This window comes from Cervus elaphus, chromosome 4 (genome assembly GCF_910594005.1).
Source record: "Cervus elaphus chromosome 4, mCerEla1.1, whole genome shotgun sequence".
Classification (NCBI taxonomy): Eukaryota; Metazoa; Chordata; class Mammalia; order Artiodactyla; family Cervidae; genus Cervus; species Cervus elaphus.
The window spans coordinates 29,326,381-29,614,738 of record NC_057818.1 but is presented as its reverse complement, the minus strand read 5'-3'; the positions used below and the strand labels follow the sequence as shown (position 1 = coordinate 29,614,738).

Below are 288,358 nucleotides of genomic sequence, written 5' to 3'. Positions count from 1 at the left end.
AATAAAGAATACAATGCATACTCCAAGGCACAATTAAATTCCTAACAGAAATCATCTGATAACATCCATCTTTGTATCATAAAGCCTAACTAAAATACAAACAGACACTGAAATTAACACTAGAATTTTGAGAAGGAAAGAAGTTTGAAAAAAGAGAAAAAAGGAAATTTACCATCTAGGAATTTAAAAATAAGTCATGGAACCCAGGTTCAAATAACCACTTTGGAGAGATAATAAACATTACTGTGCCTTGATACTCTCATTTATAAAACTGGATGATAAATGATATAAAATTATATGCACATACAGTTTTGGGCTTGTGTGTGTGTGCACGCACATGCGTGAGAGAGAGAAAATAGTTTAAAAACATTTCCAGACATTGTTGAATAATCTTTAAAGAGCAAAACTGCCCCCAACTGAGAGCCACAGCTCTAGTAATTTGCAAAGCTCCCAGAGAGGCTGATGCTGTTGGTCCAGGGTCAAACTTTAAGAAGCCTGCTTCAGAGAATCAACTCAGAACCCACTTCTCAGTTCAGCTGTGAACAGGTGACATACTCCCTCCCCTCACTGTCCTTGCAGGTACACTGTTGAAGCTCTTTTTCTTTGGCTACTGCCTTCAGAGGACATTAACCCCTCAAAGGTGAAGAAAAAGAGACATGCACTTCCATCCTCCTCTTTTTTCCTCCAGAAAAGATTTTCTGCCCTATGCCACCACTTTAGTACAGATAGATGACCCTCTAAGTATAAGATGCTGGCTAGGGAGTTTATTCCACTGACTCCTGAGATAAGTACCCTCGCCTTTATGGGCACATGGGGATGGGGGTGGTGGTCTTTCTAAAATACATATCTATTATGCCAGACCCTTGCTTCAAAGATCATCACTGACAGTCACCTACTGGACAGAGTCTACATTCTTGATGTGTTCGTTTCTGACTTGCTTTCCTTAGGCACCACCACTCTCCGTTACAAATATGCTCTGTATTTGCCTTGCTCTCTGACACACTGCACTCTCTCTGAGTGGCACACAGACAAAAGACATGGAAACGGGAGTTAAAATCCATATGCTCTAGTCCAAACGTTGTTGATTTGTTGTTCCATCATTAGGTCATTTCTGACTCTCTGTGACCCCAGGGACTGCAGCATGACAGGCTTCCCTGTCCTTCATTGTCTCCCAGAGTCTGCTCAGATTCATGTCCATTGAGTCAGTGACATTATCTAACCATCTCATCCCCTGCTGCCCTCTTCTCCTTTTGCTGAAGGGGAGGAGAACTGGCAACCCCCAAATGTGCTCTGACCTGAGGATTATTCTGGGGCTCCCCGGTGGCTCAGACAGTAAAGAAAATGCCTGTAATACAGGAGACCTGGGTTTGATCCCTGAGTCAGGAAGACCCCCTGGAAAAGGGAATGGCAACTCACTCCAGTATTCTTGCCTGCAGAATTCCATGGACAGAGAAGCCTGCAGGCTATAGTCCATGGGGCTGCAAAGAGTTGGACATGATTGAGTGACTCATACTACTACTAAGGATTATTTTGAGCTTATTATTTTTAAGAAACAGCAGACACAGAAGCTCTAAAAACCAAATAAAATTTACCTTTTTACTGTAAATTTACATTTATAAAGGAATTCTCCATTTTTAGGTTTATTCTCCTTTTTTTTTTTTTTTTTTCAGGAAGACCAGGATGACTCTAAATAGCAAGAAACTCTTATCAATGGGTGGATAATGGAAGGAACTATTTAAAAATATAAAAATAAAACTGTATATGCCATGCAGCATGTGGATCTCAGTTCCCTGTGTGCTATACTTAGTTGCTCAATAGTCGACTCTTTGCAACTCTTGGACTGTAGCCCACCAGGCTCTATACATGGGGATTCACCAGGCAAGAATACTGGAGTGGGTTGCCATGCCCTCCTCCAGGGGATCTTCCCAACCCAGAGATCGAACCCAGGCCTCCCACATTGCAGGCATGTTGTTTACCATCTGAGCCATCAGGTAAGCCCAAGAATACTAGAGTGGGTAGCCTTATCCCTTCTCCAGGGGAACTTCCCAACCCAGGAATCAAACCAGGGTCTCCTGCATTGCAAGCAGGTTCTTTACCAGCTAAGCCACCTGGGAAGCCCCTGAACAGGGGTCAAACCCTGGGCCCTGGCAGTGAGAGCATCAAGTCTTAACCACTGTATGGCCAGGGAATTCCCAAGAAGGCAGGGACTTACATCTACATAACAATAATACCCTTGTTTCCTGATCACCTCCTGTAACTGGCTCCCCCTGCCCCCAGCACCTTCTTCTATCTTTAGCTGGAGATGGTATTTAAGGTGGTGGCTTGGGCCACTTCTAGGAGTTACTCAGTTTTCCTGAATATCTCCCATGTATAAAGAAGTATACACATTAAACTTCTGTTTTGTGGGGTTTTTTTTCCTTTAGTTAATGCATCTTTTTTTATTACAAATGTGTCTCAGTCAAGAACCTAGATGGGTAGAAGGAAAAATTATTTTTCATCACCTAAATTGCTAATATGTTAGAGATGTGACTCTGCATAAGCCTTTTATCCCTCTTTGACTGATAAAGAAACTGAGTCACCTGAAGGGTAATGACACCAATCTTATTATATAGGAGGCTGTATATAAGCTTTCATCCTCATTATCTCATCTGACCCACTTAATCTATATAAACAGATAAGGTGGTACCTATTACATTTCATGTTCCCTGTTTAATGTTCTTTTATTGATACAGTTTACATGAGCATCAGGAAATGCTTTTTATTTGTTTATTTTATCTGAGAAAGAAAGTATTGCTCTCTTCCTCAAACTTTTCAGCAAAGCCTGCTTTCAAGATTAAACAAAAATGAATTATTCTTTACCTGGACTAATTGAACTTTCTTTTGGATGTTTTTTATAGAGTTCCCACATTCTCTGGGACTGGGAGCTGAGGAAAGGGGGAAAAATTTCTCACCTGATCTTACCAAGAGACCTAAAATCAGCTCTTTCTTCCTTCCTTAAAGAAGAAGACACAATAACCCAGAGTTCTACCTGCTTGATGCTTAGCACCTGTTCTGTAACATCCCTTCCTTCCTCCCTTCAAAGACTCAAGTGCCAAAGGGGTGCTAAGAAGCAACAATATCTGAACTTTGAAAAAAACTGTAGAAATTATTTGCATGAAGACATTCTCTCCCCAGTCTACAAGAAAGCACAGCAACAATTAATTCTCATTTGAGACATCTCAGGAAGGGAATAGTTAGACATCAAGAGACAGATGAGAGAAACAAGTGGATTGGACTTACTTATTTTCAACTTCAAAGTATGATCAGAACTGATAGAATGTTTGGGCAAGGAAACAATTGTGCACTTTTCATTCCTGAGGCAGTGTTCAGAACAGAGTAAAATTAAAAGAAGCTGATGAAGCTGACCTGCCCTTCTTTTTTATTCATATTGTTATAGCAGAATTACAGATTCAACTGTAGGCTCACTTTATCTATTGCACATCCCCGTCCCCAAAACAACTAATCATAAAATATTACATACTCTCCATTGCCTGAATACGACTTGTATATCAAGGTTTTTAATCTTTCTGTGACATGAAGCAAATTGTGCATGGCTGTCTGAATTCTGATCCACCTCAGCTAACCTTTCTTATTCATGTCCTCCATAATGCTAGACCTCTGTGTGAAAGCAATGTCAAAATATAGTTGGTATTGCTAAGAGACCTTTCTAAAATGGAGCTCAGAGGCCACTGAGCAAATGAGACTTTATGCATGTTTCAGCATGGCTGGAATCAGAACTTTTGACCATTTATTGGCTTACTGCAAGCATCCAAAATACCAGCACCATATTCTGGAAACTCAAGGTATTTATTGGATCCTTACGTAAATGGCATCGACATTCTGCTTCGCTAAAATAAAAATTCAATGCTCATTTCATTGACTTATTTGTTGGAGGAGGCAGAACTGAGGGGAACACCAATACCAACTCATCATCTAACCTATGTGAGCTCTCCATGAAAAACATCAAGATTAATACTGAGCTTTGTTTGAATCACCAAACACTGAAGATCTATAAATTTCCATTTACTTATTTTTACTGGGTATTTTTCACTGATTTTTTTTTTTTGGTACTAAAAATATCAGGAGGTTATAAATTTAGTGGGGAGAAAGTCATTTTATAATTAATCAAACTAATGAGCTAGAAACTTTTTTTAATGTACCTTGTATATGTTCATACATTCAACATACAGTTGCAAAACATGCCATAAATAATGGTGCTTTGAAGTGGTGTTACCATAAAAAACTGCTGCCTGGCACCTTTTGGTGACATAAATGGTTGCTGCTTCTCTGATATAAACAGAATTAAATGACTCCACATCAGATCACAGCTAGTTTGATCACTTACACCTCTATTAATTTTTCAAGCCTTTCTTTAACATCTCCTTTATAATTTATTCATCCCCTCCTTGGCTACAAAGGAATCTCAACAATGTCTTAAGCTTTGTGCCTCTTATTCTCCAATATTAGACTATTTGCCCTGCCCTGCTCTGTAAGCACGATCTAATATCCACCGAAAGCTTTGAAGTAATGTTTGATGCATTCAAATTTCTCTTTATTTTCTAGAATTCAGAGGCAGTGATTGTATAGAGGGAAATTTCTAAAAAGGAACAAGGCTGATTTGAATTAAATTGGCTTATGTTTATGGTTGAAAACCCTTACTAATTTTTAAATAAAAACTAAAGGCTATAATGTACAAAAGAACGCTGGTGTTGATCATGGGGAGGCTGAGGATGTGAAGGGAGGAGATATATGGGAAAACTACATTCTGCTGAACTTCTATGTCAATATAAAACTGCTCTAAAAAATAAAATCTTTAAAAATAATAAAAATATATATATATATATATACATAAATTCTAAAGAACATGGCCCTAAGAATTAGGTGCATGTAAACCTCACTTTCAGAGAAGGCAATGGCATCCCACTCCAGTACTCTTGCCTGGAAAATCCCATGGATGGAGGAGCCTGGTAGGCTGCAGTCCATGGGGTCGCTAAGAGTCAGACACGACTGACTGACTTCACTTTCACTTTTCACTTTCATGCACTGGAGAAGGAAATGGCAACCCACTCCAGTGTTCTTGCCTGGAGAATCCAAGAGATGGGGGAGCCTGGTGGGCTGCCGTCTATGGAGTCACACAGAGTCAGACACTACTGAAGTGACTTAGCAGCAGCAGCAGCAGCAAACCTCACTTGAATCTTGAAAAGAATTTTCTGGCTTAGTTAACCAGTAATATCATAAGAAGAGCTTACACAAATCCAAGAAAAACAGATGGGACTCAAAGTCTCAGGGACAGTAACTGAAGCCTCAAAACATACAGGTAAAGATGTATTTCCTTCATTACCATGTTTCTTCTATATGAGTCGCTCAATTTCTTTGAGTGATGGTCTAATTCTTTTCTATAAATTCTCTCCAGATGGAGAAAAATAGGACATCAGTCAGTCAGTTCAGTCTCTCAGTCGTGTCTGACTCTTTGCGACCCCATGGACAGCAGCACACCAGACTTCCCTGTCCATCACCAACTCCGGAGCTTGATCAAACTCATATCCATCAAGTCAGTGATGCCATCCAACCATCTCATTCTCTGCGTCCCATTCTCCTCCCACCTTCAGTTTTTCCCAGGATCAAGGTTTTTTCAAATGAATCATTTCTTCACATCAGGTGGCCAAAGTATTGGAGTTTCAGCTTCAGCATCAGTCCTTCCAATGAATATTCAGGACTGACTTCCTTTAGGATGGAAAGGTTGGATCGCCTTGCAGTGCCAGGGACTCTCAAGAGTCTTCTCCAACACCACAGTTCAAAAGCATCAATTCTTTGGCACTCAGCTTTCTTTCTGATCCAACTCTCACATCCATACATGACCACTGGAAAAACCATAGCTTTGACTAGATGGACCTTTGTTGACAAAGTCATGTCTTTGCTTTTTAATAAGCCGTCTAGGTTGGTCATAACTTTTCCTCCAAGGAGCAAACATTTTTTAATTTCATGGCTGCAATCACCATCTGCAGTGATTTTGGAGCCCCCAAAAATAAAGTCTGCCACTGTTTCCATTGTTTATCCATCTATTTGCCATGAAGTGATGGGGTCAGATGCTATGATCTCAGTTTTCTGAATGTTGAGATTTAAGCCAACTTTTTCACTCTCCTCTTTCACTTTCATCAAGAGGCTCTGTAGTTCTTCTTTACTTTCTGCCATAAGGGTGGTGTAATCTGCATATGTTGAGGTTATTGATATTTCTCCTGGCAATCTTGATTCCAGCTTGTGCTTCATCCAGCCCAGCATTTTTCATGATGTATTCTGCATATAAGTTAAATAAGCAGGGTGACAATATACAGCCTTGATGCACTCCTTTCCTGATTTGGAACCAGTCTGTTCTGTTACTTCCTGACCTGCATAGATATTTCTCAAGAGGCAGGTCAGGTGGTCTCGTATTTCCATCTCTTGAAAAATTTTCCAGTTTATTGTGAACCACACAGTCAAAGACTTTGGCATAGTCAATAAAGCAGATGTTTTTCTGGAACTCTCTTGCTTTTTCAATGATCCAGTGGATGTTGGCAATTTGATCTCTGGTTCCTCTGCCTTTTCTAAAACCAGCTTGAACATCTGGAAGTTCACAGTTCACATATTGCTGAAGCCTGACTTGGAGAATTTTGAGCATTACTTTACTAGTGTGTGAGATGAATGCAACTGTACAGTCATTTGATCACTCTTTGGCATTGCCTTTCTTTGGGATTGGAATGAAAACTGACCTTTTCCAGTCCTGTGGCCGCTGCTGAGTTTTCCAAATTTGCTGGCATAATGAGTGCAGCACTTTCACAGCATCATCTTTTAGGATTTGAAATAGCTCAACTGGAATTCCATCACCTCCACTAACTTTGTTCATAGTGATGCTTCTTAAGGCCCACTTGACTTCGCATTCCAAGATGTTTGGCTCTAGGGGAGTGAACACACCATTGTGATTATGTGGGCCATGAAGGTCTTTTTTGTATAGATCTTCTATGTATTCTTACCACCTCTTCTTAATATCTTCTACTTCTGTTAGGTCCATACCACTTCTGTCACTTATTTTTCCCATCTTAGCATGAAAATTTCCCTTGGTATCTCTAATTTTCTTGAAGAGATCTGTAGTCTAGAGTAAAGAAGACCTAAATGGAGAAGGAAATGACAACCCACTCTAGTATTCTTGCCTTGAGAATCCCAGGGATGGAGGAGCCTGGTGGGCTGCCGTCTATGGGGTCACACAGAGTCGGACACGACTGACGCAACTTAGCAGCAGCAGCAGCAGGACATAGAGAATAAAACAGTTTTAAAAATCCAGTGATATAGAAAAACTCTCTCTTAGTATCCAGGTATTGCCCTTAAGGCAGAACAGTCATTATCCATGCTTGGGTGATGTGCCTACCTACCCCTTTATCAATCACTGTTGCTGGGAGTATGGTACATTGTGATTACTCAAGGCTCTTCCCCATGCCTAAACTTGTGCCCAAAGATCAGGGTCTGATACTAGGAAGAGGATATGAAGTTAGGAAGAAAGCCAAAATAGCTTAGCTATCCCTTACATCTACTTGTATTTCGGGGAAAATTACTAAAGCATGGTGTGTCAGTATTCTCATCAAGGAAGCAATTAAAATAGCTGTTTGTTTCCCCCGCCCAAAAAAAATTAATACCAGAAGTCTGTTTATCTAGTGATATTTGGGGCTCATCAAATTCTGAAATATCAGCATAATATAGTTTCCTTCATGTAATGTGTTTACAAACATAAACAAAAACCAAAGCATATCGTACCTGAAGGCTGAAGTTTAGTGAGAATTGCTCCTTAACTAAGTATCTAAGTATAACTAAGTATCTAACTAACTATAACTAAGTATCTAACTAACTATCTCCCTCTGGAATACTCACTTTCCACTTCATTGTGATTTATATCCATATATTAGGTAATTTGTTACTATTCTTTTTTTTTTGAAAACTGTTAAACCTGTTAATCCTAGTTTTGCAAGTTTTAATAGTTTAACAGATTACTATTATAAGGTACTAATGAGAACAAAGAAATTATTTTTAAATAAAAGGGAAATAAATGGACATCTATTTAATACTTAATCAGGATAAAAAACAGAACCCTATCTAAATGATTAGTTACCAGTAATGCTATCTTGAAGATTCTGAGGTTTCATTTATTAGTCTTTTGACTTTAGAAATTCTGTAAGTAAACAAGTAAATTTCCTCACATTCTTTATAACTGCTAAATACTCTTGATGAGAGCATACTGATACAAGTGTCTTCAATTTAAAATCATCCTACGTTAAATACAATTTTATTGGCATAATCAAAACTATATTTTATTTGCTCAAACCTCACTTGTATATATATGACATCTCTTGAGTAAGTGGGTTTATATGCACTCACGTTTATTTAAAGTCATCAGCTTTTTTAATCAAAGAGCAAATAATAAAACTAAACAAATAAGCAAAACAAAAAAATTATAGCATCAAGTAAATGGCTTAAAATGAATAAAATCTATACAACATCAATATGATTTTTAGTTTATTTTTTAATATTACTGAATGGTAGGAAGCAAGACACCATACGGCAACTATACTAATCATTTTCTTAACCTACACATATGAAGAAAACTACATGAAATCTATATACTATTTAAAGGCACTATAAGTATATTCAAAATGCTACTTTTTCTAAAGATGTTTCCAAAAGAATGATTTTAGATTTTTAAAGGCCTATCATATTTGAAACTGTAAAACAAAGTATGCAATTTTAGTCCCTTCCTCCCAAATCTGTAATTCATATAAATGCAATTATTTTCAACTTCTGAAATTCTTCTAGCTAGTCAATCCTCATGCCAGAAACTTTTCAGGTTGAATACCAAGTATAAAACAAAAAGTAGTTAATGTGATAAGAATTTCTCTATCTTAAAATGGACATCATCTTAAAAGGAAAAGTAAATGACTCTTATCAACTTTTTATATAGCTTCCTAAATGCACAGAAACTTCTCTGTAATGATACACAAGAAAATCTTAACAATGTGTGGTGGTGGTTTAATTGCTAACTTGTGTCCAACTATTGCAACCCCATGGACTGTATCCCACCAGGTTCCTCTGACCATGGAATTCTCCAGGCAAGACTACTGGACTGGGTTGCAATTTCCTTCTCTAGGGGATCTTCCCAACTGAGGAATCAAACCATGATCTCCTGAATTGCAGGCAAATTCTTTACCAACTGAGCTACGTAGAACTTGGCATTGGTATCTGAAATGTTGGTCAGAGGTATGTAATTTTACAAAACTCAGAATTTTCAAATATTTTATAATTTGAAATGATTTTTCTTATGACATTATTTAAGGCAGTAAAATTAGTTAACACTGATATTTGACCAAGTCTTATCAATACCCTGAGTTGCAGTATGATTTAAAGACTGGTTTCCACACTGCAGACTGCACAGTTCGTATCTTGTTTCTAGGGATATGCTTTGTTTACTTAGCGGTCTATACCATTAAACTGAGGGGTTGTCTTTAATTGAACACAATTCAACAAACACCTTTGAGCAGTTCTCATCTTCCTGTCCTATGTTGGGTCCTACTTCAAGGCTAAAATCCTGAGCAAAATACACAAGGTCCTTGTCCTGTTCTGTTGGACTAACAGGGAGACCAAGAAGACACATACTAACTCATTAATTACAAACGGGCACTGAAAGAGAAGGTATAGATGTGCTATAGGAACATATAGAAGAGAGATTTAATCTTATCTAGAGGTTACAGAAGTCCTCTTGAATACTTCAACTGTGACTTTAGGATTAATTACTGGTAGCCAGATGAAGTACATTGTAGTTAGAAGGAAGCAAACTGAAAGATTCCTGGCAGAAAAGGAGAATATTGTGTTTAATAAACTGAGAAAAAAGCCTCCTACAAATTGAACTATAAGCAGTAGCCTAAGGTTTACCTGAAAAGAAGGGCAGGGGACAGGTTTGAAAGAGGAATGCAAGTCATATCAGGAATTTTAGACTTGAAACAGCTGAAAGTCACTGAATAATTGGAATTAGGGATACAATACACCAAAATGAACTTATATAAGCTCTCTTGGGCTCACCTGTCAACATAGGAGATTGGGGTTCAATCCCTGGGTCAGAAAGATCCCCTGGAGTAGGCAACCCACTCCAGTATTCCTGCCTGGAAAAATTTCATGAGCAGAGAAGACTGGCAGGCTACAGTCCATCGGGTCGCAGTCAGACATAACTGAGTATGCACACAGGTGTGCAGATAAGTTCTTTTAAGACAGCATTTAGGTTCTCACATGTTTGGGATTGACATGTACACACTGCTATATTTAAAATAGATAACCACCAAGAACCTACGTATAACACAGGAAACTCTGTTCAATATTCTGTAACAACTTAAAATGAGAAAAGAATTTGAAAGAGAATCAGTTCAGTTTAGTCATTCAGTCATGTCTGATTCTTTATGACCCCATGGACTGCAGCATGCCAGAAAAGATTGAAGGCAGGAGGAGAAGGGGACAACAGGGGATGAGATGGTTGGATGGCATCACTGACTCGATGGACATGAGTTTGGGCAAGCTCTGGGAACTGGTGATGGACAGACAGGGAAGCCTGGCGTACTGTAGTCCATAGGGTCTCAAAGAGTGGGACATGACTGAGCAACTGAACTGAACTGAGTTAAAAAACACATAAAAAGCATTCTTAGTTCATGGACTAAGACAGTTGACAGGCCAGACTTGTATCTGAAAAATAATACATATGTGTATATGTACAACTGAATCATTTTGCTGTACATCTGAAACTAACACAACATTGTTAATCAGCTACTCCATTATGAAATAAACACTTTTTTAAAAAGGCAGAAAATATATGTGCTTACTTCTCTGTGTCCACTCCAAGCACACTGTCTGGCATAGATTAAGTATTCAATTTACAGTGTTGTAAATATACTGGCTTTAATGCAGAAAAGTATAAATACCGAAAACATTCCAAATGAGTCTTTATGGAACCTTACTTTACTAGAGCCAATGGGACAAATCTGGCCTATCATCTGTCCTAGCCAATGAACTAAGAATGCTTTTTATGTATTTTTTAACTCAGTTCAGTTCAGTCGCTCAGTCATGTCTGACTCTGCAACCCCATGGACCTCAGCATGCCAGGCTTCCCTGTCCATAACCGACTCCTGGAGCTTGCTCAAACTCGTGCCAATTGAGTCGGTGATGCCATCCAACCATCTCATCCTCTGTCACCCCCTTTTCCTCCTGCCTTCAATCTTTCCCAGCATCAGGGTCTTTTCTAATGAGTCTGCTCTTCACATCAGGTGGCCAAACTACTGGAGTTTCAGCTTCAGCATCGGTCCTTCTAATGAATATTAAGGATTGGTTTCCTTAAGGATGGACTGGTTGGATCTCCTTGCTGTCCAAGGGACTCTCAAGAGTCTTCTCCAACACCACAATTCAAAAGCATCAACTCTTCAGCGCTCAGCTTTCCTTATGGTCCAAATCTCACATCTATACATGACTACTGGAAAAACCATTGCTCTGACTAGACAGACCTTGGTCAGCAAAGTAATGTCTCTGCTTTTTAATATGCTGTCTAGGTTTGTCATAGCTTTTCTTCCAAGGAGCAAGTGTCTATTTTTTAACTAGATGAAAAATATTTTAAAGATTATATGTGAAAATTCAAATTTTATGAAATTTAAGCTTTGTTTTTATAAATAAGGTTTTATTGGTGCACAGCCACACCTATCCATCTGCATACTATGATTGTTTTCACACTCAAACATCAGTGTTCAGCAGTGCTGACAGTTTGATGGGTACACAAGACTAAAATCCATGCTAACTGGCTCATTATGAAAAGAGCGTGCTGGCCTCTATTGTAGATGCCATTACAATTAAGTCATTTAGGACAAAGTCTTCTTATAGATATGTCCCTAGAAACACTTTTATTTTCCTTTTTCAAAATTTTCTCTTTTTTCAACAGATATCTTCCCCAGACCTTTGTCTTACTTTCAATGATTTCATTTGAGAGTTTTCATATTCAGCAAAAAATAACACCCATAACTCTCAGTGTTCTGTTAATTTCTTCTTTGAAGCCTCCTTCAAGATCAGGTGGAGAACGAAGTCACCCACCCTAAAGGTTAACAGGTTATGTAGGCTTTATTCTCCCTGAAGCATTGCTGAACCATCAGGGATCTATTCTCTTCAGTTTCTTGTGTCAAGCTCTTGAAATCCATGAGTCAATCTCAGTCCAGGAAAGTATGAATGAAATAAGCAGCACAGATCTGAAAGCATCTTGAAAAAAAACTTTAAGAGAAGCATGGATACTGATAAAAAGACCACAATCACTGTTGTCACCAATCTCTGCTTATGGTAGTTACATATAACATATGCAAACATCGAAGCTTTAAATTAAATACTCTTCCCCTTCCCTGATTCATTGGACTAAAAGGAAGAGCAAGCATACTGCACCCTCACCTTCACTAAGGTGCTTTCAGCGCTTCCATGCAGATTCAACTGTGTTTTCCACAGTAAGTTTACAATTCAGAAGCCAAAGGCAATCAACAAGTATAAAGTCCTTCAGACACTGGATATGATATTCTTTTCCTTATTAGAACTCAATCCTGGCCACGGGTCATGAGCAATGATGAAGTGAATTTTAGGCAATAGCTCTGCATCCCGCTGAAAGCTTATTCAAGGTTGCCTAGTATCCCGAAGTAGGTCAAAGGAGCCTTCTCCCAACGTCTCTATCTCCAGAGAAAAGAAACCTAGCCAAGTGGTTCTAGGCACAGACTCTCCTGCAAACTGGTTTTGTGGTCTAGCTGGAGAGTGGGCTCTCCCAAGAGACAGGGAAGAATAAACCAGGATGTGGACCAGAAGCAGTCCACAGCCCACAGCCCAGTGGTCCAGTAGCCCTTTTTGATTACTCAGTCCCTAGTATCATTTTTAAATGAACAAGAAGCTTCTTTTGTTGATCTCACTGATTTTTTTTTTAATAACATTGTGTGTTAACAATGTTTACACTCATGTGACAGAATACAGATTTTTAATTTTGACAGAGAATAAATAAGGTCAGTGCTTGTTGATACCTTGTGCTAGAGATACCAACACATGCATACAAACTGTGAGAATATTCAGTGTAAAATAATTTGTCTTTTCAAAGAACAGCTGTAGCTATGTGAGCTCAGTGATGCCAAGCCATTTTTTTCCCCTGATTTTTATTTCCTTTGAAGCACATCGCCCGTTGTATGAGAGAGGTCGGATGGTTGAAATTAACTGAATGCACAAATGACTTATTTTACTTCTTTTGCCAAGAAAATGTAATTTTCACAAACATAATGATAATTATGACAATATCCAGATTATCTAAAACTCAGCATCAAGAGGTATCATTTTGATATTAGTATTGCTCTTATTGTCATGTACTATTTTATACTTAATGCTTATACTTCCCCTATATTGCTTCTAAATAATGTTATGTTATTGTATATTAGAAATCAAAATCAATTTCCATTTTACTGTTAATATCAACATCTTCTTTCCTTTATACAAAACCCTGTAATAATAGAGTGATAAGATTTGCAAAATTTTACAAGGTTTTATTGATACCATGCTATCTGAACCTCATAGGAATTTATATTGATATCCCAAGCCTATCTAAAAAGTGTACATTCTGAATAAGGCTAATATAACAAAGAGAAAACAGTATTAGGTATTGTGATATTTTAATGAGGCCTCTACTTTAAGAACACCCATCCCTATATTCATAGTAGCACAAGTCATCATGGGGAAAATAAAGGTTATTTTAAATATTGCCATCTTTATTTTTAGTTCATGCAAATAATTTTGGATATTTCTTATCTTCACTTAATGAGTGTTCTTGTGACATTTATCATGATATATTGGCACCAGGTCTCACATGACCGCTCCTTCCCATGTGTCTACAATGTTCAAATCAAATAACATAATTTTGCATAAATGCTACATACTAAGGGAAGAAGTGAAGTGGAGTCACTCAGTCCTGTCCGACTCTTTGTGACCCCATGGACTATAGCCTACAAGGCTCTTCTGTCCACAGAATTTTCCAGGCAAGAGTACTGGAGTGGGTTGCCATTTCCTTCTCCAGGGGATCTTCCCGACCCAGGGATTGAACCCAGGTCTCCCACATTGCAGGCAGACACTTTACCATCTGAGCCACCAGGGAAGCCCTAAGGGAAAGGTGGGAAGAAAAGATAAAGTGTGCTCACTATTGCAAGAATGTTTTGCATAATAGAAAAGGGTACATACAATGTTACAAGGTTAATCGTGGTGTTGCAGAATCAGGGGCAATTGTGGAAGAAAGAAATAAATGAGATCAACTTCAGATTTAGTGTCTCATTGCATCAGTGAAGGATGGTACCAATAGCTCCAATTCTTCTTAAGAAATATATGGCTATGTATGAGTAAATCTGGAAAATGCATGCACACATCCTTAGTGTGCTCTTTATCTTTACCCAGGGAGCTCCATTTTTACCAAGAAACATTCAAACGTTGTTGCAGAAAGGATTAGAATACTAAAACATGAGATTTTTGCTTCCTTACTATTCCTTATAAGGTCTTAGAAGGTAATACATCACACTAGGTGTTTTTTGGGTTTTTTTTTAAACCAAATTACACAAGTTGCTTCAATCTCTGCTGGACAATCACTGCAGAAGGATTCCCTAGTCTCTGCTCTAAGACTACTGGTAACTGAGTACCCAGCATCATTAACCCTGATGGTACAACTACCCTGTTTTTCAAGGGCTTCAAGGAAAAAGAAAAAAGCTCTCTTGAGGAGTATTAATGTGGCTTGTTTTGGGTGACTTCAGAAAGTGGAATGAGGCCCAGAAGGCAGAAGTTATAAAGTTAAAACATATTCTGTTCAAAATGGAAGAGATGTCTGTCAGAGGAACGCTTTTTATTCCATTCTGACTTGTCTATCACCCCCTAGTCTATCTTTTACATTAATCAAGGCTTCTATCAAATATTTGAGTAAAATTCTTTCCTCCCCTCCCCCTCACCAAACTTAAATAAAGCAAGTACACATTGAAATTTGTATAATCTTCCCTAAAAATGCAGGCTTTCATGCCTTTGAGCTTCTATGCCCACCAGGCTGAAAATTATTTAAGAGTTTTAGCAAGAAGCTAAATGTAACTAATGAGAGACATTAATAATATTGACCCCCCCCTAAAAAAAAGAACCATTTTACCAACCCCATGCTAACCAATCAAAGGGGGCTAACCAACCAAACCAAGCCTCTTAAGATCCCTGCTTGCCTCAAATTCTTTTTTTTTTTAAATGAAGTAAACAAATAATGAGCAAACATATCAACTTTTAGAATCCTGTAATATTTCCATCTGTGAAGAAAACAAAATTAAATTTCCTCTCCATGTAAAGACTTCCTTGGTGGCTCAAGTAGTAAAGAATCCGCCTGCAAAGCAGGAGACGCAGGTTCCATCCCTAGATCAGAAAGATCCCGTGGAGGAGAGTATGGAAACCCACTCCACTATTCTTGCCTGGGAAATCCCATGGACAGAGGAGCCTGGTTGGCTACAGTCCTTGGGATCACAAAGAGTTGGACACAACTTAGTGACTAAACAACAACAACATGCATAGACTGAAACTATTATTAAACTATTTGGCTGATAACACCCACACAGGCAATAAATTGTGGGTTTCAGTCTGGATTTAGATTGTTTTGTATGATTTTTCTGGCTTTGCTTTCTTAAACTCACTCATTCTGAGTATGGGTTAGTCTCTCAGAAACTTTATAGGGTAGTTATGCTGATTAAGAGATAATAAATATAAATTGCTTGACTATAAATCGACTCTTTCACCTATTTTTCTCCTTTAATTTCACAAATGACAAACACACAGACACACATATGATTCTATGTAGTCATAGAACATTCACATAGTTTGTTGCAAGCATCAAACTGAAAGACTATATCTGTGCTAAGAATACTCAAAGCAGAAAATATGTTTATCGAAATAGAGAAATTTATTTTTTAAATCTATAATTTTATTATTCTTTTTCCACTAATTTGGATATATCTTACATAGAATGAAGTGAACAGCTCTATGTACCTCTCTATGGATTTCTACATAGATCTACAATCATTAAATATCTACTAGCAGATCAAGATTTTTTGTTTCCACCTGCCCAGAAGGCTCTTCTCCACATCTTTCCAATAGGTACACCAAACCTTGTCCCCAAAAAGGTAACTAATATTCTGACTTGTATCATCATTAAGTGTTTTGCCTATTCTTGAAAATCATACCAATGAAATCAAAGCACATATCTTATGTTTTTTTTTGGGGGGGGGGTGGGTGGGGGGGGCGGTTAAGCATGGTGTCCACAAAATTCATTCATGAGTGCTTAGTATTTTTAGTGATTTTTTTTTCTTATTTTTCTAAGCAGTAGAATAACTACTTTGATCCTAATACACACTTGACTGTTTGGGAAACTAATTGAAAGTATAGACAGACTTCCTACAGACTACCTCCTACACTTCTTCCCAGCACACTGAAGTCTTTCTTTCTGATCCTCTCTGCTATTTTATCATGGTGAGGATAAGGTTTTATTTTCCATCGCTATTATTATCAGAAATACCTCTCTCCCTGTATGTGTTTCAGCACCTCAAGGCCCACCAATTTCCAAATGAAAATTTATTCTTATTTCCCTGATTCTCTCTCTCTATTCCTCTCCTACTCTACTCTCTATTATTTATCACCATGACTTTATTGCCTGACATCACAGAACAATTCTGAATTAAGTTTGAAGTAAAGGTATCATACAAAACAAACTGTTGTATTATGATCTATCATAAAATCACACTTATGTCAGGACTAAGAAGAATATGGCAGTTGGTAATGAAAATGGGTAAAAATCTACAAATTTAACAGTTATATTAGTGCACAGCTCACCAGTAATAAGCTCTTTTTAAAAATCTATTTCTTCAAATTCCATCTGAGAATCCCAGAAGGTCCTTGCTACTGGGCAATTTTTTTTTTTTTAATGCTTCAGATGAACTCTCTAAACAACTTATTCTAATTGGAGGACTTTACCCTAAGGAACATTTAAACCTAAACCACATTGAGGAGTTTCAGACTTAGAATATGCCTTTTGCTGAGGAAGTTGCAATTAAATCATTTCCCTCCTGGAGGCACTGCTTAACATGTCAAAGAAAGAAATCTCTCCTGGTGAGAATGAGTAAACCTGAGGAAACTGACCATCTGAACTCTACTGAACTTTTTCTTAAATATTCTTTAGCTTTCATTCTGGACATGTTGTTCAGTTTACAGGATAATATCAGGTTAGATTTTAATAGCTCTCTCACTCCACTGGTATGTATAATGAGCAGGAGAAAAACGATATACAACGAACTAGCTGATTGATTTTATGTCACTAGGGAGCTTCATAAACCTAAAGTTATTATTTTTCTCTCTGTTCAATAGCATTAACCTGCAGATAATCTAACAGAGGCAAGTTTGTAAAACTTCAAAGATGTTTTCACTTAAAATTATTTGTAGGAATGGAAATAATTTTCTTAGAAATTCTTGAAATATTTTTATAGCCTATAATCATTTTATCAGATAAACTTTCTGGGGGAAAAACCAGCCTGGATTATTAAATAATGATGGCTACTATTTATTGAGCAATTATTATATGCTAGAACCTATGCTTTGTACTATATGAACTGCAATATATGAAATTTTCCTTATACTCTTGTGAGCTACCAGTTCTCATTTTTCCTTAGAAGGAAGGGGTTTGAAGTTCAGAAATGTCATGCAAAATATACAAGATCACAAGTTTACACCAATGGTTATGTTAGAGATATGACTCAAACCTCTGTCTGTTTTGTTTCATTTTTGAAAGCTTATGCTACCTAACTGTGATTATATCTCCAGGAAAATCTCATGGATGGAGGAGCCTGGTAGGCTACAGTCCATGGGGTCGCAAAGTCAGACACGACTGAGCGACTAACACACACACACTTTTTGTTGGGTGGGTTAGAAAGAGTGAGCAGTTCTTCCATTTAAATAACCATGGGGATGACTTAGATTCTAGCCAATAAGGAACTGGAAATTAATTATACTCTTTTATATCATTGATGATACACAAAAATTATGATAGTATTAACATACCAGAGATAATTTTGGGACTCATGTGTCACTGTTTCCTTAAAACTAAAGCCTATGTAACTTGAACTGTATTTCATGCAAAATTAACCACAAATTACTGAGGTGATAAGATATTCAGGCAAACACAAGAAGCAGTTTTTGATAGATTTCTTATAAATGTGTCAGAAAAATCTGAGGATCTTTAAAATATATAAGGGAGAAAAAGAACAATAAAGGAAAATAAAAAGAAGGGAAACTAAAGAGAAGAAAGGAACAGGAAAGACCAGAAACAGAAAGGAAAAGATGGAGTGAAGCACTCAGGAGGAAAATCATCCTTTGTTCTTACTGTCATTTATTTCAATTGACCCCTTTGTTGTTGTTTTTCTTTTCCTGTATTCCTTTTTGATGTTGTTTTTTGATGTATTTTTTTTTATCTGCTTTTGTGAAAGCAGCTCTTTTGCCCTTCCTGTTTGCCCACTGTTGTTCCCCTCAAACCTTAAAAGAACCTAATTACAGGAATGAGGTTAACTAGGGAATTTAACCTAACTCCTGACTTAATGCTCTCTTGAATGCACACCATGCCTTGCCTAACCCATTGATTATTTACCTAGATTAAAAGGAACATGAAGAATTAAGTAATTAAAGAATGACTGGCTCTCTACCACAGGGCTAAGATAAATTAGACGTGGGCAAGGTAACACCTGAAGAAAGAATCAGCCAGTCTGCATGCATTGGAGAATGATGCAGGATCCAACCTGCTACCTTGATTCACTGAGATTCTCCCCTCCCCCCTTTTTTTCCTTTAAAGACTGTCAAGGTTGAGCAGAATCTTTGGAGTTGGTCTTGGGACATCAGTCCATCTTCTCCCCAGGTTTCTGGCTTTTCTGATGAAAGTAACTTTTTTTTTTTTAACCAACATTTGCCTTTCAAATACTGGCTTTTGAGCAGTGAGCAGCTGAACCTGAGTCTGACTGCTTGCCAAGCTCTGTTTTTGTAAAGATTCAATTAGATGATTAGATTCTTTACAGTAATGGAAATGAGACCATCCAATTCCACTGGCATCATTCAGGATGAAACCATAAGAATAACATCTTTTGAGCACACCTCTTTTATAGCCCTAGCTACATAGCCCTGTGATATAATATGTGTATTTCAATACTAAAAATAAAATGAGATGTTTCAAGCCACAACGTTTGATGCAATTTCTATATTTGCCACCCTTAGCAAAGGTTCTGCAATAGAAAGTGCTTATTGAATACTGATTTGATGGAAGAACAAATAAATGAAGGATTGAGTTTGTTTTTTCCAACGTTCAAAATCTTGGTAGGTACTCGTATAATAAAAGGATCAAATTTCACAGTTACTGGATCATCACTCTCATCTTTCAAAAACCCATTTTACCTTTCTTTCTTCAGGCTCTGGTTACTGCGCAGTGTTTTACCAGTTTTCCAGACACTAAAATCCTCCCCCTCCTTTAACTGTTATCTGCCCCAATCCACTCAGTGAAGCCAGAGTTCATCTTCCATAGCACTACACTCAGATGGAGTTACTCATCTCCTTTCAATAGCTCATGGTACTCAGAATAAATTCAAATTCTTTAACAAGACCTTTAGAGTCCTCAATGATCTCCATTCTGCTTTCTTCTCCAGACTTATTTTCTATAAGTTTTATTACTTACTCTATGCCAATCTCACAGGAACTACGGAACAAAGTCTCTGAACTGTCCCTCTTGCCTTTGGCCTTTGCACAAGTTGTTCCCTTGTCTGGAACCACCATCATGTCCCCCCTTTGCCTGAGTTACTCCGAGGCTATCTTCAACCTAAACCTCCTGCCCTGAGTGCTTTCCAGGATATCTGTTTGCTGAACTTCTGTATGAAGTGAAGTGAAGTGAAAGTAGTTCAACCATGTCTGACTCTTTGTGACCCCATGGACTATACAGTCCCTGGAAATTCTCTAGGCCACAATACTGGAGGGCTAGCCTTTCCCTTCTCCAGGGGATCTTCCCAACCCAGGGATCAAATGCAGTTCTCCCGCATTGAAGGCAGATTCTTTACCAGCTGAGCCACCAGAGAAGCTGTATAAATTAGTGTAAATCACTCTCAGATGACTTTATCATCCACCATTGTACACTAGTTGTCTATCTCTACCCAATCCCTATGAATGTCTTGAAACAATTACATATTTTTATTTTATGTTTCTATTCCCATTTTGTAACAACTGACCCAATACATAGTATTCAAAAGATGCTGATGTGATAAGACAAATAACAGCATGGCAAAACTCCAAAGGTCCTAAGAGCTCACCGGAAGTTCAGTCTCATTTTCTTGTCTCTAATTGTTGATTCCCTCCTGTGAATATAACTGAAAGCTCAGTTAGAAATGTACTCTATGCTTTGATTCTTCGCTATCCAGTTCAGCAACTGTTTCTCCTCCTTTTAAAACCTCTCCCTTGGACTTTTATAAAAATACCTGCTCTGTTCTATCCTCTCCTCAGCCAAACGTGGGCAGAAATACTAAGAATGAAGCAACAGATTGCCTGCCACACAGGTCAGTGCAAAACTAAGTAGAGAAAAAGCTACATATTTCTCAGATAGAGTGGAGCATGGGAGAATGTGGTTTGTTGGCAATACCTCTGTATACATTACCTATATCTACACAAGGCAAGTGATGAGAAACCCGATGCCCTAAATAGACTGAAATAGCTGTGCAATTAGAAACTTTTGCTTTCTTATCTAGATTATGTCTAGGTATAAGGTATACTTAAAACTCATTAGTAAGAACATATTAAACTTCAATTCCTAAACAAAAAGCTTTCTCTGCATTAGCTTATTAAATTCCCATGAAGCAAATGCCATTATCCCAACATTCCAGGTAAGAAAACACAGCTCTCAAAGTTTAAGAAATTTGCCCAGCACCTCACAGCTAGGAGGGAAAGAACTGAGGTTTGAATACAGACTGCCTCAGCACCTTGCTCTGATAAGTAGGCGATGCTATTGAGTTGATTAAAGTGAGAGGAAGACCACCAGATATACTGTTTGTCTGCTTTAAACTGTGGTTCTTGGACTGACAATTGTTTGCTCAAAATCACTTGACGGGAGTAGTTCAGGAAAAATGCAAACAGTAGCAGAAAATGAAAGAAAGACATCATTTTTATATTTTAACATACAGTGTTCTACTGTGAAGTAAACAGTAGCTATATTTGAGTTCATTAACATCAAATTTTATGAAGTGTTAAATATATATATACATACACACACATACAATTTTAAGGTCCTTAAGTCATGTAAACTCATGTAAGGTATAACATACATATTTCACATGGAGAAAAAAATGACATAAATGTCTTGAAGAGCAATCAAAATAACCAAAAGGAAGCACTTACCATTGGGAGATATTTCTGCACTCTAAATACTGGGAAATGAGAAGCCCATGGTATTCAGGGGTAACGTCACAGCACGTGACATGACTGATAAGCTGTCACTCACCTGGATACTGAACATCTATCCCTCTCGTGCTTGCTGTCTCCACGTACACAATAAACTCCACTTCTACATGCCTATGTCTCTTTAAGGCCTAGGAGCATGGTCTAGGTCCAAGGCAGAAAGGTGTCACACCATCCTCAGCCACTCAGGAGCCTCCCCCCAGAGAGCTTTGGTTGAAAGCTACAGCAGAGGATGTTGCTCCCCTACCTGACAGAAGAAACAGGGCCCACGGGAGCCACGCGAGGTGTGATGAGGAAAGTGTAGAGGAGGTGTAAAGGAAAGTGTAATATGTTACCATATCACAAAGCTGTGATGCGCCCTGCAGTGCACACGCTTAATACCCCCACAGGAAAACTGCAGCGACAACTGAACAAGAGAATATACTATATTCAAGAACACACCAGACTTCTCTGATGTTTCAGAGGTTAAGAATCCACCTGCTAATTCAAGGGACACTGGTTCCATCCCTGATCCAGGAAGAACCCACATGGCACGGGGCAACCAAACCTGTGCTCCACAACTACTGAAGCCCATGTGCCTAGAACCTGTGCTCTGCAACAAGAGAAGCCAGCACAACGAGAAGTTTGCACACAGTAAGGAAGAGTAGCCCTATTGGCCATAACAAGAGAAAGCCCACATGCAGCAATGAAGACCCAGTGCAGCCATAAATAAATATTTAAAAAAAAGAACATACCAATTTTTGAGAGTAAATGCAACCAAGATCAGCAACAGAGATGTGATCAGTCTCCCCAGCCACGCCCTCATAGTGGCAGTGGGCATCAAAGCTTTATCTTGTACAGCTGGAGAAGGCACAACTTATTTCCATGCTGCTGACTGAATTAGCTGCAAGCTGTGAAGAGTATGCCAGACGTTGCTGTGACATGCAGGCAGAGGTGACAAGCTTAACAAGAACATAGAGCTAATCAGGTTGACTCTCTTGAAGTTTGTAAAACATTTGTCCATGATATTGGAAAGCAGCAGAAAACTGGTTTTCTTTTCTTTTTTTTTTTTTTGCCTTTTAGCAGTATGCACTTCAGATACAGAAGATCTTTTTGTTTACTGGAAAAGTCCCCTCATTTATCTCTGATACTGTCAGTGTAGGGTTATAGCACCCAGGCCATGCCAGCTGCAGACATAACAGATAAGCTTGTGTTTGAGACAGGGGCCAAGAGCCCAACAGTTAGTCTTTGCTGAGATTCTAGAAGACAGGGCTAAGGAGCTTTGGGAGAGGAGATAAAAGCTGGCCTTGCAAAGCCTATGGTTTTCTCTTAAGACTCCCCTAGAAAATGGTTTGTATACAGAAGGGTTCATGGACATGTGAACCACCATTTGGAGCACTTGCCATAAAAGAGACTATTTGAACTTCTCCAAAGTGTTTCTCAAAGTTGAACTCCAGAGATTACTTAGATGTGAGTTCCTCTAATGTTGTTACGCTCTAGAGAGTATCCTGACCATCCAAAGAATTCTCTGCATCAAACAAGAGACTACACTTGATAATTTCAACAGTTCTTCTAACTGTTAAGCTTTGGAGTTTTTCAACTACAGAGGAAAGAGGAGCAGATCTTTTTGGTTTCACTTGCTTCTCTCCTTTGTTTGCTTTCCTCCTACTCAGCCCAAGCTATGGAACTTCACAGAGAAGGAAATCAAGATCAGGTCAACATCAGGAGCCTTCACGTGGTCCCCATTTAGGAGCACCTCTTTTGGTAATGCTGGTGGAGGAAGAAACCCAATATGTAGACTCAGGACAAATAAACAGAGCATTGGCAGGAGCAGCCTTCATGGACTCAGCCGGAAGTAGAAGCAGCATGGCCAGACAAGGTGTTTCTCACACATTCTCAGAAAGTCTTATCATGTACTTTGCAAATACTACAAACACATTCTTGACCTCAGAAGATACTTCAAGCATGTCAACAGAAATTTCCAATCTCTCACCTGTGAGCAACAAGCAAGCAATGGGCAAGTCTGTTGTAGAAAAACAGCTAAAGTTTCTGTAGTAGAATTCCTCAACCCCAGTTTGCAGACAGATGTTTATATGGGTGAACAGGATGAAAGCCGGATGGTCTTCCAACCCAATACTGAATCCCCCCTCCACCCCCCAAAGAATGAAGGAAAAAGAACTCCCAAAAGACATTTCCATCACCATGGAACTGGAGAGGATAAGTTGATCCCAACATCATCTTTCTCCTGGTCCTTAGCTTTCTAGGGAGCCATTAGAGGTGAGAAACAGGGAAAAGGCCAGAGCAGCTGAGTGGACAAAAGATACAGATTTACCACCCCCACCACAAAACACCAGCCTTAGTCCTACTGGAAAAGGAGTCTAGGTTGTCTCAAAATTTTGAGAGGTCTAGTTCAAGGTGTTCAAGTAAGATCTCCTAAAGCAGTAGACCTTCAAAGCTCACCCAATTGCACAAAGTAGTTCTAGATTCTGCACATAACAGAACGAGGAAGATTGCTTCTTTCCTGAAAAAGCTCAAAGTACTTCCTACTATCACCCAAACTGAAGTCTCCGGTCATGCAAATGTAGACCCATCTACACTTCAAAGTCTGCTCTTCGAAGTCTGCTGAACTGCATGTTGTCAGAGGTGTACCTCATGAATGAGTCTATGGAAGAGAACAGCATTGAGACCATTATTCAGCCGGCCAGTGTGGTAAGGGACTGACCATCACTGGTACCATGATATCAGAGACCAATGAGAGTTAACTTGAATTCCATTTAAAAAATGAGCATGGGGACTAGGGTGCTTCCAGTTTAGATTTTCTTAAGTATTTTTTTTTAAAAAAATCAATATATTTATAGGAGAAGAATAATTTGAGATGGCTACACTCCTCCTTTCAAAAATTTTCTTTTGGCCTTTAAGTATAAGACAGTAAACTCAAACTATGTTGACTACTGAGTTTGACAAAAGTACTCAAATTAACTGTTCATACTTGATAATCTCCTTTTCTCCGGTTTTTACCTTGTTTCCTTATCACTCAGCTGCAGTTGCTGGGTGGTGAATGTTAGAAATAACTTTTAGAAAGGTTAAACATCTGAAGCTGTTTCAATGAATCATGAATATTTCAATTTTTTGATTTCCACCTAAGTTTGAAATGATCTTGAGGGACTGTGTTTATAAAACAGGACTATTAATAAGGGGTTAAAATGAAAACCCCATTTTGGCTGCTAGTGAAATAGGTTTTTTGCACTAATCAGACTATTTGAGAAAGTGCTAATTGGTATTCTCTGTAGGGATTTCTCCGATGCTGCCTTTGTAAGATGTGGATTCTTTGGTGATATTATTTCAAGAATTTCATTGAGCCCTCCATTCTATCAGATTCACTGCACACTCAACACACAAAACACGCACACAATCATACACAAAGTCACATTCACAGGCACACACAAGCACCTGCCTCTGCTGTTAGCTACATTATACACATGTTATCCACAGGAAAATTGTTACTGCACAGTGGATGACAAAGTTTAAAACTATAAAATTTTACTTAACATACATTACAGCATGGTTAAAGGAAAAGACCATGTAGTTTGGACTCACACAGCCCTGGATCTGAATCCTTACTCATCTCACTGGGGGATCCTTGCGTTAGTAACACACTATAGTAGAGGTTTGATTTCTCAGTTGTGATTATTGAATCAGACAACACATCTAAAGCACCTAATACACAGCAGTGAGACATTGTAAGTTCCTCCCTCTCATTAAATTGCTTAAATATGGGGCTGGTATGCTAGATATAGTGACTACAAGATCACATATTCTGGAAAAAAAAAAATAGGGAATAAGTAAACTCAGTGGAAGTTGACTGATTCTACCTATTATGGGTATTTTCTATATTTGAATGTGCCTTAGGTAACTATTTTTGAGAGTTAAGAAACTGCTGAAATACCTAATCCTAGGTTATATGTTTTTTTTTTAACCTGTTTTGGATGAACTGATGACCACTTTTTAAAAGTTGTAGTGGAATAACGCAAGCACCACCAATGGAATCTCAAACCTACTGTATCTATGCCCTTTACCACCACTTTGAATAATACAATACTGACATGAAATTATATTAAGAACTCATCTTCCTAACCCATGTTGCTCTTATCATCCTCAACTAAATCATTCCTTAAACAAATGCTAGAGTGTTTTTTCAAAATAATTTATTTCACCATTTTTTCTTATCTTCAAAATGTTTCTCAAAGCCTTTCATGTCAAAGTATACATAAAAAATTATATACGAGAGAATAGCATTGAAACAAGTATACTATCAAGGGTGAAAGATCACCAGCCCAGGTTGGATGCATGAGACAAGTGCTCAGGGCTGCTGCACTGGGAAGACCCAGAGGGATAGGATGGAGAGGGAAGCGGGAGGGGGGATCGGGAAGGGGAACACATGTAAATCCATGGCTGATTCATGTCAATGTATGGCAAAAACCACTACAATATTGTAAAGTAATTAGCCTCCAACTAATAAAAATAAATGGGGGAAAAATTATATAAGTAGTGGCATATTGGGTTAAAAGTTGACACTGGTGTAGCTGCTCTTGACTGCTGTGAACAATATCAAGGACTGAAATTATTTTTTGAGGGGCATATATCTTTCTGAGGCTGTTTATATTTTTGAGAATCATTTTCCCTAACTTTCTTCACTAAATATTACAATGAAAAGAAAAAACATAAAAGGAGCTAATCTACATTGACTATCCCAAACTTGTTAGGTATGTGCAACACATTTCCATGTTTCATCCAACAAACTCTCTCTGGGGAATGTAACCTCCTCCTTCACAGATGAGGAAAATTGAGTATGTGAGTTACCTTAAGCACCGAGATTCTTGTATATTACAACACATTAATTAAACTGCTCAAGGAACTGATCTGGGAATTGAACATGGGCAGTCTTATTGCTGAGTCCTCTCTCTTAACAAATTTTTTAAAACCCAAGAAAGTTATTTTCGAGTTCCTTCACTAATTAATGTACTTCCTTTGCTGATGCTTTTATTCTATCAGATTATTATTTAAGGAATTATTCTTGGAGCTAAACACAATATGCCAGGTATTTTTCCATTCTGATCAGAGCCAAACCATCTAAAAATGGTGGTCTAAGACACACTCAGTTTCCCTGGTAGCCACACCAAATCACTGATACACATTCAACTTTTCTTTACTAGCTCACCTCTTAAAGGATCTCTCTCCCATTCTCTACTTGCCTTTATTTTTCTGGACTTACTGTCACTGCCTTAAATAGTTAAAATGTAAATAAAATTCATAGAGATATGGCACATCATTCCAGGTTATATTCAAGCATTGGAATCTTATTTCTATCATTCAACATAGTTACTTCTCTCATTTCCTGGTCACCTGAAAAATGTGATCACCTTATTATGGCATTCTGTGTGTTGTCTGAAAATTTGCTAAACATATCAAGAACAATAATACAGCCTGCTAGATCCCCAGGCCACCTTCCATTACATGTGGAATTAGTGTATGTGTATGTGTGTGTTTTATAAAATCCAAATTGCAAGCCAGTGCTTTCTTTTATCCTGTGGAAAAATCTTGGATACGATTTGATTGACAAGGAAAAATACAACAGAATTAACCCATACCTACTAATGCAGTCTGTGAAGAGGAAATTAAAACAATTTCAAAACAGAAGGAAAATAAAAGAGATTAAGGCAGAAATCATACCATGTTTATGCTACTTATTCCTGGGCTATGTTAGATGTTAATGAAACGTATAAAAATATCAATTCAGGTCAATCATCTTAATTATAGATTATGCTACTTTTAAGAACAATCAAGAGAAGCAACAGTTGAAAATGTTGCTCAACACACTGATAATTAACGAATGTGATAAAAGCCTCAGTCAGTTTGAATTCTCTATCCTCAGATTTAGGGAAATATTTTCATGCCTATTGAATTTTATTCAGACTGTTCAATTTAGTGTGATGAACACTCAGTCCCTCAAATATGTCCAACTTGTTGCAACCCCATGGACTATATATAGCCCATTAGGCTCCTCTGTCCATGGAATTTTGCAGGAAAGAATACTGGAGTGGGTTGCCATTTCCTCCTCCAGAGGATCTTTCTGACTCAGGGATTGAACTCACGTCTCCCACACTGCAGGCAGACTTTTTTTTTAAACCACTGAGCCACCAAGAAAGCCCTCAATTTAGTACAAGACATGTTTTAAAGGATCTTGGTTTTCAAAATAAAATAAAAAGAGATTAATGCAGATTGGGGAAATACATGCTCAATCTCCAATGGAAAGAAAGCTCATTTATTTTCCAACATCTTTTTTTTTTTTTTTTTTCATTCTGATCATATGGCTGTAGCTTTGAAAGAGAATTGAGCTACTGGCTGTAGTGAGAGACATTCTAGTCTATGCTTCTGATCTTCTTACACACCAAACCACCAGTGTTTTGTGGTGACATAGATGGGCGGGATGGGGTTAGGGGTGGGAGGGAGGTCCAAGAGGGAGGGAATATATGCATACATACAGCTGACTCATTTCACTGTACAGCAGAAATCAATACAACATTGTAAAGCAACTATAATTCAATTGAAAAAAAAAACAGAAATTGGAAGTCCTGAACATTTTCATCAAAATTTGTTACACATATCCAGAGGAATCATCTCATTAACTAAGAGGGTTAGCCTTCACAGAGAATGTTGCCTTTTCATTCCCAAAGAAAACAGAGGCATCTGTTCTACCTCTGCCTTGGCCAGACACTCACATCTGGGAGAACGACTGGCCAAGAGAGTGTCACATGTTCTCCTTGGCTAAATGAACCATAAGGTGATTAGCCAGGAACCACCCCACAGAGAAAACTGACCATAAAGTCAACCCAAAGTAAAGTAGATCTGAGCTATGGAAAGAATAGGGCTTCCTAGACAAATTATTTGAGCACCTGGGCTTATCCAGTTGTGAAGACAAGAAAAATCTACATATATTTTTTTTCAGTTCCATAAGCCAGTACACTTCAACCCAGCCCCACATCTTTCAACTTATTTTACTGTGAATTGGATTTCTCTCACTAGCAACCATAAGAATTTTGACCAGCATAGTCATTCTTCCCTAAACTCTACAGAATCACTCCGATCACATTCATCACTTCAGAGAATATAATAGGGGTGTTTTAGATGCATAGTAACTTGAGTAATTTTTACATTAGATGTCAGGTGTAATACTTAACCTCTTTTTTACCATGGTTTGGGCTTCCCTGTGGCTCAGCTGGTCAGGAGTCCACCTGCAATGTGGAAGACCTGGGTTCTATCCCTGGGTTGGGAGGATCCCTTGGAGAAGGGAAAGGCTACCCATTCCAACATTCTGGCCAAGAGGATTCCATGGATTGTACAGTCCATGCAGTCGCAAAGAGTTGGACATGACTGAGCAACTTTCACTTTTCACTTTACCATGGTTTAAATAATGGAGAATTTTCCATATGTTCCCATCAATGTGCCCTGATCCTTTTTCCCAGCAAGCAAAGGTAGATGACTCTAGCTCCACCTGGATGCCTTTAAAACCTAAAAACATAACAAAACACTGCAACAACAAAACACATTTGATGTGTTCTATAAGGCTTATTAATGTCTTCTTAAATCTGCCAGTTTCTATTTTGTATGTAAAATTTTCCCAATTTTTTTCTTTTCTAATGGGAGGCCTGGTGTGCTGCAATTCATGGGGTCGCAAAGAGTCAGACACGACTGAGCGACTGAACTGATCTGAACTGAAACATAAACTCTATATTTTCTATTTATTCATTTACTCTCTGAGCCAGTATTTATAAATATCAACTATGTACCAAGGATTATGCTGTCTGTTGATTGAAAATGAAAACAAATATGGTAATTATTTTAAAATTTGATAGTTGTTTAAACACCAAAGATAAGCCAGGAATAGAATCCAGCTTCCTTACTCCCCTGACAATGCCCCTTCTTAAATAAAAACCTATTTCTTTTAAACAGTAACACTGGTTTTCTTTTATACAGTACCACCCATTTTCAAACTTGGGAAGACAGATTAAAAACTGCATTCTTTTGCCTAGAAGTTACAAACATTGCCCAAACATTAGTCTACTCAAAGAGAGGGGTGGGGAATTCTTTCCAGTGTGTACAATTTATCAAGGAGACACAAAAATATCACTCTCATTTACTGGAGCTTAGTCATGAAAGCACATTTACCTCATCAAAGAAAACATTTAAAAATGAAGCTTCTCTTTAAAATATGTCTTTACCAATTGAAAAGAGAATTGCAACAACATTTTGACAATAATAGCCTTGAAAGTTTTAATCAACTTTAAGTAAAAGTGCTGAAATGGCTTAGTTTTTGTCAGCGATACCAGATATATATTTCAGAAAGACATGGGCTAAATATGGAGAGACCCTGGGCCTCACCTCAGTTCTGCACCTGACCTGTTTGGTGACATTTGGTAAATTCTCAGCTTCTGAGTTTGAAAATTCAACTCATCCAAACATCTTATTTTTAAATATGCAAGGGATAAAGTTTCACATTTTGTTAAAATTGGGACATTTGCTCACTTAGTACTCAATTCCAAAGACAAAGCGGGATTTACGTTGATACCTGTCATCATTATCCATGCAAGCCTAATCAGTTATCCATTCATTCATTGCTTCATTTTTACTTTCTTTTTTTTTTTAAACCTTTTTTTTTTTTATTAGTTGAAGGCTAATTACTTCACAACATTTCAGTGGGTTTTGTCATACATTCGATCTACTCCTGCATTTCATTTCTGCTGGATAAAAAGCCAAATTTTCTCTAAAGGGGCAGATAATAAGTATCTTATTAACTCATTTCAGAGAGGCAGATAAATAAACATCTTCCGCTTTGTAGGCTATATAGTCTTTGTCACAGTAATCCAGTTATATCATTTTAACAGGAAAGTAGCTATAGACAGAACATAAACAAATAGATGTGATTCTGATACAATAACTTTATTCACCAAAACAAAAAGAAAGAAAAACTGAGGAGCCATATTTTGCCCAAGAGCTATAAGACTGACCCCTGTTTTAAACAAAAAAAAACTGAAAAAAAAAATTGAATGGAATAAGTGGCACCATGGTAATATTTTTACATGATTATTATTTAATCCTCACACACACAATTCCATGCATTTAATGTGCAGAACATGGCAGAAAATGAGATACAGATTTCCCATTCTCATAGGTTTTACATTTTTATATAGGAAAAAACTCAACAAATTAATATTAAATAAGTAAATTATATGAAGAAAAAGTAGCATAAAGGCATAGAACGTGACAGAGTACTCTTTCACATGTATTGATTAATCCAGAACTTCTCTCTGATAAACAGTTGGGCAGAGGCCTGAATGAAGTGAGGACACACTCTTTATAGATATCTGGGGAGAAGTGCTTCAGGAATAAGAAAGAGAAAGGGGGAAAATTTAAAGACTTTGGGCTGGGAGTATACTTGCTCCTTTATAGGAACAACTGGGAGTTTTATGTGAGAGAAATGAAGTCAGTAAGATGAATGGAGACATCCCTTGCTCATATCCCCTCCCTCCACCCCCGACCAACAATGATAATTTGGCACTGGTGCAAAAAACAAAAGCGTACTATGGGAGCCTTAAGGATAAAAGCTGGAGACTGTGAAGCCTCAATGTAGTCCAAGATCAACAAAAGACATCGAGAGCTACTGGAGAAGGCAGATTCCCACCCACTTGATTTACTGACCATGATCCCGGGTTCTGACCCAGAAAACAGTTTTGTAATGGTTCGCCTTCTTTGGCCTTGGCTCTGTCACCAGCAACTTATACCAAGGACCTGGTAGGGGTTGGGGCAGTCTCAGCTGGACCTGAAGTGGCTTGTGAACTGAGTCCAGCCCTCTCAAGTCCTGCAACTCCTAAAGGTCAGTCCCCCAAACTCAGTCCAGCTGTCAATTCTGAAAGGACCCTGGAACTGATTACCTACTTTCTGCCCATTACTCCTTGAGAAATATGCTATCTGAGCAAATGGGGAGAAATTTGGTGCCAAGGGAGCAGAGAAGAAAGATATCAAAGGAAATGCTTACAGATATCAAACACGCACAACACTCTACCCACTGCCTCAACACTCTCCTTGAGGTTATCGTCCAGCTTGCATGCATGCATGCTAAGTTGCTTCAGTTGTGTTCAACTCAGTGCGACCCTATGGACAGCAGCCCACCAGGCTCCTCTGTTCACAGGATTCTCTAGGCAAGAATACTGGAGTGGGTTGCCATTTCCTTCTCCAAGTCCCGCTTGAGGACATTCCTATTTTAGGATATCATGGATTTGAGGAGTCTGCCAACTATCTCTCTACCTAATCAGGTTGAACCTTCCCAGTTCAACCCAGCGTCCTCTAGAATACTTGTAGCAGGTATTAGGATGGGACAGAACTAAAAGTCAGAGCCAATAGTTGGTTGAGTCCAGAAGCCAGAAACAAGCTCTGGACCCACCTGAGCACAACAGAACATCAGTTGACTCACGGGTCAGTTTGGTTTCTACATTCCCTTTGATTATAACACCAGCAAATTCATTAACATTATTAACATTTAGTTCCCAGTGTATGAATACCCTGTGCTGATCATAGTTATGTCAATATTTTTCAGAGTATATTTTTAGAAATGTGTCTTAGTTTTCATCAAAAATGTATCAACTATTATCAAGTGAAGAACACATCTTACAACAAAGCTATAGCAGATAAACCCATCTTTGAGTGGTAGGACTCTGAGGTATGTTTCATACTATCATGCAGGGTTCCCCACTGGATTAAGCCCCAGCCATCCACAGTGGTAATTGTCTGCTCACACAACTTTACAGGCTTTCTATATTCCCCTAACTTCTCTATTTCCATGTGGGGGCTTCCTGGAAATACCTTGCAAATATATTATTTAAATTTACATCTCTGTCCTACAGTCTGACTCTGGAAGATTCCAACATAAGACAGAGCTAATATAGGACTCTGATGTGCATTTAGTATGCTGCAAAGGGGAGGGGGGCACCTTTATTCTTTGCAGTGGTCCCCAACATTTTGGCACCAGGGACCAGTTTTGCGGAAGACAATTTTTCCATGGACCAGGGGAGGGGGGTAATTTCAGGATGATTTAGGTGCAGTACACTTAATATATATGTTATTTCTAATCCAGTGGCACCACTGATCTGACAGGAGCTACCAGTCTGTGGTCTGGAGTTTGGGGACACCTGCCTTAGAGCTTATCCTTAGGTTCTTTGACCAATACAGTTAGGTGAGGAGTTTGGTTGGTAAATTACTTAGACTGGAGTTTTAACCAAAGTTCCTCCATGTATTAGTTGTATGACTTTGGTAAAGTCGATTAGTATCTTCTAAGCCTCTGATTCTTCATCTGTCTGTACACTAACTATAATCTCTCCATCTCTCTTATTTTTATTCTTACTCAAAAAACACCTGGGGATTTAAATCCTACAGCTTTTCCAGTCATGCCTTTCTTATTAAAATATTAAATACATACCAATCTATCTGACCACAGGTTTACATAGATATGCCTTTTATTTATTTTGTTCTTTCCCTACTGTTCTGCATAGAAAAACTACCTCAAAAATCACTATAAAGACATGCATATTAATTTCATTACCATAATTTAGACAGGAAAACCTGTCTACATTTTATTGGATTAATATTGGACATTTTCTCCTGCTGTAATCACTGGCCCTGCTTCTGGAATAAGGCTAATGATAACTAATGATAAATATTTCTACCACTGTATTACTATTTTTTGAGGACTATGTTAAATTCTATAGAAACACAAAATTCCTGCATGACAGGTACTGTTTCCCTTATTAGTTGTGAAAACTGAAGTTCAGTATAATAACAATGATGTACTTAGTTTCACAGTTAAAAATCACTGGAGCAATTAAATGGCACTAGAGCAAGAACTATGGGGCTTCCCTGGTGGCTCAGAGGTTAAAGCGTCTGCCTGCAATGCAGAAGACCTGGGTTCGGTCCCTGGGTCGGAAAGATCCCCTGGAGAAGGACATGGCAACCCACTCCAGTATTCCTGCCTGGAGAATCCCATGGATGGGGGAGCCTGGTGGGCTATAGTCCACGGGGTCGCAAAGAGTCGGACACAACTGAGCGACTTGACTTTCACTATGTGTATTTCACTAAACATGTTATATTTTAAGCTAAAATCACCTTTCTCATTTTATACTGTTACCTAATACTAAATACTGACACACAGATCAACCAAGAACAAATGGTATATAGTAAGTAGTCAATAACTGGTAGTTTGCACTATTGATATTACTAATTATTATTTTAAAAGTATATTTTGAGAATTCATAAGACTTGTCAAATGTTATTTATTTATATTTATATTTGTGGAAAGAATCACACATATCTAAACTTGGGAATCCAATAAACAGATATGTGTCTGATATCAAAATATCTGAGACTTGGAATCTATGTCTAATCAAATTTTGATTTTTTTCCCTATAAAAATAGCTCCATTCTTCTGTGTTATTACTAGAACAGTCACCACAGCAGAAGTGTGCATATAGGGCAGCACACGGTCTAAGAGTGGTTAAGCTGTGGTTCAGCCTCATCATTAAACTCCTTTCCAGAATCCCTTGCTTGTAGTTTTTTGTTTTTGTTTATAGCTTCCAAATCTGACTTTTAGGGTATTACAAAAATTCTGAAAAAATTTAATAGCCTCTGATAATATGCTTTCCCCTTTAAACAATAGGGTCTGCTTTTTGCAACCAAAACTATTCAGTATCCAACAACAGTAATTGTTTGCCATTAATAAATGGCAAAGGCTTAATAGATTAATCAATGAAAATAAAATATAGGAATCTTTGGATTTCAGAGAGCTTCCCTTGTGGCTCAGCTGGTAAAGAATCCGCCTGCAGTGTGGGAGACCTGGGTTCGATCCCTGGGTTGGAAAGATCCCCTGGAGAAGGGGAAGGTTACCTACTCCAGTATTCTGGCCTGCAGAATTCCATGGACTGTATAGTCTTCCCTGGTGGCTCAGATGGTTAAGCATCCGCCTATAATGCAGGAGACCCAGGTTCAATCCTTGGGTTGGGAAGATCTCCTGGAGAAGGAAGTGGCACCCCACTCCAGTATTCTTGCCTGGACAATCCCGTGGATGGAGGAACCTGGTAGGCTACAGTCCATGGGGTAGCAAAGAGTCAGACATGACTCAGTGATTTCACTTTCACTTTCTTTTGGATTTCAGAAAACTTGATGCAAATACCTGGAAAACCCTGGGTTACTTTTGTTTGCCTCAAACAAATAAAAACTTAAATATTTCCAAACTATCTTATGTGGTTTCCCATATTTCTGTTCTCTAAATCCTCTGAGCTAAGAAAGAAATGGAGTTCTAAATTATGTATTTACTTCGGTGATTCAAATGAATCGTTCAAACCATTAATTTGTGGTAACACACGATCAAACACAACAAAAATAGAATCTACATTTTTAAACAAGATTTTGCTGTTCTCCTTGAAAGGGCAGAATCTGTAATCCAATTAGTCTTACTTATTCTTCATATGCATTTCTTACATTTATGTTAAGGAAAATATTTTCTCCACTTTAATAATCCTTCAGTTCAGTTCAGTCGCTCAGTCATGCATGTCTGACTCTTTGCGACCCCATGGACTTCAGTACGCCAGGCCTCCCTGACCATCATCAGCTCCCAGAGTTTACTCAGACTCATGTCCATTGAGTCCGTGATGTCATCCAACCATCTCATCCTCTGCCGTCCCCTTCTCCTCCCACCTTCGATTTTTCCCAGCATCAGGGTCTTTTCAGATGAGTCAGTACTTCACATCAGGTGGTGAAAGTGATCCTAACTTGCTCCAAATTTAGTCTGTACATTATAAACTTGATCAACTGTCCACTGAATTAGGGTTAAACACACACACACATGCACACAAATGCTTGTTTCTTAATTTCTATAAAACCTTTCAAATTCAGCACTAAATAGTAAACTATTGAGTCGATAGTGAAAAATGTTCCCCTAAGAATCATAAGTTCCTTGTATAATCAAATTGGACAGAACACATTTTTTCCTATGTATTGCAACATTATTTCTTACATATCACTCTGTGATGGATTGTATTGACAAAAATATGCATAATTTAGGTGTCATAAAAACAAGAACTCAAAAAATGTATCATCTGAATTATAATTTATCCTACAACAGAACAACTCCTTTTGAATGTAGATGACTAGCAAAATGCATTAAGCACAATATATTTAAATAAAAGTGCATTCTCCACCAGTGTTTCTCAAAGATACTAATTCAAGATTCTATAGAGGGAAGAAAAGTATTGCAATATAGATGCATGTTTATCATATTGAATCGCAGCTGAAATTGCAACTTGGGACTTTGGGAAGTTTTTAATTTTAATCTTTTTGTTTTGTTCTTTCACATGAAATATTCAATTTCCAGGGCAGCTCCAGGGTACATTTGAAACTTTTTAAGACATGGCAAGAAAACCCAAAGAAAAAGAGTTTTAATTCTTACCACAATTTTTTAAGCACAAACCAACTTTTAAATGCCTTAAAAAATGAAGAGTCATAACATTCAAAAGTTCAGTCTGCATATGTGCTCAACTTCAACCCTCATGAAGAATATTAAAGATAAATATTAAGCAAACAAACCATAAGGAGGAAGAATAAACTGGAAAATATTATAGTATTTTAAAGTATAGAGAATTCTTATTTTTAATATATGACATAAAGAGATCTTTTTAACATGGTATTGCAGTTTCTATCAGAAATAGAGTATTTTATGTTTTCCTAATATTTCATCTTAAGAAGAGAGGCTACTTTGGGTGCATCTTCATCACAATGAACAACTTTATAATCATCCACATCCCAGGTTTGTCAGGAAAATAATAGAAGTATTAGATTGCTTCATCTCTGGAGTTGAACAAACTCTTAGGATCCTTTCCTTTTTCTTCACCTTTTTTCTTCAGAATGTGTTCTGGGTTAAAAGAAGGCAGGGGAGTCAGCTTACTGCAGAGCATTGTTATCTTCCTAAAGCCTTCTTGTTTGGGGATGTGCTACGTATTGAAATACACCAAGGACACTTGCCAGGGCAAAGTGCCATTTAATCCCTTGCTAACATAATAAGCTGTCACTAGGTGTAGGATTCACCAGAGTACAAGTCTATTCTCAAAAGATTCTGCACTAATATATATGAAATGCATCTTGACACTCTCTGAGAAACACTCTTTTCTGACAATAGTCAGAAAGTGGCCCAGGTGGTGATTTTTCCTGAATGCGCTTACTGTTAAGGAAACAATCAGAAAATCATGCCTAGAGATTCTGCAGGTTGGGTGTCCACTCTCATGAACAGAACCTCAGTTGTGTGTCCCTTTAGAAACACATGTTTCTAAAACACACACTTTGTGTGTCCTAATAGAAACTTATAAATAGAACAAAATAATGTTTTAATTATTTTTGTGAAGCTAGTATTGTTTTAGGAGCAATTTATGACACAAAGGAGGTATAGAATGATGTCTTATTTTTCCTAAGAATGGTTTATAATCTAGACTCACCTGAAAACAGCTGTGAAAATCTTAGTTCTGAATATGAATGCTTATTTATCAGTAGTATTGTATGAACTATAACAGCCATATTTTATAATGGTAAAATCAATGAAACAGACTTAAAAGTACTCTATCATTTATGACTTGATACATATAAAAATTTTCACAAGAAAATGCAAATTAGATTGTATTGCTATGTATTTAATAAAATACATTTTCATGGGGGGGAAAGGTACAATTACTTGCAATTGAGATTATCTCTGAAACTATGGAATGCGATTTGGAAGAGATGATTCAAAAATCAAAATGGGCCAGACACATTTCACATGTCTTGAGATTAGTATTTGGTCAAAAAGTAAGATGAAAAAAAGTTGGGCAGAAGAAGAAAGACTGGAGAAATGAGGGGACAGTGAAAAGAAGATCCCCAGGGTAGAGAAAGAGTTTAGTTTGAGGAAAAATAGAAAACACATTTGGCCATGAAAACCAATGTAAGACTTCTGGACTATGCTGATGGACAGCAGACACTCTGATATGTCACCCTGATCCCTCCATTCTTGAGACCTGTTGATCCCACTGCTGGCAGTCTCTCAGCAGGCATCTTTCAGCTTTCAGCTCTTTCAGCAATTACCTCTGCTGCAGAAAAGCACCTTGATCAAAGTCACACATACCATAAAAGATCAATGTGGGAACATAAATCTGATCATCTGAACATCTTGCCTTAATTTGCGATGATTCTGAAGGGCCATTCTAGTTCTGGAATTTGCCAAGAAGTTGGGCACAGGTGCTATTACAAATCCATCACATTTTGACCCCTCTGTCCACAGCTGCTCTCTCCTCTCTTCCAGAGGTCTGGATTCCAAGTTTTCCTTAATATAAACTTTCTACAAATTATACACTATCTTAGAGTTAGCTCTCCCAGGAGCCCAACTGTGACTCCCTGGGGATGTGAAGAAAGGATATTTGGCAAAGACGTTGATGAACAAATTTGCTTATTTAGCTGCAAGGAAAGGAATGCAATAGGATCTGAAGTGGAAACCTATTTACTCTTTTAAACTATGTTAAGCTCTGAGAGAAAACAAAAAATTTATTATTAGCTTCCCCTCCTCTCTAACCATCCATCTACTTCACCAGAGGGGTAGTATGTTTTCTGAAAATTAATGAGTCAACGTACATTATCTTTATTTTAAAACCACTGAAGAATTGAGGTTTTGCATGTGGCTTTCCAGACCTTAGAAAAGTCATAGCTTACTTCATATCTAATTATGTCATGCTTTTACAGCTAATTGTGCCACAGTTAATTTTGTATTTTAGAAAATGTCTCCTGAATCTAAGTAAATATTCATGTCCTTATTCTTATGTCTTGAGGTAGTATGGGATTAAAAAAAATCATAGTCTTTGAAATAAAGAATAAGGGTAACTCAGGTTAGAAAGTAGAATCTCTCACTAACTAGCTATATGGTATTTACCAAATCTCTGTCATTATTACATTTTCATCTTCCCTCGTAAGGTTAATAAGTTTAAGTTAAATAGCATACACAAGTCACTGATAACTCCATAGAAAAGGATAAAAAGTACTTTTTCATCTTATTTGAAAATTTGATCTATGAGTAATTGGGAGTGCTTTATTGAGAAGCATTCTGAATCTACAGCTTAGTTTTTTTCTTTCTTCAGGAAACACTCTTACGCTACCAGCGGATTGTTGAAGCTGACTTGCAAAGGCGAACCTCAGAGATAACACAAGTTAGGTTCCAGACTACCGCAATAAAGCAAACCTCACAAAAGAGCGAGTCACACATTTCTTTTTTAGTTTCTTGTGTGTACAAAATTATGTTTAGAATATAGTATCGTCTTTTAACTGTGCAATAGCATTATGTCTAAAAATCAATGAACATACCTTAATTTTAAAATATGTCATTGCTGACAATTGCTGACTACCACCTGAGCTTTCGATTAGTCACAACAGCAACACCGAGGATCACTGATCTCAGATCTTCACAATAAATGGAATGATAAAGAAATGTTTGAAATACTATGAAACTCACCAAAATGTGACACAGTGACACAAAGGGAGTGAGTGCTGATGGCTGATAAACTTGCTCAAGGCAGGGTCACAACAAAACTTCAATTTGTGAAAGCACAATTAAGGGAAGTGCAATAAAATGAGGTGTGCCCACAAGAGCCAGTTATTATATAATTAGAATTTGTGTGAACTGGTTGTTAAACATAAATATCACTAGTAAACTATTTATTTAAAAAATAAATAATGAGGACTTCCCTGATGGTTCAGTGGCTAAGACTGCAGGCTCCCAACTCAGGGGACCCTGGGCTCAATCCCTGGTCGGAGAACTAGATCCCACATGCCACAAATAAAGATCCCATGGGCTGCAGCTAAAGTTCCCACATGCCACTAGTAAAGTAAAGAAAAAGAAAGAAGAAAATGAAGTCGCTCAGTCGTGTCTGACTCTTTGTATTTACCAGGCTCTCCCATCCATGGGATTTTCCAGGCAAGAGTACTGGTGCAGTGGGTTGCCATTTCCTTCTCCAGGGTTTCTTCCCAACCCAGGGATTGAACCCAGGTCTCCCACATTATAGGCAGACGCTTTACTGTCTCAGCCACCAGGGAAGGCACAAATAAATAAATAAATATTATAAAAATAAATAATATAAATGTACAATTATATTTTTTTAAATGTAAGGAAATTCCAAAATTTATTGCCTCCTAATTGTTTTTTTTATTTTTTACTACATTTCAATAATATCTATGCTCTTGAGGTCATTTACATCTATTATATCTATATAGTGGAAATTTGTGTTCCAAATGCTACCGTGAAATTCTTTCCAACACATTTAGTGACGCCACACTGAAGCTTGAAATTGACCATAGTGGGGTTATTTGTAACAAATACTACAAATCAAGCCCCTCTCCATCCTGCCCCCTAGAGCCTATTAAACATTTATTAGCACACCACTAGAAGATGTTTGAAGACTTCCCCGGTGGCTCAGCAGGTAAAGAATCTGCCTACAATGCAGGAGATGCAGGTTCAATCCCTGGGTCAGGAAGATCCCATGGAGGAGGAAATGGCAACCCACTCCAGGATAATTGCCGGGGAAATCCCATGGACAGAGGAGCCTGGCTGGCTACAGTTCATAGAGTCACAAAGAGTAGATGTTCAGGCTGGATTTAGAAAAGGCAGAGGAACCAGAGATCAAATTTCCAACATCCCTTGGATCACTGAAAAAGCAAGAGAGCTCCAGAAAAACATCTACCTCTGCTTTACTGACTACGCCAAAGCCTGTGACTGTGGATCACAACAAACTGTGGAAAACTCTGAAAGAAATGGGTATACTGGACCACCTGACCTGCCTCCTGAAAAATCTGTATGCAGGTCAGGAAGCAACAGTTAGAACTGGACATGGAACAACAGACTGGCTCCAAATCAGGAAAGGAGTGCATCAAGGCTGTATATTGTCACCCTGCTTATTTAACTTATATGCAGAGTACATCATGAAAAATGCTGGGCTGGATGAAGCACAGGCTGGAATCAAGATTGCTGGGAGAAACATCAATATCCTCAAATATGCAGATGACACCACCCTTATGGCAGAAAGTGAAGAAGAACTAAAGAGCCCCTTGATGAAAGTGAAAGAGGAGAATGAAAAAGTTGGCTTAAAACTCAACATTCAGAAAACTAAGATCACGGCATCTGGTCTCAGCACTTCATGGCAAATAGATGGAGAAGCAATGGAAACAGTGGCAGATGTTATTTTGGGGAACTCCAAAATCATTGCAGATGGTGACTGCAGCCATGAAATTCAAAGACACTTACTCCTTGGAAGAAACATTATGACCAACATAGCATATTAAAAAGCAGAGACGTTATTTTGCCAACAAAGGTCCATCTAGTCAAAGCTATGGTTTTTCCAGTAGTCATGTCTGGATGTGAAAGTTGAACTATAAAGAAAGCTGAGCACCGAAGAATTGATGCTTTTGAACTGTGGTGTTGGAAAAGACTCTTGCGAGTCCCTTGGACAGCAAGGAGATCCAACCAGTCCATCCTAAAGGGTGAAATATTCATTGGGAGGGCTGATGTTGAAGCTGAAATCTGATGCAAAGAATTGACACATTTGAGGAGACCCTGATGCTGGGAAAGATTGAAGGCAGGAGGAGAGGGATATGACAGAGGATGAGATGGTTGGATGGCATCACCAAGTCAATGGACATGAGATTGAGTAAACTCCAGAAGCTGGTGATGGACAGGGAGGCCTGGCATGCTGTAGTCCATGGTATCGCAAAGAGTCAGACATGACTGAGCGGCTGAGCTGACTGATAATATATTTATTGTGTGACAATGTTGTAAGTGCTTGTGTGTGCGCTCAGTCACTCAGTCGTGTCCCTGAGTCTCTTGTGTCTCCTGCATTGGCAGGTGCATTCTTTACCACTGTGTGACCTGGGAAGCCTACTGTAAGCGATTAACTCATATCAAATGATTTAATTAGATATCAGCAAGTTTGTGGAGTAGCTGTTACTATGATGTCATTGTACAGATGAGGAATCTAGGACAAATTGTTTGATCCCTCAATCTCCATGGCCCACCCTTTGAAAGTGGTGAAGCCAGGATCTGAATCTAAGCAAACTCTGCCTCACAGACTGCTCCCAAGCACTTTAATGTGCTTTACACTTAGGTTGATGGTCATCTCTGCCCAGGAAGGATAACTGAAAAACAGCCAGAGCCATTTTACTGTGCATGCTAGTCTATGCATGTGACATTTCCCAGGATTACACAGAGCATAGTCTGACATGCTACGTCTGTGCTTCAGGGTCCTCATCTGAAAAATGTGGGCAGCAATAATTTCTACTTCTGTCTAAGTGAGGTTGAAATGAGGTAATATTTGCAAAGCATTTAGCATGGCATCTGATATTTAGCAAGTCTCTTACTTAATTCTCACTTGCTTTCTTACTGTTTTGTTCTGTGTGCTATGAACAAAGATTATCATTTTATATAACTATAGCAATTTTATAGAAGCAATGATCTCCTTGCAAATGAAAGAAACACGTTAGAGAAAGAATGATAAGAAATACAGTAGACAATGCAGAAAAAGGTGGTTACGAAAGAGAATTCTGGGGAAACAAAAGGTATGGAAGACATGAAAGAGAAAATATATGATAGAGAAAAACTATGGACTTCAAATGAAACCAAAGAGAGAAATGAAGAAGGAACACAGAACCTTTCATAAAATTACTGAATAATCTTAATGCTGATAATGCTATTATTAACAAATTTCAAGATAACTTATAAACAGGGCAGACAGTCCCACCTTCCTTTAACACACATTATTACAGCCCTCTCCTGATACTCTTGTGATGTGCTTAGAAGTGTTTACCAAGAGAGACTGAGATTTTTGAAAGCAAGAGTTGTATTATTTCACACCTACTCAAATTTCCATCATTTAGCAGTCTCTGTAACATAGACAGAACTCAATAAAAGTTGAAGTTAAATATTAAAGTTTGAAACATTTAAATAAATATGCCATCTTGTGAATTTTCCATAACACAGATGCATTTTTTAAAAATTATATATTCTTATTATCCTTCAATTTCATTTTATGATGATTTAGAAGTTGGTGACTGCTCCACAAAATGGTATGTTGAAAAAGAATCTACATTTTATGGCCTATTATTCAAAATTAATTTTTATTGTAAGTATTTGCCCTAAGTAATGATCAAAGTAATCAAAAACTGAAAAGGAGGATGGCAGAAATGTTTGCTGTGCTTCTAAGTTGGTGGTTGTCTACAGATCCACTCTACTCAAATTAATTTAGGTCCTTTGGCACATTTTTACTAAACTCACATTATTAAAAATGCAAAATATGCCAAGACAGACACTGAAGTATTTCAGTGTGAGTTGCACTAAAGTTTTTACTGGTACACAATTATGAAATAGTCAGTAAATGTGAAGCACAAATATAAATATAATTATTGCATAATATTTTTAGTAGAAGAAAATGGGACTTTTCATAAGTTCAGAGGAGATATTATGATGATTAATTATTGAAATATACGTCACAGCAATATTCCAAATAGGAGGAAACCCTTGACTTCAGAATCAGAAGGCAGCATGCTCCTTGTCATTGTGCTTTCGGGTAGGTTCTGGTTGACACTTCCACCTGCCATGGATGGTGGAGGGACATGTATGCAAGGGGAAGGAAATTGGACCAGCATTTGGCCAGTAAGCTTTTCCATGAATATTGTCATATGAGTACTTTAAAAAAAAATTTTTTTTATTGACTTATTTGGCTGTGCCGGGTCTTAGTTGCAGCACACAGGATCTTTGACCTCTGTTGTGGCATGCAAGATCTTTTTTGGAGGGGGATGGAGTGTATTTGCTTTACAGTGTTTTGCTAGTTTCTGCTGAACAACAAAGTGAATTAGCTATGTGTATACTACAGCCCTTCCCTCTTGAGCCTCCCTCCCATCTCCCCCATCCCACCCCTCTAAGTCATCACAAAGCACAGCAGCTTCCCACTAGCTATCTATTTTATACATGGCAGGATCTTTTTAGTTGCAATACACGAATTCTTAGTTGTGGCATGTGGGATCTAGTTTCCAGATCAGGGATGGTACCTCTGCACTGGAAGCATGGAGACTTAACCACACTGGATCACCAGGGAATTCCCCTGTCATCTGACTTCTACCCACATCTTAACAACTGATTCTGAATCAAGAACTTGTTTTCATTATGATTAAAATTTCAGAGCATAGTTACTGATCATTTGAGACAAGACCTTATGCTAAATACAAGAGATAAAACTGTGGATTCAGTTACTCATTCATCCAACAACAAGAGAGTGAACACATCTAATACATACTTGAATCTGTGCTAAGTTCTGGGAAGGTAACAGCAGTAAACACAGCCCCCTTTGTTTAAAGAGTTAAGTCAAGCACAGTCCTTCTGTCAACAGAAGCCCGTGCGGCTCAGTGTAAAGAGCATGTCCAACAGGATGAAACAGGACTTGCCTTTTATCCCTGTCCTCCTCATCTATTCTAACTGTCCCATAAACCAAATAAACTTGCCAAAACTCACTCCTCATTTTTAAAACTGATGGGATGCCAACGTATAGGATAATTGTGAGAATCAAGCAATAGATATTCTGAGACTCTACCATAGCACCAACAAATTATAGACACTGAGTCAATGAATTGATCATATTCTCTTCATAACATCCACACCAATGTTACTATAAATACATTCTGTATCAATATATGCTATGTTATTTATTAATCCTCATATTATATATTATTTAGTCTCCATAAACAAAGACTTTGATTGCAAGTATTGCTGTATTATTTTTACCATATACCTACAGCTAGATTTAAGAATTTTCATATGATCTTAAGATTCAGGGAAATAAAATCCTCTCTAGATATATGATTGTTCTTACACTACTGAATGGAAAGCTTCATTTTAATATAACATTCACTGTAACATAACATTGTATGACATTCTATAGTTGTTAAAATGACAAAAATATGAATAATTAACCATTTAGCAATTTATGAATAGCTCCTATTTTGGTGAAAGAAGGCCCTATTAGGGAAATAGAAAAAATACTTTAAAGATATTATAAATAAACTAAGTCTAAGAGCCAATTCTGACTTATTTTTGGAGGCCAAATTTTAACAGAGAAGGGAGTACAGAAGAATATTGAAGAAATTGTCATGGATAGGTATCTTCTATGTATAATATTAGGCATGATGCTAACCATTTAAAAATTAGATATATCAAGATAGTAAAGATGTAAGGTACATGATATTGCCCTTAATTTGCCATGAGAAACATGAAAAAGGTAAGGAAATGGGCACCCACCAGAGTATGAGTTTTTAAAAATCCACATGTCATTTGAACCAGGTGATATGACAGGTTAGCAAAGCCACATTTTAATCACAAGCGTATGGGTCTAGCACCTTTTGGGGAGAAAGATTTCTGCTGTGAAACCAGGTACCAAGTTTTAGGTAGGACAAAACTAAAGAAATAAATCTAATATTGCTGCATGACTATGCGTGTTTTTACTGCCTCAAATATAATCTAAATCTTAATAATCATAGAGGTATCTTCCATTCCCAAAATGGAAGAATAAATTAAATTCCAAAGGCTGCATCTGAAAAGTAATTTTCATGTTTGGTAGTGAACTTAATTATTACCTATTTTTGTACAGTATTATAATATGTGAAGATCTATTTTTATTTATTTATTTTTAGAAACTAGTTATAGATAAACTAATGTCCATTTCCCCTATGGTTGCCAACATATGTATTAGGTTTAATATGATATGATAACCAGTGTAAAATTCATAATGCTAATTTGAGCCTTTTTTAAATGAGTCAAACCAAAAAAGGCCAAAAGTAATTGGAGAGGAGGAGAGCATAATGCTATGCTTGTTATGGCTCAATATTTCTGGATGACTAAGAAATGTACAGCAAAGCTTATCTGTTAAGTAGTTCTCAGAAAGCTAGTCTCAGACTCAATTTCTCCTCCTCCAATTCTAATTGTTAATTCATGTGTAAATACTAATCCACCCCCAGAAGTGGCAATAAATGTTATCCGATATAATGTGCATGATGTGTGGTGAACTAAAGCTCTGTATGTTCAAAGATCAACTGTAGCTTTCTGTGTATTAGTGCATTCCCCTCCACTACTAAGAAGGAAGAAAAATAGCTAACCCTGGGCTGTATTGTACACTGCCTTCTCATCATTTGTGCTGGTATCTGTCTGTCAGCATTATTTCCTTTGGTTTATCACTAGCAGCAAAGAGATTAGTAAACATCATTAGCTTGAGTCTAGTAACTACAAGCAAATTATCTTTGACCAGAGAAATAACCACATAAGAAACTGTTTGCCATTCATGGGATCTGACTGTTACACTGAAGAGAAATATCTGGTTATAATTGTTGAGGTATTGCATATCAAGAATACCAAAAAATGACTTCCAGGAGTCAACATTATCTCATTGAAACTATGAAAATCCATTGTAAGACATGAAATTTATTTTAGAATATTTGGAAAACAAAGGAGTCCAAGTCAGATAAATAGAAGTTTGAGTTTGCACTTGGTGGTTAGGGAAAATGGTAGGAGTTAAGTTTCTTGAGGTTAAGATGTTGTGTGGTCTATACATACTCTGGAGTATCACCAAGTGTCATACCCCTTTAAAACTGTCTTTTCAAGATAGAAAAGTAATCTAAGACCTTTCTTTAATATTCATCGCGCTTTGAAGTACAATGTTCAGTTCATCAGGAAGATCTAAAAAACTTCCCCAACTTCAATTTGTATTACTAAGAATTCATAATCTCCTAACACTACCCACATTCAAATGAAATACTTCCAAGAGCCTACTGCACTGTATATTCTCAAGCAAAGACAGGACCACAAGGAAGACATTCTCATTTATGTTCCAAGCAGCAGCAATTTTAGTTACTGTCGTATAGATATGTCTTACAGAAGTGCAGTTTAAAAAAAGAATTTTTTTAAATGAATGGTAGGCTATTAATAATTTTGGATCTAATGTTTAGTTATATGCCTCTAGCTTGAGAGTTAGAATTTTATTGTATAATGCCACTTTAAGGATAAAATTTTCACCCTGTGACAATGTTAGTTGTTTATATGGAATGAAAGCTCTTTAGAATTGAGCCCAATTACCCATTCTTTGGGCTTCAGAGATAAAATTAAGTCTTTCCAAAATCTTTGTGTTATTTTTTCAAATGAGTGTCTAAAAGATTTTTTACATTCAAAATAGAAAACTCACTTCGCATTTAGATGTAATGAGGATATGTGCATTTTTTCTGCTAACATTATCTCTGAGGTAACAATTCAAAATGACTGAAACTCCTACTTTGAGAAATATTACTTGGTGAATCAATAGATACGAATTTGGATGAAATGTAGATATGTTATGAAAAGCAGGATTGATCTTTCATTAATCCTTAATGTTAACAATTGTTGGAAAAGGGGGTGGTAGAACTGTCTGTTATCTTAACGCTTTCCCATTATCAGGTTGTCTAGATGAGGTACAAAATGGCATACATATTCTGAAAAATCTACTGAATCTGTTTCATCTAAGTCCTGGGAAGTCAAAACCACAAACATTAAAAACTCAATAATAAGCAGTTTCTACCTAAAATATATTCAGTTTAGGAATAAACCAAAATGTACATCTTGCTTTGTGATGAAAAACCTTACCAACTATTCCAGCTTCTGGAATATGTTCAGAGCATCACAGAAATGATAGTCAATGAATATAGATGGCAATATATGTAAAGATACCATTGCTTAAAATTTGTGTCCAAATCATCTAGGTAGATTACTAAAATGTAGTATTACAGACCAAACTTAAACAGATTCAGTATCTCCAGAGATTAGAGCTGGGGAGTCTATACTCATCTTTACATGACGTGTATACCTGTTAATGATTGAGGTCCACTGGGAGAGAAATTTTAAAAACAAAATTTGCACTTTGTTATAACAAATTTCTTAACTTATTGGAGGACTTCCTATTCTCTCTGGTCATTATCCCTAAAAGAGGGAGAGTCCTATATTATTCATGTTTCGATCAACCACATGTTGTTGTGGGAATTCATTGAATGTTCAGTTCAGTTCAGTTGCTCAGTGATGTCCAACTCTTTGCGACCCCATGAACCACAGCATGCCAGGCCTCCCTGTCCATCACCAACTCCCAGAGTCCACCCAAACCCATGTCCATTGTGTCAGTGATGCCATCCAACCATCTCATCCTCTGTCATCCCCTTCTCTTCCTGCCCTCAATCTTTCCCAGCATCAGGGTCTTTTCAAATGAGTCCATATATATATATATCATATATATATATATCACTCATCCTTATATTCTTATAACTGCAGGCAAGGTTTTACACTTTCCCACGTACTGCTTTAGTGATATTTCACAAATTTTGATGTGGAGTGCTTTCTTAGTTCTTAAATTAAACAAATTGCACGACACTTCTGGCTTCTTGATATGTAACTCAAAATACAATTCCAAATGGAGGCCATTTTAAAACAGCAGTTAGAAATTCCTGAAATAATGCTATTGCTATAATAGCACTTCAAGTATACTGGAGTTTAAATAAGGTTTTGGCTGTTGTCTCAATTCCAAAGACTAATCTACCATAATTTTTATGGAACAATGAGCTATAAATTTAAAACAAGTATTTGACTAAAGGGTGGGATACACCAGATAAAGAAATGACTCAAGTTCTAGGCGGGATGGAGCCTGAAGGCACAATACTTCATTGCGTTACTCAGAATGGTGCATAATTTAAAAATTATAACTTGTTCATTTTTGGAATTTTCTGTCTAATATTTTCGTATAACGGTTCAGATGACTTTAAGCAGCTGAAACCATGGAAAGTGAAACCTCAGATATGGGGTCTCTAATACTTTATCTACAGATCAGTCAGAGAGACATGACATCTTAATATTATTGAGCCATCCAGTTCAAGTGCCTATTATATTGCTTCCTTTACTTAGAAAATTTGATTATTTCAGTCATTATTTCATAACTTTTAGTATAGATCACACACATTGTTTTAGATTCACATATATTTTGCTTCTTTGAGCCTATTATAAATGTTATTTTATATAAAAATCTTCTTCAGTTGTTCAATAAAATTGATTAGTGTATATTGACAATGTATCTTACAACCAACCATGCTAAATTCACTATTTGTAAGAATTTTTTCACAGATCCCTTAAGATTTCCTATGTTAAAAAAATCATTTCATTTTTGGATATACAGTTTTAAAGTTTTACTTAGCAAAATCTATAACTGTTACCATTTTATTAAATTGTCTAGGATTTCTTATACAATGCCACATTTGTAACTTAAATAGTGTTTGCACTTTCATCAATTTTATGAGACAGAGAGAAAAAATAATGGGAATTCTCTCAATATAATTTAGTCCACAGGGGCCTTTTGTGACATTTCTTCAGGCGAGAATGATAAGGTTTTTCTTGGAGTTTCAATTGCCTGCTGCCTCTGCCACAGTTCTAGGCCTGGATTCTATCTTCAGGGCACAGGCAGGAGAGATAACAGAAGGATAAAATTATAGGAAGAAAAACAGATTTCCTTTACAGTCTCTCTCTTTCAAAGGCCCACTTTCCTGGTCCTCTGGAAAGAAAAATGGAGAGATTTTCCTCAGAATTATTGATGACCAGGTTGCCTAATAGCACTCTAACGATCAACCTCTGATCAAAGGACTGAAAGAAAGGCATTAAGAAAAAAAAAAGCAAATGGATATCTACATGAGCTTCTCCAAATTTTGACTTTCCTTCCAAGCATGCCTGCTTCAGAATTTTCAAGTAGTCATGTTTTGTCCAGAAATTTCAGTTGCAGTCAATGAGAAAGGAGGCTCTAAAAGGCCTGTGTTTTCTGGCACTAGTAGGATTAGATAATTTAATAGAAAAATATTATAAAAACATTTAAGAAAAATATGCAAATGTTATGCAAATTCTTTAAGGAAATAAGGAGAAAACACTAATTCCTTGTATGAAAGCAATGTATGTTTGAACACAAGATCAAAACTGGGCACAACTTAAAAGAAAAATTCTGGGCCAAACTAAATCATAAACTTAGGTGTTTATACATATATATATATATGTATATATATATACTCATACAAGGGATTAGGGTAGTCATTAGGATAACTATGAAAATCTATACTTAGTGACTGGAAACTATCTTTAAGTTAGCATGTAAGTACACACTACAAAATTTAAAATTTTTTTAAATTAAAATTTAAAATTAGCATAATATTTAAATGCATTTACTTAAAAATATGCCAGACATGTATGTCAATATGTAAATTATATGCCTTTAAATAATAAAAGCATCTAAATATTAACAGTGGTTATATTTGGGTGAAGGAATTCTGATGATTTCCTCTTTTACCCTTTCTGTGTCTTTTTCTAATTTTCAGTAATGTACCTGGATTTGCTATGTAAAATAAATATAAATGAATTTGCCATATTGGTAAATGAAATACTTTTTTAAAAGTTTTAAGGCACATTACAATATTCTAAAACAGAGGGTAAGGTACAAAATGTGTTCCTGTGTTTTGAATTTTAAATAGAGCACTACTGATTCTAAGAACTTGATCCCAGTTCCCTAGATAATGAATAAGGATGCAAATATTTTATTTTATAATAATTATGTGCATTTTGAAATTCTATTTTGTTGAGGGTTTTTCTTCATGTCATGGGTTTTCAGTACCTTATAAAAGAGTCAGGTGGAGGATCAGTTAACATTAACAGTGTACAAAATCATAAGACCTGGGCTCAAACAGCGGGTCTTTCACTTCCTCTTTGGATGATCTTAGACTTGCTCCAAATTATTTACAATGACTGCTATAAACCTGAGCTGAATAGTTTCTCTTGCTCCACTTAACAGCCATACATCAATGTTTGAAACAGAACTGGCAACTGTGGGAGTTGCTGAGAAGGGTAAATGAGACTGGAAGGTAATTGTGAGATGAAAAATTATTTTTCATAGCACATCCCTAGAATCTTTGAATTTTATATGGTGTGAAATGAAATCAACCCTGAATACTCACTGGAAGGACTGATCCTGAAGCTGAAGATCCAGTACTTTAACCACCTGATGCGAACCGCTGACTCATTGGAAAAGACCCTGATGTTGGCAAAGATTAAAGGCAGAAGAAGAGGGTGACAGAGGATGAAATCATTGGATGGCGTCACTGACTCAATAGACATGAACTTGGGCAAACTATGGGAGATAGTGAGGGACAGGGGGACCTGGCGTGCTGCAGTCCATGGATTGCAAAGAATCAGAAATAACTTAGCAACTGAACAACAACAATACTTTACATATTTAAAACTAAATTACAAAACACTGATGGCATGAGAGAGACAGAATGAAAATAATCTGGAAAATAATTGTGTGAACACAATGACTAATTGTGTGAACTAAAACATGACTAATTGTGTGAACTAAAACATGACTAGTTGTGTGAACATATAAATATGGGAGAAAAATTCAAGAATAGTCAAGCAAATAAGAGAGTATGTACAAATTTATAAATGGTATAAAGTTGAAATAATGTGAATTGTTTATTATTTGATCTTAGCTATATTAATTTTAGCTTGGAAATCAAAGTGATTACTTCTGTTGTTACACACATACACCCACACACCATATATATATATGTTAAACACACAAACACACATATATGTAATGGTATGTATATGTAAGTGTATGCATATATACACACACATATATAAATTCCATTCACATAACTTAACATATACACATACCATATATATGATTATGCAAATTAAAACATTTTCTATCTCATAGGTTACCAGTGTTAAATGAGCTAATCCATGCAAATATAAGCTAGATTATAATACTCAAATGTCAGCTCTCATTATAGCTACTATTACTATAAGCACATATTAAGCATATTAAATGAAAAGTTTGGCTCCTATTAGGTTAGATTATTTTCTGTAGAATTGCTCCCATGAAAAATGGCTGAATGACAAGCAGAAACCATCATTTTAAGCAGCTGCCTTTCTCTTCTCTTTCTATGGTGGCTTATTGACTATGGTACTCCTCTCTCTGATCAGCGTTCATAAGGAGCTCATGAATTCAGTTCTCCCACTTCAGAAGAAGCCTGCCTCCTTTCTAAGGTGCTGCACAGCTCTACCCCCAGGAAATCTCATATGTAACAAATTACATACTTTACAGGGAAGTAAACCTGCACATATTCCAAACATGCTACACAAGCACATATTCACCAACCCCAACTACATAATTTAGGATATTTATTTAATATATTTAAATGAACCTAATTTTTTAAGATTTCTCTGTTCTTTGGTTTCAACTCTGGTAATGTAACCAGTGGGACCCTCTGAGGCCCTCCCAGAATAGACATCTACCCATGTACTCCACCTGCCTTTTGTCTGTATAAAAACTTTAGGCAAAGAATAAATTTATTCAAAGAAGTAAGACAATGAAGAAAGAAAGAAAAGCAGTGAAGCAAGACAAAATAATAACACTTCAGCCATGAAACAAAGTTAAGGATCTTTAGTTCATCCTCCAGGACTACAGATAATATTCTGAGCCATGTCCTTTTTTTTGCAAATACTGAAACCCCACCAGGTAGAAGTTAACTGTATACTGCCAACAAAGACATAGACCCCCAGACCAGTTGGGACCTAAAGGTTGATGATGCTGATTCCTGATTACCTCACCACCAACCAATCAGAAGAATGTCCATGAGCTGATCACTCCCTGTTCCTTTAATACTACAAGACCCCTTAGAGTGGGTCACACAATCCTGAGGGCATTAGCCCATAGCGGCACCCTTTACCTGGCAAAGCAATAAAGCTACTCCTTTCTACTTCACCCTAAACTCTCTCTGCACTTCTATTTGGCAATGGTGAATAGAGGCTGAGTTTCAACAGTAAGACAGTTCTATTAATCACATGTTCACAAATACTGTAACATGAAATAATCTTTAGCCTGTTAAATTCTTGAAATGGTTTTAACTGGTTTATAATTATTATTGTAGCATGGCTAAATGAAACAAAGTCATGTATAATAGATTAAAAATAAAGACTACCCATGTACATATCATATATTATAATAAAATCAGCAATAAGGAAAATCATTTAATTTACCTAAATGTTAACAGTGGCTCTGTTCATGTAGAGAAATTAAGAGATAATTTTATTTTTTCTTCTGTTATTATTTTATAGTTTCTAACGTATTTTACTTATTATATCTCATATATATATGTAATAATGCATAAATAAATTCAAAAGCTGTTTGTAACTTACATATTTTTTCCAAAACTTTTAAGGCAAATTGTAACTTTAAAACACATACGCCCACCACTTAGGAAAGACCGAGTGTATTTGCTACTATTTTTGCTGTTTTGTGATTTATTAACGTCAGAAATCCTATATATTTGATTAATGACTCCAAATTTTTAAAAATGTGTTATTTTAATTACCCCCCCAAAACAGTAAAGAACACTTCTTACTAATTTTAAGTCTGCTGAAACTATTGCTATTTTAGAAAGAAGATGAACTCCTTGGATGTTTCATATGAGAAACAAACATGAAGAGATCACTAACCTGTGTGTTCAAGTTTGAGTGTGGTTTATAATAAAATAATTATAAAGTCAAAATACTCTCAGAATTACCCTGCAGTACAGCATTTTGGGGCAGGCATAATGACTAGATCAGAAACTTTAGAGAACATGAAAACTGTTTTATTTACAAGCAATCCCAGGACCAAGGCATTGTGAGTTATATAGTAACACTATTACGTTACACTGGTAACTGTTTATAGTTTTCACCACCAGTAGTTATGGAATAATAAAGTCAAAGCAAATAATCTAAAAATAAGTCAATAGGCTCTTTAGAAATATTTAATATAATGAAACTTAATAAAAAGAATGTTTGGTAGTAGAAATGTCTGGGGCTAGAATCTTGACTTTGAATTATAAAGACATATATAATAGATGATAGAAACACTTAATACTGATTTCCAAAAGAAGTAGTAGTTTAAATATTGTTAATTTACAAGTGCTTATTATATCTTGATTTAGGATTGAGATGTGATATACTTAATATACTGGGGGTAGGGATTTATATTAAATATAAAGGGTGTTACTCATTTTGTTTAAAGTAAATATTTCAGATTCCATAAAAGCAGAAGCCTTAAATGAAATATACTATTTGATTTTTGTTCCCTACAAAATACAAAATATATGCTTCATTCAGTAATTGACATAACAGAAGTATTTCTTATTGAGTGAAAGTCGCTCAGTCATGTTCGACTCTTGCGATCCCATGGTCTATACAGTCCATGGAATTCTTCAGGCCAGAATACTGCAGTGGGTGAAAGTGAAAGTGAAGTCATCCAGTCATGTCCGACTCTTTGTGACCCCCATGGACTGTAGCCTGCCAGGCTCCTCCGTCCTTGGGATTTTCCAGGCAAGAATACTGGAGTGGGTTGCCATGTCCTTCTCCAGTGGATCTTCTGGACCCAGGGATAGAACCCGGGTCTCCCACACTGCAGGCAGACTCCTTACCATCTGAGCCACCACGGTGAGTAGCTGTTCCCTTCTCCAGGGGATCTTCCCAACTCAGGGATCGAACTCAGGTCTCCCGCATTGCGGGCGGATTCTTTACCAGCTGAGCCACCAGGGAAGCCCAAGAATACTGGAGGGGGCAGCCTATCCCTTCTCTAGCAGATCTTCCTGACCCAGGAATCGAACCAGGATCTCCTGCATTGCAGGTGAATTCTTTACCAGCTGAGCTGATAGTACAAAAAATTTCTTAGCCTAAATATAATGATTGAGAATAACAAAAAATTTTCAAGGCACTCCATAAATTAAATAGTTCAATATTTGAAAGTTTAAGTATTGAAGATTGAGATTGCTGTTGTTAACTACAATTATACTTATAAGACAATTGGTTTAAAACTATTATTATAAAAGAAAACAAAATTTGATATCTGAGGAATCAACGTACCATATACTTAAATCTGCTCTGGAGGCAAATTAGTCCTGACTATCCAAATTCTAGATCCATATTTGCCTAATACTAGTTGTTTAAAAATACCTATCAGGATAGTTTCCTTCAACTAAAGTATATGTTTACTGTACCCTCCATTGGAACAGAAAATCTGAAGAACTTTTAAGCAAGTTCCTTTGGCTTCCAGCCAACAACCAATAGCACTATGTACATACATTATTTCATAATGAATGCACATCAGCAGAGAAGCACAACTTATTTACTTTTCCTTTAAAATATACAGTTGCCATTTGGATTCTGCATCTCAATGGCTCTGTCTCTGAGGCTATGTCTCATGGGCATCATTTAAAGCGACAAGCCTAAAAATTATGGCTCTCCTTCTGTCTATCCCCATATCTGCTGTAGAATCCCACATCTGTTCCCCAGTTTTGCTTGATTAATAAAGATGTGCAAAATAGGAATTATCTTCTCCCCTTCAATTGGGAAAGAAAAACAGAGGGCTCAAGAATACTAAACAAATTATGGACGAAGCAAAATCTTTCCCATCAGCTCAATGCCAGGAGGGATTGGACCATCGTTTACATACAGATAGCCTCTAAAGTGACTGAGGACACAGGCACAACCCCTAATTTTAATGGTACATCATTTTGTTAGAGTTGAAAGGATCTTTTTCTCCTTAATTTTAGAGTTGAAAAGAGATACTACTTTGGTGAAATCACAAGGATATATATGGGTTCTAGATTTGTATCTGCCAACAATCTTTAGTAGGGCAATTACATTGTCATACTATTTGGGTTTAAATAATAGTGGTTTGTCACACAAAAATTGCTCATATTTTTCTCTTCTATAGCTTCTGCCTCACAATCCTGAGTTTACTCAAAGAGCATTGAGTATGGTTTGAGGAAAGAAACAGTGAAAACACAAATGGAGAATATATTTACTTTATATTAATTCAAGTTGTATTGATTGAGTACCTTCTATGTCATAATTAAATAAGAGAAAAAGAAGTTGAAAATATTATTTTGATTAGCTACATTAGTTTTCAAGGCTGTCTCAGAATTTATTTTAATAATGCCACATTTCTGAAGAGTTAGGCAAATCCCAATGTTTTTATCTCTATATTAAAGACAGCAAAGAACATCCTAAAACAAATACTTCTTCGCTTATTTCGCAAGAATACATGACTAGAAGTGAAATTTGGGACAAGGAGTATGCAAATTTTTAGGACACTGGCACTTCCATACATTTCTGGCAGGAAAGCAATTTGATTCAATTTTCAATGAGGAACATTTGACAATCTGTATACAATTTATTTCACCTTTAACAATAATCTATCTTTCTGTATATATGTCACATTTTGCAATTTAAACGAAGTGTTGAGATCCAGGTCATCTCACATTTGGGTGAAAAGTTATTTTTGTAATTTATGCCAAAGCAGTGAAAACTCCTTGAGTAAGTGGTTAATAAAACAGATTCTTCATCTTCCATGACTATTCACTGCAAATTTTGTTACAGTTACACCAACTCAAACAATTGCTTTAAATTAGTACAGGCTCTGCCAACATTTGATTGAGCTTGGGGTCCTGTTTACTTTAAGTGCAAATAATAGACATTTGAAGCACCTGCTTTTCAAAAGAGCGACTACCAGACATAATGGATAAAGCACAGGATCTAATGTTACCATAGTGAGGAAGGCATTTTATTGTTCCTTCAAGGTTACTGATTTTGTTCTGTTAACTAGTAAAACCATGTTTGTAAATCGCTTAATTTCCAGTTTATACAGCCAAAATCTACTATATGCCATTTCAAATTCCTACTACATAATGAAAGAAGCAGGAAAAGCAGTGACTACTCTAAGGATTTTTAGCAAAAAGAGTATCTCCAGGTTACTGAAAAATGAAATCGTGGAGTAAATTATCATTGGTACATACAGCACATAATTTAAAGCTTTCAACTTAGTAGGTTCTCAAATGCAAAACCAATCATTATAAATTTCTGTAAATTAGGTGTCAGTAACAATGAAAAGAGGCATAAAAAGGATGAGAGGAATTTGACTCATCTTTCTTGAAACTGAGAAATGTGTTGTTTTCTACTGCCAACAACAGTGTTGGCATTACCTATCATGTGAAACTTTTTAGAGAATTAGTTGACGCAACAACAACAAAAAAATTCTCAAAAAAATATTTTTTTTGTTCTCCAGTTGAGCACATGCAATGCTACTAGATTGCCAACACATGATGCTGTAACGTCAAGACCCCAAAAACAAGCCTTAAAAATTCTAGCTATCTGGAATATTCTGTCTTTGAACAATGGAACTCTAAATTCATCTAAATTCACCTACACAAGCCAGTCAATATTCAAGTTACCTCATTTAAGGCTGGATGACATATTTGCTAAACTTGAGGCCGAGACTGAGTCATGCTAAAATGAATTAAGATTGTGAGACACAATTTTACTAAAGTAAAAATGGATAAATATCTAAAATATTAGATATTTAGATAAATATCCAAATTCTAAGCTTAAAACTCAGAATAGTAAATTGATTAAATCTACATAGAAGCTCTTTACAAAGATTCAGCCTTTTAAATATGCTCTGTGTTTTGCTCTTTAGGAAGATTCTGGTGATAAATGATAACATTATGTGTGTGTGTATACTCACAAATATACTCAAGTTAATACCAAATTTGGTATTTTAAAATTAGCTAGTGTAATTCATCACAGTAACATAATAAAACAGAAATACTTTATTTTAAAAATCACTTGCTATCAAGAACAAGAAAATTATGTTCCCTCTTACTATTCCTTTTCAACATCATATGACAGTTTCAACAATTGCAATGTGATAAGAAGAAACAGAAAGCATATAGGTTGAGCAGAAACAAAACTATTTTCACAGATGACATGATTGTCTACAGACATAATAAAAAAATCAACAAGAAATACTCCTGAGCTAGTAATCACAGCAAGATTGCAGGATAAATGGTTAATATGTAGATGGTCCGGTGGCTAGGACTCCATGCTCCCAATGCAGGCGGCCAGGTTTCAGTCCCTGGTAAGACAAACCCACAAGTCACAACTGAGAATTTGCATCCCAAAACTAAAGAATGCTAACACGAAGACTGAAGATCCCATGTGCCACAACTAAGACTTGGCACATGACTTTAAAAAAAAAAAAACTACTTTTAAAAAATTAATTGATTAATTAACTTTTTAATTAAAAGGTTAATATGTAAAAGTCAGTAGTTTTTCTATATACCAGCAAAGGGCAAGCGAATTGGAAATTAAACCCAATACCATTTACACTAGTACTCCAAAAATAGAAAAATATATCAAAATATATAGAAGATCTATATGAGGAAAACTACAAAACTGATATTACAAAATCTTGATAAAAGATGTCAAACAAAGGCTAAATAGAGAGATACTCTATGTTTATGGATAGGAAGACTCAGTATTGGCAGGATATCAATTCTTTCTAGTTTGATCTTTAGAGTCAGAAGTAAAAATTCCCAATGAAAAGCCCAGCAAGTTACTGTTTATATGGAGAGGAAAAAAAAAAAAAAAGACCCAGAATAGCCAACAAATTACAGAAGAAAAACAAAATCAAAAGTTTGACAGAAACTGACTTCAGATTTTAATAAGGTTACAGTAATCAAGACAGTGTGATCTTTGTGAAAGGACAGATCAATGGAATAGAGAGCCAAGAAAAGAGACTCAAGTAATTACAGTCATTCTTTTAAAAAAAGGAGCACAGAAAATTCAATGATGAAAAGACAGTGTTTTCAACAAATGGTGTTAAAACAAATGGACATCCACATGCAAAATAATGTATCTAGAAACAGATATTACACCTTTCATAAAAACTAATGCAAATGGATAACAGTCTTAAATGTAAAATAAAAAAACACCCAGAAGATAACAAAGGAGAAAACCCAGGTAACCTTCTCATGATGATGACTTTTTAGATACAACACTAAGGCATGATTCATAAAATAAATAATTGATAAGTAGACATCATTAAAATTAAAAAAAAAAATTTCTGCAAAAGACACTGTCAGGAGAATGAGACTACAAGCCACAGATGAGGAGAAAATGTTTGCAAAAGACATATCAGGTTAAGGAAAGTTATCCAAGGTACACAAAAAACCCTTGAAACTCAGAGATAGGGAAGAAAAAGGAAACATGATTTTAAAAAGTAGCCAAAAGACCTAAAAGATACTTTAGCAAAGAAGATTTGGAGATGGCAAATAAGCATATGAAAAAGTGTCCCATATCACGTATCATTAGGGAAATGCAAATTAAACAATGAGATAGCAATATATGACTATTAAAATGGGCAAAATCCAAATCACTGCTGACATCGAATCTTGGTAACAATTTGGAGCAATAGGAACTATTATATTTTGGTGGTGGGAATGCAAAATGGTGCAGCCACTTTGGAAAACAATTTGGCAGTTTCTTGCAAAACTAAGCACACTTATTCCAGAAGATCCAAAAGTCATGCTCCTTGGTATTCACCTAAATGAGCTGAAACTTTATATCGACATATATAAACAAGATGTTTTTAGCAGCCTTATTAACAACTGCTAAAACACACAACACTGTAAATCAACTATACTTTGATAATTTTTTTTTAAATTGCCATAAGTTGGAAGCAATTAAGACAGCCTTCAGTAGTAAATAATTAAACTGTGGGATATTTAAACAGTGGAATATTATTCACAACTAAAAACATATGAGCTAAAATCAAGCATTGAAAAAATGGAGGAAACGTAAATGCATGTTACTAAGTAAAAGAAGCCAATCTGAAAAGGCTATGTACATTATGATGCCAGCCATGTGACATTCATTCCGGTAAAGGCAAAACTGCGAAGACAGGAAAGAGTTCAGTGACTGTTACAGGGGAAGGACTTATTCACAATAAACAGAGCACAGAGGATTCCTAGGGTAGTGGAAACACTCTGTATGACCCTGTAAAGAAGTATACACGTCATCATACATCTGTCAAAACCTAGAATGTACAAGAGTGAAGCTCTGTGTAAAATATGCACTTTGGATGAGAATGATATGTCAACATAGGTTCATCAACCACAACAACTTCATCACTCTGGAGTGCTGATCGCAGGGGGCACTGTGCCATTTGGGGGCGAGGGATTAGTTTTTCAATACTTGCTGCCTAGTTTTGCTGCAAATGTAATCTTGTTTCTGAAAATAAAGTCTATTTAATAGATGAGAGGAAGCAAGATAAAAAGCAAATAAAACAACAAAATGAAATGAAATTAAAATCATTTTCCAAGTCAATATCTGTGTATTATAAAATCTCTTTGCAGATTAGAACTAGAAAGAACTATTCCTGATCTAACTCTTTATAATTCAAATAATGCAGTTTGTTTTTAAAATTTTGGGGTTTTTTAAGTTAATAAACTTTGCAAAAAATTATACAACCTTTTCCTATGCAAGGGGTTCTGAAACTTTCTAGTTTCACAACACCCTCAGAGTTTCAGTATTTTCTGACCTTACCCCAGGCCAAAACAAATACTTACAAAGTACTAAGATTTCCAAATTATATAATAAGCATTTACATCCTAAAAACTTAATAGTCATTTGAAAAAAGTAATAATAAATTATATTAAAAAATTTTACCTCACTTTTAAAAACCACTATTACCACTGATAGTAATACTATGCATGAAAAGCCCCACGTATCTTCTCAACTCTAGAAACCAAATACGACCACTCATTAATTGTTCCACATAGATTTCTGACATTTTATTTTTGCTGTTAGCATCATTAATCACAACGATAGAAAAATCTAAATTGTTAAAGATAATGATACTATCAAAGCAATGTAACCTGATTTAATGTTGAAGCACAGAATTATCTCAAGCTAATAATACTGAGGCATACAGTACCAGAAAGAAATCAAATTTGCTGTGCTTTCTTTGAAAAGGGAAAATATCTTGTGGGTCTTGGATTATCTCAACTTATCATTTTGAACTGATGATCACATAATCTTTTTAAGATTTCCTAGTATTAACATTTACCATGTTTTCTTTAATGTTGGATAAAAGTGTCATAAATATACTTTTTAAATCTACCAAGTGACATTTAGAAGAAACATTATTTTAAATATTACTGTGTTAATGTCCTCCAACATTCTCCAGTAGATGGTTGTTCAGCCGTGAGTTGTAGTTTTGGAGTTCTCACAGGAGAAGATGAGCGCATGTCCTTCTACCCTGCCATTTTCCAGGTTAGGCAGCAAAGACCATTGAGGCTCCACTGCTGCGTTGCTCTTTAGTCTGAATATGGGCTCCAAAATTACTGCAGATGGTGACTGCAGCCATGAAATTAAAAGACACTTGCTCTTTGGAAGAAAAGCTATGATCAACCTAGACAGCATATTAAAAAGCAAAGACATTACTTTGCCAACAAAGGTCCATCTAGTCAAAGCTATGGTTTTTCCAGTAATCATGTATGGATGTGAGAGTTGAACTATAAAGAAAGCTGAGTGCTGAAGAATTGATGCTTTTGAACTATGGTGTTGGAGAAGACTCTTGAGAGTCCCTTGGACTGCAAGGAGATCTGACCAGTCCATCCTAAAGGAAATCAGTCCTGAATGTTCATTGGAAGGACTAATGCTGAAGCTGAAACTCCAATACTTTGGCCACCTGATGCGAAGGACTGACTCATTGAAAAAGACCCTGATGCTGGGAAAGATTCAAGGCAGGAGAAGAAAGGGATGACAGAGGATGAGAAGCTTGGATGGCATCATTGACTCAATGGACATTGAGTTTCAGTAGGCTCTAGGAGCTGGTGATGGACAGGGAGGCCTGTCATGCTGCAGTCCACGGGGTTGCAAAGAGCCGGACACAACTGAGTGACTGAACTGAATATCCTCGACTCAAATTAGTTTGTAACCATACCAAATGTTATTTTTCTTATCATTTACAGTTTGTTAGAAGTTTCCTTCTGGAGAAGGAAATGGCAACCCACTCCAGTATTCTTGCCTGGAGAATCCCATAGACAAAATAGCATGGCAGGATACAGTCCATGAAGTCGCAGGAGTTGGACACGACTTAGTGACTAGACCACCACCACCACCACAGTTTGTTAGAGCAAAACACTCTAATTTGCTAAACACTGCACCATATACTTGTACCTTTTTTTTTTTTTTACCTTTTGAATTCAGCTCATTCTAGGGTCTTAAGTCAAATGAACTTATTAAAACATTACAAACAAGCAAAAAGACATCTCAACCCCCAAAATATAAAGTCAGAATAAAACCATGAAAGAATAAAAATGTGAGTCATTATTTTCTAACCCAAATCACATCTACTGCTTCTGTATTAAAACAATGTAAATTTTTCACAGCAACCTGGAAATAGGTCAAATAGCAAAGAGTCTGAAAATGCCCCATTTTTTGAAATTCACAAATTGTTCTTCTATAAAAATTAAGCTCAATTGTTACAGAGAGTTGTCTTGTTAAATGACCCAGAAAAATCCTCCAGGCAAGATCTTAAGACAGAGAACTACCTGAGACTTGTCCTCCCTAGTCAACAGGTGTCTTTATCATTAGGTAATGGTCTTGCTATTCACCTACGGCATGAAAAAAGGCAAGCGTGATTACCTCTACTACATGTTGAGTCTGATTTTAAGTGATCACTTTTCATTGTGAGTTTATGAAATCTTTAAAAGAAGCTGCGAAGGAATGTAATAAATTTGAGAAATAAAGCTGTCTGAAGCACCCCATAGATCCCAGTGGATATAATTTCACAGAACTGAGTTACTGCTTAGGACAGCCAAGATATTCTTAATGCTTCTATCTGCAGCCCAAGATTCTCTGATTTACTATTCTAGAGGGGATACAGTCTTCTGGTTAACACAATGAGAAAGAAACAAAAACTAAAAACTAAATATGTGATTTAGCTAACATACTACTGTTTGACTTTTCAAATCTCCCAGATATTTATTATCACTAGATGCAGGTCTATTATTTCAATGATTCAAATAGAACTGAATGTCAGAAGAAATAAAATCAAATATCTAAAAAAACAACAGCAACCTCCAAACATGAAACAAACAAAAAAGAAACACTACAAAGAGAGAAAGGAAGTTCTAGTCATCCTTTTGGATATTTTTCGAAGCCTAAATGCATAAATTCAACTGAAAATGCAATGCAGAGTTAACTTATAATTGTATTATAAACCGTGAGTTTTCTTACATTATGAAATGAGCATAAAAATCATAAACTATTAACTCCTAGAAAACATACAAAACAGTCACTTCTCAGTTTGTTGTTATTGTTTAGTCGCTAAATTCGTCTCACTCTTTTGAGACCCCATGGACTATAATCTGCCAGGCTCCTCTGTCCATAGGATTTCGCAGGCAAGAATACTGAAGTCGTTTTTGCCATACATTGACATGAATCAGCCATGGATTTACATGTATTCCCCATCCCGATCCCCCCTCCCACCTCCCTGTCCACTCGATCCCTCTGGGTCTTCCCAGTGCACCATTAAAATAAATGGGGGAAAAAAAAAAAAGAATACTGAAGTAGGTTGCCATTTCCTTCTCCATGAGATCTTACTGACCGGAGATTGAATCTGTGTCTCCTGCATTGGCAGGTGAATTCATACCACTGAGCCACCAGGGAAGCCCCACTTCTTAATAACTAGTTTTTTTTTTTAAATTAAATCTCTTTGTGTACATTCTCCACTATCTTGTAGACAGCCAATGAGCTACCAGAGTTTGAGTCTGACAACAAATCCAAAGATTTGCTAGTCTTTATTTTTTGGAACCTGATTATGTTCTCTTCACTTCTCCATGTTCATTAGTAACGTATTCTGTCTTCAAGGACAAGCATGATTCATTCTCTATCTACACACCCTTTGTCTTTCCATGACCTGGCATAATAAAGATGGCGAACTCTCTACTTCAAAGACACCAGCTTCTCATAACCTTACATTACTTACCAATTCTGCTGAGAACCTCTTGCCCTGATATGTGTGCATTCAACTACATTATCTATTTATCATCTTACCATCTGCAGACACATACACTTGTTCTCTATCCTCAGCCCTTTATTTATATCCAGCATGTTACCTTGCACTATTGACTCCCCATGTCCTTGAAGAATCAGGTATTCATGGTGATGACACATGGCTACCAGCAGCTCTGTGTGTGTCTCACCTAACCTAGCTTGGTTTAAATCTACTCTAAACCCGGGCAGAGGGTGTTGAGAAGTTTAGCTTAGAGCCTAGAATAGAGCCTAAATGACTATTCTTGGTGAATTAAATACCTACTGTTTGAGTTCATTTTATTCTTTCAATTTCTCATTGGAAATGAAAATATCTTGCCTGCTCTTAACAACCCAAAACATAGAAAGACCAGTTGTGATCGTTTTCTTCAACTAATTATGATAGGACACTATTTTATCCTATAGCACTTTTTGTACTGATACATTTTATCTATTAACAGTATTTTAAGTGTGAATTGTGAACATGTCCTTGTGCATGGGAATCATATTGACTAAAACGTCTTAATGTTCTGTGAAAGTGTTAGTTACTCAGTCGTGTCCAACTCTTTGTGATCCCATGGACTGTAGCCTGCCTCTCTCCTTTGTCCATGGAATTCTCCAGGCAAGAATACTGGAGTGAGTAGCCATGCCTTTCTCCAGGAGGTCTTCCCAGTCCAGGGATCAAACTCAGGTCTCCCACATTGCAGGCAGACTCTTTACTGTCTGAGCCACCAGGGAAAGTTCTGTGAGATATCCAAATTTTGAAGTTTTTTATAAATCCTAGGGACTTATACACACTGTGTGTATATAACTAGCACTATAAACCAACATAATAGAGAATATTAAAAAATATTTCATTTATCAAAAGATAAAGTTGGTTTTTGTTTATGTGTTATGGCAGATTGGAAAGGGAAGCATTTCTCTTATTTTCAAAATGAAAGTTTGTATGACTGCTAAAATTTATATGAAAATAATATAAATGTGAAAATGATTAATTATGATGCAGATATAACATGAATATAATAGTGAAAGTTTAACAGAACTTTAAATGATTTAAAATTACTATATACTATCATTTTTAAGTAAATTGAATTTCAAAAATTATAAATTATAATAATTTCTGTTAAAGCAATCTCTAAATAAATGACACTTTAGTTTTAACTAATATTTAATTTACTTTCCCACTGAATATTGCATAACATAGTGGTTCAAATTCTTCCCATGAATAGTTTTAATAAAGATAGAAAATACTGATCTCTATTTGCAAGTTGGAACAGCTTAAATACTTTAATGGATTTCAAATACCACTTAACAAAAAATTAATTTGAAACACAAGAATATTAAGCATAATTTAATGTGTTTGACAGGTAATAAAATTATATTTCCATACATGTTATAGATAATAAAGCAAAAATATTTCTAAATTAATAGAAAATTTTAAGTCTGTCTTTTTCACTGTAATTGCCTGACACTGTTGGAATGCTGCTCATTTTTAAACTATTTCAATTTCCTTTCAAGACGTATACTTAATACCATAATCTCTTCCACCTACCACCTAGTCAGTAAAATAGCACAAAGTATAAAAAGGCACATGTAAGTCCAAACCATTAAGGGCATTAAAAGAGGGAACATTTGTAGGACTGAACTATAAGAAAGAGCTCAGAGATGGAAAGAGGACAGAAGCAACCCCCAAATTATTTCAAGGTAAAGCTGTGAATACTGGAAGTACCTCTAAAAACTCTTCATGGCTGGATAGAATGGGTGCTTGATAAAAAGCAAACCAATGAACCAACTAACATAATGTTTACTTAAAGGGCACTGTTTGGTAACCAGCTTCAGCAGAGCTCTGTGACTTATTTTGGGACCCAGTGTTAGCGATAGGAGCGTCTGCCCTCATGGCAACAATTAAGCATGAAGCACAGATTTTAAGGATGGAATCCTAACTATGGCTGTCAAATTCAGAGCTATTAGAAGCACTTAAATTTAAAAGATTTATCCTACTTCCCTAACCTTTACCCCCAAATAACCTGCAGTAGACACAGTATAGTATCACGTGAAAAGTCAATAAATTATGCTTACATATATAAATGGAGAATCTTTGTAGAGATAATAATAAAACTCTCTAAAGTCCATAATAAAAATCTTGAATAACTGAAATGATATGCTGATGGACGAAAAAACTCTATAGGACAGGAACGTCAAGTTTACTCAAATTAATCAATATTTTTAATTAAAGTCCAATCAAAATTCCATTAAGATTTCTAAAAGAGATAATATTGTGACTTCATAATTAATATTAAACTACTAGTTTACAAAAATTGCAAACAAATTTTGAAAAAATATTATAAACTATCAGACATATGCTACCAGATATTGATATTTTTAGCTACAATAATTAAAATATTAGGGCATTTTAATGATAGATAGCACTTAATATACTTATGTAGTTAAACAGAATAATTAAATATGGCATCTTAAGTGATTGGGGGGGAAATGCAATAAAAAATAGAAATGCTGAAATAATTAGTGATATATTTATGAAATAATAAAGACAGACATTTATTTCCTATAGCACAAAAACTCCAAAAATAAAGTACAAATGGGAACACATTAAATAATTGTATGTAATCATACAGAATATATAAGTTATATATATAATATGCACAAAGTGCACTTTATATACAATCATAAGGTACAGATGGAAGTACATTGAATAGTTACAGATAACACTTTATTAACTATATGTATAATTATTCAGTGTGCTTCCACCTGCACCTTATTTTGGGGTGTTTCTGTCTTTATAGACAGAGATATATATAATTATGAAGATACACAGAGAGGAAAATATAGCATAATCTGGTTATATCTTTTATATCTTATATTAAACAAAGGACTTATTACATAACACATAAAATTGAACATCAAAAAGAGAAAATATTAATAGAATGGTTATGAACATATAAAGACACACACATTTGCAAACCAAATAAGAGAAAGTACTGAAATCAAAACTATTAAACCAATCTACAATTTCTTAACAGGTAACCCATTAGAAAAAAATTTCAAAGGATTTTAAGATATTCATGTTCTTACATAAAAATTATTTAAATAAAAAATCAACAACATACATACTATTTTTCACTATTATCAGACTTGTATACCTCACAATGGATAATAATGTAAAGTTTTGGAATAAAATGGATAGCCTCATAATCTTAACACAAAAGTTCAGTTCAGTTCAGTCGCTCAGTCATGTCCGACTCCTTGCAGCCCCATGAACTGCAGCACGCCAGGCCTCCCTGTCAATCACCAACTCCCGGAGTTCACCCAAACCCATGTCCATCGAGTCGGTGATGCTATCCAACCATCTAATCCTCTGCTGTCCCCTTCTCCTCCTGCCCTCCACCTTTCCCAGCATCAGGGTCTTTTCCAATGAGTCAGCTCTTCGCATCAGGTGGCCAAAGTATTGGAGTTTCAGCTTCAAAATCAGCCCTTCCAATGAATACCCAGGACTGGGTGTTCATCCTTTACGATGGACTGGTTGGATCTCCTTGCAGTCCAAGGGACTCTCAAGAGTCTTCTCCAACACCACAGTTCAAAAGCATCAATTCTTCAGTGCTCAGCTTTCTTTATAGTCCAACTCTCACATCCATACATGACCACTGGAAAAACAATAGCCTTGACTAGATGGACCTTTGCTGGCAAAGTAATGTCTTTGCTTTTTAATATGCTGTCTGTTGGTCATAACTTTCCTTCCAAGGAGTAAGCGTCTTTTAATTTCATGGCTGCAATCACCCTCTGCAGTGATTTTGGAGCCCAGAAAAATAGTCAGCCACTGTGTCCACTGTTTCCCCATATATTTGTCATGAAATGATGGGACCAGATGCCATGATCTTAGTTTTCTGAATGTTGGGCTTTAAGCCAACTTTTTCACTCTCCTCTTTCACTTTCATCAAGAGGATCTTTAGTTCTTCTTCACTTTGTGCCATAAGAGTGCTGTCATCTGCATTTCTGAGGTTATTGGTATTTCTCCTGGCAATCTTGATTCCAGCTTGTGCTTCCTCCAGTCCAACATTTCTCATGATGTACTCTGCATATAAGTTAAATAAGCAGGGTGACAATATACAGCCTTGACCTACTCCTTTTCCTATTTGGAACCAGTCTGTTGTTCCATGTCCAGTTCTAACTGTTGCTTCCTGACCTGCATACAGGTTTCTCAAGAGGCAGGTTAGGAGGTCTGGTATTCCCGTCTCCTTCAGAATTTCCCAGTTTATTGTGATCCACACAGTCAAAGGCTTTGGCATAGTCAATAAAGCAGAAATAGACGTTTTTCTGGAACTCTCACTTTTTCAATGATCCAGCAGATGTTGGCAATTTGATCTCTGGTTCCTCTGCCTTTTCTAAAACCAGCTTGAACATCTGGAAGTTCACAGTTCAGGTATTGCTGTAGGCTGGCTTGGAGAATTTTGAGCATTACTTTGATCATGTGTGAAATAAGTGCAATTGTGCTGTAGTTTGAGCATTCTTTGGCATTGCCTTTCCTTGGGATTGGAATGAAAACTGACCTTTTCCAGTCCTGTGGCCACTGATGAGTTTTCCAAATTTGCTGGCATATTGACAAGTGCAGCACTTTCACTTTCATCTTTCAGGATTTGGAATAGCTCAACTGGTATTCCATCACCTCCACTAGCTTTGCTCACAGTGATGCTTCCTAAGGGCCACTTGACTTCACATTACAGGATATCTGGCTCTGGGTGACAAATACAAAAGTACACCAGTACAAATTTTTGCAGGGATATGGGGAATAGTATCAACTGTATATCATTTTATTCAGAAAATCTTTTTTTAGTGCATATCTTAAGAACAAATTTGTATATACACTTTAAGACATATACAAGTAACATAGCAATAAAAAAATTGGAAATAAGCCATTGTTAGTTTAAATTTATTTATATTTATGTTACAGTTAGGGGTTCCCAGGTGGCTCAGAGGTTAAGAATCTGCCCGCCAAGCAGGAGACAAAGGTTCGATCCCTGAGTGAGAAGATTCCCTGGAGAAAGAAATAGCAACCCACTCCAATATTCTTGCCTGGGAAATACCATGGACAGAGGAGAGAGGACCCTGGCAGGCTACAACCACAGGGATGCTGAGCTGGACATGACTTAGCAACTAAACAGCAGCATATTATATTTAAATTTCTATGCATAAAGAGTAGCATTAAACATGAGAATAATTAATAAAGGTTGCTATGAAGTGATATCCAGGAGATATTAAGAAAAAAATAAATTTCAATGACTATATATTTGATTATGACTTATGAAAAACAAATAAAACATTTCTGAATAAATACATATTTATTTAATACACCAGCTCAGTTGCATTTAATTTTTGGAAAAAAGCCATGTTGGGATCCATTGGTAGGAAGGTAAAGAGGAAATTTCACTTTGTATTTTTTAATAACATAAATATGTTTAAATACCACTTGTGGGGGGCGGTGGGGTGGGGAACAAAACTACCCCTGTAGCTATAACCTATCATTTCAGCTCTTCCTCCCTCCTTGTTAACACTTGACTTTTCCTCCTACTCTGCAAGGGGGAAAATGACATTTCTGAAGTAGAATATTGCCCCCCAAGAATATTTCATGGCCTGGTTACTCGAACTGTGAGTATGATGAGATGAGATATATAATACCTGTGAATATGTTACCTCACATAGTAAAGAGACTCTGTAGATGTAATTAAGTTTGCTGATTAGTTGACCTTAAATTAAAGAGATAATCCTGGATTATCTGCATAGACTAAACATAATCAAGAGCTTTAAAAGCAGAAGAGAAAGCCAGGTTGATATGAGGGAAGAGGAAGCATGGGGGGATTTGATATACCACCACTGGCTAGAAAATGGAGAGGGGGGCATGAAAGAAGGAGTGAGGGAACCTCTGATAACCAGTGGATCTTGGTTTGCAGTCTGCAAGGAATCAAGAGACCTACAACTACAATGTGAGATGATAAAAAGGTGTTGTTTGAAGCCAGAGTTTGTAATAATTTGTTTTATAGCAATAGAAAACTAATATACCACCAGAAAGAATAATTTTCATTTCACCCCAAATATCCAAATATATATGCCTTTTCTTTGCACCTTTCTTTATGTTAGTGGCAGAGTTTTCATTCCTTTGCTTAGATCTATGCTTTGGATCCCACCTCTTACTTCTTAGAAATCCTGATTGTTCTTCAACTTACAATATATTCCTATCCCCTGGCTGTCTCACCTGCATATGAACATACTCAGGACTCTCCAACTTTATTCCCCACTCCTGATATTTCATACTTCCTTCCACTATTATCCTATTTTTCAGTTACAGTTCATTCTTCACTCCAGATCTCTTGCTTTGATTTGAGACACATATACCATACTCTAGTGGAAAGCTCTCTTTGGATGTCCTAGAGGAAGCTCTAACTCAATAGATGCAAACAGAACTCACCTATTTCCACTGTCTTTAATCTCAGTGAGTGGCATCAACATTCATCCAATTGATAAAGCAAAACCTCATACGCCATGCTTCTCTCTGTCTTCATTCCCTGTTTCTAATAACGTGGCATCCCCTGCTGACTATGTGCTCTGGGAAACTCTTAACTATCCCATTTCTCTCCACCTTTTTTGCCACTATTCTTATGCACACTCGCGCCATTTATCACCTGGATAGCTAAACCAGACTGCAAACTCAACCACCTTCCAAAATTCTGTCCTCCTGTAATACTCTCACCATACTGAATCTAAAGTGAAATTTAGTGTGATCAAATCTTGGATTTACATTTAGACACTTATTTAACAACCAGAAATATTCTGAACACTTGATGTACTTTTTTTAAATATATTTTTTCCATTTATTTTTATTAGTTGGAGGCTAATTACTTTACAATATTGTAGTGGGTTTTGCCATACTGTTTTTTGTTGTTGTTGTTGTTGTTTTTAATTTTCACAACACCCTCCTTGACAGATGAAGAAACTGAAATCTGAAGAGGTCAACTTACCCAGATCAAACATGTAACCTTCCCAAACTACTTAGCAAAGCATGATTAGAGCCTGAGTTAGTACTAATTGTTTCATTTGAACACCATAACAAATGGTGACATTCATGACTCAGGAGTATCAAAGTGGTTACCCAGTTTGGAAAGTCCCATTACTTTATAACAGCATAACTGAGAGAGAACCCAGGTTCCCAAACCTCAAGCTACAGTAATTATTGTTGTTAATTATTTCACAAATATGTATTAATTTCTTATTATGATCCAAGTATGAATAAGGCCTGGAAAAAAGACTAGTGAATTAGACCAATATGTTTCTTTTACTTCTCATGCTTGTTTTTTGATAAGGAAAGGGAACTTTGAACGACTAATTTAATAACCAGTGATTAAACTATATTTAATTAAATTCTACATAAGAGAAAGACTACCTGATAAAAGAGCACAGTGCCATGACCTGGTCTGAGAAAGCTTTCTAAAGAAATGGCACTTTAAATAAGCTCTCAAGATTGAGCAGGATAATTTTGACCACAGCTCTGGAATGACTCACTTCATTTAAATGCTGTCAATGTCTGCATTGGCTGAACATCCAGAGTGACGCTGATCAGAGTCAGTGTCTACATGATCTCAAGTTAGAGACATGAAATGTCAGTCAGTTTAGGGCAATGAGTGCAGCATCTTAATAACTGAATTCTACTGGATTGGTGAAAGAGCAGTTTCTGAATGTCTGCTCTCAGATTGTTACTGTTCAAATAAACCTGGACCTGCCCCATAGTTATGAGGTGTGGACCCTGTCTGCCAGGTAGCTTTTCACTCTTTATGGAGATAAGATAAACAGGTTAAACAATTTAGGAGCAATATCTTAAACTGCAAGCACCAGGGTTTAAATAGTGTGGCACTAGGCAACGTTCATTCAAATATGCTACTTTTCCTTGGCTGAGTGTTCCCATACCAGTTGTTGCTGTCTGGTCCTTTACTAACTGCATTTTCTTCCTCCAGGCCGCTGCCTAAGCCTGTATGCCTGCTTCACGGTCCGCACCCTGCTCCTGCTCACTGACTGTCCCTGGCTCCCAGTGACCTAGAGGAAAAACTAAGTCTGGTTGAAGCCTGTCATCCAGCAGTCTTTCTCATCTTTTTCTGTCTCATATATATCTGGAGAACTCTAGCTTCCGTGCCACCACTGTAGTAATGGTCGTTCACTGTCTCATGAGGTCACGCGTTCAATTGGGCAGTTCCGACCTCTCTTTTCACTCTTTTTTGAGCCTCACCTATCATGAGACCAGGCAACTGTGACTTTCGTAAAGTTCTTTTCTTCTTATTTCCACTGTCAATTAGACAAAAATATACCTAAATTAACTTCTAACTCTCCATTTATATTGGATAATAGCCTATAAAATATGTGTGATTTTTATGGCAAAATATATAGTAAGTGTTTCTCTTGACTTTCTCATTTAAAAAAAAAAATCACAGCTTCCTTTCTAGGGTCAAAAAATACATACAGATACAGAAATAAACTAAACAAAATAAGCTTTCAAATAAGCCATCAAATGCAAAGGTTTGCAACCTGCCTAATACCAATGCCTCCTCTGGCTTTTTATGGACTGGAAGACTGTTATTTTTTTCTCCCCATCTGTGTTTTAAAAATTACCCTATAAATTTAGTATAGAGCATATGAAGCTTAGCTTAAATAACACTTCATTGGTGAAGGCTTTTCTAAGCCCTATAGACTTGCTTATGTTATCCTTAACAACTCACCCATAACACTCTTATTTCCCATCTCGATCTCCAGTTTTCAGTGTATTTTTATTGCATGTCTGTCCTCTATGCTGGATTTTCTCTATAAAAGAACAATGATCACATTTGCACTTTTTTTTTTTTTTTATAAATTTGACTCATTTATTTTCTAAAATGTATTTGGCTGCACCAGGTCTTAATTGCAGCACACAGGATCTTCATTACTACATGCAGGATCTTTGTTGGGGCATGTGGGATCCAGCTCCCTGCCCAGGGATTGAACCCAAACCCCAAGCAGAGATATAATCTCTGGACCACAAGTGAATTCCCTGACACATTCGCTTATATTTTACTGTTCCCAGTCCCATCAAGAACTAGCATCTAATGGACATGGAAGAATCCATTAGGCAGAAAAACCAAGTTCTATTGTGAAAGCAAAATACAAAGCAAACAGAAAATATAGACCTTCATAATGTGATTCTACAGTTCTGCACATCAAATTTAATAAGTATTAAAGGATTGGAGGAGAACAGAACTTTCCAGTTCTTAGAACCACATGTTTCTTTTTTGCTTTGCATAGAACTTATTGTCTCTAATCCACACAGAGAATGAAAAAGCTTAAAACTTCCTGTTTATCATTTTATACTTTTTTTGCAAGTAGAAAATACATCTCCTTACAGCCACTGGAAAATTTTCAGGACATCAGGGGGAACTTAAAAGTTTTCCCCACTGAACTTCATACTCTCTCTAAATTATATACATGCAAACCTACAAAAACAGAAAACAAGGGGAAAAAAGAAAAAACTGCATTCTATATTTTTAAATATGACTGAGTTTAATATGATTTGAAATGTTAAGTGTACCATTGTTAAATTTTAAAATAAAATGATTTACTTTGTACTCCATATATCACTCTAAGAAACAGATTTCCTCCTCTGGCTTTTAAGAATGGCAATAATTAAAACATTTGTTTTAATAATATACCTTTTGTTAATGTAAAAATGCTCCTCCTAGAAGAGTGAAGGCGCTTTGTTGTACAATTCCGCAGTTGCTATGGGGGTCACCAAAATGTCTTTTTTTTTATCTTAATGTTCTGAATTAACATGTATATCTCACAAGCTGACACATTCATACCTGTCCTTAACCAACATTATCTAAGAGGAAAATAAGAGATGTAGAGATTAGAAATTTCCTAAAAGAAAATCAAAAGTCTATAATGCATTTATTAACATCATATATAATTGAAAACAATAATCTTTTAAGAGAAAGGGCTGCATGCACTTTATCAAGGGGAAGCAGAATAATTACATTTTCTAGCATTCAAATAAATGGTATTGAATGACGGGCAGATGGGAAAGTCTTGGGCCAGAGGTCATTATTGTGACCTTTTTCAAGATTGGCTGCAAATCCATCATACTCTACAGTTGAGAGCTGCTAATGAGTTCCTAATTAGGAATTAGTCAGCCATATTAGTAATACGTAATATCGCCCAAGCCTGTCAACAGGGGTTGAAGAACATTCACTATCCTGAATCTTGGGATTTTTATTGATGTCTGCCCAAATAGGTGACCTTTGCTATAGTGCATACATTTTCCTTTTGGAAAAGTAGTTCCATTTCCTAAAAATACAAGGAACAATGGTCCTAAAAATCCTAAAAGAAATGTCCTAAAATACAGAAAGTATTTACTGCCAGTAAAAGTTTCTTTTTAAATCTACCCCCATTTAATCAGTTTTTATTCTTATTTCTTTCAAAAGATATCCAATGTCATTGTTTAGTATAGGGGTGTGTGTGTGTGTGTGTGTGTGTGTGTACATATACATGGGCTTCTTTGGTGGCTCAGATGGTAAAGAATCCTCCTGCAATGCAGGAGACCCGGGTTTGATTCCTGGGTCAGGAAGATGCCCTGAAGAAGTAAAAAGCTACCCAATCCAGTATTTTTGCCTGGAGAATTCCATGGACAAAGGAGCTTGGTGGGCTACAGTTCATGGGGTCGCAAAGAGTCAGACACGACTGAGCAACTAAAACTTTCATTTTTTCTCTCTCTCTATATATATAAATAAAATTGTGAGGGCTTCCCTGATAGCTCAGTTGGTGAAGAATCTGCCTGCAAAGCAGGAGACCCTGGTTCAATTCCTGGGTTGGGAAGATCTGCTGGAGAAGCGACTGGCTACCCACTCTAGTATTCTTGGGCTTCCCTTGTGGCTCAGCTGGTAAAGAATCCACCTGCAATGTGGGAGACCTGGGTTCAAGCCCTGGGTTGGAAAGATCCCCTGGAGAAGGGAAAGACTATCCACTCCAGTATCTGGCCTAGAGAATTCCATGGACTGTATAGTCCATGGAGTTGCAAAGAGTTTGAAAAGGGTAAAAAAAAAAAAAAAAAAAAAAAAAGCCTCTGATTATTTTGTTTCTGTAAAAGCCATTTCATTAAGTTTCAAATTTGGGATTTTAAGAGATAAGGATATCATCTTTGGCCTCAGTTTAGGATGTATGAATTCAAAATTCAAACCAACATTAAACAGCAGCGCTTAAACAATAATGCTAAACTCAGTAATGGAAAAGAGAGGGATTAGTCAATTTTTCCTTAGGATAGCCACATGAAAGAAGTTGAACATTGTGATTCCTAGTCACCATTTTCACATTTTCCCAAGTGAAATATTTCATACAGCCTTTCTGAACAACACTTAATCATTAAAATATAACTTAGACTGACACATATGTGGTCAAAAAGTTGTGCAGACATAAAATCACAGTGGAGCCTCTTAAGGACTAGATTTTGCAAAATTACAAGGTATCTGATGACAAAATAGCAAAGAAGTTTTGAATAAAGAAAAGAAAAAGGAGGAAGTTCCTTTGATTTCAGACAACCAGGAGAGACTGAGTGTATATCTTGGATCTGTTCAGTTATTGGTTCAAAAAATAAAAAAGATACAGTTAGAAACACAAGTAGCAAGAGATATATGTCTTGGAATGACTAGCAGTTTTGAATTATTAAAGTGAACTGTATTCAGTGAATATCTGCAGTGATCATTGCATTCTTTGATCAACTGAAAACCGTGTTTTCAAAAGAATGAACTCCTTAAAATTTATTTCTCCCAAAATAGTTTTAAGTATTCACCCATACTCTATCTTGAAATATTTTTTAATGAAAAACATATCCTTAAATAAAACATACACACAAATTTACTAACCTATTTAGTTTAGGTTTTTTTTTTTTTTAAGATTTACTTTATGACCATCCAGTAAGTAAAATGATTTTAACATCAAGCTTTGCAGCAGAAGTTTATAGTCACAAGTACAGTGTGAGAAAAACTGTCTAATCACAGAACTGTATTTATGTTGTTTTCCTAGGAACTGATTTAAAGCAAGGTACTAAGGAGGCTCCAGACATATTTCTATTAAGGAAAAGCATAATTCACTTGCATCCACTCAATCAAATGAGTTTTTATGGGAAAAAATAACAACCCAGCTGTCAGTAGCAAATGGGTATGTAAGCATAAGGAGAATCTGGAGGATGGTCTAATGTAATCATGAGCCTCATGATTAAATCCTCCCCTACTACCCTTACACGAAGAGGCTATAAGACTCTCCATGAACTCTAGAAACTAATGCCTAAGATTCCCCAGCTCCTTCTTACAGGACTTAGTTCTACTTCTTAGAGTCATCCAGTGCAAGTTGGTTTTGTCCCAGTCATGTTACAGAATCTGAACAGATCAGTCACCCCCTGTTGAGCTTTCTGACATCCCATGAAAGATGGGCTGACCACATATTTGATAATTTGCAGACAGTTGTCTCCTACTTGCACTGTTGCATTTTCACTTAAAGAACAGCCTGAATCTGGATCCTAAGGGATGAGATCAGTGAGAACTAGTCTTAAAAAACCTCTGCTTTACTTTATTTATTTCACTTTCCTCAAGTATAAAATGAGAACAGAGACAGTCATGTGCAAAGTTGCTGGCAAATGGTCAGAGCTCAGTCAATAGAGGCATAAAAATATAGTAGCATTATTAGTGTCACTGTTCTTTCAAGTATACCTTCTCTAAGTTGTTCCCTCTAAGCATCAAGCTGTACTTGGGCCTTTCTTCCTTAACCAATTTACTTTAAGGTTACCTTAGTTCTTGATTCCTTATGAATGCTGGAAATTTCCTTTGTTCTCCTTTTTCTCCAAATCCACATACTCCTCAGGCAAGCCCACTCAGATCCTTCACTTCTTAGGGATTAGCAAAAAAAAAAATCATAATAATGTGAAGAAAGGCTTCTCTACAGGAGACAATTCTTAGATCCTCTCCATAACTAATTTCACAAACACACACACACACACAGAGGGACTTTATTCAAATTAGATACATATTAGATACATACAATTAGATACATATTAAATTAGATACAACTTGGTTCTATGTACGCTATGTAAATGAGTTGCAGGTTTGATACTTTAGTCAGTCTGAAAACAACTTGCAAGTTGTAGGTACAGAGTGTGAATTGAACAGTGTTAGGTCAGTAAATAATTTTAGTGACTTTATCTGATGCTAATAATAAATGCAATTAAAATTTGTTTCACATAAGCAATTAATACATATATGACTTGCAGTTAGAATAAGGAGCTATTGTTTATTGACACTTGGTCAGCACACAGGCAAAAAACAGATGGTATGTTCCAATTTGGTTACTTGAAAAGAATTTAATAAAGAGCCTACTGCACAGGTCTGGGCAGGGTGTAGAAATAAGAAAGGGGGTAGCGCTAGGGAGCTACAGGAATTAGTAAGTGGGAGGTTGTCCGTTACCATCCTCAGGCTTAAAAGTGAAAAATGCGAGCTGGCCCACAACAGAATGAGACCGCTGACTGGCCAAGACTATGTGGCTGTAGCTATGAAGCTGGTCGTGGGAAAGAGCAGAGCCAGAGGGGCAATAATGGGAGGGGTTAGAGAAATAAACACCTGACCCACTCTTCCCCCTCCTTCCTAACTCCAGCTAGCACTCCCTCTGGCTAAACTCAACGGAAGGCAGAGGCCAAGACAGTCCCTGTGAAGAAGACAGACAGTAGATTTAAAGGAACAAAAAGAGGCTAGTGAGCACAATTCTAAGTAATCTTAGTGGAAAATATTTTTTCCAGAAATAAACATATTATTTCAAAACTCTAAGTGATTTGTAAACCCTGATGTTATCTTAAGGTGACAAGAAGAAAAAGAAAAATGTAACCACTCCTTTGGGTGATATTATGCTAGATTATAACTATTAATAAGAATAAAATAGAAATACATACATATATATATATAAAAACCAGTTTACTGAACATACTATCAAGGAAGTTTAAAATAGCAATTGGAGTATGTATTGAGCATTAAATGTAATTATAAAAGTGTGCTTGCATTTTTTTAAATTGTATATTAAAGAAGTTAAAACATGTGAGCACAATTAGTGTGACACTATTCTGAGCTGAATATTTCAATCATTTATTATTTGAATACTGAACAACTAAGAAGATACTACACTCTGGCTGTAACAGATGTAACCCTGATCAATCCCCATCTTAGATATCATTTCTATTGGCTTCTTAATACTGGTGGACAGGTAAGTGAGGATGGGAATTATGTATTATAATGTATTAAAATACTAGATGTATAATACTAAATGTATTAAACTATGAAAGTAACATTTTTTTTTCTTTAGCATATTTACAACCCAGGCTAATACTGCTCTAGGCTCAAATCATGAGTTGTTTATACAAGACTTCAGTTTCAAGGGTATATAATGCAAATTGCTTTGAGAAAATTAAAAAATATTCAAAGATGATTACTGCTTCAATCGATAGTTTCACAAAATATGTATGTTAAATACACTAATATTACACTCTTAGATACCTTTAAGCAAGCCCACAATACCTACAGTTAATGTAAATGAATGAGCAACAGTCTAACAACTGTCACACAAATTCCAAACACATGGTATGATTAGAGATTCCGGGGTGTCATTAGATCTTTTTCTCCCAATTTTCCACTTTTAAAACATAAAACTGAGGAATGAATACAAATGCCTAAGGAAAAATAAAATAATGTATAGTTTGGATTCTTCAACATTAAGAGAGGAAAACATCAAAAAGAAAGTTGAGAGAATCCCACTCTTTATCATCCAAGTCACTTTCCAGACACCCTATAACTGTTGGCTTTGCACCATGTGGAAAATAAACTACAAGCAGCCAGTATATATAAATAAATGAATAAACAAACAAATAAATAATTTAAATAAATTTTAAAATAGAGATGGAACAATAAAATATAGGAATTCATTATTCATAGTAGAGATTTTGTTTACTATAGGCAGGCTGCAGTGCTCTAACAAGAGAAATGTTTATGATGCATTCCATTCTTCTTCCTCAAGAGAGGATGCTCAGGGCTAATGGAATAATATTAGAGGATAACATGCTTACTGAGTCCAGGAAGCTCCTTACTATATTACTTGGTAACAAATGTGTAGACCTTCTTTTCCCTAGTGCTTCCAAATACTGTAATTGACAGTGAGGGCAAACATAATTCTAAAAATGTAGAGGTTTCAAAGTAGCTTATAGAGGTCATTTTTCAAGAGGTGACAGAATGTCAGAGGAGTAGGAGAGAGTGAAGAGACAGAAAAAGATGGACAAAGAAGCAAAAACTGCCACGATTATGTTGGCTTTGACAAAACTGTTTATGCAAATAATATTAAAAATATAGTCAGAGAGGCCCCCAAGAACAATTTAGTTGAGAAAGTATCCTTAAACATACACGCAGGGACTTCCCTGGTGGTCCAGTGGTTAAGAATCCTTTGGGCAACGCAGGGGACATGGGTTCGACCCCTGGTCTGGGAAGATCCCACATGCCTTGGGTTAAGTAAGCCACACGCCACAACTACTGAAGCCTGTGCACTCCAGAGGCCATGAGCCACAACCATGGAGAGCTGTACATGTAGAGCCTGTGCTCCACAACAAGAGAATCCACCACAATGAGAAGCCTGTTCACCACCGCAAGAGAAAGCTTGAAGGTAGCAACAAGCACCCATAAAAATCCATACACATAAAACAACAATCAAACACGATCAATACAAATATTGTCCATTTTATACTCCAAATTATGTTGATAGTTTAATCTATCTGCAGATGACATACTATATATACCAAACTCTAAAGATGACACCAGAAAAATACTATACCTAATAAATGATTTTAGTAAAGTTGCAGGATATGTTAATACATAGAAATCCACAGTAACAATGAACAATCAAAAAGAGCAATTAATTTATCAATCACATTTATAATCAAATAAAAAATAATTAAAATACCAAGAAATAAATCTACCTAAGGAGGCAAAATATTCAAACACCTGTACTCAGAAAAGTGTAAGATGCTGAAAAAACTGAAGATGACACCAATGGAAATAAACACCTTGTTCATGAATTGGAAAAATTAATATTGTTGGAATGACTATACTTTGTAAGGCAATCTATAGAGTCAATGTAATCTTTATCAAACACCAATGGCATTTTTTCACAAAACTAAAACAAATAACTCAAAAGGTCATCAGAAAATTTGGCAAAAGGCCCAGAGTAGTAAAAACAATCTCAAGGAAGAACATTGCTAGAGGCATCACACTCCTTCATTTCAGAACTATATACAAAGCTACAGTAATTAAAACAATATGGTTCTAGCACAAAAACAAACACATAGATCAATGAAACAGAAGAGAGAGCCCAGAAATGAACCCACAGTTATACAGTCAATTAATCTATGACAAAGGAGGCAAGTATATACAATGCAGAAAGACATTCTTTATGATAAGTGATGTTAGGAAAACTGTACTACTTTGTCACACCTATATAAAAATAAATTAAAAATGGATTAGAGACTTAAAAGTAAAAGCTGAAACCACAAAACTCCGAGAAGAATATACAGGCAGTATGCTAATTGTCTCAGCAATATTTTTTGGATATCTCTCTTCAGACAAGGGAAACAAAAGCAAAAATAAACAAATGGGACTACATCAAACTAAAACAGTGAAGAAAACTGTCAACAAATAGAAAATGCCACCTATTGAATGGAAGAAGATATCTGTAGATGATATATCTGATAAGGGTTCAATATCCAAATACACAAAGAACTCATACCACTCAACATCCAAAACAAAAAAAAAAAAGGATTAATCTCAAAAATATACAAGCAACTCCTGAAGCTCAATTCCAGAAAAATAAATGACCCAATCAAAAAATGGGCCAAAGAACTAAACAGACATTTCTCCAAAGAAGACATACAGATGGCTAACAAACACATGAAAAGGTGCTCAACATCACTCATTATTAGAGAAATGCAAATCAAAACCACAATGAGGTACCATTACACGCCAGTCAGGATGGCTGCTATCCAAAAGACTACAAGCAATAAATGCTGGAGAGGGTGTGGAGAAAAGGGAACCCTCTTACACTGTTGGTGGGAATGCAAACTAGTACAGCCACTATGGAAAACAGTGTGGAGATTCCTTAAAAAACTGGAAATAGAACTGCCATATGACCCAGCAATCCCACTTTTGGGCATACACACTGAGGAAACCAGATCTGAAAGAGACACGTGCACCCCAATGTTCATTGCAGCACTGTTTATAATAGCCAGGACATGGAAGCAACCTAGATGCCCATCAGCAGATGAATGGATAAGGAAGCTGTGGTACATATACACCATGGAATATTACTCAGCTGTCAAAAAGAATTCATTTGAATCAGTCCTAATGAGATGGATGAAACTGGAGCCCATTATACAGAGTGAAGTAAGCCAGAAAGATAAAGAACATTACAGCATACTAACACATATATATGGAATTTAGAAAGATGGTAATGATAACCCTATATGCAAAACAGAAAAAGAGACACAGAAATACAGAACAGACTTTTGAACTCTGTGGGAGAATGTGAGGGTGGGATGTTTCAAAAGAACAGCATGTATACTATCTATGGTGAAACAGATCACCAGCCCAGGTGGGATGCATGAGACAAGTGCTCGGGCCTGGTGCACTGGGAAGACCCAGAGGAGTCGGGTGAAGAGGGAGGTGGGAGGGGGGATCGGGATGGGGAATAAGTGTAAATCTATGGCTGATTCATATCAATGTATGACAAAACCCACTGAAATGTTGTGAAGTAATTAGCCTCCAACTAATAAAAAAATTTAAAAAAATAAAAAAAAAAAAAAATAAGGAAGAAATGTGCAGATAATGTAGACATTTTTCCCCCAAAGAAGACATACAGATGACATTGAAAAGATGCACAACATCATTATGCACTAGGGCTGATATATAAACCTAAGGAAATTGTATTCTTGTGATAGTACTATTTATGCATTAATGAATGAAGATAATAATGATTAAAACAAGAAAACAAATATAAGTGGCTTCAGTAATATTAAAGATTTGTTGAACAAGAATAACTTATACTCATTGATTTCTTTGGGTGACTGATGACGTTGGCAAGAGTTGTAAATGTTGAACAAGAAAAATAATGCAAGTATCTTCTGGATAAATGAGGATAGTAATCATTTCTATTTTTAGCAACCACTGTACACTACACATTCTGCATATACTATATCAATCAGTTCTCTGTATTTACAAATTCCCCACACCAAGGGATTCAATCAGCCTCAGACTCAACCTTCCTTGGCTTCCATCAACCATGGGTCAAAAATATTTGGGAAAAAAAACTTCCAGGAAGTTGAAAAGAGCCAAACTTGAATTTGTCTTGTGGTGACAATGATTTATGCAGCATTTACATTTTATTAAGAATTATAAGTAATATAGAAATGACTTAAAGTAAATGGGAGGATGTGTGGAAGTTATATGCAAATACTAAGCCATTTTATACAAGAGACTTAAGAATCTGTGAACTTTGTTAAAGCCTAGTAGGGTCTTGGAACAAATTCCCTTGGATACCAAGAGACAACTGTACTATACTTCAGCATACATTGGTTACAAGTGATTTTCTGATTTTCCAGATGAAGAAACTGAGGTACAAAGATGTGGAACAATTTGACTCTAACCACAGAGTTTGAGGGAGAAAGATTTCTAGTCAAGTTTTAATAAATTCCAAGGTCCTTGTACATTTCTTCTAAGATATATCTGATCCAAGGCACTAATGGTATATTACCTGAACAGAGGCAAACAAGCCAAGTGGAATCAGTTTGTCTATCTCCTTGTAAATGATCAAAGTACTCAGGAAGTGGACAAGACTTGAAATTCGAAGGTGACCACCACGTAATAACATGGCAATTCTATTCTTTGTGAGAAGATTGTATCAAAAAATAAGAATCGAATTCAAAGTTACTGAAAGCTCCCAAAGTGAAAGTGAAAGTTGCTCAGTCCTGTCCAACTCTTTGGGACCCCATGGGCTGTAGCCTGCCAGGCTCCTCTGTCCATGGAATTCTCCAGGTAAGAATACTGGAGTGGGTAGCCATTCCCTTCTCCAGGGGATCTTCCCAAACCAGGGATCAAACCCAGGTCTCCCACATTGCAGGCAGATTTGTTACTGTCTGAATTACCAAGGAAGTAAAAGCTCCCAAAGTTCAGTGCAAAAGTTCTGCGTTTGGCTTCACGGTGAGCAATTCACAGAGCAAGCATGGCTGCCTTTCACTACTTCTCTGCCTCACTCATTTTTTCTTGTAAAGAAGGAAACAAAGGGATCATCCAGGAAAGAGCTAAAATTTCTTTTTGTATTTGTTGAACTAAAGTCTCAATAATTCTCACTGGTGTTTAAACATTTTCACTTCTCAGATAAGGCATCTGGCAAAGTGTATTTTTTATTTTGCACTAAAACAAGGAATTAAAAAAATGAGTTGGTTTTGGTAAATAGCTGGAAAAAAAAACAAAACATTTCTCATTTCTGATCAAGCTTGAAAAGTGAATGTTAGGTTAAATGTGTACAATATTTTATTTAAGGCCCTTGTGTCTTTGTTGGATGCTAATTCCCTTCCTTTGATGGGTGGGCTGCCAGTATGGCATGGTGAGGATTGTCTTCACCGACTACAAGCTTGATCAAGGGGCATTTCTGTTCTAGTTAGAAAGGTCTTATCCTCATGGCCATTCCTCATCAATATCCATCACTATACAAGCCGACTTCCTGTTATTTTGTTCTATAACTCTCAAGCCACTAAAAACAAAGAATATATCAGAACTCTGTGTTAGATACTCATGAGAGGGATGAAAAATTAAGCCCTCAAAAAATGTTAGTCATTTAACGGTGGCAGAGTCAAACTTAAATATGACTAGTAGGTGGGGCACATCAGTTAGTAATAGACAGTACCCATAGTGGTAGTAGTAATAAAAGTAATAGAAGTATAGCAGCAATAGGAGTAATGATAAGTAATATTTGCTAAGGGCTTACACTGTGATTTTATGTGCATTCACTAATTTAATGCTCTGTCTGTGAAGGGAATAGTGCACTTACGGTGGTCAAGGTTAAGAAATTGCGTCTCAAAGACTTTCAACAGAAGGAAGCTCCAGCTGCTGCACTTTGAAATACATTGCCACCTTTGTGCTAGGGTTGCTCCCTGTCCGTGACCAAAATCTGTTTCCAGGAGACTCAGGACTCCTCTAACAGTCCACATTAGCTTGCTGTGGCTTTGCTGACCCTTCTTGGACTTAATGGCAATCTATAACACTCCCATCAAATCTCAATTCCCTCATTCTTTCATGTCTGCATCACTTCTTATGGTCTCCCGGCCTTTGCCTTCTCCTTCCCTATTCTTGCCTCACAGATGCATTTTCTGTGTTAAAAAATAAAATTAAAGTTTAAAAATAATCCTTACCCATTTTATCCACTCTTGGCTTACGCTTCTCAGAAGACCAGGACTAACACATAATAATAATAATATTATTATTATTATTTTATTAGAGAGAGAAAGAGACAGACAACACCATGGTTCAACAATGCTTATCCAAGGCCACATATCCTTTAAACTAGAAGAATGAGGTTTAATCAGAGGCTTCTGATTTCAGAACTTACTTTATTAACCACTGTGGGGATTCAGGAAAAAAACCCTCCACAAGGAGTGCCACTTCAGCATGTGGATTACTCTGAGCTAAAGGCAACTGAGACCCCACATGTTCAAGAGAAGGTATTGCCCCTCTCAACTATATAGAAGAAATCATATTGACAATTTTTTTTTCAAAAAAGAGTTATTACTAGAGATATATTTTAGCTAAGAGTCCCCACCTATACAAAGCAGAACAAATATCTAAATACCAAACATCTACTTTTCTTATCATGCTGTGAACGACCCTCCTCTTCTAGAAAGCCCCTTAGCAGTCCTTAGCTCAGGACAGCACATAGACCTCATTTTACCCTTTCTATCTCTGAATTCCTCATGTATGTGGATTTCTGTATGTACAGAACTAGATTTTATTTTCTCCTGTCAATCTATCTCATGTCAATTTAATCCTTAGACCAGTTAGGAAGGGCAAAGGATGACACCACTCCAAGACCTGGGAAAGTTATAGTAGGAAAGGAAGCAGACAGAAAATCTATGTCAGCTACTCAGAGCAACTAGGGAAAAGCTTCAGGCTACATAGGAGAAACAAAAGGTGGCATGGAGCTGTCATCCTACAGCGGCCCCCTTCCCAAACTGGCGATTACCGGTGACCCATATCTTTGCAGGTAGATAGATCTTCAAGCTTTATGTGTCTACTGATGCTGGGAAAGACTGAGGACAGGAGGAGAAGGGGATCAACAGAGGATGAGATGGTTGGATGGCATCATTGATTCAATGGACATGAGTCTGAGTAAACTCCAGGATATAGTGAAGGACAGGGAAGCCTGGCCTGCTGCAGTCCATGGGGTCACAAAGAGTCAGACACAACTGAGTGACTAAACAACAATTTCCAAGATGAGTTCTGTCTCTATTTACATTTTCCACCCTGTATATCCTTCCCTTGGGCTTCCCTGGTGGCTCAGTGATAAAGAATCTGCCTGCAATGCAGGAACCACAGGAGACACGGGTTTAATCCCTGGGTTGCGGAGATCTTCTGGAGGAGGGCATGGTAACCCAATCTAGTATTCTTGCTAGGAGAATCCCCATGGACAGGACAGCCTTGTGGGCTACAATTCATAGGGTTGCAAAGAGTTGGACACAACTGAAGAGACTAAGCACACATCCTTTCCGTGGGAACTATATCATGAAAATTACTGAAATAAAGTACACGCTTTGCATAACAATGGTTTAAAAGTTTATAACAAAGACTTAAAAGCTTACTATATACTAAACCACTGCATTCACGTTTTGTAAGTCTAGTAAACCTTCTTTGCCTCATGCCACCAAATGATTTATGCTTTCTTATAGCAGAACTAGTTGAGAGAGGTTATATATTTGCAACATCAGTGAAATATAGACTCATCTGAGTCAGCCACTTACAATGATACTATTTTTTATCTATTCCTCTATGTCCCTAAGTTTAACCTTAATGTCAGTCAGTTCAGTCGCTCAGTCGTGTCCAACTCTTTGCGACCCCATGAATTGCAGCACGTCTGGCCTCCCTGTCCATCACCAACTCCCGGAGTTTACTCAAACTCATGTCCATCGAGTCAGTGATGCCATCCAGCCATCTCATTCTCTGTCGTCCCCTTCTCCTCCTGCCCCCAATCCCTCCCAGCATCAGGGTCTTTTCAAATGAGTCAACTCTTCACATGAGGTAGCCAAATTATTGGAGTTTCAGCTTCAGCATCAGTCCTTCCAATGAATATTCAGGATTGATCTCCTTTAGGATGGACTGGTTGGATCTCCTTGCAGTCCAAGGGACTCTCAAGAGTCTTCTCCAACACCACAGTTCAAAAGCATCAATTCTTCAGCACTCAGCTTTCTTCACAGTCCAACTCTCACATCCATACATGACCACTGGAAAAACCATAGCCTTGACCAGACAGACCTTTGTTGGCAAAGTAATGTCTCTGCTTTATTAATGTGCTATCTAGGTTGGTCATGGCTTTCCTTCCAAGGAGTAAGCATCTTTTAATTTCATGGCTGAAATCACCAACTGCACTTTATGTAGATGGAGTCAAATGTGAAAGGGTCCATATTGTTTAATCTGTTTTCAGATAATGAATTTTCCACCATTTTTACTAGAAGAACTAACATCTTTCTTTCCTTTCTACCTTCCCTCCGTCTCCCATCCTTGTCTCTCATCCCTCCCTCATCTATAACAGGTGTGAATATTATAGTCTGATACATGGACTTGAGAGACACAGTAGCCAAAATACCTCAAAATAAGGTCATAGATAATTTAGTATTTTAACACACAATTAATTTTCCTAATAATTTTAGTCCAACAATTTTTGAAACTTTAAAATTGCCTATTTTATCTTATATCCCTTCATTTTTCCCCTTCCAATGAGGCAAAGAAAGAAGCTTGGATCCTTTGGTAAGATATTGAATTTATTATTTTTAAGTTATCTTCTAATTCTTTCTATGAATAACACTTCAAAATATATAGTTTGGCACAACGGTAGCATAGCTATGATAACACCACTCCTGTTTTAAAAGCTGTTCCAATCACAGAATGTTATTCACTACTCAGTGAGAACTATAACCTAAAGAGATTTTTTTTAATGTATTTAATTCTTCAAGGTCATGGTATATAAAATTTTCAAGCTTGGTCTTTCTTTTTAAAGGTTGAGAGGTTAGGTGATTTGGTCACAATTTATCTCACTAATTAAACCCAAATGCCCTAAACTTCCTAACAAACTGCCTTCCATTCTTCACCTCACTTTGGAGCTGAGCCTGTTATTTATCCAGATCTCTCTGTGAAATTCTCTTTAACTCGGCTCCATCAATTATGTTCAAATGACGCTTCATTCCACACCAAGCATACTGAGGTGAGTGCCATTCTGGAGCAAGCAAGACCTTTTGATCTATTTGGAGTCATTTGTGCATTTCACCTTTTAGGTGACCCTACTCACATCTCATGTGCACCTTCTCTTTTTTAGTTGACAAAATCTTTACTATCATTTATTTGGGAAGAATAAATATGTTCACTGACCTGTTTGAACTGTCAGATATTGCTTCTAACACTTGTAAAGATCCCTGTTAGTATATTGATGGGAGAAAAAAAGGATACTGTATGGTGGCTTGCTAGACACTTTCAAAGAAGATTAAAAGTTTCATAGAAAAAAAAAAAAATCAGCCTCACTCCCCTGCAGTTTTCTTCTTATACATCCTATAACCCTTAATGAAAAGAGAATTGCAATATTATTTGTCATTAATAATGCTTCACACAAAGAAATGCCCCAAATCTGAGTATTTGTCATATTATCATAACTACTTACATGACTACTTATTAAACTATTTACCAGATAAATATAGTATAATACAGGAGAGAATCTAGCTGGCCTTACTCAGAGAATCACTGTTCAATTTTTTTTTTAATTTTTATTTTATATTGGAGTAGTTGATTATCAATGTTGTATTAGTTTCAGGTATATAGCAAAGAGATTCACTTATACATATATACATATCAATTCTTTTTACAATTATTTTCCCATTTAGGTTATTGCTCAGAGTACTGAGAAGAGTTTCCTGTGCTATACACTAGGTCCTTCTTGGTTACATATTTTAAATATAGCAGTATGTACATGTCAATCCCAGCCTCCTAAGCTATCCCTTCCCCTCTGTATCCTTCCCTCCTGGTATAAGCATAAGTTTGTTCTGTAAGTCTGAGTCTGTTTCTGCTGTAAATAAGCTCATTTGTAGCACTTTTTAAAAGATTCCACATAAAAATGACATGATGTGATATTTGTCTTTCTCTGCCCTGCTTCACTTAGATGATAACCTCCAAGTCCATCTTCCTGCTGCTGGTGTTCAGTTGCTCAGTTGTGTCCAACACTTTGCGACTCCATGGACTGCAGCACGCCAGGCTTCCCTGTCCTTCACCATCTCCCAGAGCTAGCTCAAATTTGTGTCCATTGAGTCAGTGATGCCATTCAACCATCTCATCCTCTGCACTTCTCCTCCTGCCCTCAATCTTTCCCAGCATCAGGGTCTTTTCTAACGAGTCAGCTCTTTGCATCAAGTGGCCAAAGTATTAGAGCTTCAGCATCAGCCCTTTCAATAAATATTCAGGATTGATTTCCTTTAGGATTGCCTGGCTTGATCTCCTTGCAGTCCAAGGGACTCTCAAGAGTCTTCTCCAATACCACAGTTCAAAAACATCAATTCTTCAGCACTCAGCTTTCTTTATGGTTCAACTCTCATCCATACATGAATACTGGAAAGACCATAGCTTTGACTATATGAATCTTTATTGGCAAAGTAACATCTCTGCTTTTTAATATGCTGTCTAGGTTGACCATAGCTTTTCTTCCAAGGAGCAAGCACCTTTTAATTTCAAGGCTACAGTCACCATCTGCAGTGATTTTGGAGCCCAAGAAAATAACATCTGTCACTGTTTCCATTGTGTTTCCCCATCTATTTGCTATGAAGTGATGGGACCGGATGCCATGATCTTAGTTTTTTGAATGTTGAGTTTTAAGCCAGCTTTTTCACTCTACAATTTCACCTTCATCAAGAGGCTCTTTATGTTGTTGCAAATAGCATTATTTAATTCTTTTTAATGGCTGAGTAGTATTCCATTGGGGGATTCCCTGGTGGCTCAGATGGTAAAGAATCTGTGTGTAATGCAGGAGACCCAGGTTCGATCTCTGGGTCAGGAAGATCCCATGAAGAAGGGAGCATCAACCCACTCCAGTATACTTGCCTGGAGAATCCCATGGATAGAGGAGCCTAATGGTCTATAGTTCATGGGTTCGCAAAAAGTTGGACACAACTGAGTAACTAATGTACATATGTAACATGTCTTCTTTGTCCATTCATCTGTCAATAGACATTTAGGTTGCTTCCATGCCTTGGCTGTTGTAAACAGTGCTGCTGTGAACACTGGGCACATGTACACTTTCAAACCAAGCTTTTATCTGGATATATGCTCAGGAGTGGGGTCTTTGGATCATAGAGTAGTGCTATTTTTAGTTTCTAAAAACTTCCACACTTTTCTCCTTGGCGGCTGTACCAATTTACATTACCACCTACAGTGCAGGAGGGTTCTCTTTTCTCCACACCCTCTTTAGCATTTATTGTCTGTGGAATTCTTGATGATGGCCATTCTGACTGGTGTGAGGTGATACCTCATTGTAATTTTGATTTGTAATAACTAGCAATGCTGAACATCTTTTCATGTGCCTCTTGGCCATTTGTATGTCTTCTTTGGATAAATGTCTATTTAGGTGTTCTGCCCATTTTTTAACTGTTCAATTATTTGGATTATCCTTAAAGACAAAAACCAAAGAGTATGTTGTGAGTCAATTTAGCGGGAAACATAATAGACACACAGATTTTTTTTAACAATAATTTTTATTTGTATGAAAATGGTCTCTCCTATGAATTTTCACTGTACAATTTGCATTTTAAAGGTGTTATTTTAAGTGGGCATATTTTTAAGCATATACTAATTGGATCTGGCTTTAGTTTCTTGCAGCTGACGAGATGGGAGTAGTTATTGTCTTTCCCCAGACAAACACATTGAAGGGTGGTTAGAACTCTATAGAGAGTGGGGATAAGAACTAATTGCCCTAAAATCAGCCTGCTTAACTCAAATGTATCATGTGCTCTTTCTTCTATCATTAATGTTTGCCTCTTTTTCCAAGAGAAAAAGAAACAACTTTTCTTATTTCTTACTTTCCCTCGACTTCTCCAGTTTTCAGATAGTCCAACATGAATTCTGCTGCCAAAAGACACAGCAGAGATCCATTGCCCACTGTGAACTGGCTCTTGGTGTTAACCAGGCAACTGTATAAAGAAGAATGAAAATCATGTGATAAAATGCATTCACCTTCATCTGTTGCCTTTAACCTGGGCTATGATTCAGTAGAATTCTCACAGAAGAGAGATAAAGGGACCGCTGAGAAAAACCAATTTTCACATAAAAGTCATTGCACATAAAAACTTGTCAATTGTAATATCTTTCTTTATTTTTCACATCTTTTATTTAAAATAATATTACAAAATAGAACATTTCTTGCATAATCCTATACTTTTAGAAATAGAGCACTCACCTTATCTACTTTCAAACTTTTTGAAACCATCCCCTTTCCTTACACTTATTCCTCACTCTCAATTGGTGTTTTCCACAACTAGGCATCTTCCCCTTAAATAGTATAATAGAGAAGAAAATAATAAACTATCATATGACTGACAGCTATATGAGTTACTTAAGACAAATGGAGTCTGGATTTCACAGCTCAATAAAGTAGGACTTCTACTTTCGAAGTGATTAGCTGTTTCAAGCGATGTCTGTGTAGTTTAAAACTGAAATGTGTTTTAAAATATTTCATAAATTATAAACTTGTTTTGACTCAGTTGAGTTAATATTCCTAAAAGATAAAGAAAAAAAAATAATAACCAGTGATCTACTGGGAAAAGGTCCTTGACAGAATCACTGAAAGTGCCATTTAAATAATAACTTGACTCAGTAAGTCTCATTGAATTTCAGACCCAAGGAGTCAATATGGATCAAATATACCTATTCCTTGCATGCCAGTTGTCTCCAAAGTTTTAAAAAGAGGCCTAAAGGTCTCCGTATTGTCTTTTCGAAGCAAAATGTAAAGATTAATAGCCGGGAAATCAGTGGACAAACAAAAGCCAAAATGAAAGAGGTCTGAGGGAAGCTCGATCAGAATACAGAGAGGCAAAATTTTAATATTACCTGATACCTGTTAGAATCATGAAAAAGAACACAAATAACAAATGTTGGCAAGGCTGTGGAAGAAAAGGAACCCTTGTACAATGTTGGTGGGAATGTAAATTGGTGCAGCCACTGTGGAAAACAATATGGAGGTTTCTCACAAAACTAAAAACAGAACTACCCTATGACCCCACAATTCATTCCTGGGTATATATCTGCAAAAGCAAAAGAATACTAATTCAAAGATATACATGCAACCCAATGCTCATAGTAGCATTATTTACAATTGCCAAGATATACAAGCAACCTAAATGAATGGAGAGAGAAAATGCGATAATATTTACACACACACACACACGATGGGATATTACTCAGCCATAAAAATGAATAAAATTTTACCATTTGCAACAACATAGATGGACCTGGAGGATATTATGCTTAGTGAAATAGATCAGACAGAGAAAGACAAATACAGCATGATGTCACTTTTATGTGAAACCTAAAAAATTAAACTAACTAGTAAATATAACAAAAAGAAACAGACTTGGAGAACAAACCAGTGGTTACCAGTGGGAAGGGGCAATACAGGAATAGGAGATTAGGAGATACAAACTACTATGTATAAAATAAGCTAGAAGAATATATTGCACAACACAGGGAATACAGTCAGTACTTTATAATAACCAGAAATGGAGTATAACCTTTAAAAATTGTGAATCACTATATTAACACTGTAACATCTAATATTCTACATCAACTATATTTCAAAACACACAAAAAATTAAAAGCATGAGGTAGCTAGGGTATTATTTTGCTATTTATTAATACTCCTACATTATATAGTGTTAATCTCATTTAGTCTTCAAAATCCTCTAATGTAGAAATAATTATCCCTGTTTTAAAAATGAAGAAATGCCTAACAACAACAAAATGAACAAGCTGAGATTTAATCCAACACAGCTAATGATATAAATGAATTCAATCTCCCTAAAGTTGGATAATATGGTTAGATATTTGTGTTAATCTTATGTACAGCCCTTCAGTTAGTAGGTGCTCTAGAAGCAACTGCTAAGTCAGAGAGCTAATTTTAGTGTATGACAAAAGTTGTGGTATCAGTTTTATATGCATTATCTCATGTGGTCATTCACCCAGCTTTTATTAGCAGCCACTTTTTTGTAGAGGAGGAAGCCAAGTTTAGAAATGCTAAGTATCTTGTTCAAAGCCAGTTAACAAGTAGCAGAGATAGAATTTGAACTCAATCAGATGCCAAAACTGGTGTTATTAACCATTAGGCTTCATTGTGTCCTGAAAAGATTTCGAACTTGAAGTCAATGTTGTTCTGTTTTTTTCTTCTGCTACACTGTGATCTTTAAGCTGTACTATCCAAGAAATGCAATGTGAGCTACATATGCAATTTTATATTTTCTAGAGGTTCCTAGGGCAAATAGAGAAGACTAAAATCCATTTTAATAGTACATTTAACTTAAAATAATACCATTTCTATGTGTAATCAACATAAAATGCTAACGAGATTTTGTATATCCCTTCTCCTGGACTGTCTTTGAAATACAATTTGTATTTTACACATATATGCATCTCATCTCAACTGGGACTAGTCACGTTTGAAATGATCAATAGCTACCTGTGATTAGTGCCTATATTAGACCATATAGCTCTAAACCTTGTGTGTGTGTGTGTTTAGCAGTGAGTCAGTCCTTTCCTCATCTCAAGTATTAACTTTAAAATCCCAGGATTTGGTAAGTACTTATGTTTTTAAAAGCATGTATGGCAGCCAGAGTTGATAGGGCTTTTTTCTTCCTCCCTGACCATGAGTAGTTTTGTACGTACAAAACTTTGTAAATAGTCTTGTCTCAATAGTCTATTTTTGCGGTGTTTTAACACCAAACAGCCAGAAGTACTTAAAGGACTTCTTTGTCCCTGCTTCTAAAGTGATGGCTTTTCTCTGTGAACCCCACAGTTGATTAAATCTAGAATTTTGAGACCTGATGATAAACTTCAGAAAGAATTATTCTCCATGCAGCTCCCTATCAAGCCAATTACAAGTTTAGTGTTTTGAAATGACTGATTTTTAAGAGGGCATTTACTAAAATTTGTATAATTATGACATTAGGGGATACTGGACAAAGGTGACAGAGGAACATTGTCTTTGCAGAAAAGTAGACCTCATTTTTTTCACAGAGAATCTATGACTACTTCAGAATGATAAAAGCTATGGTTGTTATGACACCTGTGGAAAATGAGCTAAGCTGGCAAATAAATGAAAGCTGGGAAAATTATTAAAATTATTCATAAAATCTGACTTTCAAAATTTGAATTAAATACCAATCTCAAATCTTTCTTAAATTACTAAGTAATGAATATTTTTCACTACTAATATATTTAAATAATTTTCTTACATTAAGCATGCTTATAGGGGTAGAGTTTCTCTAGGTGGAACTGAAAGCTAGAAACATAGAAGTTTTTAAACCACACTGAGGTTTTTTTGTACATCTCATATGCACCCACCCAAGTAGCTATGAGATGTTTGTCTGTTTCTTTTCCCTTTCTTCATTAATGCTTGGTCCTAAGTTATTTGTATTATAAACTACATGCCATGTGGGGAAATGGTTTGCAATGCTCAGGGTAGAAAAACAGACTTTATTCTTATGGAATTAGATAGAAAACAAACACTTCAAAATTATTACACAAAATACTTCAAATGATTACACAAATAATGACAAAGTGTCTAGAAGGGAAAACAAATGCACTTTGAAAAGAGCTTATAACAATGATATTCAACCAAGAATAAAAACTCAAGATCATCTATATTATTTTTTATTTATGACTGAGTAACATTCTATTGTATATAATATACCACATCTTCTTTATACATTCCTCTGTTGATGAACATTCAAGTTGCTTCCATGTCCTGGCTATTTCAAACAGTGCTGCTATGAACACTGTGGTGCATGTATCTTTTTGAATTACAGTTTTCTCTGGGTAAATGCCCAATGGTGATCTGAATGCATATACTGATAAGGGTTCATTTACTTATTCATCAATTTATCTGAAGCCGCAAATACTAGAATGCAAGACATGATGCTGAGGACTGGGAAGGCAAGCTTGAGGAAGACAAACTGACCTGTAAAAGGGGGCTCTCTGCTCCCTTTGAATGCTGTGTGATTCAGAAAGCAATGCAGATCATGTTACCATAATAAAAAGTTACCAAGTAATAAACAGCTCATTTGCTATTTCCTCCAAAATGAAGACAAAAATGATGCACAGAAGGTAGATTTTACCTTTGAGTTTTCCCTATTTTAAAAATTGTTTTTAAAGAACATGTATGTGTCCCTATATGTGCCTTTATTAAGTGCCAGGTGCTGCTATACCACTTTATATACATGGTTTAACGTAAGCCAATTAGTACAGAGCACTGGCCATTACATAAAGCAAAGTTGTAATATTTTCAAATATAGGACTCAATGATACCAACGGCACTAGTTCCATCTCATAATTTTTTGAAACAAATCTTCCTACAGTCTGAAGTCACAGAAAGTTTTTGTATCAAGATTTAAACATTGCTGAAATAGTTTGTTGTTTTTGGTGTTGTCACCTACTTAGGCTAAACCACAAATTGCAAGTTGAGGACAGTGAAAGTGGGAGCATGATATGTTTTAAACTCGAAAGTACACCTGTCAGATATTAACTGTAACTTCCTTAGTGAAGTTTGGAAATTTTTAAATTCTATTCACTCAGACAATGGGCATCCATTTTGTCACAAAACCCACTGAGGAAATCAAACCCAAACAGGATAGTTTTCTGTTTTCCGGGGAAAGTATGATAATGAAGAATATTTTCATGAATCAGTTAAGGGAAATGTCAGAGAAGTGGAACATTTCAGCAAATTCTTAAAGGATGAGGATGAATCTGCAATGAGTTCAGAAAGTGAGAATGGTGAAACAAAAGTGTGTAGGCCTCAGCAAACAGAAGGGAAGAAGCGAGTGTGTGACAGGGCAAGGACGGTTCTTGATGTAAATAGGAGAGTCACGTGGGCTATCCCTCAATCAAATACATGTTTATTTTTTCAGAAGCATTTTTCCTATGGGAAGTGTAAATCTACAGTGTGCTTTGAGAAATTTTGGAGAACTAAAATCAATGTGAATGGTTCTAAATGGAGAATTTTCTACTCAAGCCAAGGAAACATGTTTTAGTAGAGCTGTCCAGCAAAGACAAAGCAGCTTTTAGAGATTTCAGATGCTGAATATATTCGAGAAAACGTGGGTCAAACACCTATGAAAAAACATCCATGCCTACTAAGGATTAGGTAACCTAAGACTCCACCCCAACCTGAAAAGTTGTTATGTATTTTAATTTTTAAAGGCAGCTTTTTTAGAGAGAGAGATTCTTAAAATATTGTGATGATTTTAAATATAAATGTTTTTTCCATTGCTTAAATTTTTAATAATCTCCACCATCCAAAGTGTGTGGGAAGACAGCTGAAGTAGAGAAGTTCTAGAAATAGACATCTGATATTGCAACCCACTGTGAAAAACTTTGAAAATGGTGCACTTAGAGTTCCAGAAGCAAGCTGCCCTATTCCATCACTAAAAGAACAGCACAGACCTGGTGAAATAAATTGTTTTTTGGAGGCTAGTAATGCACAAAGGATTTAATTTATTTTAGTTCAAATGGCTCAAAAATATAGTGGCAACAATGATGAATGATATTTTCCATAAGATTTAGTCATTTTAAATAACAAAATATATAACTTTAGATACTATAAGTGACAATTTATTTGGAATTATATGCAAGATGTTGAAACATTATGCATTATCCAGTTAAATTTAATCTCATAGTGCTAACACTTGAATAGGGAAACGACATTTTTCAGAAACTTGTCCTTTCTTTAAAATGAACTTTAAAGTAAACAAATTATGAGTTACACATTGGAGGAGAAAGCCTATTCTATAATTTATTTCACGTAAATATTATTGGTTAAACTGAAGACCAGAGAGGGAATGTGACTTTTCTAATGTCAAACAAGGATCTCACAAAGTAAATAGCATGATGGGAACATAAAAATTTGCAGCCCATATTTTTATCTCAGCCTTACAAATGAACACTGTATGTAGAGCCCAAAAGACCACACACAATCCACGGGAATGGTGCTACCTTGCATTGGTTGTATTTGATTTATGAAATACAGACTAAATGCTATGCAGTAACAAGAATATACCATAAAATCCCATTAATTAAAATACCTGGAGGAATTATTCAACAACTATGTATCAAGAATAAGTATGTATAAAACAATTTGCAAGATATCTTGAAAGATAAAATTATGATTAATAACATGTTTCTATGTCTTTAAACGGGCTTCCCTGGTGGCTCAGTGGTAAAGAATCTACTTGCCAATGTAGGAGACACGGATTCGATCCCTGAGTCAGGAAGATTTCCCTGGAGAAGGAAATGGCAACCCACTCTAGTATTCTTGCCTGGGAAATCCTATGGACAGAGGAGCCTGGAGGGCTACAGTCCTTCATGTCACAAAGAGTTGGACACAACTTAGTGAGTGTGTACGCACATTACTCTATAAAGACCTACATGGAAAAGAATCTAAAAAGGGTGGCTGTATGTATATGTATGACTGATTCACTTTACTGTATAGCGTAAACTAACACAACATTGTAAATCAGCTACACTCTAACAAAAAACAATTTTTTAAAAATCCCAATTTTAAAAATGATTTGGAAATAATCATTGTTCCTTAAAATGGTAGTGTTTATGGGTCCGATATTGTGCTAGCAATTCTCTCTGTAGGAACTAAATGTTTTTGGTAACACAAGGAGATCAATATATGTTTCAGAAGGAAAACTGAATTTGTATCTCAATTTCCAATCATCATGTTCTATGGTCTCCAAGAGACTTTATTTTCTTACCTGAGAGGTTATAATTGGGCTTAAGTAAACAAACTAGCCATACTGATCACAATCAGAATTACTTTATAAGTTATTTTATGAGATAATACAGTATATTGAAGTGCAGTAAGTATCTATTTACATGTTTTTGTTTACTCACTAAGTCATGTTTGACTCTTTTGCAAACTAATGGACTGTAGCCCACCAGGCTCCTCAGTCCAAGGGATTTCCCAGGCAAGTATATTGGGGTGTGGTGGGTTGCTATTTCCTTCTCCAGGAGATCTTCCCGACCCAGGGATCAAATCTGTATCTTATGTATGGCATGCAGATTCTTTACCCCTGAGTTACTGAGGTTTCCCAAGTATTTACATAAAGCAGGCCAAATTGTGAGGGGCCTCTATGCAAGGATGATGAATTTGGCCTTACACAATTTCCACACCATGTTGTTCTACTGAATATTTATACTTTAGCTTAAGGGTTCCCAATCTTTTTGGCACCAGGGACTAGCCTCATGGAAGACAATTTTTCAACAGACTCAGGCAGATTGGCGGGGGGATGGTTTGGGGATGATTCAAGCACATTACGTTTATTGTGTGCTTTATTTCTGTCATTATTACATAAGCTCCACCTCAGACCATCAGGCATTAGATCCCAGAGGCTGGAGACCCCTGCTTTAGAATACATTATTAGGTGTTAACTTGTCTTACAGGAAGAAATGTGCTTCATATTCAAAAATATTTTTAAAATCACTGGGCATGGAGTGGAGAAAATAGCTCCTAAAATAGACTTCTTCACTGCAAGACATTCAAGTCATTAGACAGGTAATATGTATCATAAGTCAACAAAGGAGAGTCAGAAGGATTAGACAGCATTTCTCAAAACTATTTGAGCCCACAACACCTTTTTATTTTAATATTAATATTGTTTGTTATTTTGTAGAACAACTATGAACTTATTTAATGGCAATCCACTCCAGTATTCTTGCCTGGAGAAGCCCATGGCTAGTGGAGCCTGGTGGGCTGCAGTCCATAGAGTTGCACAGAGTCGAATACAACTGAAGTGACAGCCTACACACACGCACATTTTCATAACACAATTTGGGAAATCTTTGAGAAATTGATACACCAAAATAACACTGACCCAAACTTGTATATTATGCAGCTTACAAATGGTTTCTAGTGATAGATGTTCACTAGATCCAGTTAGATGCATTTAGGGGCTTTCCTGGTGGCTCAGACGGTAAAGAATCTGCCAGCAATGCAGGAGACTTGGGTTCAATCCGTGGGTTGAAATATCCCCTGGAGAAGGGAATGGCAAACCACTCCAGTATTCTTGCAGGGAAAATTCCATGGACACAGAAGCCTGGTACAGTGGGATACAGTACAGTCCATGGGGTTGCAAAGAGTTGGGTATGACTGAGCGGCTAACACTTTCACTTTCAGATGCAGTAAGAAACATCATGATTCTAAAACTCCACATATGCCATGATTTTCTGTGTTGTATCTTCTCATTTCTCCATGAGTTTCTTTGTCACAATCAGTTCCCAAATTTAATCACAAAATGAAGTTGAATGCTTAATTGTTATAATTATAGAAACAGTCATTTCTTAAAAGAATGGATTCGATAGATTTGGTGGCTGGCCTTTTTATAAGTCAACTCTGTCTGTTTTTCCCTGCAGATCCCAAGAAAACTATACATAAATTAGGCGGCCTAAAGCAATCCAGGTAAATTCTTTAACAAAGTGTATTTCTATTTCTTCAGCTTTCAATATGATACAGTTGCATATATCTTTAAGGTTTGAAAAAAAATGGCTTGAAATAAGGTATAAGAAAGAAATACCTATGATAGTTCCTAGCCCACAGTAGGCATTCAGAATTGGTAGCTTTGATAATAGTCTACAGACCATTAAAACAACTAGTTGAAAAAGCCTTCTTACTCCTTATTTTTAATGGAGCAAATATTAATGCATGATTTGGGGAAGGGATGTTATGTCAAAAATACTTTCAGTTTAAGTTTGGGAAAGTGTTAGAAATAGCAATGAACTTATGCATGGCTGATGGGTAAAATTAGTTATGTATGTGTAATTAGGTTGTGAAAGCTGGTGTCTATCAAAATATTTCCTCCCATCTCAGCTGAGCACACTGCTCTTTTTTTGCAAACATACACAGTATATCTGCCATGGAAATTAGCATATTTTCCATATCTAAAAGAAATAAAGACAGAATGTTAAAAAGGTAAATCACACATCAGCCTTATAAAACAATTTTCAAAATGTGTGCTCTCTTTATTTTTGCTTGGCTTTCATCACAATTGGAATGTGTGACTTAGATAAGTGAAGTGATTATAGGTATACATTTGTGCATGAGTAGAAAGAACTCAGGTTTTAGAAAAATTAGCAAGAATGGATAAATGTTAGGAAGAAAGTAAAAGAGAAGAGGACGACAGAGGATGAGATGGTTGTTTGGCATCACCGACTCAATGGACATGAGTTTGAGTAATCTCCGGGAGTTGGTGATGGACAGGGAGGGCTGGCATGCTGCAGTCCATGGAGTTGCAGAGAGTCAGACACAACTGAGCGACTGAAATGAAGTAAAACTAAGAAAAAAATATGAGAGAAGAAGAGAAATAGAATCATCTGCCAGTCTAGAGGACAGAGGTTAAAATGAGTCATGACATGAGGTGAACATTGGAGGTAATCTGAGACACATGCTGATTTTCTAGGTGAAAAACTGACAACCAGGAAAAGATGTGACTGCTCCAAGCTTGTACAAAAATTTCTGAGATCTGAAATTTGATGGCCAAAATACAAAATGCATGTTCAGTGCTCTGAGTACCAGGTAATGTGTGGATCTTTTCATTGCCACCCATTCTTCATGTTTTTAGTCATGTATTTTCTTTTTTGATGTGGACCACTTTTAAAGTTTTTATTGAATTTGTTGTAATAGTGCTTCTTTTTATGTTCTGACTTTTTGGCCATGAGCCATGTGGGATCTTAGCTTCCTGACCAGGGATCGAACCTGCACCCCTAGTACTGGAAGGTGAAGACATCAACACTGGACCATCAGGCAAGCTCCATGTATTTTCTTCTTAATGTGACCATGGTGGTTTCTATTCTCCATCCCTCTTTTAGATTTCTCCTTAATTCTTATGACCATATGACAGAATTTTTTTTCTTATTCTAATTGCTTACCTTCCATAACCAGAATATAAACTCCATTAAAATGTGTTTTTGCCTTTTTTACCATTGATATATTCTCATAACCTAGAACAACGTATGGCTCATCTTAAGAACCTAATAAATACTTGACAAATAAATACTAAATAATGAATTAAAGCCAAAGATTGAGGGGGAAAAAGGATCTGGGTAGTATAAATACTAATGTCTTTGACTAGTTGCATAGTATTGAGTGAACTACTAACTTCCAGCATCTCAGTTGCCTTTCCAATAAAATTTATTTGATGCTATATGCAACAAAGATTGTTATAAAGAAGAAAGGGAGCCCCATCTACCAGCCAGCTTGGTAAATGAAGAAGAAAATGAAGGTACAACACAGCAAGTCCACCATGCTAACCAACAATTTCACTGTTATGAAAATTATTAACATATAATGGAACAAATGTCTGTATCAGAACAGAATAGATACTAAACTAATATTAGAGGAAAAAGGAGGTTGATTTTACCCCTAACCATTTCCTTTAAAGGTAAAATACTGGAGATATGTAAATATCCCTGATAATATTTCTCTACCTACTACAAGGTCTAAATAATAAAGTAGTAAATATACACAGTAAATATAAATGAATGTGAAAATAGAAGACCTGAAGGTAACAGGTTTTAATAGTTCAGGGATTTTCCCAGATCAATCAGTTTGGAGAATAAGTCTTTGTGAAATGCTTATACCAAAAAACACTGCCCTTCTTGACATCATTCTCATTTGTGGACAAAATATGGCTACTTTGTATGTATGGAAAAATAGAAAGAAATCCCAATTAACTAAGAAGGCAAAACCATGATGAAGTCTCTCTCTGTGTGTATATATATGCAAACATGCGAATCTATCATTATTTAAAACATAAAATAATTCTCCTCTGGTTGGAAATTTACTTTCTCTGCACATTATATCTGCCCTTTATATGCTATCTGACTCCACAAACAATTTTAGACATAGAAACATGAAGTAAAAGTTCCATAAGGGCGGCAATAATATTTGTCTTCTTACTTATCATCTTAGTACTGGAAACAAGATAAGCCCTTAATAAAACTGATTGAATGTATAAATGCAACTAAAAGTCTAGGTCCTAGAAAGGAAAAGGAAGCATGAACATTAAGATCTATAGACAAATATTTACTGTGACTAACTTTAGCTTTTAAAGTCATTGTGTCCAGACAAGAAATGGAAAATAATGGATTATATAATTATATTTTTCCAAGAAAAGAAAACGTATGTTTTAAATTAGCCTTCAATAGTCATGCCTCACATACTTAACATGCACAGTAACTATTCCATGAATGTCACAAAAATTCTACACATTGTTTGCAGATCAACTTTGTAGCTCATATAGCCAATTGGATGGTACAGAGCTCTTAGTATGTTATTCAAATATACAACCAAGTTCCAAAGAGGTGAATATATAGTTCCATTAGAGCACCAAATATCACTTTTTCTTACTGTTCTTCCAGCTAACTCTTAGTTACAATAAGACTCCTCAGTCATATGTCTAAATTTAACATAAAAGTTAGATCTGCTATAGTGCACAAAGTGTTCTGCAATAATTGGTTCAATAGAGCTGGAATTATAAAACAGGTAACTCCCTCTCCTCTCTCTCTCTCTCTCTCGAGTGCAAAGAGACACAACAGTTTCATTGCAAGCAAACAAAATAATCTCAGAATACTTCTTGCTAAGCTCTTTAAACTTCTTTCATTCAATACAAATGAAAGCTTCTAAAAACATAAGAGGTATGCATTGCACCATCTGTCAGTTGAAAAGATGGGGGAGGAGCAGAAAAATTAAAACTTACCCTCAATCAATAAGAATAAAAGATCTGGAGTAAAGTTTTGACTTCATGCCCTACCTAAGAGCTCATGTTTCGTAACTATTCAGCCGTATTAGGAACACTTTCTTGTTAACTAAAACCAATAGTAAAAGTGAACACAAAGTGGCAGGATGATCTTGGCAGGCAAATGATCATTATGAGTCTGATGAGGCTCCTTGCTGTACTCCTGGACCACACATAACATGATGTGACAGGAAGCCTCAACATATGCTGATGTTTCTGAACTGTTTTCGTGTGTGTGTGTGTGTGTGTGTGTGTGTGTGTGTGTGTGTGTGTGTGTGTGTGTGTGTTAGTCGCTCAGTCGTGTCTGACTCTTTGTGACCCTGTGGACTGTAGATCACCAAGCTGCTCTGTCCATGGAATTTCCCAGGCAAGAATATTGGAGTGGGTTGCCATTCCCTTCTCTAGGGGATCTTCCTAACCCAGGGATCAAACCCAGATTTTCTGCATTGAAGGCAAAATCTTTACCATCTGAGTCACTAGAGAAATGTGCTTTTCTGTACTGACCTTCAAGCTTTAATCCTATTTTGGTTTCTGGTCCATTCTTTTCCTAATTATTCCCGCATCTTGCTTTTTTCAATCCTTATTTAATTGCCAGTCTTCATTCTCATATTGAAAAAACTTAGCACTCATGAATAACATCTTAATTAGATCAGTTCTGCACCCAGTCCCCTAGGGTGCTGTCAGTTCAGTTCAGCCGCTCAGTCACGTCCTGCTGTTTGTGACCCCACAGACTGTAGCACACCAGGCTTCCCTGTCCATCACCAACTCCCGGAGCTTAATCAAACTCATATGCATCAAGTCGGTGATGCCATCCAACCATCTCATCCTCTGTTGTCACCTTCTCCTGCCTTCAACCTTTCCCAGCATCAGGGTCTTTTCAAATGAGTCAGCCCTTCACATCTGGTGGCCAAAGCACTGGTGTTTCAGCTTCAACATCAGTCCTTCCAATGAATATTCAGAATTGATTTCCTTTAGGATGGACTAGTTGGATCTCCTTGCTGTCCACGGGACTCTCAAGAGTCTTCTCCAACACCACAGTTCAAAACCATCAATTCTTTGGCACTCAGCTTTCTTTCCGGTCCAACTCTCACATCCATACATGACCACTGGAAAAACCATAGCTTTGACTAGATGGACCTTTGTTGGCAAAGTAATGTCTCTGCTTTTCATATGCTATCTAGGTTGGTCATAACGTTTCTTCCAAGGAGCAAGCATCTTTGAATTTCACGGCTACAGTCACCATCTGCAGTGATTATAAAGCCCAAGAAAATAAAGTCTCTCACTATTTCCATTGTTTCCCCATCTATATGCCATGAAGTGATGGGACCAGATCCCATGACCTTAATTTTTTGAATGTTGAGTTTTAAGTCAGTTTTTTCCACTCATATGTATAGCATGTATGCTTAAAGGTGAGGTGGGGGAAGACGTTTTGCTCATGAGTGCTATCATAAACTAAAAGTATTAGGAAGATAATTATAGACCTATTAGGAAGTTATTACAGTGATATTAGGAAGATAGAAGTTATCAGAAAGATACGTCTTTGGGATAATAGAAGGTCAGATATTTCTGGTACCTTGATATATGCAGGAAAATCAGCAGCAATATGCAACTGCAACAGACAGTATACAGAGACACATTTTTTTCAGAATGTATTATTAACAGAGTTGAATCAGACATTTGTTAGTTTGTTACTATGTCCTGGCCATTGAGTATATAGAGAATTATAAGATCTTGTCCTAAGTATCAAGTCTGGGCAGACAAATAAGTATTTCATGATTTTTTAAAAATAATATACAGAAACATAACTTGCTAATGTAAATGGTAGGTACTTTGCTTGTGTTTCACACCCCACTCCATCCCCACCCATAGCTCTCCTTTCTTCAAGTACAGATACAGCCACAGAATCCTTCTTATCATGGTGTCCCAGGAAAAAGCTACTAATCAGATGTGTCACAGAATATAAAACCTACGTAGATGTAGAGCTGTAAGAATATAGTTAATGAAGACTAATTTAAATGACTGAACTTTAATTGAAGAAATACTGTAACTTTTCTTTAATGACAAAAAAAAAAACCTTCTATAAAGAAGCAACAGGTTTAAGAACACAGAAGTATTCAATGGAAATACATATTAATGATACTATTGAGCTAGGATAAAGGTTTAAAAAAGGAAAGACTCATACCAGAACTGAAAAATACCATCCATGTTTAACTATCCAAGGTTTTATAGACATTCTTGTTGACCTAACTGTATATACATGGAACTTTACCACTAAAATTTCCTCTAGTTACTTCTAATTGTCAATACCTCTCTCTTTGCTGGATGATTGTCCAAATTATGGCAGCAGAAGTGACAATGTGCTGCTAAATTAATAATCCTTAGCAGTGGACAACAACAGAAATGACTATCAGTACAAATATTTAACAGTTAAGATTGTTGTTCAATTGCTAAGTCGTGTCCAACTCTGCAAGCCCATGAACTGCAGCACACCAGGCTTCCCTGTCCATCACCATCTCTCAAAGTTTGCTCAAACTCATGCCCATTGAGTTAGTGATGCCATCCAACCACCTCATCCTCTGTCACCCCCTTCTCCTCCTGCCCTCAATCTTTCCCAGCACCAGAGTCTTTTCCAGTGAGTCAACTTTTCGTATCTGGTGGCCAAAGTATAATCACTAGACTACCAGGGAAGTTCCAAACCTCAGAATTAACTCACTTCAGATCCCCTACCATGTCTCTTATCTCTCATAGATTAACTTCAATAAAACAGTTTATGAGGTTACATATCTGTGTAGAACTTTTAACCCTCTGCTGCCTATAAAGTGAATTCTACTTATGCCTGGCATAAAACATTCATCATTTATAATCTGGCTCTAAAGTAGGACTTCCAGATTCACCCTCCATGAATACTGCTTCTGTCTCATGGACAGATTAACAGTGCCTTGTCCATGCCAGGAATTTTCAAGATTTACTGCCATAACTTTTTTACACAGAGAATTCAATCCCCTCTCTTTGCCTTTCCTGGAAACTTCAAGGATTTCTTCAAAACTTGTCTCTAACTTCCTCACATCAGTGTAGCTAGGTACTTAGCCTCCCATGTTCCCACCCACAGCTTTCTGTTCACATCCTTATAGTTGTATTTCCTGCATTGTAAGGCCATTTACAACCTTTTGACCTTATCTGGTTCACTTGATTGTTATCTCTTATGGGCAGTGACCATTTTCTATTGATTCTGAATCCACTGTATTAGTACCATCTCATCACAGAGGCATTATCAAAGAATGCAAAAAATACAACATGGATTTTGCTTCCCTAACAGTTTTACATCCAAACATTTCTAAATAAAGTATTCTTATGTGCATTATATATACATATATGTGTGTGTGTGTGTGTGTATGAAAGGTCCTCTGGAGGAGGGCATGGCAACCCACTCCAGTATTATTCTCTGGAGAACCCTATGGACAGAGAAGCCTGGCGGGCTACAGTCCATTGGGTCACAAAGAGTTGGACAAGACTGAATCAACTTAGTGCAGCATATATATGCTGTAAACCATAGGACGCACCGGACATTGGTGGCCATTTCCCTTATATTTCCCCTAGAGAGTAAAGAGCCTTCTCTTTATAAAAATTATCTCCAGCTTGAAAGATCCAAACTCCTACATAGACCCTCAGAGAAAGCTGAATACAGCTAAAAGCAGCTTAACCTACTTCACAATTTTGCCTCCGGCTAGCCCTGACTGGAAGTACTATCAAATGGGAAAGAACTTGACTTAAATCAATATGAAATCAGGATGTAAATCTGTAGTCTCTGTGTTTAACTAAATGTTCATTGGTTAACATGTTAGCAACCAGTTTTGAGCTGTAAAAAGCTGATTTTGGGGGACAATTAAGAGCTTTAGTATAGAGAAGTGTGAATATCAGATGCTATAGGATCACAGAACCTACTGACACCAAAATAACCAACTAGATGAAAGTAGATTTGTCAGAAAGGCTGATGGTTATCTCGTTACAAACTTGCAAAGCTTATTAAGGTATTTGTACATGTGATGTCAGTGCAAAATGCCATTCGAAGTTCAAAAACAATGTAAAGTCTTTGTCTTATCCATTTTCTAAGACTGAAATTGGAATTATGGCCCAAAAAAAGCCCTTCAGAAAGTTTCAATTCATTCCAAGTCAAACCTGGTCAAATTGTTGAAATTTCAAAGCTTAGAGACAAACCTAAAGTCATGACTTTAATTAATACTGTGGACCTCTCTGGAGTGGAGATACTGCCACCTAATTAAAATGAGTCTGTCTTCATTTCTTTCCTAGACAGCTGAGATTTCGATTTTAGAAACTGAATCTGAAGACTCTCTGACCTTTGGCAAAACATTCATTCAGTTCTGAACTCTGAGCTTCCAGGGAAGCTACAATGATTATAGGACTGTGAGGTCATCTACAAAGCAGGCAGATTGCCCAGTACAGTCTGCTTCACAGAGTTCATTTTTTAAGGAGTTTCTCCCTGAGTGGCAATATCACTGCATTCCAAACATACAAGGCTAGGAAAACTTTGAAATCATTACCCTCAACAGTCTTTTGGAAAGTAAATATTAAGAGTGGAACCAATTGCCTACATTCTTACTCTGTTTACAGACAACATTATAAATACATACATTCCTTAAATCAGCAATACCATAGTGAAGTGAATGTACATATTCTGTCCTAGATGGCTTTGAGTAAATTCTTTGCACAGCAGACATTTAATGACTGTGAACTATATCCTGGCTTGGAAACATGGATAATACTTCCTGATACCAAGGGGTTTCATTACAATAGAGGAAAGGACTATGCATGTGCTAATGACTGTAAGAAAGTATATATGTAGGCTGTATGAGTAAGTTAGGCATCCTGACTTAGGCATGAGTATGAATTGCAAAACTTCCCTGGTGGCTCAAGTGGTAAAGATTCCACTTGCAATGCAGAGACCTGAATCTGATCCCTGCATTGGGAAGATCCCCTGAAGGAGGGCAGGGCAACCCATTCCAGTATTCTTGCCTGGAGAATCCCCATGGACAGAGGAGCCTGACAGGCTACAGTCCATGGGGTCACAAAGAGTCGGACACAACTGAGTGATGAAGCACACACACATGAATTCCTGAGGCTGACTCAAGGGGAATGTTACAATTAAACCTGGCTTTAGATCATGGGTTTACAGTTGGAGAAAGACAGTGAGGCAGACACATACAAGGATGCTAATTATAAAAGAAATCAAGACATTTTTTAAAACAGTGATTTTATTGTGGGCTTCCCTGGAGCCTCAGTGGTAAAGAACTAGCCTGCCAATGCAGGAGATGCAGGTTCCATCCCTGGGCTGGGAAGATCCCCTGGAGAAGGAAATGGCAACCCACTCCAGTATTCTTGCCTGGGAAATCCTGTGGACAGAGGAGCCTGGCAGACTATGGTACACAGGGTCACAAAATCAACTTAGCGACTAAACAACAACAGTGATTTTACTAAACCTCCTTTTACTAAAGGAAAGTGTTAAAAGCAAGAATCAGGACAACCTGCCACAATAAGGCAAATAGTAAAAATTAGGCAACAGTGAAATGTTATAACAATGAGGAACACTTGATTATATCAGTGTAAATTTAGAAAGAGTAATTCATTACTGGAACAGGGAAATGGGGAGAATGGAAAGGAATCCAGAATAAGACTAGTAATTTAGGAGGACACTAAAATACTCCAAGAGAGAAAGGGAAGCTTAAAAAATTATAGAAACCTAAGGGAGGAAAGGAAGAGGAATATGTGAGATAATTTACAAATTAGAATGTGTCTGAAGATATTCATTTTAGGTAGATAGGATATAAATAATACTTAAATCAGTTTATTTACAATGTACTAGATAAGGCCCCACAAAAAGTGAGAGGCCCTTTATTTATTTCACTTAACTCTAGTTACAGGCCATGATAAATATTTTATCTTTATTTACTGATAAAATAAATTGATCATATTGGCCAGTGGAGCCACAATTAAAATTGAAGATTTTCTTACCTCGAATCTCACTCACAAGCTACCACGCTGCCTTCTGGTTTTAAAATAGGTTAATTTTAAAGTCAACAAGTAATAGTTTTGCCACTGGGTATTTAGTACTCAAGATAATTAAATTAGCATACCCTTTCTCTCTACATCCAACAACACTTCATTTGTCAGGCAGAAAATGTAGATTTTTTAATAGAGCACTGCAGTTCACTTAGGAAAGTTTGCTTCTTGACTCAGGCGACCTAGTAATTATCTCCAAATGTCTCCCAAATCCCTGAGCCTAGATAGTTCTTTCATGTAATAAGAAAATAACCTGGATCTCTTCTTACTTTATTTTTGCCACTATTCAACGAAATGGGACACAATGCCTTATCAATCTGCGGAAAATCAAAATGCACTGAAATCAAGCTTGCCAATCTCAAACTCACAAATGCACCCAGCAATTTGTGATATAAAGTATGATAAATACTTAAAAGAAATGTCTGCATATGGTGATACATAACTTCATGTATGGTTTCACAGACATATGTTAAAAATACATGGATACCCATTTTTGCATTTTTTTTAAGAAAATAACTACTTTTAAGCTTTTTCCCATCATCACACAAATATTTCCTGAGAATTGGCCAACCTACACAATATTATTATTTTTTAAATATACTTTGTTTCTTAAGATACTCCAACTTTATCCCTTCACTAAAGAAGAACCAGAGAATGCCACACCTAAACTCACCCACTCCTTTTATCCTGCCTTTATTTGATGTTCTGGGAAATGCCAGTTAATGTTTTGGTTTGAGACTGTGTTTTGGGTGATCACAGGAGAATATAATCTTATATTATATAATCTTCATATTTTGGGCAAATTTGATAATCTAGGGGATCGCTTATTACATTGGTCAGTGATCCTTACATGAACATCCCCAGAACAAATTATTTTTATGAAAAGGAATGTTATTCTCCCTTGGTGAACTCATATGCTACAAAACGTGAAACATCAAGACTGAATCTTGACTTTAAAATAACAGCTATCAGTGACTTCCCTGGTGGCCTGATGGCTAAGACTCCATCCTCCCAATGCCCAAGGTTCGATCCCTGGTTGGGGAGTTAGATCCTACATGCCACAACTAAAATCCCACATGCTGCAACTAAGACCCACCCAGCAGAGCCAAATAAGTAAATAAATAAAAATATTTTTAAAAGATAACAGATATAAGTTTCTAATTATTACTTCACCTGTCATAATTTTTCTCCCCTTTTCTATCTCTATTTCTATCTTTATCATTATTTTCCTTTTTAACTCTCTACATATCAGTATTATTCAGAGGCCACACTTCACATAAAATGTTTTTTAATGACATGATAAGCAGAGTTTTCACATTCTAAAATGAATTTTATGTTTATTGTCAACTTGAGATGCTCAATGACACACAGTTAATGGGAATGAAAAATCCATAACCTCTCATGGAGCAAGCTTAGATTCTTTTTCCTAACCAAGGATCTCTTTTTCTATCTACAGCACTAGCTACCATCTAGTTTCTTTGCCACAAGCATGACCAGAGTGTGAGTTCTTCAGAAGTAGAAACCATACAATTGTTCCTCAAGCAAGACTTAATATTTTCAATAAGAGAATTGTATTTTATAAAAAATCCCCTTAATTATGAATGTGATTTGAAAAACATGTCTTTGTTTCTAACATTACATACTGGGGATATACCTGTGTCCCTTTAAAATAATCTCTTTCATGAAAAGTAAAGTTTCTCTTCCAGATCTTTTAAAAAAAAATTTTTAGTTATTTATTCAGCCACCCTGGGTCTTAGTTGCGGCATCTGGAATCTAGTTCCCTGACCAAGGAGTGAACCTGGGCCCCCTGCTTTGGGAGTGTGGAAGCTGAGTCACTGAACCACCAGGTAAGTCCCTTAAGTCCCTCTTCTAGATATATTTCCATGAAAAACCCTAATATGATATAATTCCTATCACATTCCATCATCATATGTCATTATCTAAAATACTCTTTTTTTAACTTTTCTTTTTATATTATGTACATTAGAAAAATGGGAAAATGATATAAATTTGAATCGGATCAATGTCAAATATGATCAAAAGATTAATTACCTATTTTGTGTGCCATTTTCACATTACTTTTAGTTTTAAGGGTACCCAAAGAAATATCTAGTTTCTGAGGTCCTTCAACACCTGAAAATGCTATACTATATATCATGATTCTACAGTGGAGGTGACAAATAGATTCAAGGGATCTGACCTGGTAGACAGAGGGCCTGAAAATCTATGGACAGAGGTTCCTAACACTGTACAGGAGGCAGTGACCAAAACCATCCCAGAGAAAAATAAATGCAAGAAGGCAAAGTGGCTATCTGAGGAGGCTCTACAAATTGCTGAGGAAAGAAGAGGAGCAAAAGGCTAGGAAAAAAGGGAAAAGATATACACGTCTGAATGCAGAGTTCCAGAGAACAGCCAGGAGAGATATAAAGGCCTTCTTAAATAAACAATTCAAATAAACAGAAGAAAACAACAGAATGGGAAAGACTAGAGATCTCTTCAAGAAAACTGGAGATATTAAGGAAATATTCATGCAAGGATAGGCATGATAAACAGTAGCAACAATAAGAACCTAACAGAAGCAGAGGACATTAAGAAGAGGTGGCAAGAACACATAGAAGTATACAAAAAAGGTCTTAATGACCCAGATAATCACGATGGTGTGGTCACTCACCTAGAACCAGACATCCTGGAGTATGAAATCACGTGGGCCTCCACAAAGATAGTGGAGGTGATGGAATTCCAGCTGAGCTACTTCAAATCCTAAAAGATACTGCTGCTAAAGTGCTGCAGTCAATATATCAGCAAATTTGGAAAACTCAGCAGTGGCCACAAGACTGGAAAAGGACAGTTTTTATCCCAACCCCAAAGAAGGGCAAAGTCAAAGAATATTCAAACTACTTACTGTACAAGTCTGCTCTTTTACATGCTACTAACGTTATGGGCAAAATCCTTGGCTTCAGCACTGTGAGAACTGAGAACTTCCAGATGTACAAGCTGGGTTTAGAAAAGGCAGAGGAACCAGTGATCAAATTGTCAACATTCATTGCATCAGGGAGAAGCAAGGGAATTTTAAGGAAAAAAAATCTACTTCTGCTTCATTGACTATGTTAAAGCCTTTGACTGGGTGAACCACAACAAACTGTGGAAAATTCTTAAAGAGGTGAGAATACCATACCACCTTACCAGTCTCCTGAGAAACCTGTATGCAGGTCCAGAAGCAACAGTTAGAACAGTACATAGATCAATGAACTGGTTCCAAACTGGGAAAGGAATACAATAAGGCTGTATGTTGTCACTCTGCTTATTTAACTTCTGTGAAGAGTATATCATGTGAAATGTCAGGCAGTATGAATCACAAGCTGGAATCAAGATCGCAGGGAGAAATATAAACAACTTCATATAAGAAGATAAATACCACTCTAATAGCAGAAGGTAAAGAGGAAGTAAGGAGCCTCTTGATGAGGGTGAAAGAAAGAGTGAAAAAGCCAGCTTATAAATCAACATTCATAAAAGTAAGATCATGGCATCTTGTCCCATCACTTCATGGCAAATAGAAGGGGAAAACCTGGAAGCAGTGACAGATTTTATATTCTTAGGCTCAAGAAAATCACTGTGGATGATGAATGCAGCCACAAAATTAAAAGACACTTGCTCCTTGGAAGAGAAGTTATGACAAACCAAGACAGCATATTAAAAAACAGAGACATCACTTTGCCAACTAAGATCCATATAGTCAAAGCTAAGGTTTTTCCAGTGGTCATGTACAGGTGTGTTAGTTGGACCATAAAGAAGGCTGAGCACTGAAGAATTGATGCTTTCAAACTGTGGTGCTGCAGAAGACTCTTGAGAGTCCCTGGGAATGCAAGGAGATCAAACTAGTTAATCCTAAAGGAAATCAACCCTGCGTATCCTTTGTAAAGACTGATGCTGATGCTCAATACTTTTGCCATCTGATGCTAACAGTCAACTCATTGAAAAAGACCCTGATGGTGGGAAAGACTAAAGAAAAAAGGAGAAGGGGGTGGCAGAGGATGAGATGATTGGATAGCATCACTGACTCAACGGACATGAATTTGAGCAAACTCCGGGTATTAGTGAAGGACAGGGAAGCTCGGTCTGCTGCAGTCCATGAGGTTGCAAAGAGTCAGACACAACTTAGCAACTGAACAAGAACAAATATATCATCATTGATATCCTCTATACATTCTGTGGGTCCAATCTGTAAGTATATGCCCCAACCAGAATGAACTTCAGGAATTCTTCAAAAGGTGATACAGCTTATGTATCTTTAAATGAAGACTTGGAATGAGTCACACCATTTCTACCATTCATTAGTTCTTTGATCTTAGACATTGTTTACCTCTGTAAGCTTAGTTTTATTTAGCACTATAAGAGAAATACTGCTATCTCCTCATATGACCTTTTTGTGAAAATATTTGTCTATTAAAATCCTTAGCTCAGTCCTTATACTTCATACATATTCTGTAAACAAGCTGCATCCCACTTTTACCCCTTTTATTCATATGTTTTTCAGCAATTTGCCAGCTTTTCAACTCAGTTCAGTTCAGTTACTCAGTTGTCTCCGACCTTTGCGACCCCATGGACTGCAGCATGCCAGGCCTCCCTGTCAGTCACCAACTCCCAGAGTTTACTTAAACTCATGCCCATTGAGTCAGTGATGCCATCCAAACACCTCATCCTCTGTTGTCACCTTCTCCTCCCGCCTTCAATCTTTCTCAGCATCAGGGTGTTTTCAAATGAGTCAGTCCTTTGGATCAGGGGGCCAAAGTATTGGAGTTTCAGCTTCCAATGAATATTCAGGACTGATTTCCTGTAGGATTGACTGGTTGGATCTCCTTGCTGTCCAAGGAACTCTCAGGTCTTCTCCAACACTACAGTTCAAAAGCATCAATTCTTCAACACTCAACTTTCTTTAGCCCAACTCTCACATCCATACATGACTACTGGAAAAACTATAGCTTTGACTAGACAGACCTTGGTTGGCAAAGTAATGTCTATGCTTTTTATATGCTGTCTAGGTTGGTCATAGCTTTTCTTCCAAGGAGCAGGCATCTTTTAATTTCATGGCTGCAATCACCATCTGCAGTGATTTTGCCCCCCCCCGCAAAAAAAAAAATTAAAGTCTGCCACTGTTTCCATTGTTTCCCCGTCTATTTGCCATGAAGTGATGAGACCAGATGCCATGACCTTAGTTTTCTAAATTTTGAGTTTTAAGCCAACTTTTTCAGTCTCCTCTTTCACTTTCATCAAGAGGCTCTTCAGTTCTTCTTCACTTTCTGCCATAAGGGTGGTATCATCTGCGTATCTGAGGTTATTGATATTTCTCCTGGCAATGTTGATTCCAACTTGTGCTTCATCCAGTCCAGCATTTCTCATGATGTACTCTTTATATAAGTTAAATAAGCAGGATGACAATATGCAGCCTTGACGTACTCCTTTCCCTATTTGGAACCAGTCTGTTGTTCTATATCTGGTTTTAACTGTTGCTTCTTGACCTGTATACAGATTTCTCAGGAGGCAGGTCAGATTGTCTGGTATTCACATCTCTTGAAGAATTTTCCACAGTTTGTGGTGATCCACACAGTCTAAGGCTTTGGCATAGTCAATACAGCAGAAGTAAATGTTTTTCTGGAACTTCCTTATATTTTTGATGATTCAGTGGATGTTGGCAATTTGATCTCTGCTTTCTCTTCCTTTTGTAAATCCAGCTTGAACATCTGGATGTTCAGTGTTCACATACTGTTAAAACCTGGCTTGGAGAACTTTGAGCATTACTTTGCTAGCACGTGAGATGAGTGCAATTGTGCAGTAGTTTGAGCATTCTTTGGCATTGCCTTTCTTTGGGATTGCAATGAAAACTGACCTTTTCCAGTCCTGTGGCCACTGCTGAGTTTCCCAAATTTGCTGGCATATTGAGTGCAGCACTTTTACACCATCATCTTTTAGGATTTGAAATAGCTCAACTGGAATTTTATCCCCTCCACTAGCTTTGTTTGTAGTGATGCTTCCTAAGGCCCACTTGACTTTGCATTCCAGGATGTTTGGGTCTAGGTGAGTGATCACACCATCGTGATTATCTGTGTCGTGAAGATCTTTTTTGTATACTTCGTCTGGGTATTCTTGCCACCTCTTCTTAATATCTTCTGCTTCTGCTTCTTAATATCTTCTAACTCAGGCCAGGTATATATGTAATAGAATCCTAAAGATTCAATTGTTGCTCACAGAACCATAGCAATGACCCAAATAATCCATTCCACATTCACATCTGGAATTGTTTTCATAACCTAAATCATTTTAGGAGTTCCAATCATGTACTTAATTTGATAACTGTGTAGGATTCTTTGTTGTCTATAAAAAAGGAGATGCATGTGAGGTGGGAACAGTAACAGTAATAATGATGATGATAACATAATAATAGCTACCGGTTTTAGGCTTAATACTTAAACTACTAAATGGGAAAATAATTATTCTTATTCTCATTTTGAATGTGTTTGTTTTTGTTAAAATACTCATTTATTTATTTACTTCATGTGGCTGTGCCAGGTCTTAGTCGTAGCACATGGGATGTCAGTTGCAACATGTGGGATCTAGTTCCCCACCCTGAATTGAATCTGTGTCCTGCATTCAGAGCACTGAGTCCCAACCACTGGACTACCAGCGAAGTCACTTTTATTCCCATTTTAGAGACAGAACACTGAGCTTCAGAAAAGCCAATTTCCCTTGGGTTACAATAGCTATTAAGAGACAGACCAGGATTTCAGATTCAGGTTTATTATACTCCAGGTGCTTTGCTTCTTAACCATAATTCCACACGGTACAAATGAATGCAGCCATGAATTTTTGACTGATGTACTGACACTAAAGCTGTCACTAATCATATTTATGACTTTTTCAATAAAATCTTTAAAATATTTTTCTCAGAGTTGAGTGATACCCCAACACATCAGAAAACACAAATTTGAGAGATGACTATAGCTATCATTGGATTAGATATAAATTAAGCCTAATTACTGGAGCCTAGTAAGATGGGGATGCAGACCTGCAGGATGATAATGGGATTCAGCAGACATACATTCTGGGCTCCAGAGAATGGGGTGATAGGTGGCGATTATCATTAGTGACTTTTGAATAAAGATGTTAGAGTCTTCTCACTCATTAGACCAAACAGTTTAATGGTTATTAGAAGTGGCTGTAAAAGGCACTGAAACACCATCAGAAAGAGGGGTAATGATGATTATTGTAGCAACCTATTATTTCTATAATGGCCCTGTGATTAAGAAATCAACATCAGACTTTCTTCCCCATCAGCTGTGGCTTTTAAAAGCTGGTTGCAGTGGTCACAAATCAAACTTAGAACAGTTTCTATACCTTTGGTGGAACTCACATGGCATAGACCACTTTCTTTTCCAACTGTGACATTAATTTGAATATTATCAGGGGAAGGTCAAAACAGGTCTTCAATAAATCACTTCAAAAGTTTGGTCAGAGTTGAAAGCATACACACAGCATTCACCATGAAAAGAAGACTGCAGTTTTACATTCACGGTTTGTTAACAAATCTCTTAGGAACAAGGACATACCTGTGGTTGTCATTTTTTCCCCCTACACCCTGGTTGTAAATACAAGACAAGGGAATTTGTTGAAGACTTACACATCATATCATGAGAAAAACACCACCCAAATTCTATGCTAGGAGATGGAACTGTGTAGACTACACAGTAAATTAAAAGAGGTAAAAACTATACTAGAGGACATTATGCTTAAGGAAACAAATTCTAATTATTTTGAATAAGACTTTGAATTCTTAAAGTCTGACCTAAATGACAATTATAATTGGATATTTACAATGAAAAATATGTAGAAAACCTACAAGCAATAAGTCAATGATTATATACTTGCTAAAAACATGTGCTCGGCATTTTTTTTAATTCTCTAATTAAATCCTAATTAGGATGAGCACTGGAGTGTTAATTTTTGCTAGCTATACCTCTGGGGCATTTTTTACACCTTCAGGAGCCTAGGCTTATTCAGATATGTAAGAGATAATTATCAATAAAAAGGACCACTGTGTTGTTGGCTCAGAGAGTTGCTTATGTGTGTTTTCTGCCTCTGCCTAAACAGCCCAGGGGACTCCTGTGTGCCTATGAACTGTAACACCTTCCTCAGCTGACCAATAGGTAAAGTATGACTTTTTCTGCATCCTCCAGCCATGGCTTTTCTTCCAAAAAAGAGAAGTCTGGTTAGATGCTCAGAAAATCTGAACATAAGGTGAAGAAGCAAACAGGAGTATTCAAATTTTGTTTCCACTTAACAACTTAGTGTGCTAACATTAGCTTCAGTCTCAGGATCCAGGAAGGCCACTTTAATTTGATGTTCTATACACTAAAATTAAATGATGGGTTTTGAGTTGAGGACGGGCATTATCCTTAATTGTCCTCCTAAGGTTCTTTTGGAGAAACTTTCCAGGTTCAGTGTTGAGATTTTCTTTCCTATCATCCAAGTTGTCAAAATTTCTGGTCACCTTCACCTTATATATTAAGATCCTACAATAAGGTCTGAGTGAGATATGCATCAAGAAAATATGAATGTTCCATGCTCAAGATGTTTGCAGTCCAGAAACTGTCACAGTCAGAATAATGATAATGTTACACCATTAATAGCATCACCAATAACTGCAACAACCAGCAATTATTTCATCTTTGCTGTTACCTAGACATTCTATAGTGTCCTCATATATAGGCTCTCATACCAACACCACCAATAACATTCAGATCCAAGGTAGGCAATTTCTATATAAACTATTCACATGGAACTGAAAATGAGGGAACTTGAGGAAGCAATGTCTAACAGTAGTACAGCCATGATACCTCATTTCTCTTTCTTCCTTTGGACAAGGACAGATGTATGACAAGAAAGAGGAGACATCTTAAAGCCATGGTATGTGTAGTGATGGAGGGGATTTGAACTAAGAAGCCTGGGTGGGACAGGATTATGATCATGAGGGTGGAAGCAGGGGTGGTGATAAAGGCATAGAATAGGATATCTAAAAAAGGAAGAGGAAGAAAGAAAAAAGAACGACGGGCTCATGGTCCACACAGGTAATCTATCTATGGAAGATTTTATGAGTAACGACTTTTAATTAACATTTATGGATTTTTTTGAATTTTGAATTTTTCTCCCTAGAAATGTTGAATAGAGACTGGACAATTATTTGGAGAAATTAGAAGGAAATTCATCCTTACTTGTGATTTGCTATCCGTGTCTCATTTATTCATTTTAAGCCATGGCCATCAGGCATAGACTTTTTCTAACAATACTTCATTTGATTTAATTTCTTACTACTTGTCTCTTGCTTTTGCCTTCAGAAATCATGTTCTAGTTTCAATACTGGATTGCTTTCAAAATCTATCAAGTGCATTTTCTGTGTTCAACTTTACTTTTGTCTACCCCAAATCCTGAGTCTAGTGACCTTCAATCTGTTAATGCCAAGTTTTGCTCTAAGCTATATTATGAAATGGCAAGTAGTACAATTCTGGGATTCAGAGGATGAATAAATAATCTCTCCATATAAGCACCAGAAGCAATATACCACACAGAGCTCAGAGGCTTTAGTCTAGATAAACAAGCCTTTATTATGGATCTGGCTTTGGAAAATTGCAACACTGGCTGCTCAAAGTGAACACTCAAAGGATCTCTCTTTGGATTAGGGAGGTCATCTCCTTGCTCCACTTTTTCTTCAGACTTAACCAGTGTTGGAAATCCTGGAGAACAGTCACCTTTGCTGACTTGACTTGGAGCCAGTCTACTTTGCGGGAATGTTCTTGAAAACAGATTCTCGGTAGATGGCAATCTGTCCATGCTTTCGAACTGTGGTGCTATAGAAAAACACTTGAGAGTCCTTTGGACAGCAATATTCACTAAAAGGATTGATGCTGAAGCTGAAGCTCCAGTATCCTTGGCCACCTGGTGCAAAGATTCGACTCACTGGAAAAGACCCTGACTCTGGGAAAAAATGAGGGTAGGAGAAGGGGGCAACAGAGAATGAGATGGTTGGATGCATCACCAACTCAATGGACATGAGTTTGAGCAAACTCTGGGAGATGATGAACAGGGAAGCCTGGTGTACTGCAGTCCATGGGATAACAAAGAGTCAGACATGGCTTAGAATGAGATGGTTGGATGCATCACTAACTCAATGGAAATGGGTTTGAGCAAACTCTGGCAGATGGTGAAGAACAGGGAAGCCTGGTGCACTGCAGTCTGTGGGATCACAGAGTCAGACATGACTTAGTGACAGAACAACAACCTGTTGAAGAAATACTCTCTAATTATGAAATATATGAAGAGGCAGGTGGAAGGCATTCTGAGATGTGTAAGGGGCATATTACAAAAAATTAACTCAAATGCATATTCAGTTAAAGCATTTTTATGGTAATTATCAGGCTTCCCTTGTGGTTCAGATGGTAAAGAATCCACCTGCAATGCAGGAGACCTAGATTCGATCCCTGGGTCAGGAAGATCCCCCTGGAGAAGGGAACAGATATCCACCCCAGTGGGTAGTTCTTGCCTGGAGAATCCCATGAATAGAGGAGGCATGCAGGCTACAGTCCACGGGGTCACAAAGAGTCAGACATGATTGAGCAACTGACACACACACACACAGTAATTCTCATTTTTTCAACACAAATCGGTGAGTAGTTATACCTCAACTTTATACATGGGTGTTCTTAAGCTCATAGATGTCAAGGGACTTACCCAAGGACACTTAGCTAGTAACTAATAGACCCAGGATTTGAATTTCAACATGACTCTGAATCACGTTCTTGAATAATCTAAATCCACTTTTATAAATATCATTTATCCAATGTAAAAGATAAGTAAGAAAGTCCCTCCCAGAAGACACTTGCATAGTTTTATGCATTTTGTGTCTATTCACAATTTTATTACATTCTTGAATACATTCATTTTAAAAATCACACTTCCTCTCATTTTGCTGTCTGTGATAACAGTGGAGAGCAACTGTCAACAGATGTGGTAGTTTACAGATCATTAAATTCTCCTTCACAACACATCCTCTGAAATGCCCTGGTGTCAAAGGACCTCGTTTATCCCATCTGAATAGACTGGTTTTAGAACAGTTTTGCTCAAAACTACAAACTTAGTCAATTTTCTCTAATACACAATTAACCTGAACATTTCTGGAGACAGGGGCCACACTGCAAGGAGTTACACCTGGGTCTATCTTTGCATCTGTATCCTATCTTTCCATCTACTAGACTATCTGTCTTCCCTTACAGATCTTCACTGGGTCACCTAAAATCTGTGGGACAGATGGTTCTTCAACAAACTTTACAAGAAAGCACATTTTGTTTGGGGAAAAATCCCTGGTAGTTCAAAATATCTGTCTATCCCTCACTCCTTGCTTCACACACATTCACACACACACATAAACACACACACACACATTACAACTTGTTATTTGCTCTATGAGAAATGCAATTTTATTATTTCTAATTTCAGAGAAGGAAAACGAAGCATCATCCTTAAATACCCATCTATAAAGTTGAGATATAACTACTCTAGTTCAGCCATTATATTCAAAAGAAATTTTACCCTGACTTACTCAACAAAATATTCACATTCTATTCCATCTGTACCTTATGCATTCCATAAGAACTATAGGTTAGCATTTTTATTATATGACTTTAATTTTTACACTTCTGTATCCCCTGGAGAAGGGAAAGGCTACCCACTCCAGTATTCTGGCCTGGAGAATTCCATGAATTGTAGAGTCCATGGGGTCACAAAGAGTTGGACACAACTAAGCGACTTTCGGAGAAGACTCTTGAGAGTCTCTTGGACTGCAAGGAGATCCAACCAGTCCATCCTAAAGATCAGTCCTGGGTGTTCATTGGAAGGACTGATGCTGAAGCTGAAATTCCAGTACTTTGGCCACCTCATGCGAAGAGTTGACTCATTGGAAAAGACCCTGATGCTGGGAGGGATTGGGGGCAGGAGGAGAAGGGGACGACAGAGGATGAGATGGCTGAATGGCATCACCGACTCGATGGACATGAGTTTGAGTAAACTCCGGGAGTTGGTGATGGACAGGGAGGCCTGCCGTGCTGCAATTCATGGGGTCGCAAAGAGTCGGACACTACTGAGCAACTGAACTGAATTGAGCTGAAGCGACTTTCACTTTCACTTTTCATCCCTTACTTTACTATATCCTCTAAAAAGCAGGGACTAAGGATCCCCAACATATATAGCACAGCACCTGACACATAATTGTTAATCAATATTACTTACTTATTTATCATATTTAATATATATAATTTATATTCAGCATTTACTATAAACTTATAATGGTAAGTCTTCTAAAATGACCACCAGTGATTCCTGCCTCTTGGAATTTATGTCTTTGTGTTATTCTTTGCCCTTGATTGAGAGCTATACCTAGAGATTAACAAATAGAATACAGCAAAAGAGATAAGATGCCTCTTCCACGATTAGATTACACAATGCTGAGATTTCCATCTTATTGGCAACCTCTCTCCTTTTTTCCCCTGGCTTCAATAAAGCAAGATGCCATATTGGAGAGACCCATATGGCAAAGAACTGTAGGCCACATGGCCAACAGTCTGCAAGGAACTGAATCCTGCCAACAGCCATGTGAATAACCTTGGATCTGGATCTTTACTCAGTTGAGCCTTCAGACAAAGTCATAACCCTTCTTAATACCTTGACTGCAGCCTTCTGACACTCTAAAATAGAATATCCAGAGAGGCTATGCCAGAATTTGTAAACCTTAACAGTTGTGAAATAATAAATGTCACCTGTATTAAACAGCTTAATTTAGGGGTAATATGTTATGTAAAGTACTGATCCAGTCCCATCACTTCATGGCAAATAGATGGGGAACAATGGAAATAGTGACAGACTTTATTTTCTTGGGCTCCAAAATCAGTGTTGATGGTGACTGCAGCCATGAAATTAAAAGATGCTTTCCCTGTGGAAGAAAAGCTATGACAAACCTAGGCAGCGTATTAAAAAGCAGAGGCATTACTTTGCTGACAAAGGTCTGTATAGTTAAAGCTAAGGTTTTTCCGGTAGTCATGTACGAATGTGAGAGCGGGACCATAGGAAGGCTGAGTGCCCAAGAATTGATGCGTTCAAACTCTGGTGTTGGAGAAAAATCTTGAGAGTCCCTTGGACAGCAAGGAGATCAAACCAATCAATCCTAAAGGAAATCAGTCCTGAATATTCAGTGGAAGGACTGACACTGCAGCTGAAGCTTCAATATTTTGGCCACCTGATGTGAAGAACTGACTCATTTGAAAAGACCCTAATCCTGGGAAAGATTGAAGGCAGGAAGAGAAGAGGACAACAGAGGATGAGATGGTTGGATGGCATCACCGACTTGATGGACATGAATGAACAAGCTCCAAGAGTTGGTGACCGACAGAGGAGCCTGGCGTGCTGCAGACCATGGGGTCACAAAGAGTCGGACACAACTGAGCAACTGAACTGAGCTGAGGCTTTGGTCTAGTTTCAGTGAGTGGTGACTACTCTCTGTGGTGCACAGGCTTCTCACTGTGGTGGCTTCTCCTGATTTTGAACTTGTGCACTAGGGCACTGATGCTTCCATGGTGAGGGCTCAGCAGTTGTGGTTTCTGGGCTCTAGAGCACAAGCTCAGTAGTAGTGGCACACAGGTTTAGCTGCTCCACGGCATGTAGAATCTTCCGGGTTAGGGACTGAATTCTCTGTCTCCTGCACTGGCAGGTAGATTCTTTACCACTGAACCATCTGGGAAGACCAATGTGCCAGTTTTGGAGAGATCATAATCAGTTATCTACTACTAGAAGTTAGAATCTAGTAATTTAAAACATTTTTAAAAAAATTTTATTGGAGTATAGTTGTTTTAAAGCATTTTTATATTAATTTACATTCAATATAGCTAGCAAAACATTAGTGAGGCTATATTCAGTTAAATACCTGACTTTTAGTCTTCTCCAGGATTATCTGTAATCCCAGAACTATTATTTAATGATACTTTCTATGCTAAAATAAACCTAGCCAGGCTATGTGTGCAGACCAGCACAAACAATTTTGTTTTGCAGGTAAATGCTTCTGACTTTTTAAGCCTGGATTGCTATAATTCTTATTTTCTGGAGCTTTTGCTCATGATGATTTTGTGGATGCAGTTCCTGGAGAGTGCAGAGGTTGAAAATCAGGAAAGAGAATACACCTGTCTTTGTAAATTATTCCAATTTTCATATCCATGCACATGATCCTACCTAGTCTCTAATAATAGGATTCATGGTTAAGAAATAGAGGGACAGCAGCTTCCTGCATTTAGCCAATGCTATTCTTTTTTTCTTTAGTCTGAAGCATCACATCGTCCTAGTTGAAAACTTAAGTTTCAAATTTTACTTCCCTGGCTAGAAAAGTCATATCATCCCTGAAGAAACTCACCTGACATCTACAGTTGACATTATTTTAAAGAAGCTCATTAATCAAACACTATTTTTACTATTAATTTCATTTCATTTTAGGACAAGTATTTGCTTTGTAAACTCCAATCTTTCCTGTCTACTCTATAACACATTTTGTAACTCTTGTAAATTTTCTTTTGAAACATAGTATGCTCTTGAAAATCTTTGGTGAGGAACTGAGAATGAGGGATTTAGTCAAAATTATTTTTAAGTACTGATTCTATCACTTCTTGGGTGTTTGATTTTTAGCAAACTTTTGAGTTTATACTTATCTACTTTAGGTAAAATGGGCAATTTACCCAATATAAAGCTGCTTTAAAAAGAGATTCATTTCTCTACGTTAATTTAAGCAGCTTGCAAATAAAATCTCTATCAGTGATAGCTGCTTGACATAAAATTCATTCCTTATAGCATTTCTTGCTCTCTATTCTGATATTGTTGACTGTCTTCTAATATTGTGACATGCTCTCTCATAAGGATTAACTCATATTAACCCTATGTTCCTGATAGAGTGCGTGCTTAGTCGTTCAATTGTGTCTGGTTCTTTGTGACCCCATGGACTGCAGATAGCCAGGCTCCTCGTCCATGGGATTCTCCAGGCACTAATACTGGAGTGGATTGCCACGCCCTCATCCAGGGGATCTTCCTAACCCAGGGATCGAACCCAGGTCTCCCACATTATAGGCAGATGCCTTACTGTCTGAGCTACCAGAGAAGCCCCCTGATACAGTACATGGTATTAGAAGTTTTCTAAATAATTGTGTGTATTGTTTTGATATTTAGAGGAAATTCTGATGAGACAGACAAATGTTATTATTTTTGTCGTTAAGAAACTGGATCTCAGAAAAGTGAAGAATCCCAGTGTAAAGTGAGTAAATCTTTAAGAGTAACCTAACTTATCTGAAATACCAATAAAACAATGAATGATTAAAGTATCTTTAATGGTTTAATACTCCAAATGAAGAGAACAAAGTGGGGTGAGTTCTAAAGGCATATTGGATGGCTTCTTGCCTCCATAAACTATTGGGATATCTTTCTGTTGACTAGCTTTTCTCCAATAACAGGTACTGTATTTTGTTCTCACCCTTCACCATCAAAAGTCTTCCAGGGCTTGCCAAGTATTTATTGCAGAGTAATAATATATGTTTTAAAGTCAAGATCTATGTAAAAATGAGTCTCTGTTGTACCCTCAAAATGTTTTTTCCCTCTCCCTATTTTGGTCTTGTGTTACTTGTGGAAGAGTCTTTAATATACTACATCCATAAAGAACAAAATGCCATGAAAAGTATCAAAATCAAAAAGTAGTGACAAATAAAATTGCTAAAATTAAGGTAAATATAAATTAATTAAAGTTGAAAGACAAAACCAGTAAATTCTTCTGATTTCATCATAAGTATAAAAATTCTGAAAACAAAAAATAGATGAATGATTTGAAATATACATCTTACAAACATCATCCCAAAAGGAAAGAATAATATGGATGAAAAAAAATTTAAGATAGAAGGGATTCAAACTCTTAGAGTTAAAGAACATCAGTCATCAGTAAAAGGCTTGCTTAATAATTGAAATGGTTCATGTCTAGGCACCACTGTATAATTTCAGAATCACAGGGAATAAAGGCAATATTCCGAAGCGGCAGTCAATGTGGAGTGGAACAGTAACAAGCCACTTAAAAATAAACTAGACTGTTAGAACAGGTACAAAAGGGTGTCAAATGTTTTAGGGGTTAAATGATACTCAACTTAGAATTGTATACCGATTTAAACTATCAAACAGTGGATGCTGAAGCGAGAGAGAGACTCAAGAGGGAGGGGATATATGTAAACTTATAAATGATTCATGTTGTACAGCAGAAACTAACATAGCATTGTGAAGTAATTATACTCCAATCAAAAAATAAATAAATAAAAATAAACTACAAAATATATAAGAAAAATACATCTTTATATATATGAGGACTTGTGCACTGAGATATTTCCATTAATATACCATTCCTTAGGAATTAATCTGAGAATATACTCTAGTAAAATAAAAAAAGAGAGGAAAGACTATACGAAATCTAGGAAATGACAGTTTCAGCCACAAAAATCAATGAAAAGACTCCCAGGATGAAAATTGTAGGGCACACATAAAGAGTTATCAAGCCAGAATAAAGCAGATGTTTGTAGAAATTTAAGAACAATATATACTGGATGGTATCTGGAATGAACTTGTATGTATTTAATAGTATTTATTATTATTTATTATTGTCAACTAACCACCTGCTTAGAGATTAAGTATGTCACAGAAAACCATGTAAATATAACATACAATGTTATATACAGGGAAGCAAATTAAATTATTAGAGTAGACATACAAAGGGAGAAGATGGAATACGAAAAGAATAGACGAGAATCATGGGATGTGGTGGGTGGGCCCTGATATCTTCAACTTATAAAAGAAAATATCAAAACATACTACCTCTAGAAGACGAACATGATGTGTATTATTTAAAAGACTCAAAGCTGAGCAACACAGGGACAAAAATTATAATAAATTTTTGAAGCACAAAAAATAACTGGAGGCTGCAGTGTGAGTTCAATCCTTATTTTGAGGGCAGAATAATCAATTATGAAAAATATGGAACATCAAATATTTAGTATGAATGTATTAGAATGGACACTGCCAGCATTTTAACTTTATCTCTGGACTGTATTTCCCCGTGCTCCAGATAACTGCCACTGCCAAATCTGTGCCTGAGGACTTTTTCCAGAAGGCGGCTATGCCTACTACTGGGGATGGTCAGAAGTGTGAAGAAATGAACAACCACCCAGAGCAGTACTTGACCACTGCCAAATGGAAAAGTTCTAGAAGCATCCTGGCTCTTTCCCCCAGCAAGTGCAATATGTTTGAGGCACGTGTTGCCTACTTTTTCCTAGAATCTTTTCTGTAGGATTAATCCCTACTCACTCATGGTGAACTGATTTAAAAATATACCCTAGATTAGTCACTTTTCCTTTAAAATGTTTCTTCCTTACATCCTTGCATCTTTCAGAAAAAACTATCTGCGTTTCACACCATGTTTCAGGATCTGTTTCTGGGATAAATCTATATGAAGATATATTTATAGTTAAGAAATCAACCAATAGGATTGACTGATGGTAGGGTGATGAAGAATTCACCTGACAGTGCAGGGGACATGGGTTCAGTGCCTGGACTGGGAAGATCCCACATGCCGCGGGGCAGCCAAGCCCACGCACCACAACTCCTGGCCCCGAGGGCTACAACTGCTAACGCCTGTGCCCCTGGAGCCCACGCTCTGCAACAGGAAAGCCACTGCTCCATGCAACCGGAGAAAGCCCGTGTGCCCCAACAAAACACAGCACAGACAAAGATAAACAGGTAAGCAAAACAAAGTCACAAGAAAGAGTAAGCTAGTCATACAAAAAGAAGAAATCAAACAACAGATATTAAAGTGGTTTACCGAATGAGAAGTAAAGGTAAGAAAAAAGCTTTGCGTTAAGTCCTTACTATTTGATTATTAATAAATGCTCCTATTTTGATATGTTGACATATTGATAGATGATATATTGACTGATAGATCACAAAATATAGATAAACAAGATAGTTCTGTTGTTCCAGTTGCTAATTAACCTAGTCAATTTATAAAAGTCATAGTTTTTAATATTTTAAAATTTTTTGAAGGTTTCATACAATTTATTGTAAAGCACAAAATAGGCATTTTAAAAAGCGGAACTATACACTGAAAAAGTACGTTTATATCACAAAGCATTCACCACATAATAGTTGTAGATATATATGCTGGAACATGTACATCTACACTAAATATTAAATTCAAATTAATTTTTCTATCTACACAGAAACACAGAAATATTAACCTCCTATCAGTAGTGGTAGATACTTTATACATTTTCAAAAAAAAACCACAAAAGCTTACAGTTGCCCAATCCCAAGTACCAATGCCAGGGCAGGTGAAACAATCTAGTCACAATGCTTGGTTTTCCTATATTTGTGGTGCTCATGCCGGTGGGAGGGATTAAAAGCAGAAGTGATGCTAAGAAATTTCCGAGTTTACAACCCAGTTTATTCTGTAGATCTAACCTTCAAAGTGTTTCTTATTAACCAGCAGTTATGTTCTCAGTACAAGCTCCTGCCAAAATCCAGCTCAGTTCCTTTAACTTAAACATGTGGTGCCAAGAAAATCAAAACCGTAGAGTCTTCCTCTTACCATCCTTCTATTTTCAAATTTCTTGCTGACTGAGACATGCACAGCTTGCTGACTGAGTCATGTTTGCCTAATTCTACTGATTTAGTATATTTCACTTGTACTAATGTAATGCAAAGTGTTTCCAAACGCACAAAACTGCATGATGGTATATTTTCCCCTGGAAACCCTTTAACCAAGCATGTTTTATGTCCTTCTCACTTAACCTAATATATTTGTGTACCTCAGAACTAAAGTTTTCTCTACTAATCAATATAAAAATACATTTTTTCATATCATAGGTTAAAACAGATTCTCCAAGAAGGTTAGCCAATTTCCAGGGCCCCTTTATGGCTATCATACCAGTGGCAAGCAATAATGTTATGTCCATAGGGATGTTGCAATTCAGTTTGAAAACTACAGATCACACTGTCCTTATGCAAAAATAGCCCTTATTTTTTGAGTAAGATTTGAGATGTTATAAACCTTAGGCCTTACTGGTTCAAGTTGTTGGAAATACATGGAAACTTTTCAGAGATTGACAAAGGCAATGTATTTTGGTGTGCCCTTAATAAACCTTGTCTTGGTCTACAAAGACTGAATTTTTCAATGAGATCATCTTTAGGGTAAGGCAATGGTTTTAACTTTTTACTCAACTCAGTTTGAGTGATACAGCAAAGAGATAACACCATCAGTAGCCTAGTTTGGAATCAAAAATTATATTCCTAACATGATTACAGACTCATTTGATAACAGATTCTAGAAAAGGGAATGTTTTCCACATAGGAAACAAATGTCCCTTAATGCCATGCCAGCTCCCCAAATTTTTACTGAAATTTTGCTAAGGAGACATTAGGGTTCATTTATGATCAGGAGAAACATAGATCTAGTCTTGAGGAGTTTACAGAACTAACCACACAGACTGAAAATAATTAGTAAGAAAAATATCCTGGGTGTGTGTGTGTGTGTGTGTGTGTGTGTGTGTGTGTGTGTGTGTGTGTGTGTGTGTGTGTGTGTGTGTGTGTGTGTGTGTGTGTGTGTGTGTGTGTGTGTGTGTGTGTGTGTGTGTGTGTGTGTGTGTGCGAAATTATGACAAACAACAATAATTGGTCAGCAAGAAGAGGGAAACTTTTTGTGAGACATGAAGCAAGAACATGAACTACTGAAGTGAAGTAGAGAATGCTGCTGATGGTAGAAATGATATTTTGAATGGGAAAAGCATAAGCAAAGGTCCTGAGACCCAGACAAGATGCTTCTAGAAAAGAGACAAAAAACCAAACCAGAGACCAAATACTATATCCAGCAGGCAAACATATTTTGTTCTTATAACACAGCATTTTGATTTTTCTTCCTAGTAGCTATTAGACAATATTTAAATAGTGGAGGACAGAGGAGTATGGAATGCTGCAGTCCATGCAGTCACAAAGAGTCAGACACAACTTAGCAACTAAACAATATTTAAATGCCGGGAGACAACACAGAAAACTCTGCACATCTTTCAGATGGAAAATAAGAAGGGGCAATATCAGAGCCACATTCCTGCACATACAGGTTAGCTGAATAGTATTATTCTCCTTTAAATGGTTATCCCTTCTCCCTCCTGCCATATTCCACATTCATTCATTTTATTAACTTCATTACAGGGACAACTACACTTGCAATCACTCCTCTAGAAAGATCTTTAGTAATCCTTTCACCATTTTGTCACCATTAGAGAACCCAAAACATGATATGATCTCAAAAACTACACTCAAATTTGAGGGACAAATGTATGTTCCTGTGACTGGATACAGAAGGTGAGAGGGAAAAATCACAGGAGAAGAGACTGAGGATTAATGGGGCGTGAGGCCACACTAAAGGATTTTTACTTCATCTTAGGGCAAGACCTTAAAAGCCATCAAAACAGGTAAAGCTAGGGAATGAAGATCAGATTTCCAAAATAAGGATTCCAACCTACCGGAGGGGAGCGAGATATTACTTTTGGTGTACACTTTATAAAGTAGTTCCCAACACATCATTTTTTTCTTTAGTTTTTAATAAAAAAATGTTGAGGTATCAGTTGGGATATTCCATCTCTAACCAAATGGAAGAACTGAGACTATGAGAACAGCGTCTTTCCCTCAACCACAGTTCTGATAGATTTCAAGAGTTAAACAAAAACTTTAAGACTTGACTACCGATGCCTTCTCCAGAACAGAAAGTGAGTAGGATGATAGCTCTTTTCACAGTCACTCTACATAGTAAAGAACCCGCCTGCCAATGCAGGAGACCTGGGTTCAGTCCCTGCATCAGGAAGATCCCCTGGAGAAGGAAATGGCAACCCACTCCAGTATTCTCACCCGGGAAATCCCATGGACAGTGGAGCCTGGTGGGCTACAGTCCATGGGGTTGCAAAGAGTTGGACATGACTTAGCATCTAAAACAACAATAATTTATTAGATAAGACCCACAATTCTGTATCTGCCTGAGAATGACTAATAAGACCTAACAGAATCTCAGTAAACACTTGTTTATAGTTGAGTAGGAGGACAAGAAGACCTCACTTTGACATCTGTTTCCTTTTGGTAAATATGTGCTGATCAATATCTAAACAGACATCTTTAAGAAAAACATGACAGTCTCTACCACTTGGTCATTCAGTCGTGTCCAACTCTTTGTGACCCCACAGACTGAGCCCACGAGGCTCCTCTGTCCATGGGGATTATCCAGGCAAGAATACTGGAGTGGGTTGCCAAGCCCTCCTCCAGGGAATCTTCTCAACCCAGGGATCGAACCCAGTTCTCCTATATTGCAGGCAGATTCTTTACCATCTAAGTCACCAGGGAAGCCCAAGAATACTGGAGTGGGTAGCCTATCCCTTCTTCAGGGAATCTTCCCAACCCAGGAATTGAACCGGGGTCTCCTGCCTTGCAGGAGGATTCTTTACCAGCTGAGCTACCAGGGATGCCTGGTAAAATGCTGACTTGAAAATTAAATCTAAAGACCTACACACAGATTCCTGCATTGTCACATGGGACCCTGCACACCTTTTTAATATGGTCAAAAACGAGGTCTTCTGCCATAAAAATACTGCATTTTAAATAAAAATGTGGGAAGACAAAAAGCAAGTTACCACTAAATAAAAGTCAAAGTAAACATTTGTTTTTATCTTCCCAGCAATAACAAAGACCAAAAAAAAAAAAAAATCCTTTGTATGTGTTTTAAAATATGATTCTTAAAGATATGTCAAGGATCTATTTGATCTCAGGATCAAATAGATGTTTTGATCTGCTGAAATCATGGACTTATGTTATCATATATTATAACATTTGAAAAATATATCCTGCTTTGAAAATAAATCATAACAACAATTGTATGGTACACCAATTTACTAAACTAACTATGGTGGAAAAAGGAAAAGACTATACTATATACACAAAACTTGCAAATTACTTCCAAATCACTTCCAAATCATAGAAAAGTCATGCTTTTCCATTCACATTTTAAATTAGACATATAACTACATTATTACTTCAACCATATTTCTGAATAAATTTTCCTACTATAAAGCATATTAACAGTGACAGGCTTTATTTTCTTGGGCCCCAAATTCACTGCAGATGATGACTGCAGCCATGAAATTAAAAGATGCTTGCTCTTTGGAAGAAAAGCTATGATAAACCTAGATAGCATATTAAAAAGCAGAGACATTACTTTGCCGACAAAGGTTCATATAGTCAAAGCTATGGTTTTTCCAGCAGTCATGTATGGATGTGAGAGTCAGACCATAAAGAAGGCTGAGTGCCAAAGAACTGATGCTTTTGAACTGTGGTGTTGAAGAAACTCTTAAGAGTCCGTTGGAGAGCAAGAAGATAAAACCAGTTAATCCTAAAGGAAATCATTCCTGAACATTCATTGGAAGGACTAATGCTGAAGCTGAAACTCCAATACTTTGGCCACTTGATGCGAAGAACTGACTCATTGGAAAAGACCCTAGGAAAGCTGGGAAAGGTTGAAGGCAGGAGGAGAAGGGGACGACAGAGGACAAGATGGTTGGACGGCATCACAGGCTCAATGGACATGAGTTTGAGCAAGCTGTGGGAGATGGTAAAGGACAGGGATGCCTGGAGTGCTGCAGTTCATAGGGTTGCAAAGAGTCAGACACGACTGGGTGACTGAACAACAGAAGTATATTAACAAATGCTAACACTAAATTTCATACGGGGCCTATAATTATTACTATTTTGTGTGTCTTTGTTCATCTTTTCTGTGCAGCTGGAGTAATATTTTTAAAACAATCATCAGAATTTGTTATTCTCCTGGTAAATCCTTTTCAATAAATACCTGTAGCTGTTAGAACACGTCTGGGCACTCCATCATCGCCAAATAATCTGGTTCCAGTTTGTTTACAGCCTCTCTCTAAACACACACTCACATCCCCCTACAAACTGCTCTGGTCACAATGGATGCCTTTCTGTTCTTCATATGCATCTGGTCTTCTTCTGTCACCTGGAGTTTGCACTTGCCATTTCTTCAAACTGCATTGTTTTTGAAAGGTGTTCACAAGTCTGCATGCAAGCATGCTAAGTTGCTTCAGTCATGTCCAACTCTATGTGACCCCATGGACAGCAGCCCATCAGGCTCCTCTGTCCATGGGATTCTCCAGGCAAGAACACTGGAGTGGGCTGCCATTTCCTTCTCCAATGCATGCATGCATGCTAAGCCGCTTCAGTCGTATCCAACTCTGTGCGACTCCATGGACAGCAGCCCACCAGGCTCCTCTGTCCACCGGATTCTCCAGGCAAGAATACTGGAGTGGGTTGCCATTTTCTCACAAGTCTAATTTGCTGTTATCTTTAATAACTCAGCATAAATGTCACTTCTAAGTTTCAGGAATGCAACTCAAAATGAATGACAATATGAATTCTCTAGGTCATCGTGTCAAACTTCAGCATGTTTGCTATGAGAAGCCATGCCTTTTCCCTGCCTTGCAACATGAAACAGCAAGGTGTAGTTTTTAGCTTTTTGTTTTACATTGGAGTACAGTTGATTGACAACATAGTGTTAGTTTCAAGTGTATAGCAAAGTGATTTAGTTATACATATATGTTTCTATTCTTTTTCAAATTATTTCCCCATTTAGGTTGTTATTACATAATATTGAGCAGAGTTCTCTGTACCATACACAGGGTCCTTGTTGGTTACCCATTTTAAATACAGCAGTGTACATGTCACTCCAAACTCCCTAATTATCCCTTTCCCCTCATGAACCATAAGTTCATTCTCTAGGCTTGTGAGTCTGCTTTTGTTTTGTAAAAAGTTCATTAGATTCTTCACATAAGTGATTCCATAAGATATTTCACTGTCTCTGACTTGCTTCACTCCGTATGACAATCTCTAGATCCATCCATGATGCTGCAAATGGCATTATGGCTTAATATCATCGAACAAACAACCCAATCAAAAAACTGACAAAGGACTTAAATAAACCTAAATTTCTCCAAAAGAAGCAAAGTGTAGTTTTGATGGCTGAGTTTTCTCACTTCACAGGTCAACTGGTTTCTAACCAGGTTTGAGCCATAGAAGGTAATGACAAAATTGAACAGCAAAGGAAAGAGATGGCACACATACTATTTCTGGACATGGACATGCCTGCTTGTGGCTCCAGCACCTTCAGACATGCCTACAAGACTTCAGCTTCCCTTGAGTTCTTCTTTGGTGTGTCCTTAGTCACACCTTATTTCTGTAACAAAGCCTACTTTCCTCTGTCTCTCCCCAAACCCAATTTATTAACTGTTAAAGCAGCCCCATTTTTAACTTGTTGTGTGTTTTAAATTCTCCACCTTTGAAGGAGGTGAGCTTGTGTCCCAAGAATCTTTTATTCTGAAACTTCTAATTAATAATACTTTTATCTTGTTAAGTGCGTGCGTGGGTTTGCTCAGTCGTATCCAACTCTTAGTGACCCTATGGACTGTAGCCTGCCAGGCTCCTGTATCCATGGAATTTTCCAGGAAAGAATACTGAAGTTGGTTGCCATTTCCTCCTCCAGGGGATCTTCCCCAACCAGGGATCGAATCCACATCTCTTGTGTCTCCTGCATTGGCAGGTGGATTGTTTATCATTGTGCCACTTGGGTTAAGGCAGAGAAGTAAATGCATTGCATTTTCCACTGATGGCTTTTCAAAATATTTGAAGACCACAGCTGTGTAGCCAGAGTGCTCTTTCCTTCCAGCTGAACTGGTTCATTTCCTAAAAGAAAGGTTCTTCACAGGTTACCTCTAAGAGCTTTTCCGGTATTAAGAATCATGTGGTTAGAGCATCTTTGGCTTTTGTTCAAAATTGTGATTAAGAACTAGCTAAATGATGTCTTAATCCCTGTGGTTATCCTTAGGAAATAAAAACTTCCTTAGGAACAAATTGTGCACATGTTAAAAAAACAAAAAAAGAAAGACCTTATTCCTGTAATGACCTTTTTGGGATATGTCCAAGTCTGGTGCATTTTTCAGTCTTCCTCTATCAAGGTTTGGATTTCAAATGTTGAGTCTTCGTTCATTTGTTTTGATTGTTTGCTCCATGTCCTGACCCTAATTGTCTACTGAGACATTCGTAATGCAGTTATGACCTTTAGATTAATTTGCAAACATTTCCTTATCTTCTAGATTCTTGGCATCTGTGATACTAGACGCCAATATATTGACAGATACTACTGAATAAAATAAAGGCTTAATTTAAGAATTTAATTTAGTGGGAACAGTTAATATAAAAGCATAAAGTATGTTATAATTTTGTTATAGGAATATTGTTAACATGCAAAATAAGAAGGTGAAGAAGTCATTCGCTTTTGAAATTAATTTCGAGAGTGACAGGAGATACAGCTCAGTGTGGGCTGATGAGGGGAAACTGTCCTCCTTTTTCTTACTTTGCTTCTATATTTTGCTTTACTAAAATTACATTTGGTTTTCTGTCTTCTTTTGTTTCTTTGTTAAGGAAACTCACTGAGTGTCTTAAAATGGGTCCCATCACCTCTGGAACATTTTCACCCTAGGCAACCCACCAGCTTAAATGTTACCAATACTCTGAAAGTTGGTATTTTAACACATTTCAAATATTCCACCCTTTATGTTATTTCATTAAGCTCCTCTTTGGTCATTTCAATAGCAGAAATTGTCATCCCTGACTGCCTGTTCCCCCATCATTCACCTTTCTGGTAAAACTCTGTTTCTTCCATAATCCCACTTGCTATCTTGTCATTCCAATATTTCTTTTCAATGTGCATACTCAAAACTGGTGTAGAAATCATGGGTTTGGCATTCTAAAAAATGCCTTTGATATTGTTGAACTTTCTGTTTATCAGTGTAAAAGTACTTTGCACACACATACACACATAGACCTGCATTTAATTTAGAAACCAGTATTCAGCACAAGGTTTCTAAATTTCCCTTATTTATTCCCCAGAGAGACTGGCGAACAGTTTAAACCTACTAGTCAAAAAAGTGAGTTGGCTGTAAGACATGCTGGCCTTGAGATGAAATGCTGCAAGAACAAGTAGTAATCATACCATTTCTTTCCTTTACACATTATGAACTTAGGGCTAGTCTCCTTTCTGTACTTTGATTGGTTGAGTGTATTTAAGATGTCCAATGAAAATCTAGGTAAATTACCTAATGTTTACTGAGCTTATTCTGTGCAGAGATAAATAAGAAACAATTTAGTTTGACCTACCCTCCTCAACTCCCAGATGATATTTGAACCCTTCATCAGTTTATCTTCCAAAGTACCTAAATTTTGAGAATGGGACAAGCACAGCATTTTGCATATACATGGATTTTTTATAGGTGTGCAATCAAGTGAGTCTATATATTCATACATTATCACTGTTCATTGTCAGGAAAGTAGATGGATTGGAGGGAATCATCTCAGTGATGCTACTTTTGGTTCTGAGGGTCCTAACTAATTCTTGAAATCAGTGCAGAAAATACTTGTCATAAATCTTGAAGGCATTCAGCGCAAACACTGTGTTACTGTAGATCTTTGAAGAGACAGAAGTGGCCCCACTCTGGGGAGAAAGCTGGTATAAGGTAGCAAAGACTAGGGACTTGTGTGCATTTTTTTGCAACTAGGGGAACTAATTCACCTCACCACCCCTTAGTGTCTTATGTGGTCTTATTATTTTTCCTTCCGCTCACCGTAAATCTTTGCTTCTCTCATGACCTTTACTAGAAACTCAATTCAGGAGATTATAGAATGTCCAGGAAGTCAACTATTTTTATGACAGCCAGAAATGGTGGCATTTAATGATATATTTTATAGACCACCCCAGCCCATTTATTTGGCTTTGCAACTTAAGAAACTGAGGCTCAACACCTACAAAACTCTTCCAATTTTATACTGCTTGCAAGTTGCATAGTGAGGGCCAAGAACTACTTTTCTACCCCATATGGATACATTCATAAACTAAAGTGGAGGCAATAGAGGAAAAGCCTAAGTTGATTTTGTCATCCCTTAGACAAAGTCTGGGTATAAAAATAAACATAACTTTTTGTTTTCAAAAATGTCAAAGTGAACTATTTCTACTGTGTCTTTTTCTTTTAATAACACAATTTTTTTACCATGCCAGAGCAAGATATAATAAAGCAGGCTCTACTTCTATAGTAAAGCACAACAAAGAAGTGGATCATGAATATAAATGTTAACATCAAACATACCCACTGAAAAGTAATAACACTACAACAAGATAAGGCAATTTACATGAGTATTTCATAAAGATTTTTCTCCTGAGATTTTTATAGATCTCGCTTTCTCCTAAGCCCTGATTTTTTTTCTTTAATTTAAAGGAAACTGTAGTGATTAGTTACATTGCCATTGAGAACCAGATAAATATTTATGGAGAAAGAATGTCTATGTATATCTATATAGCAATAATGTGCAGGGAGAGCAACAGATATTCAGAACCAGAATCTCGTCTCTGTAGGGTGCATCTATTGCATCAGGAACCTATTGTCATTCTTTTGTAATGTGGGCACATGAGCTGCATTAACATTTGGCTCTGATTTGGAGCTTTTGTATTTCAAGGGGCTCAAAAAAATCCACCTGAATGCTGTCTGCTTTCATGAGCAAGAATACCTGTGGTCTCATTTGCTCAGACAGATAAAACCACAGAACATATATAGCCAGACTATAAAGAATCTGCCTGGAGAAGGAAACGGCAACCCACTCCAGTACCTATGCCTGGAAAATCTCATGGACAGAGGGGCCTGGTAAGCTGCAGTCCATGGGGTAGCAAACAGTCAGGCAGGACTGAGCGACTAACACTTAGTAGATAAAAGCCCATACAGCAAATGAGGACCTCGCACAGCCAAAAACAAATAAATAAAATTGTTTAAAAAAAAAAAAAAAAAAGAATCTGCCTGCAATGCAAGAGACCTGAGTTCTAGCCCTGGGTCAGGAAGATTCCCTAGAGAAGGGAATGGATACCTACTCCAGTAATCTTGCCTAGAGAATTCCGTGGAAGAGGAGCCTGGAGGGTTACAGTTCATAGGTCTCAAAAAAGTCAGACACAACTAATACACACATAGTAAGATGACTTGGATACACCAGTGTTGATCCCAAAAAGAATTCTCAGTTTCTTGTAAAACCCCCATGACAGAGTGCATCTTTTCCTCTTGCTCACTACTTAGGTGCTTTTTATTTTACACGAGTGTTAGTCATTCAGCCATGTCCAACTCTTTGTGACCCACTGAGCTGGAGCCCCCAGACACCTCTGTCCATGGAATTCTCTAGGCAAAATTGCTGGAGTGGGTAGCCATTCCCTTCTCCAGGGGATTTTCTCAACCCAGGGATCCAACACAAGTCTCCTGCATTGCAGGCAGATCCTTTACTGCCTGAGCCACTAAGGAAGCCCTGCTCTCCGTTTGCTGCTACACAATCACAGGTGCTTTAAGTATCTACTTCCATGGCCAACTTGTCTCTTGATATCTTTTGACTTCACCCCACTCCTGTCCTAGAAACTGTCCCATCCACTTGGAGCTAAGAAACAACTGGGAGATGAGGGATAATCTTATATGATGTTTCTACACATCTATTAGCAGTTTTTGTCTTCAATTATCTTTTCTATGCTATTTGTATAGTAGACAACCTTGGAAAATAAAGGTGCTACCAGAACAGAAGGGAGATTTGAATCCTAACTAATACAATCAAGATGTCTCCCTCTAGGTCAAAAGTTGACAGATTTAGAAGCAAGCCCCTTTACAAGACCAGGACTTTCTAAAATTTTGGTTTCTTTGACTGTATACAAGTCCACTGTATCTACTACCCAAACCACTCCACGTGACCCCCACAGGATTTGTGGGAAAAGGGGACCTGATATAAACATGAAGCTCATGCAGCCAGCTGTGTTGTGAGTAATAAAGGTCTTTATCTCTGATCCAGGAGTCCTGTGTCTTCTGCCAGCATCTATAAAACTGGTCAGATCATTTGCTAGCTTCCAAGTAGGGGAAATCACAGAACCAGCACGCAAATGTATCCCCATTGGTCATGAGCATTATCCAGGATATTGCTCGACTCCAAAGGGATTTTTTTAATAAAGAACTAGTAAGAGTTGGTACATCTTCTCTGTCATACAACAGGAGAAGCAAAGGGTTTTGGGTGGCCAGAGTCCTTTAGTATCTACCCTCCACCACACATCACACTCTCAGGTGCACTGTATATTGACATGCTGAGGTCTATATTTTGGATTTAAAGCTGAACGTTGACTCTTTTTGCCTCCCCTGGCTTCAAATCTAGTGCACAAGAGCATATTCTTATCACAAGCAATGAAATCTGCAGTGGTGCAGAGAGGAGAAGAAATCTGAGTGGAAAGTGTACTGGAAGGAAGACCGTTTCTGAGCATCAGAAAATGAAGCAGGTGTTTGACAGTCAGGTGTTTGAGGGAATTCTAGGCAGAGGAATCAGCGCAAGGCAAGTAAGTCCAAGAGGCTTGAAAACCAAAAGGTGAGATTTTCATGCATATCAGAATTGAGAAATGAAGTTCTTCACAAAACCCTTGAAGGTAAGGATGGCAGAAGCCCCTCAGATCATAGTCAAAGGTTTTCAACTCTGTTTCATAGAATTCTGGGTTCTTTAAGAGGAAAGGAGGGTAGGAGGCTAGTTTCCAGAACCTTCCCAAATTAATTTCAGTAGAAATGTTTCTGTGCCAGCTATAGTCAGGCCCCTTTGAGAAAACAGAGGTGCAAAGAGAGAGACTGATATCTTTCTGAAGACTGCATAGCCAGTAAGTGGCAGAGCAAGTTTTTAAACTGGCTGTTACGGACAGAATTGTGACTTCACTCCCTCCCTAAATCTGTATGTTAAAGGTCTAACCCCCAATGTGACTAAAACACTGGGGCTTCCACATCTATGCTCACAGCTTTTCTCTACACCAAACTGCCTTTCCTGATGATTGCCAAGATGTCTTCAAATATAAAGACATTGTAATCCATCAAAAAGTCACTGATGTCTGCATTTGTGTTTTGCAGGGAAAAGGATACAAGTAACCCATGGACCTTTTTTGCAGGTTATTTTCTTTATTTACTGCTGGTAATGAAATGATAAAAGTGCTCAAAGCACTTTTTAGTTGGTTATGAAGAGAAATCAATACTGCTTTGTGTTTCAAAAAGGAAAGGCATGCAAGGACGCTGAGGTATTAAACACAAGTGGATTGAATAGTTATTTGTGAGGGGTTGCTAACAATTGAATTACTATTTTAATGTCATAACATGGCAGCACTCAAGATTACCTTTCACATCTAATCATACCATTTACATGGAAGTGGGAAAATGCTTCTGAAGTGGCCAAATGCTATTCACTGAATGGATCACAATCATACTAGAAATTGCTCCAAAGGAAAAATAATCAAATTCCTTGCCAAGCCCTGGGGAAAGGTTACTGTCTCTTAATTTTAACACATACACACACATGCACACACACGTGCACATAAAGCACTTTTTTAAAGAGGCATCATGGCAAAAAAAAAAAAAAAAAAACATGGATTGGGCACTAGTTCTCGGCTTCAGTTTTGACTTCAACACTTGAGTGTTACCTGTCTTTTGTCACTGGTAATACTGGAGTTATATTCATAAAAATCACATATAGAAGAACACTGTGCCCCCAATGTTTATATGGAGTTTTATGCCATTACATCCTTACAAAACCCTTTGTATTAGGCGCTATTTTCATTGTCCTCATTTTACAGGTGAGAGTGTTGAGACAAAAAGAGTATTTATGTCTACAGTTGGGAAGTGGCAGAAAAAGAATTCAAGAATAAGTCATTCTATGAAAAGGCAAAATGCTGTTGTCATCAAGAATACTATGTACCTCAAAGTAACTTCATGAGAGTCGGAATACATCTCTAGTGGGGCACCTGTCTCCTTGCCTAGGCCCTGGGCTACTTCTGTAGCCACATTCACCACTCCCAAGCCCCCCTCTCACTCTTCTAATTGTATCAAATGTACATTCATAAAATACACTAGGCTTTTTTTAATGTCTTTTTGCCTTTGATTGTCTTAGAATGACTTTCTATTTGTTCAACTCTTCTACTACACATAGCTCATGTGTTTACACTCTCCAGGATTCCTTTGCAAACTCCTTCAAGGAGTCTGCTCTTTCTCCTTCACTCCCAATAACATTCTGTTGAATCTCTCCTAAGGGGATGTGCATTGTGATGTGATTACTCATTTGCCTTTTCTGCTCAAATGTAAACTGTTGGAAGGTTCTTTCTTTCAATATGCCTGGCATCTAAATACAAAAATGTCTGTATATTTTTACATGTATTCTTATATTTATGTTTGAATATTTGTACATCAGCAAATATATGAAATTAAGATGCTCCAGAATTGCTGAGACTTAATAATAGTGAACACGTATATACTGGGCACTTGCTGTCTGCCAGGTATCGTTGCGAGCATTTTGTGGATAATGACTCAAGTGATCCTCCCATAACCCAGTGGAGCTGGTACCACTAACAAGCCTATTTTCTAGATGAGGGCATTGAAGCACCAAAAAGTTCACATATTTTGGCCAAGTGGACACAGTTCTAAAGTGCAGAATCTGAGCTTTACACTTAAAAATATGACTCCACATCCCACATTATCAATCACTGTTTTACTGAAAAACCAAGACCCAAATATGACAGAACAAGGTAGAGTTCAGGGTTCCTGTGTGGCTAAAGTGCTATGTACATCAAACAGAAGTATTACAAAACTCTTGTCTACGTAAAATAACCCCTTCTTTTTTCTTTAAAGACTGAGTATTTGTAGTTGTGTCTAGCAACAGCCCTCTAGCATTAACCGCTACAAAAATAAGCACATATCCTTTTAGAGTACTAATTTTAAGACGTTGACACTCATATCAAGTCTTTAAAAATGCACAATTCTAATAAGCACTCATGGAATGAGTAGCCTGGAGCACCTGCCATGTGAGTGATTCTCTCAGAACTCAATGGTGAGCTATGTTTTTTAGGATAGAGGAACCTCTCTTGAAAAGGCATACTGAGAAAGACACAGTCACCCTCTCAATAAGGTTATCATCCATCTTTTTTCAGATGAAAGGACAAACCAACTTAGACCATGATCTAATGTGATAAGACAGCTATTTAATTTATTGCATGATCTTGTGTCAGTCTGATCCTGTTTCCAGATCTATATCAAGAGGGGATTAGACTAGTTGATTCTCCTCCCAAAGTCTTGAGTGACTAACATTTGGATGCAATTCAAGGTCTTTGTTATGAGTACAAAATTTATTTGGAAAAAGACAGCCTGTGGTTTGGATCTTAAATTAAATACGAACACTGCCAGTTTCTCAGTGCCACCCAAAGTGTGGCACTGAGAAACTCGCAACACCACGTTCAGTCTCGGCTTTCGCACCTTTGACACGGGGGTGCCAGCAGTGCCTACCCGACAGTGGGGGAGTAAATGGCAAAACAGACGCGACGGACTTAACCCGACACTAAGGACCAACTGCATTATCTCACTTAATTCTGCCTATAAATCCATAATGGGCTAGGGCTATTGTGACCCTCACTTTACAGATACAGAGAATAAGTAAAATGAGAGAGGAGGAATTTTCCCTTTAGCAGACCAGAAGTGCTACTTTATTTAGTCAAATTATATTGCACCCATATTTGCTCTGTCCCGAGAGTTTAGAACTTCTATCCTGTAACATTTCTGACTGTACTGACTGGTGATTAGACAGATGCAATATACAGTCATAGCCATGTTTGAAAAAGGCCAGTGCCCCCAGATATGTAACCCATTAATTTCTAAAAATAATAATTATATTCTTACTGGGCACCCACTATGTATACTAGCTACACAGCTAGTAAGTGGTGGAAGCTTGGATTTAAACTTAGTCATGCAAACTTAGCCAAAATGTCTCCCTGCTTCTTCTCATACTCCATTATCTATGTCCCCAAACCTGAAGGAGCTGACTGGAGGCACATATTTCCCAATATCAATCACCTTCTGATTAACCTCAAGTTAAAAATTTTAAAGATGAATATCCTTTGTCGACTAATCAGTAACTCTTTATGATGCTTTATTCTGTGTGAAAAATTTTGTTTAAACAGTAACGTTGAGGTAAATAACCCACAGCACCCACCCAAAAAAAAAAAAAAAAAAGTGAATTTGCAGAAATCTTTGTTTTTGACACTCACTGCATTTACACAGTATTTTTTAAGTTAGTATCTATGTGATAAACCTTTTTCCTTTTCCTCCCAATCTCTACAGAGGGAAGAAATACTTTAGATCAAGAAGAGATTTCTTTACTAGAAAAATTCTGGACAGTAAATGTCATTTGTTAAGTAAAAGGAGGAGAAAAAAAAGCCTAAAATATGTAGGATTAGTGAATACAGAAAGTAAGGAGGGTAAGGAGATGCAAGACCTTGAAAGTAGGATTTGAATTACTGTGTCTTCAGTCCAGCCTGTTCTCAGACATTGTCAATATTATTTCAGTCCCCAATGTAGTTTCACCTAGAGCTAGACATCCCGGAGTGTGAAATCACGTGGGCCTTAGAAAGCATTACTACAAACAAAGTTAGTGGAGGTGATGGAATTCCAGTTGAGCTACTTCAAATCCTAAAGATGCTGCTGTTAAAGTGTTGCACTCAATATTACAGCAAATTTGGAAAACTCAGCAGTGGCCACAAGACTGGAAAAGGACAGTTTTTATCCCAAGCCCAAAGAAGGGCAATGTCAAAGAATCTTCAAACTACTGTACAAATCTTCTCTTTCACATGCTAGTAAGTTTATGGGTGAAATCCTTCAAGCTAGGCTTCAGCATTATAAGAAGTGGGAACTTCCAGAGGTACAAGCTGGGTTTAAAAAAGGCAGAGGAACAACCAGTGATAAAATTGTCAACATTTGTTGCATCATGGAGAAGCAAGGGAATTTTAGAAAAAAAAATCTACTTCTGCTTCATTGACTGTGCTAAAGCCTTTGACTGGGTGAACCACAACAAACTGTGGCAAATTCTTAAGAGATGGGAGTACCATACCACCTTATCAGCCTCCTGAGAAACCTGTATGGAGGTCAAGAAGCAACAGTTAGAACAGTACATAGATCAACAGACTGGTTCCAAACTGGGAAAGAAGTACAACAAGGCTATATGCTGTCACCCTGCTTATTTAACTTCTATGCAGAGTATATTATGTGAAATGTTGGGCAATATGAATCACAAGCTGAAATCAGGGAGCTGATTGCAGGAAGAAATATCAACAACTTTATATAAGATGAATACTACTCTACTAGCAGAAGGTAAAGAGGAACTAAAGAGCCTCTTAATGAGGGTGAAAGAAAAGTGTGAAAAAGCAGGCTTATAAATCAACATTCAAAAAAGCAAGATCATGGCATCTGCTCCCATCACTTGATGACAAGTAGAAAAGGAAAAACTGGAAGCAGTCACAGATTTATTTTCTTGGGCTCAAAAAATCACTGTGGATGGTGAGTGCAGCCATGCAATTAAAAGACACTTGCTCCTTGGAAGAGAAGCTATGACAAACATAGAAAGCATATTAAAAAACAGAGACATCACTTTGCCACCTAAGATCCATATAGTCAAAGCTAAGGTTTTTCCAGTGGTCATGTACAGGTGTGTTAGCTGGACCATAAAGAAAGCAGAGTGCCAAAGAATTGATGCTTTTGAATTGTGGTGCTGGAGAAGACTCTTGAGAGTCCCTTGGACAGCAAGAAGATCAAACCAGTCAATCCTAAAGGAAATCATCCCTGAATATTCATTGGAAGGACTGAAGCTGAAGCTGAAGCTCCAATACTATGGCCACCTGATGCAAAGAATCAACTCATTGGAAAAGACCCAGATGATGGGAAAGATTGAAGGCAGAAGGAGAAGGGGGTGACAGAGGATGAGATGGTTGGATATTATTCAAATGCATTACTTTTATTATGCATTTTATTATTATGACATCAGCTCCACCTCAGATCATCAGGCATTAGATTCCAGAGTTTGGGGACCCCTACTTTAAGGGACATGGATTTACAATATAAATAAATAAATAAAAATCAGTTCTTTAAACACCCAGGGTAAGTAGTATAGAAACATTTTAGTGAGAATATTGTGCTCTTACTTATTTAGTGTAGCTGACTGGGTAAGGTATGTGTGGAATGCTTTTAAAAATATAAAACTCCTCAAAATTATTTATAAGCTCTTAACTTATGCTGCTTTGTACAGAGTGTTAAAAAATATGATCTTGATAAAATTCATCATTCACCCTGCCTATGTTTCTAGAAATCATAACAGTGAAGTCTCAACTGAATAAGTATCCAACTAAGAAAATAATCAGAGTTCATTCCTGGGGCCTCATAATGAATGCCTCTAGTTGCAACTCAGGATCCTCCAGGGTCAACAGAGCTTTCTCATACAAGTGGTGTTACCATCATATCCCTTGACCACAGGATGGCCATTCCTCCATCATCTCCTGCTTGGCAAACTCTTAATCATTCAAAAGTCACTTTAAATGTCATTTTTCCTGTAAAGAATTTCTTGATTTTCCAAGGCTTAACTGTAACATAGCACTTAGCTCTGTAAGTGCAACGATTCATATTTTCCCACTAAACTGTGACCATATCAATTTTAAGTACAGACTCTTACACATTAATGTGTTTCCCAAAATTGGGAGAGTCGAATATTGATACATGGCAGGGACTTTAAATGCTGTTAAAATGCCTAAATTCATGCGTGGAAATTCTTCTGATATTCAGCCAGAGTTCCAACATTCACGGCTAATAGCATTTCTGAGTGGTCGCTGAGTGCATATATACTGATGGCTCACTACTGTGAACAGAACCTTTACCTCTGTCTTGTGAGATGTGTAGAATTGTTGTTAATATATCTACCTTTCTTGACTTAGACCTGCAGAATTCAGAATTGCTACTAATGTGGCTATGACAATATAGTTACACTAGTACTTACATTTACTAATCTTCATTGTGTAATGTTATTTTGTCAGATGTACCACTTTGCAGATTTGTTTCCTTTAAAGAGTCATTGGGGGGAGGAGCTATGATGGCGGAGGAGTAGGATGGGGAGACCACTTTCTCCCCTACAAATTCATCAAAAGAGCATTTGAACGCTGAGCAAACTGCCCAAAACAACTTCTGATCGCTAGCAGAGGACATCAGGTGCCCAGAAAAGCAGCCCATTGTCTTTGAAAGGAGGTAGGACAAAAGATAAAAGATAAAAAGAGAGATAAAAGAGCTAGGGACGGAGACCCGTCCCAGGAAGGGAAGTCCTAATAGAGGAAGTTTCCAAACACCAGGAAACCCTCTCACGGGCAGGTCTAGGGGAAGTTTTCTAATCTCGGAGGGCAACTTAACTGGGAGGAAAAATAAATAAAACCCACAGATTACATGCCTTAAAGCAACTCCCAGCAGAAAAGTATCCCAACTCTCGCATCCGCCACCAGCAAATGGGGGCTGGACGGAGAGGAGTGGGCGGCATTGCTTAGGAACAAAAGAAAGACTGAGCAATTCCAGAGAAGAGCTAGCCAGAGGCGGACCAGCCCAGCCCCCACCGGAGGCAGGAGGCAGGGGGGAGGGGAAAGGGGCAAACTCGGCCCCAGAGATGGCATCCCCTACCACACTGCAAACAGGTTCCCAGTTTCTAACCAAAGACTTCCTGAGATTCTGGATGGTTGACATCCGCCGGGAGTGTCGCGGCTAGAGACCAGCTCCCCAGAACAGACACAAGGCGCACCCGAGCAGCGCTCTAGGAAACTGAGGCTGGGCCCTCGGAGGAGAGAAGGCACACCACACCCGGGGAGAGTGTGCCCGTCAAGCTCCTGGCTGCTGAGCTGCTCGGATGGGGAAGGCACAAAACGCAGGCCCAACCGAGTCTGCGCTTTTGTGGAATACCCGAAAACTGGAACCGCACGCAACTCAGGGCCCGCTCCCTATAGAGCAGCCTGGAGCCTGAGCAGTGTAGACTGGGAAAGCACACACCCGTGAGCGGGGCAAACCCAGTGTGGCTGGAACACTGCGAGTGCTGCCCACACAGGCCAGTGATGTTTGTCTGCAGTGCCCCTCCCTCCCCACAGCACGACTGAACAAGTGAACCTAAACAAGAGACCACCTCCGCCTGCTGGTGTCAGGGCGGAAATTAGACACTGAAGAGACCTGCAAACAGAAGCCAAATAAACAAAGGGAACCATTTCAGAAGTGACCGGTGCAACAGATTAAAATCCCTATAGTTAACACCAACTACACCGGAAGGGGCCTATAGATATCGAGAAGTGTAAGCTGGAACAAGGAGCTATCTGAAACTGAACCGAACCCACACTGCCTGCAAGAGCTCCAGAGGAATTCCTAGATGTATTTTTACTATTTTTTTTAATCTAAAAAAATTTTTTTTCTTCTTTTTTAAAATTTTTTGTTCTTTTATTTTCTTTTAAAATTCGCTATTACTCCTCTATTACTCCTTAATTTTCATTTTCATATATTTTTACTGTTTTTTAATTAAAAATTTTTTTTTCTTTTATTTTCTTTTAAAGTCCTCTATTACTCCTCTATCACTCCTTAATTTTCATTTTCACTTCACTATAACCTTGCAAAAAAAAAAAAAACCCTATTTTTAAAGCAAACTTCATATATATTTCTTAAATTTTTTGTGTTATTGTTTTTAATATTGTATTTTTAACAGTCTAACCTCTACTGTAGATTTTTAATCTTTGTTTTTCAGTATTTGATATCAATTTTGGACATTTAAGAATCCAATATTCAGTACCTATTTTTACTCAGGAGTGTGATGATTACTATTTCCCCCTTTGACTCGTGTTTTTCTCCCCCAGATCACCTCATTTCCTCCCTCCCCCCCCTTCTCCTCCCAATCCAATTCTGTGAATCTCTGTGGGTGTTCTGGGCTATGGAGAACACTTAAGGAACAGAGTACTGTGTAGATCTGTCTCTCTCCTCTTGAGTCCCCCTTTTTCTCCTCCTGCTCATCTCTATCTCCTTCCTCCCACTCCTCTTCTTCATGTAACTCTGTGAACCTCTCTGGGTGTCCCTCATGGTGGAGAATCCTTTCACCATTAACCTAGAAGTTTTATCATCAGTGCTGTATGGATGGAGAAGCCTTGAGGCTACTGGAAGAATAAGACTGAAATCCAGAGGCAGGAGACTTAAGTCCAAAACCTGAGAACACCAGAGAACTCCTGACTACAGGGAACATTAAGTAATAAGAGATCATCCAAAAGCCTCCATACCTACACTGAAACCAACCACCACCCAAGAGCCAATAAGTTCCAGAGCAACACATACCACGCAAATTCTCCAGCAATATAGGAACATAGCCCTGAGCGTCAACATACAGGCTGCCCAGAGTCACACCTAACACATAGACCCATCTCAAAACTCATTACTGGGCACTCCATTGCACTCCAGAGAGAAGAAATCCAGTTCCACACACCAGAACACCAACGCAAGCTTCACTAACTAGGAAACCCTGACAAACCAATCGTCCAACCCCACCCACTGGGAGAAACCTCCACAATAAAAAGGAACCACAGACCACCAGAATACAGAAAGGCCACTCCAAACATAGCAATCTAAACAAGATGAAAAGGCAGAGAAATACCCAACAGGTAAAGGAATATGAAAAATGCCCACCATGCCAAACAAAAGACGAGGAGATAAGGAATCTACCTGAAAAAGAATTTAGAATAATGATAATAAAAATGATCCAAAATCTTGAAAACAAAATGGAGTTACAGATAAATAACCTGGAGACAAGGATTGAGAAGATGCAAGAAATGTTTAACAAGGACCTAGAAGAAATAAAAAAAGAGTCAATTAAAAATGAATAATGCAATAATGAGAACAAAACACTCTGGAGGGAACCAACAGTAGAATAACGGAGGCAAAAGATAGGATAAGTGAGATAGAAGACATAACGGTGGAAATAAATGAAGCAGAGAGGAAAAAAGAAAAAAGAATCAAAAGAAATTAGGATAACCTCAGGGACCTCCTGGATAATGTGAAAAGCCCCAACACTCGAATCATAGGAGTCCCAGAAGAAGAAGACAAAAAGAAAGGCCATGAGAAAATACTCGAGGAGATAATAGCTGAAAACGTCCCCAAAATGGGGAAGGAAATAGTCACACAAGTACAAGAAACCCAGAGAGTCCTAAACAGGATAAACCCAAGGCGAAACACCCCAAGACACATATTAATCAAAAATCAAACACAAAGAACAAATATTAAAAGCAGCAAGGGAGAAACAACACATAACACACAAGGGGATTCCCATAAGGATAACAGCTGATCTATCAATAGAAACTCTTCAGGTCATATTTAAAGTATGGCAGGACATACTTAAAGTAATGAAAGAGAATAACCTACAACCAAGATTACTGTACCCAGCAAGGATCTCATTCAGATATGAAGGAGAATTCAAAAGCTTTACAGACAAGCAAAAGCTGAGACAATTCAGCACCACCAAACCAGCTCTTCAACAAATGCTAAAGGATCTTCTCTAGACAGGAAACACAGAAAGGTTGTATAAACGTGAACCCAAAACAACAAAGTAAATGGCAACGGGACCATATCTATTAATAATTACCTTAAATGTAAATGGGTTGAATGCCCCAACCAAAAGACAAAGACTGGCTGAATGGATACAAAAGCAAAACCCCTCTATATGCTGTCTACAAGAGACCCACCTCAAAGCAAGGGATACATACAGAGTGAAAGTAAGGGCTGGAAAAAATATTTCACGCAAACGGAGACCAAAAGAAAGCAGGAGTTGCAACAATCCTATCAGATAAAATAGACTTTCAAATAAAGGCTGTGAAAAGAGACACTACATAATGATCAAAGGATCAATCCAAGAAGAAGATATAACAATTATAACTATATATGCACCCAACATAGGAGCACCGCAATATGTAAGGCAAAAGCTAACGAGTATGAAAGGGGAAATTAACAATAACACAATAATAGTGGGAGATTTTAATACCCCACTCACAACTATGGATATATCAACTAAACAGAAAATTAACAAGGAAACACAAACTTTAAATGACACAATGGACAAGCTAGACCTAATTGATATCTATAGGACATTTCACCCCAAAACAATCAACTTCACCTTTTTCTCAAGTGCACACAGAACCTTCTTCAGAATAGAGCACATCCTGGGCCATAAATCTAGCCTTGGTAAATTTAAAAAAAATTGAAATCATTCCAGTCATCTTTTTTGACCACAATGCAGTAAGACTAGATCTCAATTGCAGGGAAAAAAACTATTAAAAATTCAAACGTATGGAGGCTAAATAACATGCTTCTGAATAACCAACAAATCATAGGAGAAACCAAAATATGCATAGAAATGAATGAAAATGAAAACACAATAACCCAAAACCTATGGGACACTGTAAAAGCAGTGCTAAGGGGAAGGTTCATAGCAATACAGGCTTACATCAAGAAACAAGAAAAAAGCCAAATAAATAACCTAACTCTACACCTAAAGCAACTAGAGGAGGAAGAAATGAAGAACCCCAGGGTTAGTAGAAGGAAAGAAATCTTAAAAATGAGGGCAGAAATAAATGCAAAAGAAACTAAAGAGACCACAGCAAAAATCAACAAAGCCAAAAGTTGGTTTTTTGAAAAGATAAACAAAATTGACAAACCATTAGCAAGACTCATTAAAAGACAAAGGGAGAAGAACCAAATCAACAAAATTAAAAATGATAATGGAGTGATCACAACAGACAACACTGAAATACAAAGGATCATAAGAGACTACTACCAGCAGCTCTATGCCAATAAAATGGACAACTTGAAAGAAATGGACAAATTCCTAGAAAAGTATAACTTTCCAAAACTGAACCAGGAAGAAATAGAAGATCTTAACAGACCCATCACAAGCAAGGAAATCAAAACTGCAATCAGAAATCTTCCAGCAAACAAAAGCCCAGGACCAGATGGCTTCACAGCTGAATTCTACCAAAAATTTAGAGAAGAGCTAACACCTATCTTACTCAAACTCTTCCAGAAAATTGCAGAAGAAGGTAAACTTCCAAACTCATTCTATGAGGCCACCATCACCCTAATTCCAAAACCTGACAAAGATGCCACAAAAAAAGAAAACTACAGGCCAATATCACTGATGAACATAGATGCAAAAATCCTTAACAAAATTCTAGCAAACAGAATCCAACAACATATTAAAAAGATCATACATCATGACCGAGTGGGCTTTATCCCAGGAATGCAAGGATTCTTTCACATCTGCAAATCAATCAATGTAATACACCACATTAACAAACTGAAAGATAAAAACCATATGATTATCTCAATAGATGCAGAAAAAGCCTTTGACAAAATTCAACATCCATTTATGATAAAAACTCTCCAGAAAGAAGGCATATAAAGAACATACCTCAACATAACAAAAGCTATATATGACAAACCCACAGGAAACATTATCCTCAATGGTGAAAAATTGAAAGCATTTCCCCTGAAATCAGGAACAAGACAAGGGTGCCCACTCTCACCACTACTATTCAACATAGTTTTGGAACTTTCGGCCACAGCAATCAGAGCAGAAAAAGAAATAAAAGGAATCCAGATAGGAAAAGAAGTGAAACTCTCACTGTTTGCAGATGACATCATCCTCTACATAGAAAATCCTAAAGACTCAACCAGAAAATTACTAGAGCTAATCAACGAATATAGTGAAGTTGCAGGATATAAAATTAACACACAGAAATCCCTTGCATACCTATACACTAACAATGAGAAAACAGAAAGAGAAATTAAAGAAACAATACCATTCACCATTGCAACAAAAAGAATAAAATACTTAGGAGTATATCTGCCTAAAGAAACAAAAGACCTATACATAGAAAAAAACACTGATGAAAGAAATCAAAGAGGACACAAATAGATGGAGAAATATACCATGTTCATGGATTGGAAGAATCAATATTGTCAAAATGGCTATACTACCCAAAGCAATCTATAGATTCAATGCAATCCCTATCAAGCTACCAACGGTATTCTTCACAGAACTAGAACAAATAATTTCACAATTTGTATGGAAATACAAAAAACCTCGAATAGCCAAAGCAATCTTGAGAAAGAAGAATGGAACTGGAGGAATCAACCTGCCTGACTTCAGGTTCTACTACAAAGCCACAATCATCAAGACAGTATGGTACTGGCACAAAGACAGAAAGATAGATCAATGGAACAAAATAGAAAGCCCAGAGATAAATCCACACACCTAGGGACACCTTATCTTTGACAAAGGAGGCAAGAATATACAATGGAAAAAAGACAACCTCTTGAACAAGTGGTGCTGGGAAAACTGGTCAATCACTTGTAAAAGAATGAAACTAGAATACTTTCTAACACCATACACAAAAATAAACTCAAAATGGACTAAAGATCTAAATGTAAGACAAGAAACTATAAAACTCCTAGAGGAGAACATAGGCAAAACACTCTCCAACATAAATCACAGCAGGATCCTCTATGACCCACCTCCCAGAATATTGGAAATAAAAGCAAAAATAAACAAATGGGACCTAATGAAACTTAAAAGCTTTTGCACACAAAGAAAACTATAAGCAAGGTGAAAAGACAGCCTTCAGAATGGGAGAAAATAATAGCAAATGAAGCAACAGACAAAGGATTAATCTCAGAAATATACAAGCAACTCCTGAAGCTCAATTCCAGAAAAATAAATGACCCAATCAAAAAATTGGCCAAAGATGTAAACAGACATTTCTCCAAAGACATACAGATGGCTAACAAACACATGAAAAGATGCTGAACATCACTCTATCAGAGAAATGCAAATCGAAACCTCAATGAGGTACCATTACACACCAGTCAGGATGGCTGTTATCCAAAAGTCTACAAGCAATAAATGCTGGAGAGGGTGTGGAGAAAATGGAACTCTCTTACACTGTTGGTGGGAATGCAAACTAATACAGCCACTATGGAGAACAGTGTGGAGATTTCTTAAAAAACTGGAAATAGAACTGCCATATGACCCAGCAATCCCACTTCTGGGCATACATACCGAAGAAACCAGATCTGAAACAGACACGTGTACCCCAGTGCTCATCACAGCACTGTTTATAATAGCCAGGACATGGAAGCAACCTAGATGCCCATCAGCAGACGAATGGATAAGGAAGCTGTGGTATATATACACCATGGAATATTACTCAGCCATTAAAAAGAATTCATTTGAATCAGTTCTAATGAGATAGATGAAACTGGAGCCCACTATACAGAGTGAAGTAAGCCAGAAACATAAAGACCAATACAGTATACTAACGCATATATATGGAATTTAGAAAGACGGTAATGATAATCCTATATGCAAAACAGAAAAAGAGACACAGATGTACAGAACAGACTTTTAGACTGTGGGAGAAGGCGAGGGTGGGATGTTCAGAGAGAACAGCATTGAAACAAGTATACTATCAAGGGTGAAACAGATCACGAGCCCAGATTGGATGCATAAGACAAGTGCTCAGAGCTGGTGCACTGGGAAGACCCAGAGGGCTTGGGTGGAGAGGGAGGTGGGAGAGGGGATCGGCATGGGGAACACATGTAAATCCATGGCTGATTCATGTCAATGTATGGCAAAAACCACAACAATATTGTAAAGTAATTAGCCTCCAACTAATAAAAATAAATGGAAAAAAAAATAAAGTCCTTGGCTGTTAACACCAAAAAAAAAAAAATAAATAAAGAGTCATTAAAGAATTTGAGTGTGTTCTTTCCCTCAAGATTAGTACTATATTGTTCATTATTTTCATTGTTATTACTTAAAAATTTGACACATTTTCCTATAAATTTTGCTAAGATAACAATACTGCCAAGCCTCTCAACTACTTTTAAAAGTTTACTTATAAAGGAATAAGAGTATTTTGTCAAAAATAAAAGGAAGAAAGAGGAAGGGGAGGATGGAGGGAGGGAGGGAGGAAAGAAGAGAGGGAGAGAGAGAAGAAGGAAGGGAGGGAGGGAAAAATAAAGCTATGAAATCATGAAATGCAAGTATCTAAGCTGGAAACAAACTGCATCACCTTCATGGATCAGAGGTATTTTTCTCTTATAAAGATATCTGCTTAGAAACATTAAAGGGTTAATTTTGTACATAACCCATGTTTATTTTGTGTCTAAGTGCTCCTGACTTTCTGAAAGTAGAAAGCAATAGAGCATCCACTCAGGTTCATTTCAAGGACCTTAATAAACTTGATCCAGGCAAAGTGGCAGCTCACAGGATTCCTCTATTATACTCTCACTCACAGAAGACTGCCCTGTATAAAGGAGGGGGTGATTTTGCCACAGGTGAAATTCCTAGAAGATTACCTCATATAATGACTGAGAAGGAAGTATTATGTTGTAAAGAAAAACATGAATTTTGGAGTCAGGCAATTGGATTGAATACCCATCTTCATCTTTAACAAACTCTATCAACTTTGATGAATGACTTAACCTTGCTGAGTGTTAGCATCTTTATTTATAAACAGAGATAATACCTACTTGAAAAATATTTCAAAGATTAATATGATATTAGATACAAGAAGGTTGGAACGTAATTGACACTCACTATACATTCACCCTCTTATCTCACTATTTGAGAGGAAGCTATAGAAACAGATTCAACTAAGAACAGCGTCAGTTCAGACTAATGAGAGAGCAAATGGAGTATTCACCATATCAACCTTTGGAAAATATCTATTCAGTTCATCTGCCTATTTTTAGATCAGATTTTTTTCTTGTTATTAAGCTGTATGAGTTTCTTATATATTTTGGATATTAACTCCTTATTCAGTATAGGATTTATAAATATTTTCTCCCATTCTGTAAGCTACCTTTACATTTTATAGACCATGTCTACATTTGATGACCATTTGATATGCAGAAGTTTTTTATTATGATGCAAACCCACTGTTTAATTTTGCTTTTGTCACATGTGCTTTTGGTGTCAAATCCAAAAATCCATTGCTGAGACCAGTGTTAAGGAGCTTTTCCTTTATGTATTCTTCTGGGAGTTTTATGGTTTCAGGGCTCAGGTTTAAGTCTTTTATCCATTTTGAGTTGACTTTTGTATATAAATACAGATCAGATTTCATTCTTTTGCATGTGAATATCCAGTTTTTCCAATTCAGTCTATTGAAGAGACTAGCCTTTTACATTATATATTCTTCGTACATTTCTCAAAAATTAGTTTATTGCATATGCTTAGAGTTATCTCTGGGCTCTCTATTTTGTTCCATTTTTCTATCAGTCATGCCAAAATTACACTGTTTTGATTACTATAGGTTTGTAATACAGTTTGAAATCAGAAATGGGATGTTGACAGCTTTACTTTTCTTGCTCAAGATTCATGACTCAGGGTCTTTAAAGTTTCATACTGATTTTAGGATTCTTTTGTCTATTTCTGTGAAAAATGCCATTGTACCTACCTCTCTGGTTAAATAGACTTAGTGATCACTGAAAATTTGTAATTCATGGGACACTTTAAATTTATCTACTTTGCTCTTTGCATTTGTAGCACTGACCTCAACACTAAATGTATGTCACATACCAGATGGTTCTTGAATATCTAAATATGCAATTATCACACAAAGCAGCAATTGCACTCTTTCACATTTATCCCAGAGAAATGAAAACTTATATTTGTGTGCAATAATGTTTATAACATTCATAGCAACTTTATTTGCAAAAATTAGTAACTAGAAATAATCCAGTTGTCCTGCAATGACTGAAATGCAAAGCAAACTATGGTACACTCATACCATGGATTACTGCTCAGAATTTTTTTTTTGTAAAAGAATAAATGATTGTTAAGTGCAATAATGTGAATAAATCAGGACTATGAAAACAACTCTTAAAATGGAAAAATTATAGAAATGAAGAAGAGATTAGTGGCTGCCATGATTCAATAACAGTCGACATGGGGAAAAAAAGGTGAATGGGCTCTAAAAGGGCAAAAGGAGGGATCCTTGCTGTGAAGGAATAATGTTGTCTCTTGAGTGTAAGTATCATTGTCAAAGTCATCAAGGTTCTGCCTGTAATATCCTGGCAAAGTAGTTTGGCAAGATTCTAGTAAGCACATTGTGGGAAACTTGTTAAACAGTACAGAGGCACTCTCTGAATTATTCCTTACAGTTATGCTTGTGAATCTTCAATTAAATCAGCACTTTTTAAAGAAAGACTATTTAAATTCTACAGTACTTAATAACTTTCAAAAGTTTCACACACATGAATTCATATAATCTCATATTAACGCTTTTTATTTTCTCTATCTCTATATTGCTCCTTCCCTCTTCCCTTTCCCAATGATGTTTATTTTCTATATCTGTCAGTCTGCTTCCTTTTTGTTTGATTCACTAGTTTGTTTTTGCTTGCTTGTTTTTAAGATTCCACATATAAGTGACACCGTACAGTATCTGTCTTTGTCTAGCTTATTTCACATAGCGTAATATCCTCCATGTTCATTCACACTGTGGCAAATGGCAAAATTTAATTCTTTCTATGGTAGATTAGTATTCCATTATGTATGGATGTATATGTCTGTGTGTGTGTGTATATAAGTGTTCATCTGTTGATGGACAACTTAGGTTGCTTCCATACTTTGGCAACTGTAAATAGTGCTGCTATGAACATTGGGGTGCATATATCTTTTCAAATTAGATATATACCCAGGAGTGGAAATGCTGGGTCATAAGGTAGTTCTATTTTTAGCTTTTTGAGAAACCTTTATACTTTTCTCCACAGTAGCTGCACCGATTCACATTCCCATCAACAGTGTCAAAGGGTTCCCTTTTTTCACATCCTTGCCAACATTTCTCATCTGAGTTCTTTTTGACGACAGCCATTCTAACTGTTGTGAGATGACTAACCCCTGATCTATCATATCATTTGTAAGTATCTTCTCCCATTCAGTAGGTTGTCTCTCCTTCCTGCCAATGGTCTCCTTTACTGTGCAAAAGCTTTTAAGATTGATTAAAGGGTCTCATTTGTTTATTTTTGTTTTTCTTTCTTTGGCTTCAGGTGATAGTCCTTCACTGGAAGGACAGATGCTGAAGCTGAAGCTTCAATACTTTGGAGTCATTGGAAAAGACCCTGATGCTGGGAAAGACTGAACGCAAAAGGAGAAGGGCGGACAGCAGAGGATGAGGTGGTTAGATAGCACCACCAACTCAATGTACATGAATCTGAGCAAACTCTGAGAGACAGTGAAGGATAGGGGAGCCTGGCATGCTATAGCCCATGGGGTTGCAAAGAGCTGGACACAACTTACTGACTGAACAACAACAAGAACATTTATTTTTGCTTTTATTTCTTTAGCTTTAGGAAACAGACCCAAAGAAGCATTTATGACATAGTAATAATGAATAAACCAAATTATTTCATGAAAGATATACACATACATAAACTGAGTGATTTTTTGAAGATGGTAATATATATTATGTGTAATGTGACTGGATAAATGTATAGACATCTATTTACCTTTCTGTTCACAGAGGGAAAATCAATCAAAGAAAGGAAGAAAATCTGTATAAGAAGTGTTCTGTAATACCTATATAAATCAACATAAAATGTGACCTAATTCACTTGGTGAATACTAAGAGAATTATGTGACCCAGACATTCTGAACTTTCTCATTTGAACATCACAGATTCAGAAATACAAGTTTATATTATCTTCTTGCTTGATATATATATATATACATATATATATATATATATATATTTTAATTCAGAAGAAAGGTGACACTTATTCTAGATTGCAGCAGAGAATGTAAACATCAAAATCATAACATTAAAAATGACAGTTTAACTAAGAAAAGGAGGCAAAACAGAGGACAAGTAAAGAGTTTTATAGATTACATAGTAGGGAAACAAGACATATTGTCTGTAGCTGAGAGATAAGGAAGTTGTAACATTTTAGCACTTAAAATTATTAGCGAATTGTAAACAACAGCAAGATGGAGGTGATGTATATTTTAAAGACAAATAAATTCACCATGTTTCATAGTTTACAGTCAAGAATAATGAGAAACAGAGGAGTAGATGATTATTTTAGAATTTGTTGGAACCACCAAAATGAATTAAAAGCAGAAATTGTCAAAATTATTCATCTCTGGTAAAAAGAACAGTATCAGTCAAGAAGCTTTCTTTAAATATGTTCTTCACTGTTTGAATATTATTTCCCTTTGCAGACATTTAACATTATAACAGCAATTTTAACACAGGAAAAAAAAAAAACATTAATATGGGAAAAGTTTCCAGCAAGTGGTTTATTATAAAGATACAATACATAAAGGAAATGATGAGGGGATTAGGACAGGAGACCAAGTTAAAACACAGTACTTAAAGAAAGAGTCTCATGAGTGTCAAACGCATTTTATTTTTCTGAGGAAGAAGGAAGTGTGATTAAAGTGGAAAAATGACCTTAAAATGGCTTAAAGGATGCTAATCCTGAGTATTCTAACAAATTATCTGAGATCCTGTCCAAGTCATTTAATCTGGCTGGGGTTCAGCTTCTATTAAGAAAATAAGAGCATATAGTGAGGGTGTCTTTCCCGCCTAAAATGTTCTTCGTAGTCAAAGGAGTAAAATACTACAGACCTAGAAGGTGGGAAGCTTGCAAGTTAGCCATGCAAACGTTCTGCTCAGATCTCCCTTTAAGACAGGACTTTCCACAGGGGAGGAAGGGGAGGGTGGTACAAACTGGGAGAGTAACACTGAAATGTACACACTATCATATATAGAATAGCTGCCATGAGAAGCCGCTGTAGGACACAGGGAGCACGACTCAGCGCTCTCTGATGCTCCAGGGGAGTAAGCAGGGCTGCGTGGGAGGGGGGCTCAAAGGAGAGGGGATGTGTGTACTGGTCGAGCTGACTCACTCTGCTGGACAGCAGAAACCAATACAACACTGAAGCAATTAGACTCCAATAATACGGTTTGAAAGAGAGAGAGAGAAAATTTTCCAAAGGAGTGCAGTTAGCTACCTATCTCCAGCTGCTGCTGCTACTGCCTTCAGGCTCCACGTGAGCTTTCCTGCCACGGCCATGCTCTTCCTGGGCAGCCCTCACCAAAGGCTGACTCCAGCAGAGGCACTGGGACTTGTCTATTTCCATCCAATCCTGGGCTCACTTTGAGGGAAATCATTGCTTTGGATTCCCTCCTTGGATTCTCTGAGAATTTCCAAATCTACACTGCAGTCAGAGGTTCTCCCTGTCCAATCCTACCTCTGTTCATCTTCCTTCTCACAGGGAAGGATGCACATCATGCTTTGGAGCTTTCCCTTCTCAATTTCACCTCCCTTCTCTTTTATACTTTGAAAACATTGCCAAGCAAAAAGCCTGACGTGGTCTATCTGCATCTCAGTACCTGCCTCCCGGAGGACTCAGCTAACACAGTCCCTTCTAACTTTGTTTCTCTGTGGTCAAAGTTCTTTAGTCAGATTCCTAAGGGTGCACACACTTCAACACTTCAGTTGTATGTACATATGAATGTATGTATTTTGGATGAGTATACATCAGCATATTTCTGTGTATTTCCTTTTAAAATTTCATGTGTTTATTTCTATGCATACCTATTCCAAAATCACTCTCTTCCACACAGGCAGTCATTCTGGAGTATTTAGTGCATATCTCTACCAATGTACAAATGCACATTATTTAAGAGGAAAATAAATGTATTTTTAAGGAGTGTATTTCAATAACACAGTCAAGATATAAGTCTCTGAGAGAAAAATATGCTCTCACGGATTACATAAACAATGGCTGCCAAGTTGATTTTCAGTCTATTAAAAGTTAGCTTCATTTCTTCCATTGTTATATGTGTGTGATTTTACCCCTTCGTTTTTACCCTTTCCATCTCATTTTAGATGTCTCCCCAGGAAAATACTGAATACTTTATGCTCTTGTCAGTAGTACATTCAGTACTTTGACCTATTGCAAACTTTTTTCATTTTCTGTTTAAAGTCTGCTATTAATTGAATCAGATCTTGAATTTCACTTTGAATGACGAAGATTTGCTAAGAGTTCTCCATCGTCTTTTATAAAAAGAAAGACTGCTGATTTTCAGCTTTTATTAAAACCTATTTTTTCTGTCAAAATGTCCTTTAATACAGACTGTTTTTAATCTCTTTAAATTAATGAATCTCGTTAAATGGCTCTTAAGTAAATCATTTTGATAATGGTTGACAGATTTTTTTTGTGCTCCAGATGGATAGTTTGAGATTATTTCTTTTTTTCAAAAATAAGAAAAAAAATGCCATTCCCAAACCACATTATTTTGTGTCTCCCTGATGAATACTTCCCAGTGCTGGTTTTCTGGTCTGTGACCAAAGAGTGATTTAGATATTGAGGAAAACAAAATGACTTAGATACACTTCAAAGAACAAGACCTCAGGGACAGAGAGGCTTAGGAAATTCTTACATTTTTGGTCTGTTACACTCTTTTATCAATTCTGTTTCTAGCCTTGTGTCTCTTATTACTGTCTTTCATACAATGAACAACTGGGGTTTTTTTGTTAAACTACAATTTAACTACAAGATGATCTTTAAAATGTACTTCCAGGAAGTCTTTGTTTCTAACCCAAGATTTCATTTAGGACTAAAGACATGACATTTTTCACAGGACTGATATTTTGAATTTTGATTGCATTTGAGTGTAGTTAATTTACAATGTTGAGTTAGCTTCAAGTCTACTTTTTTATTTCTATGTTTTAATCTATTTGAAGTACATTTTATTAGAAGTCTAAAAGCACATTATACCTTGCTATTAATAGTATCACCATTTAGGACTAGAGGTGGGAGCGAGGGGAAGGGGCCAGGAATTTGACTTCTTTGACCTTGATTTTTTTTTTAAACAATAACAGTATTGAACAGAATGTTCACATATTGTGAAAGGCATAGGCTTCAACTGCTATTCACTTTCTCTTCCAATTACCTCCATTCCTTCAAAAACGTATGTGTATTTCACACAGTGTAACCACAACTGATGAAAACACTTATCAACAGGAATGTCCAGAGATGTATGATACTTGGGCATTGCAGTCCTGCTCAGGGCAGGAACTATCAGAAGTAGAAACGCAGAGAGAAGTGTTATAAAGAAATCCAGGAAAAGAGAGAGAACTAGTGATAGCAAAAGGAGAACACAGGAAGATCTTCACATTCTTTGAGGTTTGGTTCTACATCTTTCTTTCACTGTGGTTTCCTGAGGACACAGAAGGCAGCGAATAAATCTTATTTATCTGAATGGAGAAAGAGATTGAAAGAATGAGTAAGAAAAGGAGAAAATGTTCTAGAGATAAAAGTAACACGATAACATTCCTATGAGAGAGAGAGAGAGAGAGAGAGTATTGCCTGACTCAGTGGGTCTTTGGGCTTAGCAGACTAATGATGGTCTTGAAAAGATAATGTCTGAGAAAACTGAGGATCAGCAAATCTTTGAAGATAGGGACAAATATACATTACTTGAATCAGAGCAAAATATGGAATTTATATTATTTTCAGATAAGAGTTGTTTATATTTTAAAATGGTTCAGTTTAGATGATACAGGTAAGCCTAACTAAGTCAATACAGAGAATTCTCCAGTTGACTACAGAATCTTAGAACAACAGGATATATATATTTTTCAATGTCATTCTTAATCCATTAATTCTGCTTCTCATAGAGAAAATAATACAATAATTAAGTGAAGTTTCAGGGTTTTTTATTCATAGGACTTTCAAGTCACACTCATTTTCCCAAAAAGTATTCAAGAAAGAAACTGCCATACCCTAAATTTAGCAATTCTATTTGTGGAAAAGAAAAAATAAAAGGTAAGTCTCTTATCTGCCCTTGGAGTTTTCAGAGAATAAACTGTCACTTTTTTTTTTTTCTTTTCCCCCAAGTGGCAGATTATCAGGAGGCTGTTAAAAAAAACTCAGGACTTTTAAATAATATTTTCATGAAACTTCCAATAACAAAACTTGAAAATTAAAGAAAAACTGTAAATACAAGGGATGCACATGGAATGAAATGGGAAGAGTGGGTGCTCTACAAAATGCCGTCACAATAAGGGGCTTATCGTTTCTGAGATGTAGGCTTCAGCTGGCTGACTTCACTTGGTATACAGCGCTACACACACGATTCCTCCAGTTCCAGCCAGCAGGAGCAACCCTTGCAAAGGGAAGCCTGAGCAACCTCATCTGACCCAGCAAACTGACAAAAAAGAGCTGGAAAAAAATGTCCAATTTAAATATATACATATATTTCCCAAACGTTTTAGTTATTAATTTTTAAAATATTTTACTGTTGTTTGAGCTACTTTCTAATTCTCCCTACATATTATTGGTATCTTTTGCCAAACAGAATTTTCTGCAAAGGTCTTTGGAAAGAAATACTATTCTTGTAGATCAATGATTGGCAAATTCCAATCTAAGGCCAAATCCCTCCCCTGCCTGTTTTATTACAGTCTGGGAACTAATAATATTTTACATTTTTAAATGCTTACACTTTGAAAGATTATAGAAAAGCCTACATGGTATCCTTAAATTTACTGTCTGGCCCTCTACAGAAAAAGTTGTGAACCCTTGTTCTAGATCATTCTCTTTCCCATGTAAATGTTCTGAGACAATATACATAGATTCAGATAAACTCAAGGACATGGCAATGAAAATTACATTGCAATACACCTTTGTTTTCTTTGATTATTACTACCTCTGAAACTACTACCTCATTCGTGTAACACATGGAATGGAAAGGGTATTTAATTAAAAAATAAATGATTTGGCAACAAATGAATTAATATGGAAGCCACAGATGCACAAAACGTTAGAGGTAGAAGTTGTCGAAAAAATTCAGTTAGTCTGCTTCAGGATCTGATATTACATAAAACATTCCTCTCCTGTTATATCTTTTCCTTCACACAGCATGAAAAAGTATAAATTCTTGGCAAAAGAATGAGTCTTCCCTTTAATAAACCATGAAACTTATGATGAGACATGCTAATATAGGGGCCTTATTATTAACTAATAAGTAATTAACAGGTTAATTACTTAATGAGGTTGTTAAATAGGTTAACAATGCCCATTAATAATAAATAACCAGTTAATATCAGAACCAGATTTTAGACTGGAATCCAAATCTGCCAACATTCAAGTCAATCCTCAGGATGTTAGTAAGCTGTATACATCCTGTTCTCCATCTCACCTACGCATGCATATGAGCAGGGGAAAATACTCAGAAATGGCCACTAACAGACTGATGGACAGTGACTCTGGTGCTGGAGTTTAGAATGATTTTTATTTACTCCTTTACACTTTGTAATTTTTTGTTTGTTTGTTTGCATTGTTTACAGTGAATATCTTTCAAAGGGTTTATACTGAAAAAAATGAGTTACCAAGGAGCACCTTTCAAACAGATTCCTAATGGTTACCAAGGAATTAGGCACAGTGGGCTAGGAACGATGCTAAAAAGAAAACATACATAGTATTTGAGCAGGGAGCTCAGAGTATGCTTGGTCACTAACCTACCCAACAGACCATTATATGGTCAAACTAAGTCTTAATTGTCAAATACACTTCCATCCAAGTCTGGTTCTACATTTTGTCTCTGTGAGTACATAGGAACACATTTTCATTAATTAAACATGGCTTTGGTATAAAAACACCAACCCAGTGACCAAGTTTTGTTTCTTTTTAGCTAAAAATGTCAGGTCTCCTGCATTAAGCAAAAGGATTAAAGAATGATGACAATCATAGATGCAAAGCAGAGGATGAGCTTGGAAATCAGACTGGTAGGGTCTAAATTTGGGTTGGGCTGCTCACTGACTCTGTGACAACAGGCTGGTTACTGAAATCTCTGAGCTTCCATTTCCGCATCTTTGAAATGACTATGACACCATACAATGCAAATGCTCTCAAGAGAGTGAGCCGGAAAAGTGCTCATTTAGAAGGGCTACTGTGGGGATCCAGTGATAAGTCCCCCGTGTGCTGTATGTGTGGTAAAGGTTGTTATTTCTCCCTGTTTCAGAAAAAGGTGGGGGGCGGGGTGCAACGCCAGCATTACTGACAGAAACAGCCAGTGAAGAGACCCTGGTGTTCTTGTTCTAATGTTCTCCAGGAGGCAGCACAGACGAGTGCTTGAGAGCACAGCTCTTAAAGCTGCAGCCTAGTCAACTGGCAAATCTTTTAGCAACTTAGAGTTTCATCTACAAAATGAGGACAACTCTGTATACTTCATTTGCTCATGGTAAGAACTAAATAAAACATTATTTGAACTTCAGTTAAAGTATATTAGGTATCTCTCTTCTGACACCGGCAAGTAAATAGTAAGTGCTTAACACCAAATGAGGTCTTATTACAGCCCCTGTCTTTATTTTTCATAATATCTCCAAGTCTTAGATGTAAGGCTGGTGATCAGGATGCATTATTTGATAAACAGTTATAAAGTGAAAAAATGCATAAATGAATGAATGAATGATGAGAACAGGGTCCCTCTGCTATTTTCTTTGATATTAACACTACTCTCTTGTCATATTCCTTTTTCTCTACTGTCATGTTTTAAGTCACGATCACACTCATGTCTCCTTTCTTGCCTCACCCTGACTTTGATCATAGTGAACAAGGTCTAGGTTAAACATGGTGGTTAAAACCATAGTATCTGGAGTCTGGCCTCTCAGGGCCTATTCCCAGACCCACTGCGTAACAGCTATGTGATGTTCAATTCACTTTATCTCCCTAACCCTTAGTTTATCAAATACTATAGTAACTGTTTCAGGGGCTCATTGGGAGGATTAAACACAATGTTATTTTTAAGGTATTTTGCATCTAACACATGTAGGTGATCAATAAATGTCAGCTATTTTTATTATCATACTTATCATACTTACCGTTATTTATGTCACACTAACTGTCCCAGAAGACCTGTGCCTTACACCTCATGCCTCACGTCTGTGCAGAGGAAGATACAATTCTTAACAGCAGAAGGACTCTGCTGGACTTCAGTGCCATTACCAAGCTCAGTTTAACCAGGGGTTTCTGTCTCATTGATGGAAACGTCATCCTGCTTAGGTGTTACCTGAATTTGTGTGGTCTGGGGGTCTGGCACCAGCTCTCTGACTGTAAGAGGGGATTGGAAGCACAAACAGGAAATGAAAACTGCACGGGGTGTCACTCAACCCAAATAGACAGTTTCACTGTCTTTAAAGGGAGAGAACAGCACTAGAGATATTTAAGGGTCATGTGTGTTTTGATGAAAGTAGCTAGGGAAGGGGGACGGGCTAAGTCATACTATTTATCTCATTATTTTTTCTGTCAAGTCCTCACACCATCCTTGCAAAACTGATACAAGTACTTTTATTTATAAAATGGAGACAATACCAAGTACAAGAAAGGTTAAATAACCCGCCATAGACACCCAGCATTTAATGGCAGAATTGGTACTCACACTCAGGTCTGGCTATTGCCAAAACTCATGTTACATAAACAATGATACTTTTGACTTAGAAAGTGACACATGCTCATTTTAGCATATTGAAGAAATTCAGGTAAAAAGTAAAGTCAAAATGATTTTGAATCCACCAGAGACAGCCTTCTGGGTAAATGTCCTCCAGGTTATCATCAACATACCACTCCCTCCTCCCTTAACTACTAAAACCCTCAAAATTGAACGAAGCAAAAGCAACAGTGTTTCTTAGTCCCTTACAGCTTTAAAATCCTATGATTTTATATACCTCGAGTGGTTTTTGCTTTCAATTTTTAGTTCTCTTAAGGGAAAAAAAAATGTGTCCACACAGATTTCCATGAACAGTTAATTCCTCCTGCACAGGGATAACATTAAGCCAGGAAAAGTGTCTTTTTGTAGGTTCCATGTCATCCCCTCCATTCCTCATTTCCCGGACATACTTTATTTTAGTGCCCTGTGAACATGTGGCTATATCATCTGTCCCTGGCTATACTTAGTATGATTAGAGCAGGGAATAAGGGGAGAAAACACTGGCTTAGGAAGGTTGTAACATCCTTGTGGATGTTCAAGGGAGTATGTTGAATATAAAACTGTTGACCAGCCTGGAAACCTTAAGAAGTTATTGGTTAAATGCCACTAGCTAATAGATTGAACAAAGCAATTCAGTTCAGTTCAGTCGTGTCCGACTCTTTGCGACCCCATGGACTGCAGCATGCCAGGCCTCCCTGTCCATCACCAACTATTGGAGTTTACAAAGCAGCAGCAGTAGTTAGTCAGTCACCTCCACTTTGGATACTCAGTCCTTCTGGTTTGCAGTATTTTTTTTCTCCTGCCTCCTGACCACAGCACTGACAGAAAGATTAGAAAGTTACATAATTGCATCAGGATTACAAGGCAGTTCAGAGCGAAGCTGATACCCTGACTGTATTTTTAGAATAATTTGGAGGAGCTGCCATTACCATCTTGTTGAGAGCTGTCTTCATTTGTCAGAAGGGACAGAGAGAAGTGAATCTATCATCTATTCTTTCAGATTACTGGGTACTTGAAAGATGGGTAGAGAGAAATAACAGGAAGATCAAGTGGTTTGGAAAATAAGGACATCACTAACAGCTTCACAATACTTACAAATTTTTGTGATTTTTTTTTTCTTTTCTTCAAGCACAAGATTTGCATTATTTTGCACATAGCCTTGATTTCTAATGCTCCAAGTTTCCCTGAATTTTCTTTTCTCATTTTTATTTCTTACCTTTTCATCACATATGCACAAACACACATATCAAATGCATACACACACACAAAGGGACATAGAGAGACAACCACACAGAAATGCACACACATGTGCACACACACACACACACACATATAGATAGAGAGACATACCCCAGACTAGAGAAAGATGTATTTTACTTGAACAAACTCTGCACTTACCATGTATTTATATATACACACCATCACCCCAGAATGCATCTTTCCAAACTATTTGTAATTTTCCATTTCTTTCAGCCTCAATGTCATCCTCTGTAAAATTAGGATGAAATTCCATGCTATCAGGATTGTTAAAAGATTCTGAAATAGTGAAAAACTTTTGAATTGGAAGCAACAGAAATCCATGCTTTACTCTCTTTTTTAAATTTTTTAATTTATTTATTTTAGTTGGAGGCTGATTACTTTATAATATTGTAGTGGTTTACTGTACTCTCATAAGCAAAAACAGGAAAATTTTGGGTTGAAATGGATTTGTTCCATAGCATGGATAGACAGGAAAGGGTGGTCTTAGGGATCTGTATAAAAAGAGTTGGGATACTGTCAAGATTCTTCTTTTTTCCCTCTCTCTCCAGATACACTTCACATATATTATTTTCTCCTGTGGTGAAGGTTATTCCCAGAAAACAACATGCAGTCATTTTATCCAATAGCAGTTCACTGTAGAATTCAGTAAGTTTTTCTGAATATAAAAAGTAAACATGAACAAATTCCCCTTTCTACCACCCCTTGCCCTTTCCAGGGGCTGCTCTCATCTCCAAGGTGATCTTCACTATGAACCATGGGCAACCACTGCCATTCATGATCTCTTCCTTCATGATTTATATTGAAGTAGAAACACAATTAAAAATAGGAAGAAATGAGCGTAGAACATTTTATTCATTGAGAATTATATGTAAATTCACACAGAAAAAGCAGTGAGAGAAAGAATAATGCAGTATCCTAGATCATCAACTCCTTCAGAAGCAAGGAAAGATAGGTACCTGGAGTTTTAAGATGTTTGCTAACCCAAGAACAAGCTGGGAAAACAACTCCTGGTCACCAAAACCAGAATGGAAGAAAAATATAAGAAACTGATGAGCACAGTGGTATGAAAGGGTACATAAAGACTGCAGAAAGAAAAAGAGGGGGAAGAGATTGACTGAGATGTATAGAAAATTATAGAAAAGGCTTTTTTTTTTCTGGGTACTGAGCACACATTTTCCCCATCCCAGTGCATATACTAATAGAACAAAATTTTATAATAATTATAATAACTTTTTAGATGTTAAGTTTATTTAAAATATTTGCACTGACTTGTACTTTTTAGATCAAGTTTGTGCATGTGTATATATATAGTCAATAAAGCCTGGTTCATGAGGAATTATAGTTATATCCAAGTTGCCTATATATGTATGTCTTATTTCCCCAAAGAGCATGACCTTCTTGAAAGCAGGGTCTTCTTATGATTTAATATTCCATATCTGTTCTACATGTGTAAACAAGGTCTTGAAATGATAGGTTCTCAAGGCTCATTTTATGAAGTGAAGTGTGAATAGAAGAGACAGGATGGAATGGCATGGAAAGACAGGAAGAAGTAAGTGGAGGTGAGAAAACAGATGGGGCAAAACTCTATCCTGTCCTCTTCTTGGGGCAGAAAACAGGCAGAATCTATGCCCTTGCTGATAGCATTGGTATCATACCCTCGCACCAGATGTTACATACTCATTTTCCAGCATTTACAGAAGAAAAATCAAGCCTGTTATATGTTTCATTTCCCATTTCTTTTCAACTAGGGTAACTATCCCATTAATTCTATTTTTTACCTAAAAGTTTGGCTTCTTAATCACACAGCTGTTTCACACCACCACCCCCCACCCCAGTGATTTCACTCACACATATTCAATATCATTCTTGCTGGGGTCACATTCCTGCTATGAGGCTCTTTTGGCAACTGGGGAGTAAAGCCAGTTTCCAAGCCAATTTTCAGGCAAGTACATATATATTTCTGGCTAAGTACCATCTTTAAAAATACCTTTTTTTTCTTTTTTCTTTTTTACTTTCACCGCAGACACAGAAATAAGAGGAGCTTAAAAGTTTTATGGGATAATGATTCAATTTGTTGGTTGACTTAAAAAACAGACCAGGTTTGGTACTCATAGAGTCTAGTCTTTGCTAAGCATAAAATTTCAGCATCCATTATAATATATGGAGCTCACTCCCTTGACCTTCCATCATCTTTATAATTTCAGTGTCTAACACAGTGCCTTATGGCAGAAAGTGAAGAACTAAAGAGCCTCTTGATGAAAGTGAAAGAGGAAAGTGAAAAAGTTGGCTTAAAGCTCAACATTCAGAAAACTAAGGTCATGGCATCCTGTCCCATCAATTCACAGCAAATAGATGGGGAAACAGTGGAAACAGTGGCTGACTTTATTTTTGGGGTCTCCAAAATCACTGCAGATGGTGATTGCAGCCATAAAATTAAAAGACACTTACTCCTTGGAAGGAAAGCTATGACCAACCTAGACAGCATATTAAAAAGCAGAGACATTACTTTGCCAACAAAGGTCCATCTAGTCAAGGCTATGGTTTTTCCAGTAGTCACGTATGAATGTGAGAGTTGGACTATAAAGAAAGCTGAGCACAGAAGAATTGATGCTTTTGAACTGTGGAGTTGGAGAAGACTCTTGAGAGTCCCTTGGACAGCAAAGAGATCCAACCAGTCCATCCTAAAGGAGATCAGTCCTGGGTGTTCATTGGAAGGACTGATGCTGAAGCTGAAACTCCCAATACTTTGGCTACCTGATGTGAAGAGTTGACTCATCTGAAAAGAACCTAATTCTGGGAGGGGTTGGGAGCAGGAGGAGAAGGGGACGACAGAGGATGAGATGGTTGGATGGCATCACCGACTCGATGGACATGAGTTTGGGTAGACTCGGGGAGTTGGTGATGGACAGGGAGGCCTGGCGTGCTGCGATTCATGGGGTCTCAAAGAGTCGGACACGACTGAGTGACTGATCTGAACTGAACACAGTGCCTGGTACACAGTAGTGGCTGAATGACGAATTGTCGAGTAGAAACATGCATGGTAGTAGATGTAGAAACGCTGAAAGAAATAATCATGTATAATACTGTGTAGGCAATTTACTTGTCCTATATCATAGGGAGTTCGTGCTGAATGGGGGTTAGAAGATCTTAATTCAACCCTTTTTCTTTCACAAATGAGAAAACTTGAGATCCAGCAATGGGAAGAGGCCGAGCTTAAAGCACTGGTTAGCTTAATTTAATGGGAGATTTTTGTAAAACACTGATTTTCCTTCCAGGAGCAGAATGCTTTCTTATATGGATTTTTTTAAAAAAATCACTTTAGCCTCAGGCTAGAATATCAAGTAATTGACTCATTTTGGGAGTGGGGAAAGGCTTGCAGAGGCTGACCAAGTCACAGAGTCCCTCCATCAGTGTACTCAGCAATGTCAGGGCCTTCCACAGTGATAAGTCTGGTAACTTTGACTTTAAATGAACTGTGGTTAAATTTCACACTTCCCTGGATGAAGTCTAGGCAGGGAATGTTTGTGGAGGGAATGAACAGGAAAGGAGACATAAGAACTGGAGTGTCTGCTCTGCTTCAGAAGCAGTGAGAGATGATAAAAATAGGTGAGAAAGGAATCTACCTTTCATAGAACTGTCTCATGGGGCAGGCTGATGAGTAAACAGAAAGGTCAAGAACAAAACCGAGTGACGAGTGGTTTGGCAAAACCCCACAAATGATGCTCTAGGAACAAAGAAAAAAAGATTCACTTGTTCCTACGGGTTGAGGGTTGGGGACAGAAGTAGACAATTAGGAAAGCCTAATGCAAAACCGTTTGCCCAGTGAATAAGATAACAGAGTCACCCACAGCAAGGCCCAGAGGCATGACAAAACACATTCATTTAATTTCTAATAGTATCTTTTGTTACCGCTTCTGGGCTTAGAGCTCCATTCTCTGGCTGCAATTTCTTACAGAATTTATGAGAGCCTCTCATGGTAGAAAGGGCTGTGAGATTCTACATCTTCTTTAAAATTGAATATTTAATGTAAGACAGAGGAAGGAAGAGATGTATAAGACACATATTAAATAAGAAATGCATCCCCATAGTCTGATGCTCAGATGGACATTCTCTGATAGCACCCTGCTTGGAAGAAAAAAAAATGAATTATTCTCTGTCTTTCATCTCTTGGGGATTATACTCCATGATGTGATGCCAGCTCTCACAGAAATATGCAAAAGCTTCTCGTAAGTCAGGATATAAAATGTAATAGGAATAGAGCTTTGGTAGGCAGATTTCAACATGTGTATGGGGGTTTTATTTATTTTTGTTGGACTTAGTGTGGTATGTTTTGATGCCTATATTTGACTGTAATCCTCTTCACTTATCTTTTAATGCAAGTGTTGATTAGTGTGTCTACCACGTGCCAGGCCTCTGTCCTAGGTATTATTTAGGGAGGTTGACAGCATTTATTCTTCAGATGCTTGAGTGAGAGTTGCAGAATTACTACAAGTTACCCAAAAACTATTACATAAAAATCTAATAAGACAAAGCAGAGTGTTTACAAAGAAATTTATATGGAGCTCAGTGGGCAAATGAGGGATCGATTACACAAAGTTTATATCGTAAGCAAAAATTTGGTGATAAGAAATTACTTGCAAAAAAAAAAAAAAAAAGAAATTACTTGCATATTTGGAGAAACGTGTAGGTGGGATATACTGAAGAGTTAGGTAAGTTGGATAAATATTTGGAAATATCCTATCTGTTAAGAAGAGTTGTTTCACTTAAATTAATAATCAATAAGAAAAAAATATATGGCACCAATTTGCCACAAATTGTCAGGCTTAGTTTGCTTTATTTCATTCTTTTCTGGAGCTAGGCTATATATATTCAAATTTGTATGTTTTTCTACATTTTGGGTTTTTTTGCCATGCTACATGGCACACGGGATCTTAGTTCCCTGACCAGGGACCAGACTCCAAACCCCTGCATTGGAAGCACAGAGTCAACCACTGGACTGCCAGGGAAGTCGCTCCAGTACATATCTTTGATATTTCATAAATTTTCCTAAAATAACTTGCATTTTGTCTATAACATAAAAACACATCTTACATGAATGATAGATGGAGTACCACTGCCAGTATTTTTTTTTAATTTTAATGAAGTAGTTGGTTTACAATGTTTTGCTAATTTTAGCAAAGTAACTCATCTATTTTTACATAGTTTTTACACATTCTTTTCCATTATGGTTTATCACAAGATATTGAATATAGTTCCATGATGAGGTACCACTGAAAGTGTCTGAAGGCCATGTCAGAAGATAGGAGGGATGTTTGAGAATAGGAGACCATTAGGGAGAAACTAGTTAGCCATAATGTCATGAGTTTAAATAACTGGAATAAAAAAGTGGGTCTTTTCAAGTAAACAAATTATTACTGATACAAAATGATGAATCCCTTTTTTTTTTTTTCTTGGAAGAAATGCATACCTATGCTTGCTGAAAATACAACCCTCATCAAAACTAACCCCCCAGCTGACATGCTTATTTTTGGTACTCAAGTCAAAAGATAGAAGTAATTCAGCAAATCCACACAGGAGCCATATCTAAATGACAAGCGTCTGATGCTAAAGCTTAAGTGCAGTTATTATGCAAAAATGACCTTTATGCTTGCAAATATGGTAATTCTATATAAATGACATTCTATCCAGATTTATTTATAAGTAAATATTTTCTAATATAAATCCAAGCCCTAAATCAAGCCAAGATATCCTTTCTATATTGAATTGCTCTATTGTTCTTTTTTAAAGCAATTCTTATTCTTATACTGGCATTATTCACAAGAATGACATGTTTCAAAGAAAATTAATATTCTCTTTTTCCTTGACCTGGAACAGTAAGAATGCCTTATTTAAGGTTGATTCAATTCCTTGAGCAAAACTCTCTAGGCAGTTTCTTTACTGTCTTCTGAATTTAAGTGTTTCAGAGGAGAAGTCTGAGGCCATCTGTAGTTTCCTTACTAATTTTGCCTAAATATATGTAAAACATTGTCTCCCTTAAATATGGAAATATTTGTCCAGGTATGCATTAACTACTTTAAATTAACTGATCAATTTCTTTAGTTCAGCTTATCTAATTTCTGTCTAGCTTCTGTAAATATACTTTGAATAATCTGTAACACATTTTTTCCCAAACACTTCAAGGGTTTTATTTCATCATAAAGTGTGTGAATTGCATGTTTTTCTTATCGCCCTTTATCAAACTGAGAAATTTTCCTTTTATACTGAGTTGCTATGAACTATCATGAATGGATGTTGAATTTTGTGCAATTTTTGTTATGAATCTATTGAGATGATTATATTTTTCATTTTTATTGTGATTTTGTACTTTACAGTATTTGATTTTTCTAACATAGATCCAGTCTTAGATTCCAGGAAGAAATCCATTTTTAATATAACCCTGTATTTATTTACTGATAATTGTTGAGGATTACTGCATATATGTTTCTGAGGGATTTTAGCCTGTTATTTCTTTTTCTTATAATGTCCTTTTCAAATTTTAGTACCTGGATTGTTATGCAGTTCTTATTTTTAAAAGAATAGTTGAGAAGGGTCCCATCTCCTCTTTTTCTAAGGAATAACTGGGCAGAATTGCTCTATTATTTCTTCCTTAAATATTTGATAGAATTCACCAATGAAGCCACTGAAGCTTGCATTCTTTTTTCCTCGGAAATTTTTTGTTAAAAATACAATTTATTTAATAGATGAATAGCTTTTCAGATTTCTTCTTGTGTTAGTTTTGGTATTTGTGTGTGTGTCTTTAAGGAATCTGGGTTAGGAAAAGATATTTTCTATTTTCTAGCATCTTGTACTAAACTTAAGGAATACTAAAAAATCCACACAAAAATAATTGTCCAGGAAAAAAAGGAGAATTATTTTTGTGGCAGAGAAATTTTCTTATTTGGATAACTCAAAAGTAAAGCATGAGTAACTTTAGGTCCTGTCACCACAAATTCAGTGTTTGGTACAAAGGCAACAGTGGTCTTTTCTTTTACTTCCTTAAATCAGACTAAGAATTCTGTATTTGTTTCCTGATGCCTCATATTAAGAAAAATGTGCGCTGAACTCAGGACATACAAATTCAAAGCTATTTATGAAAGCTAAGCAGAAAAAGTCAATGAGGAACATGGCCAGCTCTTCAGATAAAATACAGTGTTGGAGATTGTATGCCTACTCTATTTTAAAAGCAGTCTAGCTGATGGTTGCCAATTCATCAAGAGAAACAAGAAACTGGATGACCATGAAAAGTGTTGCCATTTAAAAGGAAGGGAGAAATGCTGTAATATAGAACTTCTCCCTGACTGACCAATTTGAGATGTGAGGAGTACACAGAAATAAATATTAGGAGAACTAAAAATAGGATTTGTTTTAGAAGAAATGTTCTAGAAGACACCCAGATTCAAATATTTGTATAACCATAAGTAGAAGGAGGGTCCAAAAGTTTTCTGTTTCAGACATCAGCAAGTGAGTAGCATAATGATAATGATCACTCATACAGCTTTACTCTGTGCTGGGTGATTCAGAACGTTCAATTCCAGTGTGTAATACAGGTGCTCTTTTATACCACTTTATGTCTGAGAAAAGTGAAACACAAAAATCTTTAAATAAACTAACCCAAATAACATAGTTCTAGATAGTAGAGTTGCAATTTAACAAGTGATGTGCTTGAGACTCTCAATGGCTCCCAAAAACTGACTGTGTATACCTCTTTCCAATTCTGTGCTCAGCAATATCATGTTCATAACTTGAAGTTATCCACAAGGGAAGTATTTATGCCACAAAAGTTGACAGATGCTACAAATCAGCCTCTACCCAAGAGCTTTAAAATCAGTTAAGATTGTTAATCATTTATCAGCCCACAGCTGATTTAACCTACATAAGCTCCTCCAGAGAGTGTGTTCTAACCACTACCTTAACATGGAAACTATAGAGATCCCATCGTAAGAAAGATGTTTTTGTAAAAACAGTAAATGTATATACTCCCAAAGCAGAGGATAACTTAGCCTCCCCTGACACTGAGGCTATTTAAACAGTCAGTGGGGAACCCCAGTTGAGGGCTATAACAGAGAATCATCAAACACTGAGTTGAATCGTTAGGATTCTTAATTCTAGAATCTTATATGGTTCTTTATACAATATTGTTCAGATAGTGAGTCTACCACAATGGCATGAATATTAACATCAATTTAGATTAGAATATTCTCACTAAGATAAACAAAATTATAGGCTCCGTAAACTTGAACCAATACTAAGTTTAGCTTCACATACATCATCTCTGTATTGTTATATATAACATTTTTGAAAGTGGAGAAACAACACTAAAAACCTTGAAGTTTCACTTCAACTCAGAAAGCTGACTCATAAACCAATTAAACATTTCCTAAAAATGCCATCCAAAGTCTGGAAGGGTCATTTTATTTTCAGGGTGCAGATTTCAGAGCAGCATGATATTTTCTTAGAATGTTGTTTTATGTTGTAAAATACTGCACTAAAATAGAAGCGGAGGTTAACGGACTTTAGAGCTTATTATTTTAAGAAGGAATAGATGTCAATTTTGGCCTTTTATGCAAAATGAAAGCCCCCAGAGTCCAGATATAATGCTATTTAATAAAGGCTAATTTAAATTCACCCTGTACTCACTGCCTTTGCAAAAGGGGTTTTGGGAAAGAGGGAAATTTAACAAAAAGTTTCTTTAATCATAATGTCATGAATAACCAATATGCTTCTGAAAATGAGGGAGCATTAGGGTGAAATACAAAATGTTCTTTGATTACTATTGTTTCATAATCGTAAAACTCTGGTTGTGGCCAGTGGGTGTGCTCAGGGCACATGCTGAGAATAGTCCCTTTTGATGGGCACCACTAAGGTGATAAGTGCACTTCAACTTTGCTCTTTCATACTTGAAGTCTCTCCAGGTTAGCACTTTGAACATTATTTCACTGCTGACCTTAGCCATTATGATTTGCCGGCAACTGACTGCAGTCATTAGCAGCCTCCTCACAAATCTGCTTCCTCTCTGTGTTTTCTAAGGATAAGTGCATCTCTATGCCTTGTGTCACTTACACTGAATATACTGTGAGGATCATATTCAACAGATCATAAACTTTGTCTCTTAAAAGCTAGCTTTCAATTATCTGAAAACTTTCCAAAAATTCTTTTTGGATCTTCTTTTTAAATTATTAAATGTTGTAATCATGCCTATGATGAATTCAGTTTCCATCACATGTTCATTTAACATAAACAAAGTTAGTGTTCAATGAAAAGATTTACTTTCAACTTCTATAATTATTTCAGCTCTTTGGGATTGTATAATGCATGTTTATTATTCAACTTTTTCCATTTCAGCTCTTAGGTAAAATTTTCACGATGGAATTCCAGCTGAGATATTTCAAATCCTAAAAGATGATGCTGTGAAAGTGGTGCACCTCAATATGTCAGCAAATTTGGAAAACTCAGCAATGGCCACACGACTGGAAAAGGTCAGTTTTCATTCCAATCCCTAAGAAAGGCAATGCAACAGAATGCTCAAACCACAGCACAATTGCACTTATCTCACACATTAGTAAAGTAATGCTCAAAATTCTCCAAGCCAGGCTCCAAAAGTATGTGAACCGTGAAGTTCCAGATATTCAAGCTGGTTTTAGAAAAGGCAGAGGAACCAGAGATCAAATTGCCAACATCTGCTGGATCATAAAAAAGTAAGAGAGGTCCAGAAAAACATCTATTTCTGCTTTATTGACTATGCCAAAGCCTTTGACTGTGTGGATCACCACAAACTGTAGAAAATTCTGAAAGAGATGGGAATACCGACCACCTGACCTGCCTCTTAAGTAATCAGTATGCAGGTCAGGAAGCAACAGTTAGAACTGGACATGGAACAACAGACTGGTTCCAAATAGGAAAAGGAGGCTGTATATTGTCACCCCACTTATTTAACTTATATAAAGAGTACATCACAAGAAAAGCTGGGCTGGATGAAGCACAAGCTGGAATCAAGATTGCTGGGAGAAATATCAATAACTTCACATATGTAGAAGACACTACCCTTACGGCAGAAAGTGAAGAAGAACTAAAGAGTTTCTTGATGAAAGTAAAAGAGGAGAGTGAGAAAGTTGGCTTAAAGCTCAACATTCAGAAAACAAAGATCATGGCATCTGGTCCCATCACTTCATGGCAAATAGATGGGGAAACAGTGGACACAGTGGCTGACTTTACTGTTTTGGGCTCCAAATTCACTGCAGATGGTGACTGCAGCCATGAAATTAAAAGACTCTTGCTCCTTGGAAGAAAAGCTATGATAAATCTAGACAGTATATTAAAAAGCAGAGACATTACTTTGCCAACACAGGTCCATCTAGTCAAAGCTATGGATTTTTCCAGTAGTCATGTATGGATGTGAGAGTTGGACTATAAAGAAAGCTGAGCACAGAAGAATTGATGCTTTTGAACTGTGGTGTTGGAGAAGACTGTTGAGAGTCCCTTGGACTGCAAGGAGATCCAACCAGTCAGTCCTAAAGGAAACCAGTCCTGAATATTCATTGGAAGGACTGATGTTGAAGCTGAAACTCCAATACTTTGGCCACTTGATGCGAAGAGCTGACTCATTTGAAAAGACCCTGATGCTGGGAAAGATTGAGGGCAGGAGGAGAAGGGGATGACAGAGGATGAGATGGTTGGATGGCATCACCGACTCGATGGACATGGGTTTGGGTGGACTCCGGGAGTTGGTGATGGACAGGGAGGCCTGGCGTGCTGCAGTCCATGGGGTCACAAGGAGTTGAACATGAGTGACTGATATGAACTGAATTTTTTTAAATGTATTATCAACAAAGATTTTTCACATTGTTGTATGTGAGAAGCCAATACAATATTATACTTAAATTATCCTCCAATTATAAATATTTTTTAAAAAACAGGTAAATTAAGTCAATAAAGGCAATTTCAGAACTGGAAAATTTTTTCAAATTTTATTTATCTTATTATATGGATACTTAAAACCTTATCTATCTATGTGGGCAATCTTTATTTCTAATGGTGAGGTTTACCAAGTATCATCAACCTAACATGAAGAATACTGAAAATCAAGATGACAAGACAATGATAATGAATAGCAATACATACTAAATAAATAAAAACTGTGTGAATTAATCCTCACTCTAATACTATTACATAAGTAATGTTTATATCTAGGTTTTACAAATTGGGAAAGAGTTGACGTTACATAGTAGTGCTAGAAGTTAACATCGCCTAACTGGTAAGTGGTGAAATTTTCACTTAAATCCATGACTACCTAAAATCAAAGTTTCAGGAACTTACCTACTATGTCAAACTACTCATTATTTATGTTTGACACATTTTTGTAGAAATGGGATGGAGAGTTTTCACATTATCACCACCATCACCATCATCAAGACTGCCATCAGCACCACTCTGTCATCCTTATCTCCAGGTATGCTAAAATATTTCATCCTCTCTTTTTAAAAAGTGTCACTTTTAAATTAACATATCTTCATGTATTTAGTTAATACATGCTATGCATGTATACTATTAATATGTATAATTACGTATGTATGTATAATACATCATATATATTATCTAAATTACAGATGTGTCAAAAGTGTACATACAGCTTGAGGAATTTTCACACAGTATTAATATCCATGTAGCCACATCCCATATTATAAAACAGAATTGAAGACTCCATCATGTCCTTCCCCCATCATTAGCCCTTCTCTTTCTTAAAGAAAATCACTAATCATTTAGTCATTATATGTTCTATGTCTTATCTGTTTTTGAACTTTATATAAATGGAACCATGATTTATGTAGTCTTCCTTTTTTATTTAAAATCTGGTTGATTTTGCTTAATATTATATTTGTGAATTTTTTTAAAAGTTCTGGCATATAGCAGTAGTTCATTCATTTTCACTGATGTATAGTCTCCCATTGTACAAATTAAATACTTTTTTTTCCTATTGGGTGTAGATTAGCATGTAGGTTGTTTCATGTTTTGGGCTCTTAAAATCAGTGCAATTTAAAATCATAGCATTTTCTGCAGATATCTTTTGGTACATTGGTATTGGTTTTCCTGGATTGGGTTCCTGGATATTAGAAATGTTGGTCAGAGTGTATCCAGCTTTGCTAAATACTACTTAACAGTTGTCAAAACATGGTTATACTAATCTACCACCCACCTCTACTTGCATATATTAAAGTTTTCATTGGTTCACACCATAACCAGCTCTTGTTACCATCAGTCATTTTAATCTTAATCTTTCTTATGGAGGTATATCTTTTCTCTTTTTCTATTCAATTATCTTTTAAATATGTCCTCTGCACTTGTTATACCCATTTAAATGGATAGAGAATGAGTTACTGGAACTGGAAAAAAAAAAAAGCAAGGTTTTATTAAAAGGATTAGGCAGATGTTGAATGAAGGTTTTAGTAATCTAGCAACCAAAACCAAGTAGTGTAAATCTAAATTTGTGGACACTGTGTGCCTTCATGATCATCCTGAACTGGATAAGCATAGAGGATACCTGAAGATAAAATGTCCCAGAAAACATCTAGAGAATGAGAAACAAAGCATGAATAGCTTGCATCACCTAAAGCAATGTATGACCTTGTAGCCTAAATAGTACTTTTTCCCCCAAAAGGCTACATCTCTTTATATGGGTAACAGAGAATTGTGGGATTTTTTTAAAGTTATTTATTTATTTTAATTGGAGGCTAATTACTTTACAATATTGTAGTGGGTTTTGCTACACATTGACATGAATCAGCCATGGGTGTACATGTGTTCCCCATCCTGAAGCCCCCTCCCACCTCCCTCCCTAACGGTGAGCTCTTCTCCTAGCTCTCACAACACATGAAAGAATTTTAAACCAAAGGTCATCTTTGTAATACAAATCCAAACTACAGTATCCATTCAAATCCAACTACCTAAAATTTCAAGAATTTTCACTAGTTTGTAGCACCCTTTGTCATATCAATGTACTTGTATTTTATTCTAAGAACAATGGGTTTTTGTTTCAAGACTTTAAAGATCACATGTTCCATCTTAGGTTTCACAAAGGCAGAACAATTTAGTTAAAAGCATTAAATGCTGGACATGCAAATAAATATATAAACCTTGTGTACCTTCCCTTAAAACTTGTCCTCTTATGGATTTTACCAGTCTTCACTCATTGTAGTTTCAACCATATTTGACGATTTAGTCTCTTTTATGAACTCCCATGGTTGTTTTTCATTTTTATTTATCACTAACATGTAAAATTCCACTATTGAATTTCTACATTTTTCTTGCACCACAGATTTTATGGCCTTTTTTTTTTATGGTACTGAACACATTGGCCTTTAATTTCCTTTGCTGGCATTGTGCATTTTATAGACTTCTACCCCTGGGTGAATATAGGATTCAAGAAGCCTTTTATCTCTTATTCACATCCCACCATACTCTCTAACATTTATCCTCAAATTGGTTTTCCTATCAGTAAACAAAACATAGAGATGACAATTTGAGTGGAAGATTAAAAAGATGAACAACATTCCATTTTTAGTTTTCTGGAGGTATTTTGTGCTGCAGTCATGGGCTTTCATTATTCAAGACAAATTAAGATTTATAAAACCACACTCCATCTAATCGAATGGGCACAGTGTCGGCAACTGTGGATTTATGAAATAAAAGATAAAGATACATTTTTCTTTGGCTCATAGAATGGCTGTTCAAATGGTAATAAGCTAGAATTATCATTGTAAAAGATCTCTTATTATTTTCCTGTAAAATTACAGCAGCTACTTAAAAAAATTTTTTCTCTCTCTCAGAGAAAAAGTAACCATCATTATACTTACTAAAGAATTTTTTTCCTTAAAATAATGAAGGTAACCCTTCTTTCATGTTATAAAATAAGAAATAGATTTATAAAACCTATGTACAAGCATTTGATCATTCAATTCAGTTCAGTCGCTCAGTCGTGTCCGACTCTTTGAGACCCCACGAACCACAGCACGCCAGGCCTCCCTGTCCATCACCAACTCCCGGAGTCCACCCAAACCCATGTCCATCGAGTCGGTGATGCCATCCAACCATCTCATCCTCTGTCATCCCCTTCTCCTCCTGCCCTCAATCTTTCCCAGCATCAGGGTCTTTTCAAATGAGTCAGCTCTTCGCATCAAGTGGCCAAAGTATTGGAGTTTCAGCTTCAACATCAGTCCTTCCAATGAACACCCAGGACTGATCTCCTTCAGGATGGACTGGTTGGATCTCTTTGCAGTCCAAGGGACTCTCAAGACTCTTCTCCAACACCACAATTCAAAAGCATCAATTCTTCAGTGCTCAGCTTTCTTTATAGCCCAACTCTCACATCCACACATGACCACTGGAAAAACCATAGCCTTGACTAGATGGACCTGTGTTGGCAAAGTAATGTCTCTGCTTTTTAATATGCTGTCTAGGTTGGTCATAACTTTCCTTCCAAGGAGTAAGTGTCTTTTAATTTCATGACTGCAATCACCATCTGCAGTGATTTTGGAGCCCAGAAAAATAAAGTCAGCCACTGTGTCCACTGTTTCCCCATCTATTTGCCATGAAGTGATGGGACTGGGTGCCATGATCTTAGTTTTCTGAATGTTGAGCTTTAAGCCAACTTTCTCACTCTCCTCTTTCACTTTTATCAAGAGGCTCTTTAGTCCGTCTTCACTTTCTGCCATAAGGGTGGTGTCATCTGCATATGTGAGGTTATTGATATTTCTCCCAGCAATCTTGATTCCAGCTTGTGCTTCTTCCAACCCAGTGTTGCTCATGATGTACTCTTTATATAAGTTAAATAAGCAGGGTGACAACATACATTTGATACATCAAGGTATATTACATGGATTCATGACTTCAATTATAAATTTAAAAAATTTAATAAATTTTAATAAATTTAAAAAATTAAGCACAGACAAAAAGTTTAACAGGATTTCTCTAAAGTTTAATTTCAACTTCAGTACTTGGTTTGAAAATTAAACCTCAACAATGAGCAACTTCTGCTTTTTAATTAGTTTCTCTTTCAGCTTTAGATCTATACCACATGATCAAATAATCTCACTTCATGCAAAAATATGAAACTATTTTTACATGTAAAAGGGTAATTTTAAAATTTTTCTCATAGCTTCTTTTTCATGATTTTCTACCTTTAAGCTAGTGTGTAAATAATATTCATGCATAACTGTCTTACTTCCTATATAAAGCCCTAGTATTGCTCTTATCTAGAAGCCTACTTTCTATTAAAAGTGGCATTAGGGCAATTTTATAATTTCTGAAATAGTCATTTAATCATCATAATCTGATGTTTCTGAGATTTGATTCATTCCTGGTTTAAGATCTTAGCATTAGGTATAATTCTGTTGCATCCTTAATTACAGGAAAAGTTACATAACTAGAGTCCATAAAACCCACGTCTATTGTTCTTCCCATTTCTAAATCTTCAATGCCTTCTTTCTCCACCAGAAGTTGAAATGCTTCTTGCATCTAGAATTTTTCTGCCTTGCTCATCCATTACCTTAGCACTAGAGTTATCTTAGGGACTCCCTGGTAGCTCAGCTGGTAAATAATCTGCCTGCAATGCAGGAGACCCGGTTGGATTCCTGGGTTGGGGAGTTCCCCTGGAGAAGGAACAGGCTACTCGTCCCAGCATTCCTGGGCTTCCCGCGGCTCAGATGGTAAAGGATCCACCCGCAACACGGGAGACCTGGGTTCAATCCCTGGGTCGTGTCGGGAAGGTCCCCTGGAGACGGGAAAGGCTACCCACTCCAGTATTCCTGCCTGGAGAATCCACGGACAGAGGAGCCTGGCAGGCTACAGCCCGCAGGGGTGCAAAGAGCTGGACGTGATTGGACATGTGCTTGAACATGACTAAGCACAACACAGAGTTATCTTTTCAGATGGTATTAGCAGCATGGGCTTCAGAATTACTCAGTTGTAGAGATGACTAGTTCTGCCATTTTCTTGCCATGAGCCTGAAATGTTTTCATCTTATATACTCTCTCTGGGCCTTGGTTTGCAGTTTTGGAAAATAGGCCTAATAATGACACTTAACTCAAATTGTTGGGAGGATTACCCAAGCTCAGAGAATTTAACTGTTTACCACACAAGTGTGCGTGTGTGTGTGTGCATGCACATGGTCACTCAGTTGTGTCAGACTCTTTGCAATCCCATGAACTGTAGACTGCCAGGCTCTTCTGTCCATGGAATTTTCCAGGCCAGAATACTGGAGTGGGCTGCCATTTCCTACTCCAGGAAATGGAGTAGGAATCTTCCCAACCTAAGAATCAAACCTGAGTCTCTTGCATCTCCTGCATTGGCAGGTGGATTCTTTACCACTGTTCCACCTACTGTCTGCTACATATGTATGCTCAAAAGCAGAAGTACTATGTTTATAGTTTTGCTCAACTGTCTCTGCCAATAAGCCGTAGGTTTCTTGCCTTTCTTAACTTTAATAAGTATGATTGAGCTGGTATAGATGAAAAGCTCAAAAGATGATTTTATCATAATTTTGTATAATTCAACTAGATAATAAGGTTCACTTCACTATTCTATATTTCTATTCTTAACCCTACTGAAACTCTACATCTTCATGGCAGTTGTTACTGCCTTCTTCTTTGAATTCTCTCTAACTGGTGACCCTGTTCTTGTTAATGTTATTGTTTCTGAGACCATTTATTTTATGACTTGTAGAGAACAGGCAATGATACTGTTTGGATTCATCTGATATTTCCTAGTATATAATCACCAAGCATTAGCCATGTAAGTGGAACTAAACCTATCACTGAATTTGGCCCAACTTTTCATTTGTAACAACTCACAGTTTATAAGTTTGAGCTCTACACTGGCCTTGCATTTTATCAATCTTTTCTTCCATGTAATTTATTTTAGCATTCTAATGAATGGCCAGAGTTAGATCAATTCTTTATATAATATATGAATTATTCCTCCAAAATGGCTGCCCTTCTTATAAAGGCCAAGTGATAGGGAATTCACTACCTCCTAAGACTTCATTTTTTTTAATTTGACCATAAAGTTTTACTGTATTGAGCTTTCTGCATCAAAAATATTCCTATAATTCCATCTTTTCAGTCCAAGACAGACAAGCATAATTCGTCCCTAAATAAATATTTTCAACTATTTAAGGGTGGCTTTTGCATACTCCCTAAGACTATATCACAGAAAAATCTTTCTTATCTCTTCTACTTATCTTATCTCTTATCTTCTACTTATCACATATTATTCTTTCTGAAAAACTGTCAATTGTTACTCTTCAGTTTCTAAAACAGGAAATTTTACCACACGTTTGAGACAGTATCTTAGACAACTAGCCATAGAGACTGCTTCAGCTGAATTCAGTGAGACCATTCACTCAAAATTGTGTATGGGATACTTCTGTGCCTGGAAACACATGTGGCTGGGGAGGAAGTATGTGTAGAATTTTAATAGCATTTCAAGGAAGGACAGACCAATACTACTGATAGGATGATTTAGAAAGGATTTTCCCTTCAGTTTGTATCTTAAAAAAATTATAAACCTATGATAAGAACGGGTTTCCCTGGTGGATCAGATGGTAAAGAATCCTCCTGCAATGTGGGAGACCTGGGTTTGACCCCTGGATTTGGAAGATCCCTTGGAGGAGGGCAGGAGGGCTTGGTAACCCACTCCAGTATTCTTTTCCTGGAGAACACCATTGCACAGAGGAGCCTGGCAGGCTACAGTAGTCTATACGGTTGCAAAGAGTTGGATAGGACTGAGCTATTAAGCACAGCACAGCACATGATAAGAACACAACTTACCCAATTTATAAAGGGGCATAAATCTAAAGAGGCACTTGATTAGAGAAGATCTGCTGCTGCTGCTGCTGCTAAGTCACTTCAGTCGTGTCCGACTTTGTGCGACCCCATAGACGGCAGCCCACCAGGCTCCCCCGTCCCTGGAATTCTCCAGGCAAGAACACTGGAGTGGGTTGCCATTTCCTTCTCCAATGTATGAAAGTGGAAAGTGAAAGTGAAGTCGATATACAGGGGCAAATAAGTATATAAAAAGATGCTCAACATAGCATCATATGTCATTAGGGAAGTGCACATTAAAACAACCATGAGATACTACTACATACTTATTAGAATGGCTAAAATCTAAAACTCTGACAATACCAAATGCTGGTGAGGCTGTGGAGAATCAGCATTCCTGTTCATTGCTAGTGGGAATAAAAATGGTAAACTACTTTGGAAGACAATTTGGCAACATCATCTTACCACAAGACCCAGCAACTTGATATTTACCTAAATAAGTTGAAAACGTATGCCCACATAAAAACCTGCACATAAATTTTATACCATTTTTATTTGTAACTGCTGAAACTTGGAAGCACTAAAAATGTTCTTCAGTATTGAATGCATCAACCAGGTACATTCATACAATGAAATATTTTTCAGTAATAAAAAGAAATGAGCTCCCAAGCCATGAAAGGACATGAAGGAATCTTAACACATATTGCTAAGTGAAAGAAGACAATCTGAAAAAACTGTATGCTGTGTAGATTCCTGTTAGATGACAATCTGGAAAAGAAATAACTATGGAAATAGTAAAAAGTTCAATGGTTGCTAAGATAACAATACCCCATATCCCTGGATTTCTATTTAAAAACCACAGACTCAGGAATTTGTTACTGATTGAAATTTCAGTTCAATTCAGTTCAGTCGCTCAGTCATGTCCGACTCTTTGGGACCCCATGAACCGCAGCACGTCAGGCTTCTCTGTCCGTCAACAACTCCCGGAATACCCCCAAACCCATATCCATCGGGTCGGTGATGCCATCCTCTGTTGTCCCCTTCTCCTCCTGCCCTCAGTCTTTCCCAGCATCAGGGTCTTTTCAAATGAGTCAGGTCTTCCCATCAAGTGGCCAAAGCATTGGAGTTTCAGCTTCAACATCAGTCCTTCCAATGAACACCCAGGACTGATCTCCTTTCGGATGGACTCCAAGGGACACTCGAGTCTTCTCCAATACCACAGTTCAAAAGCATCAGTTCTTCTGTGCTCAGCTTTCTTTATAGTCCAACTCTCACATCCACACATGACTACTGGAAAAACCATATCCTTGACTAGATGGACCTGTGTTGGCAAAGTAATGTCTCTGCTTTTTAGTATGCTGTCTCATAACTTTCCTTCCAAGGAGTAAGTGTCTTTTAATTTCATGACTGCAGTCACCATCTGCAGTGATTTTGGAGCCTAGAAAAATAAAGTCAGCCACTGTGTCCACTGTTTCCCCATCTATTTGCCATGAAGTGATGGGACTGGGTGCCATGATCTTAGTTTTCTGAATGTTGAGCTTTAAGCCAACTTTTTCACTCTCCTCTTTCACTTTCATCAAGAGGTTCTTTAGTTCTTCTTCGCTTTCTGCCATAAGGGTGGTGTCATCTGCATATGTGAGGTTATTGATATTTCTCCCGGCAATCTTGATTCCAGCTTGTGCTTCATCCAGTCCAGCATTTCTCATGATGAACTCTGCATATAAGTTAAATAAGCAGGGTGACAATATACAGCCTTGACATACTCCTTTCCCGATTTGAAATCAGTCTGTTGTTTTATGTCCATTTCTAACTGTTGCTTCTTGACCTGCATACAGATTTCTCAGAAGGTAGGTCAGATGGCCTGACCATCTCTAAGAATTTACAGAAATTTAAGAATGCACAAATTGGGGAATGGAGAAATAATGATGAACTTAGCAAACTTTCTATATGCTTTTATCTGACCCAGAATTCACTTCTATATATTCACTCTTTGGAAATTATCATACATACTCACAAATAACCACAGAAATATATATATATATATTTAATTGCAGAATAAATGCAAATAATATATGTAACCAGCAATACAGTCATATGAAATGTCATCCACTAGATAGAGGGATACAGGCATTACACATCAACATAAAGAGATCTCAAAAATACTGTTAGATGAAAATTCAAGTTGTAATATGATATGTACACCATTATATGATTTTTTTACAAAGTGACAATCAATATATTTACCTATATATATGAATATCTGCTGCACAATGTGTACTAAAAATGGACTGGCAAGATATAGATCATATTCTAACAAGCATTTGCCTAAGTGGAAATGTGATTGAAAAATATTTAAAAGAAAACCTTATGCTAAAATTTTGTGTGTCAATTTTTAAACTTTCTGAATTTAACATTACCAGTTATTAGGATTTTGATAAGCATAGATATCTGCTATATTGTTTCTCGATTAATTATAAATTTTAACTACCAGTGTAAATATTTTTAGGAAGACTTCTAATTTCACTCAATTTCATAGGCAATAAAACTGGTTTAGAAAACAGACTATTACATTAGCTGGAAGCACCTCAGTGGAAAGAGAATAAACATAAAAATATTCGGATCAGCTAAAGAGAATGTAGCCACAGATGCAAAGACTAGGAGTCAAGCAAGAGGGCACATGGAACCCAGAAATAAGATATGCTGGAATATGCCTTATTATATATGGGACTCTGGACAGGGACTTCTACCTACTTGGATTTTTCTCGCCTACTTTCTTTCTCTTTTTCTTTCCGAAGGGTGAGCAATGTATTAGAAACTGAAAATGAGACACATTTCAGATTTCCTTAAGTTGAAGTGGCCATCTGACCCAATATTGATCAATGAGATATGAAAGAAAATCCAGACCAGGATAGCTGCCCCTATTTGTATATGTTCAAGATGGCCTACACCTCCAACAGACAGTGGGCCCATCTATGTCCACATAATTTGACCAACATAAATTGGGGGAGAATAAATTTTCTGGAATGAAAATCAAGGTATATCTTTGGAAAAGGTTTCTGAGAAAGCAACTTACAAAGCTCATTATAACAGAGAAGCAAGGGTTAGGTAAGTGCCATCAAAGTTCATATTCTTAAAATTAGTCTATGTGGCTCCAGGTTTTCTTATGGAGGGTAGAGGTCATTTCTCTTTAGGTTACCTAAACCACTGTGCAGGAATTTTCAGAGCCTTTAGCAGTGCATATTTGTACAAATACTGTTTCCATATTTCTTTCTTTTCCAAAACCCTGTCCTTTCTCCCTAGGGCATATTGCCTTTTCAGTCAGACCATCCTTCAGCAGTCTGAGTCATGTGAGTACAGTTCATATGTAATGCCAAAGAAGTCAACAGAATAGCTGTCAGGCCTTCACGGGAAACAATATTAGCCTTGTCTGTTCATACTGAGAGCAGAATGGAAGTGACACAAATAAAATGTAATGGGATAAAGGCTATTGCTCAATGCACAGTAACAAGGAATTGTTGGTTGACAATTTTTTTTCTCTCCTCACTACATTTCAATACACTAGTTTCTCTATAATTTCTACACAGTGTTCATTAATTAAATACTTACACAATGTTGAACACACAATAGAAGCACAAGAAGCACATTTTTAATGAGTGAATAAGTGAATGGATTAATTAAATCCAATTCATTAAGTCAAAGAACTTACACTTAGAAATGCAGAATCTCAAAGCTGTCTGATCCACCTGTTTTCCATAAATATGAATCCACTCCGTGGAGTTCCTTACGTGTAGTTATTATGAGTGTGATGCTAGGTGAACATCTCTGGACAGAAAGTTCATGACCATTAATTCCAAAGACATACACATATTTGAGTTTCTGATATTAAAGGGTAAGAACAAAAATAAATTAATAAAAATAATAATAACAGTCCTGTTGCATCCACCTACTGAACTCATCCAAGACAAATTATAGGAATTAGAGAAGTATTAAGAAGATTAATAAGTAAATGCTATTGATTCTGGATCTATAACATGTCATATGCCTAGATGACTATTAATATGTCACAATTTTAAATAACATGATTTAAAGATTTAACATTCTTATTGTCCTTAACATGGTTCTTTTCTCTCAATAAATTATATTTTCAACATTTAAAGAATAATTAAAAGGAAACTGATAGGCATTTGGGTGTATGGACAAAATTCCTTCTCATTTTAATACTTCAATGTTATACCATCAAGTAGGTATCACTATATTCAGTCCTCAGGAGAAACATATGGAAGACTTTAAGTAACATGCTCAGGTCCCACAGCAGCCAAGTTGTGGAACTGGCACTTGAACCTGTGTCTATAAGGCTAGAAAGTCCAAATTTTATACCTACATCCACTGCCTTCCAGCTATGTTTATCATTTCATGTCTAAACTGCATCTGGAAAAAAATAAACCCAGAGATATTCTTGGCAAAGGATTCATTTGATAAAACACACATGCCATTGGTTCTTCTCTAACATTTAATATTTGTGATACTGTTTGCTGAACGAAGAGAAATGCTAAGACTTGAGACCAAATGTTTACTGAGCAGATTATTCTTGATGGCCTTCTGCTTAAAAGTTTAAAATTAAAAATAGAACACTATTCACTGTTTGTCCCCTGCCAAACTGTGTGGGAGCAGCAACACAGATTGCAGGGCAAGGCTTCCCAAGTGCCACACTCAGCAATACATCTTCCTTTGCCCCCAGTGTTAACATTCTCTTTCCCTTTCTTTCAGAACAGAAAATAGTAACTAATAGCTTTAACAGCTGCTACTTCCATCACTTTAACTGCTAATAAACTCAGTTTTTCTTTCATCCTTCAGAATCTACACATCATGGATGGTCACCTACAGCTGTACAGAGTCCTGGAACAGTTGCTTTGAGGGTACCAGTGCTTCCCAAAATAGGTCTCATCACAAAAATGATAAATAGCAGTAAAGGAGAAAAGTTAGGATCTTAGGAGACTGTAAATAGGTCCGTTGGCTCTCTGAATGTAGTTTGAACCTCTCACCTTGAGGGAACATGGTTGTGGTTGTATTAAGCACTAGGAGTAAATGGAAGTACTCTTTTCTCCTCTGACAGACCATGGAAAGCAGAAGGGAGCTTTTGCCTGGGGAGGAGATGAAATGAAATAAAATATTTCCTTTTCTCTTGATCTATTTAGATAGGAAGAAATGCATGTGTTTGTGGAGAGCATCCTCATTGATTCTGCAGCCAGATGTGTTGGTTTGTTATGTAGGCAGGAGGGTATATTGGAATGAGCACTGAAAATGGGCACAGACAGGCCTGGGTTCATCTCCACCTCTGCCACTCTGCTGTCTGTGTGATCTAAGACATGTGGCAAAAGTATTCTAAAACTTAAGTTTTCCCAGTTGTAACATGGGGTAGTATTAGCCCACCTTGCAGAATTCCCATGAGAATAGAGTTGCCAGATTTAGCAAATAATAACATAAAGCTCCTAATTAAACCTGAATTTCAGATAAACAGCAATACTTTAATATATGTATATTCAAAATATTGCATGGACCACACTTATAGTAACAATGATTGTTTATATGAAATTGAAATTTAACTGGGTGCCCAGTATTTTATCGGGCAACCTCACTGAAAAAGTAAGAAAAGCACCTACTAGTACAACACTTGACCTGGATATGTTGCCTGGTAGAATCTACTTCCCTCTCTACTGCCTATATTTTAGTTTCATGCTTCGCACAATGACTCATTTTTAGCTGTCAAAATGAGTTATTAGATTGGTGCAAATGTAACTGTGGTTTTGGACCATGAATTTTAAATCATTATAAATAGGCTCAAACAGACCTTTATTAATCAAAATAGGAACCATTATAATCAACACATTTTTGCCAATGAGATATAAGTTTGTTTATTCCTGTAGCATAAAAATCTATGCTTTGGATTTGACAAACTCTTGGAAAGCATTTTCTGCTTCCTGCTGGTTGTGGAAAGGTTTTCCCTGAAAAAAGTTGTCAAGATGCCTGAAGAAGTGGTAGTCAGTTGGCGAGAGGATAGGTGAATATGGTGGATGAGGCAAAACTTTGTAGCCCAATTTGTTCAACTTTTGAAGCACTGGTTGTATAATGTGTGATCGGGCATTGTTATGGAGAATTGAGCCCTTTCTGTTGACCAACGCTGGCTGCAGGTGTTGTGGTTTTCAATGCATCTCATCCATTTGCTGAGCATACTTCTCAAATGCAATGGTTTCCCTGGGATTCAAAAAACTGTAGTGTATCAGGCTGACAACAAACCACCAAACAGTGACCATAAACATTTTTGGTGTAAGTCTGCCTTGCTTTGGAGCCTCTTCCAGTCCAATCACTGAACCAGTTGTATACAATCCACTTTTCATCACATATCATAATCTGATTGAGAAATTGTCTGTTGTTCAAAATGACAATTCTTTTGATTTGTAGTCAGCTCATTAAGCACTCCCTTACCAAATTTTTTCACTTCTCCAATTTGCTTCAAATGCCAAAGGATCGATCACAGAATGGTTGACGCTGAGCTCTTCAGCCACCTCTCGTGTAGTTGTAAGAGGATCAGTTTCGGTGACTGCTCTCAATTAGTCATTGTCAGCTTCCGACGGCCGGCCACTGCGCCCCTCATCTTCAAGGCTCTCATCTCCTTTGCAAATCTTCTTGAACCACCACTGCACTGTATGTTCAATAGCAGTTCCTGGGCCAAATGCATTGATGATGTTGCAAGTAGTCTGCACTGCTCTACAACTCATTTGAACTCGAATAAGAAAATCACTCAAATTGCAAATTTTTGTCTAACATCATATCCATAGTCTAAAATACATATAAAATACACAGCAAGTAGTAAGTCATTAGAAAAAAAAAAAACATAAAGCGAGAAATACCTATTAAAATGATGTATAACATAACCATCTTTAATAATGTATTCCAATATCAAAAGGCAAAGGTCAACAATGCAAAACCATATTTACTTTTGCACCAACTTAATAAAGTTCAATTTTGTTTCCTTTGAAGCCATATATTTGCAAAGCATCAAATGTTCTCCTGGATGAGGGCAAACAGGAATTTCTGCCTCCAACTATCAAAGGTCCTGGAAAAGTTCAGGGTATCAAGACTGAATCTTTCAATAACTGATTTAGGAAGTAAAATTAGCTTGTCAACTAGAAAATATAAATTAGTATTACTTGAGTTTATGTGGCACTATTTTCTGTAGAGACACAGATATTTACATTCATATCTCATTTGTACAACAAGGAAGGAGTAGAAAAGGGTACCTCTTCATTGCAAAGTTGAAGAAGTTGAGGCACTGATTGATTTAGTGAATGACTGACTCCCCCAAAGTCAGTCAATCAGAATGTAGTAAGAAAAAAAAAGTAAATTTCCTGGATTCTAATCAAATTTTCTTTTTCTGTTTGACTTCACAAGATGAAGAATGGAATAAATAAGACAGAATATGGGGAAGTAACTGGAAACCATTAGGAAAAAAAGACAGTAAATTGAAAATATTACTATATAGAAGCTAAGTATATTTGTCACAACTAAGTATATTTTCCATTATTTGAATATTAACATCAAAAGCAAGTGAGCTGCATTTAAACAGCATTTAAATTATATTAATCTGCACAAAGTATGGTAGTATGAAATGTAGCTCTAATTTTCATTTTACAGATGAAGTCTAGCCTTCTATCAATGTGTTACTAAATTCAATTAAAAACATTCCATCTGCTACTAAAAATAACTTTGTTCTTACAAAGGATATTTATTAGAAAATTATACTTTTAAAGGTTTACCTATTAAATGTAACAAACACTACAGTATGTGTACATTTTTGATTTATCTACTACTTATAAGCAAGTTAATATAAGGCTTTTAACATCTTGGTGTTGTAAAAAAGAAAATCTAGAATCCTTAGTGGTCCTTAGATATCAGGATATATAGATTTAGTATTTGAAATGGAGCTTGGTACATGTCCCAGTTTGTTTTCACTTCATTTTTATTTTTCCAGGTCCAAATGGCAGGTATCATTTATAATCTTTTTTAAAAAAGTACATGCAGGCTATAAATTATAGCCATTTTAATGGTTTGGAGTTAGTCTCTATTTATGCTTTAAAAAGTAAATAAAACTAAATAAATGAAATACATATAATTGCATATTGAATGTTACTAAGAAATCTTAAAAGTCCTCACCACACATACAAAATTTTAACTATGTATGGGAATGGATGTTAAATAGACTATTTTGATGATTATTTTGGAATATATATAAGCAGCAAATAATTATACTGTACACCTGAAACTATTAATAATAAAGCATTGAATGCCCATGATACATCAATGTGAAAAAAAGACTTTGAAAGAGTCCATCGCACATTGGAACTGGCAAGAAAAACTGAGATTTTAAAATGCCAGTCATGCTCTTCCAGGTATCTGCAATTACGCTGTGCTGCGTTTTGAGAATTCACCACCATCTAGGTTTTTTAAGGAAATGAGATAGTCAACAGTATTTCATTAATGCCTAACAAATAACTGCTTTCAGGTTCTCTCTTTTTAAATCTAAATATCTCACCTTTCTATTTTTCTAAAGGCAGTGTGAGGCCCACAGGAGGAAGTCTACAGCCTTCATCTTGATTTATAGATACAATGATAAAAGTTTAGTCTCACAGCTTGGTGCCCAGTCCTCTGATAGATGCAGCCTATGGCAATGTCCAAAGACAGGTTAGCCATTGCTGAGTGTAGTTTGATTCTAGTAAAAATAGTCTGTAGTATGAACACTGAATTTAGGCTTAAGTTTCACAGAAAAGTAAGAGTATTCCAATATGTAATATATTTTCCAATAAATTCTATGCCTAAAACCTTTGTTTTTCTCTGTTTTTCTCCTCAATCTTTATGAAGTTAAAATCACAGTACACAATGGTCAATATACAGTATAAGCATATTGATGGACGATCTAGCCTAGATGCAAATATTATGATATTAATTCATCCAGAATAGTTTTCTTGTGGGCCATTTCCACATTTAGCGTAGTCTGTTATAGGGGCAAAGTGTACAACTGCCTCACTCCTTATCAAGTTTATAATTTAGTGTGGAAAATAGAAATAAAACATGTAAATTACAAATACTGAGCCAGGTTATAATGAGTAAGTGCAACATGTTATGAAATAATTTAACTTAGTATCAAGGAAGACCTCTCTGAGGAACTAATATTTAATCTGAGTCTTTGAAAAAGGAGGAGTCACCCAGTTAAAGAGTAGAAGGAAGACTGCTCTTGTCAGAAGACTCTGAGGACTCGAAGAACCTCTGCAAAAGGATGTGGTGCTGATCAAGATGAGGGTGGATTCTGCTGAACCTTGAAGCCTATTAAGTTGAACTTTAGGGAAGTCAACAGTAGGACAATGACAGATTGTCCTACAGAATTTCCCTTCTTTCCCCTGTGGTTAGAGAATACACTGAAGTTAAGGATTCAAACAGGAGAACCAGTTCAGAAGCTTACTGGCACTGTACAGTGGCAGTGGAAATAGAGAGGGATGGATCATTTAGAACATGTGTTGCATTTCTTTCTCTAAATGAAAAAGTGAGTAGTAGAAACCTCCTTTGAGCACCCTCGGAGAGGCCTAAAAAATATATATACTGGTAAACAAAACATAAAACACTCCAAAATAAATGGTAATAAGTAAGAGATAAAATTAATGTTATAGCCTCTACAAAGACATCATAATTTAATATAGACAGAGTGAGGTCCCTGTTCTCCTTAGCACATACTTCTGAACAGCACTCTATAACCTCCATGGAATGATGTGCTTTCTTTCATGTTTGCCAACCCCACAAGGGCCTCTTAACTCATGCCTACCCTCCTCCTCTCCTGCTACCCAGCTCTTTGTTTATTACCCAGCTCTTTATATAGTACATTTCATGCACCAGATTTTCAACATGTGTGAATAGGTGGAATAAATGAGGGCCAGTCTCTATATCGAACAATTACAAAGAATGTGATTTAATATGCATGTGTGCTCAGTCACTCATTCATGTCCAACTCTGCAATCCCATGTGCAGCCCACCAGGCTCCTCCATCCATGGGATTCTCCAGGCAAGAACACTGGGGTCGATTGTCATTTCCTACTCCAGGACATCTTCCCAACCCAGGGACTGAACCATCAGTGTGTTGCCTACATTGGCAAGTGGATTCTTTACCCCTGCACCACTTGGGAAGCCCTGTGATTTAATATGTGCATGTGTGCTAAGTTGCTTCAGTCATGTTCGACTCTTTGCAACCTCAAACAAGTCATATAAGATGAGAACTCACCCATCTATGCAATCATCCTAAATGAGGAGAAATATGTTATTCCACAAAAGGAACAAAGCACAGATATGGTATGGTAGCCTCGTGGGAACTTAACAAAGATGATTACAAGATGTTTTGCAATGCTCAAAATAGACCATTGTTTAAAAATCAGCAAAGTGACTGTTTAAATTTTTTAAGGGTAAAGCAATGATCCAGATGATGGAAAAGTTATACTGTTAAATTTGATATGCTGTAGAAATAAAATGTTTTCTTTAACCATTGGTGCAATGCGCTCTGCCATTTGCTTGGATTTCTATTAACTCTAAGTCATAAAAATTATTAAGACTCAGAAAACACTCAAACTATAAAGAAATAATATCAATGAACTTCAGATGCAAGTTTGTTACTGAAACTTATTTCTAAAGAAGCAATCTATACAATTCCCCATTTCATAACAGAAAACCATCCTACATCCATGGTAAAAATCTTGTTTTAAAAGCAATTCCATTCCCAGATAACTAAACATATTTTAATTTCTCAATTAAAATTCACATTTTAACTATCATCCCTAAAAATATTTTTAAAGTATATAAATCCTATTTTTTAGTTTGACTTTACAGAATAAATATAAAAATCAAATGAATATAAATATCTTTATATTATATATTTAAAATAAAGTCAGTCTGAAGGGATCTTTGATTCAGCACATACAATTGTTTCCTTGTCCATTATAAAAAGCAGCAACAATTACTTGAACTTTAACCCTTTAACCTTAATATTTCTTCTTTATACTATGAAGTGAAAAAGCAATACATATATGCATATATATGGCAAAATTTATATATAACCATATATATTTAGTTTACTAAGTACTTATTTTCAGATCAAAAAAATGTCAACATTAAAAAATTTAAACTAAATCAGCTGATGTGCAACTATCCATAGTTCACTTAGGGATGGTTGTTTAGCAGCATCAATGGGAAAGAACAGGTAGCTTGAAGTAAAAATTCACCTGAAAGCTGAGGATACTTGAACTTTGCAGGGGCTGTGTGTGGTATATTACCTTCTAGCACAAATCCTGAAATGATCCCTTTATTCTCTGTTTGAACCACCTATTCTTATCTCTTTAGAGAACCACTGATGATCCAGCTAAACCCTCCACTTTTACCAATGGCAGGAGTGGCAGAATATCTCTGAGAAGTTAAGTGATATGAATTACAAACACAGGTAAACTGAGGTTTTAAAAAAATGCATATGTGTAGTAATGTTTCACATAATAGGTCATATATCCTAATTTCAAGACAAATTCCCTTTGTAGCATACCATGCAGCTGGTATCAGTATCTCTGCTCTTGAAAAGACAGGATAGAATGGGCAGGCAAGATCAGCAAGAGGTCATTTATCACCATTTCTGGAAAATATTGGAAAATTTTATCTTGTGCTAAGAACTAATGATCTTCTTGGGTAATATAAGAATCATATGGTGATATTTAGCAATAAAATTTAGGCCAGGGCATCAGTGGGCATGAAAGAGGAAGTGGCAAAATAAAGAGCTGGATGCTATTTGTGAATGTCATTCTCACCAACAGAAAGTTTCAGGAATGCACTGCCCATCACAAAAGGGAATTCAACTCAAAGATGCCAGATTGTGTTTATTCACTACTATCCTCCACATCTAAGGAACAGTTTGAAAGCTCCTGACTTTCTCCCAACCACTGAACCCAGTCCTAAAATATTATGATTTAGGTTTCCTTCCTGATCTCTTAGTTTCCCAAGAGAGATATTTAGATATTTGTGACAGGAAAGAATTTAGGCAACCTTACTTATCTACTTAGGACAATACAGCTGAAGGGAAAATCTGCCTTTACCAAAAAGAAAGAAAAGAAAAAAACGCTTTTCCAAAGGTTTCCTAAAGCAAGGTTAAAGAAACTTTATGTAATCTTTAATAATTGCACATAGAAACTCATCAGAACAAGGCTGAACATCAAATCCTACTTCTACCATTTGTTTTGCTGAGGTTCTGGCCACCAGCGGACCTTAAGCAAATACAGATGTAAATCTATGACACAGCTTCTCACTCTGCTAACAGCTAGGGAACAAAGGAAGGCGATTCAAGCATGGTGCCTTCTTTCAGGGTACTTACATTACAGTCCCTGCCCTTCATTTACTACATAAGAAAAGCAGTTCTTTTACACATATTATCATTTGTTATTTTTCTATAACAAACATTTTCTTCTTTTTATCTACTTTACAAAATTATCACCCATAGAACTTTCCCTGGCTCCTTGATCAGCATTACTAATATACATTAGAATATAAATTAAGATCCATTCTCAAAGAAAAAGCCAATATCAGGAGCTCATTTAGAATCAATAGTATCAGGCTACCCAAACAGGTATTAAACAGTGAAACAGTCTGCCAAGAGGGAATTAAAAAAAGAAATAAAAAGTGTGAAGGATCTGTTGAAAACACAGGCGTAAGCAACATGCAGTAACTGTGAATGGCTGAGAAATCACAATAGTTTAATAGACCTGCTGGGCATATCTAAAAAGAGGAATCTTTTTTTTTTTTTAAAAAAAAAAAAAAAAACTTCTTGCCTAGATTTGCAAGCACCACTAGGTTTGGGGGCTGGAACTGGGAAAAAAAAAAAATTAAAGTCTGTTCAAAACGAGAAAAGAAAATCTTTTATTGTTATTTTCGGGCACAAGGAGTAATTATAGTAATAACAACTACTAAGATAAAGAAGAAAAAAAAAAAGAAGTTGCCATTAGTCACAGTTTTTAAGAAAGCTCTCCAATTCTTTTAACCAAAATCACTGCAAATGAGTTCCAGCAGGCCTGACTCTTCTTTCTTGGGTCACTTGCCTACCTGATACTGAGCCAATGCTCTGGTAGACTGGGTCTGGTGTCAATCCCACTTGACTCATGTGGAATGAGGAGGAAAGAGAGTTCAACATGAAAACCAGGATGATGCTACGAGAGTTTCAGTGAATGACTGCTGGGTACAGCTATCTTCTACACTCTCCATTGGAAAGAAACAGAGAACGAGGCATTTGGGACTATGATTTGAAGGATGCTAAATCCAGACCAAGAGTCAAGGTTTATGAAATAATGACAAGCAAGAGAGAGTTCACAACAGTCTCTTATAAAGTAGAGAGTTAAAATGAAGAGGACTTAAAGAATTAAAGAAAATATTTCCTGTGAAGTTCTGCTTGCTTCCATGAGGTTATCAAGAACTGAGCTACATCTATATACAAGTCATTGTGTTGGAGAGGGAAAGGTTCATGTAAAAGTAATAAATGGGTATCACACATCTTACTCTCAGTCCTCACAGCAAACTAGCCAGGTCTTTTTATCATTATTTTAGGAGTAAGAAAATGGAACAGAGAAATAATGTAAAGTACCCAAATAACCCATCTCCTACATATGGAGCTAGATTTTGAACCTAGAATTGAATGTCTCTAATGCAATTTCTAAAGAAAAACCCACTAATATTCATGTCTTATAAAGTAGAGAAATAATGTTTAGCTAAGGAGTTCATGTTAAGATGTCTTTCAAATATAAGATTTTAAAAACCATGAAAAAATTATCAGGTGGAAGTCACCAGTAAAAAAAAAAATGTGTAAGAGTTTGATAAATTTATCCTGGTTTTGAAGACATTCATAACTAAGGCAGAAAAGTTAAAATCTATATCCTAAGGTGAAAATGATTTACTGCTTAGCATTTTGTGACATGGTTATGTTTGTACAAATTGGCATATTGATTTTAAGATGTAAAAAAAAAAAATTAAGTATTTTTCAAACCAAATTCTGTTTAAGAAAGACAGAATCACAATTTGCCTCAAAATGCAGTAAACTGAGATTAAGAATTTGAATGTTTAAAAGCTGAACTTTCTGAGAAATGCCAGAAATACAATTATTTAGAATGACTATTGCTGCCTCACACTGAGCAACATTTAGTCCCTTTTCCCTTCTCCATGTGTGTGTGTGTGTGTGTCTGATGTGAGAGAATATTTGAAATGTGAAAAATAACCTTTTTCTTTCCCCTATCCCTGATGGTGTTACCATATGGCTTTAGCAGTTGGTCCCATCCTTTTCAACCTCCTACTATTTATTTATTTTAATCACTCTTCGTGATTAGTAAAATAAAGGGCTCTGTGTGTCTATTCTTGTATTCTCGCTCTGTAGTTTGGCCCCTGATCATTCAATTTCCCTTAGCTGCAGAGACTGCCATCTTTAAATGAGCATAATGTTACTCACCAGTTGAATGAAATCCTTAAAAATGATAGTTCCTTATATTTTAAAAGCATTTCCATTATCTGTGGGTTTTTTCCTCCTAAATTTCAAAACCATCTGTGCCTTCTCATTTATGACCAAGACTTTTCTGAATTTTGAATTTGCTTAGAGCTGACAAAACACAACATCTGGATTTCAATTCAAGGAGGAAGGCTCATTTGAAAGCTTTTTAATGCCCCTGGACCACAATGAGATCAAATTGAAGAACTTTTTTATGAGTTGAGTGCAAATGAATTAGAAACATGTGGATTAAATTTCTCTTAAACCTCAAAGGGAATTTAAATATTAAGGGAAAGTGCTTTTCAAACTGCTTCTTGGCTTCTGCCAAAGTCAGAACACTTAGAAAAAGAGTTGGTGATATCTACTGAATTCAAATGTACCCAGCATTTTCTTCTCTAGTGTATAAAGAACATTTTGATCTTTGAATAAAGGGGAATATAACCAAAGATTTACAAGTTTCATATCCAATAATGCTTAATCTTCAGTCTAAAACAAGCATATTCCTAGAATTCATAGTCTTTCCTTGTTTTTTTCTTTTTTTATTGCCATTTGTTTCGTTTAACAATAGCCCAATATACAGGTGAATACAATGAATGACATCACCATACTGATGTAACAGAAAATCTCTCCGTCTTTTCATGTAGTTTATTTCAGGGATTGGAAAAATTGATTGAAAATTTATTTGTTTCACAGACATAGAGAATAGACCTATGGACATGGTGGAGAGGGGTGGAGGGAGAGGGTGAGACATATGGAGAGAGTAACACGGAAACTTACAATACCATATGTAAAATAGATAGCCAATAGGAATTTTCTGTATGACTCAGGGAACTCAAACAGGGGTTCCGTGACAATCTAGAAGGGTGGGATGGGGAAGGAAATGGGAGGGAGGTTTGGGATGGAGGGGACATGGGTGTACCTATGGCTGATTCTTGTTGATGTTTGATAGAAAACCACAAAATTCTGTAAAGCAATTATCCTTCAATTAAAAAATAAAGTGGCAAAAAAAGAAAAAAAGAAATTTTATTTGTTTCAAATTTATGAGTTTATAAGCTTTTTTCTATTTAACTTCATTTCATTGGGTTAAAAAGCTTCCTGATTAATAGAAAAGAACTAACCCTTGCTCCTTTGGATACATATTAGTCTTCTAAGCACTCACTTTATAAACAACACTGTCGCAATTACCGGTGTGGTTTTAGTTGCGTGTGTATGTGGGTATGTCTGTGCAGGGATATGTAAAAGCAGTTATTAATATTTTAACCCACAACAACTGACCCTGAGACCCCTGTACACACAGATGAAGTAATTGTTCAATTATTTGCAGGAAAAACATCCATGACCATGGACCTGAGTGAAGCCTCTGCGAAGGCCAGCTCTGAAGAGGGCAGGCTGAGGGGAGCAATCATCAGTGTAGGAGCTGCAATCTTTCCAATTTCCTGAGTTGGAAGCAGCTTAAAATGATCCTTTGCTGGTAGCCGCAAAAGTGTGGCAGTGACGAGTGGTAATTCTCCCCTTCTGCCCTTTCCTCAGAAAGCCTCTTATCCTGAGGGTAACCAATGTCATGACATGTCCACAGCCTTCCTTATCACCACTGCTAATAACAGATTCCTGCCTGGAGACAGCACCATGAGCACAATTTTAAATAGTCTCTTCTGGCACAAAATGATTTTGTAAAGCAGACTCCGAAGTTGAGGCAAATATTCACAAATGTGCCAGCAATAACTCCAGAAGTCACTTGACAATATTAAGATAAAACCTTATTACTGACAACTCTTTTTTCTCCATTGCATCCTACATTTTCCTCTGACTTAAGACTTTCAGAGACATCCTTGTATTATACCACTTCTCTACTCAGGAATAATGCTAAAGGATGCAGTTGTTCATCTGAGTGAGAAAAGAAGTCCCAGGGACACACCTATTTTCTGAAAGAAAAATGACAGTTGGCTAGTTGGGGTTGGAAGAGTTTCAGTCAAAACAAATGCTCCCGAATTAAGGAAAAAATAAGAGACTGTCTCAGATTATAAAGATGTGTTCTGTGACTAATAAAGCTGATATTCAATATGCTGGCAGTAAAAGATACAAACAGGTTGCTCATCCTCTGCCTCACCTGAGGGAAATCTGCAAAGACAAAATCTACTTTTCGCAGCCTCCCACTTATCCATGGAAGGAAGTACTGAACAACAGCCCCATTCAAAGTGATAAATTCTCCTAAGAAGGAGAATTTCACTTCAGTGTCAGGTGACGAGTAAGCATGAAGCAAGAGAACAGGTGAGTTTAGGGGAAAATGCCACCACCCATCCCATGAATTTTGGTAAAACATAATTTTCACACACATTTGCTGGGAGTATGTGTTGTATTATCACAAGAACAACTCAAGTACTGTGAAACATTCCTGACAGTTACAGTGACTGATTTAATTACTACTTTTAAGACATTTCCTTTCTTATGCTGCCCAGTATATTCATTAAGGGAAACACCATGATACTTATTTATACTTTATAAAACTCCTCTGGAGCTCAGATCTTCATAATATTTGCTTAGCCACAGTTAATAAAGAAAATGTCTTATATACAATCTGAATACCAGATTGTAGTAGTTTCTAATTCCTAACTCCATTCTGAGATTACACTGTCCCTTATGACAAAATATAAGAGAAAAAGTCTGTGTCCGTGCTGTCAGGGTCACTGTAGGGTGGCTCTCAATGAATGGTCCTGTGAAAAAGTGGTTTTCCATAATTTGCTTAAGTCTCCCATCTTTAACACTTACAATGATAACCTAATAAGGTTTTTTTCCTACACACACACACACATATAGGAATTGCAAACATTTTTCTGCAATTGGTCATTACTGACAAAATGAATTAATAAGCAATGAATGAATATCAATGAGAATATTGAAATAACTATTAAAAATAACCCATATACCACCCTTTGTTCCAAATATGGAGCATTATAAACATTTAATAACATAATTTTACAATTAAAAACATCATTTATTCAAATTATGAATAAAATATGTTTTAATATTGCAATGCTGAAACTAAAGAAGAATGATTACTGGAATGATTCCAAAACCTATATCAATATATGACTCTCATTTACTTATTCCTTCACTGAGAGACCATTCACTAAAAAGACAAATATTTGGAAGAACACAATACATGAAGAAGACACAATATAAACTGACAGAATAACAAAAGAGGCAACATCTAACTTTTACTGGCCACTGCTTGAACAGCCACTGAATAAACAATTCATATGTTGCCTGATTTAATTATTCGAGCCATATTAGAAACTAGGAGAGATACTATTAATAGTACCAGAGATACAATTAGAACAAGTGAAATACTATTATAAACTTACAGATGAGAACATTGAGGTGCATACAGGTTAAACAGCTTATCCATGGTCACACAAGCAAGGGTGATCAGAGAAGTTTTGAATAGAAACTAAGTATCTTCAGAACTCTTAATCAGCATGCCCTAGTTTATTAGTGACAGAGATCTAAATCATGTCACTCCTTTCTAACACATTGAGCCAAACTACAGAAAATTGAGATGGCCAGTCATCTTACTACAGCTTCTTCCTCTTTGCAGCTTGAAAGCCTCTTTCAGGCACCTAATTTAAAATGTCTGTTTTCTAGTGCAGTGTGTCCCATTGGTGGCATGGTGTGCACAGCTACATGAGAGACTTTGGCAGGGCAAGACTGTGTAGATGTCCAAGACTGAGACATAATTATAGTGATATGAGGCTCAAGTTGTTCTTCAGTATATCCCATGCTCTCCTCCAGATATGCTGCAATCCACTTACCATTTGTGGCAATTATTTGACATATTTTTGTTAATACCTAAAGGAACTGTATTTTTGTGATACTCCTGTTATCTGCATTATTTTTTTTTAAAGCCTTTAATAAGCCTTATTTTGAGACCTCAAGCATAATCACATACAAATGGTGATTTCTTCCTAGTACCCATTTTAACCCTTTTAAAAAGATATTTTTGTAGAGGAAGCTTGATTTGAATACAAGATCAACTTTACTTTTCAGCTTTATTTTTTTACTCAACCTGCACAAAGAGAAAAAAAAAAGCTACTACTTTTCATGATTTATTCATAATTAACCTCCCAATAGCAAAGAGATTGATCAACCAGGGTATTATTTCACATGTATCAAACAAATGCCAAGTGCTCTTTACAACCTAGTCAGATATAACCTCTTCTGTGACGACCTCCCTGACAATTTCTACCCATCCAATAATGATGATCATTGCTTCATACTTCAGTCCTTCTTAATAGTCATACTGCTCAGTAATCTGTTAGCTGTCTTTCTTGCCATAGTGTGTCTTATTTATCTTTATATCCCTTGGTCCACTTCAAGATCCTGGCAAGTTACTTCAGCTCAAAAAATGCTTGTTTAAATAAAGGAGAGAAATCAGTGTCCTGTAGTCACAGTCTTAATAAATGTCTCAAATGTTTTCTGTTAAACAGTGTCCTGTAATTTTGCATTTATGATGTGTTGGAAGTTTGAAAGAAAAATAGAAGTAGGAAAACTTAAAGAAAAACAGTAAAATAGTATTTATTGACTGTCATCTCACTGACTCTGCAAAAGTGTTTTTCAAAGATTATCTCCATGCATCCTCCCAACATCCTCATGTGATGAGAACTTTTATTATGCACACCTTATAAAACAGGAAACTAAGATGCACAGAGGTTAAATGAATTTCCTAAGAAAAGACAATCAGCTCAGAAGTTGTAGGACTGGGTATCAAACAAAGCAGCCTTACTCTAAAGCCTACGCTTCCAAGCATTATGTACACTCTCTCCCTGGGAAATGGGGACATTTTTGCTGTCTAAATCCAGCAGAGGAGCTTGAAATGAAGTCGTGGCAAGGCTCACTAAGCAAGAACCTAAAAGACAAGGAAGATGTGGGAAAGGACAGCTGTGATGGGACACCTGTAAATCAGCAACTAGACCTGCAATTTAAGTGTAGAAGCCAACAATAATTCCCTTCTTTAATGGCTGACACAAATATTCACCTGAATATGACACAAATATGTCCTTGAACTCCAAGCTCTGTCTGTCCCCTGACCCAAAGTCAAATAAGACACAGTACAAGCCCCTGGTGGTATCAGGATGTGATAAATTCTTCTACTCTAGAGCTTTAATCTTAAACTGTAATTAAAATTAACTAAAAATGCACATTCTGTTCCTCCACCTCCATCACCACATTTCAAAGGCCTAACAGCTGCTTGTGGTTAGCGGTTGCCACACACAACAGGACAGATATAAAACATTTTTGAGTTGCAGAAAATCTTATTGGACACTGTTGACCTAAAGAACTGCGTTTTAGAGCACGAACTCTTAAATCAGAGAGGGAAACACAGCTATGCCTCTCTGGGCAGGATACTTAACCTTTATATCTCAGTTCCTAATTGCTCTATCTGTAAAATAAATGTAATTATAATACTAAGGATTATTTTAGCTAGTTCATATAAACATTTTGATCATCTGCCTAGTATATGTACTTAATAAATATTGGGTTTTAAAGTTATTTTCACACTTATCACTCATAATAAACTATTTATATCTTATAAACAGTGATATGTTTATAATATGAACCCTGAAAGACCAGGACTCCATATTTGATTTACAGATGAAAACAGTTAATTCTATGAGAAATACTCATGGAAATAAGATTCTCATGAGTGAGATGTCAAATGCACAATTCATGACCAACACATGTGTTTAAATACCAGAAGATGTGTACCAGAGTACACACTAAATATGATAATATATTAAGATAAAATTTCTATACTAGGAAAAATCATGTTATATGAGTAAAGTGAAATATATATGACAAACAGTAGGAAAAGAAGAGCAAACAGACACTATTCAAATTACTTACAGAAACAAAGAGCTACTTAAATTTGCCCTGGCCAAAACAGATAATTGCAGGGAGATCTCACTAGACACAGCTTTTCAACTCCACCTGCCAATTAATGCGCTGGTTTCACCCAGCACACACACGTGGGGGTTATATTTAGATATCTGGGGTAGATCTTACTCAGCGGAAAACACTGGAGGTGGGTAATAGAGAGTACCAGAGCATCTTTCATAGAACACTGAAGAAGTGGACACCACAAAGTGCTATCCTGGTGGCTCAGACCATAAAGAATCTGAGGGAGACCCAGTTTCAATCCCTGGGTTGGGAAGATCCCCTGGAGAAGGGAATGGCAACCCACTCCACTATTCTTGCCTGGAGAATTCCGTGAACAGAGGAGCTTGGTGGGCTACAGTCCATGAGGTAGCGAAGAGTTAGACACAACTGACCAACTAACACTTCGGGTGAATAAGAGAGGCCCCATGGATTCACTCTGCATTGATCTGAAGGGAATCCACTGAGTAAGATGCTAAGAATTTGAACTATTCCACACACTGAGGAACTGAAATTCACTTATGGGTGTATTTGTAAATGCTGCTTAACTTAGCTAAGCTACTGCATTTGCAAGTATTGCAAGTATTTTACTACCAGAACTACCACACTTACAAGTACTCATTTAAGCAATAATTTTGTTTTACCCCATGGAAAATTATTTAGTTACTGCTTAAATGTTGATGGTTCAACCTTCTCACCTATATAATAATGAGAATAGTGAGAAATTACTGTGTGCCTCGATGGACATGAGTTTGAGTAAACTCCGGGAATTGGTGATGGACAGGGAGGCCTGGCGTGCTGAGATTCATCAGGTCACAAAGAGTCGGACACGACTGAGCAACTGAACAGAACTGAACTGATTCTATTACTGAAACTTAAGACTCATATCATATATGAATAGGGGGCTTCCCTGGTAGCTCACCTGGTAAAGAATCCGCCTGCAATACAGGAGACCTCGGTTTGAATCCTAGGTCAGGAAGATCCCCTGCAGAAGGGATAGGCTACCCACTCTAGTATTCCTGAGCTTCCCTTGTGGTTCAGCTGGTAAAGTATCCATCTGCAATGTGGGAGACCTGGATTCAATATACAGGTAGAAGAAAAAAGGGGGGGGGGGGCAAAACAAAACAAAAGCAACAATAGATAAAATTTGATTCTGCTACCTGCTAACTATGTTAGCGCAAGCACATTAGTTAATGTGATGAGGATCAGTATTCCTATTGGGATAATTTCACCTACCTTTATTTTTTAGTAAGGATTAAACTAGGTGGTAGTTATGAAGCATTTAATGCATTGCACATCCTATATCACTTAAATTATAAACTAAATATATGGGAGGGGGATCGGGATGGGGAATACATGTAAATCCATGGCTGATTCATGTCAATGTATGACAAAAGCCACTACAATATTGTGGGGTAATTAGCCTCCAACTAATAAAAATAAATGAAAAAAAATAAAAAACAAAACAAAAAAAATAATAAACTAAAATTGTGAACAATGGTATTGTAATGTCATCCTCACAAAAATCTTATGTTATTATCTTTTATTTGCAGTTGAAGACCCTGAGGATCACAAATTGAAAACAGCATGTCCAAGGTCAAAGCTGTAAAAATGATACCTGATAAAATGGGACCATTTATACCTAGATCTGCCACATACCTTCCACTGCCCTTAAAACAATGCTAAATGTTGCTATAGGACAATATTAAAGCTATTTCAATGTAATGCTGAAAAAATGATCTGTAAATTCTATGTGTCTACAAATAAGGAGTAAAAGAAATATGGAAAAATAACCTATATTCTGGTGACTCCAAATTTACATTTTTAGCCTGGCTTTCTACCTTGAACTTTAGGTTTTTATGCAAGTGTTTCCATGACACCTCAGCTTGAATGTCTAATAATCATCTCAAAATTAAAATTTCTAAAATGGGACTCTGGATCTTAACCGTCTTCCAACCTCTACCATCTGCTCTGACAGTCTTTTCTATCTCTCTACTTGAAAATTTCATCCCACCAGTTGCTCAAGCCAATACCTGTGAGTTATCTTTGATTTCCCTCTTTGCCCTACATCCCAGTCAAAAAATCTGGTCAATGTTATCATCAAAATATATCAAGAATCCAATCACTCCCCACTTCCTAATTTATCCCCCTAATTCCCTTGAGGTTCTTCTCAACACAGAAGTCAGAATGCTTCTCCTATCTCTTTGAAAGAAAAATCCAAAGCCCTCAGAATAGTCTATGAGGCCCTGCATCATCGAAGCACTCTCGCTTCATTGCTGCTGCTGCTGCTAAATCGCTTCAGTTGTGTCCGACTCTATGCGACCCCATAGACGGCAGCCCACCAGGCTCCCCCATCCCCGGGATTCTCAAGGCAAGAACACTGGAGTGGGTTGCCATTTCCTTCTCCAGTGTGTGACAGTGAAAAGTGAAAGTGAACTCGCTCATTCGTGTCCAACTTGTAGCAACCCAATGGACTGCAGCCTACCAGGCTCCTCCATCCATGGGATTTTCCAGGCAAGAGTACTGGAGTGGGGTGCCATTGCCTTCTCCGCTCCCATCACTAACTAGCCTCAAATCATATGACTGACCCCTTGCTCATGCCACTCTAACTACACTGGTCTCTTCCATTTTCCATCAACAAACAAAGCACGCTTCTACTCAGGATCAGGCATCCCTCTGCCTTAAATACCCTCTTCTCAGTTATCCAATAGAATCAAAATTATACCTTCTTCAAGTCCTTGTTCACACTTTTTCACTGATCCCCTCCCTGGCTACCTTATTTAAAATTACAATCCTTTTAACCATACACACATCATTATTCCTCTTCTCTGTCTTATTTTTCTCCATAGTAGTGTGTGTGTATGTATGTGTGTATAAAAATATATGTGTATGTAAAGATATATATGTGTGTGTATATGTATGTATGTGTGCATACATATGTGTACGTATGTATGTGTGCATACATATGTGTATATATGTATGCATATATATGTGTATATGTCTGTGTGTCTATATATATATACCATTCTCTGGGAATAAGTCTGGATAGGCTAGAACACAATACAATATTTACTAATTCTCTCTCCTTACTAAAATTTCATCTTCATGAGGGTTGAAATGTGTGTCACTTTTCTTAACTTCTTTATCGAGAATAAAGGCTCGAACATTACATGTGTTTAACAAACATTTGCTGAATGAACAAGTACACAGAGAAAGAGATGTTTCAATGGTAAAATGATAATCCATACTCCCTATTTTTCTACCCTTTTATATGAGCAATAATTGTATTTTAAATGCCATGTTTTCTTACGTGATAGAATTTATTTTTGAGTTTCCATCACCATGCCTATAATATTTAATTTCTCTCTGTTTCCTTGTTTTGATTTTAGGAGCTCTGCTTTTGGCAAGCATTGGAAGAATCTAAAAATGCCCATTGTTTGAAAACAAACATTTAATGGTAAATGTAGCAATAGCTAATGTTTTACTAGTAGTGATAGCAAACAATCACTCACTGGAGGCCTTTTAGGAAAATGGACCATGACTGATTCTGCATTTTTGCTGTTTTTCCTAACCCTCAGAAAAACACCATGAAATGACCATAATTAACATAGATGGAAATTGGGATTCATAGATATTAGATAATGGCCTCAAGATTACAGAACTAGTAACCGAAAAGTTGGAATGTTAGCGCTAACAAGTCCTTATCCATAGAGCTTCCAACATCTTTATCTCCAAATTAAAGTACAATACATCGAAAACTATTTAATTTGCTCAATACATACTTGTTAACACAACTATCATACGGGCTGAACACAGAAGGACTGAACTTTTCTAGATACTACTACAGCGGTTTCAAAAATAATTCACAGTTCTCAAGTGAGCTCCCCTTTTTTGAGCTAACAATACCTTATTCTTTTTCTGCATGTATTTTTTTTTTTTCTACCGCTAAAAGTCTTATAAGATAAGCAAGTGACTCTTTACACAGCCTGACTCTCTTTCTGAAGAATGTCTCACTGCCTTGAAAAGGACTTACAATCACTTAGATATGTTTGCTGGACTCCTAGGGGAGGCTTTGAAATTCTGACACTTCATGTAAGTGCAGAGTGTATGCCAAAAATATTCTTTGTTGGGGAGGCTGAGGACTTTTTTTTTTATTTACCTATGGACACAGCATGGTTTATAGCCTCCCAGAGTGAAGAAATAGAAATGGAAAATGGCAAAAACAAAATCGAACCAGATAGTTGGCAAAACACCTTTCATTTGTACAAAAGGAGATGGGAAACTTTGAGAAAGGGAACTCCTTAAGAATTAATCAAAGTGGCTTAAAGAGAAATATTTATTGAGCACCTATTGTGTGACAAACCTTCTATAAAGTGCCTATGGATGTTTTATATCATATCTTTGCAGCAAATCATTGATTTGCATGTCATCTCCACTTTATTTCTTTTAGATATCAGCAATGATACTAAGAGTTTAACATCTTATTCAAATTCAACTGCCTAAATTCGCTCTTCATTTTGGAAAACACAAGCTTCCAGATTCAAATATATTAATAAAATGCAGGAGAATGCTAAAGCTAAGAATATTGGTTACTTACATGATTTACCCTTTCCTTCTTTTTCAAATACTAGGAAGGTATTTTTTCCCTTTACAGCCTTCCCCCCTAGTTATACTATAGTCATACTATTTATAGGATTCTAGAGGAATAGGAAGTTGTTTAAAAGCAATCCTGGTGAAATTTCCCTCTTGTTGATCAAATATCATTTGTTTAACAATGATAAATTTTTCATTAACCTAAATTTATCATGTACATCCTGTCAAAGTTCTCTACGGTAAGCTGAGGCCAAGAGGAAGTAGCACATGCCACATTTATCATTTCACTAAGAACAACAACACAAACAGATATCTATGAAATATTGTTCTCCAACCTTGCACGTTAGGTAACCCAGGACAGTGATATCCGAGAGAGGTAAACTCTGACTATCCCCTGCTTATTGCCTTGGGAGGGTTTCCAGACAGCAGTGCCAAAAGGGAAGACCCAGTCAGAGCCCTCCTGGGGCTCCTTCTCACTGAACTGAAAGGATGGAGATGGGAGTTTGGGGGATGTGGTGCAAAGCCTAAAATTAAGATCCAATATTATGTGCCACCTACAAAGCCTGGGGAATTCAAAAGGGCCTCAAATGGTATAACCATAAGTTCCCCTTCCAACTCTGCTCTGGCAGATGAGGTCCCCCAACCAAACAACCTTCCTTATGAGAAAGACCAGGCAAGGTGCTTGCTTATCTTTGAGTAGTGGTTTTCAGTTTCCTGACAGCCCAATGAATTATTAAACAAGCCAATCACAGCCTCATGCAATAACTGAGGTGGCCACATCCCTTAGCACTTCAAAGCCTATCTCCCAAAGTCTCCAGCTGTTCACACTGTCCCTGAGTACCACCTTGATATGGTCCATGTTGTGTGCTGTGCTGTCCTCCACTAGGCTCTAAGTGTATGTGACTAACAGTGTCAGTATACATGACTACAGTCAATCTCATGTACCCAGTATTGGGTTTCATGTGTTTGGCTACTTCCGTAATTCTAGGGGGGAAATCCCTTCCTCATCAATGGGGTGAACAGAAGGTGATTAAAAGAAGGAGGTCAAGATGGGAAAGGTTTGCAGATCAAAATATTAGAGGGACAGGATCTATACAGAAATAAAACAAGAGAGCCCAGCATAGCATTTCCTCAAGTCTTCAACTTTTGACTGATAAATGTGTGTAAGAGAGATGACTTGAGAGTGGGGAAAGTATCATGCAATCAAAAAGGGAAAAAAACCTTATAATTCACATTTAAAAAAATATAGCATACTTAGAAAACTCGGCAGTGTCTCAGTAGTGGGACAAAGTTAGATGTAGGTTAGTCTAATCTAATGCTACTAAACGTAGCTTAGAAGTAATCTCAAGAGGATTTCTCTCTGAGTAACATAATTGCATTCTAGAATGAAGCTCAAGAATATTTATAGACATACAAAAATATTCAGCAGCAATCTGGCATTCCAGGAAAAACTACAAAGTAAGCAAATAGAATCAGGAAAGTATGACCCATAAGCAAGAGAAAAATCAATCAATAAAACAGACTGAAAAATGAATAATAATAGATAATAGAATTAGTGAACAAAGACATTAAACTGTTACTGTTACAGTTCTATATTCCAAGACAAATGGCGAAATAATAAACATGTTAAATAGAGAGACATGAATGATACAAAAAATAAATTGAACTTCTATATATGAAAATTACAACGTCTGACATGAAACATACTTGTTTGGATTGAAAACAGAGGAGGTACTTCAGAAGAAAAGATTGGTGGACTTGAATACACAGCAAATAGAATCTACCCAAAATGAAACAGTGTGTGAAGACTATGAAAAAAGTGAATGTATCATCAGTGAACTGGAAGACAATTTTGAGTGGATTATCACATGTGTAACTAAAAAAAAAAACAAAAAAAAACCTCAGGGCAGGAAGCAGGAGAAAAAAAATAGATTGGAGGAAATAATGGCTGAAATGTTTCCAGTTTGATGAAAACTATATTCCACAGATCCAAGAAGCTCAATGTTTTCTCAAGCACAGAAAACATGAGGGAAACAACACAAAAGCACATCTTAAATTGCTTAACAACAATGATAAAGTCTTAAAAACAGCTGGAAAAAAGTGGTATGTTTTGAATATCCCCTAAATGACATTGGAGACAGTATCTCTCCCCGCCTCCAGCATCAGTCTGTTTCATCTGAGAAATTTAGTAAATGCTCATTCTACAGGACTGCTGTGGGTAGGGAAAAAGAGAGAATAAAGAAAGAATGACAGATTTTTCATCAGAAACAATGCAAGTCAGAAGAAAGTGGAGCAACTACTCTACTAAAAGAAAACACTATCAACCTAGAATTGACAACAGAGTAAAATAAGTCTTCAAAAATGATGATATACTTTCTCAGACATCTAAGGCTAAAAGAATTCATCGCCAGCAGACCTGCACTGTAAGAAATGCTAAATAGTCCTTCATGCAGAAGGAAAATAATACCTGATGGAAATGGTTATCTACATAAAGCAATTAAGGACACCAGACATTATAAATGTGTAATTATAACATACTTTCTCTTCTTCTTAATCTTTGTAAAATTAATTTAATATGTGTAGTAAAAATAAAAGAAATGTAATGGGAGGTTTATAATGTACTTAGAAGTGTATAACAGTAATACAACAAAGGGCAGTAAAAAGAGCAACAGAAGTATACCACAGCAAGGTCTTATGCTATACATGAAGCCATATACTAATATTTAAGTTAAAGACAGTTAAGAAACGATGGGACTTGTCAGAACACAGGAGTAAACGGATGGGGTTCCCATCCTGGGAGAATGTGAGCATCAAAATAAATCATAATTATATTAGATTATAATCTATCGAATAGATTTAGGACTCTATGAGCCTGTGCAGATACAATAAATAGACAAATAAATAAATAAATAAGAGGATAAAGCTCTAAATTCCATACTTTCCTGATATACAAGGTAGTCTTTTTCATCAATCATACTTATAGTGTTCTGTAGACCCAGTCTAAATTCCACTTTCTATTATAAACTGGTGAACCAGTTCAAAAAAAATGAAAGGCTCCTTAAACTATACAGACAGCATACTTGATTGAAGGCATGAAATAAAACCTTTTTTATTTATATTTGGACTTTTCTGTGTTATTGCTTTTATTGATTCAGAAACACAATTTGATTTTTCATTTGCTTATACATTTCTTGCCTAAATCTTTTTGTAATCTTCATGAAAATGTCTGTTTTTATGATATGTTTAGTCCAGCTCTTAAGTCCAAGGAGAATAAAAGCATATGGTTTTGATAAACACTCAATTGATTCTCTGAACTTTTCAAATGTAGCTATGTGCTCAATGGTACTATTGAAATTGATCTATTTGGGTTTTTAAAATCCCGAAATAAATGCTTATATGTGAAACCACCATATATGTTCTCTCTCTACTGCACAATTACATAAATCCTATTTACTGTTACTTCTCAAAAATAAAATTACTCCTCTCTCATGATTAGCTATGGAAATAAGATAGAAAAGTCTTGTGAGACTTTTTCTTTACATCTAATATTACAAAATATCTGCAAAAAAGGTAATTCTAGTAAAATACTACAACAAAAAAACTTTAGACAATAGAGCCTTATCATATAGTACATATAATAAGCCTCAGATATGCATGTTTTGGAAAAAAGAAAAAAAAATCTAAAAGATAAAAAATGACAGTAGAACTCTTTCTCATTTCTTCTTTTTGTTTGTTGTTTAATCACTAAGTCATGTCCAACTCTTTTGCAATCCCATGGACTGTAACCTGCCAGGCTCCTCTGTCCCATGGGATTTCTTAGGCAAGACTACTGGAGTAGGTTGCCATTTCCTTCTCCAGGGGATCTTTCCTACCCAGGGATTGAACTCACATCGTCTATGTTGGCAGACTGATTCTTTACCACTGAGCCACCGGGAGGCCCTTCTTCCTTCTTTACATCCCATTTATTGAGTGTCAAATATGTGCTAGGAAAATGGAGCAGGACCAAAATGGATGGTTCTTGTCCCCTCCCCTCCATGTCCTTAGCCTGCCTTTTGTCTGCGGAAATACTTTAGCCAAAGAATAAGTTTAATCAGAGAAGTGACAAAAATGTAGAAACTAAGGAAAACAGTCACAGGAGAACAAATAATAATAATAAAGTAGTCATTAAGCACAGTCAAGGACCTTTAGTTCCTTCTCAAGGGCTGTAGAGACTAGTCTGAGCCGTATCCTGTGAGCTGTTTTGCAGATACTGAAACCTGCAGCAGGTGGAAGAAGTCAAGTACACAATGAACCAGACCATAGCCGTGACACAAGCTGCCCCAATTCTGAGCCATGGCCTCAGGAAATGGAAACAAACCAACCCTGGAACTAAAGACAACTGTACCTAAAACAATCAAGATGACACTGGTCAGACCACCGATGACCAATTTCAAGCTGTCAGAGCTGACTGTGATATTTCTGCATGTGGCCCCTTCCCTCAGCCTGTAACAGCTCTTGCCCACTCGGGGTGGGGGGTGGGGGGAGTGGGGGGAGTTGTTCTGTGCACAAGCATCTGCCCTCCCCCTTGTTTGCCAGCAACCAAAATAAAGCAAACTTTCCTTTCCATCAGCCTGGTCTCTCTATCGGCTTTTGAGTGACAAGCAACCAGATCTCACTTTTGGTTACACCATATCTGTTCTAGGTTAAAATGCAAACTCATTAAAGTCAAAGATCATATGCTGACCACTACTGTCTCACCTTAAAAAAATTCCAGTGATGTTTAATTGCCTGGATTATATATGGGTTATCTTTCTTAAAATAAAATTATATAAATTGCTAAAGAGTACTCTATGTGATGAGACTAACACTTAATAATAGTGTTATTAAAATAATTAAGAATGACTTTTGATAAAGGCTTTAATACTGTTTCTGGTATTTATGTACAGACAATTATTAGATATAACTGAAAACTATCTTCAGATAATAAGAGAACTCAAAGAGATTCTTAGAAAAAATTTGCAGTAATCTATGTTCCCTTAGGAAAAAAAAATTACCTGGTTTTCTCCCTATATATATTCTCAGATGAAATTGCAGAGAATAAAGACATATTGTTGTCTGAACCAAGAACCTGAGCATTTTCAAGTTTAAAATTTATTATTGGTGCTGTCACAAAACAGCTCTGTAACTATACGATAGATAAAGGGAAAAATAACATTTATATTTCTTTAGTTTGTTTTTTGACTATAAAATCACTTAATCTCTCCTTCCTGAAAAAAATGCAAATGCATATCTACATTCCCAACATTTTAAAGCTTTTTTAAAAACAGACTGAATGAACAAGACAGTTAACTTAGTCACAATAATCAATAAAATCCTAGAAAAAATATATTGAATTTTTCCAGATGAAATCATCACTGACCTTTTGATAAATGTCATTTGCCCCTGAAAATATAAGCTTTCTAAGCCAAAAATATTATTTTACTTATTTTACTATTATCTAGTAAATATGCTATCAAAATGCTAACATTACAATTAAAAATAACAACTGTACAACAGACAATACAGAAACACAAAGGATTATAAGACTATTATGAACAACTATACGGCAATAAAATAACCTGGAGGAAATGGACAGATTCTTAGCAAAGTTCAATATTCCAAGACTGTACCAGGAAGAAATAGAAATTATGAACAATTCAATTACAAGCACTGAAATGAAAACTATGATCAAAAAATCTCCCAAAAAAACAAAAGCCCAGGACCAGATGGCTTCACAGGTGAATTCTATCAAACATTCAGAGAAGAGCTAATGCCTATCCTTCAAAAACTCTTTCAGAAAACTGCAGAGGAAGGAACACTTCCAAACTCATTCTAGAAGGCCACTATCACCTTGTTACCAAAACCAGACAAAGATAACACAAAAAAAGAAAACTACAGGCCAATATTTAACTGATGAACATAGATGCAAAAATTCTCAACAAAATTCTAGCAAACAGAATTCAACAACACATTAAAAAGCTCATACACAATGATAAAGTTGGGTTTTATTCCAGGGATGCAAGGATTCTTCAATATACACAAATCAATCAATGTGAAACACCATATTAATAAATTGAAAGATAAAAACCATATGATCATCTCAATAGATGCAGCAAAACCCTCTGACAAAATTCAGCACCCATTTATGATTAAAACTCTTCAAAAAATGGGCATAGAAAGAACTTACCTCAACATAAAGGCCATATATGATAAGCCCACAGCAAACATTATTTTCAGTGGTGAAAAACTGAAATCATTCCCCTAAGATCAGGAACAAAACAAGGGTGTCCACTCTCACCACTATTATTCAACATAATTTTGGAAGTCCTATGGAAGCAATCAGAGAAGAAAAAGAAATAAAAGGAATCCAGATTGGAAAAGAAGTAAAGTTCTTGCTGTTTGCAGATGACATGATACTATACATAGAAAACCCTAAAGATACTATCAGGAAATTACTATAGCTAATCAGTGAATTTAACAAAGTCACAGGATACAAAATCAATACACAGAAATCACTTGCATTCTTATATACTAACAACGAAAAATCAGAAAGAGAAATTAAGGAATCAATGCCATTCACCATTGCAAGAAAAAGAATAAAATATCTAGGAATAAATCTACCTAAGAAGACAAAACAACTGTATAGAGAAAATTATAAGATGCTGATGAAAGAAATCAAAGACAACATAAACAGATGGAGAGATATTCCATGTTCCTGGGTAGGAAGAATCAATATTGCAAAAATGTCTATACTACCAAATGCAATCTACAGATTCAACACGATCTCTATCAAATTACCAATGGCATTTTTCACAGAACTAGAACAAAAAATTTCACAATTCATATGGAAACACGATGACCTCGAATAGCCAAAGCAATCTTGAGAAAGAAGAATGGAGCTGGAGGAATCATGCTTCCTGACTTCAGGCTTTACTACAAAGCTACAGTCATCAAGACAGTATGGTACTGGCACAAAACAGAAATATAGACCAATGGAACAAGATAGAAAGCCCAGAAATAAACCCATGCTACGCAAGTACCTTATTTTTGACAAAGGGGGTAAGAATATTCAGTAAATGGTGCTGGGAAAACTGGAATGCTATATGTAAAAGAATGAAATTAGAACACTTCCTAATGCCATACACAAAGATAAACTTAAAATGAATTAAAGACCTAAATATAAGACCAGAAACTATAAAACTCTTAGAGGAAAACATAGGCAGAACACTCAACAACATAAATCAAAGCAAGATCCTCTATGACCCATGTCCTAAATTAATGGAAATATAAACAAAAGTAAACAAGTGGGGCCTGATTAAACTTAAAAGTTTTTAAAAGCAAGGTGAAAAGACAACCCTCAGAATGGGAGAAAATAATAGCAAATGAAACAACTGACCAAGAATTAATTTCCAAAGTATACAAGCAACTCAGACAACTCAATACCAGAAAAACAAACAACCCAATCAAAAAGTGGGAAAAAGACATTTCTCCAAAGAATACATACAGATGGCTGACAAACACATGAAAAGATGCTCAATATCACTCATTATTAGAGAAACACAAATCAAAAGTATAGTAGATATCAACTCACACTGGTCAGAATGGCCATCATGAAAAAGTCTACAAACAATAAATGCTGGAGAGGGTGTGGAGAAAAGGGAGCCCTCTTGCACGGTTGGTGGGAATGTAAACTCATACAGCCACTATGGAAGATGGTATGGAGATCCCTTTAAAAAAAAGCTAGGAATAAAACCACCATATGACCCAGCAATCCCACTCCTAGGTATATACCATGAGGAAACCAAAATTGAAAAAGACACACATACCCCAATGTTCACTGCAACACTATTACAATAGCTAGAACATGGAGGCAACCTAGATGTCCATTGACAGATGAATGGATAAAGAAGTTGTGGTACATATACACAATGGACTATACTCAGCCATTAAAAGGAATGCATTTGAGTCAGTTTTAATGAGGTGAATGTTCAGTTCAGTTCAGATGCTCAGTTGTGTCCGACTCTTTGCAACCCCATGAATCACAGCACGCCAGGCCTCCCTGTCCATCACCAACTCCCAGAGTTTACTCAAACTCATGTCCATCAAGTCGGTGATGCCATCCAGCCATCTCATCCTCTGTCGTCCCCTTCTCCTCCTGCCCCCAATCCCTCCCAGTATCAGGGTCTTTTCCAGTAAGTCAACTCTTGACATGAGGTGGCCAAAGTATTGGAGTTTCAGCTTCAACAGCAGTCCTTCCAATGAACACCCAGGACTGATATCCTTCAGGATGGACTGCTTGGATCTTCTTGCAGTCCAAGGGATTCTCAAGAGCCTTCTCCAACACCACAGTTCAAAGTATTAATTCTTCGGCGCTCAGCTTTCTTTACAGTCCAACTCTCACATCCACACATGACCACTGGAAAAACCATAGTCTTGACTAGACAGACCTTTGTTGGCAAAGCAATGTCTCTGCTTTTTAATATGCTATGTAGGTTGGTCATAACTTTCCTTCTAAGGAGTAAGTGTCTTTTAATTTCATGGCAGCAACCACCATCTGCAGAGATTTTGAGGTGGATGTACGTAGAGCCTATTATATAGAGTGAAGTAAGTCAGAAAGAGAAAGATAAATATTGTGTATACACAGAATCTAGAAAGATGGTACTGAATAATTGACTTGCAGGGTAGCAATGGAGAAACAGACATAGAGAACAGACTTAAGGATATGGGAAGAGGGGAGGAGAGGGTGAGATGTATGGAGAGAGTAGAGTAACATGGAAACTTATATTACCATATGTAAAATAGATAGCCAATGGGAATTTGCTGTTTGTCTCAGGGAACACAAACAGGGGCTTTGTATCAACCTAGAGGGATGGGATGGGGAGGAAGATGGGAGGGAGGTTCAAGAGGGAGTGGACATATATATACCTATGGCTGATTTATGTTGAAGTTTGACAGAAAACAACAAAATTCTGTAAAGTAAGTATCCTCCAATTAAAAATAAGTTAAAAAAAAATAACTAATCCAAAAGCCTCATGTTGGACTCCAGGATTATTTCAAAAAGGAGTAAAAGTTAAAAGTAAAAAATAAAAGGAAGAGTGTTTAATTATCAAACTCCATATAATAAATGAAGATGCATAAAAAATCATAAAATAAATTTTTAAAAGATATTTGTCTTTTTTAAAATAATATGGAAAAATCATACAAGTTATGAATTGTATGCTAGTTTCTGGGGCCTATTAAATTCTTTGTTTATTTTGTTAATGGTAGCATACATTTTTAAAATAGTCATGCATTTAATAACCTAAACCAATAAGACCATTATTATGATCAAAATATGTATGCATACAGTTTGAAATGCCCAGAGAATGAAGCCCAAATCTAGCCTTCCCAGCCAATAGAACAATAGAAGAGAGAAGGAAGAAAGCAGATGGACCCCCAAAGGCCTGGGAAGAATAGATGAGAAGCATACTTTATATTTAAACACAGAATTGTAGAAGAATAACATTTACATGATAATAGTCCTAAGACTGTACTTTCAATAATGAAGTGGAATCATCCAGATCAACTATTTGTGAGTGTGATTACCAAACTAGCATCTCCCTGAGCACTAGTTAGACTGTGTTGACTTGTGCAAGAAAATCACTCTATGTATGTGTTCATTCTGGGGTTAAGGAGTTAGGTTTTTGTTGTTTAGTCACTAAGTCATGTCCAACCCTTTTGCAACCCCATAGACTAGTCTGCCAGAGTCCTCTGTCCACTGAATTCCCCAAGCAAGAATACCAGAGTAGGTTGCCATTTCCTTCTCCAGAGGATCTTCCTGACCCAGGGATTGAACCCACATCTCCTGCACTGCAGGCACTGAGAAGCCACTGAGAAGTGAGAAGCCACTAAGCCACCTGAGAAGCCAAGGAGTTAGGTAAGAGAGCTAAATTTGCATAATTCTTGATTAGACTAAATAGAAAATTCTCAGAAATAACCCTGTCCAGGTCCATTAGAATGAATACAAAGTATCTATTCTAGTCTTTCTTCTTCTTTTCAATGTGTCCCAAAGTATTGTGCTGCCCTGGTATGCACTTCAACTGGTTTTTCTCATGTCTCAGAATCCTTACTAGCATTATTCAGTTCTGATAATACAATTGACCAAAATATTCAAGTATGAAATGCTTACCAATTGATTGTTACCCAAGTTGGCTCCACCACTCACCACTATGGATTTTTCTTTTCTAGTGATTTTCAACCCTGCTTGCACATGAAAATCAAATGGGGAGCTTTTAAAACCAATATTTCTTGAGCCCCATCTCAGCCTATTAAATCAGAATCTATGAGAGTGGGGCTCCACTATGTCTTTTTAAAAGCTCCCTAGGCAGTAATAATGTGCAGTCAAGGTTTAGACCTACTGCTTTAACCTGAATGCCATACTCAGCATCTTCTCTCTCTCTCTGCCATGCTACAGTGATCATAATATTTATATCCAACTCTTCCAGTGTCAATTGCCATTTGCTAGGTAAACACCAGCTAAGAAAGAAGGTCCCACTGTGAAGAAACACATGGGTATCAGGATATGTCAAGTATGTACGCATGTAACATTACCTCCGTCAAGGCATTTTATTTAATTTATACATTCATATACTATAGATATTGATCTAGCTATACATTTGAACATAACTTTGGGTCACTCAGAGATCCTGTACTTCAGACAAGAGCTACCTCCTTTCAGGTGACACATGAAAAAAAAAATGTCCTCTTCCAAAAATGCCACCAGGAAATTTCTATAGATATGTTCCTAAAAGAGGCTTCAATGGTGATGTTTTGTCATAAATGGAGAGAATTCTGCCTAGCAAGAATACTAGAGTAGGTAGTCATTCCCTTGTCCAGGGGATCTTCCCGATTCAAGGATAGAACCTGGTTTCCTGCATTGCAGGCAGATTCTTTACTGTCTGAGCCATGAGGGAAGCCTTCAGTACACACTTTAAGGGGTAAAGAATCCTTCACTGTAATCCTCTCACTCTATTTAAAAAAAAAAAGAAGTTTTGTGATAGGGTTACTTATTGGTATAATTTTTTGTTATTATTAGACTAGAGATAGCCAAAATATTTTTAAGTGCATTAATAGTATCACCAACTTTAAAAATACACATGCAAGGGTTTCCCCGGTGGTTCCGCATCAAGAATCACCTGCCAATTCAGGACACATGGGTTCAACCCCTGGTCCAGGAAGATGCCACAAGCCATGGAGCAACTAAGACTATGCACCACAACTATTAAGCCTGTGTTCTAGAGCCAGAGAGCTGAAAATACTGGGCCCACAGGCCACAACTACTGAAGCCTACCCATCTAGAGCCCCTAATCTGCAACAACAGAAGCCACTGCAATGAGAAGCCCCGCACACCACAAAGAGTAGCCCCTGATCTCCACAACTAGAGAAAACCTGTGCCCAGCAACAAAGACCCAGTGCAGCCAAAATAAATAAATAGAAACATATATGCAAGATGTATTTGAAAACGTAACAACTGTAACATAAAACCAAAGCAACTCAAAAGATATTTTGAAAAAAAAATTTACATGGATAGAAAACTTACAATGATGAAGGCCGCTTTTACTACCCACCCCCTGCCCCCCAGGCCTAGTTCCCTGCCCTAGGTGTAGCCTGGGTGTGTGTTTTTTCAAAACAATTTCCTATGCATTTACAACTATATACAAGCATATAGTTGCACTATTTAGAACACAATTTTTAAACTCTTCCTCATTTGCTTCTTGTGATTTCTATCAGGTCAGCGCCAAGATGCTGAGAGACCCTGTGCCTCTGGATCTTCCTAGAGCTCATTGCTGGAGTAGTAGAACGTGCCCCAAAAATGTCCCATAAGCCCACAAGCTAAGTAAGCATAAATTGAGATGACACCCCAAAGGGATTCAACAAAATTCACCACCATTTCAGTTCTTCAGGTAAAGTCTGAACACTTTTAATAGGAGATGGATTATTAAGGTGATGGGAGGGCAGGTGTCCATTGTGAAGCAACAAGAAAATAACTTCAAAGAAAACTCTCTGGAGCTAGGACAATTAATAAAAATCACATTGATGGTCCCATTATGTTGATTTCCAAGACTGTCTGGGCAAGACCACACCCTGCCTTCTCCATATGACTCTGGAGGGAACGGACAACCACCTGACCCATTAGATAAAGAGGCAGGAGATGTGGAAGGACTATTCCTCAGGGAATTTCCTCAGTCTGTGGTCCATGAACCACCTAGACATTAAGAACAGCTGATGCTTGTTTACACCGGGCAGGCACCTGGGTCTAATTTCAGACTCGAAGCCTCCAGCACTGTTCCTGGCGTTAGGACGGCACCACCGTAGGAAAACCTAGAACTCACCGCCCCCTACAAACACGCTGAACTTGCAGCCACATATAAGTAGAACAACTTCCTCCAGGTAAGACACAAACAACAGAGTCTGAGCGACTCCTACACCTCCAGCCAATGAGGAAAGGCCCCCGAGGACGAGGCCACGACAGTCCGAGACACAATCTCGTCATGAACTCCACCTGCTGTAGCGCGGCCACCGACCTGCGCTGTGAGGGAATTCCAACTCCGAGGGAACTCGAATTCCGAGCTCCTTCCTGAGGGAAAAAGGGTTTAGACCCCGACTTTTTATACCTGTACCTGAGAGACAATCTCCCCAAACCCCTAGTTTTGAAAACCAGCGGGGGCTCCCATCCTCCAGACCCGAACTGAGAAAACTCAAACGGCGCCGAGGCCACTTACCCTTTGAAGGGCTCAGTGCACAGGTGCCAGCTCCAGCAGCGCCCAGACTTTCTGAGAATGAGGCTTCATTTGTGAATCTTAAAGTCTTCCCTGAGGGGCAGGCGTCTCTTCAGTCTAGAGGACTGAGGGCTGGTGGCAGCGTCTTCAAGCTCTCCCTCATGCGAGCTCCAACCTCAACAAGGCCATCTTCATTTTAACTCAGGCTCCGCCCCTTCTCCCTCCTCCCGCTTGCCATATAGTCCCCCACGCCCTGCCCACGTATTATCTGTCATATACGCGCATAGAGTTTTTTCCACACTAAGACAGTGGTTAATATGTTGACTATCAACCGTAGTGGGTGTGTGTGTTAGTCGCTCAGTCATGTCCGACGCTGCGACCCATGGACTGTAGCCCATCAGGCTCCTCTATGGGATTCGCTAGGCAAGAATACTGGAGTGGGCTGCCACTTCCTTCTCCAAGCAACCATATTAAACGTTCTTCCCCCAACCCCCCAAAAAAGACCTCCTCTTGTTGGACTCAAAGCTTTCAGTCTTCATCAATAGTTCTGCAAACAGTTCACATTCTTAAGTGTAAAGAAACTGGAAAAAAAAGATTTAGATATAAAAATCATTAGGAAACAATTTCTGTGTGTTCTGCTGCGGGAACCTAGTGTATTGGGTATTTTAAGTTAACCTGCGAGAATCCTGTAAATACGGAAGTAACGCAGGTCTTCCCCATTTTTCTGATTCACTTGACTATCAAGGAGAAACCTACAAAATGTTATCCACAAGATTTCACAGACTTCTAAGACTGGATCCATTTGTTCTTGCCACCTTGAGAAAGGCTGGACTTTATAACCGGCAGCCTATTATTCTCTGGTACAGCCCTCCTGGCTCTCCCGGCTTGCTCACTTGCCTGGTTGTCCTCTGCGTCGACTGCCAGCAACTTTTTTTTTTTTTGGCCTTGCAGCTGGTGGGATCTTAGTTCCCCAATCAAGGAATGAAGGGAATGAACCTGGGCCCTCCACTGGACAACCAGGGAATTCCCAAACTGCCAGCAACTGATGGAAGAAGCTTTCTTTAAGGGAGGAGCTGTTTTTCCTAATTGCAAATTGTTACACTGTAAGTGGTTAAATAAAATAGTTTGTGCTCTTAAAAAACAAGGCATCTCTAGGACTCCTAGTGCATCACACCCTCTCCAACTTCCCCAGCCTAGCTCACCTACCCCTGCACTGATCCAAGGCCTGTCCTCCTCTCACTGATGTCCTCAACTCACTGGCGTGCTCCTCCCACTTCTCCTTTCCTCCCTCCTATTTGCCCCACTTCCCTTCTGCCCCGACCTGCTGCCCCTTGCCCCTTCTGAGGGGCCCAAGTACCTCGGACCCATCCTCTGCATGCAGTGTGGTGCAGTATGTGATGCTCCAGAATTGGCTGCCATGTCCATTGTGCCCTACTAGAAGAGTTTCTACATCAGGTCCATCAACCCCACTCAGATAAGATCCTGATGCTGGAAGCACTGACCAACCTGGCATATGAGACTAACATCTATATTTCCCTATAGGAATTCCAAACCTACATTCTCAGCACAGACAAGGACTTTACTGCAGCCATGGTCCAAGCCACTGGACACCTAACATAGGCCAAATAGGTGACATCTGCCTCAATGACCTGGTGCAGCTGTGATAAGCTCATGATCACAGAGTCAGTGGCCATCATGAAGAAACTGCTGCAGATGCACCCAGCACAGTATTTGATCATCAAACACTTGGCAAAGCTCACAGAGAATATCCAGGTGCCCATGGCCTGAGTCAGCATCCTGTGGCTCATGGGTGAGTACTGTGCGCATGTTCCTAGGATTACATCTGACATCTTGAGATAGTCAAGTTGTTTAAGCTGCAAGTCATCATCAACCTGGTGGCTAAGCTTTACCTGACCAGCTCTAAGCAGATCACAACTGCTGACCCTATCTGTACTGAGTCTGACAAGTGTAATAAGAACTGTGATATCAGAGACCAAGTTCACTTCACCCAGCAATTTATGGCCCCTTTGGAGTAGTGTGGGGTCCTCAGCCACCATGCCAAGGTGCTCTTCCTAGCACCCAAACCAGCCCCAGTCTTGGAATCATCCTTCAAAGACCAGGACCACTTTCTGATGGACTTACTGTCCCATCTGCTCCATGCCATGGTCACGGGCTACCAAGAGCTCCCAGACTGCCCAGAAGAACTCTAGGCTCCTGGCGTACCTGAATGGACCACAAGATCAAATCAGTAGAAGAGGAAGGAGAAACCTTTCTGCTCAGATTTTGAAGGGGAGTCAGAGCTCATAGAGTCTACAAGCAGCAACTCTGAGATTGAATCACACAGTAAGAGCAGCAGCAAAAGCAGTTCCTGAAAGTCCAGTCATGAGTCCAGTACTGAAGACCAGGATGAGGAGAGGGGAAGGGCAGTGGGAGTGATCAGAGTGAGGAGAATTCTTCTTGGACGATGGCGACGATTCCAGCAGTGGCTCATCAGAGTCCGGAGATGACAGCAGAGTCTGAGGAAGAGCAGATGAATCCTGCCTCCTAGAGGAAAACTAAAAAACAAAAATCCAGTGGCAAAAGTGCCTCTGGAGCAGCAGCAGCAGATCTAAAGTACTTCATCCCTCCCAGTGCCTGGCCCATCTCTCCTCCCATGGTTGTGTCCAGCACTCTGGCTGCTGACCTAGAGGACCTGAAACTCACGGACTCCCCCTCCTGGTTCCTTCAATCCTGATTCCAATATCTGCTGTTGGGAGGCAGGAGCTGCTGCCCCTCTTAGCTGGTGAGGGGCTGTTTGTGAATTACACTCTCAGCAGCCAGCCTTTTTCCCAAGACTCTCACGGGGTGGCTGAGCACATCCACTTCTCCATCAACTATCAGCATCCTGAAATTGAACACCTACTGCTCAGAAAATCTGCAACTGCTGTAATGGGCATTAACTTCTGTGACTCAACCAGCTTCGAACCCAGATCTGACAGTCTCCATCCAGCCACAGGGGAGCTGATGGTCCCACCATCAGCTGGGTTGTGTCCCTTGTGGGGCATGTGGTGGGTATAGGTTTGGAGGAAGGACACTGACCAGTGGGAGCCTAGTCCTGCTGACCCTTTGATACCCCGCCCACTCGGGCTTCGCAGCTGATAGTCAACAATGAGAAGACAGTGATGGACACCATGGTGGTGATGGACGTGTTGCGGGCTCTGACGCAATGATTCCCAACTGCTGTGACATCTTTGTCCCCCACTTGTGTCTCCCTCATGAAATCTGGGCTGTTAGCCACCCCCCCTGCTCTTTATTTCTCTCTCTCTCTTGTATCACACTCCTTAGGCTGGATAACAACCACTGTGTCCTCTGTCCCTCTGGCATTACCAGGCGCCCCCTCTGCCCCAATCCTCCTCCCCGTAGGTTCCTTAGTGAGCTGTGCAGAGGCAATAGCAGATGCTTCTTTCAGTCCTCTTATTTTTTTCTGTAGCTATTATAGTAGCAAATAAAAGTCTTATAGTAGTCAATAAGTCTTATCCTTAATGTATGCTAGAAAACACATTATATAATACATAAGATGAATATTAAGTAGACTTATTGTGGTAATCATTTGCAACATATGTAAATATCAAATCATTATTTTGTACACCTGAAATTAATACAATGTCATACATCAATTATGTTAATACTCTGCTGCTGCTGCTGCTGCTAAGTCACTTCAGTCATGCCTGACTCTATGCGACCCCATAGACGGCAGCCCACCAGGCTCCCCCACCCCTGGGATTCTCCAGGCAAGAACACTGGAGTGGGTTGCCATTTCCTTCTCCAGTGCATAAAAGTGAAAAGTAAAAGTGAAGTCGCTCAGTCATGTCCGACTCTTAGGGACCCCATGAACCGCAGCCTACCAGGCTCCACCATCCATGGGATTTCCCAGGCAAGAGTACTGGAGTGGGGTGCCCTTGCCTTCTCTGATGTTAATATTCAATAATAAATAAATAAAATGTGTTTTCTGGACTACAGTCCAGAATGTTAGATCAGAATATCTAGATGTGAGCCTGAAAATGAAAGTGTTAGTCACTCAGTTGTGTCCAACTCTGTGAGCCCATAGACTGTAGCTAGCCCTCCAGGCTCCTCTGTCCATGGGGTTCTCCAAGCAAGAATACTGGAGGGGGTTGCCATTCCCTCCTCCAGGGGATCTTCTAGACCCAGGGATCAAACCCTGGTTTCCCGCATTGTAGGCAGATTCTTTACTGTCTGAGCCAACAGGGAAGCCCTAGATGTGAGTCTAGATACCTCTCCAACTAATAAAAATAAATGGAAAAAAAAAAACAAAAACACCAACAATAACCAAGGTGAAGAAAGAATACTAACTAAAAAGAGTGGACATATGTGTATGTGTAACTGATTCAGTTTGCTGTACCTCTGAAACTAACACAACATTGTAAATCAGCTATACTCTCCAATAAAAATTTTTTAAAAATAAATAAATAAAAAGTGTCTGACATAATTTTACGACATATTCAAGTTTAAACCTGTGAGGTATGCCGTAGATGCCTCTTGTTTTAGCAGCGCCCCCCTTTCTCTGCCCTGGGCTCTTTCATATGGGACTAACCCTTCAGAAAGAACTTTCATAAATTGGGATTGAGGTGCCAGAAGAAACTACGATAAAGTAAAGGAACTCAGGTCTCTGGAACCTGTCTATTCTACACTAGCTAGTTTATAACAATTAACCAAATGACTACCTACTAAGTAAGACACATTCAGGAGAGGCAATCTTGGAAATGCAAAGAAAAGTAGAATTTCTGACCATAAAGGGTTTATAATCTGATAGGAGACAAAGTTACACATCAAAAGTATGTGAGGAGATAGAAAATCTAATCATCCTAATTACTTGGGTAATTGTTTTGACTTTCTTTTCTATTTTGACTATAGAGAGAGAAGGTCTGAATAGAGTCTTCTAATCTCTAGTCTAGGATTTTCTATTAAATATCTTAAGTGCATCATTAGAAAATAGTCTAGACTTTGTAGTCTCTTGTCAAGAAACTTCTTTTGATTTACTCTATGCAATTTTTTTTTTTTTTTCGTTGCAGGGCACATCTTTTTGAAGGTGAGCCCCTATTGCAATTGTGGAGTATGATGCCTGAAAGTGAAAGTCGCTCAGTCGTGACTGACTCTTTGTGACCCCATGGACTATACAGTCCATGGAATTCTCCAGGCCAGAACACTGGAGTGGGTAGCCTTTCCCTTCTCCAGGGGATCTTCCCGACCCAGGTCTCCTGCATTGCAGGCAGATTCTTTACGAGCTGAGTCAAAAGGGAAGTCAAAACCATAGTATATATGGAACTTTAAGCTATGTCTAATTTCAGCTATCTTGGATCATTTCTCAAATTATTGAAAGATTTCAGAAATTCCATCATTTTGAAATCTCCTACTGCTTTTGCACTCAAAGGTAATACGAGATACCTTTCATTCATTCCTTCCAAGTCATAAACTGAGAGTCATCTATAACTTTGGATTCTAAAGATAATTAAAACTTGGTGCCTATTCTTGTGGAGCACAGCCTAAGAGAAAAGGCAGGTATATAAATGACCATGTACATTAATTTTGGGGAAAAAATTATCTAATCATCGGTCTGTCTATCTCTCTGCTGCTGCTGCTGCTAAGTCACTTCAGTCGTGTCCGACTCTGTGCGACCCCTTAGATGGCAGCCCACCAGGTTCCCCCGTCCCTGGGATTCTCCAGGCAAGAACACTGGAGTGGGTTGCCATTTCCTGTCTATCTCTCTACCTCTCTATATAAAATTGCCTTGGAGAATAAATCTTTTAATTTGGGGGGAAAAAAACTATCTGTCTATGTATCTATATAAAATCACCTTGGAGAATATATCTTATCCCCTGTGCTTGGCAGATAATGACAATTTTAGAATGCATGAAAAAATGAAATTACTATACTGAAAGTAGTTCCCTATAAGTTGGGGGGAGAGGGAGCACACATTTTAAGCCATGGGGGATATGGGCAGGCGACAGATAAGGCAAGGAATCTTATTTTAGCAATGGAGAGGTAAAGAACCTATAATGATCTATTCTGTGAAAGGAGTGCGCTCCTTAAATAATCACTATCTGACATGCTTTTTCCATTTGATGACTAGATTAACTCTGACACAACAGGATTTAGGGCATGGGTGAGGGAAGGAAGAAGAGCTCTCAACAGAGGATGGAAATAGGACTAGAGAACAGGGTTGCCTGACCCCACCAACTAGAGATGTCATTGTGAATAGAAGTACCCATCAAAGAATTTTTAGCGTGGAGTCCTGGGATGTCTTCGTTTGTCACCCCGGACTTCTAGCTATAGCAGGAGTCTCAGATGCTAATTGCCACCAGGAGTTCCTAGATTTACACGCTGAACACTATGACACAATCCTGGAGGATACAGGGAGATTGGGGAAGACAGATCTCTCCAGTCCTGCTCTGAGAGCAGAGAGAAGCAAACCCAAAGCGAACCTGACAACTTTCCCTTTAATTGATTTAAATTAGGAATTTCTCCAACTTCCAAACTGTTTTCTAATTAAGTTTGATATGAATGATGGCCCGTATTGCAGATGGTTGAAAGGTGAGTTTTCTAAAGTAATAATGAAGCAGGAATGTGATCTACTTTTCTGGAGGTGTAATCCATGCTATTCAAATGACATCTTTCAACATTTTGGGGAGGTGGTGGTGATTAGCTTATTTCAGGTTTTTAATAAAATGGTAAATCCCACTCAAAAATCCTTCCAAACACTAAGGCTCATCTTATAAATAATTTTAATGAGATTTATTTTTATTCATTTTAAAAATTGATATGTGCTCATGAGAAAATATTTGGGATATAGAAAATAGAAAAATAGGGAAAAAATGAATACCCAGAATACCAGATACAGTCACTGATAAAAATTAACATTTTCAGTATACTTTTCTCATACTTTACAGTTTAAACTATAAATAATTTCAATATCATATTAAATAATGTATCTATAAAGTATATATCTTTTCAAGTAATATAAAACAAATGTTTCCATGATATTACAATATTTTGCAAAGGTGAATTTAATCCTTGAATAGTATTTCTTCATATAAAGCATGCCATAAGTTATTTGTCCACTATTCTTTTTTCAATTTTAAGCATCATTTCCAAGTATTCAATATTTTGAATAAGGCTACACTATATATCAATGTGCATATTTTAACTTTCCATTGTTTTTGCTTTTTTGGGGTTGTTGACCTCTGAGGATTTATTTTCAGAAGTAGTTTTTCTAATATTTGCTCATCTGTCTCGAACACTGAAGCTGGATTTCTATATATTTGATTGATGAGAGGTAGAATATTTCCATGTGTTATTTTTCAATCAGTATTTCTTCTTCTCATAAATTGTCTATTCAATTTTTTTAACATATGAAAGCAATGTTATCTATTGTGTGTGTGTGCTCAGTCACTCAGTTGTGTCCAACTCTTTGCAACCCCATAGACTGTAGCTCACCTGTCCATGGAATTTTCCAGGCAAGAAAACTGGAGTGGATTGCCATTTTCTTCTCTAGGGGACCTTCACGATTCAGGGATCGACCTTGTGTCTCCTGCATTGGCAGGCAGATTCTTAACTACTATGCCACTTTTTAAATGACATGATTGGGTTTTGGATAGATTTTTCAACTGCAACATGCATGAAAACTCGCTCTTTGTAGCTATACCATTCAAAAAATTTTAGTAAAATTACCTCAAATCGAACAATAGCAGAAACTCCCTCCAACACACACATATACTCACACTTCTCTTAAGTTCTTGTGGTTGGACTACTTAGGAAGTGACCACAACAGATTAACAGGAGATAAAGAAACTGATTTTAACTTGTGCACACAGAGGTCTCATAGAAACAGGAGGGAAATTAAGGCATGGCCACAGCAGGCCTATGTTATACTTTTAAGACAAAGAAACAAATTTGTGAGGAATTGACATGACAAAGAAACTAAGGCTTTGGGTGATTAATTAGTGAAGAATCTAAACAAGAGTTTGGGTTTGGGGGTATTAAATTAAAGAAGTAACAAGGTTTGTTTATGCAGGCTTCTCAGCCCTAATGAATTTCCTATCTCTGGTGATAAGGGTGTCCTTCCACCTGCAGACTGCAGGAAGGCACCTTTTGTGTAAGGGATTGATTTCCTGCTTTTAGGGAGACAGAGAGGAGGGTCAAAGTGTCACTTGCGTTGGTTGTTTCTTAAGTAACTTTGATTCAAAATAATCAACATGCCATTAAGCCATATTTTGGGGTGGCATGCACTGAGCCTCAGCAACACTCACTCTCTTACCCCATTCTCTGTACTTTCCCCCTTAAGTAACCTACACAGCATGTTCCACATGGCATTCAGGAAGCGTGGACCCTGACTCTCTTCCAGGGGTGTGTAGGTTGATTTTGAGACATGGAAAAAAAAAAAGAGGATTTATTTCCTAGACACTCACTTCTCATTTTTCTCCCTGAAACACTGAACACACACTACTAGCAAGAGGACAATTAGATGTCACTGTTCAGAGAGTCTGATTTTCTTTTGAAAATTGCTGTGTTTAGAGAAGCTGGTTGGATTCTCTAAGAGAAGAAAGTTTTAAGAAACTGTAAAAGCAACTGACATATGAAACCTCTGGTTAGGGCAATATTTGTGCTTCACAGTTCATCCAAGAAACATAAATATATAAATAAGCAAATTAAATATATTTATTTTCTTCATAAGGGAGAACACAGAACATTCAATGAAATCAGTTTTGCACACACTTCTTATCTCTCTGCACTAACTCTTTATTATGATAATTTTCTACAGTGGTTTCAAAGGTTTTAGCTTTATTGTTTCTGCTACTAAGATGACTGGTAACTAATAAAAATATCTAAAATAACAGATATTCCTTTATGAGTCAATGCACATGTTCATACCTAGCTAATATAAAAGGGAATTTGCTCTTGGGTAGTTCTATATAAAGTGTATTTCTCTATTAAAAAAAAACAAAAAGCAAAAAAGCACAGGTCGTTTTCTTAGCCAATTGCTCTATAAAATTTGAGATGGGTTTCTGAGGTGAAGGGGGAATTAAAATAATTCAATAAGAAAATTATACCTAAAATTTCTATTTTTTAGTTCTCACTAAAATGAAATAAAATGAAAATATAAGATTCAAAATAAATTTGAACTATGAATATAACATGAATTGTTAGTAATATTATTTTTTCCTGCTAGATAGTAAGTAATTGGGATTCATTTCTCATTCCATTTCTCTTTCAAGCTTCTTTCCTACAGGTATTGCTTCCACGAGGGATATTTATTTTCATTTATTTTCAACCTTCTGACCTTAGCTTCCTTGATTGAAAAATAAGATTAATATTTCCTACTTCACTGCATCTCTGTGAGGATTATAAGAGAATTATATGTAAATCAAATACCAGGATACCTAGCATTTGATAGGTCCTCATTAAAATATATTTCTATCAAGTTTATAATTTAACTAATTATAAATTATATATGGCATAATTCATAATTTTTCAGTCTTTTTTATAAGTGGGGTGATGAGTACCATCTACCATTTTAGTACTTCAGAGAAAATGGTAAAAACCTAAGAAAGACAGTCTCCATTTTGAAAACTTAAAGAAAAGGATTGATTCATTTCCCTCAACAATGACTTTTTTAAAGACAGAATCAATACAGTGAGAAGCAGAAGAGAATCTCTCTTCTGATCATTGATGAAAGGAAATATTAGCCATACTTTAAACATATGTGGCTAGCAAAGAAAATAGGGAATGACATTGTAGGATCCATAATAAGAAACAAAATGAAAAGTTGGAGGAAAATGCAGAAGGGCCCCTTAAGGGTGATTCACAAATCATGCCTTTGGTAAGTGTCTGTGTGACTGTGAAAGTGTCAGGATTTGTTTAGCTAATCACTCTAACTTGTTAAAATTTTAACCATGGCTCCTTTTGCAGCATTTCGAGATTCATAATGTTTCTTTTATTATTTGTTTCTTGTGCTTGAAAAGATGATCTCACATGACTATTTCTTATCATTTAACAACATAAGGGCATTTATTCAACTCTCTGACCCGCCACCCTCCACTAATTGAGCTATCCGTTCTTGCTCTAGCAGACTACCTCTGTCCTCTTGTCTTTGACTTGGATTTCTAGATGTATTCCATGATAAGTAAAGCACACAGGTACTGAGGAAATGGACTTGAAGTGAGGAGGAGGAAATGCCATTGGTCATTTTGAGGGAAATGGCAAAATTGTTGAAATTGTTGAACATTTATAGAAACAATGTGCTAAGAAATTTAGTATTACCTTATTCAGCATTCTTTACAGTGTTCCAATATAGTCATTATTTGTATATCCATTATGTAGATGAAGAAATTGTCTTAAAAATATTAGCAATTTATTCAGTGTATACAACTAGTATGTTTTCAATAAACCCTGGCTACTCCTGAAAATAATGGCTGTGCGACAGCTTAGTGAAGTCTCAAGAAAAAAAACCTGTAAGGTTTTTGAGCATCGAAACAGGAAATTCATCAACTTGTCCAAGTTTGTATTGGTAAGTAAATGACATAAAGGCATTTGACCACAAACCTATAAATTTGATCTGAAATCTAAATCTCAAATCAGTTCTTGACTCATTTATAATGTATTTCTTTACAGATTTGTCTGTTAATGGGTATGTAAATAATAGAAACACAAAATAAAGCTTGGTGTTTCCCCCATAAGATCAGAGCTTTTCAGGAGAAATAAATTTGATATTAAAAAAATCTAAAGTATAATATATATAATGATTGTCACCAGATAAGAATAACACAAATGTTCTATCTCATCATGAGATGTTCTTATCTCATTACAACAATGAGATGAAGTAAGAGAGGAGAGATTTGAAAAACCTGAATGAGAAATAGTCCTCTAGTCACTTTCTAAAGTGGGATGAGGTAAGAAGATCTGTATTAGCAATTTTGAAATCAAAGTCAGAATTGATCAAACAACCATTCTAGAAGAAGGATGCTCTTAATTTAGCCTATGGTGATATAAGAAAACGTTAATAGTTTGGTCTCCATCTGCAAAAATATTTGAGTAATATTGTGAAACTTTCACTTTCACTTTGAATAATGACTTTTTTTCTGGTGGAGGGGTGGGTAGGTGAGTCATTTGCAGAATCTCAGTTCCCCAGCCAGGAACTGAACTTGGGTCACAGCAATGAAAGCCCAGAATCCTAACAACTAGGTCACCAGGAGACATTCAATCATGACTTCTGAAATTTACTTTAGGCTTAATATTTTTTAAAAAATGCTTTGCCTGAGATATTTTGGAATAAAACCAAAAATAATCGGAATGGTTCTTAATGTGTTTGATATTTTGAACTACTTGGAAGAATCTTTACAATAATTTGCATATTACATTCCATTCAACATAGAAACTACATTTGAAAAAAAAATGTTAATTATATAATGTATAAGAAATACAGTTTCAATGATTCCCCTACTTGTTAGTAGGATGTTTACTCTCTTGATTGTACTAACTTGGTATTTTTAAAAGGATAAATTTTGGGGAGTTATTCAGACCTATTTAATCCCTGCCTCTTCTACTTACTTGCTTTGTCTGTAAATCTTCTGAAACTATTTTTTCATTTACAAAAAGAGGGTTTATGTTCTGGGGATTAGTGGATTAAATAAAATGTATTCATTTAAAAAGTAGCCTGGTTTCTAGGATCTAGCAAACACTTACCAAATGTCCCTTTTCCTTGGATAAAATACCTGCTATTATGTCTGGTTGATAATGGTTATTCAGAACTCATGGCCTTCCTGTGAAAGTGAAATTCACTCAGTCACATCCAACTCTTTGTGACCCCATGGACTATACAGTTCATGAAATTCTCCGGGCCAGAATACTGGAGTGGGTAGCTGTTCCTTTCTCCAGGGGATCTTTCCAACCCAGGGATCGAACCCAGATCCCCCACATTGCATTGCAGGTAGATAGTCTTGCTAAGTCTCCCCAAAATTAATAGGTAATAGATAACTAATAGTCGGAATGTATGTTGCTATAACTTTACTTGTGATACCTTAGTCGTCACATGTTTGATTTCCAAGCAGGGGCTGAAACACTCTTGAATATTCCTCTTTTTTCTCTCGTTAGCAAATGCCAAAAGAAGTTTCTGTAGTCTTTCCTCACTGTGTCAGCTGGGAACTATAAGATACACTAGTTATAGACTAAACAAAACACACATCAGCAGTGACTTGTAAATAATGAAAGTTATCATTGTCATTAAAGACCAGCTCGGCTGTGAAGTCACTGATTTTAAGTTTAATGAATAAATGAGGCACTCTGCTGATATTTAATTTTCTGACAAGCAGCATGTAAGGAGGAGCTTTTAAAATTTCACAGGAAAAGAGAGAAATCTGGATATATTTGTCTCAGGAAGAGAAAGATAAAACAACTGGGAGAAGAGACAAAAATTAAATATAGGAACAGAAGGACAAGTGACGAAAAGGAAGATGCCTGTATCAAAAACATCGGTGACCTGCAAGTCCAGTAGTGTTATGATTTGCAAAGATTTAGAAGAGAGAAAACAGGGACTTCTCTGTGGGTCCTGTGGCTACAATTATGTGCTCTCAGTGTGGAGGGGGCAGGATTCTACCCTTGGTCAGGAAATTAGAGCCCACATGCCATAACTAAGAGTTCATATGCCACAATTAAGACCCGGCACAGCCAGATAAGTGAATAAGTCCTTCTAAAAAATAAAATAACATCCTGTTATTTAAAAAAAGAGAGAGAAAATAATCACTTGGGTGTTCTTAGACTGTTGAGAGATAATGCTGTTTCTGTTCTTTAATGAACTTCTTTGGAAGAGAATCATGTATTTCAGTTTGGTGTAAAAGTAAGTGCGATTTTGCATTGTTGAACTTTGCTTTTTGATATTAGAATACACTCTTAAATAAATGTGGTTCTGTTATAAATAATTTTAATGTGCATTTCTCCCTTGATGTCTTTTTGCTAAAGACTTATTATTTGCTGTTTATTTTATATTTATTTTAGACTATAGAAATGATGTTAGGAAAAAAGCAAATTTGAGTGATTTTTTTTTTATTCGAGTTCAAAATGAGTCTTAAAGTAGCAGAGACAACATCAACAATGCATTTGGCCTAGGAACGGCTAATAAACATACAGTGCAGTGGAGGTTCAAGATGTTTCGCAAAGGAGACTAGAGCCTTGGAGATAAGGAGCACAGTGGCTGGCCATTGGAAGTTGACAATGACCAAATTGAGAGCAATCATCAAAGCTGATTCTCTTACAACTACACGAGAAGTTTCCAAAGAACTGTGTTGACCATTCTGTGGTCATTGCGCATTGGAAGCAAATTGAAAGGTAAAAAAGCTCAATAAGTGGATGCCTCGTGGAACTGACTGCAAATCAAAAAAACCATCGTTTTGAAGTGTTGTCTTCTCATATTCTATGCAACAACAATGAACCATTTCTCAGTTGAATTGTGATATGCAACAAAAAGTGGATTGTATATGATAACAGGCAAAGACCAACTCAATAGTTGAACCAAGAAGCCCCAAAGCTCTTCCCCAAGCCAAACTTGCATCAAAAAAGGTCATAGTCACTGTTTGGTGGTCTGCCACCTGTCTGATTCACTACAGCTTTTTGAATCCCAGGGAAACCATTACATCTGAGACATATGCTCAGCAAATCAATGAGATGCACCAAAAAATGCAAACCTGCAGCTGGCATTGGTCAACAAAAAGGACCCAGTTCTTCTCCATGACAATGCCCGACCCCATGTTGCACAACCAACACTTCAAAGTTGAAAAAATTGGGCTATGAAATTTTGCCTCATCTGCCATATTCACCTGACCTCTTGCTAACCTACTACCATTTTTTCATCATCTTGACAACTTTTTGCAGGGAAAGTGCTTCCATAACCAGCAGGACACAGAAAATGCTTTCCAAGACTCCATCGAATCCTGAAGCACAAATTTTTATGCTATAGGAATAAACAAACTTATTCCTTGTTGGCAAAAATGTGTTGATTGTAATGGTTCCTATTTTGACTAATAAAGATGTGTTTGAGCCTAGTTATAATGATTTAAAATTCATGGTCCAAAACCACAATTACTTTGTACCAACCAAATAACTCTCAAAATACATATGTGAGTTTATCATCCCAGGTTTAAATGTCATAAGAGCAAGAGGGAAAGAACAGAAGGAACATATATGTAGATGGAACACCTACCTGTTTCTAGGTGTTTGTACCCATGATCATTGTTGTTGTTTAGTCGCTAAGTCTTGTCTGACTCTTTGGTGACACTATGGACTGTAGCCCACCAGGCTCCTCTGCTCATGGGATTTCCTAGGCAAGAATTCTGGAGTGGGTTGCCATTTCCTTCTCAAGGGACTCTTCCCAACCCAGGGATTGAACCTGCATCACCTGCTTGGCAGGCAAATTCTTTACCACTGAGCCAGCTGGGTTTCCCAGTTTTTTAAAAAAATTATAATTTATTTGCTATTTATTTTTCCCTGAACTGAGTCTTCATTGTGTATGTGGGCTTTCTCCAGTTGCAGCAAGTGGGGGCTACTCTTTAGCTGTGGTGCACAGGCTTCTCATAGCAATGGCTTCTCTTGTTGAGAAGCACAGGCTTCAGTAATCATGGCTTGAGGGCTCAGTAGTTGTGGACCCAGGCTCTAGAGCACAGGCTCAACAGCTGTGGCACATGGGCTAAGTTGCTCCACGGCATGTGGGATCTTCCCAGATCAGGGATCAAACCCATGTCTTCTGCATTGGCAGGTAGATTCTTTACCATTGAGCCACCAGAGATGGACCTCTCCTTTGAGGCAAATACACTTGAAAGAATTGAGACTCACAGGTATTTGACATAATCTTCAAGGTCACAGGGTTAATATATGACCACTAAGGATTAGTATCTAGGTTGACTAGTTTGACTCCTAAATCCATGGTTTTCCACTTCACTGCTTTGCCTCCAAGGTGGAGATTTAGTCTAATTGGTCACTGATTCGCCATATTCTCCTCTCTCTTACAAAGACCTAAGTGCTTACATCCTAGAGATAAAGCACTTACTAAATACATAAATAAGGGAACACTTCCAAACAGGTTTTCAAAACCCAATCATAGTCAAAGAGGATTCTCGTAAGTGTTGAAATAAATAACCAGTATACAGGAGCTAGTGGGTATCGTTCATTGAAACACTGTTCTGGGGAGAGAGAGAAGGACAAGCTTGCCTGACCTAAGAGCTGAATCTCTATTGTTGGAATATAAGTATCATGTTTAAGGATTTTGACACTACTGCACATTCAGCTCATGTCATAAACCTCCTTAAGCCAAGTTCTGAGAATCTGGCTTCTGCCTAATTAGATAACATTGCTCTTAGGGCAAATGTGAAAGTCACTTTTCCTGATACTTACAGTCATTTGCTTTGCCCTTTTCATTTACACATAGGTTTTCTTGAACTTTTCTACTGAAATAAGCACTCTTGAGAATGATCTATATTATATCACAGATAAATTCAAAATGTAGATTCTGGGCCTTTAAGGTAGAAGAGCCGAGACTTATCTATGTTGAAGGAAACATCCCTCTTCATAACTTTGTTTCTTACCTTTTCACAGGTAAAAAATATAACAGATTTCCCTCTGGTTCAGAAGGATTCAAAAAAGTTCTGATAAGCCTATGTGATAAGCTTTGCATGCTGCCGTCCATGGGGTTGCAAAGAGTCAGGCATGACCTAGTGACTGAACAACAGCAAGCCTGTAGCAGTATTATCAAAACAATAGAGCCAATATTTTATTATCAAATTATTTAACAGATTATATTGATACTTAGATACTTTTTATCCTTTAAAGTAATGCCCTGTGATAGTTCGGCTTGGTTTGACTGTGATTTAGTGTGGCTTAGGGCTTCCCTGGTGGCTTAGCTGGTAAAGAATCCACCTGCAATGCAGGAGACCCAGGTTTGATCCCTGGGTTGAGAAGATCCCCTGAAGAAGGAAATGGCAACCCACTCCATTATTCTTGCCTGGGGAACCCCATGGACAGAGAAGTCTGGTGGGCTATAGTCCATGGGGTTGCAAAGAGTTGGAATGAGTGAGTAACACTTTTGTTTTACAGTTTTGATTCAAATTCTCCTTCTTCACCAAGGTCTAGTTGCTCTGTGGAGTGTCCACAGCAGTGAGGCGGGGAGGTAGAAGTAGAGACATGGCATTTCCTATAAAATCGCCAAATAAAAGATGTTTTTACATTAAAAAGAAAATATACAGCTTGAAAACCGTTGACTACTTATACTGATCCATTTCAGATATCAAGGAGATACAAATATATCCCATTGCATTATATAGCGTAGATTATCACTGATTCATATAATATTCAATATTATATCATATTAGATTAGATTTTGTTTCAGATGATTTTCAGACTCAGGACCATACTCCTCTCTTTCATCTCTCTTTATTAAATAAGATCTTTCTTATTTTACCCCTCCCCACTTCCTTTCCCCTTTAGTAACCATAAGTATGGTTATCATGTTTATTAGTCTATTTCTGTTTTGTATACAGATTCATTTGTGTATATATATGTGTGTGTGTGTATATATATCTATATATGCATATATATATATATATATATATATATATATATATATATATTGGATTCCACATACAGGTGATATCATATAAAATGTGTCTTTGGCTTAGGAGTATGGGTTAACAGATACAAATTACCATACATAAAGTAGATAAGCAAAAGGGATTTACTGTGTAGCATAGAGAGCAAGCTCAATATCTTATAATAACCTATAGTGGAAAATAATCTGAAAAACACGTAACTGAATCACCTTGCTATACACATAGTGTAAAACCATCACCATATTGTTAATAACTGTATTTCGTTAAAAACATTTCTTACAAAATATAAAGCAATATATACTCAGTTTTGAGATGCATGCAAACTTATTTTGGGGAGAAACCTAATATAATGTCAGAACTTGCTACAGTCTCTTGGAAGATAAGTTTTCATTGCTCTGTTTTTGTTTAAAATATTGATTTATATGATATTAACCACTATTCTGTATTAATTTTTTTAATCCTTAAATTGCTATTTTACACAAAATCAGTACCCCTTCCAGGCACCAATCTGTAGGAGATGCTGTTTGACACAACCCATGGATGATCTGAACCATTTCAATTAGTGCTGTTTTCTGAACAACTAGAATGGCTGATGTTGCTTTTTGCTACTAAGGATTTGGCTGCTTCAGGAATTTTTTTAATGTTATTAATTGCAATGACAGAGCTTCCAGTTATGTATAAAATGTAAATATGAATGCTTACTATCAACATCACGATAATGATGCTGGGCTTATTTTTTCCAGGACTAGAAACATTGTCAATTTTAGATTAATTTTAATAAGAATTAATGGCTCCTTAAATAAATGATTGTTGACAAGCAACACTTTCAGAATCAAGTATTCTCAGATGGGTGTTTGTAACTTGGAGCAACGTCTGTATATATTTATACCAATAGCTCATTAACTTACTCATATTTTATTTAAAGACTCAGCTTATGTCATGTTGAGACTTTTTTTGAATACCACTACAATCAAGGCACTCTACCAGTTATTTGACATCTTTTCAATCAAATTCTTCACTATCAGTGTGGCACAGAAACTACTGTCCTTATTTTGTATTAGAGAAAATGAAGACTAGTAAAGGCTAAAGTGTCACTGCAGAATATGTGGATTTGTTGAGCAGTTTATTATTTATTCCTTCTCCATGATATGCCAGATGCTTTATAAGAAGTCTATCATTTAATGTCTTCAACCCTGCATGTGGAGATATGCTTTCAATTAAATGGAATGTACCTCTGTCTCTTTTATACACATAGGAACATTATCAGATAATTATCATCATATGATATGTTGCATTATGATAATCCTGCAACATGGCTAGGATGTGGGAGGGAAAGAATGCCACATAGTTTTTATGGATATATTTTCTGAGTTATTAACATTCATGGCTTTTATAGCTGATCACAACTCAACATTTGAAAACTTTTTATGCTTGGAATAGTAAATCATAAACAGACATTTTTGAAGGTCCCTCTAGGCACCTAAGAGCGCTTCTAGTGGATTGAAAGCAGCTATATTTGTATGTACCCTAAATTTCTCTAATTTAAGTGACAGAAAAATTGTCAAGGCAGATGTAAAGTCAATCATGCTGTAGTTGGTGATGATGGCCTTTGTCAGAAAGAGGCTCCAAATTCAGAGACTAAATCCATGAGACTATTTTGTTGTTGTTTTACTTTACAAAATTTCGAATTTTGGGTCTCAACTAAGAAAATAAATGAGTCTTATTTATCCATAACCATCAGTTTGAACATTCTTAGATACTTTGAACATTGGCTTAGATACTGTCTCAACCAGAGTCCCAACTGTGACAATTAGGTATCACTTTGAACTTGAATTACAGTCCTAGTGGTGAAAAATCAGAGCTTCATCCACTTAACAGTTAATCTTTGTTCTACTCATTCAATGTTATCAGGCAAGGAGAAATCTTTCTATCCTTGCTGGCTTCCTTCCTTTTCTAGAAACCACCCCCACCACTCACCATACAGACTTACACACATGTACCTGTATGAAGCAGTCTGCAAAGATTCCCCATTTGAAGCTAAAATTTTCATGAAATTATTTTTTGATTAAATTTCTAGTGCTGGGAGAATCAGAGACTATCCTATCCTTAGTCTTTCTCAATTGGAAAAATGAACCTACTACTTTCAAAAAAGGGTGAAGTTTGTTAAAGGAATGTGGTGAGTCTCAAACTAACATTTCATTAATATCATGTGGCAAGTCTAGTGATATGTGCTCTGTATAAATTGCCTATATAACCTTCAAAAATTATATTTGGAGTTAGTAGCATTAGTTCTCTACAAAGAGGAGACTTGATTTTTAAGAAGCTAAGTTAGTTAAATAGTCATTACACCTTGGGTAACAGTGGACCTGAAATTTGGATATAATTCTAGGTTATTCCCAAAACACATCTTTCAATTTAATGCAGCACACTGTAAGATGGTAAATGGGGGAAAAAAAAAAAAAAGACGAAGATTGTTCTTTAATCTCCAGAGTTCAAATGCTCCTATTCAAAATAGGTGGCAGTGCATGTAGAAGGTTCAGACTTCAGGAGAAACAATTATACAAGACACAAGGCCCATTACTGTCTTTACAACTGGGTTATTCTTATACTTCACATATTTTGGGTGCATACTGCATGACAGCTTCACATAGAGACATAGTGAATTATCTGATAGGTAACAGTTTCAAACATTCTGGATATTCATTGTCTGTTCCCTGAGGTCAGCTCTCTGACCTTCATAATCCTTCCCGGTCTCACAGGTCTGACACACATAGATTTTATCAACAAGACCTCCTTGACCCCTGGAGTCCCACTGGGTACATCAATTGGAGAAATTCAGTGGAGGTTAGAGAATAGAAAGAGATAGAGATTGTGGTGTTTATACCTTTGGCTCTCTCCAAGCTGGATCCAGTCTTGGAAGTATATAAACGATCCTTTTCCAAAAACCATGACCTTTGTCTGTGGAATCTCTATTACAGTTACAGCTGTTTTCAGGTTCCAATGACTTCTCCTCCCTTAAACCTCAGGCCTTCGACTATGCCCACTCCAGTATTCTTGCCTGGAGAATCCCAGGGACGGAGGAGCCTGGTGGACTGCCATCTATGGGGTCGCACAGAGTCCGACACGACTGAAGCGACTTAGCAGCAGCAGCAGCAACTATGTCTACACCCGGGTAACGACAGATAGACACACTTCGTTCATTTCCCAGGCTTCCCTGTGGCTCATATGGTGAAGAATCTGCCTGCAATGCAGGAGAGCCAGGTTCCGGGTTTCCTAGGTGGCGCTAGTGGTAAAGAACTCCAGCCAATGCAGGAGACATAAGAGACGTGGGTTCATCCCTGGGTCAGGAAGATCCCCTGGAGAAGGAAATGGCAACCCACTCCAGTATTCTTGCCTGGAGAATCCCATGGACAGAGGAGCCTGGCGGGCTACAGTCCATAGGGTCACAAAGGGTCGGACTCGACTGAAATGACTTAGCACACACACACTCTTAATAATAACATCTTTATAAATAACCCTTTCAGTAAGCTCTCTTTAATTATTCCATTTGTATATATCATCATTTTTATACTAGGACCCTGATTCAGTTACTACAGAAGACCTTAGATGCAGCTGAAGAGAAATCTCTGAGACTATATTATAATCCTAATAAAACTTTAAAAACAAAAAAGATGGCTGAGGTGATCACCACTGAGACAATGGCTTTAGAAAATAATTCTGTGAAGTGTTTTCCTTCTCATCATAAATACAGTGGATATGCATACATCTTGCTTTCAACTAATAACATGGTTCTTTTTTTTTAATCTAAATTTATATAGAATTTCTCCCTCAGGTAAATATGTGTAACCCTAATAAATCACAATTTCACATATATCCTAATACACATACAACATGGTATTTTATTTAAGAAAAATACATTCCAGAAAATAAAAGCAACAATAGAAAAATTCCCAATATCACCTGCATCTCTTACAGAATTTTAAAAGAGATTCAATTAATATTCCAAAAGCAACAATTCATCATATACTTTCTTATTTACACTGAGATTATCTCTCTACTCACCAGTGCCCAAGCCACTCACTTGCTTAAACAGTAATTGATCATAAAGAATATTCCTTGAATTAAATTTCCAGCTTATAGACTTTATCTAACTTTTTATACTTCATTCTGTTTCTTCCTATTTCCTGTTTCCCTATTTTTCTCTCTTCCTCTCTTTCCCATTATCTATGTATGTTATAAATTACATATAATATCACTCAAACTCATACTCAAAGATAGAACTCATTTTATGGGTAGACGATGGATAGAAGAAAGAGAAAGGTGACTGAAAATTTTCTTTCTTTTTTCCTTTTTCTAATGCAATGCGTGCTGTTATGTTAGGAGACAGTATATGTTGAACAAATAATCCTATGCAGTTTAGGTTCCAAGGTGTCCTCAGGGAAAGTGAAACTCCCCGTAGACACTCAGAAAGTAATGGGCCTCAAATTAAAAATCAATGCAAAGTAAAAAATTGCTAACAAAAAGAAAACTAAAAACTAAGGGAGGCAAATCTATATTCAAAAAGCTCTGAAATCTAAAAATTGATAAAATGAACTTACTTACAAAACAGAAACAGACTCACAGACATAGAAACAAAATTTTTACCAAAGGGGAAAGCGTGAGGGAGAGATAAATTAGGAGTTTGGGATTAAACTACACACAATACTGTATATAAAATAGATAATCAACAAGAATCTACTACTGTATAGCACAAAGGACTGTACACAATATCTTATAAAAACCTATAATTAAAAAGAATCTTAAAAAGAATAAATACATATACATACTGGGTTTCCTTGGTGGCTCAGAGCTAAAGGATCTGCCTACAATGAAGGAGACTGGGATTTGATCCCTGGTCAGTAAGATCCCCTGGAGAAGGAAATGACACCCCACTCCAGTATTCTTGCCTGGGAAATCCCACAGACAGAGAGGCCTGGTGGGTTACAGTCCATGGAGTCACAAAGGAGTTGGACACGACTTAGCAACTAAACAACAATCAACAACAACACATGCACAGACATATATATATAGATATTCTTTGTTGTATACCTGAAACTAACACAACACTGTAAATCAACTATATATCAATACAAATAAATAAATAAAAACAAAAAACACAAAAAGCCCAGACATGGTCATTGACAACATTCTGATAAATGTGTACTATAAATAATCACAAATATGTTTGATGTTGTGTATATAACACATAACTTTCTCTTTGGCCTATCATTTTTATGCTTCAAAATTAAATTTTTAAAGTCATTTTAAAATATTCTATAAGGCTTAGTATAATTTACCTGCCAAATTCCTGCTTAGACATTTATATTATTTCAATTTTTAAGCACTCTTATCTGCTATTAAAATAAAACATTTGTCCATGTCTGTGATCACTTCTCTGATGGATTACTAGAAAGGATGTACTAAGTCAGAATATTTAAGTCCTTGATTTACATTGTGGAAGAGATTTCTTGAGAGGTAGAATCAATTCACACTTCTATCAGCAAAAAGTGAAACTGAAAGTGAAAGTGTTGGTCAGTCATGAGTGACCCCATGGACTGTAACCCTGCAGGCTCCTCTGTCCATGGGATTCTCCAGGCAAGAATACTGGAGTAGGTAGCCATTCCCTTCTCCAGGAGATCTTCCTGACCCCAGATCAAACCCAAGTCTGTTGCATTGCAGGCAGATTCTTTATCATCTGAGCCACTGGGGAAGCACTATTTCTCTATAAAATCTCCAGCTATTTATAAGGTGCCAGTTAAATAAGTAAGAAATGGCATATTGTTGTTTTCATTTGTATTGTGAAGTTTATTATGTATTTCACAGTTTTATTGATCATTTTTAATACTCATTTAGAAACTTCTCCATTAATACATTTTGCCTATTGTACTATCGACAAACTTTTTATTAAATTTTATAGTGCTTCAAATTAGGGCATTATTTCTTTCTCATTATTTTTGCATGTTTATATTTTTGTGATTTCTTGTTAATAGGACTTTTTTAGTGTTTAACTTTCTACCCAAATATGTTTCTTAAGAATTTGATCATAACTATTTTCAATTAATATTATTGCTCCCAAATATGTGTGGACTTGTCTATATATATGTTTTTATAGATGTAATCTTTTTTCACATATAAACTCTTCATCAGGTGAAGTTTTATTACATAAAATGAAAGAATAATATAATGATCTCCAAGTTTCCCCTAAGTTGTAGAATTTTTTAGTATCATTTGTTAGATTGCCTATCAATATTCCCATTGATTATGATAGTTCTCCCCCTTGCTTCTTTAAAAATAATAAATGTTCTTTATCTTCCAAATAGGCTGAAGTCCTGTTTGTTTTGTTCCATTGATCAGTTTGGTTTCATGAATTATGTTCAAATTTTTAAAATCATTTTCACTTTTATAGTATGTTCTTAGAGACAATTAGAAAAAAAAACCCTTAGTCTTCTTATTCACAATATCCTCAATATTTCTGTTCAAGAGGCTATTTTTAATATTTTATAAATTTCCAAAGATACCATTGAGATTTTGAAGAATTTCCACAAATTAACACAAATATGTATAAAACACTAATTTTGTTGGCTGTTCCCCTGCAGACAGATCTAAGTTTTCTCCACCTATTCATGTGTTCTTGTATACCCCTTTTTAAGGTCTGAATCACTTTTTGTTCATATTCTTCTACTCAGTTTTTGTCAGGATTATTCTTAATTTATGTGTCATCAATATTCTGAATACTTTTTACAACAGGAAATAATTCAATGCATAAATGAATTCCACATCTCATTGAAATAGTCAGAATTTCCAAAAAGCTATTAAGGATGTCTGATAGCCTAATAATTATTTCTCTTGTTCTCTATTTTAAAAATAATGCCTCTTTAGTGAAGGTGTGCCTCAAATACTGCATTCAAATTCTAAGGGTTGTAAGTCCCATGAAAGCCCTAGTTTTTGCATGCTGTGTGCATATACCTTATCCCCGTCCCAAGAAAAAGGGATTTAAAAAATATTAGTTTATCAGAGGAAATCTATTTGAATCTAATGAAATGCCAAGATGTAATTTATTAACCTAGGTGTTATTTTAGTTGTTGGTTTAAGATTAACCTTATTTATCCTTCTATAAGGCAATCGAGGGAAAAAGTTACTATTTGTGAGGAAGGGCAATTGATTTTATAGATGATATCATATTACTCAGTTAAATTACTTCATTTATTAACCAATGCTCTATCAGCTTGCTCTAACAGATTAATAAATGAGCTGATATTAAAATAATACTATATTCCTGGATTAACCTCCCTTAATTATTATATAGGGTTAACATTTTGCTAACATGAATTTTTTTTAATTTCTGATGTTTTATTAAGTAATTTTACAACTCTATAAATAAGATTGTACTAAGAGTATTTTAGTGATTTTACTTTCGTCATAAAGTCCATTATAGATAGAAAGATAAATAGAATCCCTTATGTAATATATCTAACATGGTGATAATTGCTTCAATGTTTGAAGCTTTCAGAAACAATTCAAGCCCAGAGTTTGCTTTTCAGGAAGTATTTCTTTGATAATCTATTAAAATTCCTTTGTAATTTTTATACATTGCATTTTATTGTTTGACATTAATTGCTAGTTTCCTCTACTCTGTTGCCCCCCAACCCCCGCCCTTGAGTATAATTTCCATTTGGATTCTCTGCAAAGTCATAAGTCTAATCCAGTGTTGTTACACATATCAAAAGTAGAGTTAGAGGATAACTTGAGTTCCCTCTACAGGATGAATTGCATATCCACCATTAATGAACATAGACATGCTCATCTTAAAGAAAAAAAAAACAAATCAGTAGTTACAAGTATAATGCACTGCATGCTAGAGCTTTTTCTCTTTACTTTCTGTTTTTTCTTTTTTTTTTTTTCCTGAAAAGCATTTGCTTTGAATGCTTTTGAGCCTTTGAAACCTTTGAAGTTTTGAAATTCACCTGAACCATTGGTTGTGTCTTTATTGTTGGAAACTGTAGTGGGGCCAACAAAGTGGGATTGTGACCCAGGTAAGTATGGAATCTGTGTCCTTCCTGGTATTTATCTGATTGAAGAAAAAATACGTGTTCTCTTTTCACTGGGACTATTTAAGTGTGAAGATACAACTCTAGGAAGGACAGTAGTCATCTTTTCTGGCATAAGAAGAGAGTTTGTCTGAAGAATGAAGCTAAGAAGAGACAAACAATGATGAGAGACAGATGGAGATAAAAATCTCTGAGATATTTGTTTCACTTCAGGTTCTGGGCTTCTAGTTCCTTTGGTTCTTGCTTTGATTCTATAAATTCCCCTATTTTTTCTTAGATACAGTAGTCTGTACATTTTTTTTTTATGGTTTAAAACTTGGTCAAGTTAGAAATTAGTTACCTGCAATGAAAGACTCCTAATTTTTGCCATGCAGCCTTTAAATGCTCTGTTAATGAATATTGATACAGATTACACAAATGCATAGTAATGTCACTGGTTTATTCTTTGTGAAATGGACTTTCTGCTTTTTGAACAGTGAGATAATCCTTCATCTCCAAGTCTAGTACATCTTGTCTATTCTCCAAGTCTACTTTGAGATTTGTAAGAGCATTATATAGAAGTCTAAACAAACTCATTTTTCCAAAGCAGAGTGATGATAATGGAATTTGGTGAAGAGTTGTTTGGGAAGTTTAATTAACAGGCCAGCAGGTGAAATTTCTCAAACACCTGCTGCACTCTTTTTCCAGCTAGTCCTCTCCCTCCCTACTGCTATAACATACATTTCTATGATCCTTTCAACCTGCCCCAAATTCTGGAATATGCAACTTTATTACACTTTGTTTTCATTGAATAAAACACTGGACATCTGTTTAAATGCTTAATTTAAATAAAACCACAGGATATGGCAACCCACTCTAGTATTCTTGCCTTGAAAATACCATGGACAGAAGAGCCGGATGGGCTATAGTCCATTGGGTTAGAAAGAGCTGACCTGACTGAGTAAGCACTCAGGCGCACAAATGTGCACGTGCGTGCACACACACACACACACACTGACCAGTAGGGACGCAAAGTTCCTACTGACCTACATTATACTATCGGAATACATTTATTTCATCATTCTCATGAATAATGAAATATTGTAACTTGCTCTTAATATAGTTAAAAAAATTTCAGACAGCAGATTTGCTATTTCAACTTTAGCATGTTTCCACCTTCTAACGTGCATTAGGTTAGGGAAACCGCAGAACACATGGTCCTCTCTCTTACAATGACACTTTTTAGTGAAGGTGGCATTTGGGTAGTATACCTACCTGCAGTACTGACAATGACAACTGTCTGATCTGCATAGCCCATCCCTTCTTTTAGGGAAGGTGGAAAGAGTCTATTTATCTGTCAGGTCTTAACTTTAAGGTTATTTTCTCCAGAAGTCCTCATGCTGCCACAGACTAGGTTACAAGTATAGGTTGTAGAGTTGAATAGCATATTCTGAATATGCTTATCTCCAATTAATTACTCAATACCATTAGATGATAAGCTCTATAAGATCATGTACCATGTATAATTTGTCTATCTAGGGATTTTTATACAAAAATGCATGTGCTTTATTTCTATATGAAATATATCATGTCTAGATTTTTTGATAGGGCTAAAAAAGCCTATTTTGTTAATACAAATAAACAAAAATGAAATAAATATTTTCATCATACTGACTATATTTTGAAAAAAAAGCATGATTTTATGTACATTTACATGATATCATATCAATTCCAAGAAGGTATTTGGGTCTATAAATGGAGCATATACAATATTAATTCTTTTCTAATTAATTTTAGGCAAATACTTGGTAATGGGAACATTAGGGAATGCGTTGTCTCTTGTTATTTCCACTGCAAATGTTAAAAGGGAATCTACAATGCAAATATCCTTTTAGAACTCTGAACTAAGTCCAAATGTTTTCTTTGAGGGTGGGGTACAGTGAAAATGCAGACAGAGTGTAAATACCAGGCAGTGAAAAAAATCTTTCCTGACACTTGGTTCTGGAAGCTCAAATGCATGGACATTAGGGAAGGAGAAGGGATTTAATGGTAAATTCACAGCAAGTCAATTGCTTCGTCTGTCTTTCAATTCACTCATGTGTGAACCAATATCATATCATAACAAGAATCATTAGAAAGTCAGAGAATGGAGCATATGATAAATAAATTTCTGTGCCATATATACACTGCCATGTGTAAAATAGCGAGCTAATGAGAAGTTGCTGTGCATCTCAGGGAGCTCACCTCAGTGCTCTGCAATGACCTAGAGGGGTGGGTCAAAGGTGGGTCAAAGGGGAGGGGGGTCAAAGGGGAGGGAGGTCAAAGGTGTTGGGGATATATGTATACGTATAGCTGATCCATTTTGTTGTAGAGCAGAAACTAACAGAGCAGTGTAAAGCAACTATACCCCAAATTAAAAAAAAAAAAATTGTGTCAGGCCAACACACAAGAACATGTGTTTGCGTGTGTGTGTATTTGCATGTGTGTGTATGCATTCCGTATGCAGAATCTAGCAATCTACCTATTCTCTTCTCTATGTATGCTAGTTACGTTTAGAACCACAAAAATTCTGAGGAAGGTATTTCTAGAATTCTAGAGATGATGTCATTCCAAAGAGCCTATTTTAGGATCACAAAGTAAGCAACCCGTCTCTAATCTCACATGTAGATAAATATATCTGAGCAGTACAATCTGACAAACATACATTTGTCTGTGTTTGTTTTCCAATTACTACTCTCTGGACATTAAAAATTGAAGAAAGTCAGCTTACAAAGCCAATTCACTGAACTGTCAATTTTGCTAAACACAAACAACTTAGTAATTTAATGTCACAGTAACTAGGCCATACTTCAAGACTCTAACCTCATACTGACCCAAATATTTATCTCAAGGGACTTGGATGTTATAATCTTGCTTAAGGCAATTATCCTAGACCCTCTAGTTCCACCTGTTTCATGGGACTCTTCCTAATTTCTTAAGGCTTGTTTATTACATCATCACGTCATATTCAGCTTCCATTTTTTCAACTTTAGCATATTCTTTTCTACATTGTATGAACCATATCATCACCATTTCCCATTGTGTGAGCTTAACTCTTAAGCCTTCTGTCCTCATTTTTTACATCTTTAATATTTGTATTATCAAATTACTCCCCCAAATCCAATGAAAACACCAGAAAATCTGAGGTCATGAATAAACAGTAAATTTGAATAATTTGTGTTCTTCTCTACTGGCTTCATGGATGTAGTAGCACCACCTGGACCAATCTGTTTCCTTTCAGTTAAAAACCACTCTTCACCCCCAATTCTACCATGTCTCCTTTGGGATGTGGTAGAGAGGAGGATGGAGGAAAACAAGAGCAGACAATCATCAGAGACTCAAAATTCTATTTAAAAAAAAATCACAGCTAATCCAGACAATGTAAAAAGGGAAGGCCGTGATAAAGATAAACCTGAATTAAACAAAAAACAAAGGCAATGATCAACTAAACCTAAAACTGATTCTTTAAAAAGACTAAAAAAAATAGAAAAGCTTCTGCTAAATTTATTAAGGATGAAAGAGAGCAAGAACAGAACTGAACATTATGAATAAAAAAGGACTCTAAATACACAGAAGATCTTTGTAACTCACAGAAGATTTCTGAAAATAGCAATGAACATAACATTGCTAATTATTTTAAAAGTGCATATTTTCTCTAAAATTATGAAAAAAATTTCATGAATACTGCCCAATTTTTAAAAATCTCAGTATATTGATAATTACTAAAGAAAAGTAATAGGTAAAAATAAATCTCTCCAAAAATCTCAACTGCTGCTGCTAAGTCACTTCAGTCGTGTCCAACTCTGTGTGACCCCATCCCTGGGATTCTTCCAGGTAAGAACACTGGAGTGGGTTGCCATTTCCTTCTCCAATGCATAAAAGTAAAAAGTGAAAGTGAAGTCGCTCAGTCATGTCCGACTCTTCGGGACTCCATGGGCTGCAGCCTACCAGGCTCCTCCGTCCATGGAATTTTCCAGGCAAGAGTACTGGAGTGGGGTGCCATTGTCTTCTTCGAAAATCCCAACAAATAACACTAAATCCAAATTGCCTGATAGATAATAAGCAAAACAATCTGAAGCTTCTACTACTGTACTTTTTTCCAGATTACTATTATCAGCTACAACTGAAAACCCAGATATAGAATACAGGCATTAGTCATAATGAAGTATATTTGGGGATGGGGTGGGTGAGGATTTGCATATAAAAATAAGTATTCAGCTTAATTCATTTATATTAACTGGCTGATAATTACGTTTGTCACAAAATCCAGGCTTACACATCCCAAATCAACAAAAATAAAACTTCCTCTATTCCAGAGAAAGTTCAGTTAAGCACTATTTCAACCTTCACAGTAATTACATTTCAATAAATCATTTAAGAGGTCTTCCCTAGTGGCTCAGTCGGTAAAGAATCTGCCTGCAATGCGGGAGACGTGGGTTTGATCCCTGGGTTGGGAAAATCCTCTGGAGAAGGGTATGGCAACCCATTCCAGTATTCTTGCCTGGAGAATCCCCATGGACAGAGGAGCTTGGCAGGCTACAGTTCATGGGGTGGCAAAGAGTCGGACACGACTGAGCGACTAAACACAACACAGCAAATCATTTAAGAGAAGAGAAAATAAGGAGATGGCATTATCCCCAAGAGTAGGGAGTAACTGCTATTGTAAAACATATACAAAGGAATGTAGGAAACAGAGGAAGAATATGAAGGACACTAAACGGAGATGGGAAAATTTTCAGAGAGGAGTTTTGTTTGACTTAAGAGATAAGTAGGAATTTGCAAGTTAGAGAAAAGAAAAGTTTTGCATAAAATGTTTAGACAGAGAAATAGGATATGCTGAAGATAAGAAAAGCATGAAAAAGTATGATTTTTGAGGAGTTAGTAAAACACACTTTAAGTGTTGCTTTTGAAAACTCCTTAATTATCACAATACTTGCTATATGTGTTCCCTGTAAATTCAAGTGTTGAAGTCCTAATGGGACTGTATTTGGGCATAGGGTCTTGGAATAATTAAAGTTATAATGGCTTCTAAGAGTGAGGCCCTGGCAGAGAGGGATAAATTGGGAGCTTGAGATAGACAGACACACACTACTATGTATAAAATAGATAACCAGTGAGAGCTACTGTATAGCACAGTGGGGGGGCAGGAAGAAGGAACAATCTGTCGGACATATATTAAGTTAACCTTAAAAATGCATTTCAGTACACAGTAGGTGCAGACAAATACTGTTTGATTTCACTCATACGAGGTACCTAGAAGAGTAAAATTCTTAGTGTCAGAAAGTACACTGGTAGATGCCAGGGGCTGGGATCAGGGGGAGAAGGGGGTTGGGGGCTTAGTGTTTAGTAGGACAGAGTTTCAGTTTAGGAAGGTAAAAAATTGGGGGAATGGATGATGATGATGAGAGCTGCACAACAATGTGAATGTACTTAGTGCTACTGAACTCCAGAGCTATATATGGTTAAAACAGTATGTTCCATATTATATGATTTTTACCATAATCTAAAAAAAAAATTAAAAAAAAGAGTGGGGTCTTAATCTGGCAGGATTAGTGTCTCTATAAGAGGAAGAGAAACAAGCACTCCACCTCTCTCCACAGTGTGAGGACCACGATTATGTAGCTACTTGCAAGTCCAGAGGAGATGGCAGACTCACACCTACATTGCCAGCACCTTGGATTTCCCAGCCTCCAGAACAGTGAGAAATAAACTTCTGTTACTTAAGCCACCCACCCTCTGGTGTTTTAGTGTGGCACCTTGAACAGACTAATAACACCTCTCAAGACTGTAATAGGTGAAGAGGTACAGGGAAAATAATTCAAATGACCCTATGTGCAGGTGAATCAGAAAAGAAGAGGTATCAGGCTTGAGGGAGATGCTTGATAGGGTCCACACATATTAAAGCTGGGAGGATTCTTAGGGATCTCATTTTCAACTGCTTGGTTTTACACTGAAAGAAACAAGGACCCGGCTTTGCCCAAGGTTATACCTGCAGCTAGTGACAGAGGCCTGGACGAGCCTTTGATCTTCCTGGTATATGCAGGGGCTCATTCCTCAGAGAGAACCTAGCAGTTGTGGTATCATCTTTGCTGAGAATAATTCCACTCTCCTCTATGCTCACATAAACTCCTTTCCTAACTCATTCTTCCTGGTGCAGCCTGACGCCTTCATTGAAGCAGCTGATTAATTACTAAGAACCATCAAACCCTGCAGTGACATCCCTTAGGCAAAGGCTGCTTCTCTTCCTGAAATGCCAATCTCGGTGAAGGTCTAAGGTACCCCATGTTTTCTGACATTCTCAGCAGTGGGGCCCCTCTGCCTGGGGCTGATTCAGTGCAAAGAGGGTCTGCTTTAACAAACAAGACGCTGCTTCCCCACCAGCAGGCCTGCTGTTGCTCTTGTTTTCAATTCTCCAAAGGCGAGATCCTGCATATGCTCACCTACCGCTGCCTCAGCACAGGATCAGAGGGATGAATGAATGAGTGGGAGGAGCAGGAGCCTGTGGAATTGAAGAACAGAGCTGGCACTAAGCCAGTCAGGCAATAGAGAAAGACAAGGACTGTATCATAAAGAAAACGGAAAACCTGGGCCGAAGCCACCATCCCAAGGACAGAATTTCTATTTCTACTGTGCCCCCAGGCAAGGTCAAAAGCAGTCAGAAAACACAGCTTTGCAATCAAATCTGACTATCACTTTACAGCCCTCAAATTCATAAAGATTAAACTAGTAATAATGACACCATCTATTATGAGAAGTGTATAAGAAAGTGCCTTTAATCCATGTATGAATCCATTTATGATTAATCCATTTATGAATATGCCCAATTTTGCCCCCTGGACATTGTACCATTTAGAAATATTCATGAAGGACCTTTAAAAATGTCTACATATTTCATATAACAATTAAAAAACAGCATTAGGAATTTGGACATACATGAGAAAATGAAGACCTAGGTATAATACGACAGTCATGAGAATGTGTTGCTTACATAGCCTGCTGTGGATAGGAAGATTCCAGCTGTTACCCTTCTGTGGTCAGTCTCCACCAAGTTTGCACCTCTTCATGTGGGCTACTCTAAGCCAATGATATTTCAAATATGGTGGGATTTTTAACGAGTTATCTGGTGAGATGAACTCCTTTTCCTGACTGATTTTAGCTTGAGGGCTCCCCTGTGACCTGGCTGAAACTTTCTTTGAACTGTGCTGAAGTCTGAGATTTTTCCTGACACAATTAACCTTCCTTCTGTCTCTTATTTCACAAGAGTCAGATCTGCATTTTATTCTGAAGATTCTTCTTACCTTTCCTACTCCCCCAAGAAATCTTTTGTTGGTCTAATCCTGTCTTATCTATTTCTTGGGAACCCAAACTAGTGCATATAAGAATATTCAAAGGCAGTTCAAGGGACCTAATCAAACTTAAATGCTTTTGCAGGGCAAAGGAGGCCCTAAACAAAATGAAAAAGCAACCTATTGAATGGGAGAAAATATTTGAAAATGATGCAATCAAGGGTTTAATCTCCAAAATATACAAATAGCTCATATAATGCAATATCAAAAAACAAACAACCCAGTCAAAAAATGGGCAGAAAATCTAAACAGACATTTTCCCAAAGAAGACATACAGATATCCAACAGGCACATGAAAATTCACTCAACAGTGCCAATTATTAGAGAAATGCAAATCAAAATTAAAACAAAATATCACCTCACATCAGTCAGAATGACTATTATTATCAAAAAGTCTACAAGTAATAAATGCTGGAGAGGGTGTAGAACAAAGAAAACCCTCCTACACCATTGGTAGGAATATAAGTTGGAGTAGCTACTATGAAAAACAGTATAGAGGAGCCTTAAAAAACTAAAAATACAGCTACCATATGATCCAGCAATTCCACTCCTGGGTATAGATCCAGGAAAGACAGAAACTCTAATTAAAAAAGATACATGCACCCTAATGTTCATACCAGCACTATGTACAAAAAGCAAGACATGGAGATAATCCATGTCTATTAATAGACAATCAACTTAAGAAGATGTAAGGAAAAAATGTATGGTATTCAGTCACTTTAGACACGTCCTACTCTTTGTGATCCTATGGACCGTAGTCTGCCAGGCTCCTCTGTCCATGGGATTCTCCAGGCAAGAATACTGCAGTGGGCTGCCATGCCCTCCTCCATGGATCTTCCCGACCTAGGAAAAGAACCCATGTCTTCTATGTCTCCTTCATTGGCAGGCGGATTCTTTAGCCCTAGCACTATGGGCTTCCTAGGGGCTCAGGGGTAAAGAATCTGCCTGTAAAGAATCTGCTCCTGCAGGAGCTGCAGGAGACTCGGGCTTGATCCCTGGGTCGGGAAGATCCCCTGAAGGAGGGCATGGCAACCCACTCCAGTATTCTTGCTTGGAGAACCCTCATGGAAAGAGGAGCCTGGTGGGCTACATCCACAGGGTCGCAGAGAGTCAGACATGACTGAGGTGATTTAGGATGTGCATGTATATATATAAGATCAAACCAGTCAGTCCTAAAGGAAATAAACTCTGAATATTCATCTAATATTCATCGGAAAGACTGATGCTGAAGCTGAAGCTCCAATACTTTGGCCACGTGATGCCAAGAGTCGATTCACTGAAAAAGGTCCTGGTGTTGGGAAAGACTGAAAGCAAAAGGAGAAGGAATGGCAGAGGATGAGATGATTGGATAGCATCACTGTCTCAATGGGCATGAATTAGTAAACTCCGGGAGACAGTGAGGGGCAGCGAAGCCTGGAAGTGATGCAGGTGCTGCAGTCCACGGAGTCGAACATGACTTAGCAACTGGCTAACCGTGCTGGCTGTGGCCCGTCTTGTCTTCCTCCTGGGTGCCATGTGCAACTTCCCTGTGCATGGTGTGTAGATTCCCCACTTGGTTTTTGTCACCTAATTTGCAAACTTCTTCAGTATCTCATGATCGTTGCTCATGCTTCGGGCATAAGAATGTGCTGTAGGACTGCAGCCTGTTTACAAAACCATCTGCCCCTGGCTGGTGACTGAGCCTGGTTCTAATCCTGAGAGTAACCAGGACCGTGGTCCTTCCTGAGGCTTCCTGGCAGCTTGGACTTGGAGCCTGTGAGCCAGCCCCATGGTGGGGTGCTGAATATGGGGGAGCATTCTGGAGTTTGGAAGCTCTTTTTAATTTTAGAACTCTTTCATAATTTAAGTGTGTGCATTTTGTTTGGTTACATAAATAACATGTAAAAGTTTCAGACAATCCAGAACAAAACATAAAGTCCCTTCACTATTACTTCCCAGTGCTTCCCTGTGAGTCACCATCATCAACAAACAGGAGGCTTCCTTCCAGTCCCTTTTAAGCACCTTTACGCTCTAACACATGTCTTTTATATATGTTGGACCTTGTTACACATTCTGTTCTGTAAACTTTCCTCCTTTACCGAACAATGTATCCTGTCCAAGAGTCAGAGATCTAGCTACCACATTCTTTTTTTTTTAAATAGCTGCATAGTTTTTATAATATGGTATTATATTTCACTGAATTTTTATTTTATTTATTCATCTTTTCTGAAGATTTGGGCTGTTTGCTAATTTTAATGCTGCTGTGACTGTTGATGGACTTAAATTCAGCCTCACATGTAAGAATTTCTACAGAAAGGATTTCTGGAAATGAAACTGCTGACTCAATGGTCATGTACACAAAATTTTGATAGCTACTTCCAAATTATCTTCCCAAAGCAGCCGTTTTCTTTAAAAAAAAAAAAAAAAGCTTATTTGGTTACAAAAGGTAATGTTCTTGGAAAAAAAATGTAAAGCATAGGAATAAAACTAGAAAGGAAACTTAAAAATTCTTTCAATTTTCCTTTAAAAAGTCCTCATAATTTCATCACCCAAGAATGATAGGTATTAATATACAATCTATTTGAGTCATTTTACAGTGCAGATATATACATATGAATTTTTAATGAAAATGTGGCCCTAATATATACTCTTTTTGGAAACCTGCTTTTTGCAGTTAACTGTATCACAAAGATCTTTTCAAGTCACTAAAGAGTCTTCTATGGTGATATTCTAGGTTGTTAACGTGGTTTAGGGACAAGAAGAGAAAAGCTTAAGTGGACAGAGGGAAACTAAAGAGTTTTTTTTAAAAAACTGTGCTAGACACCTGATAAGCCATGTGTAGAATATATTCACCTGAACTGTTTATATAGAAGAATTATTCTACAACCCTGGTTCTTGGATGGATTTGAAAACCTAATCAAGACATCTTTCCAGCAATGTGTATGATCACATAATTTGAATACAGTTTCAGGTGTCCATGTCCCTTCTCTCCCCACTAGAAAAAATTCCTTGTCTACAGCATCATTTTAAATGATGGTTGCACTGAATACCTCAGTGTGGCTAAAGCACAGCTCACCTGACCACAGGTGTCAAGGATATGGACTTTTGAGTCAGGCACGCCCCATCAAATCCTGGCTCCATCACACCTCTTCAGTCCCCCTGCCTGTTCCCTCACTTGTAAAATCCAGACAATAATAGGCCGATTCTAGGGTTGTCGGGAGGTTTAAAGAGTTCGTTCACGTGCATAAAATGTTTAAACCAAAGTCAGGCACGTGGTGAGTGCTAATTAAATGTCAACTCTTATTATTTCCAGCGTTTGGCTTTTGTAGCATTTCTAACTCTAATCTTTGCACACTTCCGTGGTGACTTCCCAGGGATGAATTCCTAGATGTGGAATAGCTGTGTGGAGGCACTTAGCGCACTTATAAGATTTTGGATACATAATGCAAAACTCCTCTATAAAGATTCAGATTCAGTCATTATTCCAGGATTGGGTTTCCGGTGGTAACAAATGGATGAAAATCGCTGCGTTTGTGGTTTACACTAGAAACTGGAATAGACGGTAAACAACATTAAAAAAGTGACCCACCAGAAAGAAAGGAGTACTGTGGAGAAAATGAAGCAGGGATGGGTGTTGGGGTTGCAGTTCCGAAGCGACAGGAGGTTGAGACAGGACAGGGGAGGAGCGTCCCGGCAGAGGGAGTAAGTGTGGGGGGCTCGGGGCAGAATCCCCCTCCTGTGCCTGAGGGGAACCTGGAGGGCAGGAAGGCAGAGCTGGAAGTACCGGGGACACCTCACTGAGCAGGCCATCAACGACACTGGCAGCAAGCGAAGCCACAGACGGGAGCTCCGGGAAAAATCACGCCCAAACAGGAAGAGAAGCCGTTCTCAGCCTTGACCCCATGTGGCAGCAGGCCACCACCAGCCTCCATTCTACACTGAGATCTGTCTCGCCTGTAAATCTCCCCTGATTTATAACAATTTCAGTTCCAAGTCTGGTCCTTCCCAAGCCGTCAGAACTTCCTAGTTTAGCAGCGGTTTTTCTGCGGTTGGAGGAAGTGAGTAGAAGTTCCAGGCCACTTATTGAGACCATGGTGTCCCCAAGATGAACGTGCGGCTTGCTGCTTCTTGCCTCTGACCTGCAACCTCTGAGCTGGGCTCTCTGCCCGCGGTGGGTCTCTGGCGCTGAAGCTTTGTGGCCGCGGGTGCAGGGCAAACAGGACGCGCCGGGGGCGGGGAGCTGCCTACACGCGCCTGTTCTAGCCCTCAGAACCTGCGAGTTTGTTTCCTTCCGTGGAAAAGGGTCTTGAAAGTGTGATTAAATTTGAGTCTCGTCGGTAATCAAGTGTCCAATAAAAGGGACGTTATAAGAGGTGGGGGGGAGGGGGGCTAGAGGGATAAAGGGATAAAGTCACGGGGTGGGGGACAGCAGTGGAAGCTGGGGTGAGAAGCTCGGGGGAGCACCTCGGGGGAGGGAAAGTGGGTGGGTGGGGGAAATGGGGGTGAAAGCTCGGGTGAGAAACCAGGGTGGGAAGAGTGGGGATGGGGTGTGGAAGCCGCGGTGAGAAGCCTGGGAAGTGGGGAGAAGCCGTGGGAGATTGATTGTCCAGGCAAGAGTACTGGAGTGGGTTGCCATTTCCTTCTCCAGGGGATCTTCCCAACCCAGGGATTGAACCCAGGTCTCCCGCATTATAGGCAGACGCTTTACCCTCTGAGCCACTAGGGAAGCCCAGAAGCTGGGCTAGGCTAGGCTGATACAGCAGAGGGTGGGGTGACGCCATTGCTAGAAGCTTCCATAAGCCAGAGAACTCAGACAGCCTCCAGAAGCTGGAGAAGGTAAGAGAATGGATTTTCCTTCAGGACTTCCAGAAGGAATACAGCCCTGCCGGCCCTTTTTGGACTTTTGATCTCCTAGAACTGTAAGATAATCAATTTTGGGGTTTTTTTAAATTATTATTATTTTAATGTGACAAAATGCATATGATGTAAAACCTACTGTCTTAACCTTTATAAGTATACCGTTCAGGGGTATTAAATAGATGGACAGTGTTTCATCAATACCCTCTATCTCCTTAACTCTTTTCAGCTTGTAAAATAGAAACTCTAGACGTATTAAACAATAACTCACCATTGCCTTCTGCCCCTGGCAACCAACCTTCTATTTTCTGCCTCTTTGACTACTTTAAATATCTCATATAGTGGAATTATACGGTATTTGTGTTTTTGTGGCTGGCCTATTTCACCTGGTGTAATGTTCTCAAAATTCATCCATGTTGTAGCGTAGGTCCAAAATTCCTTCTTTTCTAAGGCTGAATAATACTCCATTGTATAATGGTGAATTTCTAAGCAGAACTGAGACGCCAAGAAGTGTTTAAAGCAGTATTAGTACACCAAGGTAGCCGATTCCAAGCAGAAAAATTCACGGACAACATAGCCTTGTATTTGAATCAGCTCACAATGTAATTAAGTTTCTCCGTAAGTGGTGGGGGACTCCTTGACAATTATATCAAACTTGTGATGCTTAAATTCAACAAAAAATTTCCGTTACAGATTTAAGAAGGAAATAAAGCCTGGTTTACTTTTGCTTTTCTGTTTTTTAAAAAATATAAATGGTTCTAAGGCAACGCTGATTTGATTAGATGTACAATACCAATGTGTGTATATATGTCAGGGACTAACCATTGGAGATACAAACAGGCATGAGAAGTTCTGTGTTTTTGATGATTAAAAACTGGTATGTAAAAATCCTAGGGATGCTTTAATTAGATAGTTGAAAAAAGGTAGCTCCTTTCTATGAAAGTTTTGCGGACTTAGGTAGTTGTAAATTCTTTTTTGCTATGCTGTAAAAAATATTTTAAAATTTTGTCTACTCATTTCTCTATCAAAGGACTTGAACTTGGGCAAATTCCAGGAGATGGTAAGGGAGAGGGAAGACTGGTGTGCTGCAGTCCATGAGGTCGCAGAGGGTCTGACAAGACTTAGCCACTGAAGAACAACAACAGCTATCAGTGGATACAGGGGTTGCGTATTGTTTTTAGCCATTGTGAATAATGCTGCTACTAGCATTGATGTGTAGGTATCTCTTTGAGATCCTGATCTCAGCTCTTCTGGATATATTTCCAGAAGTAGAAATGCTAGATCTTAATTTTTTTTTTTTGAGGAACCTTCACACAGCTTTTGGTAGCCGCTGTTTTATATTCCCACCAGCAGTGCTCCGGTGCTTCAACTTCTCTACATCCTCACAAACACTTGTTTTCTGGGTGATTTTGTTTTGGTTTTTTTTTTTTGGGGGGGGGGCAGGTTGTTTCTTTCTTTCTTTCTTTTTTTTTTTTTCATAAGTAGCCATTCTAATGAGTATGAAATGGTAACTCACTGTAGTTTTGATTAGGTTTCTCTAACTAGTGATGTTGAGTACCTTTTCATGTGCTTATTGGCCATGTGTTTATCATCTTTGGAGAAATATCCATTCAACTCCTTTGCCATTTTTTTCATTTCTAAATTTAACATTTTATACAACTCCTAAAGTTTAAACTCCATTTACAGTTACTACAAAATATTGCTATATTCCCTGAGTTGTACAATATATCCTTATAACCTTACACCCAGTAGTTTGTATCTCCCACTTCCCATCCCTATGTTGCCCGTCTCCCCACTGGTAACCACTAGATTTCATATATCTTGTGATTCTGTTTATTTTTTATTATACTCAGTAGTTTGTTATATTTTTTATATTCTATATACAAGTGATATACAATATTTGTCATTCTCTGCCTGACTTATTTCACTTAGCATGTGTGTGTATATTAGTCACTCAGTTGTGTTTGACTCTTTGTGACCCTATGGGCTGTAGCCCACCAGGCTCCTCTGTCCATAGAATTTTCCAGGCAAGGATACTGGAGTGGTAGCCATTCCCTTCTCCTAAGGATCTTCCCCACCCAGGAATTGAACCCGGGTCTGCTACATTGCAGGTGGATTCCTTATTGTCAGAGTCACTTCTCTTAGCATAATGCCCTCCAAGTCAATACATGTTGCTGCAAATGGCAAATTTTCAGGTTTTTTTTTTTAATGTCTGAGTAGTATTCCACTATCTATATACACACACACACCACATCTTCTTTCTTCATTTGTTGATGAACACTTAGGTTGGTTCTATGTCTTGGTAATTGTAAATAATGCTGCTGTGAACATTGGGGTGCATGTATCTTTTCAAACTAAAATTTTTTCAGATATATACCCAGGAGTAGAATTGCTCAGTCATATGGTAGTTCTATTTTTAGTTTTGTGAGAAACCTCCATAGTGTTTCCCACAATGACTGCACCAATTTACATTCCCACCAACAGTGTATGAGGGTTGGCTCCCTTTTCTCCATATCCCTTTCAACATGTTATTTGTTCTTTTCCATGGTAGCCTTTCTCACAGTTGTGAGGTGATAGCTCATTGTGCTTTTGCTTTCCATTTGCCTGATTAGTGATTTTGAGCATCTTTGCCTGTACCTGCCGGCCATATGCTTTTCCTTTTTAAAAAATGTTTAGTCAATTCTTAGACCCATTTTTAACTGGGTTGTTTGTGCATTTTTTTTATGTTGTTTATGTATGTTGAACATTAACCCATCATCAGTCATATCATTTACAAACATTTTCTCCTGTTCAGTAGGCTGTCTTTTTGTCAATTGTTTCTTTTCTGTGCAAAAGCTTTTAAGTTTAATTAGGTTCCATTTTGTTTATTTTTGCTTTTATTTAAATTCTTATCATATATATGGTTTGCAATATTTTCTCCCATTCTGTAGGTTGCCTTTTTACGCTGTTCTAATCTCTTTTGATGTGCAAATTTTTTTAATATGCTTGAAGTCCAGTCTGTCTCTTTTGTTGTCTATGTCTTTGGTGTCCTATTAAAGAAACCATTGCCAAATCGAAAGTCATGAAGCTTTTGTCCTGTTTTCTTCTAAGAGTTGCTGAGTTTTGGGTGTCACATTTAGGCACAATCCATTTTAAGTTAATTCTTGTACTTGCTAATAGATACAGATCCAGCTTCATTATCTTGCATGTGGATATCCAGGTTGCCCAGCACCATTTTTTGAAAAGACTGTTTTTCCTCCATTGAATGGTCTTGGTACTCTTATCAAAAATCGCTTAGCCATATATATGATGGTTTATTTCTAGGCTCTCATTTAATTTGTCTCTATATATGTATACATGTCTGTATTTATGCGAGAAGGAAATGGCAGCCCACTCCAGTATTCTTGCCTAGAAAATTCCATAGAGAGAAGAGCCTGGCGAGCTACATTCCATGGGGTTGCAAAAAGTCAGACATGACTGAGCGATTGACACTTTCACTTCTATGCTAGTACCACACTGCTTTTTTTTTGCTTTCTTAATTTGAAAGTAAACACTTTTAATTCTATATGTATTTTACATTATTAACATATCCCAATTCAGACTAGCTGCATTTCAAAGACTCAGTAGCTACATGTGGCGACCAGACCAACTGGGAAACACAACTGTTTTGTTCAGTTCAGTTCTCCCAGTACCTGCACAGTACCGATATATGATTTTGTGAGAGAAGAGAAAGAGGAAGAAACAAAAATGGGTCTTATTTGAGATATAAAGGCATTGCTATAGTAAGTGGGGTTAAAAGCGTTTGCTGCATTAGAAGGCTTGGGTTCAAGTCTTGACTCTAAAATTTCTTAGTAACTTGGGCAAATCACAACTTTTCTGAATTTGATATGTAACAGAAGATTTTTTTCATATTACACTCCATGTAATATGAAAGCTACAGTCCATGGGGTTCAGTTACTCAGTCGTGTCCAACTGTTTGCGACCCCATGAACTGTAGCACTCCAGGCCTCCCTGTCTATCACTAACACCTGGAGTTTACTCAAACTCATGTCCATTGAGTTGGTGATGCCATCTAACTATGTCATCCTCTGCCATCCCCTTCTCCTTCCGCCTTCAGTCTTTCCCAGCATCAGGGATTTTCAGATGAGTCAGCTCTTCACATCAGATGGCCAAAGTATTGGAGTTTCAGCTTCAACATCAGTCCTTCTAATGATCACTCAGGACTGATCTCCTTTAGGATGTACTGCTTGGATCTCCTTGCAGTCCAAGGGACTCTAAAGAGTCTTCTCCAACACCACAGTTCAAAAGCATCAATTCTTTGGCGCTCAGCTTTCTTTATACTCCAACTCTCACATCCATACATGACTACTGGAAAAACCATAGCCTTGACTAGATGGACCTTTGTTGGCAAAGCAATGTTTCTGCTTTTTAAAATGCTGTCTAGGTTGGTCATAACTTTCTTTCCAAGGAGTAAGCGTCTTTTAATTTCATGGCTGCAGTCACCATCTGCAGTGATTTTGGCACCCCCCAAAATAAAGTCAGTCACTGTTTCCACTGTTTCCCCATCTATTTGCCATGAAGTGATGGGACCAGATGCCATGATCTTAGTTTTCTGAATGTTGAACTTTAAGCCAACTTTTTCACTCTCCTCTTTCACTTTCATCAAGAAGCACTTCAGTTCTTCTTAGCTTTCTGCCATAAGGGTGGTGTCATCTGCATATGTGAGGTTATTGATATTTCTCCTGGCAATCTTGATTCCAGCTTGTGCTTCTTCCGGCCCAGCATTTCTCATGATGTACTCTGCATATAAGTTAAATAAGCAGGGTGACAATATACAGCCTTGACATACTCCTTTCCTGATTTGGAACCAGTCTGTTGTTCCATGTCCAGTTCTAACTGTTGCTTCCTGATAGATTTCTCAAGAGGAGGTCAGGTGGTCTGGTATTCCCATCTCTTGCAGAATTTTCCACAGTTTGTGGTGATCCACACAGTCAAAGGCTTTGGCATAGTCAATAAAGCAGAAATAGATGGTTTTCTGGAACTCTGTTGCTTTTTCAGTGACTCAGTGGATGTTGGCAATTTGATCTCTGGTTCCTCTGCCTTTTCTAAAACCAGCTTGAATATCTGGAAGTTCACGGTTCATGTATTGCTGAAGCCTGGCTTGGAGAATTTTGAGCATTCACACTTTACTAACGTGTGAGATGAGTGCAATTGTGCAGTAGTTTGAGCATTCTTTGGCATTGCCTTTCTTTGGGATTGGAATGAAAACTGACCTTTTCCAGTTATGTGGCCACTGCTGAGTTTTCCAAATTTGCTGGCATATTGAGTGCAGCACTTTCACTACATCATCTTTTAGGATTTGAAATAGCTTAACTGGAATTCCATCACCTTCACTAGCTTTGTCCGTAGTGATACTTCCTAAGGCCCACTTGACTTCACATTCCAGGATGTCTGTCTCTAGGTGAGTGATCACACCATCATGATTATCTGGGTCATGAGAATCTTTTTTGTACAGTTCTTCTGTGTGTTCTTGCTAACTCTTCTTAATATCTTCTGCTTCTGTTAGGTCCCTACCATTTCTGTCCTTTATTGAGCCCATCTTTGTGTGAAATGTTCCCTTGGTATCTCTGATTTTCTTGAAGAGATCTCTAGTCTTTCTCATTCTGTTGTTTTCCTGTTTCTTTGCACTGATCACTGAGGAAGGCTTTCTTATCTCTCCTTGCTATTCTTTGGAACTCTTTATTCAAATGGGTATGTCTTTCCGTTTCTTCTTTGCTTTTGGCTTCTCTTCTTTTCACAGCTATTTGTAAGACCGCCTCAGACAGCCAGTTTGCTTTTTTGCATTTCTTTTTCTTGGGGATGGTCTTGATTCCTGTCTCTGATACAGTGTCACAAACCTTCGTCCATAGTTCATCAGGCTCTCTATCTATCAGATCTAATCCCTTAAATCTATTTGTCACTTCTACTGTATAATCGTAAGGGATTTAATTTAAGTCATACCTGAATAGTCTAGTGATTTTCCCTACTTTCTTCCATTTAAGTCTGAATTTGGCAATAAGGAGTTCATGATCTGAGCCACAGTCAGCCTCTGGTCTTGTTTTTGCTGACTGTATAGAGCTTCTCCATCTTTGGCTGCAAAGAATATAATCAATCTGATTTTGGTGTTGACCATCTGGTGATGTCCATGTGTAGAGTCTTCTCTTATGTTGTTGGAAGAGGGTGTTTGCTGTGACCAGTGCATTCTCTTGGCAAAACTCTTATTAGCCTTTGCCCTGCTTCATTCTGTACTCCAAGGCCAAATTTGCCTGTTACTCCGGGTGTTTCTTGAATTCCTACTTTTGCATTCCAGTCCCCTATAATGAAAAGGACATCTTTTTTGGGTATTAGTTTTAGAAGGTCTTGTAGGTCTTCATGGAACTGTTCAACTTCAGCTTCTTCAGCATCACTGGTCGAGGCATAGATGTGAGTTACCATGATATTGAATGGTTTGCTTTGGAAACAAACAGAGATCATTCTGTTGTTTTTGAGATTACATCCAAGTACTGCATTTCAGACTCTTGTTGACTGTGATGGCTACTCCATTTCTTCTAAAGGATTCTTGCCCTCAGCAGTAGACACAATGGTCATCTAAGTTAAATTCACCCATTCCAGATTTTTTTTCATATTACAGTCCATGTAATATAATGGACTGTAATGATAAACCCCAGTCCATGGGGTTGCAGAGAGTCAAATATGACTTAGCAACTACACAACAGCAACAGCAATAGATTTGTGTTCAGTGCCTCACTCCTCATTTCAGCTGTCTGCAGATAGAAGCCTCATTCTTTTAGCTTGATGAAGAAAGGCTCTGCTGAGGTATCTCATACCCTTATATCCTGTTGTGTTCCCTTTGGTTTGCGGCGTCTACCCTATAGAATAACCCTAGTTGTCCTCTGGTCTAAGATAGGAACTGGTTACAAGAGAAATTAGAAGTGGACAGTGGCCTGAAATCTTAAGATCTCCTTAGAGAGAGATGGAGAGAGAGTAGGGTTGAATACTAGAGATGAGTCCACTGAATGTGGAAGAAGAGACTCAATAAGGAGCTTCTGATCAGGAAGTTGAGCTTGAGCTTGCCACATTTCCCATGATGACTTACATCATATCAGAAGGCTAGTATTCCATTCACATCTCTCCCTGTTCCCTAACTGGTTTACTTCTGGCTGCCTGTGATGCTCACTGGTGTGAATATTCTGAAAGAAGCACAAAGCTGATATGTGTACTCTCCAATACCAGTTCTTTGCAGGAAGCGAATAAAGCAGGGATTCCCATCCTTCAGGATCTAATGCCTATGATCTGAAGTGGAGCTGATGTAATAATAATAGAAATAAAATGCACAAAAAATGTAATGCACTTGAGTCATTCTAAAACCCCCACCCTATCCCCAGAAAACCTGTCTTCTGTGAGACTGATCTGTAGTGCCAGAAAAGTTGGAGACCACTAGTATAAAGGACACACTCTTCTTGAAACATCCACCATTATTTATGGGACACAGAATACCTCAGTGATGAGCGTCCTCATTGGCCCTTGCAAAAATTCAGACTTTCTACTACAAATTTTGAGACAAGAATTAAATAAGTTCTTCTACAATCTTCTTTAAGCACAACCAGATATACTGGTGTTTCACTTTACATTTGTCCAATCTGGCTAATGCAGAGATATCTCTGGCCATACACCCCCACAGCTCCTTACACAGGAATCCTCCTTCCCTGGGAGAAAATTTTCTTTGACAAGATTCCTTTTCAAATAACACCAAATTGATATTCATATTCTGAGATACATACACTTCTGTCCTCCTCCCTTCCCCCATCTCCTCCCTTCCCCCATCTCCTCCCTTCCCCCATCTCCTCCCTTCCCCCTCCTCCTTCCTTCCGCCTCCTCCTCCCTCCCCACTCATCTTCCGGCTCCTCCTCCCCTTCTTCCCCTCCCCCCTTTTTCTTCCACCTCTTCTTCCCCCTCCCCACCTCTTCTTTCTCCTCTTCCTCTTGATTTCCTCCTCCCCCTCTTCCCTATCCCTGTTCCTCCTTTTCTCGCTCCTCCTCTTCACCCCGCATACTCCTCTTCTTCCTCCCCCTCCTCTCTGGCCACCTGTGTGGCAAGATGCCCTGACTCTGCCCCTCTCCACAGCCAGCTGCTGCCCTGCAGCCCCAAGATTGCTTTGATTACAGTAGTTTTGTAGTAAGTTTTGACATGAGGGAAGTGTGAGTTCGCCAGCTTTGTTCTCCTTTTTCAAGATTATTTTGGCTATATGGAGACCCCTTGAGATTTCATATGAGTTTTAGATGGGATTTTCGATTTCAGAATCCCAATGATGTTTTTTGGAGATAGAGATTGCAGTGACTATGTAGATAGCATTTAGTATTATTGACACTTGATAGTAAGTATTTCAATCCATGAACATAGGATGTATTTCCATTTATTTATGTATTTTTAAATTTCTTTCAGCAATGTTTTGTAGTTTTCACTATGTAAGTCTTTCACCTCCTTGGTTAAGTTAATTACAAGGTATTTTACTTTTGATGCTATTACAAACAAAATTTTCATAATGTCCTTTTCAGATTGTTCATTGATAGTGTGTAAAAGTGCAGCTGGTTTTTGTATGTTAACTTTTCACCTGCTATTTTTCTGGATTCATTAGCTCTGACTATTTTGATTTTGTGTTATAGAGTCTTTAAAGTTTTCTACAGAGAAGGTTATGCCTTCTGTAGAGATTATTTTACTACTTTTCCAATTTTGATGCCCTGTATTTCTTTTTCTAGCTAGAAAAATGTGGGCCTCCTTGTCTTAAAGGAGAAGCTTTCAGTATTTCACTTTTGAGCATAATGTTTGATGTGGGGTTTACAACACATACAGCCTTTATTATGTTGACGTACTCTTCTTTTCCTAGAAGTTTGAGTGTTTTGTTTTGTTTTTTAATAATGAAAAGGTGTTGAATTTTGTCAAATGTTTCTTCATGGGCAGTTGAGATGAGTGTGTGTGTGTGTGTGCATATGCACGCGTGTGTGTGTTTTCAACTTTGTTGTGTTAATGCAGTGTATTTCATTGATCAATGTTATGTTGATCCATACTTGCATTTCAGGAATAAATCCCACTTATGGCGTGTTGTTCTTTTTTATGCTGCTGAATTCAGTTTTCTAGTATTTTGTTGAGGATTTTCCCATAAAATTTCATGGGTGAAATTGGTGTAGCAGCTTTTGTTTTGAGTTTTCTTGTTTGCCCTGTAGTGTCTTTGACTTTAGTATCAGAGTAATGGTGGCCTCATAGAATGACTTAGGAAGTGGTCCCTCCTCCTCAATTATTTTGAAAAGACTTCTTGAAGTGTTTGATAGAATTGACCAGTGAAGTCATCAGATTTGGATCTTTGCTCTGTTGGAAGATTTTGGACTACTGACTCAGTCTCCTTTAGTCATAGGCTACTCAGATTTTCTACTTCTTCATGATTTCGTCTTGGCAGGTTTTGTGTTTGTAAGTAATTTGCCCATTTCATCTAGGTCATCCTATTTGTTGGCATACAGTTGTTCATCGTATAACTTACCCTCCTGATTTCTGTAGAATTGGTGGTAGTGTCTCACTTTCATTTTAGTAACTTGAATTTCTTTTTTTCTAGTTCATCTAACTAAAGTTTTTATCAGATTTGATCTTTTAAAGAACCAGGTTTTAATCTCATTACTTTTCTCTATTCTCTAATATTTAATTCCTTTCTTCTTCTAGTTTTGGGTTTAGTTTGTTCTCTTTTAAGTTCCTTAAGTTATAAAGTTATGCTCTTCATTTGAGATCTGTTTTTTTTTTTTTTTAATGTGTTTATAGCTATACATTTCCCACTTGGGACTGCATTTGTTGCATTATAGTTTTGGTATATTGTTTTTGTTTTCATTTAGTCTCATTCAACTAATGAGTGATTTATCTTGTGATATTATCTTTGATCCATTGGTTGTTTAAGAATGTGTTGTTTAATTTTAGCATAGTTGTGAATCTTCTATTTCTTTTTTTTTTTGGTTACAATTTCTAGTTTTATTCCATTGTGGTCAGGGAAAGTACTTTGTATGACAGTTATTTCTGTGGTTTAACATACGGTCTAACCTGGAAAATATCCCAGTACACATGAGAAGAATGTATATGCTGCTGTTGGTGTGTGTAGTGTGCTATACAAAACTATACAAAAATAGTTTATTGTATCTGTTTCCTTCTGTCTACTTGCTCTATCCATTATTTCTCTCTTCAACTCTGTCAGTTTTGTTTCATTTATCTTGATTGTTATTAGAAATTTAAATGTAACTTATAGCAAGAGGATATATTGAACTTCTATTAATATGTCATGTCCCACTTTGTCTCTTGTAAACCTTTTTTGATTTAAAGTCTGTTTTGTCCAATATTGGTATAACCACCTCTGCTCTCTCTTGGTAACTATTTGCATGAAAATCTTTTCCATTCTTTCACCTTCAGTCAATTAGTGCCTTTTCATCTAAAGTGTGTCTCTTATGGAGAGAACAGCCTTATAGTTGGATCACGTTTTTATCCATTTTGCAAATCTTTTGATTAGAGAGTTAAAGCCATTTACATTTACGGATGATTACTTGTAAGAAGAACTTTCTGTCATCTTGATTTCTCTAATTTTATAGCTTTGTTTTCCACTTCTTATATTACTGGCTTCCTTAGCATTCAGTTGTTGTTTTTTTTTCTTTTTTTGGTACTGAAATGTTTAAATTCCTTTCTCATTCCCTTTTGTTTATATTCTATACCTATGTTCTTTGTGGATACCATGGGGATTATGTTTAACATATTAAAGTTATAACACTCTAATTTGAATTTATACCAGCTTAACTTCAGTGATATGAAAAACTCTGTTCTTTACAGCTCCATCCCCACAAATGCTGTTGTTGATATCACAGAACTACACCATTATACATTGTGTGCCCAAAATAACATAAACTAATAATGTTTGATGCATTAGTCTCCTGCACAACTTAGAATAAAAAGTAGAGTTACAAGTCATTGTTACAATAATAGTAACTTTTATAATTGCCCATGTAGTTAGCTTTATTGGGATCTTTGTTTCATCATATGGTTTCAAATTTCTGTCTAGCGTCATATCATTTCACCCTATAGGACTCTGTTGAGGGTTTCTTGCAGAATAGGTCTAGTAGTAACAAACTCCCTTGCTATCATATGGGAATATCTTAATTTTTCTCACACTGTTTTTTTTTAATTACTATTATTTTACTTTAACATCAAACATTTAAAGTACCTGAGGAAACTAGAACTGAAAGAGACACATGTACCCCAATGCTCATTGCAGCACTGTTTCCTATGGAATCATCCTAGATGACCATTGGCAGACAAATGGATAAGGAAGTTGTGGTACATATACACAATGGAATATTACTCAGCTATAAAAAAAAAATGCATTTGAGTCAGTTCTAATGAGGTGGATGAAACTGGAGCCTGTTATACCGAGTGAAGTAAGCCAGAAAGAGAAACACTAATACAGTATATTAACGCATATATATGGAATTTAGAAAGACAGTAGTGATGACCCTGTATGCAAGACAGCAAAAGAGACACTGTTGTAAAGAACAGACTTTTGGACTCTATGGGAGAAGGCAAGGGTGGGATGATATGAGATAATATCATTGAAACATGTATATTACCATATGTGAAATAGATGTCCAGTGCAAACTCAATGCATGAAGCAGGGCACTCAAAACTGGTGCTCTGGGACAACCCAGAGGGATGGGGTTGGCAGGGAGTTGGGAGGGGGTTCAGGACGGGTGGACACATGTACACCTGTGGCTGATTCATGTCAATGTACGGCAAAAACTACCGCATATTGTAAAGTAATTAACCTCCAATTAAAATAAACAAATAAATTAATTTAAAAACAAACAAACAAAAAAAAAAGTACCTGAGTATCCATGAAAACGTGCTAAGCACTTAACAAAATTACCAAGGTATAGTCCCTGACTTGAAAAATACACAGTCAAGCAATTTAATTCTGCTGAGTGGACACAAACAGCAAACCCTCCAACTCCAGGCATTTTCTGAACCAGATACACCTATGATATTCATTAAATTCTCCTCTATTTGTGGTATAATACTGGTAAGTATGTGTAGAGAAAGAAACTTAAAAATAATAAATCTCACAAATTAAGTGTAGAATGATGAAGATTCAGGAAGAAATGAACTGTCTTTCCATCCTCTTAATTACTTTCTCAAAAAATATTTTCGCTATCTTGGTACTAATGATCTGCTAATTAACCAGAAGGAAAAAAGGAAAGATAAGAGCTAGCAGCTCAGAACTGGGGTCAAAGAAATAGTGCAGAAAAAAATTATAAGGGAGAAGGAAAGAATTTGGCAAGTTAGAAAAGCCAAAATAATTGTTTACTGTTTTGTTGTTTAGTCTCTAAGTCATGTCTGACTCTTTGCAACCCCATGAACTGTAGCCTGTCAGGCTCCCTGTCCATGGGATTTCCCAGGGAAGAATACTGGAGAGGGTTGCTATTTCCTTCTCGCATCTCCCTCACTTTTGAAGATAGTTTTGCCAGATATAGGATTCTTAGTGACAGGGTTTGAGTTTTTTCTTCTTTTTAGCAATTTGAGTGAATGGGCTCACTGCCTTCTGGCCTGTAAACTTTCTGATGAGAAATCTGCTAATATTATTGAGGATCCCTTGTATGCATTGAATAGTTTCTCTCATTCTGCTTTCAAGATCTCTTTATCTTTGACTTTTGATAGTTTGATTACATGTCTTCGTGTAGGTCTCTTTGAGTTCTCTTGGAGTTTTTTTTCTTTTTTTCTCTTTCTTTGATAAGTACCATCTTCACATTCTCCTCTGTTTCTCTCCAAAGTGTCAGCATCCCCTGGAGAAGAGCTTCTACAAGTCTGGTTATCCAGTTTCTGTAGCTGCAGCCAAGGGACATTTCTTGATCATCTGACTCTGGAGGCTGAGGGGCTTGCTTTTTGCTCCAATGCAGCTGTAACAATCAGAGAGAGACTTCTGGACAGATTACCACCCCCAGAGCACTGCATGGATAGCAGACTGAAACAAACCCCCTGTCTTTCTGAGAGACAGATCTATTTGCTTGTCCAGGAGCTTTGGCTTAAAGGGCAGGCTTCTGGTTTGGCACATTTCAAGGGGCCTGTGGAATTGCTCCCAGGTTGCAATCTTTGAATTCCCCCTCTGCCTAGCTCTAGCTCACCAATAAAATATGTATATCCATCTCTTTACTGCAAAAGTGCTATCATCTGCTATAGAAGTCAAATTATCATAATTCTCAAAATAAGTTGTACGAAACACACACATATTGCTTGATTAAACTAAAACAACTGGGAATATGCATAACAGCCAAAGAGTTGAGATGTGATAAACATCATTGAATGAATATGCATATTCTGTCAAATATTATTGAGAGTCTTAAAATAATATGTCTTGAGTCACTGAAAAGGGGAATTTGATAAACCTTGATAATGGAACATTTTAAAAAAACATTCGGGGATTTCCTTGATGGTCCAGTTTCTAAGACTCTGCTCCCAATGCAGGGGGCCTGGATCAGGGAACTAGATCCTGCATTCTGCAGTGAAGAATGAAGATCCTATGTGCCTCAACTAAGACCTACCACAACCAAATAAATGAATAATTTAAAAAAACAACAAAAAAATTACAGCCAATAATTAAAGCATATGTTAACTATCTTATGTATTCAAGGCATTTCCTAGGATTAGTATTCCATGAAACATAGTTTAGAAAACAATGTTAAAGTAACATTTCATAAATGCAAACATTATTTTTGTGCCTGCCTAGTATTATGGTAATAAAACTTACTTTTTGATGTATAAATAGGAACTTACACATCAGCTTAAGCTATGTCCTCATGCTGATAATGTGTTCTCTCCTCCCCAGGATCCAGCATAGATCCTTGCATGCAGTAAGGGCTCAGTAAATCTTTCCTTCCTTGGGTGGACCCAGCTCTAATTCCTAACCATGCCTTCTTTGTTGTAAAATCAGCATTAAGATAAAATTATTCAGGAGACACAGCATTCTTACAAAATATATTTCTCCTTCTAACTCTTCTTATAGCTTAGTTTCTTGTGTATCTAATACTTGGTAAAATTGAACACTAAGAAACTGCAGGGAAATGAGCCTTCTCCTGGCATTGTTGAAACGGTGTAATAATCTCACAAAACATTCAAATATGTACATGAGGGCTTCGTTGGTGGTCCAGTGGTTAAGAATCTACCTGGCACTGCAAGGGACAGCAGTTTGTCCCTTGTCTGGGAAGATCCCACATGCCGTGGAGCGACTAAGCTGTGCACCACCAGTTGAGGCTATGAGCTGCAACTGCTGCGCCCACATATCGCAACTACTGAAGCCTGTGCATGACCCTGCGCTCCACAACTAGAGCGTGGCTCCCACTTGCCGCGACTAACGAAAGCCCACATCAGCAGCAAAGACTCACCACAGCCAAAAAATAAAGTAAATAATGTACATGATTTAAATAAGCCCTATGATTTAAATATGTGTATCAGAAAAAAGATACATGATAATGCCATAAAATACTTGCATCATAAATCAGAATTTATAGTGATTTGAGTGGTAATTCAGTGAAAACAAAAATGAGAAATGCTATTCTATAAATGCAGCTTCCCAGTGACTTATGATGCCTACTTATTCTGGCTTTCTCTCTTTATATATCTATCATTTATATCACTTATGTAAGTGGACTGAGACACTCTAATAAGCACAAATCAACATTGCCCCAAATATTTTCCGGAACTCTCAATCTTTTAACCCATTACAAACTTTAATATGTAAAAATAAACCTGCCAGAACCAAACATGTTCCTATTTAAAAGATTTAATTATTTCAGCAGTATGGTATTTATTTGTCCCAGTAACCATTAAGAGATAATAGATATTTCTTCTGCTAATATAGCATGAACAACACTGAACAATGACATTTGGAAAATAATTAACATTTCCACAGTTAATGTCTTTTCACTATCATGAGGATCATGCCTCTTGATCTGGCCTCATGATGTGTGGGATCCTTATTTTATAACAGATGTACCATTGCCTAACAACTGCCTTCTGTTATTCCACTTTTACAATTCAAATTATGCATATCACAAATGCAGAGGCCTGAGACAGGGTTATAGAAACAACTATTTATGACAGTCCTCTATAAAGGTATCATATTTTTATTTAAGACCCAAGAATGCTTACGCTACAACCAGGAATCAGATTAATTTACCCATCATGCTTGATAAATACTTTAAAACAAACATCCCCAAAAAGCTAGTCATTTCCCAATTTAATATCCAATTTCACGTTACTGTCTTGTTCCTTTTGAATAATTTACAAGAATTCTATTATCTGCTAATAACAGAATCTGTAATTTTCCATGTTTGATAAAATCATTCAATATTAACTATTTTTGCTAAGGATCTTTCAACTATATTCTGTTCTTTTAATAATTTATTTTTTAATTGAATTTTTTGGTCATAGTTGAAAGAGAAACTGAACATTGCCCTGTTCTACAGATTCCTATAATCTGCAAACAATTGGCCAGGACTCTGTTTATCAGAGATCAATTTCAGTTGCTAGATTGATTTTCTATATTATACATATGTCAGAGTTTTCTTTTTCTATTCACTTTTACTTAAACAAATGTGTGGGTACTATTGGGTTGGCCAGAAAGTTTGTTTGGGTTGAAAAACCTGAATGAATTTTTTGGTGAACCCGGTGTATAAAAATTGCTGTTAGATTCTTAGAACACTGTAGTGAACAAAACAAATTAGCTTCCTACGCTCATGTGGCTTATATTTGGGAGACATAAAAATATGATTACAACTTGGAATATATTTACAGAAAGATATATTCACAGAAAAGAAGAAGCATAAAAAGAAAATGGGAGTGGCCTGTTCATATTAAAGCAGTCCGGTGCTTTGTTGGTAACAAGTGAGAGTTGGTAATATGAGAGAGAAAGTCATGTGAAAGTACCTGGGGTGAAAAAGAATGTGATGTCTTGAAAGAGTTTGAAGTTCTCTGTGTTCTGAGAGCTGAGACTGAGGAGGATCTGAGGTTCTGAGACTGAGGAGGATCATGGCAGGAAGGGAAGTGGAGAGGGAGCAGGGGCCAGATCGAGAAGGGTCTTGTAGATGCCACCATGGCGTATTCAGATAAAACTTGACTTTCCTCAGGAGCCTGCATTTTCCCTCTTCATGTTATGCTGAAATGTTACCATTATTAAACTCCTAAATTAAGTGGTCTCTCTGAATGGATTTGAACTGGCATTTTGCCCGTGTGAACACTGTGATGTGATAGGTAGCAGTCTTGTCATGTGCTTTGAAGATCTAGACTTCGTGTTGCTAGATTGATACTTCAGGGTATGTCAGAACATGGTAGCTATGGCATAAAACAGGGCTCTTTCCATTTAAAAAGCAAAGTGTTTCCATAACACTTCTTAGAAAAAATATGTACTAATCTAAGGTTTACATTTAGGAATTCTGTACCTTGGTATCTATATATTCATGAGTATGCATGCATAAAATTCTTATGTAAAAAATAATCATATCAACCTAAAGGGGTTGAAGTAAGGATAAATTAAGATTACATGTGTCATTACTTGGCTCAGCCCTGAACTTAGCTAAATTATTCAGTAAATATTTCTTTCATCTTTAAGGCCAGATGCTGGATCAGACACTTTATTTGTATTTTATATAATGACACAGATGGTAAAGAATCTGCCCGCAATGCAGAAGACATGAGTTCAACCCCTGGGTTGGGAAGATCCCCTGGAGAAGGGAATGGCTACCCACTCCAGTATTCTTGACTGGAGAATCCCATGAACAGAGGAGCCTGGCAGGCTATAGTCCACAGGGTTGCAAAGAGTTGGATATGACTGAGCGAATAACAGTTTCACTTAATGCTGTAAATTTGTTTTCCTTTCTCCACATAAGAATGGATTATATCAAATTATTATCAAATTTCACAGGTAAAATCCTTTTATTGATAGCATTTTTTAAAAATAATTTTATTTGAGTATAGTTGCTTTACAATGTTGTATTAGTTTCTACTGAACAGTAAAGTGAATCAGTTACATGTGTGTATATATATATCCTCTCTTAGATTTTCTTTCCATTTAGGTCACCACATAGCACTGAGTAGAGTTCTCTGTGCTAGACAACAGGTTCTCTCTCAGTTCAGTTCAGTCGCTCAGTCGTGTCTGACTCTGCAACCCCATGGACTGCAGCACGCCAGGCCTCCCTGTCCATCACCAACTCCCGGAGTTTACTCAAACTCATATTGCATTAGGTGGCCAAAGTATTGGAGTTTCAGCTTCAGCATCAGTCCTTCCAATGAATATTCAGGACTGATTTTCTTTAAGATGGACTGGTTGGATCTCCTTGCTGTCCAAGTGACTCTCAAGAGTTTTCTCCAACACCACAGTTCAAAAGTTCCAGCTCATTAGGTTGTCATTAGTTATCTATTTTATACATAGTAGTGTATATATTTCAACCCTATCTCCCATTCATCCCACTTCCTCTTTCCCACTGTGGTATACATAAGTTTGCTCTCTACATCTGTATCTGTATTTCTGCTTTGCAGATAAATTCATCTGCACCATATTTCTAGATTCCACATATGAGCAATATTATGCAGTATTTGTTTGTCTTTTTCTGACTTACTTCACTCTGCATGATAGTCTCTAGGTCTGTCCACATCTATGTAAATAGAACTGTTTTGTTATTTTTTATGGTTGAGTAATAGTCCATCGTTTACATGTTCGTTCAGTCACTCAATCATCTCCGACTATTTTCGACCCCACGGACTGTAACATGCCAGGCTTTCCTGTCCATCACCAACTTCTGGAGCTTGCTTAAACTCATGTTCATCGAGTCAGTGATGCCATCCAACCATCTCATCCTCTGTTGTCCCCTTCTCCCACTGCCTTCGATCTTTCCTAGTGTCAGGGTCTTTTCCAATAAATCAGTACTTTGCATCTCATGGCCAAAGTATTGGAGCTTCAGCATCAGTCCTTCCAATGAATATTTAAGACTGATTTCCTTTAGGATTGACTGGTTTGATCTCCTTGTTGTCGAAGGAACTCTCAAGAGTCTTCTCCAAGACAACAGTTCAAAAGCATCAATTTTTCAGTGCTCAGCTTTCTTTATGGTCCCAACTCTTACCTCTGTATGTGACTATTGGGAAAACCATAGCTTTGACTAGACCTTTGTTGGCAAAGTAATGTCTCTGGTTTTTAATATGCTGTCCAGGTTGGTCATAGCTTTTCTTCCAGCAGCAAGTGTCTTTTAATTTCAGTCACCATCTACAGTGATTTTGGAGCCCCAGAAAATAAAATCTGTCACTGTTTCCATTGTTTCTCCATCTATTTGCCATGAAGTGATGGGATCAGATGCTGTGACGTTAGTTTTTTTAAATGTTGAGTTTTAAGCCGACTTTTTCACTTTTCTCTTCATTTCATCAAGAGGCTCTTTAAATCCTCTTCACTTTCTGACATAAAGGTGGTGTCATCTGCATATCTGAGGTTATTGACATTTCTCCTGGCAATCTGGATTCCAGCTTGTGCTTCATCCAGTCTGGCATTTTGCATGATGTACTCTGCATATAAATTAAATAAACAGGGTAACAATATACAGCCTTGATGTACTCTTTTCCCAATTTGGAACCAGTCCAGTTTTCACTGTTGCTTCTTGACTTGCATATAGATTGCTCAGGAGGCAGGTTAAACATACAAATTTGAACATATCAGACCACCTTACCCGCCTCCTGAGAAATCTGTATGTTTACATGTACCACATCTTTAGTCATTCCTCTGCTGATGGACATTTACATTGCTTCCATGCTCTGGATACTAAAAATAGTGCTGCAGTAAACATTGGGGTGCATGTATCTTTTTGAATTATGGTTTTCTCCGGGTATATTTCCAGGAGTGTATTGCTGGGTCCTGTTAGTTCTATTTTTAGTTTTTTGAGGATCCTCCATGCTATTCTCCATTGTGGGTATACCAATTTACGTTTCCACCAATAGTGTAGGAGGATGCCCTATCATCCACATCCTCTCCAGCTTTTGTTTGTACATTTTTTGATGATGGCCGTTCTTACTGTAGTGAGGTGATACCACATTGTAGTTTTGCTTTGCATTTTTCTAATAATTAGTGATATTGAGCATCTTTTCATGTGTTTGTTGGCCGTGTCTATGTCTTTTTTGAGAAATGTCTATTTATATTTAGATCTGCCCATTTATGATTGTGTTTGTGTGTGTGTGTGTTTGTTTGTTTGTGTTTCTTTTTTTGCTATTGAGCTGTATGAGCTGTTTGTTTATTTTGGAGATCAATTCCTTGTCAGTGGCTTCATTTGCAAATATTGGGTTGGCCCCTAAGTTCATTCATTTAACTGTAACATATTATGAAAAACCTGAATGAGTATTTTGACTAACCTAGTCAAAATTTTCTCTCATTCAAGGGTTGCCTTTCATCTAATTTATGTTTTCCTTTGCTGGGCAAAAGCTTGTGAGTTTAATTAGATCCCATTTGTTTATTTTGTTTTTATTTCCATTACTCTAGAAGGTGGGTCAAAAAAGGTCTTGCTATGATTTATGTTAGTGTTCTGCCTATGTTTTCGTCTAAGAGTTTATACTGTCAGCCTTACATTTATGTCTTTATTCCATTTTGAGTTTATTTTTGTGTGTGTCGTTAGGGAGTGTTCTAATTCCATTGTTCTTCATGGAGCTGTCCAGTTTTCCTAGCACCACTTTTTGAAGACTGTCTTTTTCTCCACTGTGTGTTCTTGCCTCTTTTGTCATAGATTAGGTGACCGAAGGTGTATGGGTTTATCTCTGCTCTCTATCCTGCTCCACTGATCTGTATTTCTGTTTTTGTGCCAGTAACAAATACTGTCTTGATTACTGTAACTTTGTAGTATAGTCTGAAGTCATGGAGCCTGATTCCTCCAGCTCTGTTTTTCTTTCTCAAGATTGCTTTGACTATTCAGGGTCTTTTGTGTTTTCATATAAATTGAAATTTTTTTGCTCTAATTCTGTGAAAAATGCCATTGGTAATTTGATAGAGATTGCATTGAATCTGTAGATTGCCTTGGGTAATATAGTCATTTTCACAGTATTGATTCTGCCAATCCAAGAACATAGTATGTCTCTCCATTTGTTTGTGTTGTCTTTGATTTCTTTCATTAGTATCCTACAAGTTTTCTGAGTACAAGTCTTCTGTCTCCTTAGGTAGGTTTATTCCCAGGTATTTTATTCTTTTTGTTTTAATGGTAAATGGGATTGTTTCCTTAATTTCTAATTATAGGAATGCAAGAGATTTCTATGTATTAATTCTGTATCCTGCAACTTTACCAAATTCATTGGTTAGCTCTAGTAGTTTTCTGGTAGCTTCTTTAGGATTTTCTATGTGTAGAATCATGTCATCTGCAAACAGTGACAGTTTTACTTCTTTTTCTATTTGGATTCCTTTTATTTCTTTTTCTTCTTTGATTGCCATGGCTACAACGCCAAAAACTCTGTTAAATAGTAGTGGTGAGTGTGTCTTCTTCCTGATCTTAGAGGAAATACTTTGTTTTTCACCACTGGGAATGATATTTGCTATGCATTTGTCACATATGCCTTTTATTATGTTGAGGTTTGTTCTTTCTATGGCCATTTTCTGGAGAGTTTTCTTTTGGTCCTAAATGGGTATTGAATTTTGTCAAAAGCTTTTCCTATCTCTGTTGACATGATCATATGATTTTTATTCTTCAATTTGTTAATATGGTATACCAATTTGATTGTATATATTGAAGAATCCATGCATCCCTGGAATAAATCCCACTTGACCATGGTGTATGGTCCTTTTAATGTATTGTTGGGTTATGTTTGCTAGTATTTCATTGAGCATTTTTGTGTCTGTGTTCATCAGTGATATTGCCCTGTAATTTCCTTTTTTGTGATAGTTTTGTCTGGTTTTGGTGTTAGGGTGATGATGGCCTCAAAGAATGAGGATGGGAGTGTTCCTCCCTCTGCAGTCTTTTTGGAATAGTTGAGAGGGAAATGCTTTAAGATTTTTTTATTGAAGTATAGTTGATTTACAGTATTTAAGGTGTATACCATAATGATTCAGTTACACATATATATGTATTTTTTTAGATCCTTTTCTTTTATAGGTTATTATAAGATATTGAATATAGTTATCTGGGCTATATAGTAGCTCCTTGTTAGTTATCTATTTTAAATATTTTAGTATTTATATGTTTACCTCAAACTCCTAATTTATCCCTCCCCTCCTGTTTTCTTTTGTAAGTAGAAATTTCTTTTCTATCTCATGAGTCTATTTCTGTTTTGTAAATAAAATCATTTGTATGAATGTTTTCAGATTCCAGATATAAGTGGAATCATATTGTATTTGTCTGATTTACTTCACTTAGTATAATCTCTAGTCCATCCATGTTGCTGAAGATGGCATTATTTCATTCTGTTTTATGTCTGAGTAATATTCCATTATATGTTATATATTAGGGAATTTTGTTTGTTGGGAGTTTACAGTACTGGTAATTGGTTTGTTCATATTTTTATTTGTTACTCATTCAGTCTTAGGAGATGGTACCTTTCTAAGAATTTGTCCACTTTATCAGGTTGTCCATTTTATCATCATATAGTTGCTTGTAGTTGTCTTCTGTAATCCTTTGTATTTCTTCACTGTTGGTTATAACTTCTCCTTTTTCATTTCTGACTTTATTGATTTGGGCCCTCCCTTTTTTCTAGATGAGTCTGGCTAAAGGTTTATCATTTTTATTTTTCAAAGAACCAGCTTTTGGTTTCATTGATCTTTTCCATTGTTCAATTTATCTCTGTTCCATTTATTTCTGCTCTGATTTTTATGATTTCATTCCTTCTACTAAATTGGGTTTTGTTTTTTCTTCCATTAATTTAGGTAAAAGGTTAGGTTGTTTATTTGAGATTTTTCTTACTGCTTGTATTACTATAAACTTCCCTCTTAGACTGCAATTGCTGCATCCTGTACTTTTTTAAATTTTATTTTTAAGTTGAAGGTCTTAGAAGGGCTTTCCTGGTGGCTAAGATGGTAAAGAATTTGCCTGCAATGCAGGAGGTCTGGGTTCGATCCCTGGCTCCAGAAGATCCTCTGGAGAAAGGAATGGCTACCCACTTCAGTATTCTTTCCTGGAGAATTCCATGAACAGAGGAGCCTGGAAGGTTACACACAGTCTATGGGGTTGCAAAGGGTGGGACACAACTGAGTGACTAATATTTTCATAGTTGATTTATAATACAGTGTTTCAGATGGACAGCAAAATGATTCAGCTTTTCTCTTTTTCAAATTCTGTTCCATTATCGTTTATTACAAGATACTGAATATAGTTCCTTATGCTATACACTATGTCTTTGTTGGTTATGTTTTATATATAGTAGTGTGTATCTATTAATCTGAAATTCCTAGCTTATCCCTTCCCATCCTTTTCCCCCTTTGGTAGCCAGAAGTTTGTTTTCTCTGTCTCTGAGTCTATTTCTGTTTTGTAAATGAGTTCACGTGTATTATTTTTTAGATTCCACATATAAGTGATAACATGTATTTGTCTTTCTGAGTGTTTCACTTAGTATGATAATCTCTAGATCCATCCTTGTTGTTGCTTCAAATGGCATTATTTCCTTCTTTTTAAGGCCGAGTAATATTCCATAAGCACATACACACACATACACCATCTTCTTATTGAGCTGCACTCATTTAAATGATTTGACCTGTTAATTTCTTCTTCAAAGTCTTACTCTTCCAGCACAGTGCTGTCCAATAGAACTTTCTGCAAGGGTGGAAATATCCTCTGCCTGTACTATCCTATATGTAGCCACTAGCCACATACGGCTACCAAGTACATGAAATGTGACTATTGTGACCGAGGAACTGAATTTTAAGTTTTAATTACCTATAATTAACTTACATTTGAGTAGTCATATGTTGCTAGTCTACATCTACTTCTGCTTTATTGACTACACCAAAGGCTTTGACTGTGTGGATCACAACAAACTGTGGAAAATTCTTAAAGAGATGGGAATACCAGACCACCTGACCTGCCTCCTGAGAAATCTGTATGCAGGTCAAGAAGCAACAGTTAGGACAGGGCATGGAACAACAGACTGGTTCCAAATAGGAAAAGGAGTACATCAAGGCTGTATATTGTTACCCTTCTTATTTATCAAAATCCATCTAGTCAAAGTTACGGTTTTTTCCAGTAGTCATGTATGGGTGTGAGAGTTGGACTATAAAGAAAGCTGAGCACCAAAGAATCAATGCTTTTGAACTGTGGTGTTGGAGAAGACTCTTGAGAGTCCCTTGGCCAGCAAGGAGATCCAACCAGTCCATCCTAAAGGAAATCAGTCCTTAATATTCACTGGAAGGACTGATGCTAAAGCTAAAATTCCCAATATTATGGGAATGGGATATGAAGAACTGACTCATCCAAAAAGACCCTGATGCTGGGAAAGATTGAAGGCAGAAGGAGGAGTGGATGACAGAGGATGAGATAGTTGGATGGCATCACCAACTCAATGGACATGATTTTGAGTAAACTCCAGGAGTTGGTGATCGACAAGGAAGCTTGGCATGCTGCAGTCCATGGGGTCACAAAGAGTCAGACACGACTGAGTGAACTGAACTGATGTTACTAATGGTCACTACATGGACAGCACAGCTCTAGAGTTACATCTGAACTTTAAAAGAATAGCCCAAAATTAGTGGCACCCTTGTTAATGAACTTTAATGTTCTTAACTACTTTCTTCAGAATATATGCAAGCAAACATTTCCCAAATAGTGAGGGTAGGTCTAAATGAACTCCAAAAGGCTAAGCGTAAAAGACTAAATAGCTTCTTTGTCTTTGGGGGGTTTCTTTTTTTTTTTTAACATCGAAGTATAGTTGCTTTACATTTTGTGTTCGTTTCTTGCTATAAAACAATATGCATCAGTCATATGGATACATGCATACATGTACATACATATAAGACCCTGATGCTGGGAAAGATTAAAGGCAGAGGGGATGACAGAGGACGAGATGGTTGGATGGCATCACCAATTCAATGGATATGAGTTTGGGCAAGCTCTGGGAGATGAAGGACAGGGAGGCCGGGCTTGCTGCAGTTCATGGGGTCACAAAGAGTCGAACATGAGGCAGAGACTGAACTGATTCATACATATATACATATATATGTATATATATGCATATACATGTACATATATATTCTTTTCGTTCATTCCCTTCCCATTTAGGTTACCACAGAGCATTGATAGGATTCCCTGTGCTATACAGTATGTTCTCATTAATTACCTATTTTATACATAGTTGTATATACATGTCAGTCCCAATCTCCCAGTTCATCCCACCTCCCATCCCATAGGTTTTGGAGTGTCATGTTTTAATTTATCGCTAAGGTGTTTTTTTTTTAGTACTTTCTTGGTTGATTTCTTTAGTGATCCATTGGTTGATTGCTTTTTTAGTAGCATATTGTTTAGCCTCCATGTATTTGTGTGGGTTTTTTATTTTTTTGCAGTTTTTCTTACAGTTGATTTCTAGTGTCATAATGTTGTGGCCATAAAAGATGCTTGAAATGATTTCAAGTTTTCTTCAATTTACCAAAGGTTGGTTTGGCCCAGTATATGATCTATCCTGGAGAATGTTTCATGTGCACTTGAAAAGAATATGTATTCTGCTGCTTTAGAGTTGCATGCTCTATAAATGTCAGTTAAGTCTGTTTGGTCGAATGTGTTATTTAAGACATGTGTTTCCTTACTGCTTCTCTGGATGATCTGTCCATTGATATAAATGGGAGTGTTAAAGTTCCCTACTATTACTGTGTTACTTTTGGTGTCTCCTTTTATATTTACTAGTATATCTACCTTATATATTGAGGTATGTCTATATTGAGTGCATGTATATTTACAGTTAATATAAATATATATCTTCTTCTTGGAATGATCCCTTGATCATTATCTTGTATCCTTCTTTGTCTCTTATAACAGCCTTTATTTTAAAGTCTATTTTGCCTGACATAAGTATTGATACTCCAAATTTTTTTTTGATTTACATTTGTGTGGAATAACTTTTCCATCCTTTTACTTTTCAGTCTGTATGTGTCTCTAGACCTGAAGTGAGTTTCTTATAGGCAGCATATATACGGGGCTTGTTTTTGTATCCATTAAGCCAGCCTGTGTCTTTTGGTTGAGCATTTAAACCATTTAAATTTAAGGCAATTATCTATCTATTTATCTCTCTTTCTCTGTCTCTCTCTCTATATATATAGATATATATTCTTACCGCTCCCTTGTTAATTGTTTTGAATTTGTTTTTGTAGCTATTTTTTCTTTCCTCTTCCCTTCTTATTTTATGACTATCTTTAATATTATGCTTCAATTTCTTTTTTGTGTGTATGTGTTATAGTTTGATTTTTGTGGTTACCATGAGGTTTTTGTATAGCAGAGTATGTGTGTATATATTTACATGTGTCTTGTAACTGTTTATCACGAATACAGATGGTTTTACTACTTTTGTCTTTTAACCTCCCTACTCACTGTGTGAATGATTTCCCACCTTTACTGTATGTTTACCTTTACTGGTGAACTTTTTCCTTCCATAATTTAGTTTTCAGTTATGGCCTTTCCTTTTTTCACCTAGAGAATTTCCTTTAATGTTTGTGGTAAAGCTGGTTTGGTGGTGCTGAATTCTTTTAGCTTTCTCTTGTCTGTCAAGCTTCTGATTTCTCCATCAAGTCTGATGAGAGTCATGGTGGGTAGAGTATTTTTGGTTATAGGTTTTTCCTTTTCATTAATTCAGTGGTGCCACTCTCTTCTGGCCTTCAGAGTTTTGCTGAAAAATTAGCTGATGGATTAAGGGAGTTCCTTTCGTATGTTATTAATATTTGTTACTCTTTCCTTGCTGTTTTTATTGTTCTCTTTGATTTTTGTCATTTTGATTGCACTGTGTCTTTGTGTATTCCTCTGTGGGTTAATCCTATATGGGGCTCTCTGTGCCTCCTGGACTTAGGTGACTAAAAAGTCACTTCCTTTCCCAGTTAGGGAAGTTTTCAGGTACTATCTTTACAAATATTTCCTTGGGCCCTTTCTCTCTTCTCCTTCTGGGACCATTAGAGTGTGAATATTAGTGTGCTTAATGTGGTCCCAAAGGTCTCTTAAATTGTCCTCATTTCTTTTCATTCTTATTTCTTTTTTTCTCTTCAGCATCAGTGATTTCCACTACTGTTCCTCTGACTCACTGACCCACTCTTCTGAATGATTTAATCTACTACTGATTCCTTCTAGTGCATTTTCACTTAAGATATTGTATTCTTCATCTCTACTCAGTGGTGCTTTCTATTATCTCTTTGTTAAAAAATTCTAACATGCATCTGGCATCCATTTTTCTCCCTAGTTCTTTGATTATCTCTGCAATTATTAATCTGAAGTCTTTCTTGTGTAGATTATCTGTCTCTACTTCATTTAGTTCTTCTTCTGGAGTTTTATATTTTCCTTTGTCTAGACCATATTCTTCTGCTACCTCATTTTGTCCAAGTTACTCTTTGTATTCTTAATGTTTGTAGTAGGTTAGTTATGTTTCTCAGTCTTGGGACATGGCCCTCTGTAGGAAGCATCCTATGTATCCCAGCTGTGCACTCCCCTCTCTTCACCCAAGCTGTATGCTCTAGGGGTTCCTCCAAGAGGGCTGCATGCACCTTTCTCTTGTGGGGGGCTGACTATGTGGGTGGTCTGGTAGGTTTTGTTGGCCCCTGGTCTGGTTGGTTGCCAGGTCTTCCTGCCTTGTGTGGATCTTCTGGTTGCTGTTTAGCAGATCCTTTCAATGAGGTAGCTGGTTGTGGAACCCTTGGGAGCCCTGGGGATAGCACTGGCTTACTGGTGGTTGGAGTCAGGGTACTGAAGAATCTGGGGCTGTTACCACCCCTGGCAGGTTAAGCCAAAACCTGGGGTTAGCTAGATTACTGGCAGGCAGAGCTGTTTCTTAGAGCCTGGTTTCAGGGCCCAGGGATCCTAGAATTCATTTCAGATCGTTGACGGGGGAGGACAGCATTTATTGACATAGCTGGGCATGTGATCCAGGGTGTCCCAAATGTTACATTGACCTGTTAGTGGCCAGGGCCTGGACCCAGCTGGTCCCAGTGTAGGGTCTGGCATGCATTGCGTGATCATAGTTTTCTTACTTCTGGTGTCCATCCCTGGTTGGTGAGGTTGGTCTAGAGGCTTGTGCAGGCTTACCAGTGGGAAGGTCAGTGCCTGTCCACTGGCAGACAAGCTGGATCTTGGACCTTTGGTGGGCTTAGCCCTGTCTAGTGGCACATTCAGAGTTGGCTGTGGGCTTAGTCTTTAGGCAGCTTGTCTGCTGATGGGTGGGGATGTATCCCTGTCCAGTGGTTAGTTGTTTGGCTTGAGGCACCAAAGAACTGGCACCTGCAGACTATTGGGTGGTGCTGCTGCTAAGTCACTTCAGTCATGTCTGACTCTGTGCAACGCCATAGATGGCAGCCCACCAGGTTCCTCCATCCCTGGGAATTCTCCAGGCAAGAATACTGGAGTGGGTTGCCATTTCCTTCTCCAGTGCATGAAAGTGAAAAGTGAAAGTGCAGTTGCTCAGTCGTGTCCGACTCGTAGTGACTCCATGGACCGCAGCCTACCAGGCTCCTCCGTCCATGGGATTCTCCAGGCAAGAGTACTGGAGTGGGGTGCCATTGCCTTCTCGATGGGTGGTGCTAGGTGTTGGGAAAAATGGTCCAAGATATCAGCTGCCAGCATCAGCAGTGTTCATGTGGCTGAATGTTCCCCATATGTCTGACACCAGTGTCTATGTCCCCAGGGTGAGCTACAGTTGCTCCCCATTCTCCAGGAGACTCTCCCAAGACCAACAGGTAGGTCTGGCCCAGGCTCCTATCAAATTATTGCTTTTGCCCTTGGTCGCAGTGTAAGTGAGATTTTGTGTACTTTCTTTAACACATTATTGATTGGGGAATTTTTGTAGCAACTAACACCTGTGGCCAGTGATTTGTTATGTAAGTGAATATTGAAACGCCCCTGGTCAGCAATGTTTGGGTAATGAAAGACGTATTAATATGTCTCTGATCAATAAATTGTAAGAATGAAGTCTTTATTTCCCCCAGTCCCATGGCGCTCCTGTAGTTAAGCTTCACTTGCTTTCAAAATCAGATGCTCTGAGAACCTGTCCTCCTATTGCCAGAACCGAGATCTGAGGAGCCTGACAGGAAGCTCAGAACTCCTTCTATAAGAAAACAAGCATTCTCCAGTTTTTTGGTCATCCACCTGGGGAACATGGGATTTAATTTTATCAGGAGTCCACCACTTCTGCCTGTCTCGTGGTTCCTTCTCTATGTCTTCAGTTGTGGAACATCATTTCTGGTAGGTTCCAGTCTCCTTCATCAAAGGTGGATTTTGCAGATAGTTGTGATTTTGGTGTACTCATGAGAGGAGGTGAGCTCAGGTCTTTCTACTCTTGGCCACCTCTCCCTCTAAATTTTTAATTTTGTTTAGCTGTAATTACTTTAAAATATCCCCATATAGTTAGTGCTGCCACACTGGAGAGTGCATGTGTAACTTTAAGTTGGAACTTCTTTGGCGATGGGGTCACCACGTAGGAAACAGCTACTCTGTCACTGGGTTATGTGTGCCATGTGCTTACATGTCTGACTGTTTTTCACCCTGTGGACTATAGCCCACCAGGCTCTCTGTCCATGGGATTTACCAGGCAAGAATACTGGACTGGGTTGCCGTTTCCTCCTCCAGGGGATTTTCCTGACCCAGGGATCAAACCCGCACTGTCTCCTGCATTGCAGGCAGATTCTTTACCGACTGAGCCACAAATACACTATCACACTGATTGGTATGTAGCCAGTGGTGAAATTTTAATTCTTTCCTACTTATACTGGGTTGACCAAAAAGTTCTGACAGGAAAACCCAAATGAACTTTTTGGCCAACCCAATAATACTCTCCAGTTCTGTTCTGTTCCTCTTAAAGTGTGATACACAAGTTTGAACTCAACATTCTTGTGTGTATAAGAATTTGACCATGGGCTCACAGGATAACTTTCTAAATACAGAGATACTTTGTTTTACTGTGCTTCACAGTGATTTTTTTTTTTACAAATTGAAGATCTGTGACAATCCTGAGTCAAGCAAATCTACTGATGAAATGTTTCCCGTAGCATTTGCTTCCTTCATGTCTCTGTGTCACGTTTCATTGATTTTTAGCAATATTTCAAACTCTACCAGCTAAAAGATTATGGCTAGCTGAAGGTTCAGATGATAGCATTTTTTTTTGCAGTAAAGTATTTTTCAATTAAGGTATGTACATTGTTTTTTAGGCATAATGATTTTGCATACTTAATAGACCACAGTCTGGTGAAAACACAACTTTTTTATGCACTAGGAAGCCAAAACACTTGTGACTCACTTTATTGTGATATTCACTTTAATGCAGTGGCGTGGAACTGAACCCTCTGTTTCCAGGGTATGCCTATATGTGAACCTGACACATTGATACCATTTTAGAAGAAGTATTTAGTAGTTCTTTTCTCCTCAGCAAGAACAATAGAGAATTAATTTGGTAACAAGTTTGATATTTTCGAAACTTTCACTGAGAACAGGCTTTGCAGGATTTATTGAAGTCATCTTATCTACTGCATTCTTGAGTTACTTGTTCCTGACTGCAATAATTTGTTATCTACAGGATTGCCACTGTTACTGTGGGGAAAAAAGCAGTTTTATATCAATACAGCACAGACGCCTTATTCATTTTGCCCCCCAGAAATTGTTCATTACTTTTTTTTTTTTTGCTTTTGCATTTATTTTTATTAGTTGGAGGCTAATTACTTTACAATATTGTAGTGGTTTATGCCATACATTGACTTGAATCAGCCATGGATTTACATGTTCATTACTTTTTTTTTTTTTCAGTTTTTTTTTTTTTATTTTTTTTATTATTTTTTTTTTTTTCCAGTGGGTTGTGTCATACATTGATATGAATCAGCCATGGATTTACATGTATTCCCAATCCCGATCCCCCCTCCCACCTCCCTCTCCACCCGATTCCTCTGGGTCTTCCCAGTGCACCAGGCCGGAGCACTTGTCTCATGCATCCAATCTGGGCTGGTGATCTGTTTCACCATAGATAGTATACATGCTGTTCTTTTGAAATATCCCACCCTCACATTCTCCCACAAAGTTCAAAAGTCTGTTCTGTATTTCTGTGTCTCTTTTTCTGTTTTGCATATAGGGTTATCGTTATCACCTTTCTAAATTCCATATATATGTGTTAGTATGCTGTAATGTTCTTTATCTTTCTGGCTTACTTCACTCTGTATAATGGGC

At 37.2% G+C, this 288,358-nt stretch overlaps 1 pseudogene; it reads left to right on the top strand.

Annotated features, from left to right (window-relative positions):
* The first annotated feature begins 84,488 nt into the window (after positions 1 to 84,488).
* LOC122692729 lies at positions 84,489 to 224,069 on the top strand (annotated as a pseudogene).
* The last annotated feature ends 64,289 nt before the right edge of the window (positions 224,070 to 288,358 follow it).